General features: G+C 46.3%; 5 protein-coding genes, 1 non-coding gene and 1 pseudogene across 8 annotated transcripts; 5 read left to right on the top strand and 2 right to left on the bottom strand.

Annotated features, from left to right (window-relative positions):
* The first annotated feature begins 12,151 nt into the window (after positions 1-12,151).
* On the top strand, positions 12,152-17,865 carry SLC32A1 (solute carrier family 32 member 1). Its single transcript, XM_019720156.2, has 2 exons — positions 12,152-13,651; positions 15,961-17,865. The coding sequence occupies exons 1-2, from the start codon at positions 13,259-13,261 to the stop codon at positions 17,146-17,148; spliced, it is 1,581 nt and encodes a 526-aa protein (XP_019575715.1). The 5' UTR covers positions 12,152-13,258; the 3' UTR covers positions 17,149-17,865.
* A 7,182-nt stretch (positions 17,866-25,047) lies between these two features.
* On the top strand, positions 25,048-41,765 carry ACTR5 (actin related protein 5). 2 transcript variants are annotated; one of them, XM_074317329.1, is made up of 9 exons: positions 25,048-25,757; positions 26,932-27,161; positions 28,876-29,045; positions 29,995-30,212; positions 30,937-31,119; positions 37,804-37,920; positions 38,683-38,822; positions 39,844-39,976; positions 40,817-41,765. In XM_074317329.1, the coding sequence occupies exons 1-9, from the start codon at positions 25,341-25,343 to the stop codon at positions 41,072-41,074; spliced, it is 1,866 nt and encodes a 621-aa protein (XP_074173430.1). In that variant the 5' UTR covers positions 25,048-25,340; the 3' UTR covers positions 41,075-41,765. The 2 variants fall into 2 exon arrangements, with proteins under 2 accessions (XP_074173430.1, XP_019604700.2); XM_019749141.2 differs by having other exon boundaries at positions 25,049-25,739.
* Positions 41,766-61,343: 19,578 nt separating this feature from the next.
* Positions 61,344-153,539, top strand: PPP1R16B (protein phosphatase 1 regulatory subunit 16B). 2 transcript variants are annotated; one of them, XM_019749132.2, is made up of 11 exons: positions 61,344-61,479; positions 86,140-86,488; positions 132,020-132,090; positions 136,036-136,181; positions 141,312-141,415; positions 143,085-143,209; positions 144,443-144,568; positions 145,108-145,183; positions 145,912-146,041; positions 146,133-146,301; positions 149,042-153,539. In XM_019749132.2, the coding sequence occupies exons 2-11, from the start codon at positions 86,239-86,241 to the stop codon at positions 149,549-149,551; spliced, it is 1,707 nt and encodes a 568-aa protein (XP_019604691.1). In that variant the 5' UTR covers positions 61,344-61,479; positions 86,140-86,238; the 3' UTR covers positions 149,552-153,539. The 2 variants fall into 2 exon arrangements, with proteins under 2 accessions (XP_019604691.1, XP_074174445.1); XM_074318344.1 differs by lacking the exon at positions 61,344-61,479 and adding an exon at positions 62,745-62,863.
* Positions 153,540-156,114: 2,575 nt separating this feature from the next.
* Positions 156,115-176,218, top strand: FAM83D (family with sequence similarity 83 member D). Its single transcript, XM_019749123.2, has 4 exons — positions 156,115-156,650; positions 168,988-169,155; positions 172,460-172,584; positions 174,696-176,218. The coding sequence occupies exons 1-4, from the start codon at positions 156,174-156,176 to the stop codon at positions 175,645-175,647; spliced, it is 1,722 nt and encodes a 573-aa protein (XP_019604682.2). The 5' UTR covers positions 156,115-156,173; the 3' UTR covers positions 175,648-176,218.
* Positions 176,219-183,046: 6,828 nt separating this feature from the next.
* On the top strand, positions 183,047-253,063 carry DHX35 (DEAH-box helicase 35). The gene is made up of 22 exons (XM_019749108.2): positions 183,047-183,196; positions 188,274-188,407; positions 192,967-193,059; positions 200,625-200,702; positions 205,674-205,778; positions 207,529-207,590; positions 208,419-208,488; positions 211,134-211,193; positions 217,848-217,960; positions 218,884-218,980; positions 219,853-220,011; positions 222,218-222,428; positions 226,174-226,298; positions 230,030-230,084; positions 233,238-233,333; positions 235,172-235,266; positions 236,942-237,019; positions 238,653-238,782; positions 241,384-241,465; positions 243,513-243,584; positions 246,139-246,250; positions 251,824-253,063. Exons 1-22 carry the CDS (start codon positions 183,157-183,159, stop codon positions 251,866-251,868), a joined length of 2,112 nt encoding a protein of 703 aa, XP_019604667.1. The 5' UTR covers positions 183,047-183,156; the 3' UTR covers positions 251,869-253,063.
* On the bottom strand, positions 188,717-188,790 carry TRNAT-AGU (transfer RNA threonine (anticodon AGU)). The gene has a single exon. It is a non-coding gene; the product is annotated as a tRNA-Thr (tRNA).
* A 14,622-nt stretch (positions 253,064-267,685) lies between the features above and the next one.
* Positions 267,686-285,323, bottom strand: LOC109456243 (large ribosomal subunit protein eL28; annotated as a pseudogene).
* Positions 285,324-286,330: the final 1,007 nt, after the last annotated feature.

The following is a 286,330-nucleotide window of genomic DNA, read 5'->3' as shown; positions in this document are numbered from 1 at the left end:
CAGATGTCTTGCTCAACGTTACATAGCCAGCAATGGAAACGCTAGGACAGAAACCCAGAATCCTAGAACTCTGAGTCCAGGATGCTTTTCCTTTCACTAAAGCCACTTCTCAAAGGCTAAAACTAAGTGACCCTGTGGGGATAGAGTCCCAGAGAGCAGTTTCTAGGCTCTTGGCCTCACGTGGAAATGTGCTGGCTCGGGTAGTAGATGGCCATCAGCTATAACTAGTTGGCTATCAGCTGTAACCAGTTAGCCATTGGCCACTGATACAACTGCCGTGGCTGAGCTAGCAAGGGTGGACTGCAGTTAGCAAGGGGTTGGTTGGTTGGTTGGTTGGTTGGTTGGTTGGTTGGTTGGTTGGCAGAGAAGCAGATGGTGGATTACACATCATGTGGCTCCTGCTTTCTGTGTCTCCGACCCAGCCGCCAGCGAGAATACAGTGGTATGACTCCCCTATCTATGGCTCCGTGGGTGTTCCTTTTTGGCCTCACCATGTCCTGCGTTCTGGTATGGGGAGCGGGACCAGAGACCCTGCATGACAGACCCTTACTGTCTTCGAGAGAGCCCCTAGGACAGAGGACTCTGGGCCACCACTGGCCAGGACAGCAAGGTGGACAGAAGGGGCCCTACTGCTGCCACAGTCCCTCCCTAACTGGCCTGGGTATGGATTCAGACGGGACAGTGGAGGCAGGATGAGCAGGACACTCCCCTCCCAGCCATTAGCCGGCCCAGGCCCAGGCGGAGCTGTCCAGTATCCTCCACATCCAGGCGACAGCAGGAGTCCAAATAGACAATTAATTACTGCCTGACGGCTGCTGGCTCCCCTTCCCCTCTGCTCAGCCAAGTGTGTAATGGAAATGGGACCAAAACAGACTCCTCTGCCCAGAGGGACTCTGGCCCGCTCAGCAGACGTTGAGGAAAGGAGGCTGAGATGAAGAGGTGAGTTTATTAAAACAATGAGCTTCTCCTGACACCCCATCTCTCACCTGTCCCTGACTCTTAGCTACAGGCATAATCTTCTTAGGGCCCTGCTCAGAAGTGGTCCTTCCCAGTCAGCTTGAGTATTGGAGTATGGTTGATATTGAACTTAGATGTCCTTAATGGCAGTGTATTGGGCCGTGTCCTACATGCTTCATAGGCATTGTCTCTTTAAATCCTGAAGTCCGTCCTTTCATGTCCTTTCTAATCCCTGTATTGCAGATGGGAAAGGTTGAGGCCCAGAGAGGTGACATGGGCTCTCAGGGGACAGTATGATATAGTGGTTGGAGCCCTAGAATCCAGCAGGCCCATTTCTATCACTTAGCACTAATTTGCCATGGGCAAGTTTCTTAACTTCTCTGTGCCTCAGTTTCCCTCAAAGTGGTATGATGTTCATACTTACCTCTTAAAGTTGCTAGGACAGTGTTTGATGTGAAGTATTCAGTAAGTGGTAGCTATGTGGCTTTAGAGGGTAGGCACTGTTATATCCTGTTCTTCAAAATAAGATAGTAAAGGACGCAGCCGGTTGGCTCAGTTGGTTAGAGCGCGAGCTCTGAACAACAGGGTTGCCGGTTGGATTCCCACATGGGTCAGTGAGCTGCGCCCTCCACAACTAGATTGAAGACAATGACTTAGAGCTGAGCTGCTGCTGGGCTGCCGGTGGGCAGTCTGATGGTTCAGTTGGTTAGAACGCAAGCTCTTATCAATAAGGTTGCCGGTTCAATTCCCACATGGAAATACTACTTGCAGCCTACACACATCGCACACATTACAAGTAGTGAAGGAACATTTCATTCACAAATTTCAGGCACATTCTGAATGTTCTCTTTCTGCCTCCTGTACCTCTCATCAGTCAACACCACCTCAGTTGGGCAGCATTTTCTGTTCTTTGTATTAAGAACATAATGGGAATTTTTGCTCATTCCTGGAGGAGCCATGTAAATTCTGAGGATGAATTTACTTTTGTAAAACTCAGACACACACATACATCCCTGCTGGAGAGTCTTAGAAATGCCCTAAGATAGTTGAAAAATCTTTGCCCTGGAAGAGGAGAAATTGACTCCCCCAGACATCCAGATGGGCAGACATGCAATGTTAGTGCCCTGAAGAGACGAGAAAAACCCAGTCTGGGTCAATGGCATTCGAAAAACAAGTCACACAACAAAACTCAGCCAGGGATTGGCCTCTCCTCCACTCTTGGCTTTCTGGGAATGCCTCGTCTCCCCCTCAGCCTCAGTGCCAGGGGGGAGGGGGCTGGGGTAATTCATTTTTGCAGCCCTGAACCCTGCACCGGGTCCCACACAATGCCAGGGATGGGTGAAGGCTGAATAAAGGAATGAATCAATGAACAAACAAATGAATGAATGGCACATGTATTTGGGGAGAGCTGTAGAGTATAGAGGAATGGAGAAATAACTAGAGAGTGCTGTCTATTCTCAGGTCCTATACAATGCGGAATAATCTCTATATTCTTTGTGAAAGAGCTTAAAAGATAAATTAAGTGTGGGGGGGGGAAGCCAATAGTGGACAACAGGGTAGAGAATGTGCTACCTTTTGTGTAAAAAATAAAAATAAGACAGTAAGAATGTATATTTATATTGGTTTATATATTTGTACTTGTTGTAGAGGCAAACGGAAGGCTACTTAAGAAACCAGTAAGGGTGCTTAGGGGAGAATCAGAAGGTGGGTGTGTGGAAAACAGGAGTTAGAGAGAGACTTTTCACTTTATACATTTTAGATACTACTTTAAAAAAAAATTCTGAACCATGTGAAATAAAAAGTAAATCAAGAAAAGGAAAACAAAAATACGTGTACATGGGAAATTTCTGCTCCGAGAAAACACTGAGTAAGAGTCACCCCCTTGCTTGATGCCAGTGGAGGGAAAGGAATGCTTAGTTCATACCTAGTTACAGCTCATTTTCTCAAGGACTTAGTTTAATTAATGGCTTCGTGTTCTCCTAGCCTATTGATCTTGGACCAGAAAGCATTAGGTGAATTCCCAGAAGCCCCCAGCTTTCCAAAATTGTTTCCCTACACTCTACTTCTCTCTTGTCAGTAGCCTCTGATGGCAAAGGGGTAGAGCTGGTACCGTGTTTCCCTGAGAATAAGACCTAGCCGGACCATCAGCTCTAATGTGTCTTTTGGAGCACAAATTGATATAAGACCCAGTCTTATTTTACTATAAGACCAGGTCTATAATATAATATAATATAATATAATATAATATAATATAATACCCAGTACAATACAATATAATATTATATAATACCGGGTCTTATATTAATTTTTGCTCCAAGAGATGTATTAGTGTTGAAGGTCTGGCTAGGTCTTATTTTCGGGGAAACACGGTAATGACTTCTGGGGCTAGGCATGGCAGGAAAGAACTCTGCTTGCCTGCAAGTGTGTGTTCTGCACAACAAAAATGAGAGTAAATGAGAGCTGGCTGGGAAGCAGTTCACTCCGTGTAGCAGGAACAGAGATCCAGTTGAACTGCTGGACAGGAGGTCACTGAGGCTGGATGGGGTGAGGACACACAGGCTGAGTTGGGGACGGGGGAGTTTGAACTTGCCCGTGAGGTCAGTTAGACGATTGAGAAGGCCAGACTTGGCTTTAGACGTCTACTAGGTACGTATCATGCCCACAGATGCAGCCATCAGTGGCTGAGAATGCCAGCGCATAGGCCTCGAGGGCCCCAACTGTCCTGGGGGACAGGATTTCTTTCTGAGCCTCACCTGCCTGTCACAGCCCCCCGCCCTTGGGGTCAGGCACTGAAGAGAAGGAGCAGAGGGACTGGGTTTCTAGCTGTCTTGCTCAGACCCTCTTCATCTTGAATGAGGAGCAAGCTGGGGCTTTTCAGCCAATCACCAAGGCCACCCTAATAAGCCATAATGACTCTGATTGCTCCTTTGTCCCATTGGACTGGCTCTCAGCTCCACTTCCATCTGAGGCTGTAGGGAGGGGAAATGGGGGCCATGCCAACTAATGTTCCTACTGGATACCTATTTTATAATAAACACATGTGGTAGGGGGCTGAGTCACCCCCCCCACTCTCAGAGACCAAAGTGCTAAGTATAGATGAGTGAAGGTGGGGTGGAAGTAAATAGAACCAGTTTCCACAGTGGGCAGGACTTTACAGTTTGTAAGGCATATATCTGACCATGGGGCAGGATCCTATCCCTACTTGACTGAGTAACTGAGGCTCAGAGAGAGGTTAGTGTAGAATCACAGACAGAACCAAGTGAGGGTTCATTCATTAATTCAGTCAACAAACATTTATTGAGCACCTACTATGTGTCAGGCACTGTGCTAGGAGTTAACATATAAATCCAAAGCTTTTCCAATTGGGGCAACAATAAACATAGCTAGCTTTTATTGAGCATTTACTAGGTGCCGGGTGCTTCGCTACCTACTTTTCATGTGGAGTCTCATGAATTCTCCACCAACACGGTGAAGCAGAGTGAAGCAGGTGATCAGATGGGGCAGGAAGTGTTTCTCTCTGTCTCCATCCTGAAGGTTAGCGTATGTGAAAGATAGTTCACAAATAAGGGGGTTGGGGGAGAACAGACTGAGGGACCAAGGGCTGAGGAGATGAGAGAGGGTCCAAAGGGGAGGGGTGACCTCAGGGTGGATGACCACAGGGGCAACTCCAGGAGGTCTGATCAAAGAACTCACATCCCATCCTGAGGAGGGTGGAGAAGCTTCTGGGCTGATTAGAACACACACACACACACACACACACACACACACACACACACACAAAGGATTGTGCTGTATTGAAAGTTCCTACTTGAACATAAAGGAAAAGCCTCTTCCATATTTTCCTTTAGACTCCACGTGCAGCCTTGTGTCCTGACCAGTTTAATTACGAATGTCTCCCCACTTCCTCCCACTGCCAGGACACAGTTTTAGGACAATCATTTTACCCCCATTTAACACATGAGAAAACTGAAGCTGAGAGACCCTGAGTGACTTGCCAGACTCACTCAACCAGGAGTGGCAGAGTTGACTCCAGAGTTGAAATCTGAACCAGCGTGCCCCTCCGGCTGTCTCTAGAGCCATTGGTCATGAGACCAGCCTTGGTACCCTTGGTGCCTGGCAGGCAGTGGGTGAAACAGCCTCGGCCCCCTACTGTAAAACAGCAAGCCCCTCCCCCTTCTTTTCATCCTCCCCACGGCCCAGCTCTGCTCAGAGCTATTAACCAGGTCATGCTGGCTTGTCCCAGTCCAATAGTTCCCTTAATTGCCTTTTTATAGCATGCCATACAACTGTTCATTACGCTGTCATATTTCTCCTCGAAGGCAGCAGTGGGGGAGCCGAACCGAGGATGGAGACCCATCCAGGTGGCAGGGGCTACGTGTGGGGCACCAATGTGTGAAGCTTATTTTCTACTTGGTCAGAATGAATTAAATGCATGCTTCTCACACTTGAGTAATACATGAACCACTTTTAAAGAGGAAAAATAAATCACAGCCCCCTCCCAACAACTGATGAATTCTTTTTATTACGATTTTACTAAAACATGTACAAACAAAAAGCTAGGTAGAAAGCCTTCTCCTTTTAGCTCTGTACAACTGGACAATGTATCAGTGTGATACAAAGAAAGCTACAAAATCAGAAACTTCAAAATAACACGATTAATTTAATGTGATGGATGATGTGCTGCTAAAATTAAATCGCCACTTGCACAGCAAGCTCGGTTCTGTATGCTTCAGCATTTAGCCCCCCTCTGTTCTTTTGTTATGAGGCCCATGACAATTAAAGCAGTATTTGCTCCTCCAGGAGATCTAGAATCTGCTGGTAGATTTTTTTAGATATAAAATAATAGAAAATTAACCAATTCTGAGTGAGCGCTCACACACCCCAGGTTAGGAAACAATCAATGTCCCAGGCACCTTTGTCAGCAGGGCAGGGCTAAGCCATCCTGTGGGAACAGCCTGTGTTCTTGAGGCTGGAAAGCCCAGGACACAGAGCCCAGCCCTCTGAAGCCAGACCTCACTCAGACTTTAGTGGCATCCACAAGACCTTCTGAGCACCTGCCATGTGCCTGCCCGTGTTTCACCACCTCCCTGTCCCAGAGGAGTTGCCCGGTAGTCAGCAGGAAGATGAGGGTCACCTGAGTGGACATATACACTGCCTGAGAGCAGACTTGGAGATCTGTTCGGCCAGTGAGAGCCAGGTCTGGATTGCAGCCCCTCCCGGGAGCTCAAGGCCCAAGCCCTTCCTGGCAGACTCACCTAGAGTACTGAGGTTATACGGACAGCTCTGATCCTGGGTTTGTATCCTGGGTCCACCATTACTTAGCTCTGAGACCACAGGCAAGTTACTTAAGCGTTCTGTATGCCAGTGTCCTCATCTGTGAAAGGACATGAAGCCAACTCTAGCTCACACGGATTCTGTAAGTCAATGAGGAGAGAAAACACGTAAAGCACTTAACCTAGAACCTGGTGTACAATAAGTGTTTGTTAAATGTTACCATTGGTATCTCACCTGACTCCATTTCACAGAGGAACTGGAAGAGAAAGAAACTTCTAGATTGGGCTTTCAGGCTGGAGGCCATGGAGCCATTGTGGGTGGGCTAAGAGGATTTGAAATTCTGTGCAACATTTTGTGTGTGCTTCTGGAAGAGAAGATCTTCAGCCTCATCAGATGTCCAAAGGGGTTGTGACCTAGAAGAATCTTTGGCCACTGAGCTAGTGCTGGTCAGGGGCTGGCAGAGGCACTCAGTGTCTTAGCTCCAGGGCGATAACAAAATATCATAACAAAATAGGTCGCTCACACAACAGGCATTTATTTTCTCACAGTTCTGGAGGCAGGAAGTCCGGCAGGGTCAGTATCTGGTGAGGACTGTCTTCTTGGGTTGCACATGGCCACCCTCTCACTATGTCCTCCCGTGGCAAAGAGAGTGAGCAAGCTCTGGAGTCATTTCTTATAAAGAGGACGCTAATCCTATTGAATCGGGGCCACACTCTTAGGACCTCATTGAACTGTAATTACTTCCTTAAACGCCCTTTCACCAAATATAGTCCCCTTGGGGGTGAAGGCTTAACATAATGAATTTAAAGGATGGGGGACACAATTTGGTCTACAGAACTCGGGGAGGCAGGCTATTCTAGATTTGTGTGAGGGAAGATTTTGACCAGTCATGGAGAACTCTTGATCCTTCTAAGCAAGGATCACCCCTAGCTCCCCTGGCCCTAATAATCCGACACCTCCTCATCATTGCCCCTCCCACCTCCCCCTTTCCCCCCGCTTGTGCCCATCCAACACCATTTTCCCATGTTCAGTCCTGCAGTCCTGGCCTGCAGCTTCCTAAGATGACCATGGACTAACCTAAGGATTGTAGGAATTTAAGGAGACAATCCCTAGTGCCTGGCACACAAAAAGCACTCAGTAAAGGTTAGCACTGCATCAATGTGTTGGAAGGTCCAGGAGGTCAGACCACAGCTGCTTTGCACTCCTGGAGTCCTGTGTCCTTGTCACGTGACTCACTGGAGTCAGTGCCTCAATGACGGCTGTCTCTCCCAGTTGATATAACCAGTGACCCACAGATTCCTAGGGATGCAGGCTGGTCTGGAGAGGAGTCCCTGAACCCCAAGACCACTCTGATTGAAAATCACATCTCACAAGTGTGTGGCTTTCAACTATGTATGAGGTGATGTGAGCATAAAGGGAAAATCCATTTGGAAGAGCTACAGAACTCAGAATTCAGAGCTGGATGTTGGCCATTGTGTATGTGTGTTTCCTCAACCAATTATACTAAAAGTTCATGGGCAGGGGGGAATGGTTTTGTGACATTGATTTAATTCAACCCACGAATGTTTATTGAGTGTCTACTGTGTGCTGGGGAACCAGTGGGGAATCAGGCCACTGTGCTCTCTGCTTCCTAGCATACTAGGAGGCTGTGTTCTCAGAAAAGAGCAGAAACCATTGATCTAACCCACCAAGTCTGGTCCTGGGCTCCTCCTGGAAGCAGTTCCAGGCAGCTTCTCCTGGTTTTAAAGGCTGCTGAGGGCCAGGCCTGGGTCCCCATGTCCTCTGCTCCATGGGCCCTTTTCAGAGCCATCTGCACAGAAGGTTTGACCCTTGAAGCCCAGAAGTCATGAAATCCAGCCTCCTTTGCCCTGAGGTGGGACCTCCCTGGACATGGGCTTCCCGGACAAGCAGAGGCTAGATGTCTCTGCTTGGATGCCTCCAGAGATGGGATGCTCCCTACTTCAGCAAAGAAAACTGCTAATATTTACAAAGTCATCAATGTATTTTACTATGTTTTACCCTGATCTAGCAGAGGCAGCACCTACACCCTTTATGGTCCTACCTGATTTGTCCCACAAAAGGCAGAAGAATCAAGGTCTTTGTTCTGGGCCTGGGCTGTCCCCTTGGAGCCCTCAGCCTTGCTGTCTCTCTCCTCCTTTGTGCCCATAGCATCGGAAATTGGGTTCTGGTTTGGGGCAAGGTGAGCATGACTTTCTCCAGCTGCAAGGAAACCTCACCATGGCCCCTGCTTGAGGTGTGGAGAGTGACTTATAGAGCCAGTGACTGTCCTCTCAGCAGGAAAAGACTCACAGACAGAACTTGCTCTGGAAAAGGAAGAGGAGGCGGTCTGTCTGTGATCACTCAGCCCCGAAATGATGCTCATGATGTTGGCTTTCCAGGCCATTAATTCAAGGGCTCCGTGCCCCACCCCCATGTTGCTGCCTGTTCTGGGAGATAAGCCCAGTTCTATTTAACCCTATTTATTCCCCCAAAGTGGATTCCATTTCCATTAGCCAGGCCTTTAACCCCTTGCATACTGAAGGCATCAAAAATAGAGAGATCGATCTCAGGGGAGAGGGGTATGCTTTTCACCTGGGCCCAGGCCCAGAACACAGTCTTTGCTTCATGGGGCTTGGCAGGGGTCCTGGGAGTCCCTCATTCTCTCCCATGGGGCAGCCCAGGCCTCCCCAGACCTCGTGTGGCCCTGGGAAGAGAGCCCCCACTCCCACTCCCAGGTTGGCCGTGGGGACAGCTCTTGCTCCCTCACCACACACTCGCCCAGTTTTGCCCCCGCACTCATTTGCTTCGTCACAGATCTGCGCTCTGACATTGGCCAAAAGAAAGGCTGTAGCACCTCTGTCTCTTTTGTGCCCCGCTGGCTGGTACCTCTGCCTGGCATGTCTTGCTCTGTCCTCCTGCTGTCGTCTTCCAGCATGTTCCTTTTTATGTCACCTCTGCTTTGTTCTCTCCTCTTTTCCCCTTCAGTGATCACATAGACGTATTCTTTCATTTGTGGACGCCTATTGGTCTCAGTATGAATGTACCTGTGTGTGTTCCTGTGTCAGTGCGTGTGTGACTCTCCATGTGTATGCCTGTGCCTGTACTGCTGTGTGTCTAAGCCTATTATCCTGTGATTCTGCCCATGGGGGTGGATCTATGGGTGTGTCTGTCCTGGTTTCTTTGTGTGGCAGGCAGTCTTGGTACAAATCTGCATGTGTCTGTCTGTGTGCTGGCCTAGGCTTGACCTGTGTGTGTTGCTCTGTCAATTTGTGTAAATCTTCCCTTGTGCTTGAATCTGTGTGTTGGCCCTCATTTCTTGGTGCATCTGTCAGTTGGCTTGTCATTCTCTGGATGTGAGTGTATGTGTGTACGTGCATGTTGTTTCAACTCAGGGGGCCAAGCTGCTGCAAATTCTTCTCATGAGGGTGCCCCTAGAGGAGCTGTTAGGAGAATTCGGAGGTTGATGGCTTCACCAGAGCAGAGCCCAGCTCATTACCAGCTAGGTAGGTCGTCCTGTTTGTCTCCTGGGGCTGCCTGCCAGGTCCCCTGCCCTCTGCCTTACTCCTGACTTCCATTCCTTTCCCTTCAGGTCAACGCAAGACTGAAGGGATGAGGACAGGGAAGTGGGGCAGAGACAGAATTGTGTACATTCCAACTTACTCTGACTCTCAGACCTAATCGCCGGCTTTTTCTTGTATACTGACTTTTCCCCAGACAACAAGAAATGGCCATTGGGTCTAATAGTAACAACAACAACAATAATAAAATAATTGCTACCACATATTGCTACCATTCAGCATGTGCTAGACATTTTATCTAAAAAATCTCATAGAATGCTCTCAATCTGAAGCCGTTATTATTTTCACATTTTAGTGATAAGAAGTGGAAGATGAGAAATGTTAAGTGGTCCAATGTCACACAGCTAGTACATGATGGAGCGATGACTTTCCAGGAAGGGGTGAGTTGCTTGGGAGTTTGCCACCCAGGAAAGGAGGGAAACAGAGGCATTCTTCCCCCAACAGTTGGCCTCTAATTACAGCCAGAAGGAGTGGAGCCTGATTTTGAATTTCATCTTTTTTGACAGTGAGGTGGCCAGACACCAAACACGGAGAGGGGCTGGAAGGACAAGATAAGGTCATGGAGAGGAAGGCACAGGAGGGGCATCAGGATTCCTGGGTCCTAGCCTGGCTCTACCCTGGATCTCTGTGACCTTGAGCAGGACACTTTACTGCCAGGCCTGGGTTTGTTTACCTGCACACTGAGGATGGAAGTGAGACTCTGTGGGAAGGTTTTAGGGATGGTTTAAGCATCGCAGAAAGGATGATGGACTAAATACTCTCTGAAGGCCCCCTGAGACCCAAGAATTGAGGTGGAGAACATAGACAGGGACCATACTTGCATCGTCTCAGTGACTCCCATGACAGCCAGAAGAGAGCCACAGGCATCGTAGGGCTGTGAGAAGGTTTGCTGAATGAATGAATAAATGAACGAATGATTTCTCACTACCGAAAGAACTTCACAGCCCACCTTGGGTCCTACAGCAGTGACCATCATAAGGGAAAGGAAAGAGAGGGTAAGCACTTTGGACCCTCATAAAATCCATGGATCGGCAATGACCAACTGATACATGTATGTCATTGACACTTATCAGAGAAGGCTGCAATGGTCATCTTCAGGTCTGGGTGTGTATAAGGGGACATTAGGGAACCCTAGCCTCTGCCCAGATCATCTGGTGGGGACCTAACGAATTTCACCAGGAACAGAAGGGGAGGGGGTGAGGATTTGGAGGTTGAGATCTTTGTCTATAAGAACCTGGTGGGGAAGTCTTTCTTCTCCGGCATCCTGGGATTGGGGTAGGAAGGATCTCTATATAGGGCAAATCTCTGGGATGGGTGGTCAGTTCTATTTCAAAGCCTCTTTGGAGGAGAGAATCTCTGCAGCCGGGAGGAAGGATCTCTGTCCATCTTTGTTCTGAGTCCTATCATGATTCTGAGGGTCTGCGTTTGGGGAAGGGCTGGATGGAGAGCTTTCCTTGTCATAGTGGCTGGGGGGGGCGGGTATCCTCAGGTTAGGGGTAGGGTTTCTGCCAGGAAGGCTCTTTGGGGGAATTTTAGGGGTATTTCTATACTGGGGTAGAATTAGGAACATCTCTGTCCAATGTGGCGAAGTTCCCTAACTGGAAAGGAGCTTCTGAGAGACTGGTGGTGGGGGAAGAGGGAAAGCCTGACTTAACTTGGCAGCTCCAACTCGCTGGTCAAAGCCCTCAGGCCGCCCTACTTGCGCGCTGACCTGAGCTAATCTAGAAATCCTGCAGTGGAGGAGGAGACTGGGGTTCTCAGAGAGTCAGGGCCTGGGCACGGGGGAGGCTGAGAGGCCCTTTTCCTTTCTTCAGATTCTCCCCACCCCACGCCAACCCTGGTCACAGCCTCTAGTCTTCCTACACCTGGGCTGGGACAGTCAGGTAGCAAGCGCTGCTATTTACTGCTTAGGAGAGGTCTGGGCGGGAGCCCAGCTGGGAAACACATGCCGGGACCCATCCGGAGCAGCGGACCGCACCGAGACTCAACTACTAAAGGACTCACACAGGCAAAAGCGCAGGCAACCCATTCGGAAACACATTAAGGTATACACACGAAATCCAGCATACAAGCTCTGCACACGCACAGGCTTAAATGTGCACAAAACTACACATGTATAGAATAAACACGTCTACCAAATCTCACCCTCAGAGTGCACTCAGATCCAGCCCGCAGCAATACCTGATACAATATCAGTCTTTGTCTCTTAATCTTGCACGCGCACACACGCGCCCCACTCAACAGAAACAGTCTAGGTTTTCACTGCCCCGGCGGCCGCCCTGCGAGCAGGGCCGAAACGCACTGCGCGCCTCTGCGCCCCGTGCTTCTTTCCTCCGCGCGGGACACCGGCTGCACCCCGTTTTCGCAGACCCATCACGAGGCTGTCGAGAGGTGCCCTCACCAAGTCCTGCCTCCTTCCAGACCCCTCAAACGAAAAGAAAGCGAAAAGCCAACCTTTCGCTTCTATTCTGCACACATTTGAAGAGCGGTTGGTGGAGAACGACCCGCAGAATCGTTTCCATCGCGGCGTCCAAGGACGGGCAGAAAAAGCCCCAGTGACCGAGGCCGGGGCTCTTTAGATTGGTCCATGCCGGACACTTCAGCCTTCAAGGTGGGCTTACGGCCAGGTTTAAGTGCCACTGATGGATGCCATGGAGAGAGATCGACGCCCAGACGGCCCGCGCTGCCCGAGACAGCTGCCTGCTGTCCTGCTGCCTTTCAGGTTGTCTAGACCGGTCCTTCGCCAGAGGATCTGGGGGCCGAAAGGCTCCCAGACTCTGAAGGGGGAAATCGAGGACGCGGGACCGCGGGAGTCAGCACGCTCCCCCCTCCCTTCCTGCGGCTGTGAGGTGGGAAGGGCCAGGATTGGAGCTTAGCACCTCCCCCAGAAATGCAGCACTCCAGCCCCCACCCGGCCCTCCGCACCCCTTCTTCGTACGCTCCCTCCCGCTGCCTTCCCTTGGGCAGCCTTCTGCCCCCTCTCAATTCTCCCGAGTCCCTCCGTGCCCCCTTTCTCTTCCCCTTGCCCCCTCTTCCCGCCCCCTGCCTGCGGGTGTTTCCCCCTCCCCACCCTGCCCCCCCCCACCGCCTGATTCCGAGAGGCGGGAGCGTATTGGGCTGCGCACGGGTGGGGGCGCCGCACCAGCTTCGCGTAGCGGCTCTGACGCCGCCGCTGCCGCCGCCGCCCTCCGCAGTCCAGCCCGCACCCCGCGGCAGCTCCGCAGTGCACTCACCACCACCGCTCCGCCAGCCCCGCTTCCCGCCCGCCGGGTCGACCCGAAGCGAGCCTCCAACGCCAGCTGAGAGGGTCATGAGCCAGAGCGCCCCGGGGCGCCGTGGGGAAAGCGAGCGAAGATAGCGGCTTCGTGCCCCCCTGGCCCTCGCCGCCTCGCCGCGCGTCCCCCGCGCTCCCAGCCCCTTCTGTCCTTCCCTTGGTCCCCGCCGCCGCCATGGCCACCCTGCTCCGCAGCAAGCTGTCCAATGTGGCCACGTCCGTGTCCAACAAATCCCAAGCCAAGGTGAGCGGCATGTTCGCCAGGATGGGTTTTCAGGCGGCCACGGATGAAGAGGCGGTGGGCTTCGCGCACTGCGACGACCTCGACTTTGAGCACCGTCAAGGACTGCAGATGGACATCCTGAAAACCGAGGGCGAGCCTTGCGGGGAAGAGGGCACAGAACCGCCCGTCGAGGGAGACATCCATTACCAGCGCGGCGATGGGGCACCCCTGCCGCCCTCGGGTTCCAAGGACCAGGCCGTGGGGGCTGGTGGCGAGTTCGGGGGTCACGACAAACCCAAGATCACGGCGTGGGAGGCGGGCTGGAACGTGACCAATGCTATCCAGGTGAGCGCGGGATTCCCAGCTCTGCCTCCTCCCCACCCCACCCACCCCCATCCCCCGCCCTCCAGCTCTGCGTACGCGGCTCTACCCGCTCCCACACCTGGGATCTCCCCTTCCCCCATCCCTCCCAGCTCTGCGTGGAGATCTACGCCCCCAGGCGGTGTCTCCCTCCATGATCCGCACCACCTCCGGAGGCCCCAGACGCAGGAAGGCTTTGCTTTGGTTCGGTCAGAAACACCTGCCTTGAGACCCTGCAAAAGGGAGGGAAACCGGAGGAGGGGAATGGGGAGAGGAGAGGGAGAAAGAAAATCAGGATTGTAGGCAATGGTATTGTCTGGGACTCCGGAATGGACTCACAGCTTCATTTTCGGGAGGAACTGCGAGGGGAAATTCGCTGAGCTGGGAGTCTCCTCCCCCCGACACACACGCATATACACGCGCGCACGTATATAGGCAGGCACGTATGCCCACAGCCCGCTTCCCCCACGAACAAACGTCGGTTACAGGTGTACTTGACATGCAACTATATATAGACCACAGGATTATCCTCAAATGCACCTTCCTCGTCCCTACACCTCCCGCGCATACCTGTACATACCAAACACACAAACACAGAGACCCATTTGAACGTAACACACACACATGCACAGACCCATGCAGAAAGGACCCAACCCGCTCTCTCAGGTACAGCCCTGTTGGGGAAATACAGGTGTACACAAGCATACGTACACACATGTGCCCACACAGACATATGGTCCATGGAACATCAGCCTATGTTCAGATTCACCCCTCTTGTCCGAAATCCCGGCTACACCGCAAAGAAGAGATTAGCTCCTCTGCAGGTGACCCTGGTGAAGCCACCTGCAGATGCTCTGAATGGCCCGCCACCCCTTCACCCTTATTCTCAACGCCCACCCCCCCACTCCCCACCAGGCGGCGCCGGACTCCTCCCGGATTGGGTTTGAAGTCTGCACAACGACCCAGGGAGCTGACCCGGGCGGGTAGGCCGCGGCTTGCGGAGCGGAGGAGGCCTCAGCCCAAGGCGCCCCTAGGCCCTGCGGCTTGGTGCCCGCGGCGTCCCCGGAGCTCACGGCCGTTGGGGCGCACAACGTAGGTTTCCCAGGAGCGAGAGGCCGCGGCGGGGTTGCTTAGGGACCCGGGCTCTGCGGGGCTTCGCAGGGCCCTGCGCACCAAGTGGCCTGACCCGAGGCGCCTCCCGCTCCAGAGCCGGGCAGACGGCCCTGCGGAATCAGGGACTCGCGGCCGCTGCTGCCTCGGTTTCAATCTGAGCCTTCGCCCGGAGCGTCTTTGAAGACCCCGTTTCGTAGGCGGGGAGGGAGGCCAGGGCAAGAGGCTGCAGGCCTGCAGGATTCGGAAACCCTGGATTTCGTTAGCTTTTCTTCCCCATATGGATTCTAAACCTCCTTCCATAGCTCTGCCCGCTGGATCCCGCTGGTTCTGGTTACAGAATCTCGCTTGATTTAGCTTTTCACGCATAACTGGAGCTTTCCCTGTAGGCCACTTGTGCTTGCCTCTACCCTACCACTTAATCCCCTTCTTAGGGCGCGGCCCCTCCGACCCTACTCCTGCCGTGCCCCAAGGCTCCCTACCTCCAACCCTGCCTCCGCTCTCCGCGCCTCTGGCCTCACCCCTTAGAGCCCTTCGCAAACATCCTCAGATTCCCTCAGTTCTTGCTTCCCGGTGGCTCGCCCAGCACCCAGCTCCTCTTCCTCTCTACCCTCTCTTCTCCCTGCCACTCCAGCCTTTAATGTTTCCTTTTCTGATTCGGCTTTTGGGCACCCGAGTTTCCCTCATTAGCGTTCCAGCACCACCGTTGCAGCCCTACCTGAAATCCCGTGCTCCCTCGTCCAAGTGCCTCAGGCCCAGCTTTCTCAGAGTCCTTTCTGGCCACACCCCTTCCAGCACCTTCTCACCTCCTTCAGCGTCCCCACTTCTGATTCTGTCCCGAGGAAACATCCCGGAGTATCTCCACATTCCCCTTCTCTTCTGTGGCTTGACCTCACACTCAGCCCCCTCCCGACACCCCCCCCAGCCATTAGCGTGTCTTTCCTTATGTGTCCTGTCCTTAAACACCTCCCTCTCCATCTCCGACTCAACACCTAGGCTCCCCATTAACCCTCCTTCCACCCCCTTTCCAGCCTACCCTTCACCTCTCCCCCCAGCCGCTTAGGCCCAGGGCTCACAATCCTTAGCGCCCCCTTCCGGCTACAGCCTTAAACCAGGCCCTCAGGCCCCCTCTTCCCAGGCGGCACCAGCTGAGCTCCGGGTCTTGTTGCCTCTTCGCTCCGCAGGGAATGTTCGTGCTGGGCCTGCCCTACGCCATCCTGCACGGCGGCTACCTGGGATTGTTCCTAATCATCTTCGCCGCCGTGGTGTGCTGCTACACCGGCAAGATCCTCATCGCGTGCTTGTACGAGGAGAACGAGGACGGCGAGGTGGTGCGCGTGCGGGACTCGTACGTGGCCATCGCCAACGCGTGCTGCGCTCCGCGCTTCCCCACGTTGGGCGGCCGCGTGGTGAACGTGGCGCAGATCATCGAGCTGGTGATGACTTGCATCCTGTACGTGGTGGTGAGCGGCAACCTCATGTACAACAGCTTCCCGGGGCTGCCCGTTTCGCAGAAGTCCTGGTCGATCATCGCCACGGCCGTGCTGCTGCCCTGCGCCTTCCTTAAGAATCTCAAGGCCGTGTCCAAATTCAGCCTGCTGTGCACGTTGGCTCACTTCGTCATCAACATCCTGGTCATCGCCTACTGCCTGTCGCGAGCGCGCGACTGGGCCTGGGAGAAGGTCAAGTTCTATATCGACGTCAAGAAGTTTCCTATCTCCATTGGCATCATCGTGTTCAGCTACACGTCGCAGATCTTCCTGCCTTCGCTGGAGGGCAACATGCATCAGCCCAGCGAGTTCCACTGCATGATGAACTGGACGCACATCGCCGCCTGCGTGCTCAAAGGCCTCTTCGCGCTCGTGGCCTACCTCACCTGGGCGGACGAGACCAAGGAGGTCATCACGGATAACTTGCCTGGCTCCATCCGCGCCGTGGTCAACATCTTCCTGGTGGCCAAGGCGCTGTTATCCTACCCGCTGCCCTTCTTCGCTGCTGTGGAGGTTCTGGAGAAGTCGCTCTTCCAGGAAGGTAGCCGCGCCTTCTTCCCCGCCTGCTACGGCGGCGACGGCCGCCTCAAGTCCTGGGGGCTGACGCTGCGCTGCGCGCTGGTGGTCTTCACGCTGCTCATGGCCATCTATGTGCCGCACTTTGCGCTGCTCATGGGCCTCACCGGCAGCCTCACGGGCGCCGGCCTCTGCTTCCTGCTGCCCAGCCTCTTCCACCTGCGCCTGCTCTGGCGCAAGCTGCTGTGGCACCAAGTCTTTTTCGACGTCGCCATCTTCGTCATCGGCGGTATCTGCAGCGTGTCCGGCTTCGTGCACTCACTCGAGGGCCTCATCGAGGCCTACCGAACCAACGCGGAGGACTAGGGCGGAGGGCAAGCTCCCGCGCTCTTCCCTCTACCCACCCTCCCACCCCCACCAGCCCCGTGTGCCCTGCCGCCGCGCTTGGGAAGCCAAGCTTTAAACATCTCTGGTTCCTAGTTTCTGATTCTTGGGGGTGGGGGGTGGGAGGGGATAGGGATCCACAATCCATCGCGTCTGCGTTTCTATTGTCCTTTCTTTTCCACAACACCCTAGTTTCGGGGGAGGCGGGGATGAATTTTTGGGCAGGGTTATCTGTCCTTCCAGGAGGGGCCCCGACTCTTTGGTCCCTGCCACCGAGGGACGTAGGAAGAGAGGGAGAGGGGGCCGCAGCTCGCAGGCGCAGGAACTTGACCTTGGGGGGACATTTCACAGCCATCCAGTGCTCGGAACCTGCAGCGTCCAGCCATTTCCAGCAAGAGCGCTTCCCATTCCGGAGACATTTCAACCCTGCAGCGGGAAAGGCTGGCCGGGAAATCCGTTTCGGATGGGAGATTTCCTTCGTTGAAGCGGGGAGGCCAAAAGCCGCGACGGGGCCGGCTTGCTTGCCGGTTTTCAGGAATCCAAACTCATCTTGTGCAATTTATCAGGTTGTGGAACTGTTCTACTGTGCGTGTGGTGTGCTCGTGGTGAATAAGATGAAATGTATATCAGAAAAAAAATCTATCTCTACTTTAGAGTGCGGTACATAATTATATCCGCAAATAAAGAAACAAAGGTGTGCGCGGTCTCGTGTCAGTTATGCGTTTTGAACCCGCCGGGATCCCTGCGCTCGCTGGCTGGGGGCGGGCGGTGGGGGGTGGGGAGGGAGGCTCTGGTCGGCCTGGTGAAGCAGGTGGGAGTGGAAGGAGCAGCTGTATGTAGTTAAAGGGTCCGGGGAAAGCTTCAGGGAGGAAAAAGGATGTTGGTCTACACCAAGGGGAGGCTCTGAAGGCGCTTGGGGACTCGGGAAGGAGTAGTTTTCCCTACTGGCCTGGGCCCCTCAGCCGCCAGGACTTTTGTTTGGAGTCTCTCCCAGGGAGTTGGATCCATCTGAGAACGTGGTGGATGCTCTCAACCTCCAATTCTAAAAAAAAAAAAAAAAGAAAGGAAAAGAAAGAAAAAAGTTTTTATTTATGTACAAAATCCCTACACATTTGTTCAATGACTATTTATAGACAGGCCATCAGAACTGGGCTGATGCTGGGTTCCAGGAGAAACAAATTCAGCCCTGCCTGGAGCTTACAGTCTAGTAGAGAGACAGGCAATAAACAAGGACACACAGAAATTCACAACATGACTGCCAATTGTAAAGAGAGCCTTAAAGGAGTCAGCAGCAGGTTGTGTCGTCCCAGGGGTACCTAGGGCTAGATGCGAACCTGGCACCTGGCCTCGCAGGCATCTCTCACCCTGGAGAACTCCCTGCCTGCTCCCAAGCCCAGGCTGAGGTTTCACAGTCGCATTGGAGAGACCTGGCTGTTTAGAATCAGCCCTGAGCCATTTGGGCCCCGGTATCCCCTTTTTTTGTACAGCCTGTTTGAGAATGTGCTGACTTGAATTCCCCAGAAGATCCAGTCCTTTCGTGTGTGCAGACCCGACTCCAGGGGCACCACTAGAGCTGCCTCCAGGAACGACAGTTCCGGAACGGTTGGAAAGCGTCTTTCCAGGTGGGATCCGGGAGCGCAAGAAAGCTGGGCAGTTCCCGGAGTCCTCGCTCACTGCTGGAGGTTCTTGGTCTTCACCACCTTGGCTGAGGCCCGTTTGGAACGATTTCTCCAGATGCACGAGAGAAAACCGAGAGAATGCCGAAGTACGGTATCCGTTTCTCCCTGCGGACTGCGATGGGCGTAGGTGTGTGTGCGCGTGTGAGAGAGCGCGCGCCTCTTTGGAGATACGCGTGTGGGTGGGGGAGGCTATCCTTGTGTCTTGTGAGAGCCTTAATGAATGTGTGTACGTGCGTGTGTGTGCAGAGTCTCCGTGTGACATGCCCGCAACTGAGGGGACATCGCAGTCGCCGAATGGGAGTGGGAGCGGAAAGGGGATAAGATCCGGTCGCCTCGGCGGTCCGCGGCTCTGACGGTTTAAACGGGCCACTTGAGATGTTTGCTGTCATTCCCCTAAGGCCCCTTTGTCACTATTGTCGTGCGTTCAGGATCCGGAGCTCGCCAGAGAAGCCTCAGTTTCCAGGCCCCTACGCTCTCTGAGGTCTCCAGGCTTGGGGCGCTGACCATTCCTCCGCCTGCCCCGCCTCCCACTCTTCCTCATCGGATCCTTGGACCCTGGGGTGCGCTCTGAGTCCGAGCACGGTGTGCAGCCTTCTGAAAAAGCCCGGGCTTCTGCAATGGAAGAGCGTCACGCTGCACCAGCTCGGTCCTTCCCGTCTTTAAAAGGACAAATGAGACACTGGCAGCTGCCACCTCCGCGGACTCGCCTGGCTCCGCTCCACGTCATCCCGGTTCCGGGCTTTGTGCTCAGCTTGCAGGAGCTCGAGTTCCCCGCGCGTGTCCTGAGGATGGCAAGGGCGGAAGAGCCAGCCTCCTAGCGCCCCAAGGGAAGCGCTACAGACTCGTCGGGACACCCATCCGCCAACTCGCTGCGGGGAGAAACAGGGAGCGGGAATAGATGGGACCCGTCCACACGCTTTCCCCCAACAACAAAATGCATGGATGGAATTTGAAAGGAAGAACTCCTACGCTCTCCTCTGGTCTGCGGTGAGCTTGCTGTCGGAGTCCCAGGACAGGCCAGGCAAGATTCATTCGGGGGTCGAACTGAGGAGGAGAGAGAAAAGCCACCTCAGGTCCCCAGGTTCCCATCAGTCCCCTGCAGTTCTTACCGCGAGTCCTGCCTTGACGCTCGGCGGACCCTTATAAGCTGTTCCCACTGGCGTCCTCAGCTGCCGTGTGTCGGTGCATCCCGCCCAGTGCCCTAGGACCCCGGCCCGGAATCACCCAGACACCTGTCCCCGGGGGGGATCCCAGGAGCGCCGCCAGCAGGTCCCGAGACGGCCCTGCCTCGCCCCCCAGCGGCGAGAGCGCAAGCTGCGGGACGTCACGGTTCACCTTTAGAATTGGGGTAAACTCTTTCATGCTCATCCCAGGTTCCTAAATGCTTCTTGCCTCCTGCTACCACCTCCGTCCAGTTGATAATTATTGCTTATTTCTAGTGCTTTATCTCAGGTCCTCCATATATTAAAAGAGGGCTTTTGATTGTTTTTCCCCCCTAAACATAGGAGGATATTATATATAAAACATGTTTTGTTAAATAACATATTCTACCCCCAGGGACTATGTTCCCCACTTACGGGTCTTGGAGGAAGGCAGGGAGCCAAGCAGCCTCCATGGTTACCAGTCAGGAAGTGGAGAGTGTCCAGGCCTTTCTAGAGGAGGAGAAGGGTGCTCTCAAGGGGAAGGGTCAGAGAGAGGCTTTAGTCAAGGGTGGGACAAGCTGGCCTGAGGGCTCAGTCTTCACTGAGTGAGGGCGAGCATGGTGGGGAACTCAGCCTGGACATCCAGGGGTTGGGGGAGGGTAGATAGAGGTGGTTTGACCCCAGGAACCAGCTTTGGGTGTCCTTCCCACTGCTCTTAATTTTTTTTTTCTTCAACATTATGAAAATTTTCAAACATACAGAAAAAAATGAAAGAATTCTATGCTGAACGCCTATACACTCACCACCTAGATTGAACAATTAACGTTTTATGACGCTATCCATCTATCCATTCAAGAATCCACCGTGTTTTAAAATGCATTTCGAAGTTGCAGACATCAGTATATTTCCCTCCCAAGTACTTAAGCGTGCGGGATCAGTAACAGTGACATTCAGATAGTGTACAGCCAGTAGCAGTGCTATGCTCAGCCGCAGTGGGTCTGAGGCCAGAGGAAATGTCAGCAATATCAATCCTGTCTTTATTGCCAATTTTATTATTTTGTTCACTGTGTTACTTTGAACACCATCATTCACTTCTGAATTTTGGTGTTTAAAAACTATCCAACAAAATGTTATCTTGCTTGTTGAATTTTTTTTAAACAGGACTTTATTGGGGAACAGTGTGTACTTTCAGGACTTTTCTCAAGTCAAGTTGTCCTTTCAATCTTAGTTGTGGAGGGTGCCGTTCAGCTTCAAGTTGTTATCTTTTCAGTCTTAGTTGTGGTGGGCACAGCTCAGCTCCAGGTCCAGTTGCCATTGCTAGTTGCAGGGGGCGCAGCCCACCATCCCTTGCGGGAGTCGAACCGGCAACCTTGTGGTTGAGAGGATGCGCTCCAACCAACTGAGCCATCCAGGAGCTCAGCGGCCGCTCAGCTCAAGGCCGCTCAGCTCAAGGCCGCTCAGCTCAGGCCGGCCCCACTTGTTGAATATTTTGCATCCCCATAAATCTTGCTCTCTAAGCAAATGCCTCTCTTGCCTTATGCCAATTCTGGCCCTGGGTGTGAGGTAAGGCGTGGGAGATTAGTTTTACTCCTACAGGTTTGGATTGAGATTCTGCATTTCTAACAAGTCCCCAGGTCATGCTGAAACTCCTGGGCTGCAAGCCACACTTGAGTTGCAACACCCTGCAGCACTGATGCTCAAATTTTGCTTTCTACTATAATCACCTGGGGTGATTATGAAGCTCCCCATGCCCAGGTTTCACCCCATACAGTGAAATCAGAAACTCTGGGGATAGGACCCAGGCATAAGCATTTTTAAAGCTCCCCACACAGCAGTCAGTGGTTTATAGCAAAGATCAAATTGTGCTGGGCAGGAATTTATGGATTCCGTGCCCTGTCAATGGAGTAAGTTCTCAGAAATCTCTGCGTCTCCTTTCCAGACAGACCTCCTTTGTCCATTGTTCTCAGTGACTCTTGTCTTTGCCCTCTGAGAAGTTCTTTCTTATTTATTATCCTCCTGAGTGTCTTGGAGAGTATTTCCTTGGGGTTGCACAGCTGCCATACTGGCTTCCTCCTGGTGCAGGTTTGGGATCCTAGAGTTTCGTTAGGGGTCAAATACATACAGAATTTTTGAGTCCAGGCTTGTGTTTTCTTGGCAATACAACTCCCTCAAAACTCAGTAGGTGTTATTGGTTGAACTGTATCTCTCTTAAAAAGATATGTTGAAATCCTAATCCTTGGTCCCTGTGACTATGACCTTATTTGGAAATAGGGTTGTTGCAGGTGCATGGATGTAATTAGTTAAGATGAGGTCATAGTGAAGCAGGAGGGACCCTTTACCCAATATGACCGGTGTTCTTACAAGAAGAGGAAAAGAGATACAAAGAGAGACACAAACAGGGATCATGCCACATGATAATAGAAGCAGAGAATGGAGTTTTGTCTACAAGGCAAGGCAACGATTGCCAGCAAAACCAGAAGCTAAGAAAAAGGCATGGAACAGATTCTCCCGTACAGCTTTCAGAGAGCATGGCCCTGCTGATGCTTTGATTTTGGACTTCTAGCATCGAGAACTGTGAGAGAATACAATTTTGTTTTCTTTAAAATCCATTTCAGTTTGTGCTACTTTGTTATGGAAGACCTAAGAAACTAATACTGTAGGCTTCTGATATATTTTCTTCTAATAATTTTCATGAGCAAATAATCTCAGCAGTAGCTTTTGTCTAGTGGTGTGTTGTGCAACAGAGTTGCCACTAGCCACATGTGGTTAAATTTAAATGGGGGGTCGGCCCGGTGGCTCAGGTGGTTAGAGCTCCATGCTCCTAACTCCGAAGGCTGCCGGTTCAAGTCCCACATGGGCCAGTGGGCTCTCAACCACAAAGTTTCCAGTTCAATTCCTTGAGTCCCACAAGGGATGGTGGGCTCTGCCCCCGGCAACTAAGATTGAACACGGCACCTTGAGCTGACCTGCTGCTGAGCTCCCTGATGGCTCAGTTGGTTGGAGCGCGTCCTCCCAACCACAAGGTTGCTGGTTCGACTCCCGCAAGGGATGGTGGGCTGTGCCCCCTGCAACTAGCAATGGCAACTGGACCTGGAGCTGAGCTGCACCCTCCACAACTAAGATTGAAAGGACAACAACTTGACTTGGAAAAAAGTCCTGGAAGTACACACTGTTCCCCAATAAAGTCCTGTTCCCCTTCCCCAAGAAAATCTTTTTTAAAAAATTTAAATGTAAATTAAAATGATATAAAATAAAAAATTCAATTCCTTAGTTGCACTACTCATCTTTCAAGTACTCAGGTGGCCACGTGTGGTTAGTGGCCACTGCATGAGATATCACAGATTGCAGAACATTAGCATCAAGGCAGAAAGTACCATTTGGACAGCATTGATTTAGTGTATCAGTCAGTTTTCTCCAGCAACAATGCTGCAAAGCAACCCTAAAATTTCAGTGGATTATAACAAACATTTTTCTTGTTCGTGAGTTCATGGGGCAGCTCAGCTTTAGGTTGCAGGTCAACGGGACTCGGGTCCAGGCTGCAGCTTGGGTTCAGGTCTGCTCTTAGACTCTGGACATGTTCTTCTCATGACAAACAGCAAGAGTGCAACAGGGCAGCCTAAACCACACAAGCACATTTGAAGCCTCTGCTTGATTACATTTGGTGAATAGTCTATTGGCTAAAAGCAACTCATGTGGCCAAAACCAATATCAATGTTTACAGTGGAGCGTCCTACAAAGTTACATGGCAGATGGCATGGATGTATAATCCTATTATAGGGGAATGAACTCTATCTCATCCACACAGAGGGCTTATTTTGTTTATGACAAAATTACATTTACATGGTTAAAAAATCAAAAGTGTATCAAAAAGTATGCAGTAAAATAGTCTCTCACACTTGACCCACCCACCTCGTCCCATCTCTTTACAGGTAAAATCTTTTATTAGTTTCTCGTCCATCTGCATGAAAATAAAGGCAAAAGCATATGTATTAGTTCCCTCCCCCCATTTCTTAAAGGGAATTCCTTATACACTGTACTGCCTTCACTCATTTCTTAAAGTATACAGTATTTATATAATGGTGATTTTTTCCATATTATTACTCGTATACATATAGTTTTAAACTTACATTCACTTATATTTATTTACTGGCCTCTGTGTTCTGCTTTTCTCTGCTCTCTTGGCTTAATAATGACATTACCTTCAGGTGTATGAAACAATAGGCTTGTATTGAAAGGCAATGCTTTTAATTTGATTTTGTCAGTAGGCTAGTTCCAAATCTGGCCTATAAGTGTTCATAGAGGTTCTTGAGAACGTTTTGGGGTCTCATCTCTTGCCAAGGATGTTTATTCAGAGCCACCTTTTATAATTAACTTGCTTTTATCTCTCAAAGTGTTCCAGAGCTGGGAGGATAGAGTCAAGGCCCTGCTCTAATTCTTGTTATCCCCCTAGCTAGCGGAAAGGGAGAAATGGGGCAGGGGATCGTGTGCGCAGTCTTTTTAGAGCCCAAAATGGTGGGGGCGGGTATCCACCTGACCTCCAGTTCCACCCCCATTGGCCAGAACTTAGCGTCATGATCACATCAAGCTAGATAACCACGAGGGGGAGTTATGTCACTAAAAGGAAGAAAGAATATACACGTTGAGGAACAATTAGCAGTCTCTTAGTATTTGAAGTCTCAGTGAGAGAGCACAGTCTGTGGGAGTTAATAAATAAAGGTATTTTAAAACTTTATATTGCATTATAAAATGCAACATACATGCGGAAAAGTGCATAAATCATTAAGTGGACACCTTGATGAATTTTCACAAAGTGAACACGCCTGCATAGCGAGCTCCCTGGTCAAGAAATTTAACACTGTACCCCAGAGTTTGAGTTTCCCTGACAGCGAGAGTAAGGGCGACGTAACTACTTGAAGGCGGAGCCAAGGGCGGTTGAAGGTGAGTTATCTGCCAGAATAGGGCGTGGCTAGACGAAAAGGCGGGGCCCCGCGGAGCTTAGCGCCCAGTCTTGGAGGCCAGGAAGGGGCGGGGTTTGATGGCGCTACGCATTGGGGAGGGGCTTACTGGCCCGGAGTCCGGGCTAGGACGAAGAGGCGTGGTCAGGTCGGATGCTGGGGGCGAGGTTAAGCAATTGCAGGACTTTACGGCTAGGATGGACAGGGTCTAGCGATCCTGAGGCGGTCTGGGTCACGAAGGGAGAGTCAGATGGAGAGGGACGCAGGGCTCAACGAGAGGAAAAGGCTTGGAGCCCTTACGGGCACGAGCCCCGCGGCGTTACGCGTGGGGGCGGGGTTTCGCGCCGTCTGGGCGGACGCTGAGTTTAGAGGCTGAGCGCGCGCGCGCGCGCTTCAAGATGGCGGCGGCCGGTACGGCAGGGCCGGCCGGGAATGTGTTCCCTTTCCGCGACTCCCGCGCCACGCCAGATCCAGTGCTGGAGGCCGGTCCGGTGGCACACGGGCCACTGCCGGTGCCACTGGTGCTGGACAATGGGTCGTTCCAGGCCCGCGCCGGCTGGGCTTGCCCCGGGCCGGACCCAGGCCCGGAGCCGCGCCTACAGTTCCGCGCCGTGTGCGCCCGCGGGCGTGGCGCGGCTCGGGGCGGGGCGGGTCCGCAGGTGGGCAACGCGCTGGGCAGCCTGGAGCCCCTTCGCTGGATGCTGCGCTCGCCGTTCGACCGTAATGTGCCGGTAAACCTGGAGCTGCAGGAGCTACTGTTTGACTACAGCTTTCAGCACCTGGGTGTCTCCTCACAGGTGAAGGTTTGGGGGCAGGTGGGTTGGGCTTAAGGTTGTGTCTCTGCTCCGCTCGGAGAAGTAATTGTCATCCCAGTAGCTCATGTTGTTATATAGTCATTCATTTGGTCATTCAAATACGATTTAAGCTCCTAACGAGTGTGTAAGCTCTTCGCTAGGCGCTTGGGGTACAGCAGTGAACAAAACAACGCCCGTTTTCTCTTGGAGCATCCATTAGGCATGTATATTCATTTGTTAATAAATCCATTTAGTAACGAATATGTATTGAGCCCTTACTTTGTGTCAGGCACTTTTCTAGGCGTTTGGAATACATTCATGAATGTATCATAAAACTTCTTGTGCTTATGGAGCTAGTATGGGAAAAGTGGTCTAGTATGAAAAGATAGAAAACAAAGAATAAAATTAAGTAGTAGACTCTGTGGCATGATAGAAGGAGAGGAAAGGGTTGTATGTTTGCAGTAAGATGGTGAGGGTGGGACTCAGGGAAAAGGTGATGTTCTAGCAAGGGCTTAAAGGAAGTGAATGAGGGAGCAAGCCCTGTGGATATTTGAGGAATAGTATCCCAGACAGAGGAAACAGCCAGTGAAAGGCTCTGAGGCAGAAGTGTGCCTTAATCCTAATTTCAGGGCCGCCAGAGTGGGGGTGGGGTGGGGTGGTGGGAGGAGAAAGTGGAAGAGGAAATCAGAGATATAATGAGGGGCTCATACTCTGAGTGAAAAGGGGAGCCATGGCAGAGTGTTGAGAGGAGGTACATGACTTTTGTTTCAAAAGGATTAATAGCTGCTATAAGGCGTGGGTCATAGGGTAGAAACAGGGAGACCAGTTAGAAGGCTGTTGCAATAACCCAGATGAGAGATGTAAGTGACAGATGAGGGAGGTAGTGGGGGAGGAGGGTGTGGTAAGAAGCCATTGGATTCTGAAGATATTTTGAAGATAGAGCCATCATGATTTGCTGACAGTTTGGATGGGGCTAGACTAAATGACCTTAAATTGACCCTATTTTCTTGTTTTCCATAACAACTTCAAGTAGAGATGAGTGTTTTACAGTTGCTTCTGATCAAGTTTTTGATTGGAGGCCAAAAGCAAATTCAGACCTTGCAATAGGATTTTGATGGTGTTTGTTTGTTTTTTTAATGCTTTAAAAAGCGTATTCTTGTATCCCTCATCTCTTTGCTCTTTTCTTTTAAAGTAGGGCTGTGTTGATCATCCCATAGTTTTGACAGAAGCCGTGTGCAACCCACTGTATTCACGACAAATGATGTCTGAGCTCCTTTTTGAATGCTACGGGATTCCGAAGGTTGCCTATGGTATAGACAGCCTGTTCAGCTTCTACCACAATAAGGCAAAGAACTTGATTTCCAGTGGGCTCATCATTTCATCTGGATACCAGTGTACACATATTTTACCCGTCTTAGAAGGGAGGTGAGTTGCACTTCTGGCATTTGAGTGTTGTTTTGAGAAGTATTCAGGAAACATTTATTGGGTGCCTATTTTAAAGGTGGAGTTGAAAGAGCAAATAGTGGACCATGAACTGGCCTCTGGGCTTACTTAGCTCTGACCTAACTTACTTTGGGACTATGGATAAATCACTTCACCTTCCATCCCTTGTGACCTGGAGGGAGTTGGGGTGGTTGGTCTCTAAGGTCCAAATCCATAATTTTAGAATTTTAGAATTCTGATATATGGTGAAATAGTTAATAATACTTGCAGGTAGTAGGTGCTCAATAAAAGTGTTTTGAATAAATTATCTGAATAAATTTAGATGGTCTTTGTGTTATGGAGTCACTTTCTTATTAAGAGATTATTTTTTAATTTAAAGCTCTTTAATCACCATTGTTTAGCTTTTCGGGTATAGTGCCTGGCACATAATAGGTACTTATTAAAAATTTCTGAGCTGAATAAAAGGTGAGGGTGTTTTCTGTCATGTTTAAAATCTGTTCTCACTTTAGAGTTGGTCTTTTGTCTGATAAGAAAGTAGGCCAGCATTGTGCTATCCTGAGAAGATTTCTCATTGTGTAAAGAGGGTGTGTAAGTGGGAAAAAGAGCCCTGTCTTTGGAGTTGAATGCCTGGTTTGCAGCCTTGCTTAGGATGAGATACCTAACCTCTGTTTCCTTACATGTAAAATTGGGAAAAAGTGATTGCTCAGCGTTACCCTGAGGATGAAATGAGATAATGTAGGTGATGACACTTTGTAAACTGTAAAGCAGTGTGAATATTTAAGTCAAAATAAATGCCGTTGAATTTATTGAGACCCATATTAGGAATTTCTCCAGAAGTTTTTACAAAAATTTAAGTAGAGAAACAATTCTTAGACATTACCAAACATTCCTGATGTACAGGTATAAATCAGAATATGCAGAAATTGCAAATAATGTTAGTGTTTTTATATGGAGAGAAAATTACGTTACCAGAAGGCTAAGAAATGATCAGATTGGAGCATATCCTGTTCTGTGCTGGCATCTGCTGGCGAAGTGTGACATAGCAGCGACATTTCAATACACAGCCACATCCGAGTGCTCTGCTACTCTTTCTTAGGTTAAGCACATACTCTGGTTCTCTTTCCCTTCAATTCACGTGAAAGAGACTGGTATGCGTAGGAGATTACAGTAAACTAGGACGTCTGGTTACTTAATGTGTTTGCGTCAGTAGAAGTGGAGTGTCTAGGGAAGGAGTTCTCAAAGTCTGGCCTACACTAGAGTTACCTGGGAAGCTTTAACAAGTGTGTATTCCCGGGACCACCCCAGAGCACATGAGTCCTGGGAATTGGCACATTTAACATTTTCCCCAGCTAGTTCTAGGATACTTGGTCCCAGGATAGTTTGAGAAATACATGGTGAATCACATAAGGGTCAGGCTTCAGATTGCATGTTTTTCCCACTGAACCTTGTTTCCTGCTGAGACTCTTGCCAGAAGTTAGATGGCCACCTGTCTGGGTGTAGATTAGGAATTCCTTCATTGGGTAAGTGGTCGGGCCGAGGGAACTTTCAAGTCCCTTTTAACTGTAAGGTTTTGTGTTCTCCCAGCTGGTCTCTTTCTTGTGTCTACATTAAATTATCCTTTCTCCCTCAAGATGCCTCATATTCCTCTTTCATGTAGCCAAAAATTTCAGTGCTGTTTTCCATTTCTTGATTGTAGGTTAGACGCTAAAAATTGTAAACGCATCAATCTGGGAGGAAGCCAGGCAGCTGGCTACCTCCAGCGTCTCCTGCAGCTGAAGTACCCTGGGCACCTGGCAGCTATCACTCTCAGCCGCATGGAGGAGATCCTGCATGAGCACAGCTATATCGCTGAGGACTACGCGGAAGGTAATGAGGAGGTGTTTGCTCGCAGCGTTTGGATGTTGTCTACCTTTGCGGTGTTCATTCAGGTGTACCCCGGGTGCTGCTTTTCACTTTTTTACTCATTGCTTTTTAGCATCCGCTTCCCATTTTGGTATTTACTTTCTTAAAAAACTATTCAGTTAACTGATAACTTACAGAGGTAGGTTCTTTTTCAAAATTGGGCAACATCCAAATGCTCGAGGAAGAGCATTATTTGAATTGATTTAATTATTCATATGTTTGGATTTAGTTCCACTATTATTTGTTTTTTGTTGTTCCTTCCTTCTCATTGTTGTTCCGTTTTCCTCTCCTGCCTTTTGGGTTATTAGAATATTTTTAAAAAATTTTTTGGTATTCTATTTTATCGTGTGTGTGTGTGTGTGTGTGTGTGTGTGTGTTTTCTGCATCTCTCTGTGTAGTTTCTTCAGTGATTGCTCTGGAGATTACAGTAAACAAACTACAGTCTACTTAGAATCACTATTTTACCACTGCAAGTATAATGGAAATGTTAGCGTGCTAGAGCCCCTTTCTTGTTCCTCTTTATGCTGCGCTTGTCTTATGTCATCATCTACATACGTTGGAAGCTCATCAGACGGTGTTATGGTTTTTACTTTCAATTGTCAGACATATTTTAAACTCGAGGAGGTTAGCCTGTTACATTTAACTAGGTTTTCATCATTTCTATTGCTCTTCTTTTATTCCTGGTGTTCCAGTTTTCCTTCTGGTATCATTTCTGTCTGAAGAACTTTATTTAGCAATTATTTTAGAACAGGTCTGTTGGTTTTATAGCCACATTTTATTGATTGGGTGGTTCAGAGATTGGGTGGCGTGTGCTTTCTCCTTCTTCCCCAGACCTGGAACCCTGTTACTGACTTTCTAATTTCTGTGCTAGTAGTGTTGCCATTTCATAACTTTCAAAATTATTTCTTTGAAGAATTGCAGAAATGGCGGTGCCCTGATTATTATGAAAACAACGTCCACAAGATGCAGCTCCCATTTTCCAACAAGCTCCTCGGTAGCACTCTGACCGCTGAGGAGAAGCAGGAAAGGCGGCAGCAGCAGCTGCGACGGCTGCAGGAGCTCAACGCCCGTCGGCGGGAGGAAAAGCTGCAGCTGGATCAGGAGCGGCTGGACAGACTGCTGTATGTACAGGTAACAGCAGGTCCCGGAGGCGCCCCTGGCCTGGCTCAACAAGGTGGTCCCAGAAAATGCCCTCCTGTATGTTCTTCCTCAATCGTTAAATGCGTCGCCTGCCCTTCAGTCGCCCTGGGGGGCAGGAAGGAGTCTAGGGAGTCATCAGTATAGAGGACAGTATAGCAGCAGGTATTTCTGAAAGAGCTGTGAACTCGGGTTTTATTGATTTATTTTGGCCTTATAATCGTCTGTCTTTTATTGTTTAACTTCTTAATTTAAGTGTGGCATACATGCTGCATAGCACAGTGCACAGATCGTAAGTGTACAGCTAGGTGCATTTTCACAACATGAAACACACCATGTATCTGCAATCCCGATCAAGAAATAGAGCGTTACCAGCATCCCAGGAGCCTCCCTCACATCTCCTCTAGTCAGTAACCTTCCCGCCTCCAGCCACCCAGAAGATAACACCGTTTCTGATGTCTGTCCCCAGAGGTTAGCTGTGCCTAATCAGGTGCTGCTGAAATTCTGATATGATGGCAGCCTGGAGCTAGCTGGGGAGGAGGACTGCTGTGCGGATCTTTGGTGGGAGGTGTGACTTTTGTGGAGGGCCAGGTTGGGGAGCTCTGGGAGCCCTCTCCTGCTGTAGTTCTCTGTTTGGTTTCTAAGCTATTCCTCTTTCCTTCCTGTTTGTGATTGCACAGATGTCTTTGAGGATGAATTGTGACTGCTCTGGTTTCAGGAGCTTCTAGAGGACGGCCAGATGGACCAGTTTCACAAAGCCCTGATAGAACTGAACATGGACTCCCCAGAAGAGCTGCAGTCCTACATCCACAAGCTCAGTTCGGCAGTGGAGCAAGCTAAGCAGAAAATCCTTCAATCAGAAGTCACCCTCGAGGTGGATGTGGTAGACAGCAAGCCGGAGGTACTGAGGGCCTTGGGAGGAGGGTCTGTGGGCTCATTGAGGGGGCACAGTCCTTCCTGAGTGTCTTGAGAAGGCAGTAACCAGACTTGGGGGAAAGAGCAGCATGGTGAGTGAGGTCCACGTGTACACGAACGGGGTAGTCATAGCACTGACATGTACCAACTGAAGTTCTGACCCGGGGACTTGTACTCTGTAGACCTCTGGACCGCCTGGGAGGGGAAATGTGTGTAGAGAGTAGGAAGAGAGTCACACACCCATCCTGTGGTGCTGTCTTGAACCTGAGCCTGCTCCTCCGATGTTCTTTGGAGGTTAGTCATACACTCCCGTTAACTTTGTTCTGATGCTTTATTAAATACAGAGGGTACCAAAAAAATGTTTACACATTTTGAGAAAGGGAAAAAAAAAATTCTTTAAATCTAAAACCTGTACTTTTAGGAAGAAACAGTTCTGTAGAAAAATCCAATTTGATGCTGGGCGTAGTGTGGTGCTTACTGGTGACTTCAGAGCTCTTGGGCTCAGCGTGAAGCTGCCTTTTGCAGTGACCGTCTCAGCTGTGGGCTCACTCTCAGTTCCTTCCCTCAGCTCTCATTCTCCGCCTCTCTCTGATGGGCTGTAGACTACGCGAGGATAGCCCCTGGCCATGAGCACGCAGGTTGGATCGAGCAGGTCCTGAGTCAGGCTTCCTAGATGCAGCTGACTGGCTCCCTGAGCTCTTGGATAGAAGGGACCTTGGCTACCTTCTTACTCACACAACATCCCGGATCAGCTTCTGTGGCTTTCCTAGTTTGCTTCTTCCAGTCATGAGGTCTGTGTTTAAGATTTGAGCCCTTGTGTACTGGGATTCAGAACCATGTTGTCTTTATTGTTCGTCCATATTTAGTTTTCATCGTGCTTAACATGTCAAGAGGACATTAGCATCCTTAACCAGAGATGTGCACTAAGCCACAGGCAGGTGAGGGGTTGCAGATTTTAAAAGAACAAACAAACAAACAGTGAAGATGTGATTCCTGGGCAGTTGGGGAACTAGTTTATCCTTTTCTTTGTTCATTTTTCTGCGTTTGTTACATAATTACTCCTTCATTCATTTCAGCAGATACTTAAGTCCCTACTTGGTTCTGTGCTCAGGGGGTACATATTCAAATTTCTCTGGGCTTAGGGAGATTTTGAAATGTCAGTCCTCATAGATTTCTCTGTGTACAACAAATTTGATGAATTGATCTGTCTCCAGAGCTTGAATGGTCAGAAAGCGTTTATTAAGGATTACTGTTAGTGACTAGAGTCAGTTACAGTAACCTCCCTGGGATAAAGTTGACCATGACACTGACTTGCCAGTTCTACTTTTCAGAAAATATTTGTAGGATTCTCTAAAGAGTGGAGAGAATAGATTTATGTGGACTAAAGTTCATATTGAAATGCCGTCCAAGCAGTAATGGCTGAATTGGATTAAGACAGCTAAATTATTTAACTTACTGTTTTATAAAATCCGTTTTTTCCTACAGACTAATCCATCCAGCCCTTGTTGTTCGGCAAATATTCCAAGGAGGCAGAGGAGGCTTTGTTAACCTCCCTGTGGAATATTTAAACTAGAAGGTGCTCACTGGCACAGTTATACAGCATCACCATTTGTCGGAAAACACAATGGGCCAAATATAGAAAGTTCCCTTGCCTGGCTAGCCAAGAACAGAGCCATTCCAGGGAACCATGCTGCATCTTTTCTGATGTGCTTTGGCAAACCGTCCTTCTCTTCAGTTCCAAAAGAACAGTTCCGTGTGTGTTTCTAAATGCCACACAATACATGTGGAGACCCTGGCAAATCCTAGACGGAGAGAAGCCAGCCGTGGTAGCGCAGTCTGTCTTCTGGATGCCTGTTGTCTGCATTGAAATTATTATGAATTGTTTCTCTCTGTGAATCGTGAATTAGGATAAGTAAAATATATTTTTACCATATTTAGTGAAGCTAAGAAGTTATTTTTAGGGTGATGTGCTTTTGAATATAGGTAGATGAAGTTTGGTTGTAGCTGAAGAAGCCTTTTGAAAACCCAACATTTTATAATCTTCTCTATTCCAGGGAAATGTGAGTGTGTATCCATCCCAGGGGCCCACCACTCAGTCCTAGGTGTGGTATGCCAGGGAGTAGGGGTGCAGATGTGAGTGAGATGCAGTTCCTGCCCTCCTGGGTCCCTCAGAAAGACAGCTGTAGAACCATACTTAGCTGACTTGTCGGCTATAGCGGTAGATGTGTGTGGGAATCCAGGTGGTGTTTTAAGAAAGGCTTGTGATATATGAGCTGGGCCCAGAAAGATTATTTGATTTCAATAAGTAGCAAATGAGGAGGGAAGGACATTTTAGATGGAAAGAACCACAAGTGCAGGGAGCATGGCACGATTGGTGTGTAGAGTGTGGGAGATAAAGTGGGGAAGGTAAGAAGGAGCCAGGCTATAACGGTCTTTTTCAGGCAGCCTGGATATTATCTCTCAGACAGAGTCTTCAAAGTATGTTAAGCAAGGAAATCTTGAGATTTTATTTTAGGGAAATAACTGGTGGCAGTTAGGATGATGGGTTTAAGGAGAAGCGACGCTGGAAGGGGGAAGAGAGGATAAAAATGTGTTGTAGTTGGCCAGAAGAGAGCCAGAGGAGACCTGAAATTTGTCATTAGCTTTGGGGACGGAGGGTAGGGGAGGAGACACTTCAAATGTAGAATCCAGAGATCTTGGTGCCATTTAGGGAAGGAGGTGACAGGAATGGCAATAACTGATGATAACAGAACTTGTGACATGAGCCAGACCCTCTGCTGAGCACTTTCACAAGTGTCATCTTGATTAATTGTCATAGTTCACTAAGTACTATCATCACTACCGTTGTATAGATAAGGAAAGTGAGACTTAGGGGAGTGACAAAATGTGCCCAAGTTTGCACAGCTAGAGGCAGCGCAGCGGAGATTCCCACACAGCCGTTCGATTCCAGATTGATTGCAGTCACACGGAGGCTGTGTTGAGAGGCAGCGCGTGGAGGGTAGAGCCCTGGCTGTGCTTAGGAAGGTGATGAGCTGGGTTTTGGGTACCTTATTTTTAAAGGCTTTGTGGGACATCAGGTGGAACTTTCCAGGACCCAGCTATGGAAGGACCTAGAATCACAGGGGCAGTGAGAAAATCAGAATGCCTGAGAAGGCCACTACATAGAGGGCAGGTCGCAGAAGAAAAGCCCAGGGAAAGAGGTTGAGAAAGAGCAGTCAGAGCAGAGAGAGACCAGAAAGGTTGCCGGGAGTATTTTAAGAACATGGGATAGGAAATGGTACACTCATCCTTTGAGACAAGTCAAAAAATAAAGAGATGGAATGGAGAATAAATAGGTAAGTTGGCTTTTTGAAGCACGTAAGATGATCTGCCAAGAACCACAGGTAGAGATTAGAAGGGGCTGAGGAGAGCAGTGTAGGGGAAGATGTAATGCAACCCTGTAGGGAGTGCAGAAGGAAGCCGGAGAGGAACAGAAGGGTTGCCTGGGAGCTGTCAGTCTGGAGCTGTCTCCACTCCTGCCCCGCCAGAAGCATAGTCACTTATCTATTGCTGTGTGAAAAACTACTTTAAACTTTGTATCACAGAACAACCATTCTGTTGTGCTTGTGAATTTGATGGGTCAGGAATTCAGACGAGTGTAGCAGGGATCCCTCCTCCGTGATTCCTGGGGCTTCAACTGAGCAGACTTGGGCAATTGGGAACTGGAATCTCTGGAGGGTTCTTCACTTCCTTGGCATCTGGGCTGGGAAGACTCAAAGGCCGGGGTCGTCTACCTGAGCACCCACACGTGGCCTCTCCATGTGCCTTGGGCTTCTCAGCATGGCGACGGGCTTGTAGGAGGGAGCTCCCCGTGGGAGTAGCCAGAGAGCAAATGTTTCAAGAGATCCAGGTGAAGGAAGCCGCCTGGTCTTTTATGACCTCGCACTGGTAGTCACGTGGCATTGTTTGCACCCCACTCTATTGGTTGGAGTCATCAAGTCCCTGCTAAGAGCCAAGGAGAGGAAACATAGACCCCATCTTTATGGGGAGTGTCAGGACCAGCTTGAGGAGGAGCGTGTGGGAGGGAAGACATCATTGTGAACATCTTTGAAAAATACTGTCTACCCCGCAGCGGACGTGGAAAGAGTGCTGGGTGGCGTCCTTCAGTGTGGTTGGGGTCAGCAGAAGCAGGTCTGTCGGGGTGGAGGGGTGGTGGCAGTGTGATTGGACTTCAGGCAGGATAGAGAAAGGTGTGACTCCACGAGAAAGGTCCTTCCCTGGGCGGTCAGGGAGGTCAGAGGAGTGGAGGTTTGGTGAAGACGAGTAGGGCAGAGGAGTGAGGAGTGAGAGGTGGATAGGAGAGAACTCCGTGCAGCCCTGTGCTTGCCCTCACCCATTATTTGGGTGGAGGGGAGGTCACAAGTTTTGTCTGTGGTTATTTACATGCACAGGTGACATTTGTGTGCCTCTAACCCAGTCATACAACTGAAATATTTATGGGGCAAAATGAGTGCGTACCTAAAAGGGAAAAGAGAAGGAATGTTCGGTTCTCACCCCAACGCTGCCCTTGGGTCATGTCCGACTTACCGCGGAGGAAGCAGGCTCAAAGGCTCAGGCTGTGCCACTGTGACTCTAAATAAAGTTTTGGTTGCCATTCAGAGCTAGATCAGCGTGACCCCAAAGCCTCACCTCTTCCTGTGACACCACTGTGGGTCGTCATCCTGGATGACAAGCCACCAGGTGAAAGGGAACTTTTGTGATCCATTTCGGATCCTCTCCTGGGACCACTGAGTTTAGTGCCAGGCCAGAACCGGCGCAGGCACTCGTGGGCAGGGCTGCTTTCTTGTGAGGGGAGGTGAGAGTTTTGCAGATCCCAGAATGTAGACAGTGGCGAGGGGAATGTGTACATGGGCTCGGCTGCCCCTACTGGGGCCGAGAAGCCTGTCGTCCCGCAGCTGGTCCTGCTGCTGTCAAGTCTTTGTCGTGCTTCTCTTTTTGCTTACCCTGAGCTCAGGCTAGCTAGTTCTTTTCCATACTCCTAAATTCCCAGCTGTCCTCTCACACTGAGACTCGTGGTTTCTAGAATTGCAGCTTAAGACAGAGCAAAGACTCTGGAGCTAAGAAGTTTTGTTTTTAGCCAAGTTTCCACCACTAACTAGTGTCCTGTGATCCTGGGCAGGTTATTGTTCCTCCTGCACCTATATTGTCACTTGTAAAGTGCAGTGATGTTTGCAGTGAGGGTTGTGCAAGTAGCAGGTGTCCCTGCTCCTGAACTGGATTCAGAATTGGCAGAGATGCTCTCATCTCCTTCACCAAGAGCCACGTCCTTACATTCTTGCCTCCCAGCCTGCTTTCTTTCCTCCTTAAACTACCTATTTCTAAACCAGCCCCTCTCATCCTGATCTCTAGTCTCAGATGAAGGATTTAAAACACATTGTTACCCGTCTGTAAGTCACATTATGCCACATGACTTTTTTTTTTGTGGGGAGGGGAGAGAGAGTTGGAGGAGTGTTGAAAGGCATTATCTTATTTAAGAGTGAGTTTGAATACTAGTTCACATCTGCAGTATATATGGATAGGTTCCTGAGAAGTATATTTAAGTGTTCTGAATTGTGTCAGTAATTTACAAATTTCATAGATTTTGAGTGTAAGGAGGGACTGAGAATGTAGGGATCTCCTGTCAGGTACCATAGGCTGATGGTATTGAGTCTGCTTGAACGGTCCCAAGACACCCTCTCACAGGATAGTGATTCCTACAACAGCTGTCATTAGAGCATTCCTCCGTGGAATGTAATAGAATATTTCTTCCTATACTTTTCCCCTTTGAGTTCAGAAGGTAAAACTCATCTGCCTTTCACTTGGCAGAACCACAGGTGGCTGAAGATGTCATTCAGAACATCCCCACTCCAATCCAACTTCTTTTGTCCAGGTCAAAATTAAAATGTGTCCTAACCCCTCGACTGGGAATGGTACCAGCACATCTAGGTCCCACCCAGGTTCATTGTCATTGAAAAGGAAAGCCTGTTCTGTAGGACTCCACACATAGGAAGCATTCTGCCGCCTTGGGAGCTTGTAGTCACAACCCCCGGCCCATGGACCTGCGGTTAAGGGACTAATAGTGAAGCCCGTTAGTGTTGGCACATATATATATATATATATATATATATATATATATATATATATATATTACTATATATATATATATATACATATATATACACATATATATATTACTATATATATATACACATACACATATTAATTATTAAGAGGTCTATTTCATCTTGCTGGTAGTCTAAGCCACTTAGTAGGATATGGGCTGTCACACCCTGTCCCCCGAGCTCTGTGTGTGGCACTGTGATCTACCACAGGCAGCAGGGCTCCCACTGGGCCCCTGGTGTGAGAGGGCCCAGTCAGAAGGCTTTAGACAGAAGGTAGGGGTTGAGGTTTGTGAGGTTTGGAAAGGCAGGGGACAAGAGCAAAGCTCATTCCTGGCTTTTCAGTCTTTTAATTCTTGTGTTCATGTGTGTGCTCTTTTTTCTTTTTTTTAACAGTTTAGAAAATTTTTCATGGTTTTTATGGGAACTTTTAGGCCATTGGGTGGAATCCCAGTTCTTTTTCGTGACAGTGAACTAACAGAACTAAGACTTGCTAAAGTTACAGGATCTGTTCTGTTTTCTTTTATTCTTAGACTCCTGAGCTGGAGCCACTAGAACCGTCTCTGGAAGATGTGGAAAGCATCAATGACTTTGAACCCTTGTTTTCAGAGGAAGCGCCTGAAGTGGAGAAGCCAGCCCCCACCATCCAGGTTGGACCATGCCTACATCATGCTCATGCTTTCAGCTGTGACATGAATGACCAGTCTAGTCTAGTCTAGTCTAGTCTAGTCTAGTCTGCTTCTTGAGGGACATTAAGAAAAATTCCCAGTTGTATTTTCTGGAAAGGGGGTCACCGGTACTTAAATCATCCGCCTGAAGTCAGGCCCATCAGGTCCTCCCCGGGTCCCCTCCCCCAGGGATTGATTGTGGTTCCAGCACCAAGATCTCTGAATCTGTGAGTAATAGTCTGTCTAGTGGGAACATTTGACAAGTAGCTAGGAACTTTACACTGAACACTAGCTCTCATGGTTTCATTCAAATTGAAGCCAGTGTCACTATGCTTAATCCTCATTTGGGTCTACGTTTCTGTCATGACAGTGGCAATGAGAGAGACTGGCCTGAGTCTGAGACACACCTGGCAGAAAGCTTTCTCAGCTGTGCAGGGACCAGGGGTGCTGAGCAAGGTACTGGGCAGGAGACCTGGGCTTCCAGTTCTGCTGCTGCTCTTCATGAAGTCTCTTTCCCTGCAATTTGGGGACCATTTCATGATGCAAATTTGTAGATATTTCTACAGAAGTGGAAAAAGAGTAGACAATTGAATGATCAAATCAAGAGAGTTGGAGGGAGGTGACTCTGGCATGAACAAAGGACAGAAGCTATATTGGAATAAGCAGTGCGGTTTGAGGAAACTGGCAACTGGGATGTCTGTCATTCTGGCCTAAAAATGTCTTCTAAACCTTGGGTTTGTAAAGCCCGTGTTTAACTTGGCAGCATATCATCAGCTGTTTGTTGGGACAGAAAGAATTCGAGCTCCAGAAATTATCTTCCAGCCGTCTCTCATAGGCGAGGAGCAGGCTGGGATAGCAGAGACCCTTCAGTACGTTCTGGACAGGTGAGGCTGCAACTTCTTTTCCTGAGCCGTTTCCTTGGACTGTGCATTAAATAGTAGATTTGCTGGTCAGGCAGTGGAAATGTGTCTCCCTCTCTCCTTCTCATTGACTTGTTGTGCGCAGATAATATTCTTTATCTCACCAGGCCTGGCTCAGAGTTGGGGCCATGTACTTTTCTGGACATGTAAGTGCACAGTTGATTTGCGGAGCTTTAAGAATTTCTCAAGTTTGAGCAGCACAGTGGTGTTTGTGCATTGGCTTTCATAGAAACCTTCGCGTTATTGAAGGCTAATGATTCCAAACACCTTAAAAATGTGCAGAACTTGGAAGTTTCTCTCCCTCCTTGTAGGCATTTCATTTATTTAGGAGTTTGCATTTCTACAGGTGCATGCCTCCCCGCACCCATTACACAGGCAATTTCTGCAGTGTGAGTTTTCATAAGTAGGCAACATGATTTTTAGTACTTTGGCTGTTGTTGGTTAAAAGAAGATGGACGCTTACACCCAGCAAGGGAGAAAAGCTGTTGCAGTTCCTGTGAGGGGCTCTCAGCTTTGTCCGACAACGGGTAGGAAAGGGGTCAAACATGCATATGATAAAAACTGTTATTAAGGGAAAAAAAAGCACAGGTAGAGAGATGGACCCTCAAAATGGAGTCAGGACTTCTTGGGGTGATGGAAATACTCTGTATCATGATTGAGGTGATGATGGTTACTGGGGTTTTTTAAATGTGTCAGACTTTATCAAAATATATCTAAGTCGATCGTCAATAGTCAGTTTTAAAAAAATGTGTGAGAAAGGCACAAAACTTCTTATGCTAAGGAAATAAATTGACCATTCAAATTAAGGTTTTGATTGGATACTTGGCATTTTGTAAAGACACAAATGAAAAATAGGAGGTTTTTTAAAACAAATTTTGTGCAGATGTTCTCTCTTTTGCACGGAGAGCTTACATTTCCGCATCTACATTCTCTTCCGGTGCTCAAGTTGGAGGGACTAGACTAGAAAGAGTCGTTTCTCTCCTAGGTACCCAAAGGACGTTCAGGAGATGCTGGTTCAGAACGTTTTCCTCACTGGCGGGAATATGATGTATCCTGGGATGAAAGTTAGAATTGAGAAGGAGCTGTTGGAGATGAGACCCTTTCAGTCGTCTTTTCAGGTACTGATGGAACTGGCTGCTTTGAAAATAGCATTAAGTACTTGTTTTCTGATTGCAAAAGTAATACAGTGTAAATGAGAAAAATGATAATGTCATCCTTCCACTTCTGTAGATATTCACTGTTAACATTTGTGGCTTTTCCTTCTGGTCTTTATGTTTAGATATTAAAGCAGGATGGGAGTCATGTTTTATATATTTCTTTTTTAATTGAAAAAGGAAGACATGCCTATAATAAAATTCAGACAATACAAAAGACTAATGGAGAATAAGTCATTCTCTTCACTTCGCTCCGATAATAAGCAGTGGGAGCTGAGCTCTGGCAGCATCATGGAGGACACCTCAGGCCACCCTCTCTACTCTCATTTCTCCTGAGGCTCATTTGCCACTGTGGCCAGAGCCGCCTCATGTCAGCCTCTTCTTGCGTCTCCTCACAGAGGGGATCAGGGCCAGGGACGCCTTTCCTCCAGGTTGAGTGTCAGCTCTGCTTCCCTGTCCATCTGATAGTTTGTGGTTGATCACTGGAGCTGGAGGAGGGGCAGCTGGTCCCTCTGTGACCCAGAGTGGCAGGTCTTGTGTTCGTAAAGGAGCTGCCAACCACATACTCTGTTAGGTCGAGTCTGCTGTGCTTGGCATTCTTATGTGCTTTCTTGGAGAGTTGGGGGCATTTCAGCTCAGCTTTGCCTGGAGGATGCAGAGATAGTCTTGTGCTGTCTTGGAAATATTTGGGGCCCTCCTGTGTGTCTGATATATTTTGGGGGATGAAAGGTAAGGGGCCGTAGCTGGGGTCTCCGGGAGTCCTGATGGGAGATGGCCGTCTGGTGAATGTTCCCTTTCGTTCAGGTGCAGCTTGCCTCTAACCCCGTGCTGGACGCCTGGTACGGTGCTCGGGACTGGGCCTTGGACCACCTAGACGACGATGCCGTCTGGGTCACCCGGAAGGATTATGAAGAGAAGGGGGGAGAATACCTGAAGGAGCACTGCGCTTCCAACGTCTACGTCCCCATCCGCCTGCCAAAGCAGGCTGCACGCTCCTCCGACGCCCAGGCACCTGGCAAAGGCTCAGCGGCTGGTGGAGGCGGTGCTGGCGAGCAGGCGTAGCAAAGGGCCCCTCCGCGACCGTGTCGCCAGGGTGACAGGACAGTGACTGTGCTGGACCGCTAGCTCCGACCCAAGCGACAGTGGGCTGCGAGCTGGAGTTCTCCTGGGGCCCAGTGAAGGGGCACCAGGAGTTACTCTTCAGAGCTGTGTCCGTCTGCAGGCGGCTTCTGCAGTGAAGAACTTTCGGGGACCTGCCCGCGTCTCTGTTGGACCGGGGATGAGCTGTGGCCTCAGCTTCCTGCATCAGTAAATGAAGACAGAGTGGAGGGCAGAGATGTACAAAATACACAGGGCTTCTTTCTTACTGCATTTTGAAGCCTTTTTTGTTGTTTTTTAAAAAATTTGTATTGTCAGTGTAGATATTCTAAATTTATTCAGAAATTGTGTGAATGCCCAGCAGATGGAAGTCTTTCACATACGTATGAAAAGGAAATGTTTATGTAATAAGAACAATCGCCCACAAAACCTCAGGAGCTGGAAGTACTTCCCTCCTCCTGTCACTTCCTCTTACAAATGAGGTAAAAGGACCCAAAGAGGGGAACTAAGTTGTACAAAGTCACTCTGTTTGGGGCCTGCTCAGTGCCCACTTCTGAATGGGCAGAAATAGGACTTGGGCCCCACTTTTATTCATGCTTCCTTTGCTGGGAACTTTTCCACCATATGAGGCCTTCCTATAAATCCTTTTTTTAAATTTTTGTCCCTGTGCGTTTGTTGGCTGCTTAAGTTTTTCAACCCTTTCTAAAGAAAGAAATAGACTGGAGCAGGTTCCCTTTTTGCCATAACCTCACATCCCCTGCGCCTTTGTGGCTTCGTCTTAAATGGACAAGTGACCCCTCTCTTTTACAGAGATCGCTTAGAATTTTAACTCTCCAGCACACCAAATTGAGCCCTGAAGGCCCCTGAGATGCTAGGGTCCCATCACGGCATCCGTACGTTTAAATCCCATGGAACCTCTAGCTCTGATGCCTCTGTCGAGGCCACCTCAGAATCTGTCTGCTCAGATAGCTTACCAAGGGTGACGGGTCACCTGGATCTCCAGCTCTCAAGGCCTTAGCAACTGAAAACCAGCAGAGGGTGGTGGTAGTGGTGAATGGAGAAGAATCAAGCCGACCCAAGAGCTCCCAAAGCGTTGTCAGCCAGCCGTTACCGTCCACGGTTGGGCCCAAGGACTGATGAGATGGTGATCAGCATGAACTACTAAGAAAGGGTAGCTGCGAAGTAGGCAGGGCCAACCTCCACCTGAGAACTTTTCACGTCACGTTTCCAGGAAGAGGAACCATGTTAACTGCTCTTAGGGAGGCTTTTTCCCATAGTCAGCAGTTTAAACAGCCTGAACGGCAGTGGTGAGAGCAAGGCTGCCATGGAGCACGAGCTGTCCTGGGGAAGCACACATCGTGGCCAAACAACACAGTGTTAAGTGCACTTAGTCAGGGTTCCCTGGAGACTGGAACTGCGGAGGAGGTTTGGGCAGTGGTGAGGCTCAGGCCGAGGGGCAGAGCCTTGGGCCGTCCCTCCGGTCTCATCTCTGACCCCTCTCATTAAGCATGACCTCTCATGTCACCTTTGCCTATGCAGTTCTCTTCAGGGAATCGACCCTTCCTTTCCAACGCACTAGTCAGAAGTTTGCTGTCCTGGGGTTCTCTCTGCCCCAGGATGGTCTCTTCTAAACTGTAGAGGCTTCCACAAGAGCAGGAAGTGCGTTTCATGCAGTGTGGAGTATCCACCGTGCAGTGCTAGAGGGCTCCCAGGAGTGTTCATGAATGACTAAATCCGTGAACAAAGAAATTTGAGAGTAGTGTCATTAGGAGTCTACACAGAACTTCCCCTCAGCCAGGAAGCCCCACTTACGGAGACATCTTAATGTCCCCACTCTGTCCCTGCCATGACCCTGGAGAGAAGGTGGATATGAGTGTAGCTGAATGTTCTGGGGGCAGCGGCGAAGGAATGGACTCACATAGCCCAGCTTAGGGCTCTTGTCTGTGGTGGTCTGGCAGGAGAGGAGATGGCCCAGGGTTGGGAGAGGCTTGTGGGTCTTCGGACCACTCAGGTCTGGGTCTGCGTCAGGGCAACTCTGAAGGTTGGGCGGCCACCGAGGGTGATCAGGGCCCCTGTCTTTGGCTAAGATGTAGGGGGGTTCCCCCCACTGCCACTTACGCTGCCTCTGCCTTCTGCGGGCACCTCTGGAAATAAACAGTTTTGCCAAAAGAACAAAGAAGGTAAAAAGGGATGAAGAAGTTAAAGAGTGAAATAAGGGTTAAAATATGGGCAAAGAAGGCTAAACCAAGAAATGGAGAAACCAAATTCATACCAATACAGTATGCAGATTATTTTATGCCTGTGGTAGGGATTAAGTGAATACGACTAAGTCTGTTGTGATTAACTTTGTGATTAAATCATTGCAAGAAAATTAGAGAATGCTAGAACAGGATTAAAAGGCGTAGGCAGACTGGCCGTTTACTAAATACACTTTCCTCTGGGACACAGAGCTGCGCTGCATTTCCCAGCCTCCTTTGCAGTTACACACGTGGCCAGTTGAGTTCTGGCCAGTGGAAGGTGAGTAGAAGAGATGTGTGCCACTTCCAGGGCTGGCTACCTGTAAACCTCCCATAAGAACAACTCTCCTCTGTCCCTGACCCCTGGCTGAGTGGCAAGCAATCTAAGGAGCATGGGGCCACAAAAGGGGAGCCAAGTCCTTAAATGACTGCTTGGAGCAGAGGCCCTGCGGATTGTTCACTGAGAGAAATAAACTCTTACTGTGTTAAGTAAGGTACTGAGAGCTTTGGCCTTTAGGGTGGGCCCTAAACCTTATGACTGGTGTCCTAAAAGATGTGACACAGGGAAGAAGGTGTGTGAAGACAGGCAGAGATTGGAGCGATATAGCCACAAGCCAAGAAATGCCAGGAGCCACCAGCAGTTGGAAGAGGCCAGGAAGGATTCTCCCCAGAGGCTTCGTAGGGAATATGGCCCTGGTGACACCTCGATTTGGTATTCGGAACTGCGAGAGAGTACATTTCTGTTGTTTCAGGCACCACGTTGATGCCTGAAACGTGGTGCCTGAAATTTGTTACAACTGCCCTAGGAAACACAGATGGCCACGTTAATCTGGAATGAATCTGAATATGGGTGAGAAGTGGTTAAGCCATAGAGAAGCAAATAAGTTGCCCATAAGATGGAGGAGTCTTAGCAGTCTCAGCACCTGGACAACCACAGAGGTTTGCCCCCAGGTAAGCTGGCACTGGCCGTGAAGGAGTAGAGAGGAAGGGATTTGGAATGTGCACAGGACCAGAGCTGACGGTCTTGGAGAACCACCCGTTCTGAGGTGAGGGAGGCACCTCCGAAGCCAGAGGAGGGGCTGGCAATAGACTTACTAAAGCGGCAGGATCCAAGGACGCCTGCCCACGAACACGCCAAATTTACAGCACCTGCCTCACTAGCACCAGGAGGGGGAGCCCTGGGGAAACGTGGGAGACCACCTAACCCTCTCCCTGCCCCACTCTTGATCCATATCCTGCTAATAGTTGTGTAGGTAAATCTAACATGCTCAAACATGCACATTAATAAAATAAAACCAGCATCTTGATCAAAAGTGGAAAATTTAAATTCGAACTTCAGTAGATAAAACATACTAAAGCTATCATAGGCAGAAGGAAATTGTAATGCAACATTCCAACATGAATTAAAAATAGACAAGCAAATGCAGTGTGATGCACCACAAAGCAAGTGAAATATTTAGAGGTGACCAAACAGCAGGTAGAAGTGAAATGGGAATGGACAGGACTTACGAAAGAAATTGAATGAAACAGAAAAATTATCTCTGAAACCTAAACTCAAGATGCACAACAGGGAAGATATTCAACTGAAAAGAGAAAAAAGTGATAAGGAAAAGAGACCAAGGAAGTTAATCAAATTGAATATAGTTGAAAATTTAACTATAATTGAATTTCATATTGAAGAGGAATTGAAGCAAGACAATGGAACAGAATGAAAACTTGTCAAGGTAATTCAATAAAACTTTCCTCCCCCTGAAAAGAAAACACCTTGAATATGAACATTGTGAAGACACACTGTGTGCAGGCTTGGGAAACTGACTCAGAAGTGTCAACTCTAAGAAGGATCCTACTAAAATTATGTCAGCTCTAAGAAAGAACTTAGTAAACAAAAGGACTTCTGAGTCTCCAGGCGAAAAGACAAAATGGCTTACACAATAAAAAAAATTAGATGTCATCAGACTTTCTAACAGCAAATTACAATACTAGAAAGATAAATTGAATAATTAGAAAATAAAAATGGTAAGTGTTGGAGGAGGTCATAGAGAGGATGGGACCACCGGTTGACCTTCAAGCTAGACCTCTGTCCATTCCCACAGCTGGAGTTTCAAGGACGCAGCCTTGCAATAGGTAGTATCTTGTCAGCTTAGCTGTGGTACTGACTTCATCTTGCTTTCTCAGTCCTCAGTGGGCATGCCCCAACCTGGACAAGTTTCTGGAACCTTGTAGCTTTAGTTGTGGGGGTGCGGATCATTCCCCAATTTGGGACATTTGAGCAGTAATTTGGACTGGGTTTCATTATAAGTATTACATCTGAAAGGACTGGCACTACCCATGCCCTGATCACTCTTCTCAATAAAGGGCATTCCAAGAGTGTGAACTAAGTCCTTTTGTTGATAGTCTGTCAGCCCTTGTCATAGGCATTCCTTTAGCCACTGTGAGACAGAACACGCAAATGCTTAAGTATACAGATAAGAATCTGAATAAACTTGAGCAGAATATTTACAAAGTCCTCCCGCCCCCCTCCGCCCCCCCGCCAAGGGGGAGGATGATTTGCCTTCTTTTTCTTGGCAACTTTTCTGACATTCTGGGTCTGACAATAGGAAAGCTCTTAGGAGATTATTGAAATACACTGGGAAATTGGAGGACCTACCAATGACACCCAGTGATCCTAGCATCCCCTCTGTGCGAGCCAAACCTCGGTTTCTGTGGACAGGGTGAGTGAAGTGGTCATTTGGTGCCACCTAGCGGCTCGACATGGATGCAGATCTCCCAAAGGTTCTTTTCTGAATTGGGGGCTGGTTTTGGAGGACCAAATTTTAAAAGCTTCCAGAGGAGCATGGTTGGATGAAGCAAGTAGGAGCAGAGGTGTATGTTGGGAACGTGAAGGACCTTGGCTTTGGCTCCTTGTCAACTCTGGAAGCAGCCTCTTAAAGCCTCATTGCCCTTTTCTTTTCCGTATTCCGACTTTGAGCCTCTCAGGCTTGTTCTTCTTGCTCCCAGCTATTTAACGGGAGTCTAGGGCTTGATCTTGAAAATGGAGCGCCTCCTGGTCGACAATTCCTAGTGAAGAGAATCTCAGAAAAGATGTTGCCTTTCCCCCGCAAGTTTGGAAAAGCAAACACTGCTGAGAGCAGCAGAAAGCTGGTTCAAAGAGCTTGTTCTGATAAAATGCGGCTCTCATCCTGCTCTGATTTCGGCTGCATATGTTACATGTAACGAAGGACTCTTAAGTCACCTGGGTTTCAGAGAAATGTAATCGTGCTTGAAAAAAAAATCTTTAAAAAATTGATATCTTTAAAATTGTTTAAATCCCTTAAAAAATTTTAGTAGCCTTCCTTAATTACATGTTGCCCTAGTAATAACGTTTCATTTGACATCATTTTTAAAAATGAAGGTACAGTGGTTTGTGAGTTGTCTGTATCGGCCAGAAAAGCTTTGTATTTCCTCCTCCTTTCTCCTATGATTAAGATTTTAAAGGAACAATACATGCTTTGTATATGTGGGTTTGGACTCATGTATATGTTATGCACAATTATAAAACAAACAAATTTTAATGACCATAAGAGCAAAATCCTTACAAATTAAAAGCAAAGTAAAACAAATGAACCTAGTTATTTATCAAGTTGATGGCTTACTTACACAGAGAGGTCTTATTTTAAGTCTTTAATTAGATGACTTTAATTGGGTGGCTTTATTGTGACTTTTTATAGTAGTGAGGGAAAAAAATGGTAGTTGAATGTACATCTTTAATGGGTATAGTCTAAGAACAAAAAAGAACTGCAAATAAATCTTACTGTTTTCAGTAATTATGTTAGTAATAGCATTGGTATGGTTACTCTGAAGATATAAATATGTAAATATGTTAATGTTTGGAACCAAGATTTTCAGCATGAGATACAAGATATAAAAATATAAAATCAAAATATCTTGATCTTGTTATGCTAAATTTGAAACTCAAATATCAGTATGATGTGTTTTCTCTCTAGAAGTATTAATTTCTTAGCTGAAGTACAATCTAGAAATAATGAACAGCCCCGTGTCAAGGAACACCCCTAGTGTGAATTCTCAAATACCATTTCTCATTAAAAGCAACCAGGGCTCTTGGACAAATGGCTAATTCCAGTTCTGGGGCAGGAAATATACAAGATGAGCCTGGAATATCATTGCATCAGAAAGCAAAAGTGTATCAAAGACTCTTGAAGACTCCTGGGATCGTATCAAAAGAACTCAGGAGCCAACTTGAAATGACTCCCACTGGCCAAGGAATGGGGCAATTTGAGCATCAGAAAGAATAAAAAATGAAGGGTAAAAACACATCAAATGTTAAAATCCATAAATTCATCATTGATTACCTGTGGAGGAACCAGCTCACAGTTTTGAAAACTGATAAAGTGTAAGAAGCTGACACTGATCCTGCCTTTCCTGTACCAGTGGTACCCAGGGTAACCAAATAGATGATAACGGATTTTTTTCTTTGTAGAGGATTTTCAGCTAATACATGAAGAAGGGATCGTACTCATAGAAGACAACAGTTTTCTAACTTCTGATAATGGCAACAGCCAATAAGCATCAACGGGCACTAAAAACCATTTGGTGAAAAGCTGATGGGAATCTTTACAATGGATGGATATCATGTGCCTTCTGATGTGATAACATATGGAACATCCTCCATGAAGTGGTTTTACAACAAATTTTAACCTGAATCTGATGAAGCCTCCAGATTTAACTGCAAGTTCACTGGAAATATTGGGGACAGAGAAACATTGTATAAGTTAGGGTCCCAACAAGAAGCAGATGGTGAACTCAGATTAGGAAAATTTGAAGAGGGTGTATATACAGAGGTGAAGGCAGAGTCTGAAGGGTAGTGCAGGACCCTGGGACCAGCAGCAGAGAAGCCTTTGCCAACAGGAGGGAGAGATAGATGATCAGAACCTGGAAGGGGAGGGAGTTCTGTCTTGAGAGAAAGTCACCGTCAGTCAAGAGGCACAGTCAATGGGGGAGAGGGGCTATCACTTTGTGAGGGGTGAAATGTCTATTGTATTGTTTTGTACACCTGAAACTAATTTTAAAAAGAAAGAAAGAAGGGAGGGAGGCGGGAGGGAGGACAACCCTGGTCAACCTTGCAGGAAGGGAGCCAGGGAAATAAACACTCTGACCTCATTCTCCTCCCCCTCTCCCTCCCATTCCTACCAGCGCTCCCTATTGGCTAAGCCCAACTGAAGCCTCCGGCAAGACAGCCTGTCTGATACAGTCTCCACAGGTCAGCCTCCTGGGGGCAAAGACCAGGGTGGAGAAAGATGGAAGGGGACCTGAATGGGGCAAATGAGTAACGTCTGTCACGGACATGACAAACACCACCATGGGGATGCAATCCACAAAATCCAGAAAGCAGAAAACTCTTCAGGACAAAACAACCTTCCTTTTTTTATTGCCAAGAGGGGAAAAAAGAGGCAGGGTGGGGGAACCTATAAATTAAACAACCTTTTTTTCCTCCCTGAAAAATGAATTGCAAAGGGGATAAAAAGGGGGACCTATACATTAAAAGACATGTGAAACAAAACACAAAGTGTAGACCTTGTTTGGATCCTGATTCTAGTACATCAACTGTTAAAAAAAATCAGGGAAATTTGAATATGATCTAGATAGTGAATTATATGAAAGAGTTATTGATAGGTTTTTATTTTTAGATATGATTGTGTTTGGAGTGGGAGAGAGAGGGAGAGAGGGAGGGAGGGAAGGAGGGGTGAGGGAGAGAGAGAGAATGCTTATAGAGATACATACTGAAGTGTCTGGGATTCACTCCAAAATCATCAAGTTGAGTGGAGGGGAATGGGAGGGGGGTATAGATGAAACAAGAGTGGCCATATGTTTATCATGAATCTAAGGGATAGGTACATAGGGGTGCATTATCCTCTCTCTACTTTTGTATGTATTTGAAGTTTTCCATTAAAAAATTAAAAATTAATAGTATTCATCTAGCCTTGTTTTATCATTGCATGTGGAGATGCTTCTTTTTCATCTTTTAAAAATTGTGCGTGTATATCTGTCACAAACGTGAGAACACCATGAGGGTGTAATCAGCAGATGCATGACATATATGTATACTTTTCACATAAACAGTGCATACTGTACACAGTGGAACAATATATCTTGGAGATCATACCACATCAATACAAAGACAGCTTCCACATTCTTTTTTGGTTTCTTTATTTGCATATTATGTTGATTGGACAATGCATCACGACATTCTGTAAAACCACCCTCCAACGCTTTGCTCTTTTATACTAAGAAATATGGTAAGAATTGCAAACGTTTTCCTGTAATAGTGTTTGTCATTTGACTTTATTGAGGTGTTTTTCCATGCAGAACTTTTTATGGATTCAAATCAAGCAATCTTTTAAAATTGCTTTTGGGTTTTATGTCATACTTTTAAAAGCCTCACTCACTCTAAGATAATGAAAACAAAAACAAAAACCCTATGTTTCCCCCATAAATTTAATTGTCTTGAACCTTTTTATATTAAAAAATAACTTATGTGATGGCCTAAAATATAAAGGTAAAATGAGCACCTCTGTAATCATAGTGGTCAGAAAACAGAGCAGTGCCACCCCAGTAAGGTCTGATCAAAATCTGCTCCTTTTCCCTTGTAGGAAACCACTATACGGACTTCTGCAGTATGGCTTTCCATGCTCTTTATGGTTTTATCACCTAATTATGTATCCCTAAGCACTGTCTTAATATTCATGTTGCATGTAGCCATGTTTCATTCATTCTCATTGCTACGTATGGTAGTATTTTATGGTATGCATGTACCATGATTCATTTATATAGTTGGAATTCCTCTTGGCCTGGGTTTTTGGTAGGTCTCCGTTGAATTTCTTTTCAGATGACTAGCCAATTGTGCTAACAATATTTATTGAGTAATCCATCTTTTCTCCACTGATTTAAATGCCACTTTTATTATTTATTAAATGACCTTATATATTTTGGTCTGCTTCCAGACTCACTCATCTGCTCCATTCATCACTCTGTCTATTCCTGAATTCATAATGAACTATTATAATAGTTCATTATAATACATTTTAAGATGTGGCAGTGTTTGTCTCTTCAGCTTTCTCTTTTTTTCCCCTAGGATTTGATTTTCCTGCATGATCCTGAGAATCATTTTTTCAAGTTCCAAAAATAATTCTGTTGAAAGATTTATTTGCATCCCACAAAATTATAGATTAAAAGATGCAAGATGGTATCTTTATTAAATTTTCTAGCCCAAAATGGGAATATGCCTCTTTTCTTTACTTAGGTCCTCATGTCACATAATAGACTTTGAAAGTTTTATTTATATATTTCCTGCACATATTTTGGTGAAGTGACTCATTGATTTAAACATTTGAATAGTATTCCATCATGTTTCCTGCCATGATTTATTTAATCATTCCACCTTTGAGTGGCATTTGAATAAATCTGTTTCCAAATTTATTCTATAACAAATAGTGACTGCATCACATGGATCCCAGCTTATACCTACTACAAACATACACAGACCAACCATAAGACTGAGTCTAGAACAAAAGAGCTAGAGAGAAAAGAAAACATGAAAAATACTATTAATATAATAGAACAAAAAACTGGACTTCAATGAGGTAACATAATGGCCAGTCTAATAGAGAAAAATCAAGAAATTAAAGAATAGTGTGCTATGATTAAAAGATAAAAAAGAACATGGTGATAAAATTATAAAATACATAAAAATAAAGTTAAAATCTAGAATGTCTTTGATATTAAGTAGAGGATCATAGCAAAAAGTATTATTATTGTAGCTTTCTAGATAGACAGATCTGGGCTGGAATTCATAAACTGTGAATTTGGGCAAAGAAAGGCAATCCCTGAGGTTGAGAGGTCAGTGAAGAAGGCAAACCTGAAATAAAAACACAGGGTAGTAAAAACAAGACAAAAACGTGCACACTGGCTTATGACCATAGGAAATCTTGGCCCTGTTCCCAAATCAGAGCACCCCCAGCCCCTTCTTTCCATCACTGCCCCCATCCAGGGCAGCCTGTGGCTATGCTCCCCTCTGTGTAGCTGACCCATGGCCCAGGGGCCTTACTGGCATCTATGTTCCTGATTCGCATCCTTACCAGGCTCTTCCAAGGTGACCAGGAGCCTATCAGAGCAGCTGGATGAGGGATTTCATGGCACTTGCATTTCCCCAAGATGTCTGTAGCAATATCTCCCACCCCACATGCTCGTCTGACAAGGTGATTATTGTGGTCTGATTTGTGTGTCCCCCCCCAAATTCGTATATTGGAGCCCTAACCTCATTACCTCAGAATGGGAGTGTATTGGAGATAAGGTCTTTAAAGAGGTGATTACATTAAACTGAGGCCGTTAGGGTGGAGCCCTAATGCAATATGACTAGTGTCCTTACTAGAAGAGAAAGAGACAACAGGGATGAGCATACAGAGGAAAGTTTCTGTGAAGACACAGGGAAAAGACTGCCATCTAAAGCCAAGGAAAGATGCCTTGGGAGAAACCAAATCTGCAGACACCTTGATTTTGGACTTTTAGCCTCCAGAATTATGGGAAATAAATTTCTATTTTTTAAGCCACTTGGTATTTTATTATGGAAACAAATTGAGCAAACTAGCAAACCCGCAAACTAATACAGTGATCTTGACGTTCCTCCTATCCAGTCGTGGTCTATGCCCTCTCTCCTGGAATCTGGATGGAGACATTCATGCTTGAACCCATCTGCCATGCTGCGAGGAAGCCCAAGCTAGCCCACACAGAGGGACCACGTGGAGAGACCCTATGTAGATGTTCCTGCTGATCGCCTCGCTAGGGTCCCAGCTGAAAGCAGCATCAATCATCAGACACGTGAGTGAAGAATCCCCCAGATGATTCCAGGTCCCAGCCCTTGAGTCTTTCTAGCTGATGCTCCAGACATGCGGAACAGCTATTCCTGCCACGCTCTTTCCAAATTTGGGACCCACAGAATTCACAAGCATAACAGAATGATTGTTTACCGCGCTGAGTTTTTGGATAATTTCTTACACAGCAATAGTAATTCCCAAAGGCTCTTTCAAAGCAGCTGTCATGGCTCTCTCACTTAAAAGCATTGGACGCCTCTCTCTCTAGTGCACTTCTCAACGGTGCTGGAGAATTGTTGCTGCCACCTGGTGGCCAATAGAAACAATGCAAGATCCACTTCTCTTTTTAAGAGAGTCTCCTTCACATTGATTCATTCCAGAAACATTCACAATCTCTGATGGTGTTGGGTCAAGTGTACTGTTAAAAAAGCATTTTCTAACGTTACCATTTGTGTATGCTTTCATCTTTGGTCATGAGCTATCACAAGCCCATAATCCCTGTGCTGTCTTCCAAAATGCAAAATTCTCAGAAAACTGAAAGATTTTTCATCAGTTTACAAAAGCTGACTCATAGCAAAACCTAATCTGAACAGAAGATGATTTATGTATTTATTGTATATATATGTTTATTATAATATATTTATTTCACAGTGGAAATATTAATGTTTGATTATGGGGTGGCTGCTCTAGACCCCCTCGGGTTGTTATATAATAGAGAGCAGTTATTCTCAAAGTGTCATGAATCTGAGGAATAGGTGTATAGGGGTGCATTATCAGACCAACAGCATCAGCATCACCTGGGAACTTGTTAGAAATGGAAATTCTCAGGCCCCATCCCAGACCTATTAAATCAAAAAACTCTGAGGTGGGGTCCAGCTAGCTGTGCCTTAGTGAGCCCTCCTAGGGACTCTGATTCATGCCTAAGTATGAGAATTACTGATATACAGTGTACCAGTAGGTACCACATTATGTTTATAAAATCCTAAAGTCTTGCATTCCAAAGCACATTTGGTCCCCCCTGGTTTCTGAGAAGGGATTTCTTGCGGACTTGTATTTTAAAATTTCAAGTAACATTAAAGGAAGCCATGAGATTTTTATGTTTACCAAAGGGGGCAGAGGGTCCTTGTGGGAATGGAGAAAGGGTGTGATTAAGAATAATAAATTTCACGATGTGAAAAGACCCCCTAATTCATTGGTATCCACTCTCCTATTGGTAGGCGTTTAGAATGCTGGCAGTCTTTTGCTATCACAGAAAAAGCGACGAAGAATATCTTTAGACGCATCTTTTCCAACACAGGTGGGAGGTTTTCTGCAGGCCAGGTGTTCCTCACAGTAGAGTTGCTGAGTCACAGGACATGCATTTCCATCTTTCCTAATTAATGCCAAAGTTCTCTCCAAAACGGTTGTACCAGTGTTTGGGCCCCCCACCCAGAGAGGTTTCTTCCTGGCCGGTCCCAGTATTGACAGACCTTTTTCTTTTTTTTACCTTTCTGATAGCTGTTAACTTCTATCTCTGGATTTTTCATTTGCATTTTCCTAAAAATTCTGAAGTTGAGCTTCTCTTCAGCCTATCTGTTTTTTGGGGATAAACATTTTGCCCTTTTACTCAGGCTTTGCCTGTGTATCTTCCAAGCCTAGATGTCTCGAATTCCGTAAGACCTTTCCTCCCTTGACCGAGCAGTGACACATGAAAAGTGCTTTGGCTTTCTTGCTACTCCTTGGACTGTGGGTGTTACAGACTCCATTTTGTTTGTTGTAGGTAATATCTGTGCCCCCCTAGAGTCAAGGAGTGACAATAGCTAATGGTGAAGGGCTGAGGGTAACAGCTGCGGCACCTACAAAACAAACATCAAAGGGGAAGAAAAGCTAACCTTCAGTTTATGATTTCCAAAATATTATCTTGCTGCATTTTCAAGTGCTGTTTATTGAAGCCCTAGGGTATGCCAGGACCAGTAATATGCTCTCCTAAACCCTTCGCACGGTAAAGCAGGGTCACTTCATTCATTTGCCAAATCCTTCCTGTGCTCTTCCTGTGTGCCAAGATGTGTTAGGCGCTGGAAATTCAGATGTAAACAAAACAGATCTTGCCCCTGATTAGTAGCACTCACTATCTGTATGAGTTTGTCAGGGGCCCCATAACCAAAGACCACAAACTGGGTGTCTAAAACAACAGAAACTTATTTTCTCACAATTCTGGAGGTTAGAAGGCTGAGGCCAAAGCGTCAACAGGGTTGGTTTTTTCTAAGGCCTCTTTATTTGGCTTGCAAATAGCCGTCTTCACATGGTCTTTTCTCCGTCTTGAATTTCTTCTTCTTATAAGGACACCAGTCATATGGGATGCCCACCTATCCTACATGAACTCATTTTACCTTAATCACCTCTTCAAAGCCCCTGTCTCCAAATACCGTCACAGTCAGAGGCACCAGGGTGAGGACTGCAAGTATGAACTGGGTGGGGTCGGGGGAGGACACATTTCAGCCCATAACACTATCTAATGGGAGAAGCAGACATGAATACAATAGTCACCACTACGTGTGTGAAATTACAGCTGTGGTCCCTGGGGCCATGAGAGCCAATGGGGGGTGGGGAGTCTTGACTGAGGGGCTTGTAGGAAGCCTTCCTTGAGGAAGTGACATTTGGGCTGAAACCTGAAAGAAGGATGGGGGTTAAGCAGAGGAAGAGGGAACAGCAGACAGGGCAGAGGGAACAGCATGTGTGAAGAGATGGTGGTACCTGGAGGGCGCCTGAAGAACTGAAAGGCAGCCCACAGCACAGGTTGCTGTCGGGAACCTCTACGGATGGTGAAGCCTTGAACCAGATACAAACCACCTGGGTATTCCTTAAAAAATACAGATCAGAATCTTGAAGGAGAGGGGCTCAGGAATCGGCATTCTCCCTTCCCAAATAGTATTTTTATTTTGAAAAATATCAAACTTCTGGAGAAATTGAAAGAAACATACAGGGAACCACTTGAATACCCTTCACCTACATGCACCAATTGTTAGCATTTGGGCACATTAACATTTTGTCCCCTCCTGCCTTCATCCTCTCTTCGGCACGTAACCCCTAATAAAAAGGACCTTTTCCTCCATACCACATTACCATCATCATATTTCAATAATGTTTTCAAATATACAAACAATATTTAAATTCTCAGAGGCCTACAAAATTTCTTTATTTTTTTTTTTTTCAATCCAGGATTCAATCGAGGTCCACACATTTTGTTGTTGTTTTTATGTCCCTTTAATCTTTTCTAATCAAGAATAAGTCCCCACCTTTAAAAAAATATTAACTTTTAAAAAGCGAGTCCAGGCTTATGGAATGCCCCACATTTTAGATTTGTCTAAATTTTCCTCATGATTAAAATCAGGTTAAGTATTTTTGGCGAGAATATGACACAGAAGATGTCACGTCCATAAGATTTCATCACATCAGAGGCCCACAGTGTCAGGTTGTCTCACTCTTGGTGATGTGGGTTTGATGACTCGGTTAAGGTGGAAACTGCTGGGTCTCTCTATTGTAAAGGTACATTTCTATCTTTTTAATTAGTAACAATCTGTGGCTTGATATTTTGAACCCTGTGACTATTCTGTTACCCAACAGCTTTTCACTCAGTGGCTGTAGCATCTGTTGAAGCCCCTCGCTTCCTCAGTTGATTATTATATTGTGGATTGCAAAATGGAACCTGCTTTTTTAAATAAGTGCCCCAGGTGACTCTTCTCAGGGAATTTGGAAAACCCTATTTAAGTCAAGGTAAGGGATATAGGAGAATGAAGTGTTGCTATCAAGGCAGATGGAAGCATTAGCTAAGACATTTTGCTCATTAGAATCAGTTAAATGCATGTTCTTAGGCCCCATACCACACTAAAGAATGAGAAAGGAGAGACCTAAGAAGCAGCATTTTTGACACTTCCTTCCTCCATTTCCCCAGGTGACTCTGTGTTCCCAAAGTTTGAGAAACACAGACTTAGCCGGCGATCCTTAGCTTGGCTACACATTGCATTTTCAACTCACCTGGAGAGTTTTGTTTTGATCTGTTTGTGTGTGTGTGTGTGTGTGTGTGTGTGTGTGTGTGTGTGTGTGGTGTGTGTTTAAAAGTACAAGCCCCACTTCCAGAATCTGATTCATGTGGTCTGAGGAAGAGTCTGAGCACCAACACTTTTTTTTATTTTTTTATTGGGGAACAGTATGTCTTTCTAGGGCCCGTCAGCTCCAAGTCGTTGTCCTTCAATCTAGTTGTGGAGGACGCAGCTCAGCTCCAAGTCCAGTGGCTGTTTTCAATCTTTAGTTGCAGGGGGCGCAGCCCACCATCCCCTGTGGGAATTGAACCAGCAACCTTGTTGTTAAGAGCTCACACTCCAACCAACTGAGCTAACCGGCCGCCCCTCTGGCAGCTCAGCAGCAGCTTGTTGTCTGCAATCTAGTTGTGGAGGGTGCAACTCTGTGGCCCATTTGGGAATCGAACCGGCAACCCCGTTGCCAAGAGCTTGCGCTCCAACCAGCTGAGCCATCCAGCCGCCCTGGGCACCACTACTTTTTAAAGTTCTCTTTGTGGTTCCTGTGTACTGCCAAGACTGAGAGCCATTGGGCTAGGAGGGTTCTCTCTGAACTGAATGTAAAAATGAAAACCCATCTTCCCCTACTCCTGGTTATCCTTAACCTCATAGCGTCACAGGACTGAGCTCACCTGCTAGTCAGAAACATCTGGTGCTCCCTCCACACCACTGTGGGGCCCCCATGGTGTGCAAACAGCTCCACCAATGCTCTTTGGGGAGCTTACAAAAGAGGCCAAAGAAAGGTCACTTCCCTCAAAAGCATGGGGACGTGGGAAAAAATGCACACATAAACACACGTAAGTATTGTACAATCGGAGTTTCACAGACCAGGAAACGGACACTCTGAAAGGGGAAGTGACTGCCCAGCCAATTCATGGTAGAGCCAGGACTCTTATCCAGAATGCTTTTTTCCACTCAGCTCATTTTCCCTTGGGCCCTAGCAGCACCTTCTGCACTTCCTGCCCATCTGTTGGTTGGGCCCGGCCTGGAGCCAACATTTCACCAGAAGCAGCAGCCACCTATCAAGGCTTAAGGCTTACCCTGGGCCAGGTTTTGACTAAGTATTGTTGAATGAATGAATGCAGCCAGCCCAGCACCTGCCAACCGTCTGGCATTGAAACCAGTGGATTAAATAATCTCAAAAATGAATCCCTTTGAGCTGTATTAGCTCATTTTTTCACAATTTAGAAGTCTCTGGGACTTCCTTATTCTGGAGTCCTTGCCTTGCATCACAGCACCCATATAATTCACCCAAATTCTACCGTCTATGTAATTTACATGTAACTGTGAGCTGACTTGAATTGCAGTTGACTAGTTGATATAAAATTATGTAGATATTTGATTCTATATTTGTAAACATTAATGTTTCAGGTATTAAATGTTGGAGCTAATCCATTTATTTTCAGGTCCTCAAATATTTTCCATAGTTTGTTAGAATGTTCATTAGTCTTGGACTCTCCCCTAATGTCTAATAGATCATAAGTGACCTCAAAATAAAGCGATTTGCATTTCATTGATGGCCTGGGGACAAGAGAGAGAGGTTTGGAGAACATGGTCAGGGTTGCTTTCAAGGACCAAGACCAGAGAATAGTTTAACTTTTTTTTTCGGGGGGGGTGGTAAAAACCTTTTTGAGATACAATTCACATACCATACAATTCACTCATTTAAAGTATAAAATTCAATGCTTTTTTTGTATATTCATAGTTGTGCAACCATTACCACAATCACTTTTTAAAAACTTTTGTTTATTTTAAGTGTATTTTTCCAGGACCCATCAGCTCCAAGTCAGCCAGTTGTTTCAATCTAGTTATGGAGGGCGCAGCTCACAGTGGCCCATGTGGGGATCGAACAGGCAACCTTGTTGTTAAGAGCACTGTGCTCTAACCAATTGAGCTAACTGGCCCCCCCACAATCAATTTTAAAACATTTTCATCACCCCAAAAAGAAACTTGTGCTCTTTTTCAGTCACTCTCCATTTGCCCTCCAAAACCCCCTTCCTTTAAAGAACCACTAATTTACTTTTTATCTTTATAGATTTGCCTATTCTGGACATTTCATACCAATGGAATCATACAATATATGGTCCTGTGTCTGGTTCTGTCACTTAGCATAATGTTTTCAAGTTATGGAATGTACCACATTTTATTTATCCATTCATCATTTGATTGACATTTGCGTTGTTTTCACTCTTTGGCTATTATGAATTATGCTACCATGAACATTTGTGTACAAGTTTGTGTGGATGCATGTTTTTATTTCTCTTGGGTCTGTCTATACTCAGGAGTGGAATTTCTGGATCACCTGGTAACTCAACATTTAACATTTTGAGGAACTGCCAGAATGTTTTTGAAAGCAGGTACAGCATTTTACATTCTAACCAGCAATGTATGAGTTTTCTAATTTCTCCACATCTTTGCCAACACTTGTTATTATCTGTCTTTTTTATTATAGCCATCTTAGTGAGTTTGAAAGTGTATCTTATTGTGGCTTTGATTTGCTTTTCCTTGATGGCTAGTGATGTTGAGTATCTTCTCATGTATTTATTGGCCATTTGTATATCTTCTTTGGAGAAATGTCTAATTCAGATTCTTAGTCCATTTTTTAAATTGAGTTATTTGCTTTTTTTATTGCATTGTGAGAGTTTCTTATATATTCTAGCTATAAGTCCCTTATCAGACATACGATTTGCAAATATTTCCTCCCATTCTGTGGGTTATTGTATTTGTTTTCTAAGGCTGCCATAACAAAATACCACAAACGGAGTGGCTTAAATAACAGAAATTTATTTCTCACACTTCTGGAGATCAAGGTGTCTGCAGGTTTGGTTTCTCCAGAGGCCTCTCTCCTTTAACTTGTAGATGGCATCTTCTCCGTGAGTCTTCACAAAGGCTTTCCTCTGTATGTTCATCCCTGGTATCTGTTTCTCATAAAGACACTTGTCATATTGCATTAGTGCTCCACCCTAAGGGCCTCAGTTTAATTAACTCAATCACATTTTTAAAGACCTTATCTCCAAATACAGTTATATTTTGAAGTACTGGGGGTTGCGACTTTGTGTGACATTAGGGGCACACAATTCAGCCCTAAGTTATCTTTTCACTTTTTTGATGGTGTCCTTTGAAGCACACTTTTTTTTTTTTTTTTAAATAAAGTCCAATTTACCTCGTTTTTCCTTCGTTGCTTGTGCTTTAGGTGCCATATCTAAGAAACCTTTACTTAATTCAAGGTCGTGACTTACACTTATGTTTTTCTCTGTGAATTTTATAGTTTTAGTTCTTTCATTTCAGTCTGATCCATTTTGAATTCATTTTTGTGATTGATGTGAGGTAGGGGTCCATCTTTATTCTTTTGCATGTGGAAATCCAGTTCCCCTAGCACTATTTGTGGAAAAGACTATTCTTTCCCTATCAAATTGTCTTATTGAAAATCAGTTGGTTATAAATGTAAGAGCTTATATCTAGACTTTCAGTTTTATTCCACTGATCTGTATGTCTGTCCTTATACGCGTACCACACTGTCTTGCTATCTTTGTAGTAAGTTTTGAAACCAGGAAGTGTGCGTCCGTCACTTTATTCTGAGTATATTTGAACTTCTGCTATCAAACACTGTAAGCGACATGAATGAACAACCCAACATGGGGATTTGGGCCTACACTGAAGGCTTCATGTCAGGAACACAGAATCCCGCCCTGGAGAGATGGATTCCGGCCCTCTCAGCCCACAGCTCTTCATGATATCAGTGGAAACATTCTGCAGAGAACAATGATCCCCTTGGGTTTTTTAAGCATCACTTTAAGTCTTTCCCACCTGCTCTGCTCTCTAATTGCTTTGACTGAAACAGTGTCATTCACAACTGGATTATTAATGAACTGAGAGGAAGCCAGGGGGAGAATGGTGGGGAGAGGGGGCTTTCAGAGGATTTGAGGGGCCGGGAATAAGCCCAACCCAGAGTTTTTCACTTCCCCAAGAAAGGTTACTGAGTTTTCTTAGCAAACAGAAAATCACTAAACTGTCAGCCTCAGAAGAACATTGCTAGTGAGTAACGACCCAGAGGAGTTCTTCAAACAATACTGCTAGGAATTGAATTAACTGTGTACCACCCCTTAACTCCCCAAACTTAAACCTTGTCTGCACCCCACTGGCTGGCCCTACGGCTCTAAGCTGGAGGTTGAGAAAGCTCAGGAAACAAGGCCCTTTGTGGAGAAGAGAACTCCATTGTTTAAAGCCAGTGTTCAGCGAGTGTGGATTCCAGAGAATGTTTTGGGATGGGTTTTTCCCCTTTGTTAACTTTCTCTCCCCTTCCTGAGGGGGTGGGGGTGGGGAGTAGGATCTTCTCAACAACAATCTTAAAATAGTTAAATATCTTGTTCTATAAAGAAAAGATGGTGCTCAGAGTGCAGGGGCCTTCAGTCCAGTAAAGAGGCTGGAATTTGGTGATAGAAGTCACTGGATGTCTTGCTTTGTTTTTCATTTTTAGCATTAAATCTCAGGGAGGCAGCCCCTTTCTAGATCTTGCACATCTCAAACAGTGGCAGACGTCAGCTTAGGTACGACCACTTCCTTCCTCCTCCTCCTCCGCTTCACCTCCTTTCTTTCCAGAAAAAGGAAATGATGCAAGTCCACGCCGCAGGCCACGGTGCCCAGGCTCCCAGGTCTAGTTCCAGCTCCCCCCGCCCCCCAGCTGGGGGATCTGCTCCCACAGACCTGTCCCCAGGGCAAGGCCTGGGCCGTCTCCTTGATGTCCTAGGAAGCCTTCAGAGTCAAGCTGAGCAGGCCCTCAAGGTAAGAGACTTGAATTCGTGGCACTGTACTAATTCTGTGTGGCCTTGGGTAGGTATCGCTCCTCTCTGGACTTCACGATGCCCTTCCGTCAAATGGGAGCAAAAGTACAGATCCGGGCTTCCCCCTTTCCGTGGTGGTGGTGGAGCGGGGATGGGGAGAAGACTATTCCCAAGCTTGGCCGCATCCCAACTTTCTTCAATTCCGAGCTGCTCAAAGGAGGGCTCCCACCCTAGAGTGCCTGGACCCTTCAGGCGGAGCGCGCCCACCCACTTCCCGCGAGCTCAGGCCCCGCCTTGGGGGAGGAGCCGAGGGGCGGTGCCGAGCTTCGCGGGGAGCAGAGCTGGTTTCTGTCCCTCACCCGCAGCGGAGGCTCCGGGACTGACGGACAGAGCCGGGGCCGGGAGCCTCCGGGGCAGGGCTCGGGAGAGCGGGTGAGTTCTCTAGCGGCGCCGCCTCCCTGCTGCGCTCTGCGGCTTGACCCGGTAGGGGATGAGGATGGCGGCGGGGAAGTGGTCCCGGCCTCTGACAGTCTGGCTGGGGGTGTGTGCGGCGTTTTGGCCAAGGGCCAGTGGCTTAAGATAATTGGGCGGGGGGGGGGCAGTAGAAAGGCGGGTAGCGGGAGCTCAGGACCAGGGAGGCTGGCTGGGGTGGGGGCGTTCTCCCGGGTCTCGCGCGCCAACGATGAGGCCGGGGTGCGGGGCGCATTGGCAGGTTGTTGGCTGGGGTCGCCGTGGCCGGATCATGGGGCGGCTCGGGGGATTTCGGCTGGACTCTCGGGGTCACCGTCTGCCGGGGGGTCGTAATGCCGGGAATTGGGAACCACAACCAGCATCAAACATCCCCGTTGTCCAGCCTCCGGGCCCGGCTTGGGGGCGCCGCCCCCTCGCGTGGCCGCGCTTGGTCCCCTCAGGCAGCGGCGGGGCGCAGAGAGCGCTCCTGCCGGAGCGGGAAAGGTCCCCAGGGCAGGCGACCCCGCGTGTCCACCCGCCCCGCAGCGGGATCCAGCTGACAGAGCCCTCCAGCCCCTGTGAGACCCCGCTCATGGTTGTTCCGGGGGAGAGGTGCGCCGGGCCTCTCCAAAGGGCCGCGTGCGCCGGCTGCTGGGTACCCAGCTCCCGGAGCGCTCTTCTCCTCCCGAGTCCCGCGCTTCGACTCCGGCGGGAGGAGCGCCCCCGACCGCCTAGGATGGGCAGAAACTGTGCAGCTTGCCCCAGAGAGGTCGCACAGGGGGGTCTCCCCAAGGTCACCAGGACCGCCCAGGCTGAGCTGCCAGACCGCCCCGAGAGGAGAGCAGGGAGGAGGAGGCGCTCGCTGCTGCCTCCTTCCCTGATGCAGACTCCCGCCTTCCCGCCTCCTCCTCCGCCGGTCCGGGCCCAGCTTCACTGGAGACGCTGGTGATGCAGCTCCCAGCCGCGGGCGGATAACTGAGCCTCCGCGAGCTTTGAGTCTGGCCCTCCCGGGCACCTCCGGCGCCGACAGAGAGAGACTCGGCTGCTTAAGCGCTTCTCAGAACCGAAAGCCGAGCTGCTTGCGCGCCCATGTGATTGGATTCCACATAATGGGCCCCTGTTCTCGCTGTCAGAAGCGCCCACCAGCTCCCGGCGGTCCCGGGCACCAGGTGCCGCCTCTGAATCGCCCTCTGTGGAGGACCCGGGCCCTGAGGTACCAGGCGCCCTTGCCCGCAGGGATCTCTCGGGAAGGGGCCTGTGGTTAGCTGCCTCAGCCCGCGGGGATACTTCCTTGTGCCCTGCCATTTCCTGCGGCTCGTACAGCACCGGGAAAACCCCTCCATCTGGGAGGCCTCCTCCTAGGCAGGTAATAAAGCTTCTTAGCTCACTCAACCAGTGACATGGCACTTGGCCTCTCGGAGCCTCAGTTGCCTCTATAAAATGGGGCTAAGAATCAGGCTGTGGGGGAGGGCTGGGAGAGGACCCATGGGAAGTGCTTGGTGCAGTGGAGCATGGCAGGATGAGTGCTTCTAGGTAAATGCTGGCGCCTTCCATACTGGTTTTGAGTGGGGCGTGTCTCTTAGGCAGGGGCAAAAGTGGAGCGCCCTGGTAGGTGGTTCTGCAGGGGTCGGGGGATTTTCTATATCTCCTTCCCTCAGCTCTGTCAGAAGGAGCCAGCTTGCAGGCAGCTGGTGGGCGCTGGTGAATCCTTTCAGCTGGCAGCCTGCTCACAGGGCCTTCCCACACAAATCCCCAGCCCTTTCTCTCCCACCTGCTACCGGGATGTTGGGGACAAGATGTCAACCAGACCACTCTGGATGTCCAACTTTGCACCTTTCTCTCATTGGGAGTCTACCTAACAGTGTCCCCCATCCTGGAACCTTCCTGACCCCTTGACTGGTCCCAGCTCTCCCCAGCTCTGGAATGCCTTCCTACAGGAAGGCCACTTGATCCTTCCTACCCCTCTTTCAGTTTCCCCCGTGTGACTGCTCTGTGGCTTGTGCACTGGCTCTCGTTGCATCGTGGTGCTTTCTGACTCTTCCCTGGTATGGAATGACATGGTGGGTAAGGCCAACGTACGCTTAGATTCTCTCTGGTAATTGATGCTGTAGCGGAGGTTAAATTCTAGTCTAATGAAGTCTGTTTGGCAGCCTGAGCCACAGGGCTAAGAGGTTGCTGACACAGGAAGGCGGGTTTCCCCCCAAGCCCAGAAACTTCCTGCAAAGCCCATTAGGACTCTTTGGAAACTAGGGGCCCCAGGTTCCTTTCAAAACCTGCTCCATCTCCAGAGTGAGCTTTCTCTGACCACCAGAGGCTGCAGCCAGTCTGCTTTTACAGGTCACAGAAGGTACATAACTAGATCCGTGTGCTGTGCTTGGACCCTCAGGAACCCCACCCAACCTTGCGCCTCCCCCAACCTAGCCGTCCTGCACCCTCCACCTGCACCCAGAACTTGGAGCATTTGATATATAGTGAGTCCCAGCTGGCATTTTTCTGGTGGAAACGAGGACAACCTTCTTTATCTTGAACACATCTTAGAGACTGGGCTTCAACTAGGGTTTGAACAAGCCAGCTTCCTACTGAAAGCTACAAAGTATGAAGAGCAAGGGCTCAGGCAGGTCTAGTTCAAGTTATAGCTCTGTGTAAAAGCCCTGCGACCCTGGGTAAATTATTCACTCTATTTTTTAAATTTTAATTTTATTGGGGAATATTGGGGGACAGTGTGTTTCTCCAGGGCCCATCAGCTCCAAGTCGTTGTCCTTCAATCTACTGGTGGAGGGCACAGCTCAGCTCCAAGTCCAGTTGTCATTTTTAATCTTTAGTTGCAGGGAGCGCAGCCCACCATCCCATGTGGGAATTGAACCAGCAACCTTGTTGTTGAGAGCCGGTGCTCTAACCAGCAGAGCCACCCGGCTGCCCCAAATTTTTGCTCTTTGAGACCTGGTTTTCTGTAAAACGAAAGTAATAGTAATGCCAGCTTCATGGGGTTGTGAGGATTCTGTGAGACCATACTGCACAGAAAGTGTTTAGTGCAGTACCTTGTGTGGGCAGGAATGCAGGAAGTGATTCTTCACCTCCACCACCATTTCCTCCTTTGCACTGGGCTCTCAAAGCTCCCATCACCTCCTGTCTGGGGGAGTCAGACCTCTTCTTCCTCTTACTATCAGGACAGGGAAGGCCTCTCAGCGTGGGGGGTGGGGGGCAACTGCCTCCTGGGAATTTGAGTCCAGCAAGGGCCTGTCCTCAGGACGTCTGAGACTGAACCTTTCTCATCTCTGCTTCCGTGTTTCAGGATTCATTCACTCATTTGAGAGATATTTACTCCATCCTAGATCTTGTGCTCCACTTTACTCCATTCCAGACCAAGGGATTTCTAGATGAGTAAGGCAGCTCTCTGGGTTCTCATTCTATGGGGGACAGGCCAGCCTGGAAACAGATAGTGAGGCCACTGTCCTCAACAGATAGGGAGCGATAACAGTTTTGCTGGTAGGAAGAGTGAACAGTAGAGCGATGGATGAACAGATGCGCTCAGGTCCACCAACAGGTTTCATTCCTGACTCTGCCACCCTGTGGCTGGGTGGTGATGGATAGGTACCTTACCTCTCAAGCAGACAAGCTGCCTACCTAGGGTGGTGATGTGAAGAGAAAAGAGAGACCATGTGGGTAAGAAACTCAGCTCAGGGCCTTGTAGCTATTAATCTATGCTTGCAAATGTTACTTGCTGTTATTATTAGTCTGTGATGACCAATAGCAGGTGGGCAAAGTTTGCTGTGGGAACACATTTGAGCCCTTCAGAGACAATTTTCCAGGTGGTGGGTAATATGGGGTAGGCAGCCTGCACAGAGAGAACAGCTTGTGCAAAGGCACAGAGGCTTAAAAGTGCTTGGTGTCTTTGAGAGCAGTGGGCAGGAGTTGCAGCTGGAGCACCGTCCCCACAGGGTGTGACAGAGGCAGGGGCAGCAGGCAAAGCTATGGAGGTAGGCAGAGGCCATCCTGACCAGGGGTCCTGAATGATTAAACACTCGCTGACCCGAAGCAGGCACCCTGCAGCCTGCGGAGGGTTGTCTGATTGTAGCACCCTAGAAAGTCTAGTATTAACTTCTGAAGGAAGGGCTGGGCTGTGCTCATTTGCCGATACATTAACTGTCCCTTCCTCTTTTTCTACCCAGGAAGCACAGAGTTCCCCTCCTTTTCCCTGAGATGCTTCCTGAGATGAGATACTTCCACACCTGTTTCTTTTCTCCTGGGACTCAGCTTCTCATTTGAAGGAAGGGGATGGGGGTAGAGGAAGTGTCCCGATCTGGCTCCTTTATTGATCATAAAAGTGTGCCAAGTGCTTTTCTGGGTGGTGGTCACTGTCCAAGGTCTTTGCTTCCATGGCCATTCTCACCATAGTGGTTGCGTTTATCCCCGTTGCACAGCGGGGGAAACCGAGGCACAAAGGATGAGGTGATTTGCTAAAGGGCATGTAGCTTATATGCAGTAGGAACTCATGTCTGGGGATCGCCAAAGTTTCTATATGCTATCCTATACCAGCTCACTTGTGCTCCTTTTAAATACTTAAAGCTGACTGCAGAATGTCTGGCTTTTTCACTGTATCCCCTTGGAAGCTGGGCAGTAAGCACCGTGGAGATGGGTCACAGCGGGTTGTGCTCTGGGGACCTGGGGACTGCCGCATTCTGTCCCTGCCCTGACCTTTGGGAAGGCCCTGTGTGCAGGCACTTGGTGAGGGGGAGGTGTTTTGGATGCCTCAGAGTTCAGGCGGCATTCCTCAGCCCGTGAGTGTCCCACAAATGTGCCTTAACGCAGGCAGTTTGCAGCTTGATTGATGGACGTAGCAGGTGGTGGTTGAACTCCTCGGTGACCCCAGGAAGCAATGAGTCTTTTAGGAGGGCTGGTCAGAGCATCAGGTACCCACACACCCTACCTGTTTAGAGAAGGCTCAGATTTCCTTGGGAGGCAGAGTTTAGGGCCAGGATGCAAATCCTGGCCGTGCCTTCTACCGGCTCTTCGGCCTCGGACAATTTCTTCATTTCCTTGAGTTTCGACTTCTTCATGTGGAAATACAGATCATATATGTCATTGAGAGGGGGCATAAGTATTTGTAATTACACATAAAATGCCTGGCTTCCAAGTCTTAGATAATGTTGGTGGAATAGCCACATTTTCCTCCATGGTACTTAACCATAATTGTGATTATATGGTTATTTGTGGTCATTACTCCTTTAGTCTCTCACCCACTAGGTCAGTGTTTCTCAAATGGGGGCAGTTTGGCTCCCCAGGGAGCATTTGACAATGTCTGCAGACATTTCTGGTTGTCACAACTGGGGGGGGGGGGCTATGGCATCTAGTGGGTAGAAACCAGGAAGGGAGCTAAATATCTCACCGTGCACAGGACGGCTCCCACAATGAAGAATTATCCCGTCCCAAATGTCAATAGTGCCAAGGCAGCGAAAGCTTAGACCGGACTATGAACTTCATAAAGTCAGTATCTGCGTCTAATTCGTTCAGCTCTGTGTCCCCAGTTGCCCCGCATGATGCCGGGCGCACAGGAGATAATATGCATTAAAGAGATGAACGAGGGCTTGGAAGGCCTTCTGTCCCCTGGAGTCCCAGAGGTTTGGCTTGTGGGACATTTTGAATGGGCAGAAGAAATTTAGATGAATCTGAACGATGACCAGCCAATTAGTAATTCAGGCCCAAATAAATTCAGACCAAGCTATTTTCTTTCCCAAGCAGGTGTTTGGGGGCTTGAATGATCTGAATTGCGATCACCACTGAATTTTGCTCATGGAGATACAGGACCCACCTTTATCTGGACAAGCAGGCTGGGGCAGGGGGATATAGGTGCTGAAAAGGAACGCCCTGTCAGCTGGACCCTTGGGATTTGCCAGGCTGGAGCGCAGCTGCTGTCAGCTTCCTGTTTTTTCCCTTGCTGGTGGAATGAAGGAAACCCACTGAATGGCTGTTTTCCACTGACATTTACAGCACTGTGATAGGCCTTGGATTAATGAGATCAAGCTCCAGTGTGAAATCTGACCAATAACTTGAAGCTTGGCCAACAGGAAGACAGGGCTTGTTTTTTTTGGGCCATTCGATGTCTTTGGATGGCTTTGGCCAGGGAAGCAGGGGTCGTGACTCTGTACAAAAGAAGGGAATGTTTTACGCCCCGGGAGTGTAGAGGCTGGGGTTGTGGTCTCTTTTTCAATGTGTTCAGAAGGTTTATTTTAGTGTGGACTCTGAAATAAATAACTCATTAAAACAAAGGTTCCCCATGAGCCCCAGGCTGGCTATTGAAAGGATCATGCTGTTTTTCCAGGGCTCTCTGGGAGTTTGAAGGGAAAGGTTGGCCCCAAAGGGCGTTTGGACAGGTTAGAGGTACACATTAGTTAGAACTTATTCGAAGGGGGGAAAGGATCTCAGGCACGTGTCTCAAACTTGCTCACCAATTGTCTTGGGTTCCTATAAAGTGCAGAATCTGATTCAGTAGCTCTGGGGCCTGAGCATCTACATTTCTAATAAGCTCCCGCTGGGAGTCATTCTATTGGTCTGCTACTTTGAGTAGCAGGGGTCTGGGGAATCCCAAGTCTACAGGTGAGGGGTCCCCACTGCAACCCACTCCAGCACAAAAGCAAATTCAGCCTGTTGTGCCTGTTTGCATAGCCATCTGCTCTGCTGGCTGGTTTGCAGAATCACATATTTCCTGCGCCCCTTCTCTCTGTGCCCAGGCCTGGGAACAGATGCAAAAGGATGGCTGCTTGCTCTCAAGAAACAACTGAAACAGCCAGAACGAGATGTGAGGGGCTTCTAGAGCTTCCAGAAATGTGTGTCCTGGAGCACACTCTTCTTGGGTCACCTGGTCACCTGGGACTTGTTATGTACATATAGACTTAGCCCTGGGCCCTCGCCCAGCCCACCTGGATCAGGACCAGCCAAAATGGGGCCCTGGGAATCTGTATTTTAGAACAGTGTGCCAACTGGTTCTGATTCACAGCCAGGCTGGTGGAGGGAGGCAGAACTGGCAGCCCGTGGAAATTAATTGCTCAGCAGGGCCCGTGTTAGGTGGTAGTTGTGTATTGCCCGATGGTATCCAGCTGAGAGAGGGGCGGAAACCTTGCCCAATCCACTTGGCAAGCTTGAACTGTATCTGCCTGGAAGAAAGCGTGCATAGCTTTATTAATGTTAACTAATCATTAACATTTGGTACTTATTGTGAGCCAAGCCCTATCTGTCTAACTCTTTCAGCCCTCCTAGCGACTCTGAGAGGGGTGGCCTTGTTACTGATTTTACTGCTGAGGAAAATGAGGCACAGGAAATTTCAATGACTTGCCCCGGGTCTGCCAGCAAGTGGCAGAGCAAGGATTTGCACCCAGGACCTCTGGCTTCAAAGTCCTGGCAGTTCCTCATTACACTCTCTGGCTTTCCTTTGCATGAAAATGCTGTTGCGCTCCATAGGGCTGTCCCTACGCTGAGGGAGAGCCTTTTTCTAGCTCTTCCCCACATGGAGGGAAGGCTAGCAGTGACCTTGGCTGGCTCTGGAGTCAGACTTGGGTTTGATTCCCACTTCTCCCACATACTGCAACCTTGAGCAAGTGACTTGCTTACCTTCTCTGAGCCTGAATTCCCCACCTTGTAAAACAGGAAACATAGCATGCGATGCTACGATTGATCATTTCGCCTCTGCTTGGCCTGTAGGATGTACCTGATACCGCTCAACTGTTATTATTGCACGCGTATCAGCAAAGTCAGCCCCTGGGAGTCATAGACGGCTTCTGAGCAAAGGGGACAGGTGAGCAGAGCCCTCTGCCATTGATGTCCCTGGGGGCTGGGTTAGTTGTTTTGCTCACACAGGTCCCTTGTGTCTATTACTTACCTAGGCATCCCTAGCCTTTGCTCCTTGGCACTGATTAGAGGCCCCAGTGCCTGTGCCAGCCTGGTGAGTTCTCAGAATTTTTGGCTCCCAGAATGGTTCAGAGTCTCAGTCACAACTGGCTTTATTTCCTGTCATCCCAGAGCAAGTACAAGGCACAGATTCTCGCACTTACTCTCTTCAGGGCTCTTAGCCCTTCTCGGTGACTATCGCTGTCGCTAGGTCCTTTCTGGGAACCCTGTAGTCATCACCGGCTCTCCCATGGACTGGGCAGAGAGCCGACACTGCCTTTTAGACATTGCCGATGGCCTGCTAAAGAAATAGGGACGATTTTCTCCAAATTGTCATTGTTTTTTTTCTTTTACATGCAAATTCCAGCTTTTGTTCTCTTATTGGTATATTTCATGCTTTTTTAATTATAAAAGAATACACATTCATTCTTAAAATTTAAACAGTCCCGAAATGTGGAAAATAGAAAGTGACATTTCCCCAGCCATCCTCCCCAGCCACTCAATTCTTTTCCCTGAAGTTTTATGTATCTTTCCATGAATGTCTTATACATATACACACCCATATTCATTTACATGTGTATCCTTTTTTCTTTTTAACACTTCTATACATCACTGTTCTGAAATTTCCTTTTTTCAGCTGATGTATCTCAGCACATGTCAACACAAAGCCATATACCTTAGTCTTTAGGCTCCGTGACATTCCAGTAATAAAAATTTACCATCATTTATTTCTAGTGCCTTGCTGGCAGTTCAGATTGTTTCCAGCTTTTTCCTACTGCAAATGTATGATGCTGAGACGTCCTTGCTTGCACAGTGTATATCTTTGTACACTGGTGTGATTTTATCTATAGGGAAAATTTCCTGCAGTTTGAGCTATGACAGACATTGTCAAATTGTCCTCCCAAGAGACCAAATAATTTCTATTCCCTCAACAGTATGTGTGAATGCCTATTTCCCCATCCTCTTCTCCAACACTGAGTTTTAAGTAACTTTAATCTTTGCCAGTCTGATAGCATAAAACAGAGTTTTTCTGAGTCAGGTTCCACAGTAGTTCAAATTTTGACCCTTTAGACTGTGCCTACATAAAGATTGTTAAATATTCAAGAACTCCATTTTACCTGGATTTATGCTTGGAATCAGAGACATAAAATTCAATTAAGCCAGCTTCTGCCCTCAGGGTGATCCCTGTCTCCTGGAGGAAGGAGATACATGGACAAATAAAATCAAAGAAGAACAGTGGAGTTCGCGTGTACTAGGGGAATGCATGAACTAAGCTGACTTTTGTTTGATAAGCTCTATTTTCATGAATGTCACAAATGAATTCATAAAATACAGTATACACTACGATGCGGGAGAGGACTTGAAATCCTCCAAAGAAAATGACATGACTAGAAGCAGAAAAATCCTGCAGCTTTCCCCTAGCGGGGGCAGCAAAAAAGTCATTTTGAAATACTCTTTTTGGTCGTTTCCATGTTTACTAATGGGGTTTGTTTGAGGGAGGCTGTGCAGAAACTCAGCCGAGTTTGCGGCTGGCATTGCTAACCGGAGCAGAGGCTGGCCTTAAAAATCCACCACCTTGGAGCTCATATAGGTTGGATATGGGTGGCATGAATAGGCGGTTACTGCAGAGGTTACAAGGAAGTGTGCTCTGAACAGTTCCCATGGTAGAGTGGATGCACCGAATGGGTGTTCAGTGAATGAGCGAGCATCAAAGATGTCTCTATCTTGTAAGGGGCCTCATATTCAAAAGGAAAAAATCCATTTAGAAAGGGGTATGGTCAGCTGATCTATACACCTCTGGGGAGCCACGCCTTAGCTGTACATTTTTTGGGGGTCACCTGTCCTGTATATCTTCATTCACTTGGGATATCTTAATAACACAAGGCAAGGAGCAGATAAGAATATCTGAAACAATGCTGTAGAATGAACCTAACCATTGTTTAACAGCAAATCACCTACGCAGGGATGTATAGAACCAATTGCAAAGCATGCAGGGTTGAAGAGACTGTGAAGTGAAGGGCAATCGTAACTCTTCTTTTCATGGAAGACACAAAAGGGACCAAGAGAGATGTGTCCTTCAGTGTGACCTCTTTCCCCATCAGCCAGGTCTATTTGGTTTGGCTTCGTGCTGCAGCGCTGGTTCCAGGGCAAGGAACCCCTCCCTATGACAGAACTAATGGAACAATCTCAGTGAATTTCAGTCTCTTGGTCTCCCACCTTCCTGTCCACCCATTTCTGAATACCCACCACATGCTGGGCGACTCTATGGCAGGGTGTATAGATGAATAGCATATATGCCTTGCCTTTCGAGAGCATCTAGTCCAAAGGAAGAGGCAGATCGGAAACTAACCATTACTATAGAGCGTTGAGTGCCACAACAGAGGTGTGGTCGCATACCTTGGAACTAGAGAGGAGAAAGAAACCCATTTGGTACAGGGAAGATAAAGAACAATTCAAAGGGAATAAAAAGCATTGAGACACTGTGTAAATAAGAGAAGGCAAGTCGAGTGCTGAACACAATGCCTGGAAAGCACTTAAGGGATCGTAGATATGATTACTACAGCACTTACGCTAGCTCTCAAAGAACGAGGAAGAGTTTGCCGAGGGGAGAGAAAGAAGGGTTTGCCACTCCATGGAACAGCATGAATACAGGCGAGAACATGAGTGTAACGTATTGAAAACTGCATGGGCTTTGTAGCAGAGCAATCGAAATCTGGGTCCAAATCTGAGTCCTGTTATTTACTAGTTGTGACGTTGGGCATGTCATGATAAGCCTCCATTTCCGAATCTACCTATGGGGCTCATGATACCTGTGTTAAAAGGCTCCTTGTGGGGATTAAAGTTAATTTATGTGTAGTACCTGGCACATAGCAGATTCTCAGCAAATGGTGGCTACCATTGCGGGGGTGTGACTCCACCACACCTGTTCAGTGTAGTTGGAAAATCGAGTGTTTAGTGGGTTAGGGGGCATTAGGATGGCCAGAGATAAAGTTAAAATGTCAAGGTCACATGCAGGCTGGCGTGGACTGTCAGGCTGAGGAATTTAGCTTTGACTCTGTAGGCAATGGAGAGGGATTTAATGCTCCCCTACAAGGGAAATACGGACTTGATTTTAAAATAAAACTCTGCCAGTGGTATGGACGGTAAGACATGGAGGCAAAAAAACCACTTTGGGAAATGCTGTATTCCACGTTCCTATCTTGGCAACCCACAGCTCACGTTAGCCTAGCTGTGCTTAAAGCTCTGTTAAGTCCTGCAATCAAGTACTGCCTGGAGAGGCAAATTAGGAGAGTGGTGAAGAGCATGGGCTTCAGTGTCAAGGCCAATGTGGATTTGAATCTGAGCCCTGTTGCTTACTGCTGTGTGACTTTGGCAATTACCCCCATTGAGTTTTAGTTTATCCTTCTGCAAAACGACGATTAATAGTACCTTTCTCATAGGCTTGTGGTGAGGATTAAATGAGATAGTGTAGCTAAAGCACGTAGCTCTAGGAATGTAGTAAGTGCTCAATAAAAATTTATAATTAGAATTTTAAAAATTACATGTTTGACGATGGACCCCCCCCCCCCTTTTTCCATGTATCACCTATTAACCTCCTCTAGAGCTATCAATGTTCTAAAAAAAGAAATCTGCTTCAGACTTTCTGGAGGAGCAGCAGCACTTCCTGCTCCAAGAAACAGTTAAGGAGGGTTGCCAAGTTTTAACACAGTGGTTCTTGGATGCACCTTAGAGCCACCAGGGGTGCTTTTAAAATTCTTAATGCCTGGTTGCATCTTAGAGCAATTAAACTAGATCTCTCAAGGTGGGACCCAGGTGTCAGTATTTTAAAATTTTTTAATGATTTATTAAGGTAAAACAAATATAGAAAAGTACACAAACCCTAAGTGAATGAATTTTTCACAAACTGAACATGGCCGTGTAACTCCTATCCCGCTCTAAAAACTGAGTGTTACCAGTACTCCAAAAGCCCCTCCGATGGCACTTTCCAGTCACCCCTCCCACCCCAAAACCACTATCCTGATTGATAACATAGATCCATTTTGCTGGTTATTGAATTTTACATAAATGGAATCATATGGTACACATTTTGTGTGTGTGTTTGGATTGTTTGGTTAACCTGTGAGAGTCCAATTGTATATCGCTCATTCTCATGGTTGTACACTGTTCCCTTGTGTGAACACACCATAACTCTTTTCCAGACTACCGTTGGTGGGCATTTTGGATAGTTTATACCTTGGGACTATTACAAATAGTGCTATTAACATTCTCGTAAATGCCTTTTGGTGAATGTATATAGACATTTTTGTTGGGTTTATTCATAGGAATTAAATTGCTGGGTTATCGGGTGGGCACACTCGTATGTTCAGCTTTAAAAGATATTGCTGAGCAGTTTTAAAAGTGCTTGTATCAATTTATATTCTCGGTGTATCAGAATTCTTACCAGCAGTTGCTATTTTCTGTCTTAAAAAATTCTTTTTGGCCATTCTGCTGGATATATAGTCTTCTTGCTCTGTGATCTTAATATATGAGGCGTGACAATTAAGTTCCCGAACTTGTTGTAATGATGTTGCTAACCTTTTTTGATATCAGAGGGATTATTCATTATGAATTTGTACCAACTGGACAAACACTTAACCAACTTTACTATTTGGAAGTGCTGAAAAGACTGCGTGAAAAAGTTAGACGACCTGAACTTTTTGCCAACAATTCATGGCTCTTGCATCACAACAAAGCACCATCTCACAGGGCACTGTCTGTGAGGGAGCTTTTAGCCAGTAAACAAATAACTGTATTGGAACATCCTCCCTACTCACCTGATCTGGCCCCCAATGACTTCTTTCTTTAACAGAAGATAAAGGAAATATTGAAAGGAAGACATTTTGATGACATTCAGGACATCAAGGGTAATATGACGACAGCTCTGATGGCCATTCCAGAAAAAGAGTTGCAAAATTGCTTTGAAGAGTGGCATAGGTGCTGGCATCAGTGCATAGCTTCCCAAGGGGAGTGCTTTGAAGGTGACCATAGTGATATTCAGCAATGTGGTATGTAGTGCTTTTTCTAGGATGAGTTTGCGAACTTAGTTGTCCGACCTTGTATGTTCCCAGCATCTCCAGGTGATTCCAACATATAGACAAGTTTGAAAACCTCTTTTCTAAAAGGTTTTGAAAAAGCAAAACACCTGTCGATGAAACTTGATGAAGAAGTGTTACAATGACAAGAGCCTCCCCATTGACTCTCTTTGATATTGGTACCCAGAGATTTTTATAGAACTGATCTGTCTAATCAGCAGTGGAGGATACTTTTGCTGTGGAAGGAGAGTGTGGACGTGTATCCCACTAGAGAGCCTGTCCCTCACCCTCATTCCTCTGTGCTTTATGTGGGGCAAATGGCTCCATCAGGAGTGATCTGGGAGCTGGAAAGAGGCCAGGGCAGGGCTTCAATCTCTTCTTCCTGTTTAAGATCTGAAAGAGAAGGGAGGACCTGAGAAGTGTCGCATATATACTATATATAAGTGCACTATAACTAGTCTATATAGATGTTGTCAGATGAGAAGATCTGGTCTTTGCTACCAGAGGGTAAGATTTTGTGTAGTAGTTTCACTCCCCCAAGCTTGCCCGATACCTTGCACTTGAAAGGTGCTAAAAAATGTTGTCGTTGAAGTCAATATTAGAACTGTGTAACTGTCCCTTGTGAGAAGCACAACTCTCATGGATGCAGAGGAAGGAGTTGGTGGGGATTTAGCTGATCTGATTTATAAATCTGGTTCTCTTTGTAGTTTCTACGCTGTGGCTCACATTTCCTATTTGTTCATTTATTACAAACATATTTTCTTTTACACTCTTGAGCAAAATTCTAACAGCTTTCAAATTCTTATCTGTTAAAATCATCTGGGTCCTCTTGGGTAGATCTCTATTGATTGTCTTTCCTCTTGAGTTCGGGCTATGTTTTCCTTTTTTTTTTTCCCTAGTGATGTTGTATTACATCCTGAACATTATGAATGAGACTTGAAGGGACTCTTGATTGTATTATGTTCCTCAAAACAGTATTGATTTTCTTTTTTAGGTAGTTTACTTGACCAAACTTAAACTCTAAACTCAGTTACCCAGGAGTGGGCAATAGCTGAAATCTTGCTTCAGTTCTGTTAGCCTTAGTTGGGCTGCTTGGAACCTGCCTTTTTAACATGCATCATTCAGGGAGATTTGCGCAGAATTCATACTCAGAATTTGGGGCTACTGTTCTGTGACCCTTTTTTGGGATGTCTCTCCTTAATTTCCCACTGTTGTTACCTGAACGCTGTCCTCTAATTCCTCAAACAGTAAGTGTAAAGGTTTCTATCCAAATTGTAGCCCCACCATCTACACTGACTTGGGCTTGTCCTTGGGTCAAAAGCTATAAAAACACAGGAGCCACCTATTGTCATTTCTTTCTTTCAAGTGTTGACTCTCCTTGAGTTTTTGTATGCTTGTGGTTAAACACATTAGTGCCTTTCAATAGGTTATCTCTCTGTGTCTGTGTGTGTATGGTTTATAATGGTTATTTGTGAGAGGGTAGGTCTGCTAAGAGCTCTTCTGCCATTACTAGAAGCAGAACCTTTCTGATTGATAGTTTTGTTCATTAAAGGCCCCTCAGAGCCCCCCTAGTCTACTGCCTAGAACATAGTCGATGGCAATAAATATTGTCTAAGTGAATGCAGCTTTAAATTTAAAAGTGGAAGTGAATTAGGGGAGAAATTTTCTGGAAGAAAACCCTGAAACTCATTGAAAGCATCAGGTATACAATAGAGAGGGCGTTCAGTAATGTCCTGGAGAAAACGATGAGTGAGTGGGTTGAAATAACATCAGGGCCCCAGATAGCTGAGTGTAGACCAAAGTGGCTAATAAAGTGAACCTGAGATTTCCACGTGAGGAGGTAAATTCAATTATGATAGTAACAGCACTTTCATGGGATTGAATCTCTGGCTTGGGGAAGAATTTACCATGTTTAGCGGAAAGAAAGCTGGTCAAAAGGAAAGGAGAGGTGTGCTTGGCGTTGTGCACACCCAGGAGGAGCCAAGAGGAGGGAATCAAAGAGAAGGAACTTTGGCTGGAAATCAAAGCGAGGAGGAACCGAAGTCATGTAAAGGCCGTCTACTACAGCTTGCTCCTCTCTGTGTGGGGCCCTGGAAGGTCACAGAGCCACTACTCAGAGGCTTCAAAGACTGCACGTTGGATGGAAACTTCGTTTACCAAAATGCAGCGCATCTGGAAACTTCCCGATTTATTCTACCAACAATTTCTTCATTCTGAGAGTAGAAGAGAGAGGAACGTGGTGGCTGCTGTGAATCTGGTTTGGGAGTTGCCGGGTGAAGGGGAAAATAAGAACGTGCTCCCCAGGAAAGGGAACACTGGGAATAGCGGGCTGAGCCCACAGGGGTTTGGAAGGCAGATTTTATGAAATTTAGGATGAAACACAGATATTGGCTGCCTAAGCCTCCGAAGGTAATGACAGCTCCAATTATGCCTTTAATTATTGTCCTTACTCTGCACGTATTTCATTTATTCTCCTTCAAGGACTCCTCTTCACGCTCTCAGTCATGTTTCCGTCGGCCGTCTTCCCTGTCTGGCATTTTTCATTTAGTTCCAAGCAGGGGAGAGATTCAAAATACTTAACCAGTATGGCACCAATCAGAAGACAGGCGAGCCACCACCACTGCAACATCAGCCCCGCTTACAAGTTCCGTAGCCTCTCTGAGTCTCAGCTTTCTCCTCTTTGAAATAGGGACGATACCTACATTGCAGAGTTGGTGCAAGGATTCCTAGACATGTCACATGCAAAGAGCTTGACCTGTGGAAGACGTGCTGTACTCAGCAGCTGCCATTATTACCCTGCCTCCTCTACCTCTGGGCTCATCTCATTTACGTATTTTATAGGTTCTGTGATGATTGTCTTTAGTTGCATTAAGCATGTGTTTACTCTATACTGACTTTGGCAAGTACTGGTACTATTACAAACTGATCTGATTTCTTACTCGAAATGTCCTCTTACGTCCCTGATCACTCATCCTGTAGATTTTCTGAAATCTTCTTGCATTTCATGAGGAAGATCTTTTAAAGCACTTCTGTGTTTTTCAGCATTTTTCCTAGTTCCTTCTTCTCCTCTTTATGTACGTAGATTGGAATTAAGCAGACCCGGGTTTGAATGGTATCCATTCTCTGCATTGCTCTAGTTGTTCCCGTCCTCATTCTTTCTTCCTCTAGTGTGGGGCTTTCTCCTTGGAGTCCAACTCTGTGCTTTTTATTGTCCTTGCTTCCTTGGAATTATTCTCTAAGCCTCAGAGAACAAACAGGATGAAATGCCTTTTTAAATTCCCAACCCAGCTACTTCCTATGTGGCTAAGAACAGCCCTGGCTAAAGGGGAAGAGAGAGCTTGTTAGGGAATGTCTTTGGGGTTTCTGAAGTGAAGGCAGGGGTCTTATTAGGAAGCAGACCATGGTCCCCTTCCTCCTCTATGTTGGTCGTCATGGTGTGGACCATCTTTTTATTTATTTATTTATTTATTTATTTATTTATTTATTTATTTTTAAAATTAGTTTCAGGTGTCAGTGTGGGCCCTCTTGTGGGCTCAGTATGCATGCGGCTACTTCCCACTCCTTAATCTGTGGCAGGCATTACTAATCCACTGGCACACTCATTTCTCCTGTTGTCACACATGGCTCATCACCCCTGCTCTCACAGTGCTCCAAGAAGCCACCTAAGCGTTGGCACGACAGAGGGAAATTGGGCCAAGGAAGTCATGCTGAGAGAGGGAGATGGAGGAGGCAGAGGCCACTGCAGCCTCAGCCAGGGTGAAATGCTGTCCCCTGCTTAATAAACGTGTAACCTAGGAGGGTGTTCTGTGGCCAGAGGTGGCCTCCTTTGGAAAACGATCCTTCCTGCTGCAAGGGGAGTTTTTATCTCCCTGCAAAGGCAGGGATGGAGCACACTCCCCCAAGCCTGGAGAAACACTGTGTGTAATTTGAGTCCCATTTCCCTGTACTTAGCTATTACATAAGCTTTTTTAGAAGACAGGCTGTTTGGTTCAGCACCGTGACTGTCCCTGACTAATGTATTCGTAGACATCGTGTTAGTGTTGTGTGCGCCCTAGCCTTGGCACCTTTGTTCCGTCCCCTGCAGCCTCCCCCACACTGGCATTCTTACCTACAAGTGTGTGGGCCTCTCTGTGGGTTCGGGTTCACAGGGAGCAACTCCGAGTGGAAGACTGGTGTGTGTTCATGGGTTTCCCTTCGCCTGCTCGAGCTGTGGCTTCCTTGGAAGTTTTCGTGGAGCTGAGCCTGAGAAAGCTAAACAAATCCCACGTATCATCCATCAGCATCTATTTGGAATGGTCCTAAAGGCTGCCTAGCCTGGTGGTTACCAAGTGCTGGGCTGCTAATCTACATGATAGAGTGCTTACTCCTAATACTGATGATTGTCTGCCAGGCCAGGGTTGGGGTTCACTGGGCCAGTCTCACCTACAACCAACCCCTCATGTGCCTTCTCTCTCAGCAGCCTCATGAGTGACATGGACCATGGAGTTCCTGGTGCCATCGCTAGGCTTTGTTGAATTGTCAACATTAGATAGTGTTTCCTCGTGGCGGCTCATCCTTGTCTTCTTTGGGCCTGTGCCTGATCCCAGCACTGCCCTCTAGCGACCGGAACGAAGCTAATGCTTTCCCTGGTGGCTTTTGGTAAGGCCTGGTCCTATGTTCCCAAGATGGCCCTGCCAGTTCAGACAGAGCTCAACTGGGCTATTATCCCAGTGTTGGACATGATTATTTTCCTGACAGAGCTCAAGATGCATTAGTTCCTTCATCACTCTTTGTTCTTGTTGAACTTGTAGTTTTTGAGTTCTGCTGCCCTTCCCTTGAGCTCTCCCCTTGCCCCCCAAATCTTGTCAAATTGGGTCATAGTAGATGGCCTTCAGGGGACATGACAAGTCAGGGCCACGCCTAGGGGCACTCACAGGTCTGAATGAAGGTGGAGTTAAGGAGCAGAATCTTGAGGACCCACGTTCCACAACAGATTTAAAACCAGGATGTCTGTCTAGGATGATTGTGTCCAAAGTCTAGAAGATCCATCCCAGCAGGAAGAGGACAGTCAGTCCACAAAATCCCATGAGAATGGGTTTGGGAGCGGGGGTGGGGGGACAAGGCTAATTTCTAATCAGTTATTGGGAGCACCAAGGACCCCAAAAGTCTCTTGGCTTATGAGTAAAGCATCTTTATATTTGGGGGGGGGGACGTGACGCTGTTATTCAAAGAAGCGTGTTGTGGGAGGGTTGGGTGTGCATCCTTTAGAGAGAAAGTGGGTCCCCAGTGAGATCCCAGGAGGAAGGGAAGCCAGTGCAGTGTTTTGTTTTCCTTTTCCCCTTGTGCTCAATGCTCCAGGAAGCACGAGGAGAAAGCACTCACGGCCTTCCTCCAGGCTGCTGCCAGTATTGTGTGGAGAAGAATAGCTGGAGAACATGAAAAAAAAAAATCTTAACATTTTCTTTTAACAGTGTGAACTTTGAGACACTGTCTGACTCATGTTTTAAAGTCTCTTCAATTTGAATTCACCTTCCTTCATGTTGTTTTTCTCAAGGCTCTGGGCTCGAGGCCAAAGATGTGTCACTCACCAGCTCCCCTGGGATTGACAAGTCCCAATGCCTGGGCCCTGTCCTCCCATCTCAGGAGACAGGGACCTGGTTTCGGCCTTCCTACCCTTCCTCAAGGCTGACCCTCACCTTAGGCCTGTAGGGCCCTCAGTGGCCATGGTAGGGGAAGTGTACGTATCTGGTAGTAAGCCCCAGAAAGAGGTCAGTCAGCAGTTCCTTTTGGGGGCCCCATTCCTGCATCCCTAAAAACAGCATTGCTATCTGTTACAGAGCTTTGGGCCAAAAGTCAATCCAACTGGTTTAAATGATAAAGGGGATTTTGTTGGCTTGGATAGCTGAAGTCCAGAGGACCCTAAGTTAAAGGCCCCTGTGTCCCTCCTCTGACTTCTAAGTACTGACATCATCCAAAGGCTGGCTTCCTGCATTGCTGGTGGCAAGATGGCTTCCAGCGGCAAATGCTTCCAGTTCCCAGGTCAACATAAGTCACATGTCTATCCCCAACCGATCACTGAGGCTGGACTTAGGCCATTGCTAACTTGTTCTGGCAAACCAGGTCCCAGCACAGAGTAATGACGGGGGAACTACAAGGGCCACCATCAAACTGTCTTTCAATGGACCCAGGCCTTTCTTCCTTTTCTTGTTTCCCTGGAGGCATAGTCATAACCCAAGCAACACTCTTGTAGTAGTCTTCTCCTTTTGGGGGGAAGAGGGGTTCTTCCTGCCCATCACCCCCTCCACCGGTCCCCAAGCCCCAGCACCTTCCCTGCCCTTTTCCTTCGAGGCTCAGCCTCCTGGAGCTCAGCCTCTGCTTCCCCAGATGTACACTGACTTGGTTTCTCCCCTCAGAGGCAGCAAGGGTTAATGGATGCAGCAAGAGGAATCGAGTTCAGACTGTGTCACACAGCCACAAAGGCTGAATCCAGGCTCACCCCAACAGCCTGACCCTGCCTCGCTGAAGGTCAAGTGCCTTGGCCTCAGACTTCCTGCTGCCCACAATTAGGCTATTCTGGTTCCTCCACGCAGAAATCACACAGTCATTTGTTGGGAAAATTAGGTACCCACTCTATTTTGCCTTGCTTCTGATTTCTCCTCTCAGGTCACTTACACTTCCTGGGTAACCTACCCTGGCTTCCTCAGACCCGTCCCATACCCGCCTTGTCAGCTCAGCCACTCCACCGCCTTGTGGCCCCACGTGCCCAGTTCTCTGCAGGATCGTCCCTTGGTTTGTTCCCATGGCACAGTGGGCTCCACGTCTCCATGCATCTGGTTTTCCTCCGAGTGAGGTCTTCTTTGGGAATCCCCTTTAAGTGTTGATGATGCCATTGCTCTCTCACCTCCTGGCAGTTTGGGCTGTGTCCTCATCACCATCCAGGGCTATCTCTGGATGTACAAGGCAGGTGTGCACAGGTTTCAGGAGGGGGCCAGTCCATAGCTCATCAGAGCCAGGACTTGTGTGGACTGTCCCAGCACCCAGGTCAGCACCTTGTCTCGAGGGGGCCTCCCAGCTTCTGTGTTAGCAGCAGGGTGGCAATTCTTTAATTAGACCAAGCAGGGTTTTCTTGGCTGGGGGTGGGAGGAGGTGTGTGGGTCTATTGGGGGAAACTAGGTCACCTGAAAACCAGTAGTCAGGAGGGAGCTGTCCTGGAGCCCCAGCTCCGGGGAACCCAGAAGGGAGAGGCAGGAGGGGCTGGCAGGGAGAGCAAAGTCAGAGAAAATGTGCTCTGGCCCCTTTTATTGGCCCTTGGGAGGCATTGTCCTCTTTTCTCCAGGGGGCTGGGCAACTGCCCTTAATTCCTGAGCAAACTGCCCAAGCCAGGGAAGGCATTGCAGTGAGTGCCTTCTGTCTCTTCCTGGGGCTCGCCCCTGTGGGACCCAGGGAGGGACCACTGCACTGGGTTCAAGGTTCTGCTCAGTCTCTGTATCCTTGGAGCATGTCACCCACTCCCTGGTGCTTCTGTTTTGTCACCCATCCAATGGGCCGGGACTGTGCCTATCTTGGACCCTGCTGTATCCCCAGCCTTTAGCACCGTCCTGGCATGTGACAGATGCCCAGTCACGACTTGGCAGATGAAATCATGAGCTCATATGAGTGCTTCTCTTATAATATTGTCACCATTGAGGATCAATGGCCAGGTGGGTTTCCCAAATGTCAATCACTTAAAATTTTTGCCAACACTAAATGCCATCATCATTTAATTTTTCTTTGCTACCACCTTGCTAGCTTTCCACTGAAGTAGATTTATTCAAAAAGGAAGTTTTATATCACTACCATCAATAAACAGTAACCGTGAAAACAAATCCACAGAAAACACAACAATGTTATTGTTACTACCTTCTATTCTGGAGACAATCGCTTGCTCAAGGCCATGTGTCTGAGACCTGATTTTTCTTTGTTTACAGGGAGGATTGGTATAGTTATAATGATGTTAAAAGTCTATTTGTACCAAACTGAGAGAATCTGATAGATTACAAAAGAAGTGAAAAGGGTATACTCGCTGTCTCTGAGTCCGTGCTGTGTTAAGCCTTGTCCTGTACTTTTGAAAATTCCTTCGGAGTGGATTCTCTTTCCACGCTTTGGGAAACACTTGGCTGAGATGATGGCTGGGGAAGTTCTTGGAAAGGGATTAAGTGCTCTAACAGTGTAAGTGATTGTTATGAGTATTCTTATTTTCAATCTTAGCATGTTTTTGGTGCCTCCCACGGAGCAGGGGATCGGTAAATACTTAATAATGAGGAAATGAGTAACTGTCTGGGTACAGAATCTTAGGACTGAAAGAGATCTTACAGAATGCGTAGGTCGATCTGACATAGTAGAAATTCTATTGTCCAGTGAGCGGTGGAGAATTTGCCACCTCCTGAGACAGCCACTAGACCACAAGCACCTGGTTGAATTGCTTGTTGGATAGCTTTGTACTGCCCCCCTGTACCTCGGTCCTGTTCTGCCCTGGGGAGACTGCAGCTGGGAGCTCTGGATATTTGCAAACTGCTCTCTCCTTCTGTCTAAGATGGGACTTTCAAACTTATGACCATAGATACTAGCAAGTGATGTCAATTAGTGAAGGAGGTCAGGTGGGAGAAATGGGGGGGGTTAATGGGGACCATGGTCAATTAAAGGGTATGTGCCCCGTATTAAGGGGACAGTCCCATTCTACACCTGATGATTGCTGCCATGTGAGCCCAGCATGGCCAGGGACTGAGATATTCTGAGAAAAGCTGAAAACCTGATTTTGGATATACAGTCTCCACGTTTTAAATGTTAGCAGTGAATTACCGTATTGTAAAACATGGTGTGGACCACAGGTGGCTTCAGGTTAGGTCTGGCCCACAGCCACAAGTTACTCACCACTGTCCCCAAGACTTCTGTTCCCTCTGAGTTGGGCATCCCTGTCCTCTTCAAGCCATGTTTGTGTGTGTTGATTTCCAGAATTCCCTCCCGATGGTCAGCCCCTCTCCATGCCTTTGAACATTGCCAAGCTCCCTCTCAGCCCACGTCTGTCCCTCTTACCTGGTGCACTCCTGCCCATCCTTTGGGATTAGCAGTTGTCCCCTGGGGACAACTGATAACTCCCGGCAGATTGTTACCTCTGTTTTCTAGCTGTGTGATGTTGGGTTAAGTTACTTCATCTCTCTGTGCCTCAGTTTCCTTATCTGTGAAATGGAGATGATGATAGTACCTGTCTCATTAGCTTGTCAGGAGTATTGAATGCATTTGTACATAGGTTGACAGACAGACAGACAGACAGACAGACAGAGATTTCCTAGAAGGCAGAGCTGGTCCCTGATCCATCTCTGAATCAGGGCTTCTTACAGAGCAGGTGTTCATTAAATATTTGACCACGTGAGGAAGGGAGGGAAGGTAAACATGTAGTCCACTAGCTGCCAGTGAGGTTTGACCATCATGACAATACAGTATGATTGAATTCAACTCTCCTGAGCTCCTTTTAAAAAGGCAACCAAAGTACCTATCTAAATGACTAAAATAGAAACCGGTAATAACACCAAATGCCGACAGAGACTGGATCATTCATACATTGCTGTTGGGAATGAAAAATGGTACAGCCACTCTGGAAAACAGTTTGACGGTTTCTTATAAAACCAAACATGTATGTACTGTACAAGCCAGCAGTTATACTCCTGGGCATTCAGTCAGAGAGATGAAAACTTCGTGTTCACACAAAAACCTGTATGTGAATGTAACAGCCCCAAACTGGAAACAACCTGGTGAATGGTTGAACAAACTGGGGCACATCCATAAAATGGAATACTACTCAGCAACAAAAAGAGAATGAACAATTGATACAGGCAACAACTTGGATGAATCTTAAGGGGATCATGCTGAATGAAAAAAGCCAATCCCAAAAGGTCACGTACTGTCTGGTTCTATTTATATAACACTTTCGAAGTGACAAAATTCTAGAGATAAGGAACAGATGAGTGATTGCCGAGGATAAGGGCAGGAGTGTGTTGGGAGAGGGGCTGTTGGGATCTTTGTGTGTTGGAACTGTAGTGGTGGATACATAAACTTACCCAGGTAATGAAATTGCATAAAACTAAACACGCACACACAAACACACACGAGTAGCTGTCAAACTGGGGAAATAGGAATGAGACTGAGAGATTGCATCAATGGCATGCTCCTGGTTGTAATATTATACTGTGGTTTTGCAAGATGTTGTCATTGGGATAAACTGGGTAAATGGTACACGGCATCTGTTTATGTGACTTGTTACAATGGCACGCGAATCTACAGTGACCTCAAAATAAAAAATTTGATGAATGAATTAAAAATCACGGTAAGGTATTCCGAAGAAAAGAATACAAAAGTCAACCAAAGCCAGCTGTTTCCTGCTGTCGTCTGGCCCCAGGTCCACTTGGATCCCGGGACCTTTGCCCTGGAAGCATCACCACGCCAGCCCCTTCCTCATTCCACCTGTCCACCCTCCAGTCTCAGAGCTGGGAGATACCGGAAGAACATTCTGACCCAATCTGAGCACCTTAGGGTTCAGATAAGGCTGAACCCTGGTCTTTAGCCACTTGTAGACAAGCAACCCAGAGGTGGCAACGAAGCAAGAAACCCAGGAGAGATAACAATCACTTCCTGAACCCCGGGGCTATCCCAACCCCCTTGTGATGGAGGCATTTCCACACAATACAGATGTAGACCCCTGCCGGTTTTTCTGTCACCCAACAACCCCCGATTCTCCACCAGCCTTGCCTGTGGGTTCCCAGGTACATTGCATTTACATGTCTCTGCTCTTCTCTCTCCAAACTTGTTTCTCTCTGCTATTAGGTGTATGACATTCTGGGTTCAGCTCTTTTTATTCCATGAACATCTTATAAATTCTGGAAGGTGAATACAACATTTTATAGGTGAGAAAACAGGCTTAGAGAGGTTCAAGTTGTTCCAAGACCTCCTCCCTCTCTGTCTGAGAGCCCATGGGGGTCTGTGCTGACATGAAGACAGGCACCCGTGGGCTGGAGACTCTGAAATTTTGTTGACTTCATGTGGTCCAGGAACCAATGAGAGTGAGAAGTATGAGTTTTTAAAAATAAATTTAAGATCAGCCAAAGAGGAAGACTTCAACTAAGATTTTCTAGGTCCCAGTAGTTCATCAATTATCAAGCTTTTGGGTTTTAGGACTTCTTTATTTTAAAATTAAGAATTCCAAAGCTTTCCAGAGCTTTTGTTTCTGTGGATTACATCGGTCAATATTTAGCTATTAGAAATTAGTACTGAGAAATTAAAGATATAGTATTAATTCTCTTAAAATTAACAATCAATTCCTTATATGTTATAATAAGATAACACTGATAACAAAACAACAGTGAACCGCTTATACGTTATAACAGTGTAATAACCTTGCACATTATAACAATATAACCACGATAAAGTAAGGGTAATTATGTGATGTGTGATGTGATGGAGATATTAGCTAACACTACAGGGGGAATCTCCGACAGTATCCACTCAACAACTTAAACGTACACTATGTTACAGGGTAATTATATCTCAATAAAAAAAGAGAAAATAGAAAACAATAAAATAGAAAAATGGCTGTTTTGAACATGGGGCGGGGTGACATAATCAGATGAGAGTTTTGAGCCTGACCACCATCTCTTCCTGTGTCTCTCTCCCACCACAGGCCCCACCATGAGGCCCCAGCCCCGCCGGAGCCCCCGCGCTCCCCGGGCCCCGGGCACAGGGTGCTAGCCCCCCAGCCGGGCTGTGGGGAGCCGTGGCCATGGCCAACCACGTGGACCTGCTGACGGAGCTGCAGCTGCTGGAGAAGGTGCCCACGCTGGAGCGGCTGCGGGCCGCCCAGAAGCGCCGGGCGCAGCAGCTGAAGAAGTGGGCCCAGTACGAACAAGACCTACAGCACCGCAAGCGCAAGCATGAGCGGAAGCGCAGCGCTGGCGGCCGGCGGAAGAAGGTGACTTTCGATGCCAGCGTGGCCCTGCTGGAGGCCTCCCTGAGGAACGACACCGAGGAAGGTAGGCCCTTCTGATGGTTGTCGGCTAGAGGCGCCTCGGCCTCCGGTGTCTCCAGAGCAGGGTTTGGCCCTCAGGGTCTGCGCAGTAGAGGTGCGGCCTGGGGGTGGGTCTGGCCCCGCTCCCAAGGGGGGGCAGCCGCACAGGTCTTGCGAACGCTCCAAATTTATCTTAGACTCTTTTGTGTATAACGAGATGAAATGGAATAAAAAGAGAATACTGTGTGATATAATAAAATAAAACGTAACTACTTACACAGTGGTTACATAATATAAAGTGGTATAGAATATAAACATTGCTATAAATATATAAATTATAATATGTTTGTATGTGTGTAAAATAATCATATTTATATGTAGGGTGTGCATAAAGTCTGAAAACATAGACAAATATGCACAATGTTTTCTAAGACATTATCACTTTATTAAATGAATGAATCAATAAATATACACACATATACACACTCATATACTCTGTTTCCAGATTTTATATATACCCTCTACTTATTATATTTTATTTAAGTATCTTATTATTATGTGTTTCATGATCCAGCTATCACGATACCTAAGAGGCAGGTATAAAACACCCATTTTACAGATGGGGAAACTGAGACCCAGAGAGGTTCAGAACCTTGACCAACGTAGCAGTGATGGGATCAGAACCCCCAGGATTCAAGCTCTTGGTACTGGCCTCGGGGACTTGTAGGTTTGCTTCCTGTTATAAAGATGGATGGAGGGTCCACGATTTGGTCAAAGCCTTCTTCTCTGAGCATGATTTCAGGGGTTATGCCTGCTCATTGTGCAGCGGAGGGGTGTGTGTGTGTGTGTGTCCTGTGTTCACCCGCAGCAGCCTCTGGTCCCCCACTGTATGTGAGTCCTTTCTCTGTCCCTTGAAGGGCCTAGCTGTGTTTCCTGGGTCCCTCTGGGCTCCTGCCTTTGCATATCCTCCAGACACTTGGTGCTGACGTGGTCAATGAAAGAACTGAGACATGGTGGCACTCACCGCACTGGAGGATGCTGGGCTTTATTCCCGTTGCTCCTCAGGTTCTAGAACCCTCTGAGAAGCACCATTCCATTTCTGCCCTGGTTATAGAGTACTCTGGGAAATGAGCAGAGAGGCATTGCGGGGACCACTCAGCTAGCCAGCTCAGTGCCTGAGGTGAGCCGTCCCCTAGAGAGAGATGAAATCTCAGGCTCAGGGGACATGGCCCTGCTAGGCTCCTTCCCACGTGTCATTTGCTGGATGACGTGGCAGGCCCATCCCACTCCGTGGGCAGCACATAATGATGTCTCATTTTTGTCGTGGGTGATAGAGTTCATCAGTGCCTCTTGCATCACTCATCTTTTACTCCCTTGTCTCCTGGCAAAGTCCCATCTCCCTCTCCCAGAAGGGGCTTTGCAGAGGCTCTGTGAGCTGGCTGTGCTGCTTCCGAAGGCCCATGCCTACTCCCAGTCCCCTGCTTAGGCCTCATGCCTGGTGTACTCCCACGTGTGCTGGTTAGAAAGAGCACCAGGAGCCCATCAGCCCGGTGTGGGACTTTCAGCAGTTGGTGTCACCTCTTTGGGTACAGTTTCTTAATCTGCAAAATGTGGGTTTGACCTTTGCCCTCAAATGGGTGTGGCAAGAATTAGACAAGATCCTGCATGTGTGACAGCTCTTTGAAAAGTGACCCTGAGCCCTGCACCAGCATGGTGATCATTTTAACACACTTTTTCATATATATGTGTATGTATATATATGTGTGTTTTTTTTACAAGACTTCAATGTTTTTAAGAACCCAATATACACAACAGATTCTTCTCATAAAACTCAAACACAGAAGTATACAGTGTTCTGTAATTAGTACTGCTGTTTGTTTGATGTGTTTCCTTCTAGGCATTTTTCTCATTTACATATGTATTTGTGGGCTTGGAAAAATAGAGATGACATCCTGGATGCATTATTCTGTAATTTTCTTTTTTTTATCACCCGACGCTGCATCTTGGAGGTGTTTTCCTGCCAGTACATCTGCAGTGGATTAATAGAGCTGCGCCATTCTTTTTAACTGCTGCATAATATTCCGTAGTATGGATGCTCCAGAATGTTTGAATGGGTTCCTTATTGATGGGCGTATAAGATTTTCAGTAGTTTTGCTTTTGCCAAAGTGAACGTTTTGTGCACACATGTAGGTGTTTATCTAGGACAGATGTGGAAAAATGAAGGAGCTGGATCCAAGAGTACGTGTATGAAATTTCAGTGAGAAAAGTGCTAGACCGAGCGTGCTGGTCTCTGGCCTTGGGGGACAGTTGAGTGAGGGTGGGGGCCCTGAGCACTGTGCACTGTGGCAGGCTGTGGGGGTGGGGTGAGAGGTGCCCTGGGGATCCGTAGGTGGCTGGGTTTTGGGGGAGGGTTATGAAGCTGCCATCAGTCCACAGGCGATCTCTCCCGGCTGTGTTCAGCTTCCTGGCAGCATGACAGGGCCCGCTGCTCCCAGCTGGCTGGGATGGCTTCTGTGTGCTGGTGGAGCTGGTATAGAGGAGGCTGATGGGGCGTTAGCTCACAGCGGGAAGGGAATGTGGGGTGGCAGCTCCCCCGCTCGCCTGAGCTCACAGCTGAGTCAACCTCCTCCACCTGCCAGGGCAATGTGAGTCGTTCCAGAGAAAGGCGGCGCTGGGGAGCTCACTGAATGTCCTTCTCTGTCTGTGCCTCGTCTTCAGGCTAATGCCCGGGTACCAGGGACCCTCCTTGGCCTCAGAGCCCCTACCCGAGCCCCACCCTCATGTTCCCACTGCCCGTTTTTTAAAAAACAGCTTTATTGACGTTTAATTTACACCTCATAAAATTTGCCCATTTTAAGTGTACCATTCAATGATTTTCAGTAAATTTACAGAGTGCTACATCCATCACCACAACTCAGTTTTAGAATGTTTTGTGATCTGCAAAAGAAACTTTGTGACCATTTGTGGTCGCTCCTGGTTCCCGTCCCCACTCCCAGCTCTAGGCAACCACGAATCTATTTTCTGCTTCTGTATGGTTGTTTTTCTGGACATTGCATTACATGGACTCATACAATATGACCTCTTTCATGCTGGCTTCTTTCATGTAGAATAATGTTTTCAAGCTACATGAGGTGGTGATATATGTCAGGACTCCATTCCTTTCTATTGCCCTATAGTATCCCAGTGTATGGATAGACCACATTTTGCTCATCCATTCACCAGTTGGTAAACATTTAGATTATTTCCCTTTGGGTTATGAGGAATAATGCGGCTACGAACATGTCTGTGCAAGTCTTTGTGTGGACATATGTTTTCATGTCTCTTGGGTAGTTACCTAGGAATGGCATTGGTGGGTCATACGGTACATTTATGTTTAACCTTTTAGAAAACTGTTCAACTGTTTTCCAAAATGGCTGCGCCCTTTTGCCTTCTCAAACCCCATTTTACAGACGAGGACAATGAAGCTCCGAGAGGCTATGTCACTTGCCAAGATCTCACAGGTTTTAAGTGTCAGACTCAGGCCTTGAAGGTAGCGCAGTTGTCTCTGAAGCCCATGCTTTTAACTGCTAGGTGATCCTGCCACCTCCTGCATTCAGTTTTTCCTAGAAAACAGGAAAACCACTTACTCGTGGTTCTGATCTGTGTTCCTTTGGGCCTTAAGGACCCTGGTGTTTCTGCTGGCCTCTTGGCCCTTCGTGTTGGGAGTCCCTAGATCAGCTTTTCATCACTCGCTAAAACTTCTTTCCAAGACCAAATGGGTCCAGGCTCCCTTGAAATGACTGAACATTTGTTAACGTGTCATGGCTTCTGTTCTCTCAGAATATGTAGGGTTTTCTTTATGGAAACTCTATTCACATTCAAAAGTTTGAGCGATTCTTCTATAGCCTAAATTTAGCTCTTCAACTGTTATTTTCATGGTAAAGGTTTTCAAACTTTTTTTTTTTAAGCTGTGGAAACTTTCCTTTAAATGAAATATTATGCAGAAAACCCAATATGTAAAACAGATGAAAGAGCTATTCTGGCTGAGGTAAGCTGGGGGGGTGCTAGAACCTCATCCACCCCCACTTCTTTCCCACCCCCGCACCTGCAAACCTTCCTGCCCCCTCTTTCTCCTGGTGCGTCAGCGGACACCTGGGTTCTGCAAAGCACCCTGAAACTATTGACTCACTTAAAGGAAACACAGCTCTGACTTTCACTTTTGATGATTTTCTGGAAAGGGAAGTTTCTTTTCTCCTAATTATAAAAATAATGCATCCTTATAGAAAATCTTAAAAGTACAGAAAAAAAGAAACATGAAGAATACAATAAAACCACTCATACCCCCACCGACCAGCAACAACTGTTGATAATATTTTGGTGTTGTTACATCAGTCAGGGTCCTGATAGGAAGCAAATGGTCTTCTCACCTGGGGTAATTTGAGGAAAGTTTAATAAAGAGGAAATCTACAAAGAGTTGAGGGAAATAGTCCTCAAATGTTTTGGACTCAGGGCCCCTTTATGTTCTTAAAAACTGAGAACTCCTAAGAACTTCCATTTAACTGGATTCTATCTATTGATATTCACCCCAATAGAAATATAAACTGAGGGATTAAAATAAATACGTATTATTCATGAAAACATGACATTAAATCCGTTACCTGTTGTACTAGGTTGCTATTGCTACATAACCGATGAGCTCAAAGTTTAGCAGCTTAAAACAATAAATATTTACTGCCTCACACAATTTCTGTGGGTCAGGAATCCAGGAGCAGCTTAGCTGGGTGGTTGTAGCTCAGGATGTCTCGTAAGGCTGTGGTCACCTCAAGGTTTAACTGGGACTGGAGGACCTACTTCCGAGATGGCTTGCTCACGTGACTTTTGGCAGGAGGCCTGTTTCCTGCCATATGAGCCTCCCCACAGGGCTGCTTGAGTGTCTTCTCAACGTGGCAGCTGGCTTCCGTCCGAATGAGTGACCCCCACTCATGAACAAGGAGGAAACCACAGTACTTTTTATGACCTAGCCTTGTAAGTCATATACCATCACTTCTGCCATATATATATATTTTTTTACTCGAAATGATTTACTAAGTCCAGCCCACTCTCAAGGGAAAGGGAATTGGGCTCCACTTCTTGAACAGAAGAGAATTTGTGAACATGTTCTAAAACCACCACACATGTTAACCTAAATAGTTTTATGAAAAATAATATTTTTCAAAACAAACAAACAAACAAACAAACAAACAAACAAAATAGTGAGCAGAGTCAAGTAGTCCTGTTTTATACTTTTGCAAGTCTAAGGTCTGGCTTAAAAGAAGATTCTGCGTGCAATATGTTGTGATATGTTATTTTGGTTGTAGTAAATTAAGAAAATCTTATCTCACACAGATAAGTTGGAAAAGAGAGGAAACATTTAAATTGCCTTTTCAGATAAGTGTGGATATTTTTTGATACCACAATCAGACACAACAGGTGGTAGTTTGTTCAATATGGAATCTGACACCATATCAATTTTCAGCTTCTTTTCTTACTCTGTTACATTAAAATTCATTGGTCTTGCATTTGAATGGCTCTTTTACCCAATCAAACTTTTCAAAAACATAATGTATCGGTCTGTTAGAAAGTACTGGTTCACCTTTTTTGGATATAACACCAAAAGTAGAAGCAACAAAAGCAAAGGTCAACAAGTAGGATTACATCAAACTAAAAAGCAAAGGAAACAATCAACAAAATGAAGAGGCTACCTGTAGAATGGGAGAAAATATTTGCAAACTCTGTATCAGTAGGGGTTCACTCTCGGTGTTGTATTAATACATTCTGTAGGTTTGGACAAATGTCTAATGACTGATATCCATCATTGTGGTATCATACAGAGTATCTGTGTGTTTTCACTGCTCTAAAATCCTCTGTGCTCTGCCTATTCATGCCTCCCGCTCCCCAAATCTTGGCAACCATGGATCTTTTTACTGACTCCATAGTTTTTGCCTTTTCCAGAAAATCGTATAGTTGGAATCATACACTATGTAGCCTTTTCAAATTGACCCCTTTCACTTAGTAATATGCATTTAAGGTTCTTCCATGTCTTTTCATGGCTTTATAGCTCATTTCTTTTTAGTGCTAAATAATATCCCATTGTCTGAATGTGTCATTGTTTATTTATCTGTTCCCCTGCTGAAGGACACCTTGGTTACTTCTAAAGCAAATTCATAATTATTCATAATGCTGAATAAAGCTGCTATAAATAGCCATGCTCTGGTTTGTGTAGACATAAGTTTTCCACTCTTTTGGGTAAATAACAAGGAGCACGATTGCTGGATCGTGTGGTTAAAGTATGTTTAGTTAGGTAAGAAACCACCAGACTGTCTTCCAAAGTGGCTGGACTGTTTTGCATTCCCATCAGCGATGAATGAGGGTTCCTGTTGCTCCACGTCCTCACCAGCATTTGGTGTTGTCAGTGGTCTGGATTTGGGCCATTCTCACGGATATGTAGTAGTATCTCATTGTTGCTTTAATTTGCATTTCCCTGAAGACATATGATATGGAGCATTTATTCCTATGCTTATTTGCTATCTATATATATCTTCTTTGGTTTCCTTTTTTTTTATTGTGCATGTGAAGCATGGAATACGGTGATTACTAGTACAGTTGGGTGCCACCAGACTGGCTGTGTTAAAGTGATGGTGGTTTTACCCACCATTACTTTTGCACCATCCGTACAAATGTCAACTCAGTAAAAAAGGCAAATACCATCTTCGGGTTAGTATGAAAATAGTGTTGACCTCCTGAACACCCTGAGTCTTGGGGACCACTTTGAGAAACATTGGTTTACATGAACCAACAAGGAATGATGTAGTGCCCAGGGGGCTAGCAAAAGTGAGGAGCCGTTATCACCCCCAAACCTGAAGGGGCCAAGGGAAGAGGAACCTACTGGATCCTAAGGAGGGTACTATATGGAGAGGGCTGCCTAACAGGAGCAGTGACTTTCTCCGGCCACCTTCTACTCTTCTTACCATGCTTCCCATGACCAAACCAAACCATGAAGCAGAGTGCAAAGAAGTCTCTGATGTAGTCCACCTGGTTAAGCTTCCCCAGGCATGAATGAGGGCAGATTTAGAGGCACAGATGGGGCATACCCAATCCAGTTGTCTTCAACAATTTGCATCTACACACAGACACAGAGGGAGTATGGGTATATTTAAAAATAGCTTTTGCCCGAACATTCATTTATCAATTCAACAAAATTAGACACCTACTCTGTGCTTTGAAGAACCTAAACAAAGTAATGGTGTAAGGAAGGACTGGGGTGGGAGGCCATGTGTAAGCTGTGGTGTCAGGGAGGGCGTCTGTTAGGAGGTGAGTTAGGCTGAGCTCTGAATATGGAGAAAGAAGCAGTCACACGGGAATCTGGAGGAAATGTACAAAGGGCCTGGAATGAGAATGAGCTTGGTGTGTTTGAGGATAAAAGAAGGTAGGAGGTAGAGAAGCAGTCTGGGGAATATTGTTCCTTGAAGACTGTGGTAGGAAGTGTACATTTACTTTGGTTGACATGGAAAGTCACTGGTGGGTTTTGAGAAGGGAATCATATAATGAGATATAGACCATGTGAAGTTTTTCCTGGAGAGTAGACTATATGAGTACATTTTCATGAGTGGGAGCAGGGAAGCCTTGTCAGAAACTATCACAGTAGCCTAGGTGAGAACCTGCAGAGGTGGCTGTGAGATGGAGAAGTAAGAAGGTAGAGCCAACAGGGCTGCGTGTCAGGCAATGAAAAGAGGGACTCAGTGATGACTGACTACTTCTGGCTTAAGCATCTAGGCCCACGATGGTACTATATTTTGAGGCTGGGAAGATTGGGGTAGGGGGTAGGTGGAGATTAGGAGAAAATGAAGGGTTCTGTAGGACTGTCCAAGTTGACAGTCCCTTTTAACATCCAAGTGGAGATCGTTAGCAGGCAGATGAATAGGTGAGTCTGGAGCTCAGAGGAGATATCAGGGATGGGTATAAAAATTGGCAAGTCATCAGCTTACAAATGCAGTCTTTTCAAAGCCAAAGGACTGGATGAGGTCCTTTAGGAAGCAAGGTATATAGAGCAAAGGAGGGACCCCAAGAGAAAACCCTGGGACACCTCAATAGCTGCATGTTGGGCCAAGAAGAAGAGAACAAAGGAGAGACCATGATGCCAAGGTGATAGAGAGAACGCTAGGATGGTGTGGCATCTCAGAAGCCCAGAGAGGGCGGCCTTTTTAGAAGGAAGGATTGCCAGCTGAGTCAAATATTCCTCAGCGGTTGACTATTTTATCTTGTGCTTATATAATAGTCTTTGGAAAAGAGATTTTTCATGGCGACCTCATGGACCCCCTGTCTGAATGAACCATAATTTATGTAACCACTCCCCCATTATTGGATTTTGAGACTGTTTCCAATTTTTTCTACTATAAATTACGCCATGGTGATTATCATTGTATAAAAGTAGTTTGGCCAACACTTTGATTATTCACTTGGCATAGATTCCTAGGGGTTCAGTAGATTTGAGGATATCAGCATCTGCAAAGCTTCAATATAAACTGCTCATTTGGTCCCCAGAAAGGCTGTGTCAGTTTTCATTCCCACCAGCAAAGAGTACCAGGCTTGCCTCATCACTACCTTCCTCATCAACACTGGATGATGACACTGAAAACGTATCTTTGCTTATATATTTGATATGTGGGAAATAGTTGTGTTGTCTTAATTTGCATATAATTGAGAAGTTTAAGTTTGAATATCTATTCATGAACTGCCTAGTTATTTCTTTCTTTCTCTGCGTGGTCTATGGTCTATTTTTTTGGTTCATTTTTGCACTAGTGGGTTTTTTTCTTATTAATTTCAATGATTGAGTTATTGTATATGTTTATGTGTGAGAGAGGAGAGAGGGGGAGAAGGAGAGAAAGGGAAAGAATGGAAATAGGGAGAGGTCAACTCTTTGTCATGTAAGGTGCAAATATTTTCTGCAGTGTGTGTGTGTGTGTGTGTGTGTGTGTGTCTGTGTGCGCGTGTGTTTGCTTTCACATTTTGTTTTTGTTTTTTTATGCCCTGGGGTTCTTCATTTTTATGTAGTCAAACCTAATGATATTTGCTTTTTCCCCATTATTTTGTTCTTTGCTCTTATCCCTCTAAAACAGCGGTCAGAAAACTATGGCTGGAAAGCCAAAGCTTCCCACCATCTGTTTTTGTAAATAAAGTTTTATTGGAACACAGCCATACTCATTCTTTTACATATTGTCCATGGTAGCTTTCATACTACAACAGCAGATTGGGTAGTTGCAACAGAGACCATCAAGCTGGCAGAAATGAAAATATTTACTCTCTGGCCCTTTATAGGGAGCTTGCTGATTCTTGCTCTAAAGTGTTTCATCATCTAGTGATGTATATATTCTTCTAGATTTTTGTGGCCTTGTTTAAATAATTAAATGTGTAATCCTTCTGGATCTCATTTCAGTATAAAGTAGCAAATGAAATTTATCTCTATTTTCCTTCCAAAGATTTATCAAGTGTCCCAGCATCCCTTGCTTCCCCTTGAGTTTGCAATGCCACCCTCATACTCTAGAGCCTCATTTGTGAAGCAGGGTAACTGTCCTACCTGTTTATTCTGTTCCAATCATCTGGTTTTGTCCCAGTGACACACTGTTTTGATCCTTATAGCTTTATATTGTGGCTTAGTACCTGATAGAACAAGTCCTTCCTCATATTGCTCTTCTTTTGCCAAATGTTCTTTGTTATTTTCAGCTTTTCACATAATATTTAAGACTTTTTGGTCAAGTTTTCCCACTGAAGTTCAAAAATAGATTCCTCCAATGTTGATTAATATCATAAATGGGTATAGAGTTTCAGTTTTGCAAGATGAAAAGAGTTCTGAAGATGGATGGTGGTGATGGTTGTACAACATTATGAATATATTTAATACCACTGAACACTTAAAAATTATTGAGATGGTATGTTTTGTGTTATGTGTATTTAACCATGATGAAAATGAAAACTAATTAAAAACGACAAAAAAAAATTTAGCTAGTGACCGGATGGAGGGGAGAATGGGAAGTTATTGTCCAATGGGTCCAGAGTTTCAGTTTAGGAAATGAAAAAGTTCTGGAGATGGGTGGTGGTGATGGTTGCACAACAATGTGAATGTACTTAGTGCCCCTGAATTATACACTAAAAGTAATTGAAATGGTAAATTTTATGTTACAAAAATTTTACCACAATTAAAAAATTAATTTGGGAAATGGATATCTTTGTCATAGTGAGTTTTCTAAGTAGGCAAATGTTACATGGCTCTATTGGATGAGTATGCTATGTCCTTTAGGAAAGCCATAGGTTTTTTGTTTTTGGTTTTGTTTTACTATATAAGTCTTGTTTATGTCTTGAAAGGAGGGCTTTACAATTTTGTGTATTAATTTTGTAGCAAGTAATTTTGCTGAAGTTGCCTTAGTCTCAGTTTTTCACGCCATTCTTTTGGAGTTTTCTGTGTAGAAAATAACATTATTTGTAGATGATAAGGTTGTCTGTTCATTCCAGTGTTTCATTGAGTCTATAGTGCCCATAGCCTATCTTCCCATCTCTTCTCTCCAGGCTAACTACTCCTGTTCCTATTGCTAACATTTATGAGATGTGACTTTGAGATTTGTGGACATGCTTTACTTAGTCCATCTTTTTCCCAAAGCCTGATCTGACCTTAGGGTGAATGGAACTGTTGCTGTCCTCATTCTGGTTGAGTTTGCCTGTTAGCATGTCCCAAGTTTCTGTTGGCTTTTGGGGCAGCTACTGTTGACTTATATTGAGCTTGTAAGAAACTAAAACCCCCAGTTCAGTCTCCCATTAGTGAAGTTCCATCTTCTCCATCCTGTCCTTGTGCAATTGATTTTTTTAAAAAGTATTTGTTGGAATATATTCTTCATACAGACAAGGGAAAAACTGGTTGTATTTTCCTATGTTGAGAATAGCCCTGTAACCAGCACCCCCCTTAGATCAAGAAACAGAGCCTCACCAGCAGCTCCCAGAAGCCTTCCTGGACACAGGTGATTTTCGATATTGAATTCGAGGCTCTAAATCTATCTGTTGAGTTTTGAGCTCATTAACCACCTGCTCAAATAATTTTGGATTCTTGATTGATACATTAAGACTTCTGCATGACCAGTGACAGAAATCCAACTCTAACTTAAGCATATGTGGATACAGGGGCTATTAGAAAATGTTTCTGAGTAGGTGACTGTCAGCAACATGAAGTATATACTCGTATTCCATCCTTTTAGGAACCCCCATAGGAATAATATCTCTTTCCAACCATGTCCCAGGTTCAACAAGTCCCAGGATTGAATCTCATTGGCTATATACCTGCCTCTGAGCCAATCACAGTAGCTAGAGTAGGGATACAATGTTATGATTGGTCTGATCTGAGTCGTATGCCCACCCCTGGAGTTAGCTTCTCCTAAAACACATGGATTGACACTTGGAGATGAGTTGTACCTACCCCAAGGAAAATTGGGATGGTATTACCAGAAGAAGGGAAAATGAATGCCAGCCAGACCATAAATAAGTATGTCTACCTCATATGAAATATTCACCAGCAGTTTCTACTATACGGGCCCACCTCACAAATATGGTGGATTTGGTTCCAGAACACCATAATGAAGTGAATCACATGAATTTTTTGGTTTCCCACTGCATGTAAAAGTTATGTTTATGCTTACGCTATACTGTAGTCTTGTAAGTGCATAGTCGCAATAGCACTGTGTTTAAAAAACAGTACATACCTTAATTAAAAAATGCTTTTTTTGGTAAAAAAAAATCCCTAACCAACATCTGAGCCTTCGGCAAGTCATAATCTTTTTGTGGTGGAGGGTCTTGCCTCAGTGTTGATGGCTGCTGACTGATCACAGTTCACCATAACAAATATAATAATAATGAAAAAGTTTGAAATACTGCAAGAATTACCAAAATGGGGCCAGAGACACAAAGTGAGCAATCACTGTTGGAAAATGGTGCTGATAGGCTTGCTTGATGCAGGGTTGCCACAAACGTTCAATTTGTAAAAAAAAAAAAAAAAAAAAGCATATCTGTGAAGTGCAATAATGCGAGTTATGCCTGTATGTCATTCATAAACACAAGGAACATTTGCCTTCTAGACCAGAGTTGTCTGATCGAACTTTTTCCAGTGTTGGAAATGCACTGTCCAATATGGCAGCTGCTAGTCACATGTGACTATTAAGCACTCAAAATATGACTACAGTGACTGAGGAACTGAAATGTTGATTCTTTTTAATTTAAAATAATTGAAGTAGTCAACTGTGGTTAGGCTACAGGCTAACTGTTAGGCTACTGTATTAGACAGCATCGTCCTGGACCATTTTGAAATCCCTGATAAAAGTGTTGAACAGGTGATGGCCAAAGACAGAGCCTGGGGCACGACACCTGAGACCTCCTCCATATCAATGTCTGTTAAAGAACAAAATTCAACTGAGTAAATTGGAAGATCTAATTGGCTTTACTAAATGATTCATGAATTGGGCAGCGTCCCATCTAGCAACTAGAAGCGCCCGTTCTGATGATTTGTCCAAAAATGGAAGGTTTTTATAGGCAGAAAGAGAAAGTGAATTATTTCAGGCAAGGATACCTTCCCTTAGGGGAAGGCAAGGGGTTTTACCAGGCAGATGACCTCACTAGCGTTGGTCAGGAAATTCTGGACTGATTGGTTTAAAATTCTACTCTTGGGAGAGGCTAAAATAACTACAGTTAGTTATTAAGTTTCGGTTTGGTGAAATGGCCTAGCAAAAGTGACTCCACTTTGGTCTGTTGTTTCTTTTTTTTTAAACATGTATCAGAGTCGATCATTACCCATTAGGGATGTTGTTCAACTGAAATGAACTTAACTATACTGTTTTTTGTGGTTGGTATGTGGGAACAATAGCAAGAATCTCTACTATAAAAAAAAAAAGTGCCTTCCTTTCCTACAAAAAACTTGGAAGAAAATTTCTCTCTGAGGATTAAATTCTAGCAAAACCTGTAATAGATCAGACGTTCATTGCACACCGTCTGGGCATCTTCAGACCAGCACTGGTGGTTCATTAGTGAGGAGACTGGGCCAGGCCATGTGGGAGCTCAGGGATGAGCAAAGTCACCTTGAAGAGAGCACAGTATTAACATGCTTAACCGTGGATAATGTTATTATAGAGAGAACCTTGGCAAGAACAGATGCCTAGGAAAAGGAGGCTGGGAGATCATTTATGAGCAACACTATCTAAATTCTGTCCAGGGGTGAGGAAAACATGACCACTAACTTGAAGATTACCATTCTGTTGCTAAGGACAATGTGACTATGGAAACCCATCTTGATATAATGCCATTAAACATGGTGATCATGTACTTTCTTGCGACACTCTGATGAGAATGACATTCATGAATGACATTTCCAGCCAGGTCTGCCTACACATACAGAATGAGTCGACCATGCTTAAGTGAATTTCTGGCATGTGAGACAATTCTCTTTCTTCTGTAAAATCGCCCTGTGATTTTATTCAGCAGCCTCGTATGCTTAGATCGTATGAGACTAATCTTGAAAGAAGAAACCACTTGTGGTAGACTGCTAAACCATGGTCAGTCTCCCAGATGATGACATCCTGGGGGATTCAGCCAGTTGGAACTCTCCTGGAACCTGTTCAAACCCCGAACACCATGACACTCAACCAGAATTTCCTCCTGGGTATTCATAAGGAGATACATGAGAGGCTTGTCAAATGCTCACTGGAGTCCAGACATTCCCCATCTTTGACATTTCCCAGTCTAGTAATCCTGTTGAGGAGATAGATGAGATATTTCTATCGCGATTTAGTCTTGCTTGGCTTCTAGGGACCATGGTTTTCTTTCTAATAGAGTCAGAATATGGTCAGTATTTCTGTCAAAGAAACTCAGAAGCTCTTTAAATGTATGCATCCTAAGTCCTTTTCTTAATAATCAAAGCCAAAGTTAAAGTCATTAAACAACGAGGTGAAGGAAGGCTGAGGTTTGACAAATGGAAGAATGTTCTAGAATCTGCTCAGATTATTGCATTGTCCAGTACATCCATCCCATGTTTGTGCCAGCAAAACAGAACGGGTCTCACTGCCCCATTCTCTGTCTACCGTATCTGATGGGGGAAGTGTGTCCAGAGCAGAAATAAAGACTAAGAAAGGAGAAATGTGAAACCTGCTAAGTTGGGCAGAGGGAAATTACCTTTGTCATTTACACAAGAAAAACTCAATGAAGCCCAGTCCTTCAAGAGACACCCTAGGACACAGGCATTTGAGCGTAAGGACCCCAAATTCGCTGGGCACCACAAAAGTAGTAATAGCCATTCTCCAGATGAGTCATCATCAAAAACTGTGTTATATTGGTTTCCTATTATTGCATAGCAAGCTACCTCGAAACAGTTAGTAGCTTAATACAACAACATATTATTTCTCAGTGATTCTTTGGATTGACTGGGCAGTTCTGCTGATCTTGCCTAGGCTCCCTCATGAGGCTGCATTTAGCTGCCAACTCAGTCAGTATCTGGGTTCAGCTGAGATGGCTGGGATTCCCTTTCCATGTGGTCTTTCATCCTGGGCTTCATCCAGCATGGTGGTCTCAGGGTTCCAAGAGGGCAAACCCCAGTGCACAAGCCCTTGCCTGCCTCATGTTTGTTGATATCTCATTGGCTAAAGTAAGTCACATGGCCAATGTGGGCGGAGTCTATACACACGTGGACACTGAAAGACATGATTCATTGGTGGCCATCATTGTCACAGGCTACCCCACACTCTAGACTTTGCTGTGATCTAGACCAGAATTCTAGCAAACCAGTGTGATAACCTTGGGTATGTTGTGTTGATCAAATGCTGTGATTGGCTGTTGATATTCTGGAATGTCTGGGATGTACCAGGTGGACCAAACACTGTTACCAGAGTCTTCCTTCTGGGAACCCTGAACTCGGGTTGAGCAAACCAACCATGTATGTGGTTGGCATTGACTCTAAAACTGTGACAGTCAGAATTCAGCACTAGGGAGTGATGCTTAGGCTTGTTTAATTTTATTGCTTATTAGCTGCATAGCCCTGACAGTGATTTATGTGATTTCATAATATTATGTTGAACCCTCAGTAATTGGGGTTAAAGTCTGGATCAATGTGGAAACAAACAGGAACAGAAAAAATAATCATCTGCCAGATGGAACAAATTATTAGTTCATAAATGCAATCAATGTGCTCAGTATAGAAAACCTTTCCAAACATAGATGGTATAGGGGAAACTGAATCAAAAGGGGCCCTCGGTGGAAAGTGTGGGAAGCTTTGCAGAAAGGTCCCAGGCCTTGGGACTTAAGAACATGGCGTCAGACAAAACTAAGTTGTCATCTTCGTTCGGTGACCTTTGTGAGTTCCTTCATCTCTTTGTGCTCCGATGCCTCATCTGTAAAGTGGAGAGAGTAAAGACTGGCTGTGAAAAATCAGAGATAAAGGCTGGACAGTGCCCATGGTCAGTGTAGCCTATGACTGTCATCTGCCACTAGCCTCAGTTTCAAGGGGGCAGAGGCAAGATGAACATCTCTTCTTTTTTCTTTTCTAATCCTTCTGCTGACTCTCACCGCCGTAACTACCCTCATTTTCATTATCTTCATTTACTCCGTGTCCTCCTCCTATCAGCCATTCACCTTTGAATAGTCCGATTGTCATCCTTTACACGTTAGTATGAAAAAGTCAAAACCTTTTTACAGCAATTTTTATTACAAGCCAGTGGGAAGTTTGGCCACCCCACATCATGTAATAGTTAGAGCCTGCTTTCAGAGTCCCTGAAATGAAAGGACCTGCTACTGAAGAACTTCTGTCAGACTACATACTGAGACCGGAGAACTCAAGGTGCCCGGGATTTCCTGGTTTGTTGTATCATCTCTTACGGCAGCCACCAATATTCGTTTTGCTTGGCTTGAGCCACTTGAATGTTTAAAACCCATCCGTAATTACAAAAGCTCTTTAGAGGGACCCTAATTAGCTTCTATAAATTGCTTTCTGTAACCTTTCAGAGTTAATATGATCTGTACCCTTGTTATTAAAAAAAGAAAAAAAAAACTAGATTATATCAGTAAACTTTGTCCAAGTTACTTGGCACCTAACATTTTGTCAAAGAAACATGGTGGCCAATGTTCCTCTGAATGGGTTAGGCTTCTACCCAGTCATTCCTTCCGGCTCATGACTTTCTTCTTCATTTGCTGCCCACGGAGGCTGAAAATAACTTGTTTTCTGGCAAGCTTGGGGTAAAATTCCTTACAATTGAAACAGATCCATAATGAAGCACTCCTAGCTTTTAGGAGAGAGCATTCTGAACTGCAGGGATGGTTAGGACCCTGCAGGACCCTGATGAAGGAGAGGAGTCTCCTGTCTCAGCATCATACCTGGAACTAGGAGAGCTGCTTACAGGGCCATGCCACCCAGGGCCATGCCACCCAGGGCCCTCCCATGTGGCCGAGACTCCTGGCTCTGCCTGGCACTGTTGCATGTCTTGTGCCATGTAGGTTCTGCCTTCCCACTCCCTGTAGCTCAGACCAAAGGCCTCAAAGACAATAATCAAGAAACATTGCATCTCTGAACATCAGCTGCTTGGTCCTGGAAGACTCACTTTATATATTATATTTGTCCCGACTAAAGCCAAGATTCCATTGGTCCTTCCAAACTGGTGTTAAATTAGAAAATAACACTTCTAGGTAATATGAGGGTGAGCGAGAAGCTGGGGAGTGGCAGGATAGCTGGGTGATGAGAGATCATCTGAGTGGGTGACAGCGAGTTGGATAATAAAGGAGCAGCTAAGGTAATGGAGGAATAACTAGAGAGGGAATAGCTGGAGAGAGAGAAGGAGTAGCTGGGCAGTGGAAAAATAACTGGATAATGAAGGTCAAGCACAAAATGGGAGTTACTACAGTGGGACAAAAGAAGAATCCGAGACCTGCAGTGGGAACCATTCTGTCCTGCTCCAATTGTCTCCACTTTGTTACTTTCTTAGGTCTTGCTGCTGAGAAACAAACTTGGTCTAAGTCTCTATCAGTTAGCTGGAATCTGGGCTGTTTTAAACCAGTGGGGTGAAACTCTCCGGGATTAAGGCTGAGGTTGTAGCAGTGGTGGGTGGGTGCAATGTGGTTGGTTAGTGTCTTCTTAGGGAGGGACTCTCTCTTCTCTCAGCCCCTCCAAGGATGGGTGAGGTTGCTTGCCAGGGGTCCTAGCAGAACCCACATCTGAGGGGCCCCCCTGCCCTATCATCACTTTCATCCTTCTCTCTACCAGTTTTCATTGACACTTAAGTGTCAGGCACATGCTAAAAGCCTGTCCATGCATTATCTCATTGCATCCTCTCGACAACTCTATGAAATAAGTACTATTGATAGCCCCATTTTACAGATGGATAAACTAAGGTTTAGAACAGTCTCGTAACTTGCCGTGGTCCGAGCCTAGACTGCCTGACTTCAGAACCTATCCTTCAAGCCTTCTGCCGTAGTCATGGATTACGCCCATGGGGGTCATTTTTTTCCTTCTCAAAATCCCAGCCCTCCCCGTTCACCATTTAACAGCACTTAGGAGAAGTGAGGGCTCAGGTAGCATATCCTACTTGAGGAAGGAACCCAAGCAACAAGCCAAGTGCCCACAGCCCCCACCTGTGGGTGGGTGCAGCCACCTGGCAGCCGTGTTCCAAACCCATTCCCAATGAGGTCTGTCAGATAAAGTCACAATTTAGAACCAGGCGTCCCAGGGCGCACCCACCACCGGCAATCAGACCTCATTTGCACTGAGACATTTATAGTCCGTGGTGAATTTCCATCATCTGTATAGGATGAGACTCAGAAAGAGAAAGCTCTGGGTTTGAGAAGTTTTCCGTTCTCTCTTCTGTACTTCCCAGCATGCCTTGGGACAGATGCCTTGTCAAGGGTCTTGCCCATCTGACTTTTTCAAAAGCATTTTCTGACACTAGGTGCTTGGAAAACATTATATAGCCATAATTTCAGGTTTGGGGAATTTGGTTTTATTTTTAAAAAAATATTTAAATTTGGGTCCTGAAGAGCCTGACTGTTCTCCTTGTTTCATGAAAGCAAGGCAATCACATTGTCATATGTGACGTGGTGATTTGTTTCATAAGCTGCTGGCCCGAAAGAGAAGCCATTCACTCCCGCAGGATTGGGGTTGGTAAAATTGTTTTTCACTGTGAGAAACTTAAGGTTAAGTGCTAATTAATGGAGGAGGTTGGCTTTTGTACAGATAGATCGGTAGGTAGGTTTGGGGACATGTCAAATACACCATCTTTGTCTCTGCAGTTGAAAATATATTCAGAAAGCCCACACAACTCAAGATTTTTTACAGCTCCGTTTTTGGCACGCATATTCTGGTCTTGGTGTGCTCTGGCTAATAAACAGCTTCTGACTTGTGGCACTCAGTAATTGATCATGACATTGACCCAGGTGGCATTCAGGGCATAGCTGATGGGGGTCAAAATCCTGCAAGTCATGTGAGCCCATCAGTCTTTTCTTAGCCAGGCCACTTGGGGATTGTCTTAGTTATCTTGGGCCACCATAGAAAAATATCATAGATTGAGTGGCTTAAACAACCAAAAATTATTTACTCACAGTTCAGGAGGCTGAAAGTCCGAGATCAGTGTGCTAAGCATGGTCAGTTTCTGATGAGAACTCTGTCTGTGTCCTTACATGGCAGGGAAGGAGGGAAGGAGGGAGGGAGAGAGAGAAGGAGAGGGGGAGAGAGAGACACAGACAGAGAACAAATTCTGTGGTTTCTCTTCTTATAAAGGCACTAATCCCATCATAAGGGCCCCATCGTTGTGGCTCATCTAAACCTAATTATCTTCTAAAGACTTCATCTTGAAATACCATCACGTTGAGGGTTAGGGCTTCGACATAGGAGTTTGAGGGAGATACAGTTCAGTCCATAGCAGGTGCTTTCTGTTGTCAGGCCAGAGGACTGGCTTCTTTGATGCTTCTGGGATTCTCTGCCATGCTGGAGAAGCTGGTAGGCATTTTCCCAAGGGAACACAAAGGCTGACTAAGGCTAGAGGGTTATTCCAGAGGGCTGGACATGTTGAAGGAAAGTCCATTGATGATTGGAAGAGCCCCAGATTCTGTCAGACTCAGGATGTATCATTTTGTGTGTGTGTGTGGTGGTGGTGGGAGTGGGGGGAGGGCGAGAATTTTGATCTTTGACAACTTTCTGGTGGAAAATACCAAATCTGACTTATTGGAGAAATGGATGTGCCTGATGGCTGTCATCTTCAGTCCATGAGATTTGAGGAGGGGGATATGACTCAGGTCTGCAAAACCATGGAGTTACCCAGAGAGATGTCCAGAAACTTGAAAGGATGTAGAGGGGAACTGCATTAGCAGGGAGCTGTTCTGATTCTCTATTGCCATGTGAAAAAACCACTCCAAAACTTGGTAGCTTAAAACAACCACCATTTTGTTGTCAGGTGTCAGGAATTCCACGGGTCAGGAATTCAGATAGAGTACTGCAGGCTGAATTTGCCTCTGCTCCATAATGTCTGGGGTCTCAGCTAGGATGCTTTACACAGTAGGGTCTGGGACAGCTGGGATTGGGCTGGGCATCTTTCTCTATGTAGCCCAAGGGGCTCTCGATGTCGCCTCTCCAGCATGGCGGCCTCAGCATAGCTAGACTTCTTACATGGCCCCTCAGGGCTCCAGAGCAAATGTTCCAGGATCCAGGAAGTGGAAACTGCCAATATCTTAAGACTTGGGAAGTTACAAAGCCACCCAGATTTAAGGGGAGTGGATGAAGACCCCACTTCCTGGTGGCACGTGTTTGATGGTCACAGTTTGTGGCCATCTTTTTTTTTTTTTTTTAATTTATTGGGGTGACAATTGTTAGTAAAATTACGGCCATCTTTAATCTACAACAAGAGGCTAACTGCTATGACATTTTGAAGCTTATCTCTTACTCACATAACAGTCCAACATGGGTTGCCTAGGGTTGGAGTTGGGCATGGGGAATGACTGCTAATGGGTATGGGGTTTCTTTTGGGGGGCGCTGAAATGTTCTACAATGGATTGTGGTGATGGCCGCCCAACTCTGGAAGGCCATCCCAGGTGACTCTCCTCCACGCAACAAACCTGTACCCAAGTTCTTTCCGTCTTGTGGCTCTGCCCTCTAGATCTCTGCCATCCAATAGAAATACAAGGCAAACCACATGTGGAACTTTCAATGTCCTAGTAGCCACATTTAAAAAAGTAAAAATAAATAAGTGCAATTAATTTTAATATTTTTAACAAGTATATCCAAAATATTATTTCAATATGCAATCAATATGAAAACGTGTTAATGAGATATCTTACTTTTTTTTTTATAAGTCTGTGCAATCTGGTGTATACTTACTTACCAAATGTCAATGCAGATTAACCACATTTCACGTGTCTCTGGCCACATGTGGTTGTAGCCACCGTATTGGGCAGGTCAGCTGTAAACACTCAGGCCCCTCCATTCAGGCTGGGGATGAAGAGTGCCTGGGGCTTGCAAGGGAAGGTTCTACAGGCCAGACCTACACGTGGCACAGATCACGTCTGTCCACGTTCCACTGATCAGGACTCAGACTATAGTCACATCTTTATAAGGGACACTAGGACAGGTGTTCTGGCCATGTACCCAGGAGGACCAGGAAACAGGGCTTGCCGAACACACAGCAGATTCTGTCCCAGCAGCCAACAATTTTTGGAGTATCTATGATGTGCTACTTGGCCTGGTTGGCAGGTTTTGCCTAGGTTTAGAGTAAGTGGGACAAAGCTCTGCTTTATCGGTGTCCCTGGATTCATAGGCCATAGTCTTTAAGTCGCATCCAGGGTCTTCACGGCAGCTTGCCTCCCAAGGCTTCTTAGAAAGGCACTAATCCTGGGGACCCCTGGTTCCCATCTTGGTAATGCCATTTGTCCCATTGGGAATGCCCATGTCCTCTTTGGGGCCTGTGATCACCAGATTTTCCCCATTCTCTCGGCTCTCCCTCAGTCTCTTACGCTCCCCTTTGTTGTCCCCCCCGCCCCCCATATGGGCAGCATGTGGGGAGAGACATGCCATTTAGAAACAGTCAGTCCTGGATTCCAGCCCCAGTTCTACCACTCACCTGCTGTGTGACTGGGCAAATCACTCAACCTCTTTGAGTGCCAGCCTTCTCCTCTCTACAGGACATAGTCAGAGCGACTGCAGGATGTTGGCCTCTGCTTGTCCCAGTTCTGCCCGGCTGGGCAGACCTTCGAAGAGGGCCGGCTCCTACTCACCGAGTGGGTGGACTTGATCTTGCTGCCCCATCCTGGGCAGTGAGATGCCTGGGGTGGGCTGAGACTCCTATGTCCCTCTCATGTGATGGCTCATCTGAAGGTCTAGTCTCTGCCTCAGTTTCACCATCCAGTTCTTAAGGAGTTTGTAAAGAAGAACCTCAGCCTGGTTCTGAGGGGGACCCTGACCTTCCGTAAGCTTCTGCCTGGGGGTGTCCCCCCATCCCCAACACCCCTCATGCCCCCAATCCAGCCTGCATCCATTCCCTGTTATCTCCCTGAGAACCAGGAAAGTGGTCTCTGGCCTGCTGCAGTTCCTCCTATGCTTCAGGATTCCTACTGGCCTGATCACCAGCTAAATGGACCCCGGGGGCCTGATGCCAGCCGTGATCAAGCGAGCCCTTGGGGGAAAGGCCTCAGCCAGCCCACGCTGTGCAGGGCCCCCGCTTCCTTGCCTCCCACACCTGGCCTCCTGCCATCTCCTAGGGACAGGCCATGCTGGGCTGGCTGCTCGAGGCACCCCCAGAAGTGGTGAGGATGGACAGTGAATGTCAGGTGACTGGTGCCTTTGAGCCAAAGTCCCTATTCCTTATGTTCAGTGTAGACAAGAGTAATATTGACTCTGGAATGTTTAACTGGGCCAGGAGCTGTGGAGATAGAAACTGTAAGGCAGAGGATGCTGCACCCATTTTACAGGAAAGGAAACCGAGGCACAGAGAGATTCAGAGATTTGCTCACGTCTCACAACACCTAAGTGGTAGTTGGATTGTGATTCTCAGTCAAATGAATGTTGAAGTCTGTGTTCCTAACTAGTGTGCAACCCTACTACCTTAAAAGCGAAAAGAAAGATATGAAAGCAAATATATGGAGACTATAGCTGGTACCTACAGGTGAAATGCGGAGCCCCTGTGACTCAGACATAAAATCACTGTCTGACTCTTTGTCCAGAAAACTCCTATTGTAATGGATGAGGGTGGTCACCCTGAAAAGCCCTGAAGGAAAAGGCCTGGGTCAGGGTAGGAATAAGTGAGTGTTTGAGGCCTGATGATGTGTTTGATGGAGAAGGGTGCTCAGGAGGGTGTGAATGGCCAAGAGGGCGGCTTTGCCTCGCCCACAGAGGGGGAGTCAGAGCACAGGGGTCTGGGAGCTCTTGGGGCCTCCTTTCCTACTTTCCTGCCCCCTCCAGATTCCATCTGAGGTGGCCTCTGGAGCCTGTCTGAGTCTCTGCTCTGCTTCTTGTCTCGCCCAGCCCCCTGCCTGTCCCCAATTCAGCCTCCCAAGTGTTCTGATGTTCAAAAGAGGGTGTGTAGGTGGTGGGTATGACTGTCTGGTCACTGGGAGGGAGTCGCCTTCCGTGTCAACAGCTCACTCTCATGTCCCCTGGGGGCTTGGAGATGGACGTGGCTCTGGGTCATGACGCAGAGAGCATTTCTGGCTCTGCTAGCTGAGGACTAAGCCTCCCAGCCATGGCGACTCCTGAAAGGCACACCCGGAGGGGTCTCCCTGGATGTGAGTTGCCTCTCTTTCCTTACAAACCACAGCACTGAACACAAGCAATGTGGAAATGGAGAAGTTCCCACGGACAACTTCCTGGTGCTAAGATAACCCTGGCCCGGCCTCAGAGACCTGACACACCTCTTACATCCCCTCCCAGCTGTGAAGCGGGAACTTGGCTGGTTTCATTCTGCCTGGGCCCAGAGGCCTCGTTGATAGGGTGAAATCCCTGCACGAGCAGGGCCCCACTGCCCTGGGCAGGGTTGAGAGACAGGGGTTCTCCTCTGCACTGCCCCCACCCCTGGCCCATATCTCCCTTTCCCTTTGACTTAGCACAGATGATGGAAAGACTCAGGCCCTATCCAGGTTCATAGTCTGACTCCTCTACACATTAGCTGTGACCCTGGGCAAGTTGCTTTTTCTGTCGGCACCTCGGTTTTTCCATCTAGACAGTGGCTGTGACAACAATGGCCACCTCAATGAACTTTTCGTTTAATGAGAATTCAATGAGGTTGTGTAGGTAAGCGTACGTAGAACAGTAATTGGCATACAGTAAGTGCTCAAGAAAGGTTAATTCCCATCGTTCCTGCTGGGCGGTACCAGATGAGAGGAGGATGTTTTATTTAACAAAAACTTCCATAAAGAACCAGAAATTCCACTCCTAGGCATTTACCCAAGAGAAATGAAAACATATGTCCACACAAATTCTTGTGCATGAATGTGCATAGCTGCATTATTTATAATAGCCCCCAAGTGGAAACAACCCAAATGTTCCTCATCTGATGAATGGATAAACAGAATGTGGCATATGCATACAATAGAATATTCTGCCGGGGTTTCGACAGGGTAAGATTTGTCTCACGCTCCAAATCAGAAACTGAGTGAAAAGGAGTGAAGTTCCGATCCATGCTACAACGTGGATGAACCTTGAAAATATGCCAAGTGGAAGAAGCCAGACACAGCAAGTCACATAATGTATGATCCCATTTGTGTGAAATGTCCATAAGGGGCAAATCTACAGAGACAGGAAGTAAATTACTGTTTGCCTAGGGTTTGGGGAGTGGCTACTGATAGGTATGGGGGTTCTTTTCGGGGTGATAAAGATGTTCTAAGATTGATTGAGGTAATGATTGTACAACTGTAGATACAGTAAAAAAAGTGCATCGAATTGTATACTTTAAATAGGTGGGTTGTATGATATATGAATTATACCTCAATATAGCTATTTAAAAATGAAAAGTTGGGTAGAATAAAAGAAACTCACTGGCACTTGCTATGTGCCAGGCACTTAAAGTGCTTCATAAATATTCGCCCATTGAAACCTCATAACGGCCCCATGAGAGGTACTGTTATGACCCCATTTCTGTAGTTGTGGAAACAGAGGCTCAGAGAGGGAAAGTAACATGCCCAAATTCACACAGCTACTTAGTGGAAGACCTGGGAACTGAACTGAACTCTGGTATTCTCACTTGTGCCCTAATCTTCACACTAAGCTGCCCCCTTTGTATAGCAATCAGAGGTCAGACTATGTGCATGAGAGAGGGAAGTCACAGGACCTCATCGGCCCAGAAATACCTCCAGGGTTCCCCCCACCTCTCACAAGGGACCTTCCGGGACTGGGTGGCCTATGGCCTGGGAGCAGTGCCAGGTGCTCTCGGGGAGCTCTCGCTCTTGTATTTGCTGTTGTGCTTCCTTAGTGGGAAGGCATGCAGATTGCACTGATGGTTTTGTGGGGAGACAGAGGCAAGGATTATAACACAGCAGCACCTGATCAGAACAGCTCGTTATACATCTCAAGTTTCCCTTCCCCACTCTCCCAGCCTTCTCCGTCAGTTCTCCTTTTCACCCTCACCCCTGTGATCTACACCCTCTGAAAATCCCCCAGTTGTCCACAGAGAGTCAGCCTATAGTCTCAGCTTGCAAAACCCCCTCAGCAAAATGGAGGTTTGCCCCACGGGTCTCAGGTTACATTTCAGCTTCAGCTGGGCTCCTTTGACTTACAAGCCCTCCTAGGGCCAGACTCCTCCTGTCTCCTTTGGACATGCCAGTGAGCTTCACCCTCATTGCACCCCCACCAGTCAGGTCCCTGAGCCTCGGGGTGTCCACAGGACACAGACAACCGGCTCCTGAAGTAAGGCTGGTAAGTGCTGACCCCAAGGAGCTCACCATGCCCACTCAATTTGGAGTCACATCAGAATCCAAGGCTCAGTGAGTGAAGCCTCTATACACTTAGGGTACATGGTGAGATTTCCCCATGAGTCAAGAGGTGGGTTAGCAAAGGATGGAGAGCAAGGACTCAGAGTCAGCTGGACCTGGGGGCCAATCCTGACTCTGCTGTGGCCTTGGGCAAGTCCCTTTATCTCTCTGAGCCTCAGTTTCCCCATCCGTAAGATGGAGACACGGACAAGATGCTGCGAGGTTTAAATACGGAAATGTGCGTAAGGTGCATGGGCATACTTCCGGGTAGAGAGCAAGCCCCTGATGCACAGAACCTTTTATTACTGTGAGGATGTCCCTAGGCCATATCTGGGCCATGGCTGATGGCTTCTGTTGAAGGCACTGTCTGAACTCTGCCCCTCAGCCTGAGCCTTCTAGCTGGTAATCTTTAGCTCCCAAGATGCCACTTTTGTCTTCTGTTTGGACTTTGTTTGGGGTTGGTTCCTTCTGTTCTCATGGATGAACTCAGCAGGTTCTGCTGGGCCCTGCCCATGAGTGGGGCCCCAGAGGCTTTGCCCCTGAAGCAGCCATGCTTCATAGCCATGTCTTCCTCACCAAATCCCCCACCCCACCAGCAGGAGTGACTTCAAGCTCACCCTGGACCTCTGAGCCCAGCATTGTGGGGGAGCCGGGGGACCAACCTCTCCAGAGAGGAGCATAATGCCCTTTCATAATGGAGTGGCCTGGGCAGTTGGTCAGTGACCAGAACCTGTCGCGGGGGGGGGGTGGGGGGGGGGGGCTAGATGTACCAGCAGAGAGCCTGGCTCTGAGACGCAGATAAGAAGTGGGTGTTTCCGGGTGACTCTGGCCCAGTTTGGGAGCTCCTGGCCCCTCTTGGAGTTGGAACTGCACAGATCGGTTTGTAGACCGGCACATTCCACTTAATTAGCGCGGCCTCCTTCTGGCTGGGAAAACACCATTAAATGGGCTGGGCTGGCCTCAAATCCTACCAGTGGCCTCAGCCCCAGTCCCACAGGGCTGTCTGTCCCTCCGGCTCTGTCCCCTTAGCCCGGCTGGGATTCAGAATGGCCTGAGTTTCTGATCTGGAGCGTGAGACAAACCCTACCCTATCTAAACCCCGGGAAACACCTGGCCTGAACATGGCAAGTGTGAGTTGGCCCTGGGGCCTGGGGTGTGTGGGGTCAGGAAGTAGGTGTACCCCAGGATACTCTCCCTCCCTGGGGTCCTCAGCCTGTGCCCTGCCCTGTCCCAGCTGAGAGCTGGGACACAGACCACTGACTTTTAGGGCACCTACCCCACGCCCCCTGTGTAATGCTATATCCTTTGTATGTATCGCCCCTGTACTGAACCTCTGCAACGTGGGCTTGACTTCATAGATGAGGAGACTGAGGCTCAGAGAGGTGGTCACTTCCCCAAAGTTCACACAGCTAGAATACAGTGCCTGTATTCTTAACTGCAGGTTCTCTGGCTCTGGTGCAGTCTTGCTCTGCCCCTGCAGAGCCTGGTTGTTTCAAGGCAGTACTCATCACCTGTGTTTCAAAAGCTTGTGGGGTTTGATTCCTGGTTTTGGAGGGAGAGTGATCACACAGGCTATGGGGCCCTGGGGAACGGAGTGACTCCCAAATCCTAGGGGTGCTGGCCTCTGTTGGCTAAGTGTGTGTGCAGCGAGAAGAGGGACACACACGGGCTCTACCACTTCCTTACTAGGCGAACTTCAGCAGTGAACATGATTTCCCTGAGCTGCCTCTGCTGTCTGTAAACTGGGGGAAACAGCAGCGCGTATCTCAGGACTGTTGTGAGGATAAAATAAGATGCCACGTGAAGTGCTTTGCACTTGTGAGTGTCCCACCAATGCTGGCTGTTGTCTCACCAGTACACCTATTGTGGTTAGTTTCTCAGGGCTGCTTGCTTTCCCCTCACTCTGTGGACGTCTGGGGTAGGAGGTAAAGCATGTCTTTTTCCCAGAGAGGCCACAGCCGGGCATGTAGGAGGTGGAGAGTGATTCTCTCTGATCTGGAGCACAGCCCTCCCTGGGTATGTCAGGAATTGGGGCACAAGTTGTGAATCTTAAGTGTCCCACAGTCTGGAAACTACTGGGTTTTCTAAAAAAATTAAAGTGAAATTCACATGACATAAAATTAACCATTTTGACCCATTCAGTGGCATTGAGTACATTCGCAATGTTGTGTAACCATCACCTCTGTCTAGTTCCAGAACATTTTCATCCCCCAAAAAGGAATCCCTGCACCCATTACCAATCACTCCCTAGTTCCTCCTCCCCACAGACTCTGGTAAACACCAGTCTGCTCTCTGTCTGTATGGATTTGCCTATTCTGGACATTTTATGCAAATGGCATCATACAGTGTGTGACCTTTTGTGTATGGCTTCATTTGCTTAAGATAATGGTGTCAGAGTTCATATCTGTTGTAACATGTATCAAGACTTCATTCTATTTTATGTTTGGATAATAGTCAATTGAATGGATACACCACATTTTGTGTATCTGTTCATCAGTTGATAGAGAAACTGCTGGTTTTTAAAAGGGACTTGAGGAGAGAACAAGGCTGGGCCGAGAGGGACACACACACACACACACACACACACACACACTCACACACACGCACACACACAGGCTGCAGCCCACCCTAAGGCCCACCCCCCACAGTGATGGTCAGAGGGCACTGTCCCCAGGGCTCCTCTGGCCTTGTCAGTACATTAATGCTCAAACTTCAACCAGGTGCTGATTGGGGCGACAGGGGGAGTGGTTCCAGGGGCGGGGTGGGGGGAGATGGTTAAAGATCCGCCAGACACCGAGGGTCAGCTTCCTGTGTGGTCCAGCCCAGGACTCACCAAAGTGCATGGGTCAGACCCAGGGCTCTGGAGCGAGACATCCAGGCTCCTATCCCGGCTCCGCTCTTTACTGCCTGACCTGGGGCAAATCACTCAACCTCTTCTGTGCCTCAGTTTCTCTTTTGGTTAAATAAATATAATAACACCTACTTAAAAGGGTTGTACTGAGGACTAAATGACATCTTTCGCACAGAGGCAGGTTCTAAAACATGTGAGCTATTAGCTAGCATTATTCTTGGATTCTATCAGTTGGCATTTCAGCCTAACACTGCAGTCTTGCGGTCATGCTGAGCCCCTGCTGGGCCGGGACCCTGCAGTGCATCCTCATGGCAAGGTCCCGTCCATTTGAGTGGTCATCTTGTTACCGTGCATCTGTGTGACCCCCACCAAGGCAAGGGCTGGTCCGGTTTGGCTCAACCCAGTATATACGCCTGGCTCAGTCTGTATAAACGGCCACACCCCCACACCATTTCTGCCTTTAATCTCAGGAGTCTAAGGCCCTGCCCCAGTGAGTGAAGCTCATGCCTTCTTATTTTGAGATTATTTTATATTTATGTGAAGATTAAAAAAATAATAGAGAGACCCCTTCTACCTTTAGACCAGTTTACCCAATGGCAACATCTTACAAAACTATAATACATCACAATCAGGAACTTGACATTGATACAATTCACCAACCTTTGTCAGATGTTGCCAGTTTTCATGCACGTATGTGTGTGTGTATTCCACAAGCATTTTTTAAATCACAGATATAGATTTGTGTGACCACCAACACAATCAAGATACAGAATTTAAAAATATTAATGACATGCTGAAATGATGATATTTTGGATGTAGTGGGTTAAATATATGATTAAAATTTTACCTGTTTCATTTTTAATGTTGCTACCAGAAAATTTAAAGTTACGTATGTGACCCATAGATACTTCTATTGGACAGTGCTGGTCTATAACAGTACCATCATTCCAGAAAGTTCCCTCATGTCACGTCCGTTCTCAGTCAGTCCTCCACCGTCTCCCAGGCAAGGACTATTCTGGTAGTATTTTTTTGTTTTTAAGCCACTACACGTTAGTTTGGTTTTTTGGCGGGATGAAATTCACATAACATAAAATTAACTTTTTTAAAGTATACAAGACAGTGGCATTTAGTACATTCACAATGTTTGTTGTGCAGCCACCATATCTATCTAGGTCCAAAACATTTTTATCACCCCCAAAGGAAGCCCTTTACCCATTACCAGCCGCTCCTCATTCTCCCCTCCCTCCAGCCCCTGGCACCCACCAGTCTGCTTTCTGTCCGTAGGGCTGTACCTATTTTGAGCATTTTGTATACATGGAATCATAGAACATGTAATCTTTTGAGGCTGGCTTCTTGCAGTTAGTATAATGTTTTCAAGTTTCATCCATGGTGTAGCATGTATCAGCGCTTCATTCCTTTTTATGACCAAACACATGTACACACTTGGGTTGTTTCCACCTTTTTGGCTATTTTTTAGCTGTTGTGGATAGTGTTGTTATAAACACGAGTGTACGTATATTTGTTTGAGCTTCTGTTTCCAATTATTTGTGGTATATGCCTAGGAGTGGAATTGCTGGATTATTTGGTCATTCTATGTTTAACTTTTTGAGGCACTACCAGACTGTGTTCCACAGGAGCTGTAGCATTTCATAATGAACGAGGGTTCCAGTTTCTCCACATCCTCGCCAACACTTGTCATTATCTGCTTTTTGATTATAGTCGCCCAAGTAGGTGTGAAATGTCCAGTGAGTTCTGCTTCTTCTAGAATGTCAGGCAAGTGGAATCACAGCACGGCTTCTTATGTGTGGCTTCTTTCATTCAACCTATAAATGAGGATATTTGAGGTATGTGGTTTGAGTGCCTAAAAAGTCATGTCATGGCCCACGGAGTATATTAAAGGGAAAGATAAGATTCTTTAAGGCAAAGGTGGCAGCTTGCTCCCCCATCCCCATGCTGAAATCCCCTGCTATGAAGGAAGAGGCAGGGTACTTGGATAGGGGACATATTTAGGGAGGTCTCCCCTAGCAGGTGACCTTAGGAGACCTGACCCGAGAGAAGGAGCCAGTCATGTAGAAAGATAGAGAAGGCTGGGCTAGAAGAGAGTGTTGTAGGCAGAAATAATAGCATAAGCTAGGGCCCTGAGGCAGGGAAAGCCTCTAGTGTGTCAGTGCTAAGTTGGGAAGGATGCAAAACCAGTGGAAGGGATGAGACATGTTCCTGTTGGCTGATGGACCGTGGGGAGGGGCCGCAACCTCATGTTAGCTAACAGTGGGCCCTGAGTTGGGAAGGCTCACGAACCATGCCAGCCTTTTTGCTGCCTTCCCAGCTCCAAGGGGCAGCTCGTCTGAGATATTATGAGTTATCCCAGTGTCTTTCAGCCTCTCAAACTGGAGGGCTTGGGGTGCGGAGGGATGCAGTCAGGGGCGGCTGAGTCTGAGATTCTGGGACACAGTCTGTTATACTCACAGTGACTGTCGCCTAGGCCCCGAAGCAGGCTTGGAAGCCTGAGTCTCGCTGACCCACGTGCAGCGCATGGCTCAGCCTGGTGCCCTCTCCTCCCTGGAGAGCTTTAGCTCCAAGGTCAGGTCCACGCCCTAGCCAGCCCCCTGGAGCTTCGAGAACAAAGTGTCCTGCACAGGGAGTCCTGGCCGGGACCTGTGTGCACCTGAGCCCTGTATGCAAGAGGAAAACTGACCCCAGCCCTGAGTTACATAAGGACATCTTTGAAATTTGGTTCCTTTTGCAATGAAATGGGAAAACTATACCTACACAGCCGGTATGGGGATTAAATGGGAGGGAAACTCCCTCAAGGTCACTCTGGGTCAGTCTGCATACTGAGTGTGGGTTTATTCATTCGGCAAATGGTGTTGGACCTACGTTGTGCCAAGCCTCATGTGGGGGTGATATTGCAAGAACTGATATGCAATAAATGTTTGTGGGACAGAGAGAGGAGAGGGGAAGAGATCCAGGAGGGAAGAAGGAAGGAAGGAAGAGGGAAAGGAAGGAAAGGAAAGAAAAGAAGGAAGGAAGGAAGGAAGGAAGGAAGGAAGGAAGGAAGGAAGGAAGGAGACAGACGGACAGAAATGACCTCACAAAGCCACAGCTGTGCCTATAGTCATGTGACTAAATATTTACAGCCTAAGCTCAGCGCTGGTCAATAGAAAAATAATGTGAGCCACATACTTAATTTAACATTTTCTAGTAGCCATATTCAAGTAGAAAAGAAACAGGGAAAATTAATTTATATATTTCCTTTAACCCAATGTATCCTTGCAACATGTAATCAGTACGACAAATTATTGTGACATTTTCCATATCTTTTTTTTTTTTTTGGTGCTAAATCTTCCAAGTCCAGGGTGCATTATATATTCACTGCACATCTCAAGCTGGATTATGCACATTTTGAGTGCTACACAGCCCCATATGGCTCGAGGCACCTTCAAGGCCACTGTGAAGGGTGACAGGCGCTCTGGTTGAGGTGCACGCTGCCTGCTGAGGGCACTTATTCAGGGTCAAGGGAGGCTTAACTGCGGTGGTGCATTCGGTCTTGTATTCATTCGTTCCTTTAATGTTCAACTCATGTTTAGTGAATGTCTCATGCAATGCCGTGAGGGCTGGGCTGGGATTTGGCTGCTGAGAAGCAGAGAAGAATATTCCAGACTGAGGGGAGGGCAGATTACAAGCCCGAGGAGGGCAGAGCAGGTGTCTGTCTGGTGCACTGCTGCGTGCCCACACCTGGCCCAGAGTTGGTGTCCCGTGAATAATTTGTGGAGGACGGGAAAAGAGGGAGAGAAGTTGGGTGTTTCAGGAGACACAGGAAGGCATGGTGAGAGGAGACCGGAGGTATCAGAATCCCTCGGAGGGCTCTTGTTAAACCCTAGATTGCTGGCCTCTCCCCCCAGAGTTCCTGATTCAGTAGGTCCACGGTAGTCGCAGGACGTGCATTTCTGACGAGTCCCCAGGTGCTGCCACTGCTGCTGCTGCTGGGACCACAGTGTAAGAACCACTGGGCTGGCTCATGGAGTGTGAAGGCAGTGGGAACCATGGGAGGCTTCTGAGCAGGAGAGCAGCGCATTCAGATCTGTGATTTAGATAACTGTAGGTGGCTGCTGGGGACAGGGGGTGGCAGTCTCCTCCCCGCCTCTCTCTAGCCAGAGCAGGGATGCCGTTAGCTCAGGAGGGTACCTTACAACCCAGTCCCATCCCTGGCTGTGGGGAAGCCCTGGCTGTGCCCCTGGAACGAGAAAGAGAGCCAGGTGATAAGTGGCATGTTTTCAGCACTGTGGGTAGAAATAGAAACCCTTAGTCAGCTGTAGGCTTCAGTGAAGAATTTCCCTGGTCAACGGAAATTTGACTGACTGTGGGAGGGTGGAGGCTTTTTGTAATCTTCCTCTCAGACAACCTTATGCTGTAAATCCTATTTTACAGACGAGGAAAACTGAGGCTCAGCTAGAGGAGATAATGTACCTGAGAGCAGATCACTGGGAAATGGTGGAGCTGAATTCTTAGCCGCCACACCTGTGTTTTCATGCCAGGTGCAGTGCTTAGGTAGATTGCCTGTCCCCCAATGGGACGTTTTGGTGGCCTTCCTCCAGGGTGGGAGCGATTGTAAATCAGAGTAGCCCTTTCATTCCCCTGGCTCCGAGCCTGGTGCTGGACGTGCTGGTGGAACAGGAAACAGGAAGGCTCTGGGCTGTGGATCCTCTGCTCTAACACCTGGGGTTTGAACAGGCTTAGCTCTGAGACATGCATTGAAATCGTCGTGGGGAAGCAAGCATGGAATTCAAGTGTGGGGCTACTGCAGCCTCTTCACAGAGTGGTTTGGGGCAAGTTAATGAAACTTGCTGTGTCTCAGTATCCCCCGTTTGTAGAGTACGAGCCATCAGAGGGGCTGCCTTGCTCCTGCCCGGGGCTGGTGCGGATTAAATGCCACAGTTCCTGCACAGGCACAGGCACACAGCAAGGGCTCCCTGTGAGCTCTTGCTCTCACCAGCTGGGTGGAGGCTGATGTATCTGCTCTCTGTTCCCTCCCTGGCTGAGTCCTGGGACAGGAGGGCTGAAGGCAGCCCATTCTCGTCTATCACTGGGAGCAACTGGTCCCCAGGTCCCAGGGCTGAGGGCATTCTCAGCAAAGGACTCCCAAGTCCCACACTGAACGCTGTCCCCCGCAGCTGCCCTGGTCTCCCCCAGCCAGGCCTTGCTAAGAACAGTGGGTTCCAGAAGCTCTGCAAAGCCTGCGACTTGCTCCCCTCCTGGCCCAGCCAGCTCCTCTCTGATAAGAGAGTGGATTTTTCCATTTCGTGCAGTCGAAATGCTCCCATTTCCTCTCTGCCCACTAGCAGCCCTGGTTTCTGCTCCTGAGCAGGCAGAAAGCGGGTGTCTGACATCACAGGAGAAGGTGCAGCAGAGGGGAGAGTGTGAAGGATGGGGGGAAGGGGGGTGCCGGAGCAAGTGGCCTGGTGGCAGGCTGCATACCATATTAGGAGATAGACAGCTCTGTTTTGATGTGACAAGGGACCTGAGTGTGTATCAGAAATGACAAAACCAGATACCAGCAAATAAAACCCCCAAGCCGACAAACAGGAAACAGGGTCCAGATAAAAATACCATCCTGTTTGCAGCTGCAGCCTCCACCTTACAGGTTGCAGAAGGTCACGCTCTTGACAGGAAATGTGGCTGCTTTTGGAGGGGAGAGGTGACTGAGTTGGGGGGGGGGGGGGCGGGTGCCGTCAGACGGTGGGGAGAAAGGTGAGCGACAGCAAGCTCTGGGGGGCAGGGTTTTGTGTCTCCTTCATTCCTTGGCAAGTAAAGAAACTGGGCCGGATCTGCCTGCCCCCTTCCTGGCCGTGACCTCATGGTCTACCTTGGACATTCGTGTATTTCTTCCTGTCCTACCTGAGACCATTAGACTTTTATTGTGAGAGTGAAATGGCTGTGGTTTTCAACATACTTCATTATCCACAAAGTGCTGCATCAGGAATCAGCAAACTGTTTCTGTAAAGGGCCAGATAAGAACCACTGAGCTGTGTGGGCCATAGAGCCTCTGTTACGACAGAGAAAGCAGCCAATCCAGGAACAAATGAGCGTGTGTTCCAATTAAACTGCATTTATGGACGCTGATATGTTGACTTTCATATCATTTTCAGGTGTCTTAAAATATTATTCTTTGATTCCCCCATCCCCAATCACTAAAAAAATATAGCAACCATTCTTGGGAGCAGTTCAAAATTGCAAGATTTGGCCATTGGACTATAGTTTGCCAACTCCTGGACCACACAAACAAAGGAGTTGTTATTGTTGTTATTTAACTTCCTAGTCAATACACGAATCCCAGCTTCAGCCCTTCCTTCAGGGGAATTAGCCAGCTGGAGACCTCATTTCTGCCCTAGAAACTCGTAGCAGAAATATGGTTCTTACCCCTTGGCTATCATTCTGTGGAGGGTTTGGGATTTTTTTTTTTAGTGATATTGCAAAAGTCTGATGATAAAGATAGTATTATACATGCATATTTTTTAAATGTTTGGAAAATTCTGGCAACCTTAAAATAAAAATCACTGATAACTACAGTTCCTATCTTCACTTTTTTCCAATGAGAAGTGTGTGCATGTGTGTAATGCATTTTTCCTTTCCAGTTGAGATGGCAATTGGATGTATAGTTTTGATCTTGTTTTTCCATTTGACGTTATATAGCAAGCATTTTTTCCCATGTCATTAAAAAATCCCTCAAAGATTCCATCTGCAGGATGTTCCAAAATTTACCTAATCGGGGCCCAGTTGTTTAGAATTTGGGCTGCTTCCAGCATTTCTCGATTATAAACAATGTATATAAACCACACGCTGTGAACACCCTCGCCTATAAATCTTCGCCCCCCCCTCTGATCTTTTACTTAGAGAGTGTATATGCTAAAGATTCCTTGGAAAATGGTGGTTTTGACTTACGTACTGACCAGTTTTGGTTTTCCTGACTTTTGCGTAACTGATTATGCAATTCATAAGGTTTCTTATCTGATAATGACTTCGTTCTCCCCAACCCACCGCTAGCCCCAAGTAACCACAGGTCTGCTTTCTGTTGATGTTTCCGTTCTGAAGCATCTTTTTGACCCAAAGTTGATTACCTACCTCCTCTTTTTGCCCGGATTCCATTCTACAGCATAGTAGTGTTACCACCCCTGCTTGCTCTGTGTTTGCATGTTGACTGTTTTCCATTTCAGCATTGCTTTATTTTTAGTCTCTCTCTTATTTTGTTGGGATGTATCGCTTGTAAGCAGCACACAGTTGATTTTTTTTTTCTTTTCAACAACCAGATCTGTACTGCTTTATATCGGAGGAGAAATGATTTTATTTATTATTAGTAATAGAGGTTTGGTTTTTTTGGTCATCTTGTTTATGTTCTGCTGCATTTATGTTTCTGTCATTTTTTTTTTTTTCCATTTTGTGATTTTAATGAATACTACATTTATTTGCTTTTATCTTTTCTATTGAAATGGAGGATGTAAATCCCGGTTTCAATTTCGTGGGTGGTTACCTTTAAAATCCTCAAAAATCTCATTTAACTTCCCCAGCTGGAGAAGCAGAACCCAGAGTGGGCTTTGCCCCTGTCTGGTGTCGCACGGTGCTGAGGGAGAAAAGCGAGACACAGCGTCGTTAGGAGTAAACTGAGAGCCAGGCAGACAGGCTTTGGTGGTGGGGGTTAGAGTGGTTATGAAACAGCAGAGTGGGACCAGGGAAACCAGACAGAAGGTTCAGAGTGGGCAGGTGGGAGCTGGAGGAATTAACTCCCCCGTAGGCAACTTGTTTTCTCTGCCTAAATATTGATAGGGATGGATTTTATTCTTGGTTATGTTGGAATGAGGATCTCTTGTTACGAGTTGTGCCTGAAATCAACCAGACTAGCATTGAGTCTCAACACTGATTAGCTAAGTGAGCTTGAGTAAATCATACATGTTCTCTGCTGAATGTGTTGATAATAGCAGCTAAGACATAGGATTATTGTGGGGATTAACTGGGATGAGACATGTAACGTCGTGGCATAGTGCCTCATGCTTGGAAAATTCTCAATCACTGTTGTACATTATGATGTATCAGATATTAGGAGGTGAGGAATTTTAGTGTTTGTGTGTGCTGCTCCTACCTGGAGGGCTGGGAATATTTTTATCTGTTGCTTGCCGGGAGATATGAAATAATTGGGCTATTTAAAAAAATGGAGGAGAGATCAGTGGAAAGAGAAGTGAGGTGAGAGAGTTGGGGTTGGGGAGCAACAGGAATTGAAGAAGAGGAGTGCAGGCATTTGGGGCGAGAGGGAATTGGGGTAAGAGAGATACCTTGGAGAGTTCCTGGGCAGCCAAGCTCTGCAGGACTGAAGGGAGATCAGGTTCCTGGGTCCGCTGGAAGTTGCAGGGGGGAAGTACTGGGAGAATTCTGGAAGCAAAAGTGTTGAACAACAGGAGCCTGGCACAGCTGAGATCCAGTGTGTTCATGAAAAGAATGGGGACGTTCTAGGGTCATGTTTCTGGATCAGCAGTACCCTTGCCGTAATCCCTGAGGGAAAGCACTGTGGAAAGGTGGGAGTGGGGAGAGGCAAGATATCTATGGGGCGGATTGGGGAGCAGGACAGAAGGAGAGGGGAGGAGCGGGAAGTGAAAGGGAAACGTCCACAGGCACAGTCTTCACAGCTTTGGTGGAGAAACCTTACAGACCCACATTGTCTCCACATTAGATGCATTAAAGACAGTTCTCCCTCCCTTGAAGGAAATCTAGTACATGAAGGTCCGCTTTCACATTAGGAAGTGATTCCTCCTCTACCCCCACGTTTCAGAAAGACTGCATTTTTCAAGAAGATTAACTGCAGCTTACTTTGTACATAAGCTTTCCCGATTTCTTTAGTTTGCTTCTTTGTCTGTTTGTTTATTTAGGCTTTTTTTTTTTTTTTTTTTTTTTTAGAGCAGCTGTAGGTTTACAGCAAAATTGAGGGAAGGTACAGAGATTGCCTGTATACCCCTGGCTCCACATTTGTACAACCTCCCCCATTATCAACAACCCCCACTAGAGTGGGACATTTGTTAACCATGGATGAATCTACAGCGACACCTCATAACCACCCGAAGTCCATAGTTTGCACTAAGGTGCACACTTGGTGTTGTACATTCTATGGACTTGGACAAATGTATAAGGACACAGAGTCATCATTATGGTATCAATCGTACAGAGTATTTTCAGTGCCCTAAAAGTCCTCGGTGCTCAGCCTATTTATTGCTCCCTTCACCCCAACTCCTGGCAACCACTGATCCTTTTACTGTCTCCATAGTTTTGTCTTTTCCAGAATATCACGTAGTTGGAATCATACATGATGTAGCCTTTTCACATTGGCTTCTGTCACTTAGTAATTACGTGCATTTAAGTTTCTTCCATGTCTTTTCGTGGCTCGATAGCTCATTTCTCTCTTTTTAGCACTGAATCATGGTGCATTGTCTGGGCACGCCACGGTTTGTCTATCTACCTACTGAAGGAAATCTTGGTTACTCACAAGTGTTGGTGATTTTTAATAAAGCTGCTGTAAACATCCGTGTGTGAGTTTTTGTGTGGACATAGTTTTCAACTCGTTTGGATAAATACCAAGGAGGGCAGTTGCTGGATCGTACGATAAGAGTATGTTTAGTTTTGTAGGAAACCACTGATAGTGGCTGGACCACTTTGCATTCCTACCAGCAATGGATGAGAGTTGAGTATGTCTATGTATGAATGTAACATATGTTTATTTCTGGACTCTCCATTCTGTTCCATTGATCTATTTGTTTATTCTTTCACCATAGTACACTGTCTTGATTACTGTAGCTTTGTAGTAAGCCTTGAAGTCGGGTAGCGTCAGTCCTCCAATTTTGTTCTTCTCCTTCAATGTTGTGTTGGCTATTCTGGGTCTTTTGCCTCTCCATAGAAACCTTAGAATAACTTTGCCCGTATTCATAAAGTGACTTGCTGAGATTTTGATTGAGATTGCATGGAATCTATAGCTCAAGTTGGGAAGAACCGATATCTTGATACTAGTAAGTCTTCCTATCCATGAACATGGAATATGCCTCCATTTATTTAATTTTCTTTGATGTCGTCCATCAGTTTCGTAGTGTTTCTCATACAGATTTTGTACATATTTTGTTAGATTTCCCTGGTATCTCTAGTTTTGTTTTCTTAGAAGAAAAGTAAAATTTTCTTCATTCATTCTTTCCACAAATGTTTGTTGAGCTCTACCTATAGGTGCTGGATACCCCAACTAAGAAGATGGACAAGATTTGCCCGCATAGAGCTAAAGGGTCTGCATTCACTTTTCCTGTACACACCTAATACTGGAGATAAGTTACACATGTGCGGAGGCATCTGGGTGAACTGCTGTGGGTTTCTGCCAACACCTCCTGTTCAGCACAGCTCCACGTCCTGGGCATGGAGGTTCTGGAAAGGAGATTATAGCTCAATGCCTGCTGTACCCTGAGCCATCTTATCCTTGTGGTCCTGAGGGTATCAGAGAGGCTAAGAAAAAAGATTTTAAAAACTGGCCTCTTTGTATAAACCAAGGGATAAAGATTCTCTCTGAGATGGAAACGTCTGTGTCCCAGTCTGGGAGCATTGTTGTCCAGAGGGCAGAGCACAGAACGACCCAAGGGAGGATGCACCAGCCTGTTCTGAGGCTTGGATGGAGGCCAGGCAGGCTCGGCATTTGCTCCTGCTGTCATCAGATACTGACCAGGAGCCTGAGCTATGTCACAGTAGCTTACAAGTTCATGGTTCCTTCCAGAACTTACAGGCTGGTAAAGACACAGCCAAATCCACACACATCTACATTAGAGTGTTGAGTGTTCCTGGGGAGGGAACAGGAAGTGCATAAGGGTGCCTGGCCCTGCCTGGGTGTGTTGGGGGAGGGTTCATAGAGGAAATGACATTGAAGCTGAGAACTGGAGGCTAAGAAAGAATTAACCAGGTAAAGTGAAGGCAGAGAAGGGCAGGCAGAGGGAATAGCACCCAAGAAGACTTGGGGATACAAGGGAGAGGGTGGCACATGTGTGGTCCTGAAAGGGTCATGGTGGTGATGAGGGCTGATGCCAGGGGAGGCGGACGGAGGCCAGACCATGTAGGGCCCAGAAGAGGCCAAGGGCCAGTGGCCTTTCTTCCTCCCTCCCCTTCCATTAAGTAATGATTGAGCACCTACTGTGTACCGAGCACTGTCCTAGGCACTATGGGTACAGTAATGAATGGGACAGATGCTGTCCTGACCTCACAGAGCCCCCAGGCTGGCAGAGGAACGTGTTCCAGCAGGGTGCTCAAGGCTCACCTCGGAGCACCTTCCTCTTCTTTTTAAATTGAGATACAATTCACATATCATAAAATTCATCGCCCTTTTAAAGTGTGTAATTTGTGATCTTTAATGTAGTCACAAGATTTTACAACCACTCCACTATGTAATTCCGGAACGTTGTCAGCACCCCAAAAGGAAACCCTGTACCCACTAACAGTCTCTCCCGTTCCCCTCCTCTTACTCCCCTGCAACCACGAATCTACTTTCTATCTTTATGGGTTTGTCTATTCTGGATATTTCATGTAAATGGAATCATAGACTATCTGGCCTTTCATGTGTGGCTTCTTTCATTTAGCATAATGTTTTCAAGGTTCGTTTATGTTGTAGCAGGTACTTCACTCCTTTTTATGGCTGAATGATATTCCACTGTAGGACTATAACACATCTGATTCATCCGTTGGGAGACGTTTGGGTTGTTTTCACTTTGGGCTATTATAAATAATGCTGCTGTGAACATTTGTGTACAAGTTTTTGGGTGGACATACGTGTTCATTCTTCTTGGGTAGATACCTAGGAGTGGGTCATATGGTAACTCTCTTTACTTTTTGAGGTACCACTGAAAGGTTTGCCAAAGCAGCTGCACCATTTTACATTCCCACCAGTAGTGCATGAGGGTTCCAGGGTCCCCACATCTCTGCCCACACTTGTCAGTGTCTGACCTCTTTTTCTCAAATGGGCCCTGGAGAGAGGCGCCGTGGGGAAGGGCAAGGCTTGGCTCCCTGGCCTGGGGATGTGACTTTGAGGGAAGCCCAGGTCCTCCTTGACCATTTTCCACCATGGGGAAGTCATTGCCCAGGATTCTGGGGTGAAACTGCCTGGCAGTGGGACAGGCTGTACCAGCCCCTGCAGAAGCCACCATTAGACTTGACTTAGTCCCCGCCCCCAGCCCCAGGCTGCTCGGCTTCCCAGGAAGCAGCTATTTCTGGCTATTTCTGCTCCAGGGAGGAGCAGTGGTGGGTGGAAAATTTGAAATTGCTCAGTGGGGTGATTTTGGAAGTGCAGTGCCCTGAGGACTCAGGATAACCTTGACTCAAGAGTAAAGGGGCTGCTTTCTGAGAGTACTGTCCCTTCCGGCATTGTCCAAGCAGCAGGTGGGCCCCCTACAATCCTGACAGCATCCTGAGGTGGGGGAGAGAGCTGGCTGAGGTGCTGGACCCCATGAAACTCTGGGCTGGGACCTGAGGAAGGGGAGGAAATGGGATCTGTGTGGTTAGGAATTTCCATGGAGGAGGTACAGGTCCGTGGGTGGGGTGCGGTAACTGGAGGCAGGTCACCCGAGTTCTTGGGATCAGATAGGATGTGGTCTGCCAAGAGTGGAGATGTAGCAGGAAGACAGCAGAGGACGCCCTGGAGTTCAGGCTCTGGAGTCAGCCCCAGAGCTGCCACCCATTGGCCACAGGACTCAGGCTAAGTGTTGACCTCAGCGTCCCCATCTGCAAACTACATGAACAAGGTTGCTGTAGCGATCGTTAGCAATTGTTGGCTTTCTTATCCTGTGATGTTCTAGAACACTGAACTAGTGGCAATGCTCTTGCCCTTTCTTTTAGCTTTTGGCCATCTCTGTAGCTCTCTTCACACTAACATCTGCATCCCATCCTGCGCTTTTCTTAGCTGCCCATGTTCCCTTTCCTGGGCCCTTGTTTGGTACAATTTTAGCCAAGTGGTCAAGTGGTCCGTCTTCAGAGGCAGCCAGGTCTGAGGTAGAATCCCAGCTCTGCCATTCTCAGCCACTTGGCTGTGGGCAAAGTCATTCACGTGTTCAAGCCTGAGCCTCAGTTTTCTCATCTGTAAATTGGGGCAATAATAACAGCCAGTTGATTAATCATAGCAGGTCGTTAACCCTCATAACTGGATGAGAAGGACTAATTGATTTAATGGATGTAAAGTGCTTAACACCATGCCTGGCACTCAGTTAGTGCTGTGCTGTAGAAAGAACACCAAGGGCACAGGGCAGGGGGAGTGAGGACTGGGCTCCTGGGTGGGAGGACGGCGAGAGTGCCCTGGCCTGAGGGTGGGGCTGAAGGACTCCTGCGGGCAGCTGCCAGGTCGGGCTGCATGGACAGTGGAGGCTCGGGGAGGGTTATTGCTGCTTTGTTTCTTCGTACAAAATTCACACTGGTTGCGCTTCAGTCCTCGAGTCACACTCCTTATGGTGCCCTGTGTCCATGGGACTATGCACATGTCCCCAGGAGGAGAACATGTCCCCACTGTCCCATGGCCCCAAGAACAAGCAGCCCTGTGGGCCCAGGACCTGTCTTCCCTTCCTCTAGTCCTTCCTTTGTTCATTCACACAGGTGCTGTCGCTACAATACATTGAGTCCCTGCTATGAGCCAGGCTTCCTAGTGGGCACTGGGGACACCAGCCAATGAGATGGACATGTCCCTGTCCTCATGGAGCCCCAGAAACTAAATAAATAACGATATAATTCTTATGTACTAACTAATCACCTTCTAATTATAATTGGGATAGGCACTGCTGCAAAGCAAAAATGCAGGAACGCAGGGTACTGTGGGAGAGACTAAGTCGGGCAACCAGATTGAGATTGGGGTGATCAGGGAAGGCCTCTTAGAGGAGGTGACATTTTGCTTGGAACTGAAGGATGAAGAGGAGAGTGCTGGCTTAAGAGTGGGAATAAAGTGTGTGTGTAAAGGCCTTGAGTAGCTGAGTTTTTGTTTTGTTTTAGTTTTGGAAATGAAAGAAGCCATATAACTGAATCAGTGAGTGACTGGGGAGGGTGGTGGGAAGATGGGATGAGTGGGGGTGGGGAGGGGCAAAGACTTGCTGCATCTTGGAGGCAGTGGGAAGATGAGGTCACATTGCTGGGCACTGTGTGGGAAAGGAAGTGAAATGGAAAGGGAGGAGGGCTTGGTGAATGGGTACCCCACAAACATGACTGTGCAAATCACAAGGCCAGGTGGCAGCAGCTCAGCCCCAGGGCACCCCTGGCAGACGTAGATACTCCAAGGTCCACGTCTGGTGGGCAGACACCTCTGTTTTGCTGTCCCTGTTCCCCCAAAGCAGGAGCAGGAACCACACCTGTGGTTGCATGTTACTGACCAGCTCGAGGTCGAGCAGCTCTACTCTGTGGGGCAGAGCGGGTCAGGTGGCAAAGAAAACACAAGCTTGTCAGCAGTGATTTCTCCCCGCCAAGGCAGCCGCCACCAGCTTCCTGCCGAGAGGGGCCGGTTCAGCCTCACTTGCCACAGCTGGAGATGGAGGGGAGCAGATGGCCCTGCTTGGCCCAGATTCCAGCCAGATTGTCAGGGAGGTGTGGGCAGAGCGAGGGTGTTGGCGTCAGGAGCGGGAATACACAAGAGGAGGGCAGGAGGCACCTCTTTGCTATTGCCATGGGGTCTTGCCTGTATGAGGGGCGGTGGAGATACTGACGGTGGCTTCACTGTGGTCCTTGAATGAGCAGATGCTCAGAGCCCCCTGGAGAGAGACGGCCTCTGTCTTGTATGACCAGGTTGAGAGCTCTTGAGAAATGCAAGATGTTGATGGTTAGATCCTCAGCACCCAGCATAGGGCGGGGCCAGGCAGGAGCTCAGTGGTTGTTTTTTATTTTTATTTCTAAAAGAAATGATAGTAGTAGCTCTCAGGGGTTGTTTTAATTCATCCTCATAGCAACCCCACAAAGGAGGTGCTGTTGTGACCCCATTTTACAGATGAGGACACTGAGGCACAGAGAAGAAGAATAACTTGCTTGAAGCCACAGCTGAACAAATGCACGAGAACAGCTGAGTCACTCTGACAAACTGATGGTCGAGTCTGGGAGTTGAGGCTTTGGGGGCAGGGAGCAGAGCTGAGTGTGGGCAACAAGGAAAGTGGTGGATGCTCCTAGCTGGAAGGGGGAGCATGCCCCCTCTTCGTGTTCCATAAGCTTCAGTGGAGCCCTTAGACCCTGCCAAGCTAGCTTCCTGTATTGTGTAAGGTGCTCAGAGAGCAAGAGATAAGCCTGGGGAGGTTGGGAAACAGGACTACTGAGCAGGTACGGCTGAGCAGGCTGTGCACTGCACAACTCCCGAGCAAGCCATTCACACAGATGATGATTATATGATTCCCCTGGAGTTGTGCAAGGTGGTAGCCCTGAGGGTGGGACCACACCATGCAGGATCTGGAAGACAAGGGTTAGCAAACCTTTTCTGTAAAGGGCCCGATAGTAAACATTTTAGACTGTGTGGGCCACACTGTCTCTACTGTAACTACTCAACTCTGCTGTTGTGGAGTGACAGCGGTCATAAGTGATACGGAAATGAATGAGTGCAGATGTGTTCCAATAAAACTTTATTTACAGAAATAGGCTGCCTGCCAGATTTGGCCTATGGGCCGTCGTTTGCTGACCCCAGTGAAGGCCACGGAAGGATTTTGAACTTTATTCAAAGAGCAATGTGGAGCCCGGAGAGTGTTCTAAGCAGGGAGTGAGAGGAGGCAAATTTACATTTAATACCGTCCTGAAAAATTTGACTGTGTCCCGCCTCTCTCCCCCCCCCGAGGGCTACATGTTTGCAAGAAGAGGCTTGGCCTGGGACCGGAGGGCCTCTGATGCTTTCAGAGGTCACTGCTGTCCATTCTCGGTCACCTCTTCCTCACGCCAGCTCTCAGCACAGGTCTGGTCCCTCAGATGGGCTCCCGCAGTGCCGGTGCCCCTTTCTGACCTCAGGGGCAGAGGAGAGCAGGCCTGTGCTCATCAGCCTGGGCTTTGAAATCAGAGGGTCTCATTTCCTTCTCTTGACCATGTATGACTGTGAGCTGCACTTTCCTGAGCCTGTCTCCTCTTCTCCATAAGGGGATAATTACAGACATAAAGCCGTGGAAGAAAGTGGTCCTGCATTGACCTGGGTGCATAAAAAGGACTCAGTAAGAAGACACTGTTGCTAGAAGCATCTTTTGTCTCACTGAACCCCAGAGGCAGGAGAGCCTGGTCGTGCACTGGCTGGTGGGGTCTTTGCTCCAGTGAGCTGTGTCCAGAACCAGGCTCCCAGCTGGAGCCCAAGTAGAACTGCTGAGGGGACCTTGGCTCATGAATAATACAGGCTCCTTAGAGATGGGGGTGACTTGTCCCACCTCTTGGACTGAAAATAACTGCCCGCCCTTAGGGTAATTACATGTTTTGGGCTCCCACACTGCATGGAGAACACCCCTATAATTATTGAGCATAAAATGCTGCATTTGGCAGCTGAAGCTTAATTTCTGCTTCAAAGAGTATCTCCTGGATAGGAAGCCTGGTCCACCACCCACCCCCATGGGATTTGAACCCTTGCCTCATGTGAGCAGAACCTTCCAGAATCCCATCCTGGACAGGGACATAAAGGCCACTTCTACTCTCCCAAGGCCATCTGTCAGGCCTAGGACACCCCCACTGGCCTGTGGACAGGCTGGGTCTTGTTGCTCAGTGGCTTTGCCATATATCTCCTCTCATGGCCCTCAGGCTGGGACCAGCTACCTGGTCATCCACCGCTCTGCAGGAGGGACCCATGAGCAGTGCTGCTTATCACAGACACGAGCCATTTGGGGTCAGCACCAGAGGGCGATGGAGAGGCTGTGTCCTTGGTCTGAGCTAAGGAGCTGCTGATTAGGTCACAGTCCTGGAAGGGTTGTTGAGGAGTTACTGTGTGCCAGGCCCTAGGCAAAGAGCAGTAAGTGCCAGGACACTGCCCTGCCTTCTTGGGGCCTAGTGTCCCATTGCAGACAGACCCAAAGCCCATGTTTACCCAAATAGTTATATAATTGTAATTGTGATAAGGCTATAAATGAGAGGCATAGGGGTAATGGGTACATAGCAGGGGTGTGGTACCCTTATCTGGGGAGTTTGCATTGAGACCTAAACGATGAGGAGTGAGGCAGGGGTGTGTGTGTGTGTGTGTGTGTGTGTTAGAGATGGATGAAGGTAGATGGATGGATGGATGGATGATTAAATCGTCCAGGCAATGGGAACTGGCTATGCAAAAAGCTCAGGCCAGAGGAAGTATGGTGACTCTAGCTGACACAAGACTGTTATGGAAGATGTTTGGACTTTACGAAATGAGACTGCAGAGGTAGGTAGGTAGGAGCACTGTGTACAGCCGAGCAAGTTGTGTGCCACACTGCTCCAGGGGTGCCAGTCTTATAGGCCACAGTGTGAACGGTGCCCCCTGGAATTGTGCCAGATGGAGGCCTGCAGGTAGGGATAAACCCATGGTAAGTGTTTTGGACATTGTTCCTGGAGTAGTGGGGAGCCGTGGAAGGGTTTTAGCCTTGGTGATGGGGCTAATTTCCGTTCATAATGCCCCAAAAAGTATAAACAAACAAGACTATTTGTGTCAGGGCCTGGGGAGAGTGGGTCTTACCTGGGCCCCCTGAATACCTGCGCACCTGGTGTGGGACGGGATGCTCACTCCTCTCCCCTCTGTTGCAGTACGCTACTTCCTGAAGAATAAGGTCAGCCCTGACTTGTGCAATGAAGACGGACTCACAGCCCTGCACCAGGTAAGGCTGGGCTCCCCGCCTGGGTACGTGCCCCATCTCCCTGCTTTTTCCCGCCCGGAACCCTCAGGGAGGAGGGAGGGAAGGGAAGCTGCAGCTGCCCCATCTGAAAGGATCTGTCTGCTTCGGGGATGTGTGTGTCTGTTACAAACACATCACAGAGCCATTGTGCACACACGTGTGACACACACACAGTCTCCGTGGACAGGGAGCCTTTGTCTACTGCATCCTCACGGCCCAGCAAAGGGTTTGACAAACAAAGCGAGTTTGTTTGGGGCTTGACAGTTTCAGAAGCACATTCGTTCACACCCACCAAGGCATCCATCTACCTTGGTGACAAAGGTGATTGACAGAGGAGTTATGTGACCTGCTTAAGGTTAGAGTCATGAACTATAGCCGTGAACAACATACCTCCTTTCTAAGGAAGTGCAATGGGTTCAGCCCCCTTGGCCGGGAAGGGCTGCTGGCTGTCATCTCTTACCTGGACGCTGCATCAGTCTCCTAACTGCTCCCCAGCATGGAGTTGGCCCTGCCATGATTCATTCTCCATGCAGTGGCCACAGGGATGCTCAAGCCAAAAGTCTACTGGTGGTACTTGGTGTGTTCTGGTGTCTTCCCACAAGGCTCCACGAGGCCTGGCCCCTAATGAGCCTTCATGCTTCCTGGCAATCTGAGCTGCAGCCACATGGCTTTTTGGTTCCTTGCACACACTGCGCTGCTCTACACCACACTTCCCATGTGCACTGGTTATCCCCAGTGGACAACAAGAGCCTGAGAGCTGCGCTGTGATGTACCTGTCCTTTTCTCCTGGGCACCCCCTTTGTTTGTCATTTTAGCCATTAGTGTGATCATTTGAGGTTGGTCCCCGCTATCCAGACTCTGAGCTGCGCAAGGGCAGAGCCCATGTCTCTTGTTCTTTGGTCTATCCCAGCATCTTTCTCCATGCTGGCATACAGTGGTGCTCAATATGTGCATACTGACTTAATGAATGAATGCACTGAAGACTCCCTGTGCCCTGACCCAAGTTTCTGAGCGGGTGGACGTAAATGCAGCCTGGCAGACAGGAGGCCAGGCTGCTGGAACCCTGGGCTGGTGAGAGACTCTCCATCACCCTATGAGGGCAGGAAGGGATGGATGGAGATCACTGCCCTACCGCTAAGCCCCCAGGACAAGTCCCCACCCTGCGGCATCAGCCAGGTGGCTTCCTGTGTGTCCATTCTGCCTCTCCTCCTGTCCCATAAGGCTTCAGCTGTCCACAGATTCTAGCTATGTGTCTTGGGCAAGTTACTTAAGCTCTCTGTGCCTCACTTTCCTCATCTGTAAAAGAGGAAAACAAGTACCCATCTCACTGAGTTGTTACGAGGATTAAATGAGTTCACATAAAAACCCTACACGCATCACTTAATGCTGGATAACTATTAGATAGCATTATTATTAAAATGTGTCACATGTTCATTTCTCTACAAAGCCACTTGTTTCACTTATATGAAGTGTGGATCGATTCTCACAACAACCCTTGGAAATAGTATTATCCCCATTTTACAGCTTAGGAAACTGAGGCTCAGGGCTAGCACTGTGTAATAGAAGTGCCTATGATGATGGAATGTTCTGTACATCTGCACTGTCCAGTATGGTAACCACCAGCCACAGCAGTTACAGAGCCCTCCAAGTGTTCTGAGGATTAAATGAGGCAAAGCACCGCCAAGGGTTAGCGAGGTGCGAGGGGCGTGGCCTTGGGAACTGCTCAAAAAGCCCTCACTATTGTTAGTGACCGTGTGGCGTGTTATTACTACCTCCGTTGCGGGGCTGTCTTTATTGTTGTCATTGTAATCACGAATGCTCCAACACAACAAGGGAGCATGTTGAGAAGAGCTTCCCGTGCCTGCGAAGGAGTGTGCATTTGCTTCTCCTGACAACAGGGAGCCTTCAGAGGTTTGTAAACTGAGAGCAACATGTGTGGATTAATGAGGGTGTGCGGAAGAGGAGCGGCAGGGAGGCGGGAGAGGTGACGAAGCCTCAACCAAGGCAGTGGGAATGGAGCAGCGATTTAGGAGATGGGATTCACATCCGGTGATACATTGGACGTGGGAAGTGAGGAGGCGGAGGAGTCATCCAACTGCCAGGTGCCGGTTTCCACCTGGGGGAATACAGGAGGGGAGGCCTGCCCACTCCACCACGTGCCCCCCCACTCCCGCCCTCGCATTGCACCCCTGCACCCAGACCCCATCCAGCCCTTGCTCAGACCCTGTCTCCTAGGTGCAGGCTGCTCCAGCCCCTGAGCCTCTCTCTCACCAGATGGCAATTCTAAGTGCACAATCCTCTTCCCCCTCAACCTGAGGCCCTCCCCCACCATCCTCATGTTTTCTGCAGCCCCTGTGGGTGGGGGTTTCTGGCCCTCCGGTCCCCTGACTCCAGGGGGCTGCTTCTTCTCCTATAGACCGGGGCCTTCCTGACCCATGTCCAAGTGACCGCCTGAGGCTCCTCGCTTTTCTCCGCCGCCTCACTCCGGCGCCTTTGGCGCCCTCTGCCGGCAGCGCCGCGCCACTGCATGTTCTCACCCCGACCTGAGGCAGCGCCCCGCCCCACCTCACGTCATCACCTGGGCCCTGCCTGTCCGGAGAGATGCCGTCAGACCCAGCCAACCCCAGACTGGCTGGCGCAAAAAGAGAACCTGGGTCTCTGGCACCATACGTGTAAATGACTTCTCCTTTCCCGCACGTCCTCTGGCTCTGAGCCCTGGCTCCGCGGGGGATGGTGGTGCTGCCCCATTCCCATCCCCATCCCCACACCCACAGGAGGCCCCCCCTCCTTCTGCTGCCATTTAGTCACTTGTCCCCATGCCTACGGTCCACTTCTGCAGGCTAGGCTGCCACCATCTCTTAACTGGGTGATTTCAACATAGATCCTCACCATCCCTCTTCTCCCCAAAGAAGCGTGCACACGCAATCTGTTCTCCACCTGCAACAAGAGGAGGGTTTTTTTTTAAGCACCGCTGATGGTGCTGCGCTCTGTGCTCTGAGTATAACTCTGCCACGTCTCCCATTGCACTGAGGGCCGAACCCTTCCCTGGACAGGCTGTGCTGAGCACAGTCCCCTGCTGACTTCTCCATCCTGCAATCTGTAAAGTGGCTTCCTCCTCTGTCCTCCCCTCCCCTCCCCTAGCCTGAGGCCTGTCTGTCCCCTGGGAATCTTTCACTCTCTGTCCCTGGGGTTAGGGGCTCCAGTGGCTGTCAGAGTCATGTGTCTCTTTGAGGGACTACAGGCTCCTGACTCTTCCCTCTCCCTGGGGCTGACCCACGTGGGGACAGGCAGAAGCACAAACATGGCTGTCTTCTTGCAAAGACTGTCTGGGGACCCCCAGAGCCCTCACTCAGAGTTGGGTTCTTTAGGGGGAGGTTTGGTTACTTGGCACTTACCCAAGAACTGAGCTCCTGAATCAGAAATTCCTAAGTTAAGGGTTTCAAACTATGATCGATCTAGGGCCACACCTTGGAGGCCACTGCTGGGAAGGGGAACCCTCCTAATCGCCCCAGCTTTCCCCCTTCCCCTGCTTCAACCCCTGCAGCCCTGCTTGAATCTATTGGTTATCTAAGTTAGAGTTCTGCATACAATTTTGTTTCTGGAATTAAAAAGAAATGGTTTTAAAACCTCATTCAAAAATTTGTCTCATTCCACCAACTTTCAAAGCATTTTATAGCTGATTTTATAAAAAATATTATCTTTATATTTTTGTCCTGTATATTATAAACATACTCACCAGGAAGCAAGCTCAGAAAGGTTAAGAGACTTGCCCAAGATCACACAGCATATACATACTGGATCTGGGTTCAAATTCAGTCAGTTTGGCTCCACTGTCTTCCTTGCGGCCTGTCCGAGTGAACTTGGTGCGTCCCCACCAGAGCTTGGGTCCTTGCCTGGAGCTCACCCTGCCTGTGTCGCCCCCCGCAGTGTTGCATCGACAACTTCGAGGAAATCGTCAAGCTGCTCCTTTCCCACGGTGCGAACGTGAATGCCAAGGACAACGAGTTGTGGACGCCCCTGCATGCCGCGGCCACCTGCGGCCACATCAACCTGGTGAAAATCCTCGTTCAGTAGTACGTGCCCCTCTCTCCCCCAACAACAGCCTCCCCTCGGCCTTCGCTTTTCTCTAAGTTCTTTTTTGTGTGTCTTTCATCTCTTTCCTCTCCCTCTACTTTTCTCTCTGCCCCTTTCTCTGTGCCTCAGTGCCTGTGATTTTCTCTTTCTCCCTACATCCTCTGGTCATCTCTGCCTTTCTCTCTGTTTCTACCTCTCTCCTCTCCTTTCCCTAAACGCCCTTCTTCTCCACCTCGGTGTGTCTTTCTCTCTTTTTCTTTCCTTCTCTCTCTCTCTCCTTCACTCTGGTCTCACTCCGTCTTTTGCACTTTGTGTCTCCTTCATTATCTCTCTCTCCATTCTCTTTCTTTCCCCCAGATTTTATTGTGGTAAAAGGTACATGACATAAAATTTACCATTGTAACCATTTTTAAGTGTGCAGTGAAGTGGTAGTACATTCACATTCTTGTTTAAGTACATTTACACCAACCATCTCTAGAAGTCTTTCATCTTCTCCAGCTGGAACTCTGTTTCCATTAAACAATAACTTTCCATTCTGCCTCCCCCACTACCCCCCAGCTCCTGGAAACCACCATTCTACTTTCTCTATGGTTTTGACTACTCCAGTTACTTACATAAGCGGAATCGTATACCATGTTTCCCCGAAAATAAGACCTAGCCGGACAATCAACTCTAATGCGTCTTTTGGAGCAAAAATTAATATAAGACCCGTGTTTTGCTCCAAAAGACGCACTAGAGCTGATTGTTCGGCTAGGTCTTATTTTCGAGGAAACATGGTAGTATTTGTCTTTTTGTGACTGGTTTTATTTCACTTAGCATAATATCCTCAAGGTTCATCCATGTTGTAGCAAATGTCAGAATTTCCTTTTTAAGGCTGAATAATATTTTTATTGCCTAAATACCTACACCACATTTGCTTATCCATTTTTCTGTCGATGGGCACTTAGGTTGCTTCTAGGTTTTCGCTATTGTGAATAATGCTTCTATAAACATGTCTCAAGATCCTGCTTTCAATTCTTTTGAGTATACACCCAGAAGTGCATTTGCTGGATCATATGGTCGTTCTATTTTTAGTTTTTTGAGGGACTGCCATATTATTTCTCACAGCAGCTGCACCATTTTACATTCCCACCAAAAGTAAACAAGGGTTTCTGTTTCTCCACATCCTTGCCAACACTTACGCGTATTTTCTGGGGTTTTTTTTGTTGTTGTTGTTTGTAGTAACCATCGTAATGGGTGTGAGGAGGTATCTTATTGTAGTTTTGATTTGCATTTCCCTAATGATTAGTGATGTTGAGCATCTTTTCATGTGTTTATTGGCCATTTGTATATCTTCTTTGGAGAAATTTCTATTCAAGTCTTTAGCCCATTTTTGAATTGGGTTGTTTGATTTTTTGTTGTTGTTACTGAGTTTTAGTTCTTTATATATTCTGGATATTAATCCCATACCACATATATAATTTGCAAATATTTTCTCCCCTTCTATGGGTTGTCTTTTTACTATGCTGTTAGTATCTTGATTTTTAAAATTTTTAAATTTTCATGGAGTCGTTTGTCTATTTTTTCTTTTGTTGCCTGTGCCTTTAATGTATCAAGAAATCATTGCAAAATCCAATGTTGTGAAGCTTTTGCCTTATGTTTCTAAGCGTTTTATAGTTTTAGGTCTTATATTAAGATCGTGATCCATTTTGAGTTAATTTTTAAATATGGTGTTAGGTAAGAGTTCAACTTCACTTTTTTGCAGATTATCCTGTTTTCTCAGCACCATTTATTGACAAGACTTAACTTTCCCCATTGAGTGGTCTTGTCGAAACTCCTTATACCATATATGTGAGAGGTTCTCTAATCTTTCTGGGCTCTGTATTCTATTCCATTGGTCTATGTGTCTTTATTTCAGTGACATACTGTTTTGATTATTGTAGCTTTGTAGTAAGTTTTGAAATCAGGAAGTGTGAATTCTCTATATTTGTTCTTTTTCAAGATTGTTTTGGCTATTTGGAATCCTTGAGATTCCATATGAATTTTAGGATGGATTTTTCTATTTCTGCAAAAAAAAAATTCATTGGGATTTTGATAGGAATTGCATTGAATCTGTAGATAGTTTTGAATAGTATCGACATCTTAAGAATATTAAGACTATCAGTCCATGCACATGAGATGTATTTCCACGTCTTCTTTAATTTCTTTCAGCAATGCTTTGTAGTGGTCATTGTACAAGTCTTTTGCCAAAGTACTTTACTCTGTCTGGTGCTGTTGTAAATGAACTTATTGTTCGTAATTTTCTTTTCATATTATTCATTGTTAGTGTATAGAAATGCAATTTAGTTGTGTGTGTTGACCTTGTATCCTGCTAATTTGCTGAATTCATTTTAGTTCTAACATTTTTATGTGGACTCTTTAGGGTTTTCTGCATATAAAATCATATTATCTGTGAATAGAGATAATTTTACTTCTTCTCTTCCCATTTGGATGCCTTTTATTTCTTTTCATTGCCGAACTTCCCTAGCTAGAGCTTCCAGTATTGTGTTGAATAGAAGTGGCAAAAGCAAACATCTTTGCCTTGTTTCTGAACTTAGGGGGAAAGCTTTCAGTATTTCACCATTAAGTTTGATGTTCACCGTGGTTTTTCTCTAATATGGCTTTTATTATGTTGAGTTAGTTTCCTCCTATTCCTAGTTTGTTGTGTGCTTTTAATCATGAAAGCTTGTTTAATTTTTGTCAAATGCTTATTCTGTATCAGTTGAGATGCTCATATGGTTTTTCCCCCTTCGTTCTGTTATTGTACATCAATTACTATACATCAGCCAATTTTTATATGTTGAACTAGCCTTACAGTACACAAATAAATCCCCATTTGGTCATGGTGTATAATCCTTTTAATATGTTGCTGAATTGGGCTTATTAGTATTTTGTTGAGAATTTTTCCATGTGTTTATAGGGATTTTGGTCTGTGATTTTCTTTTCTTGTGGTGTCTTCATCTGGCTTTGGTATCAGGATATAGTTCTCTTTTGTTAAATATCTTTTTCTCTGTTGGTCTCCAAGAGTCTGTGAGTCTGTGTTTATCTCTTCTGCTCTCTTTATGTGTTATTCCCATTTTTGTTTTTCTTGCTATCAAAAAAAAGGCAAGCGTACTTTCTGGGTCCTGCCCCCCAAATTCTGTTCATATGTTTTTCTTTGGAGCAGAACTTGCTTTTGGGGGCTCTGTGCAACAGTATCTTTCCCAGGAATAAGGCCATGTCTCTCTATACTGCTCTGATGGTCTTTTCCTGCCCTGAAATTCTTTCTAACTTGCTCAAGTTCTACAAACACATAAAAAAAGAGCAACATGCAATTTTAAGTGTATTCCATTAAATTCATCGAATAATTTATGGGCACTTGAGCTGGGCCAGGCCCTGTACACTTAGTGTAGCGGGCCAGCCGCCACGAGTCGAACGGTTCCTGACAAGGGGAGTGGGAATGAAAAAAAAGACACTCACACATATGATGATGGCGATCGCGGACTTCAGTGATCCTGAAGACGCTGAGTTTATTCTGTCCCCAGAATTTATACCTTCTGTGGACGTGCAGTTTAACAAGTACAAAAATGCATTACCTAGTTAACAGTGAATCTTTAACTTTAACACAGGAGACACAAAATTTACTGAAACTCCCATATGTAATTATCTTATCAATTGCCCTGATAGGCATCAGCCTTCTGTTCTGGGAACTGGCCACTCCCACCACATTCCTGAGCAGCATGCAAGCACTCTCCAGATGCAGGCAGAGACAATTGCTTCAGGGGGAGGAAATAGGTTAAGTATAAACCGAGCCATTCTGTTAAGGCTTTAAAGTTAACTGCAACCATGGCTCCCCACACTTAGGGATGCAAAAGTTCTGAAGAACCAGGTAGGAAATCAAGTGATTTCAGTACCAGAGTGAGACCAGTGGGTTGGGGTCTGAGAAGATCCAGGAGACTATCTGAGTGTAGGGAGTCAGGAAGAATGGCCAAGAGCAGGTGACCTTTTCTGGAGGTCTTGAAGGACAGCGGGATCCATTGGGTGGCTGCTGGGGGGATGGAGATGACAATCCTGCTGCCTTGGCGCAAAGCAGTGGATTAGCTTGCCCAAGGGTACACAGGAGCTCAGAGAGGTCACACTGGAGGGCTGTTAGCCTAAACGACTGGCTAGTGGCCCATGCCTGCGCCTCTGATGAGAATCTGGATGTGGCTAAGTCTTCCTGGAGCATCGAATGCCCACTGCCCAATCAGTAACGGTGCGAGTGGAAAAGGAGGGTGCCAGCCTGGTACAGTGAGTCCCCAATGCTGATCTGTACCAGACACCTGTGGGGCATCGGTTTAGAATATATAACCTGAGCCCCACCCGCAGAGTCTCTGTTTCAGGAGGTCTGGAGTGAAGCCCAGGATGCTGCATTTTATTTTAGGAGTTCCAGGTAATTCTGTTGCAGGGCATCCCAGGACCATGTGTAGGAACCATTGGCCCAAAAGGCAGATTCTGCCAGGGAGCCCCAGGCTCTGTCCTGTCCCTGTGCTGGTCAGCCTTTTGGGCAGGGACTTGGAACAGGAGGTGGGGGGTAGCCAAGAATGTTTCTATAGGTGGGCAACGATGAAAATAGAACATGGAGAAGTAAAAAGAACTGGCCCAGGAGAGACCCGGGTTTGAGTCTTGACCCTCCCGCATCCTAGCTGTGTGACCTTGGACAAGTGACTGAACCTGTCTGAGTCTTTGTTTCCCCTTGAGTGAGGTGCGGCCAACAGTGCTGACCTGATACATAAATAAGATGATGTATATAAAGGGCTTAGATCAGGCCTGACTCTAAGCAGATGCCTGGTAAGTGATGCTGCTGCCGTTAATGTTATTTTCATTATTGTCACCAGGGAGGACTTTGACATCTGTCTCCAAGCCTGCCTGCTGGCTCAACAGAGCAGAAAGCTAGGGGAGGTCCTAGGATTTTGGCCTCTTCACATTCAGGGCCCCCAGGATCCTAAAGTCGCTATTCTTTCTGGGGTGCACTTTAGTGGTGGGGGGGCTGAGGGCACAGTGGGGTTGTGGGTGAGAGGCCAGAGAGCAGAAGCAGCCAGACCAACCCTAGCCACACCTCCCTGGCCCTCACTCTGGTCCTTTCTCTGCAGTGGCGCCGACTTGCTGGCCGTCAACTCTGATGGGAACATGCCTTATGACCTCTGCGAGGATGAACCCACCCTGGATGTCATCGAGACGTGCATGGCCTACCAGGGTAAGAGCAGGGCACACGCCATAAAATGGGCTCAGGGCCGTGTGGCAGGGAGCAGCTCTTAAATGAACGCAGGTGAACAAGTTAGCGAGCTCCATACCTGCCTGCCTCATGCTCAGCGCTCAGTAAAGGGGACGATGGCTCCCCATTATTATTGTTATTGTGTGATTAACAAGATGAGACATAAAAGGACCCAGGAAAACGTGCTGTACAGAAGGAAGGTATTGTTCTCCTCTGTGTCACCCACACACGCGGGCGGCCTCAGCTGGCCTTGTCTCCTCTTTGTCAGCTGTGACAATTCAGTAAACATTCACAATAAAGATATATTCCCATTTGGGAAAATAATAAAAAGTCAGGAACGTTCGCGGGTGCCTGCCAGGCACCACACTGGCTGCCAGGGGCCGGGATAAACAAGATGTGGGCTGTTCTCAGAGCACAAATGAGCTTCAGAGAGGAAAAAAAATGTAGCGATCTGAGAGACCAGCCTGCCCCATCTCTGCATACACACTTCGGAAGCGCCTCCTCAGCAGGAAATCTCAAATCCAGACCCTCGACTGCAGCCCCTGATCCTGCCTGGGGTCCTGCTCTTGTGTTTCTTCCCAGATCCCAGCAATAACTGCCAATTTGCTCTCTCCATTCCCTGACACCCCAGCTTTCACTGCTCATCTTCTGCAGAGGGTCGTAACCGTTTTATGGACCCCTCCTCAGAACAATGTTTTTCAATGCAGTTACTCAAGTCATAGGACTATAAAGGAAACCAATTATATTAAAATAAAACTACCATAGTAGTTTAAAATGTGTTATCTGCAAACTTTATTAATTCATGGAACAATAAGATAATATGATATGAAAGCACCTCCAGTTTCTGTTGGTGACGGAGTCACGGGCACTCCTAATTCTACTGTGGGTTTCGCGTATGTTCTAATGGAAGGAAGTGCTCTATTTCATTTAAAGGTTCGTGAAAATAAACATGTGATTTCTTTCTCCTTTCAATTTTACAGACCCACCCTGAATTCTATCCAGGAATGTTTAATCTAATGGACCTTTTCATAGAGCGTGCCACTCTCTCCTTAAATACCATCAGTAGCTGCCAATGACACTTAAACTTTTTTAGCCAGAGATTCAGGCTTTAAAATGTCTTTCTGGGTCTCTCCACCTCAATTTATTCAACTCTCCATTTAAAAGTTATGTACTCATTGATTCAGTCATTCCCATGACCAAAATTTGTTGGGCCTCATGCCAGGTGCTACAAACACAACTGTGCAAGAGATGACGGGCACACACAGAAACCCTGGGCAGCGAGGGTGGTCAGAGGAGGGCCGTGGGGAGGGGATCCAGGCCAGACCTAGAAGATGAGATGGAGCCAACTATTTGAGCAGCTGGAGGTGGGTAGTGGGTGGTGGGGATTTCCAGATAGAAGCACAGCCTATGGAACAATAACTGATACCATTACAGTGCCTACTGGGTGCCAGGCAGGGAGGGCCCTTGCTCTGTGGGCCAGCGCATGGTGTTTGTGTTCACTGGGCCAGGAAGACAACAACCTATGAGCGTGTCCATCTACCCTCTTTACTGGCAGAGCCTGGGGAGCGGGAGCCTTGCTTCCCCCATGTGCCCTCCACCCCCCTCGTGGTCTCAGCCTGGGGGTGCTGACTTCATCCCCCCTTTACCGCAGGCATCACTCAAGAGAGAATCAACGAGATGCGGGCGGCTCCTGAGCAGCAGATGATTTCAGACATCCACTGTATGATTGCAGCAGGCCAGGACCTTGACTGGATTGATGCCCAGGGTGCCACGCTGGTGAGGACATGGGCCAGAACCAAGACCAGCTCGGGCTGAAGTGGGCCAGCCCCGGGTGGAGACCACACCTCTACAGCTAGGGCTTCTGTTTCCTCCCAGCCAGTCTTCTGCTGGCTTCCTAGGGCTCTCATCTCTAGCTTTCACCTTGGCCGGACAGTTGGTTTCTCTTTGCTTTGTCTCCTTTTGCTCCTTCACCCATTCCCATGGTGCACTTGTCATCACGTAGGGCTCTCTAAGAATGTCAATCATTTACTGAGTGTTCATCATGTGCTAAGTATTTTATGTATTTTTCTGGGCAATGGAGCAAGCAGGATAACTAAGGGCTGCAAGGTGGCGTCCTCCACCCGGAGGCTTTGAATGGTGCCAGGTCAAACAGCTGGAGCCTCAACGTGGGGCTTTCCCTTATTGGATGTATTGATTACTATTGCTACATAACAAACTTCCCCAAAACTTAACATCTTAAAACAACAAGAAACATTTATTATCTCACATAATTTCTATGGGTCTGGGAATTGGGAACAGTTTTGCAGGGTGGTTCTGGCTTGGGGGTCTTTCTTGAGGTTGCCGTCAAGATGTCAACCAGGGCTGTGGTCATCTGAAGGCTGGACTGGGGCTGGAAGATCCACTTCCAAGGTACCTGGCAAGTTAGTGCTCGCTTTTGGCAGGAGGCCTCAGTTTCTTACCTCCTTAGGACCTCTCTTAAGGGCTACTTGAATGTCCTCACAACACGGTGGCTGCCTCCTCTAGAGTGATTAATCCCAGAGAGCATAAGGTAGCAGCAGCAATGCCTTTTATGACCTAGCCTCAGAAATTTCACAATATCCTATTTGTTAGAAGTGACTCACTCAATATGGCCCACATTCAAGGGAAGAGGAATTAAGCGCCATCTTTAAAGAGAAAGAGTTTGTAGACATATTTTAAAACCACCATATTGGATCTGAGACCCCTTCTACAGGGCTCAGAACAGACTAAGGACCCAGTAAATGCTGTTGTCTTAACCACGGGGGCTCTAAGACCAACCACAGGGAAGAAAAGCTCACCACTCCTCCTTACCTCCTAGGTCCATATTGCACACTTAATAATCCTCTGCAATATGGCTGGTATTTCTGCCTCATTCTACGCCATTCTACTGGCCCCGAGAATGGTCTGGGACTGGGGTCAGGGAGACGACTATCCCACCTCCAAGTGTGGGACGAGCCGCTAGGGAATTCTCCCTTCTTTCCTCTCCTTCAGCTGCACGTAGCTGGAGCCAACGGATACCTGCGGGCCGCGGAGCTCCTCCTGGACCATGGAGTGCGTGTGGATGTGAAGGACTGGGATGGCTGGGAGCCACTGCACGCGGCTGCCTTCTGGGGACAGGTAGTTCTCACCCACAGTGCTGTCAAGGAGGCCAGCACCGGGTCACCTTGATGTCCTTTGGGCTGGGAGTTGGTTCAAAAGAATACAAGACCCGCTTAAGGTATTGAGGACAGCTAGTACGTGGGATATGAAAAGGCCTAGAGAGTTTGCAAAAACATTTGGCAAGTGTTCCAACAGGGTGATCATCAAATTTGCCAAATTAGAAAATTCCCCATGTTTCTGCTGTGAGTAGTTTCTCCATTTGTTTCCCAGATAGAAAACTCTGGTTGCAGCTTTTGCAGTCCCTCCATGGACACCTGGCAGACCTAGAGTTATAGCCGACTCCTTTTTCTTCTGTCCCTTGGCCCAGGCATGCTGGAGAGGTGCCAAGTCCACTGCAGCCCAGGTTTTCTGGTTCCAGGGTACAGAGCCTCCCCTGAGAATCAACTTTGCCCCACCATTCTTTGGGTCACATCCTAAGAGGCCATGGGCACTCTCTCCACCTTCTAGGTTTTCTGAGCCTTAGGAAGGGGGAACATGGGCTTCTTCCTGTGTTTCAGATGCAGATGGCAGAGCTACTGGTGTCCCATGGGGCCAGTCTCAGTGCTAGGACATCCATGGATGAGATGCCAATAGGTAAGTCCAGCACAACACCTGGTACACACATAGGCACTCACCAATCTCTGGATGGGTAGAGAGATAAATGGATGAGTATGTGGTTGGACAGATGCTGGGTTGGTGTTTAGATGGATCGATGGATGAGCGAATAAATTAATGGATGATAGATTAATAAATGGATAGCTGGGTGGATGCACAGATAGATAAACCTATGCATAAGTGGATGAACATATGGATGGATGGGTGGCCTATGGGTGGATGGATGAATAAGAGAGTGGGTAGGTAGAGGATGAATCTATAGATGGATGACTGGGTCAGGGAATAGATGGGTGAGTGAAAGGATGAGGTGGGTTTGAATGGGTAAGGCGATAGGATTACAACGTCTTTGCACACTCTCTTGTTTATGCTACATGGGGTACATGCTTGTTTCTGTTGATACTTTTCATGTCAGTGGAGAGTTGATGGCCCCTCTTGGAAACTATCAAAGGTGTATGACTCCTTCTGTCATAGCTGGGAACCTTAGGAGTGCATGGAACCTGGATTTCCTGTTTTTATTCTCCTCGAAGGATTGGGTTGTAGCCCAGGAAATAAGACTGGATTTGTTTGCTCCCCTCCCGGAATGCCCCAAAGGGTGCTGGGAGTTTCCAGTGGGTTGGGATGGCAGCTCCTCTGATCTGGAGGGCTCTCGGGGGCCACCGGCCTCTGTACTGCACCCCTTCCCACAACAGACTCCTCTGCCATTTCAGACCTGTGCGAGGAGGAAGAATTCAAGGTCCTGCTGCTGGAGCTAAAACACAAGCACGATGTGATCATGAAGTCACAGCTGAGGCACAAGTCGTCCTTGAGCCGGAGGACGTCCAGCACGGGCAGCCGTGGGTACGTCAGGGACTGGGCCACCAGGGGTCCTTTGCATACTCCTGCCCATGGTGCCTGGATGCAGCCTCCAGCACCCCCTCTCTCCTTTCAGGAAGGTGGTGCGTCGAGCCAGCCTGTCAGATAGGACCAACCTGTACAGGAAGGAGTATGAGGGAGAGGCCATCCTGTGGCAGCAGCGGAGTGCGGCCGAGGATCAGCGGACCTCGACCTACAATGGGGACATCAGGGAGACCAGGACAGACCAGGAGAACAAGGACCCAGTGAGTGCCTCAGGCCCCCGTGTCAGCCACTGCCGTGGGAGGGAGACAGGGCCCCTGCCTGCTCCTCTCTCCTCATCTGAGAGCCTTCAGGAGGTTAGCTGGGCAGGGCCCTTAAACCCTCTGGATCGCATCTGATGGTGGCAGCTACCGTGGTTAACGAGGCGAGCCTAGGGTCTATCTGAGCCAGAGCTGGGAGCGTTGGCTCATAGCAGAGTCTCATACTCGACAGGGAGTGCGTGACAGCCATATGCCTGCTTGTTTTCCAGCGGATCTCATTCTGGGCTTTCCAGGAGAGGTTCCGTAGGGCAGCCATGCCAGGAATGGAGGACAGTAAGATTCCTGGGGGGGAAGTGTAACAAAATGTTGAGAACTGTGTTTACCAGAACACATCTGATTGGGAGAAATTTTTTGGACAACTGAGTAGGGTGCTGGTCGCACCTCCCAGAAGCCTGCCCCAGGAGTAGCTAATGGTCCCGGGCGTGAAACTGCTTCCCGAGGAGGAAGCCGTACTGGTTTCCTGACACTGCTGTAATACATTACTACTGCCAAGTGGAGGCTGAAAACAACAGAAATTAATTTTCTCGCAGTCCTGGAGGCCAGAAGTCTAAAAAGCAAGGTGTCAACAGGATTGGTTCCTCCCGGGGAATCTGCTCCATGCCTCTCTCCCAACTGGTGGCTCAGGCGTTCCTTGGTTCTTGCTAGGATGCCTCCAATCTCTGCCTGTTTTCACATGGCCTCCCCCTCCTATGTATGTCTGTGTCTCTGTTTTCTCTGGTGAGAAATACACCAGTCATTGGATGAGTGCCTACTCTGATCCAGTCTGACCTCATTTTAATTTACCGAATGACATTTGCACATCCCTACCTGCACATACGGTCCCATTCAGAGAAGTGGGGGAGAAATAAATGTTGTGGAGACCCCGTTTGACTCAGTACCGAGGCCCTCAGGTCCATGCATGGCTGCTGCCTGCTGAGTGGGGCAAGCAAGTTTGGGGCCTGAGCAGCATTGCTGGGGACGAGAAGGGAGAGGCTGACTGTACCTGCAGTGGTCAGCCTTGTTGGTTCTTCCGTCACTCAATGAGCAGCTGAAAACATTTCGAGAGTATTGCTTTGGCAGTATGCAAAATGATTAGCTACCCAGTGTGCTCACACATAACCATGGGACTGTTCCCTTGTGTGAACAGGGAGGTCACGTGTGGGCTTCTCTCAACAGCAGGAGTGAGGTGCCTATGGAAGGGAATCCTGACTCTTTGTTCTGTCTCGTCCTCCAGGTTGGGGGTTGGGGGAACAGAGTTGTAGATTGAAATCAAGTCACATTTCAGATGCCTCCCAGCTATGCTTTATTTATCTTTCTTTGTGATTTATCTATTTCTTGGAGAGCTTTCCAAAAAAGGGGGATTCTTGGAATCCCAAGTCAGCACATGGAGATTGCCTTCATTATTTTTACCAGCTGTGGAATATTCCAGTACAAGGACTTGCCATAATTTCCCACCTGCTGAATGATGACTTCCAGGCTGTGATCTCCTGGGGGAATATATCTGTGAAACAAAGTCCTAGACATGGGCTTGCTGGTGCAAAGTATGCGTTCTCCTTTAAAAAATAAACGAACAAAAAATTTTGATGGTGTGATATTGTCCTTCAAAGAGATTGTGGCAGTTTACATGCCTAACTATTTTTCAACCCTTGCCAACACTGAGTAAGAGCAAACTTTAAAAATGTTTTTCAGTGTGATAGGTAAAAAATGTGTTGTTTTAATTTTTATGTCATTAATTATTAGCGAGGTTGAGTATTTTTTCCTACGTTTACAGGCTATGTTTTGCTATGAGCTGTATATTGGTGTCCTTTGTTAATTTTTTTCTGTTGGGTAGTCCATTTTTAAAAATAGACTTTTAAGAGCTCTTTATTTATTTGATAAATCGGTCCCTTTTCTATCATATATGATGTAGATAGTTTTCTAGTTTTGCCATGAGTCTTTTGACTTCGTTTACGGTGATTTTTGCTAGGCTTTACATTTTTGTTTTTGTCAAATGTATCCATGTTTTCATTTATAGTTTCTAGGCAGCAGCTACTTTTAAAGCTCTTGTTATCCAGGAATTTCTGGGTATAATGGGCCTCTGGGTAAGAATCTGCCATTTGGAGTGGAGATATGCTATCTATCTATCATCATCTATCATCTATCTATCTATCTATCTATCTATCTATCTATCTATCTATCTATCTATCTATCTATCATCTATCTACCTATCATCTATCTATCTATCTATCTATCTATCTATCTATCTATCTATCTATCAACTCTGTCTTCCTTCGTGTCACCTTCACTGTCAGGAAGACCCTGACATGGTGTCTCCCCAGCCCCCAGCTTATATCGTTCTTACCGCACACAATTCCTACAGAAACAGAACTTCTCTTTCCTAAGCATTCTAGCCAAAGTCCCAGGGTTGAGTTTCATCAAACCAATTTCAGTCAAGAACCCATAGCCGAAGCAATTCCTGTAGTGAATATGTTGACTGTCCAGGCCTGGGCTCATGGCCTAGCCCCTGGAGCAAAGAAGGGGGTTGGTCAGCTCTACCAAAACACATGCATTGGTGAGTTCCCGAAACCAAAATGGAGGTCCTATTACCCAGGTAGGGACAGTGGATGGAGGACAGGTCCAGGCAATAATTCCCTCAGCAGAGGTGCAAGTGGGGAGTGGGTTCAGATGCTCCAGCCAGCTGGTAATGTTCTCCTTTCACCCTCAGAACCCCCGGCTGGAGAAGCCCGTGCTGCTCTCTGAGTTTCCCACCAAGATCCCACGGAGTGAAATGGACGGGCCTATTGAGAACGGCCTCCGGGCCCCGGTCAGCGCCTACCAGTATGCACTGTCCAATGGGGATGTCTGGAAAGTGCATGAGATGCCTGACTACAACATGGTCTACGGCAGCTCTGGCATGGCCGATGCCACCCCACCCTGGAGTGGCTACAAGGAACAGAGCCCCCAGACGCTTCTGGAGCTGAAGCGGCAGCGGGCTGCAGCCAAGCTGCTCAGCCACCCCTTCCTGAGCACCCACCTGGGCGGCGCCATGGCCAGGACGGGCGAGAGCAGCAGTGAAGGCAAGGCCCCCCTGATTGGAGGCAGAACTTCACCATACAGCAGCAGTGGGACCTCAGTGTATTACACGGTCACCAGCGGAGATCCCCCACTCTTGAAGTTCAAGGCCCCCATGGAGGAGATGGAGGAGAAAGTCCATGGCTGCTGCCGCATCTCGTAGTCTCCATGTGATGGAGGAGAGAGAGGCTTTGGGGACAGGTCCTTGGAATCCAGGCCAGCCCAGCATCCCTGGCTGGGGAGGCTTCAGAGGGCAGCTGGGGGGGAGGTGGGATCCGCTTTCCAGAGGAACGCCGACCCCACCTCTCAGCCAGCTGCCCATAGCGTCACCACTTCCCTCAGTTCTGCTTCCTGCTGCATCGTCTGTCATCAGAAACAAGGCCTGTAGTGGCTTCTCGACTCACCCTGCTGTCAGATTTTGGGAGGGAGGACTGGGATTCCAGTTCTGTTGGTGGTAAAGGCTTCTCTGGACCAGGACTCGCAAGTCCCATACCAGCGGGCACACCCACACACGGGCGCACACACACACACACACACACACACACACACACACAGGCATGCACACACCCACACTCAATCAACATTTGTAGGGATGACAGCTGGGCTCATGGGAAGCAGGTAGGACTGAGAATTTGTGGGCTACTCCTAAAAGGATTGCAGTTAAAACTCAGTTTTTATCACCACTGCCAATGTGGCTTTAGCAGGGGAGGAGGCCTGCTAAGCTGACACCCAGAGTCCCGCCCAGAGTCCTACTAGGGCCTGGGCCACCATCCACATGTGGCAGGAACAGGAAGTCCTCTCTGTTCAGAGGGAGCCATGAACCCACATGGGTCAATGAAATGGACATAGGCTGCTCCTCACGGCCGTGTCCATCAGGAACCAGCTGTGTGACCACCAGGGTCAAGGCGGAAAAACCAGGCTATTCCATTCCTGGAAGAATTCAAATCCCATTTTGCTCTTGGATGGAAGCATCAAAACATGGACGGGGGTAGGGAACAAAGTTAGTGTTTCCAAAAGTGCATTTGATACAAGAATTCTTTTAGGCTGTAAAACTCTAGGCGAGAGGTAACTAAATTTGGCTGCTTTCGTGGATAGTATTGTGGTCACTAGGTTTTACTGACTGGTATTAGGAAATGAGCTAAGTGAACAGCTTGGGTTTGTAGGGCTTTTCTAAGAAGAGGGGCAAGTTCATGTTGGTCATTTCTGCAAACATCTCTGGGAACCATGGCAGAGCCCAGTATCCTGGCTCATCTTTGTGAATGTTCAGTTTCAGTCTAGGGTATCTCAGTCAGCCCTCCTCAGACGGAGTCATCAGAGTGAGCGGCGAGGGGCTGCTGCCGCCCTCTCCTCCCCGAGTGAATGCTCAGGACCCGAGGCCCAGCTTTGCCTTTTCTGGAGTGTTCAGTGAGATAAGTTTGCCAGTTGGCCCTTGTGAGTTCCTGCCTGGCTCAGGGGTTCCCAGCCTGCTCCTGCCAGAGTGGTAATGCCCCAGGGCTGCAACTCCAAGGTGCCCCTGGCCACCATCCTGCACTGCATTCAAGAGAGCGGTGCTGGGGCTGGAGGGGGGTCTCGCCCCAGCCCTACAATTTCATAGCCCCAATCTCTCTGATGCTGGGGAGGTTGGACCACATGGGCAGGCTGTCCACCACCTCACCACTGCATTCTTTCATGAGCCCCTGTGAAATCATTGCCTATGAGTTGGGCACTGTCCATAGGCTCAGCTAAAACCTATTGGTGTAACTAATGAGCAGGTTCGTTTCCTGCTCTGTGCGCCTTTAATTTGTCCTAAAACTACCTCCTTAGAGCTCTGAAGGAGCCCCCTAGATCCAGAGTCTGATTTAGGAAACCAATCTGGGTTCCCTTTCACCCTCTTCTTTCTGAGCCTATGAAAAATTCTCCCTAAGCGGCACTTGGGCCAAGGGGCTGGGGCTGGAGAAGCCCCCCTTGTACCACAACCCTGGTGATGGGTCTGCTGTTTGTCACCCCCATTGCCCCCCTAACCCAGAGAGAGAGAGCTGGGTCCCTGAAGGCCTGGCTGATGCTTTACCAAGACTAGGGCAGCTGGCCTGGAGAACATGGGGCACGGGGGAAGTTACTGTGCCCCTAGTGGCTCCTGGATGCAGGAAGGGTCTTAGCACCAGGCCCCCCATACCCCAGCTCCACGCCAGATCCAGTCTAGGGTGGAGGGGCCGGTCAGGAGTCTGCAGACAGTTGTGTATGATGCCTCCCACGTCCCTCAGGTCTGGGGCGAGCTCGCCATCATCTCAGCCTGTGGCTGGAGCAGGGCAGGGATGATCTAAAACACACATACCTTTGGCTTTAAAATAGTGTTTAGATCAGACTAACACTGAAGTTCCTCTTGAGCTGACTTGAGCTGCAAACTGGGGAGTGCACACTCCTCAGGAAAGAGCTGTGCAGGGTTTTGGATCTGTTAGCTCAGGAGCCAGAGACAGGAAGCATTTATTGTCCACTCTGAGCCCTTCTGGCCATTCCCCCTTTCCCCCTTGCTTCCTGCCTCTTGGGTCATTCCTCTGCCACCCAGAAGGCTGGGAAGCCCAGCTCCCCGATAGGAGCCAATTACACTCTTGGGCACTAGCTCACATTGTCAGTAAGGGATAAACTATTCCCTATTAGGGCTTCAAGTACCTGGGGTACTTTTCCTGTAGGTCTCTTAGGTGTTGAAGGAAGAGCTGGGGCTAAGGTCATCCATTTATCCATTCATGTAGTTTATTAAGTAGCTGTGACATACCAGGCACTATATTAGGGTCTGGGGAAAAAGGAGGAACAAGATAGAGTAAGGAGACTGTTCGTTACAATGTTCATCCCTTGAGAACCATAGGTGTCAGCAGCAGCCATTCAATTCACCTGAGACAGAGTGACTGCATCCCGATCCAGCATCCCTTTGCTTTTCAGCTCCTAGACTCCCTAGAGTATGAATCCCTTAAGCCAGGAAAGAGCTGTCATGGCCACTCCTGGATGACATTTGCCACTAAACACAGATGCTGGATCTTGGGTTCCAGGCAGACACCATCCCAAGTCCCTCTGGAACTCTCAGGGATAGCTGCCCTCAGTCCAGCCTCTTTGGGGCACTGTGTAACCGCAGTTTGAGGTCAGTGTCTAGAAGAATACAGAGTCTGGAATTTACTGCCCTATACATCTCAGGTTCTTAAACTCATTGTCTCTTGCTCATTTCTTATGTATCTTCCTGCCCCACCAAAGGCTAATAGGAGGGGAAGGAGCTTTCCTTTAACATCAAAGCCTTTCCTCGTGATGCTGCCTCTCTTCCTGGCAGGCAGGTGTGGATGAAGGAGCTAGGAGAAAGCTGGCAATTGATGAAACTGCACTGTTTGATCCGTGTAAACGGGCTTAGAAAGTTAACACGGGTGTGGCCCCATCCTACCCCACCACAGTTTGCTGGCTTTGTAATAACACGAGACCATTTGGGTTATCGGTCAGGTACCTTTGGGTCTTGGGCTCTCTCTCCCACCTGCCTTCCCAGAGCAGGGCACTGGGTACTTTCCAGAAGACGCTTCTTACCAGATGCTCAGCAGGACTATATTTAACTCTTGCTATCGTAGCCTGGGGACAGCCTCCCCTTCCCCAGGGCACATAAGAGCAAAGGGTCCTGTGGTCCGTGGATAACCCCACAGAAGTGACCCTCTTTGCCGCAAGCTATAGCCCTGTCCTCAACAGGAGTCTCTCGCTGGCCAGCTGGCCAGAGGGCCTGCTTCCCATGGGCATGTAAGTGCCGCAGTGCGGGGCCTGGCTCTGCACACCCAGGACAAGTCTGCAGACCCCCAGCCCTCCGCAATAATTCACCAAACCAGAAGCCACTGATGTACAGAGAATACTTAAGAAAAATGTATTTTATGTGAAAAAACATTAAAACTCTGTATACTGTATCAGCAGCTTTGTGTAAAAATGGCAATCAAGAGAGTCTAATATATTTAAAACTTTTTTTTAAAAAAAATCTTCGCGGATCTTTGATATTGTATTGAAGTAACTTCCAGGTAGCGCCTCACCAGGTAGACTGTGGCCCAACCACATCCCAAAGGGGCACACCCCTGAAGTTGCTTCCAGCTGCCAAGGCCTGTGACGGAATTCGCTGTTAAGAGTTTTTAATTAAGATTATTAAATTCCTTTTAATAACACGGGCTAGTGTGGCTGTGGTCATTGCTGTGAGCTCCCTTGAACTGTGCTGACTTGAATTCACAAAGAGGTGATGATACCTGGGGTAGAAGATGGGGGATCCCTGCCCCCCCACCACAGAAGGCTCTCCTATGAAGCCCCTGAAACAGAAGGATCTCTGAAGTCTCAGACATGGAGCAGCTAGCAGATGTCTTTCTAGACTGGGAGATGGTGAAATTTGGTGAATTCAAGAAAAGGTGGATGGTTGGGAATGAACTTTCACTCTGTCAATATTTCCTTTGGGAGTCCCATATGTACATATATATGATACTATAGGACTCCATGTTAATGTGTATATATGTATATGTATGTGCATATGTGTATGTGTATATATGTATGTATATATATATATATATATATATGCCGGGGGTGCCAAAAAATGTATACAAGTGGACACTTTGGTCAATGTTGCTCAAGCAGTAGTTCGCCATAATCAGAAGTGCCTGGCCGCTGATGGTAACCACTTTGAGCACCTCTTATAATTGCAGAAGTCAAACGTGACTTGTATTCATCTTTTGTTATCGGTATATATTGAGTGTTACAATTTTAATACAGTTTTCCTTTCTTAAAATGTATATACTTTTTTTGGCACCCTCTGTGTGTGTGTGTGTGTGTGTGTGTGTGTGTGTGTTCATACTTTTATACTTTCAAAGGTTTGTCTAATGACATATTTACATGTAACAGGCTGCCCCTCTTCTGTTCTGTTCTCAGAGTGCACTGACCTGTCCTATCCTCTTCTCCCCCACCAGCCCCAGTCCTTCTCCTATGTAGTTTATAGTGAGGAGGTAAAATACTATATACTACTTCACATTATTGCAACACAGTAGGTGGGACCCTGGTTGTTCCCACTTTTCCCCTCAGGCAACAGAGGCAAACTATGTGGTTGTACAGCCCCAGGCCATGGTCCTTGTCTGTCATTTGCAGATGTTTGTTGGTATCTTGGAAGAGGATGGAAAGAGTGCTTTTTTGGACCCTTCTGGACAGTGGATGCCAGAGCAGGGACACATGGAAAGCCTCACACTTGGGCTTGTAAAACTTTACAAACAGGCTGGGGATTGGAAGAGGATGGGAAGAACAGAGGTATTTTTGCAGCAGCAACCATTCACTTATTTTTAAAGTTCATTGGCTTCTAAATCATAATGGTAACCTCTCACATTTAAGAAGCACTTTACAGTTGTACATAATGCTTTCTCATTTACACAAAATGAGGCCTGAAAATTGACTCTAGGGTTTAGCACTGTGGAGCTGATGATGACCTTAACAAGAGGTTTTGGTAGAGCAGAGGAGGCATATGCTTGATTGGACAGGGTTCAAGAGCGAATGGGAGGAAAACTGGACAGAGCATGTTTAGAAAACTCATTTGTGGTTTTATGTTATCAAAGTGAGCAGAAAAACGGGGACGCAACTCTAAAGGAATATAGGGTCAAGAGAGGGTTGTTTTAACATGAAAACTATTTCAGCATGTTCAAATGCTGATAGGAATGAACCAGTAAAGTAGGGAAATGGATGATCCAGGAGAGAGGAGAGAATTACTGGAGAGATAGAGGTTAGTACTAGAAGGGCTGGTAGCTGGAGCCTAGATGGAAGCGACAGTTAATGGATAGTAACAGAAGGCCCAGTATGGAGGCAGAGATGGGGATGCATGTAGGTACACGTGGAAGTTCTCTCTGACTGCTTTTATTTTCTTAGTGAAATAGGACGGAAATCCTTAAGAGAGAGGAAAGGGTGAATGAGGGAAATACAGGCTAGCAGGAAACGTTAAGGGCCCATCTAACATCATAAACTTAAGGCACACCAGTCAGCCTGGTTGTGCTTTCTTTTCTCCAGCACTGCACGAGTATGGCTGCCTGCGTGCAGGTGGAAAGTAGGTGCAGAGTGGGTTTTAACAGGACTTGAGTTTTGTCAGGCAAAAAACGATGAAGGGAAGACAAAGCTACCTGAGGGTGTAATCAGAGGAGCGGCTATTGTGATGGACCGGTATTTTTGGATGAATGAATGAATGATTAAATGCAGGGGATAAAGGCAACATGGCTCATCACACCCAAGTTCTGAGAGCCCAGGAGCAGCAGTGTGTTCCGGAGCAGGCGCCAGCCTCCCCTCCTGGTGCCTAGGTCTGACCGCCCCGGGCCTTGTAGGGCCGCGACGTAGGGCAGACCGGCAGGGGGCGCTCTAGGATGGCGGGGGCTGGACTCTCAGGCTTCAGATCGGACTCTGCTGCCGGCGTCACTGCCCGGGGCCGCGCGGCCACTCAGGCCCATCCCCTCTCTTGCAGACCGTAAGGAGCTCGGCGCTCCGTCGATTCAGGTACCACGTCGCCAAATTTAAATTCCGTGAAGCCACCCCTAGCCAGAGCTGGAGGTTGACTGCAGTCCGCAGCCAATGCGGAGGCGTAGGCCGCAGGGCAGCCAATGCACGACAAGGGGCGGGCCGTAGGGGCGTGCGCTGCGTCCGGCCTCCGCCGTTATGGGGAGGCAGCCAATGGGAGAGCCAGGGCGGGGCGAGGCGGCCAATGGCGCGGGCCAGTTTGATTCAAAGGTGCCTATAAAGCGGCCTGCTGGTCTGCACTTGCCCGAGCCTCGTTGGGTCCGACTACGGTCATGGCTCTGCTCTCCGAGGGCTTGGACGATCTTCCCACCGCCTGCCTGTCGCCGTGCGGGCCGCCCAACCTCGCCGAGCTGTATAGCGAGGCGCAGCGCCTGGCGCTCGAGGAGCTGGTGGCGGGCGGCCCCGATGCCTTCGCGGCCTTCCTACGCCGAGAGCGCCTGGGTAGTTTCCTCAACCCCGACGAGGTGCGCTCCATTCTGCTCACGGCTGAGCGTCCCAGCGAGGAGGGCGCGGCGGCGGGAACTGAGGACTCCTTCGCCTCGTCGCACGACTGCTCGTCCGGCACCTACTTCCCCGAACAGTCGGACCTGGAGCCGCCGATGCTGGAGCTCGGCTGGCCGGCCTTCTACCAGGGCGCCTACCGCGGCGCCACGCGCGTCGAGGCTCATTTCCAGCCCCGCGGCGCGGGCGCCAGCGGCCCCTATGGCTGCAAGGACGCGCTGCGCCAGCAACTCCGCTCCGCGCGAGAGGTGAGCGGCCCGGCCCCGGCCCCGTCCCCTCGGGGCGCCTCGGTCCCCGGTCGGACAGAAGACCCTCTTCAAACACGGGATACTGAGGCCTCATGGGAGCGCGAGCCTATGGCTCCGGGGTCCCCGACTCGCCCCATCCTGCATGTTACCGCTCGGATCTCTGATCCCCCAACCACTCCTTATGGTAGGGGAGAGTGGGAGAAGTCTCGGTCGCCAAGAATGCCAATTTTGCCCGAATTCCATCTCCTAACATAAACATCCCCGGGGAGAGGGGACCAGAAATACTTCTAGTTCTAAATTTCAGTTAAACCAAAGCAGAGTGCCAACTTTCCTGGCTGTCAGCCAGCACCAGATCCCAATTTCAGGGACTTAGGAGCTGCATTGCCTAAGAAGCTCATTATCTAGGGGAAAGTTCCTGAAAGATGGTCCCCAGAGACAACTCTGGGGCATTAGGAATCTATTATTGCTAGTCACCTCCACGTGTCTTAGGTTGTAGAAAGCAAATGCGTACCAGAGTGGCAAAGTGAGAGCTCTGTCCCCTTCCCTTCTGCCAGTCTGGTCGGAAAGATGCTCCTGTGAATGGGTGGGGCAAGGGGGTGGCTTCCCCTTTGGCTGGGGGATGCTCCAATTAGCAGCGGCCTGCTAAAATGCCCATACCCCTGCATTTAGGTGGTCTCTATTCACAGTGGGTGTTGGTAGTTGCCTGACTCTTAGTGTGACATGGTATTGGGGTGCATTGGGAAGTCTTGTCTCCCTGCCAGCCAGGATGCAACTGCAGAAGGGTGCTGGGGACCTGGGGATCAGCGAGGAAGAATGCAGCACATGGGTGGGGCAGATAAAAAGAAACTACGGAGGTAGGCACCTTAGTCCGGAGCCATGGTCAGCTGCCACCTTGCTTGCTGACTGGCAGTGCCTGTGCCAGGGACATGGCAGGTAAAGCCTCAGGCCATGGTCAGACTTGCTAGGAATGGTACCTGAGTGTGCCTGCGTTATGATATCTGTGCATCAAGTCCAGCTGAAGTAGCCAAGTCCAAGAACAAGCCCCACATCTCCCCAGGGTTCCTGATGCTGGCTGTTCTTGGCCTGATGGTGGGGTTGTAGCAAGTAGGGGATACAATAGGCTAGTGCCTTGCCTTTGGAGGAGTAGGTGAGTGCTCCACCTAGGCCAGTTATCAGTCCTGCAGTGCTTTGGGTGTGCTGAGGGTCCTTTTGATGCAGCACATGTATATGGGTTCAGTAGGAAGATTAAAAAGACGGAAATAGGCAAGGTAGTGAAGGGGCACTGGAGCTCACGCCAGAGGGAAAGCTGTTTGTACATAAACTCATGTGTTGGCCTTAGAAGGGGCTCTAGGCTGGTGCTAAGGCTGTCCTTTGTCCTGGGGGCATTGTGTAATCCTGACACTGCTGGGTAGAACCTCCTGCTCCGTTCCCTGCCTTGGTCCAGCCACACCCTCATAGCTTTGAGATTTCTGTATTTGGATCCTGGGTGATTTTTACTGATAAACGTGGTACATACCTTTAAATCTGATGAGTGTTTTCAGTGTCTCTGCTATGTAGCTAATTAGTTGCTTATTCAGTGCCTAGTATGTATCTGGCACTGTGCGAGGCGCTGGGGCCACAGGTGAAGGACATGATCCTTACCTGCTCTTGAGAGTTGACTGTCTGCTGCTGGGAAGCAGTGAGGAGGTTGCTACAGGTAGTGGGGGAGGGGCTGAAGAAAGAAAGCCTGGAGTGTGGTGGTGACCTTGGAGCTGGGTCCAGGAGGATGGGTGGGGCTTGCCAGGCCAGAGGATAGGGGCAGGCCCAGAAGTGTGAAAGGACCTGGCTTGTTTGGGGGGCAGCCGAGTTCCTCACAGATAGAACAGAGAATACATGAGGGTTAGTGGTGGGAGAGGAGGCTGAAGGGGAAACGGGCCAGATTGTCCAGAGCTTTGCACATTTGCGTGGTACCTCAGTTTTTGAACATAATCCGTTCCGGAAGACGGTTCGAGTTCTGAAACGTTCGAAAACCGAGGCATGATTTCCCCATAGAAAGTAATGTAAAGTGAATTAATCCGTTCCAGACCTTTTAAAGTCAACCCCTAAAACTGCAAATTTAGCATGAATTTTACTATCTAATGATACCATAGATCCATAAAATTTGTGGCATTCGTAAACCGAAATGTTTGTCAATGGAGACGTTCAAAAACCGAGGTACCACTGTACTTGAAGGAGCAGTGGAGAGCCATTGAAGGTTTAGAGGGAGGGGAGGAGCAGTAATTCTGGTGGGACCATGAAGGAGGGTGGGTTACATAGGGGTGAGACTGGTGTCCAGGGTGGGTATAAGGAGGGGTCCACAGAGAAGAGAGTGCTAAGGCAGTATTGGGGCAGGGGGGTGGGGGCAGGGAAAGAATTTTAGGTAGAATTGACAGGACTTGGTCATTACATGGTCTGGAAGGTCAGTGAGGGAGAGGGCAGGGGAGCAGGCAAAGCCAAGGAGAAGAAGGTATAAAAAGAGTTGAAGAGGTTTGAGATTTTTTAGCTTGGGTGGGCAGCGATGTTACTAAATTAGAACATAGAAGGAAAATAAGGCTGAAGGTCGGGATGGGGAGATGAGTTGGATTTGAGACTTGCTACATGTGAGGTCTCAGGGACCACCTCTTTTATTTAAAAGAACATAATCTGATTATTATCTCCATTTTGCAGGTGATGGAATTGAGGCATAGAGAAGTTTAGTTGCCCCGAGGTCACACAGCTAGGGAATGACGGAGCCAGGACTCAAACTGAGGCACAGCGTCTGTTAGCCACCATTTTCTGCCTTGTGCCACGTGGAGCTAAGGAGCCATTTTTGTCCTCAGGTGGACAGAGGCTTATGGAGGAGACAGGTAATAGCTAATCTGGTGGCTGGTCCAGTGCTGCTGCTCTGAGTAGAGGTGTGTGTTATGTACACAGGAGGGGCTGGGTCACTCTGGCCATCTCCTTTAAATCTAGCACCTGTGCAGCGAGGGCTGTGAAAATGCAGGTCTCAGGCTGTTTTAGGGTGAGATGAGAAGCCATCTGGTATCAGTTGCAATGGCAAAAGCACTGATGGTGTGATTGAGCACTTGCAGTGGGTCAGTTTCTGTGCTAAGTCCCTTCCCTGGATTCTCTCACTTAACCCTCCTAACCCTAGGAGGAGGCCACAGTTAAGAGACCAGGCACAGGGGTGGCCGTGTAGCTCAGTTGGTTAGAGCGCAGTGCTAATCACACCAAGGGTTGCCAGTTCTGTCCCTGCGTGGGCCACTGTGAGCTGCGCCCTCCTTAAAAAAAAAAAAAAAATTCCAGGCACAGAGAGTTTAAGTAACTTGTCCCAGACCGTGCAGTTAGGGTGGAACAGAGTCCGCCTGGCTCCTGAGCCTGCGCTCTTAGTCACTGCTCCACGTGGCTTCCTTGCCGGGAAGAAGGATCGGTGCTTTGGTAGTTTTCAACAGGCTGAAGAGTTTTCACGGTGTCTTAAAATTTGGACTTTTAGTTTCCACATGACATATCCTATGAACAGAAAAATGACAGTATTGAATCTACTCTTTTCAAGAAGACTGGAGTGGTCAGGGTACAGGCACAGGAAAGCAGGGTTGCTCGGTAAATGGAGGTGTCTAATCCTGACTTTGTAGCCTGAAGGGACGGTTCTGGGAGAGCAGCACCCAGGGCTCAGGCTGCTGTTTGAGCCATTTGGGCCTGCAAGGCGACTGGCACAGGTGGTGCTCAGGAAATACTGTGGAAACTCACCCTATGCGCCTTGGATCCGTCAGCTACGTGTCTTGGGGAGGGTAGGATGTGGAGAGGTAGAAGGTAATTCTGCCTGATTTTCATGCAGCAAGTACTGTCCCAGAGTAGGTGTGATGGTGGCTGTGAACCCGCCAGTTCCTCCGCTGGCTCAGTTCTGTGCATCTTGCAAAGTGGGCATTCTGCCACACTGAGGGAGGTACGATATTTTGAAAAAACAATTTATGTACAGCATGGCTTCTGCGTGCAAGCTGACTGCTGACCTCGTGCTCAGCTGCACTGCCCCAAAGCTGCAGGAAATACTGCTTTGGACTTTTTGAGAGCCAAAGTATTTGCTTTCTAACAAATTTTTAGGGTAAATTTGAACTATACTCGTACAGGATTTTCCCCCTTACACACCCACTCTAGAATCTGTCCTGTACTACTGTATTTGTTGATGAATCACTCGGTTCTTTGTCTCTGTTGCCATGTGAATCAGTGTTTGCCTGGGCTCTGGCCCCTACAAATCAGGTCGAAGTAGAGACCTTGCTGGCAGTGCCACGTGCCCTCATTTGGCCATGTGCTTCTGCTCCAGCTGTGGGGCCGCTCCTGGTTTCTGCATGGGAGCTCATGGGCAAAGCTCATCTTACCAGGAGGGTCCACACTCCTCAGAGCCATCGTTCTCACCAGCTGCCTATACCCTATGTGCTTTTGTTCCAAGGAGGTCCTTTTGCTGTGACCTCACCCTTGGGCATCCTTTCGACAACCTGAGCGTTAGTAGAAGCCATCTTTGTGTTGAGCGAGAGTCCTGCCGGGCAGAATGGCAGCTGAGGAATCTGTCGGAGGCCGCTGGTGTGCATGTGGGTGTATCTGACCTAAGGCCTTCCTGATGCTTCTCACCTCTCTTCTGAGTCCTGATAGAACCTGGGCAGTGTGATCAGCTCCTGTGCCAGATGCTTGTATCAACCCAGGGCGAGGTTCTCAACCTCGCCACTGTTGCCATTTTGGGCCAGAGGATTCTTCGTCCTGAGGGTCTGTCCTGTGAATTGTAGGGTGCTGACCAGCATCCCTGACCACCCACTAGAGGCCAGCAGCACCTCATCCCTCAAAATAGTCATGATGTTCCGAAATGTCTCCTGAGTGGGGAATGGGGAGCCATTGCTTAATGGTTACAGAGTTTCTGTTTGGGGTGGTGACAAAGTCGTGGATACGTGTAGTGGTGATGGGGACACAACATTGTGAATGTAATTAATACCACCGACTTGTCCACTTAGAAGTCATTAAGATGGCAAGTTTATGTTATCAACATTTTAAGCAAAATGTTAGAAAAATGTCACCGGACATTGCCAAATGTCCTCTTGGGGGCAAAATTGCCCGATTGAGAGTCACTGGCCTAGAAGGGCTCACTGATGAATCATTTTAAGGTGTGACTGATCAGACTAAGTCTGGCTGCTTTATATCGCCTCCTTTTGATTTGATGTGTCAGGTTAAGGGTTTCGGAATATTTAGCCATTTCATTTCGTCTTTTTAATTGTGGTAAAATATGCATAACAAAATTGACCACTTTGAAGTGCACGTTAAGTCCATCAGCATTGCTGTGCAACCACCACCCACGTCCATAGCTCTGTCATCTTCCCAAATGGAAACTCCGTACCTAATGAACAGTAACTCCCTATTCCATCCTCCTTCCAGCCTTTGGCAACCACCGGGCTATTTTCTGTCTGCCATTTCGTTTCTTTTCTTTTTTTCAACCAGCATCCATGAGACAGTAGAGACGCTGTGGGACTATTTTCTGATCCCTTTATGGAGATAGGATAAGTTATGTGGGGAAAAAGAAGTAATGGGTATCTACTGGCTTTTAAAAAATCCTGATGCAAATGACAGAACCTCTGGACAGGGATTTGGTGGCAAAATATGAATACACATAGGCAATAGGTTTTTTCTTGAAGCACTAATTATAGCAAAAGACTGGAAGAGCCCAAACAGCCTTCAGCAGAGCATTGGCGAGTAAGTGACCCTTCTACACAATGGAGTGCCCTGTGGCTCTAAAAAGGAATCAGGACTAACCAGCTCTGTTTTCTGTTATGAAGTGTCTAGAGCTGCACTGACCAGTGCGGTCGCCATTAGCCACATGCGGTCCTTTAGATTAATATGAATTAAAATGAAATACAATAGAAAATTCCGTTCCGCTGTAACAGTAGCCGTATTACAAGTATTTAATGGCCACTGTGGCTAGTGGCTGTCATATTGGACAGCACAGATGCAGAGCATTTCTGTCATCTCAGAGGCTCTGTTGGACAGCATCATCTAGAACAATGTGTGTCATATGCTACCTTTTATGTACAGTGAGGCTATAAACACATATCCATACATATGTATAAACATAATACGCAATTGCTTATATTTAACAAGTATGTTTATACGTACGTACACGTACCTATTTATATTTTAAAAAATGGAAGAATAAACCAAAAACGAATTGAAATTATTATCTTTATGGGGAGGAAGGAAGGGAAAGAAGCAAAAGGAAGGTACGAGGATGGAATCTAGGTCTCTCTGAATAAAACTTGCTTTGTAGATTAGATTTTGGAACCAGGCAAATGTTTTACATAATTATAAAATAAAAATAACTCCATGATAGAATGGTAAGTCTTTCCCCTAGAAAAACACCTCTTGATGTGTTTCCCTCCCTTTCTAAAAGCTCCGCCCACTTGTGTCCTTCATGCTGGAGCAGCACAGAGGAAATGCAGCCGTACGTGGTCAGTCCCTCTACAGGCCAGTGAAACACTGGCTCCTTCGTCCCCTGCCTTCCTGGGGAGGCACCCTGCGTGCCACCCTCTGCAGATGGAGGCTCCACCAGCACTTTAACCTGATACTTACATTGTTGGTTTTATAATAGCAGCCTATGAAATCTACAGAGAACATGCACAAATTTAGGTTTTGCTGTGGAAATTTCCTTTTTTTTTTTTTTTTCACACCCTGCCGGTGTTATCAAGATAGTTATTTAAAGATTTTTAAAGAAATTCCAAGGAGAGGATTTCTGATCTATTCAAAGACATAATAAACTGGGAGAAGATATATCTTTTGCTTTTTTGGCAAGAAGTTCTCCAGAAACGGCAAGAGCCCGGGGGGATTGAAGGAAATCGAGTTTGGGTGTCATGTGGTCAGTGTAAGGAATTCAGTGGACAGGCCGTGTTGACCACTGGATGGGCTGACACATCTTTGAATGTGATCAGACCTTTGGTAGAATTCCAGGCATGTTGCACACGTGTCCTTGCTTTATGACTATGGATGGGAAGGGAGGGAAACTGAGGTGCAGCCGGAAGGGGTGATTGACACGGTCATCCGGCTTCATGCAGAGGAAGAACTGGAATGACTGACTGAGGGGCCCCTTGCGGCTGCTCATGTGCCTGGCCCGCCCACTGAGGGTGCGTGAATCAGACTTCAGAGCTGGAAGGGGCTGTTTGAGGACACTGAACACAGGTGAAAGGGCTTGTCCAGGGAAGGTGGCAGAACTGGGACGAAGACTATGACGAGCTGCCACCTGAGGGCTTTCTGTATGCCAGGAACTGTCACGTGTGTATGTGGATTCTCTCGTTGACTGAATCCCCAAACACTACAAGATAGGTGCTTTGTTTGCATATTAGAGAAGCTAACACAGCTTCAGTAACTCGCTAGAAGGTACGCGGTGCTTGGAATGGAAGATCCAGGACCCGTGTCCAAGTTTAATTCTCCCGCCTGTTCACATAACGTCTTTGCTTCCCAAGGTGTCCTGATCGTGAGTGAGGCCGCAGTACCCCCTGCCCAGGAAAGGTGCCCAGTGTCCTGGGAGTGCCACGTTTCCTTAAGGTTCGCTCTGAATCATCGCGTGTTATAAGTAGTCTTCTCTGGAGTGGGCTTGAGTCCATGGACTTGATGAAATACTCGACTGGTCCTTTCTCAATTTAGTCCAAGCTCTCCGTCTTTTGAAGACCAAACATTATTAGACTTGTTTGGAATAATTTAGTTGAAGACTTTCCAACCATAGCTTGGGAGTCCCACAGACCTGAGTGGAAATTCCAGCTCCTGCACTTGCTTAAGTGTGTCACGTGGAGCTAGTTACCTAACTCTCCCAGCTTTAGTCTTCTCACCTGTACATTGGGGATAACAGTGAATGGGGTTTTGAAATCTCCAGACATGTAGAAAAGAGTCCAGTTCTACATGAACAGTCGTGTACACAAGGTTTGTGCCCTCCCCAATTGTGGTTGAATACTCTGCAACCACATGGGCCACTGAGTATAAATCTGTAAGGGATAGTTGGCAAGGGGGGTGAGGCTTGCGGTTGTGCGATGATGACGTGGGACTTGGCACAGGTTTGGCTGCTCCAGATGGGGCTGGAGACGTGCAGGAAGAGAGCAGGGTAACAGGCGTCATGAGGGATTTGCACTGAGGTGCAGATGGGTGTTGACCCTGGACTGGTCTCTCTAAAGTCACCACTTACAGAGCTTTCTAGCTCTAGGAAAGTGGGTGGGCTCTGCAGCTTGGGCTGGGACAGGGCAGGGCCCAGAGTGCGCGGGTGGGCACTTGATGGCCATGGGACGCCCCCCTCCCTGATGCCTCTCCTGTGTCCGTGCCTGCGTTCGTCCTCAGCGAGGGAGCAGTGACTGGTTTCTATGCCATCCTGCCAGTGCTCGTGTAGTTCTAGGTCCTGCAGCGTGAGCACCCCACACCTAGGACACGTGTCTGGCCTTGGAAAGCAGGCACTCGGCCGGCTAGTGAATACGGCCGGCTCATTTCTCAGCTCGCTGAAGAGACCGTCCCCTCAGAGATCTGAGAAGCCGCAGGTCTGGTTCAGCGCTGCAGGGCTTGGCTGCCTGAGGCCTGGTGGGGCTAAGGAGGGAGAGTTTAGAGGAGCAGAGAGAGGGTCTTGAAGGAAGGCAGGGCTTCCTGCTGATGCTTCCACGGGTCGAGCTGTTCCAACTACGGACGGCTTAAGAGTCCTGCTCTCGTAAGAGAGGAGGGGGTGTTGGGTCTAGGGGAAGAAACACCTCCATCCACCCTCCAAAAACCCTGTGGGTGTTAGGGACCAGCGTTCAAATCCAGTTATTTTCAGTACCCATTGGAAAGGCTGAGGCTTGAAAACCAATGAAACCAATAGCAACTTAGATGCTTACTCACTACCTGACAAAGCTGGTGTTTGTACAGTTGTTTAATGAGTGGCGAATCTAGATTCGGTTGGGCATGTGATTTACGTTATGGGCTCTGTTCCCAGGTCCCTGCCTCCAGCGGTTCTCCGGACCTCTGACCAGGCCAGGTGGACTGGCTTCCTTGGTCTTTGCTCCAGTGGCACCCTGGGTGCCATCCATCAGCCCCATCACACTGTGACCCCTGGGTCTTCTCCTGTCTCCTCATTAGGCTGGGTGGCTTGCAGACAGGGATTGACTGTAGGTCCTCAGTGCCCAACACCACGCGTCGCTTGTGGTGGGCTCACTGAATATTTGAAACACTAGTGGCGAATGAGAGCGGCAAGCAGGTACCTGTGTGGCCCGCTGGCTTTGTCTTGTGAGCGCAGCGCTCCTTCTTACACCTGTGCATGCAGACCCTTCTGAAGGTTTTGCTGCCGCCTCAAGCTTCTCTCAAGCTTGAAGCCTCTCCCTCCAGCTTGTTTCTCTCTGTTTTCTGTTTGTGTGAACCTGACTCTCCTCTTCTCACCCTTCTTCCCTCCTTCTGCCCTCCGGCAGCCCATGCAGTCCATTGCTTGGCTCTCCCCTGGCCCCTTTCCCTCATTGCTTCCATCATCGAAAGCTCTAGCATTGATTTTTTTTCTTTCAGTCTTTAATCTTCCTAAACATTTGCTGAACCTACAAAGTGTCTAAGTACCTGCCGTGTTGCGGGCACTTGGGTACGTGGCCCTGTATCTAGGAGGTGGGGGTCAGACCACCAGCCTGCCCCTGCCTCTCCTCCAGCGTCAGCTGCTTCTGTCCCACCAGGGTCATCACTTGGCTCTCATGATACTCTTACGCCTCCTTCCCCCACTGCCTGTGTGATACTGATTCCTTGAGTGGCATCCAAGGCCTCCTGTGCTCTTGCTCATTCATCTCGGTCTCAGTCATGTCCTGCTGCTCCCTGCAGTGCATACTGCTCGTTCCAGCCAAACTGGCACATCCCCCATCACTTCCTACCTCTCCCTCTGTCATCACATGGCTTCCTGCCAGAATGCTTCCCCTTCACCTCTCCCCTGTCCAAATCTTGTCCTTATTTGTCATTCAGCTCAAATGCCATCTCCTCCAGGAATCCTCCTCTGCTCTTCTTTGGTAAACAGTGAGTGCCTGAAGTGTGTCCACCATTTTACCCCCCCCCCCCCAATAGTGTCCCCTTATTTAATTGCCTCCTACAGTAGGTATCGTTTTGTTTCCCTGCATCCTATATCCTCTTTGCAGGTAAGTCGGGTTTAGGGTAAATTCTTTGCAGCCACCTTTCTGCCTAGGACAGGCTTCAGCCCACAGTAGACTCTGGAGAGGTGCTAGCTGCATAACTGAACACCAGTTTCAGGCCTGAGCCCTTTCCATGCTCTGTCACATTTAATTCTCACAACAGCCCTTTGACGTAGATGCTATTATTAGCCATATCTTCCAGAGCAGAAAACTGAGGCTCAGAGACATTAAGCAGTTTGTCCTGGGTCACACAGCTAGAAAGCCGCAGAGCTGGGATCTGTGTGCCCAGGCTTTTCTGCCTTCTAGCCACTGTGTTATATGACCTGAATCAATTGGCTAGATAGAACTCACACTAGTACATATAAAAACCCATTGGAGGATAAAAACAGAATTCTGAGGATGCTACCGATTCGCAAAGAACACTTTATTTTTTAAATCACGGATGGATTTTGCTGTCCCCTTTACCAAGAATAGCTCACAGCTGGGGCTTCATCAAGATTAGGGAGCGGAGGAAAGGGGAGAGGCAGCCAGAGATAAATTGGTTTTCCCAGACTCCCTCAGCAATGACTTCCCAGGAGCTGGCATTTCCAGGTCCCTTCTCCTGGTAGACAAGACTCTGTGGTGTCGCAGAAAGACAGCAGAACTGCCTCTTTGTCTGCATTTCTTCTTTAACCCCCATACATAAGGGGTAGTGACTGTCAGGTACTCCCTGAGTCCTCTGGAACCACAGAGATTGAATCAGTCCTGTTCAGATGCCTCTGCTCCCGTAGATGGGAGACCTGTAAATAAATTAATGTTCAAAAGAAGTTCACGTGATTCTAAGAGACTCATTTATTTCTGTTGAGGTTAGGAGGAGGGAGAAACCCTTGCAGCTCCAAGCTGTAAAAGGGCTCCAAACCTTGGCTTCAGGGAGCAGTTTCCGTAGTGAACACCCCCAGCTCTGACTTGGTTTGCCGAGACTTGTTTCTAAGGCTGGATATTTGACACCCGCACGGCCCTGCCAGGAGTTAGCTGAGGGCCAGGGTTTAAACCTGCAAAGGGTGTGATTCGACGCTTTGCAGCTGGAGCAGCCTCCTTAGCGAGGAAAGCTGGGGGCTGGCAGATGTCTCCCTGTACTGAGCTGTCTGGATGGCTCAAATTCTGGGCTGGTAAAGTGAATCAACGAACAGGTACTTAAGGGATCTGTCGTGCCTTATACTTTATGTAACATAGTCATTTAGTTCTCACTACAAACCTATTTCGCAGTTAAGGAAACACATTTGAAACAGCCATAATCTTCCCAAAGAGCTGAGGCAGCTCTTCGCTGTAGTCTAATGCCAAGTGTGGTAAACATAGTAGGAGGCAGGAATAGAGCCGTGTTTTGGGGGAGAAGAAAGGACTGAGCAAGTTTCAGGTCAGAATCCTTAGGACATATGTCCATGCTCTTGTTGACTTGCACTTGGCACCAAAGAATTATAAAGACCACCTCGCATAGACGGAGGCTGGTGCTATGGAAGCCATTTAGTTGGATCTTGACTAGCAGGAGATGATTGTGAAGCTGTGGTACCCGCATTAGCAAGGTCGACATGGGAGAATCTGCCTGCCTGGTTGATTGCTTTCCAGCCCTGAGTTGGTGGTGGACAAGCCCTGTCGATTGTAACAAAAACTTAGATTCTAAACCAAAATCAGACAGTAATCAAAGTCATTATTTGATTGGAGAATGTCACTCCCAGAAGGGGCCTCAGAGGGAATCTAAGGTTTTATGTTTCACCAACATGGAAAACTGAAGCCAGCAGGGAAGCAACATGCCCCGGATGGCAGTGTGTTAGCCACAGCCGAGACAGCTTGCTGGTCTGAGCCGAACCTGTAAGACGGGTTTTAGTAAAGGAAGAGAAGATGAATGGAACAGGTTCACAGGAGGACAAGCAGTGGATTAATCTGTTTCTGAGAAATTTGCCAGTGTTGAGGATTGTGGCTGGGAGGCAGTTGGGAGGGTTAGCCGGGCCAAGTCCAGATTTGTAGGATATAGTGGGCTGGTGTCTTCAGATACGGAGAAGAGTCCCCGATGAGGGGGAAACCGATACTGTAGAGGAAGGAAGGCTATCATAGAATGGGGCTCCTTTGCCAGTTCGGAGATGGGGCCCAGAGTCCGGGCGAGGCGCTGTCAGGTGGTGGTATCGGAAGCTGACGGCTTGCTCTTCCTCTGCCTCACCCTCGCCCCGCAGGTGATTGCGGTGGTGATGGATGTTTTCACAGACATTGACATCTTCAGAGACCTGCAGGAAATATGCCGGAAAAAGAGAGTTGCTGTGTACATCCTTCTGGACCAGGCTCTGCTCTCTCAGTTCTTGGATATGTGTGTGGATCTGAAAGTTCATCCTGAACAGGAAAAGGTTTGTATTGCACCTCTTCTGGTTTCACACGATCAGAAATGGGACCTATCTACATGGTAGCTGGTAGTGGGAGCCCTATTACGAGAGAGGGAACTGAGGCCGTGAGCAAAGTGATTTGCCTGAAATCTCACAGAAGAGAACCGAGAGTCAGGATTCAAACCTCAGCCTCCCCTGTAGTCTCGCTGCCACCTGTTGACAGCCAGAGGCTGCCCTGAACGCTGCTGCTTTTGACTGTAAGCTGGTAGACTCCAATTTTAATGGTAACGACCACCATTTATGGAGTTCCTGTTCTTTTCTTGGCATTGACCTAGGGTCGTGGCAAATGTTACGCAACGTAATCCTCACAGCAGCCCTCTCGGGTAAGTGGCGTTTCACGTGGGTTTTAGATCATGAAGAGGTGACAGAGAGCCCAGTGTCTACAACTAGACAATAGTGGGATTGGCGTTTGACTCCCCGTCTGCCATCACTGTCACATGCTGCTTCTCATTTCTCATTATTATAAAATTAGATTCTTTTTATGTCCTTTGCTCTGAGCATGAAAGCAATTTGAACTTACGTATTTAAGTGTAAGGTTATACAACTTAGCTAGCCCGGTCTCTTTAGTGGAGAGTGGCAAGAAAAGCAGTCATATGTATTACACCATTCTGTTTTTGTTTTTTTTAATTAAGCAACTTAACCTGTGAGCTTCAGAATTTTATTCATCCACTTGTGAGCACCTGCTATGAGGCATGCACTGTTCTAGGGACTGGCACTAAAGCAGTCAGCCCCATGAATGAAGAATTGGGGCTTTGGTCCTGTAGGTTAGTGCACATACTCACCACCTTGCTATTAAGCAGTGTGGTTTGCTTGCAAAATTTTGGCTATTTAACTTCTCCCACAGAGTTCTTGTTTGTTGTTTTCCCTAATGAGGAAACAGGATTGGGTTTAATTTGATAGTTTCTAACTTGTCACTAGTGCTACGAAGCAAATCATGATGGGAGTAGGATTGGAGCTTGGCGACCCGATGAAACGAGCCAGTCATGTGGCCTAACAGTCAAGTGAAACGTGAGATCAGGTGGGCCCGAGGAAAATGCAAGTCAAGTATGGAAAAGCACATTGTCTTCTAGCCCAATGTTCAGTCTGTGCCTACGCACATAGAGCGAGCTGAAGAAATTGAAGGTGTTAGTGTTTAATTTCAAGGCACTCTTTCTGTAATTAAGGCGGTGTGTTAGCAGCAGGAAAATCCCAGAATAGTTCTGACCACCACTTTCATCAAGTGATTGGCTCTGATTCATCTACTGGGCGGCAATCTAGGAGCACTGTTTGCCGACTCAGTTGCCCACCGCTGGTTGCTGCCTGCATGGGTGTCCAGGTCCTCTGGAGGAGGGCTTGAAAGAGGTCCATACTTCTGGCCTCACCGATTTTTGTCATGTCCTTCCTAGGGAAGCACCAGTCCTGGTTGCGTCTCTCACCAGGATTTGTCTGTGCTGGGGAATAGGTGCCCTCACGAGTGGGGGCTGACTTCCTCCCCCAGGCCTTGGCTCTGTGTTGGTGTCTTGTCGCTAGGAACTTAGTCACACATTCGTGTGCAGGCCTCCAGAGTGCTTTGGCCACAGTCACAGAGGCCTGCACAACATTCAGGTAAGTGCCAAAGGGAAAGATGCACAAAATCACGCCGAAATCCGCCCACAGTGATATTTTTTATGCTTGTTATATGTTAGCGCTTTGAAGCTCTGCTTAGGAGTCATCCCCTCCTATAGGAAGCCCTCCCCTGCCAACATGTGTACGTGTGTGTAACCAGCACCGCCATCAAGACACAGAACTATTCCATCACCACTAACATCTCCCCAGGTTACATCTTTATAGTCACATCCACTCCCCTCTCCGTGCCCTCCCCCACCATCTTTAACCTTGACAACCGCTAATTTGTTCCCCATCTCTATGATTCTGTCATATAGAGAAGTTATATAAATGGAACCATGTAGTATGTGACCTTTTGAGACTGGCTTTTCTCCCCTTGACATAATGCCCTCGAGATCTGTTCAAGTTGTGTGTATCAATGTTTTGTTCCCTTTTATTGCTGAGTAGTATCATATGGTGATTGTACAATAGTTTAACCATTCACCCATTGAAGGACATTAAGATAGTTTCCAGTCTTTCCTATTATGAATAAAGATGCTGTGAGTATTTGTTACAGATTTTTGTGTGGATATAGATTTTCATTTCTCTGGATGATGTTTGTCTTGCTGTAGTTTTTAATCATTCATTACTTTTCTCTCTCCTATTTCAGTCCTCGAAGGGCAAGAGCGTGCCTTATAGCAAGAAGCATGCTTTATAGCTCTGTTGTCTCAAGGCTTGGCTCATAGTGGGGGCTTTGTGGAATGAATGAGAGAGTCAAACAAGAATCTTAAACATTTAATTCGAATGTGTAAGATTTCTAAAGATATTTAGCTACCGATCTGCTCCAAGAATGCAGTTCGTCTTAGTATTTTGCATACCATTGTATATACATTAACATGTGTCATTTTACAAAGACAATTATGCATACACATGCAGTATATAGTTCCAGTGTGCTACCAGTGTACCTCTTTGGTAAATACATACTTGTAGGAGATGTGACATTGCTGATTAAGCCACATGTAACCACGTGTAATGTGTTTTCTGCCTCAAGGCCTGTGTCAGAGAAGGCTTGTTCTATGTTCTTGTTCTCTCTACTCACTATGGTGTGGGGATAAGTGAAGATGGGCTGAGCAGGAGAAATACCAGCTTAGCTTCTTTAAGCCTTTGTTAAGATGCTCTTTATCACTAGCGTGTTTCCTTTGATGATTTAATCCCCCACATTTTGTTTCAAAATCATTTCTTGGATTCCACTGTGTAGTATTCCCAAAAAGTGGGGCTCCTGTTAGAGTACATGAACTAAAGGGATCAAGAAGAAATATAAGATGTACTAGACCAAACCAGGAGATCACTGCATAAATTATATAAATGTCTAACCACTATGCTGTGTATCTGAAACTAATATAAAATAATACTGAATGTCAACTGTAACTGAAAAAAATGAATACATTTTTAAAAATAGAAAAATGTACATATTAAAATATCTAAATGGGGGAAAAAAAATAAATGTAAGAAAAGGGCATGTGAGAAGATGGACTACATGCGAAGCAGCGTTTCCTGAGGCCCGAGAATCATCTGGCTGGTGTGCTGGGAGCCCCTCACCAGCCAGTGAGTTTGTCTGTTTGGGAACTAAACTGAGCCCTCCAATCTTGAATCATTTGCTCACTGGATTATTCATTTATTTTTCTGCCTGATCTCTCACCAACAGCTGATGACAGTTCGGACTATTACAGGAAACATCTACTATGCGAGGTCGGGAACTAAAATTGTTGGGAAGGTTCATGAAAAGTTCACACTGATTGATGGTATTCGTGTGGCCACAGGCTCCTACAGGTAAGCTTTTCACCCGTCCGTGCCTATTAATCTATCCTTTTTAGAAGGAGCATGCTACATGAAGGCAAAAGCTTTGTTTTCTCCGCAACGCAAGGCTTTATGGGCAAGCATTCTGATATGCGAACATCTCTCTAGGAGGTAGTTGGGGTGGAGGTCGCCTCCCCTGCCCCGTGGTCCACAAAACTTAGGTGCAGGGCTTGACACTTGCCTGGAGACCTCATGGTGAGCGAGTCCTACATTCAAGCCTCAGCCAGGCCTGCAGTAGATGAATTGGGGTTAAGAGTGAGTCCCGTCCCTTGGGGACTTTGACACCCCCTCACCCCCCTTTCCCGCTCACTGGAAGATAAGGGCAGCCGTAGGCATGGGCATCAGTGTGGAGGGCAGAGCTGAAGGCTTCAGCTTACACGTAAATCCTTCACCTTGCTTGCTTCAAGCCTGTAATCTAGTGCTTTAGCCTAGAAAGTACTGATCCAAGCTCTGGCCCCACCTTTGAAGTCTCCCTTTGGCAATAATGTCTTAGGCAGAGTTCAGGGAAGTTGAATGGAGGGTGGAGATAATGAGTGGTTAACACTAATCTTTAGAAATTAAAACGTACCATTTTTTTCTCCTGCGGCTTCAATGGTAGTGTGTTTTGCCACCTCTGCCTTAGGTGGTCTGAAGGGGTGTGTCTAGAGTTGAAAAACAAAAACTCACTTCTGAAGAAACGCACATTCCTGAGTGATAACTGTGTCAGCCCTGAGTAAAGGTGGACATGCAAAGATTTGTGGGTGCTGAGGCGCTAAGATCAAGAACCTCTTGAGGCCTTTCTTCTCAAACAGTACCGTCACTGCCCGGAACAAAATCCAAACTCTTCCTTGAGACTTCCTTTCATAAGAAGTTTTTAACTAACAGGAGGAAACTAGATTTTCACCCAAAGTAGGATTTGTCTATATTAGCCAAACTTAGCTCCAAATGGTTTTTGGCTATTCTAAAATATAAAAATATAAGAACGGCCTTCTATAAATAAAATACGCTGTCATTGAGGATGAGGTTAGCTTCCATGTGTTGAGGACACTTATAATCCTGGTGTTGGACAGGTGTCTTGTTTACATGATCTCATTGAGGGTTTTCAAAAGAATCTTCGTTCTTTTCTATCAAAGGGGCGATTGCAAATGCAGAAAGTGAACTCAAACTACTTTGTGCAAAGTGGAATTTATTGACTCGCGCGACTTGCCAAGTGTAGGAAGGTTTTTAGCTCTTCTTGACCTCGAGGCGATACATTTACCAGAACGCTGTCTCCTGGTCCTGCTTTTCTCTAGTTCGTCTTTATTCTCAGTCACACTCTCCATTTGAAGGCAAAGATGCAGGCTTTCTTATATGACCTTGAATAAGTATCTCCCAAAGAGAGAGACTTGTCTTCTTTCAGCACTGGTATCAGTTCTTGAAAAATTACTTGGCCCTAGCTGTGTCCTGTGCCCACTCTGTACCCAAGGGGTAGGGTAGTCTGGCCAGCCTGGTCACATGCCCACCCCTCTTGTGATTGGATAGGGCGCATAAATGAAAGCTTTTAGGGCTAGAGTGCGTGTGGCTTCTGTCACTAGAGGAAGGAGAAAGGATGCTGGACAGGCAGAGGTGCATGACCGCTAATCAGCTTTAAATATGCTTCCAGCAACAGTGTCGTCATGGCAATAACAATACTGTCCGTTTTGTGAAAATGGCAGCACTGGAGGAGGGAGCAGGAGCATTGCACTAGCAAGTCTTAAGGACTGAGCCCAGTCTAGGGTCTACCACCAGCTTCCCGGTGAGAAACCACTACCTGGTTTCCTCACTTAGCAAATGAGGACACTGGCCTAAATATGTTAGAAGCCCTTTCTAGTTTTCAAATACTCTGAGGCTGGGGACGGGTAGGTTTTAGCGTGTTGGTTAAACAGTTGGCCTTTCTACCTTAACATATATATATATGTTATATACCTGTGTTTAGGCTGGTTGAATGCGCACTATATGGTAGGTATGCTGTCATCAAAGTTGTGACTCTTATGTAGCAGGCTATCTGGGCTTTTTTACTCAGATTGACAATAAGTGAACTAAACTTTCTTATTCTTACCAGCTTCTGTTTGTTTTTAATCCTTAAGTTTTACATGGACAGATGGCAAATTAAATAGCAGTAACTTGGTCATTCTGTCCGGCCAAGTGGTTGAACACTTCGATCTGGAGTTCCGAATCCTATATGCACAATCAAAGCCCATCAGCTCCAAACTCCTGTCCGGCTTCCCGGTCAGCGGCAAGTTTGACCATCTAGTTGACCGGAAGCCACTGTCCAAGGAGCTCACGTTGGGCAATCTGCTGCGGCTGCGGCTCGCCAGGCTTTCAAGCACCCCCAAAAAGGCTGAGCTGGAGTGTGGGGCGCCCGCTAAGGGCAGGGCAGAATCCTCCACCTTCAATGAAGAAGACTACTTCCACAGCTGTAGGGACAAACCAGAGGATGGAAAGATGACCGATGTCGCCACTCAGACAGAGCCAGGAGAGGAGATGCGAGCAGTGAGCATGAGTGACTCGGGAACACAAACCAGGACCGCCACAGCCAGCGCTGGGACCCAAACCGCAGTCGCCACCAGGGCAGCAAGTTCCCAAACCGTGCTTCAGTCCATGTCGGCCACCACCCAGACTGACCGGGACGAAAATGTTCTCTTCTCCCAGGGAACCCAGTCTAAAGCAGGCTCGCCAGTGTCAAGGATGTCTGTGTCGAGATCTTCCAGTTTGAAGTCTTCCTCCTCTCTGTCTTCTCAAGGCTCCGTGGCAAGCTCCATCGGCTCCCTGACTTCCATCAGAGTCACTGACTTCGTCCTCCCGGGACACCCCAAGTACTGGGGCACTCCCCACTTTGACTCACTCAGAAACTTGAATAAAGAGCGGCAGTGTCACGTGTCTGGTATCAGGTCCCGGCTCAACCATATGCTGGCCATGCTTTCAAGGAGAACATTTCTTACTGAAAACTATCTCGGATTTAATTCTGGAAATGCCACCAGAGCCCCTGTTAGTATGCTGACTATCAGAGATATCACACTTTACCCCTCCTATCAGTGACGGCTCAGGGTCCAGAGCCGCCGGGGTTCATCCAGCCTCGTAGGAGACGTCACCAGATCGGCCTGCTTTACAGAAGGGCTCCTGTCCCTATTGTTTCCTTTCACCTGACTTTTAGTCACCCTGATTTTCTTCGAATTCTGTAAACTGCATATTATTTTACGTGCTTTTATTTTATTTGTGTCATGTACAAACCAGGTACTGGTTTTATGGTTTAAACACTATGGGTACAGTTTCTTTGCACAAGTTTAATATTGATATCTCTTAAAGAGAATGCTTAGGGGTTCTCAGGTTAATTCAGGTAAGAGATAAAATATGTTTTGCATTTTTCTAGATTTGTGTGTGCTTCTGTGTTAGAGGTTTAAATCACTAGTTTTTATGATCGAATAAACTGTCTTAATTGTCTGTCTCTTTAGGGTATCCGTGTTCTTAGCATAAACAACTTTTATTTGTGTGCTCTTCTGTGTTAGAGGTTTAAATCACTAGTTTTTATGATCGAATAAACTGTTTCTTAATTGTCCGTCTCTTCTTTAGGGTATCCGTGTTCTTAGCATAAACAACTTTTATTTGGTGATTGCTCGAGTCCCTTTTTGTTTTGTTTTCTGGCGTTTTTCTTTAACTCTAGGAGTGTGTTACAAGTAATGCACCTAATAGCTATTTATGCAATTTTTTAAAGTAGTGTTGGGTGGAGAAGAAGGAGATGATCCAAATTGTAAAAGAAAAATATTCCCTTAAAAGTTAGAAGACAAAGGAAGTGTCAGCGTAATCCCTTCATCGGCAGTATGAATATTGGTGTTACTCTCTCTATGGTTTGAATGAGGAAACTTGCACCTCTAGCTTGCCTTTTTTCAAAGAATAAGCTTGAGCTATTTAGACAAGGACCTTGGTTCCCTGCTTCTCTGCCAGAGAAGAAGGCCTTCGTGTGCATTCCTGGATTTATCCCTGATATTAACTCTGGTTGACCCCATGGGCCTAATTTCATCAGATGGGTGTATTGACAATGATTTAGCAATCTAATATCCTGGAGCAGGGGCAAAGAGGACACTGACAATTATCCCACATTCCTGGTCCATTGGCAGGCACTGCAACTGGCGTCTACACCCTGCTCATCAGGGTTGGTATGGCTGTGGAATCCTGTTTTTGTCTAGTCTCATCTGCATGGACAGACAAAAGGAAGACAGTTCAATGATGGCTTCCTCCCTCTGATCTGGCTGGAGCAAAAGAGGTCTGTAATAGGGGAGGGTGTTGTCTGTCACGTAGACACATGAGCATCCCTGCGGGTTTTAACGCATGCATCAGGACTCCCTTGCGGTCAGCAGGTTATTTGCGGGGTTAGTATTATAATCTGGGCTGTGAGGCCGCCCCGACAACTGGTTCACATCCGGTTGTGAACAACTCTGGCCTACGCCTTGAAGAAATACGTGATTTAAAACCATTTACAGATCTGGATAATTTCCTCTGGGTTATCTTTGACCCTCACAACCGGTAGTGGTTTGAACGCTGTGATTCCCAATTTTCAGGTGAAGAAACTGAAGCTCAGGTGAAGTAGCATATTCGAGGTCACACGGCTGGTAAATGGTGATACAAGCATTTACACACAGGTTTTCAGATTCTAAGTCCAATCCCCTGCTATACGACTGTTTCTTTACAGGGAGTATGGAGGCATGTACCTTGAGAAATGGCAGTAAATGCAATGGGGAATTGAAATCATAAATTTTAACCTCATGAACCAATACAGGTACATGTGGAATTTCAACTCACTGTTCTATGGAACTATTCATAGGCATTCATAAAAACGATTCTGTGTTTGGTTTGGGAAACGATGGATCAAGTACATTTAAATAGGATTCTTTACCGCAGGACTACTCAGACTTGAATGAGGTCATGATCACATTGGTTTTCTCAGAGGAGGGCAGGTAGATGGCCTGTCACAAGCTTACCTGACCACAGAGTCCTCTGTTCCTGGAGCAGGACTCAGTATTCTCTGCGAGTGTTGTTCGTGATGAGAAACGAGAACAAGAGGTGTGTGGAATTCTAAGAAAATGACCCAGTCTTTCAGAATAAGCAAAGCTTTTCTGCCACTCCCCTGGAGAGTATCACTATAGGGCAGAGTTTCTCAAGGTGACATCTGAGAACCACCTGCGCAGAGTCAGCTGGGTCCTTGTTTAAAATGTTGATTGGCCCCACTCCCGGGGGAGGGCGAGGGTGGGTGTGGCCGACTATTTGGTTCAAAAATATTTGTTGCCACTCCCTAGAAGAGAATTATATTTCCTTATCTGTCTAATGTCAGACTTGGCCATTACAGAAGAGGCAGGAAATATTTCAGTATATATCTAAAAGATAAAAGCTCACTTTTCAACATAACCACACTACCCTGGTCGCACCTAAACAACGTTGATAAAAATGTCTCAAGATGATCAAATAAATAATATTTAAGTTCAGTTGGTTCATTTTTTGTTTTTTCCTCCCTGATGATTTGTTTGAATTAGAGATCCATGCAATTTCAAGGTCAACCGAATCAGATGGCAGGGTCAACATTGTTTTGAAAAACTTAAGGAGTCAATTGAAGAAATGGCCTCCCCATATCTGTAGGCAGTTGGGCTGAGAGTATCTATGTTTTACATGGGACTCCAAGTGACTAACAGGAAAACCTAAGGTACAAGATCATGTAAATGAAAAGTTACATGAAAGAAACCCAAGGGTGGGAGGCTACAACATGGAACTGGGAATGAGGCTACAAGCGCATGTCACAGGGACTAATACTGTTACTTTGGGTCAGGCCGCACATTAAAGCTTCTCAGTAGCCAAGGCAGAAAGAGAAACCTGCTCAGACCCACCATTCAGAATGTCTCTTAAGATTAAAGTAAATCCAAGTCTAGGAAGAACAATCCTCGGTACTAAGATCAGGTAAGAATTTCTCACAAGGATCCTCTTATAAAAATGATACTGTTAAGCCTTCTGATAACACAATGACAGATATGCTGGGTGTGCCCAAACGCTGAACTCCTTAAGGACAGTTGTCCAAACCTATGTCCTGTGTGAGCCTGGAATGTGTACCTGACATTGAATGTGTTACGCTAGGTTCCCTGGTGCCACCTAGAAATATGCCCCAGTTTGCCTGGCAGAGTTCCAGTTTATGCCCATGAACACCCTCTTTCGTTCTCAGAAGTATCCCAGTTGAAGCATGCAGTCATTCTGTCTAGAAAGCCCCTGGTCAACCTCAGGAGGCTCCCCCGCCCCGGCCCCCCAACTTGTCCAGTTTCACAGCCGTGTGTGTTCTTCAGGCCAACGTGACAGACGCCCCTGGTAGCTGAGTCTCCTTCCTAGTGGATCTCTCCACACCTCTACCCAAATCCTTGGAGCTAAGTAAACACTTTTGCTTATGCTAATACATGTGTGAACTCGATCCTTTGTGTGCGAGCCAACAAACCATCCAGGTTTACATATGTTACAAGTTGCAGAGGGCTTCTGCACCTTTGACTCAGTGGACAATCCCAGAACAGGACAGTTCAATAAAAGCAATTCTGCAAAGGATAAACTTTTCAGGCTGGGAGAGAGCTCTCTGATCTGGCTTGGTGGAGGAGACCCTAAGGGCAGCTAGGATTTTTCTTAGGAAGCCAAGATTTTTAGTCCGTGACTACAGGGGTAGTGTAATTGACATCTGTTATTTTTGCTTCGTTTATTCAGTTGCCGTCTGATAGTCATCCTCAGATTTCCCTCTGAGGAATCATGCTGTTCCCAACTTGGTCCGTGTGGTTTTGGTGTAGGTGACCTCACCTGGTTTGGGGTGGAGTGTGTGTACATCATATTGGTCGCCCCTTGAACGGATACATAGCCAGATACTTTTACCACCAGTTTGGGGAAAGAGGCTTGATGCTGAGAGGATGTTTGGTTGAATTGACATGGCCATTTAGGTACCACGTGACACCCAGGTCAGTAGCAGGCAGAACAATATGATCAGAAATGAGCCCTGATTATGTTATGTGTCCTGATGTAGCCGTGTCTCATCAGAACTACACTTGGACGTTATGAGCCACTTTTGCTTCAGTGAGAATGAGTTTTCTATCACTTGTTATGTAAAAGCCTTAACTGGTACAGAGATGAAAACTCCGAAATCCTATGCTTCCTAAATATGGCTAAGATAGTGGAACTGGAAATATTTCAGGGCAGAAAGTAACCCTTAAACACTATAGGCACAGAAAAACTTCTACTGTTTCCCTGGAAATAAGACGGGGTCTTATATTCATTTTTGCTCCAAAAGATGCATTAGAGCTTATGTTCATGGGATGTCATCCTGAAAAATCATGCTAGGGCTTATTTTCCAGTTAGGTCTTATTTTTGGGGAAACACGGTATAGTGCACCCATGAAACGATTTTGAGGAGTATCATTTTGGAAAACCTGTTATTCAGAAGTTGCAAAATGTACCTCTATGTGACAAAATGATCAAACAAAATGAATTGGCATTGAACTAAATAAATTCTGGATGCCATCCCAAGAAATAATGGTTTTCATTTTGGAGTTGTTATTTTAGACCATTCTTTCTGAAAATAGTTAATTAGGAAGGATAAGATAGTCTACTTAGACCATTCCTGGGTTGTGACAGTAAAACCACACCGTCAACCTTTAGGCTGTTGCCTAGGCCTTTTCTCCAGTAGACGTCTGTGTAAGAAGCAAAACAACCCACTAGGTTACCGTTGGGCTTTGAGAACTTTCTGGGACAGATAAACTAATTCTCATCTAGGAGAGCTAAGCTTGAATGGTTTTAAATGGTCTGTGTGGTGGAAAAAACAGTGGCCTGGGAATTGGAATGCTTGAGTTCTAGTTTTTAGTTCTGATGCAAAATTAGTTCATTGATTCTGACCAATCCTTTTAAACTCCGTGGGCCTCAGTTGTTTTTTTTTCTTCTATAAAACAGAGTATTTAGACTAGATGTTGATTAACGTCTACTCCGACTTTAATCTACTGTCCCTTTGTAAATAGGAAGCGTTCTTAATATAAGTCATGAATCATTCATAAAACAGAAATAAAAAGTGGCACTTATTTAATTTTCCCTTGTATTCATGTATAAACCCTGTTTTCTATATTTGGGCCTTTACTGAAAATAAGACAAAAATAAACCAAGGATCAATGTTATGAAGAACTGAAGTATAAAGCATGGTGTTCACATATACGAGGTCCGACAAGTTCTCAAACTCATCCTAGAAAACGTGCTCCATACCTCATTGCTGAATATCACTATGGTCACCTTTGAAGTACTTCCCCTTGGGAAGCTATGCACTGATGGCAGTGCCTAGTCTGCCCTTCAAAGCAATTTTGGAACTCTTTTTCTGGAATGGCCATCAGAGCTGTCATTGTATTACCCTTGATGTTCTGAGTGTCATCAAGATATCTTCCTTTCAATATTTCCTTTATGTTTGGGTAAAGAAAGAAGTCATTGGGGGCCAGATCAGGTGAGTAGGGAGGGTGTTCCAATACACTTATTTGTTGACTGGCTCAAAACTCCCTCCCTCACAGACAGTGCCATGTGAGCTGGTGCATTGTCGTGATGCAACAGCCATGAATTGTTGGTGAAAAGTTCAGGTCGTCCAACATTTTTACGCAGCCTTTTCAGCATTTCCAAATAGTAAACTTGGTTAACTGTCCAGTTGGTACAAAGTCATAATGAATAATCCCTCAGATATCAAAGCAACATCGTTGCAATGTGTTCGGGAACTTAATTGTCCAACCTCGTCCATTTCTCAGTAGGCAGCACTGTTAATGGGCTAAGAATCTGAGTGTGACATGTTCCTTGTCCTCAAGGAGCTTCCAGCGTAATAGTAGAGGCAGATTAACTATAGTTAGCTAAGTAAGTGTTGTCACAACCGTGAGCACACAGGTTCTGAGCCTCGAGAGGGGGAATGCTTAAACCAGACTGTAAGTTAAGAGAATTCTTAGAGTTGACCCTTATGAAGATATTTTAAAGGATGGATGGAAAATTCTAGGCAGAGGGATTATCATGTATTGAACATTATTTTCATTATTATGGAAATAAACCAAAGAAGATATTTGGAAAATGAATGCATACATGTGAATTCAGATGTTTTCCCCCCCTGGTGGGTTTGCTCTATTTGCGTTGAGAGTTAATATTGATTGAATGCCTGCTATGTCTTACACTGTTAGGTGCTTTACATGTTATCTCATTTAATACAGCCTTTAAAAATATTAGATGACAGCTAGGAAAATGACCTTTCCACGACTACTGTGTTTCCCCCGAAAATAAGACCTAGCCAGACAATCAGCTCTAATGCGTCTTTTAGAGCAAAAATTAATATAGGACCTGGTATTATCTTACTATAAGACCGGGTCTTAATATAATATAATATTAATACCAGGTCTCATATTGATTTTTGCTCCAAAAGACGATTAGAGCTGATTGTCCGGGCTAGGTCTTATTTTAGGGGAAACATGATATGTCATTTCTTTCAAAGAACGCAGAATTTTCTTCACAGCTCTAAAAATGCAGATTCTGAAGCCTCTCACTTCCTTCCAATTAGTTGCCTACCCATAAAATAGTTCCTCTATTTTAGCTTATTAATCCTCATTAGCTTTCTTTTGGATTAGTGGAAACTTTTTCAAGCTGGTTGACCAGAAGAATCATTGCAGGGGCTTCTTAAAATGCAGGTTCCCTGGCCATGGCCCTGGAGATTCTGACTCAAGATTGGATGGGGGCCTAGTATCTGTATTTTAAATAAGCATTTGAATCATATGAGCAAATTGGAGGAAACACTGGATTTCTTAGCCTAACTGATCTACCCATTTCTAAGTCTCTATTGCAACCCATCACCCCCAATCTCCCCCCCCACCCCCGTTTTTCAGGGTCCTGAAGACTTCCATACCCTTTCCCATTGTTTTGTTTACTGATAATAAATACTGTTTATCGAGCATTTATAACTGTTGCCTCCTTAGACAGAAGTTTCATGAAGGGGCTGAAATGCAGTATCTGGGCACCCAGTAAGTATTTACTGCATCAGCAAACTCACAGGATACTATTATTGTCCTTCCATTTGAAAATATGCAGAGTGAGAGAGAAATAGTAAAGCTGAGATAGCTTGTAACATAATCAGTATTTAGCAGTTAATTGGAATACATTGCATTCCATGCCCATCGCGTGCCAGCAGTCCTTTCCCAAAGCTCGCCCTTCCAGAGGTGTGCGGCCGCCATCCAGGCCACGCCACGCTCATAGGAAGGCCACTAAGAAGGCCACTAAGAACCGCGATCCGCCAGGCCAAAGAGAGCGGAGTAACGCGCCCTTTTCGCCGGTGTGGGTCACGTGGGCCTGGAGGCGGGGCCGGAACGCTCTCGGAAGACGACCGTGGGTCACGTGGAGTAGAGGGGGCGGTGGCCACGGGGGGCGTGGCCATAAAACCGCGTGAAGCGCCGGCTTAGGCTCCTCGTGAGCCACACCCCCTACCCCTCCAGGGCCTTGCTTGCGACGGAGGGGTGGAGCTTTCCTCGTGACCTTTCACCCCAGCATGGCTGCGCCCTTGGGACCAGTGAAGTTCTGGCGACCAGGTAAGGCCCTTGGCGGAACGCTGGGCAGATGCAGCGGCCTGCCTTTGGTCATGGCCCAGCGGCCGGTGTCCTGAGTCCTCCGTACCTGCACGCAGGCCTGACCTCGGCGCGCTAGCTACCGTCGCCAAGGTGCTGCTGGTCGGCTCTGCGGCTCAGGCGCCCACTGTGGTCCCGAGAGGTTCGGGGATCCGCTCCCAACCTAGGTGGAGATTCTCTGTGTGACCTTGTTTGAGTCTCTCAGCCTACCCGGTCCCGGGCCGCGTTTTTTCTCACTCCTGCTGCCTGTGTTGCCCAACCCGCGAGATGGGGAAACGCTAAAGCGCCCACGCGTGTCCTGTTACTGCCCTGGGGCTACAGTGGAACCCGACTGGCAGTGTTGCTCAGGGTTCAGGAGCTCAAGCTAAGGAATCAGACTGCCTGGGTTCGAAGTTTCCGCTCTGTCACATAGTAACAGTGCTTTTCGGGCAGAGTAATAACATTCTGGAGGCTTGAATAACGAGCATGACGCATTGTCTGACGTAGAGGAAGTGCTCATAGAAAGGGAAAGTTTTCTTTTGTTTTAGGGTCGTTCTTTCTACTACGAGTGCCTGCCAGAAAATGAACGCCTTCACATTGGCTGTCACGCGCTTTCAGTCTTGCAGGCTAACAGGATTCTCAGTCTCAAAATGCCTTGCCTGTTTTGTTTTAATTTTCTCAATCACGATTCTATTGAATGTGTACACGTTGAGACCCAGCTAGATGCATTACTTCTCTCCTCCCATCAATTCCTTGTGAAAAACAAAAGTTTTTTTCTCCCCACCACTTGCTTGTCCCCTCACTCCCCCTTTACACTTCTGCAGGTCTGGATGTGCCAAGTATATTGGAGCAAAAATGAAGTGAGACAGAGAAGGCAATACAAGGAAAGCTTTAAAATTTTTTTTAGAGTGCGTCTCTGAAATTCTGACCATGCATATACGTGACGTGGGCGATAAACCCAAACAAGGGATGTGTTATTTTTTTTTAAATCCATAGTTTGTCATTTAACAATATTTTTATGATTCAGCATTTCAAGTTATCAGCCAATTATCCATCCTGACTTTTATTTGCAGCCAAAACTAAGATCCCATTAGATAATGAGATACCCACTATTGTATTTAGTCAGGTGTTTAATAACAGGTCAAAGTGTTAAGTATAATAAAGGCCTGAATGAATTATTTCGGTTAAAGAACATGGGATTACTCTAAGAGTTTTATTCCATTATTTAGTTCATTCATTGAGGATATACTTGTTGAACACCTAACCATGTTGTTGGGAGACAGATGTAGATGACTAGGGCTGTGCTTTGCTCTCTGTCTCTCTCAATTATTCTATGACGTTGGATACCCTTTAGAAGAGATTATAAAATGAGGCAGAAAAAGGTGGTGGTAAGGAAGATGGGCTCTAGAGTCAGACAGTAGAGCCCATCCTTGACTACCACTTACTAACTTGGTGACTTGGCAGAGTCACTTAAGTGCTCAAAGTCTCAATTATCGCATCTGTAAATTGGGCATAACGCCTACCCAAAGGATTGTTTTGAGGATTAAATGAGAATACATGTAAAGCTGTTAGCACTAGACACATATTAACTATTATAATTATATGGAAGTATAGAGGAGAGGGACAGATGGAATGTATTAGAAATACTCCATAAAGTATTTTGAAATACTCCATAAAGACAGTGATATTTTTGAGATGGACACTGAAGCACAGATAAGGTTTTGTTCCATTGAGAGGTAGGTGAATGGAGCTCTAGGCAAAGGATACAGCATGAACAAAAGCAAAGTGGGATGCACACCTCAAGAATGTCCAAAAACACCCAAAATAATTGAGTTGCGTGATGGTGTTAAGTGGTAAGGTATATTTTCGGATGTTGTAGGGGCCAAAGCATTTGGACTTCACTGTTTTTAAGCAGGGGATGATGACATGATCAGGTTTATTTTAGAAAGATAACTCTGGCAGTGCTGTGCAGAATGGTTGGGGGAGGAAATTAGAGTCAGGGACACTTGTAGGAGAAGGTCCTACTAACATTGAGGAGGGATATTGGAAGCCTGAATTTTGGCCTTGGAGCGGAGAGGAGGGACCTTATTGGAGAGACATTTTAGAGGCAGATATAGGAGAAGGTGAAGTTCTGACTCAGATTTCTGGATTGGGTGGCTGTCTAGGTAAGTGGTTCTCAAATTTTGCTGTGTAGTTGAATCACTTGGGAAGCTTTTGAAAATCCTGCTGCTGTCACACCTCATGACAATAAATCAGGAATCTGAAGGGCTAGGCACTGGGCATCAGTCTTTTTTAAAGATTCCCCAGCTAATTCCAGCATCAAAGTTTGGGAACCACTGGTCTAATAGGTAAACTATCTGTCATTAACTGAGGTGAGAATGGGTTTTAGTCCACACTTAGTGGGCTCTTACTTTGTGCTGGTCACTTACTTCGATCATTTTAATTAAACTATCACAATATCGCTGTGATGGCGGTGTCACTCATTTTACAGATAAGGAAACTGAAGTTCAAGGTGTGAAGATGGGTTGTGGGAAATACATGGTGACGATCAGGGAAATGGTTGAGGCTGGATATAAGGCTAGGTGTTGGAATCACCAACGTAGCCTGTAGGCTGGGAGTCACAAGCTCAGGGGCCTTGCAGGCAAGCTAACTAAATGGATCTGCCGGGTGGTAGTAATAGAGTGGGATGAGGACTGTAGTTAACTGGACTGCGCGTACACGGATTGATACCGTGTTTCCCCGAAAAGAAGACCTAGCCGACCATCAGCTGTAACGTGTCTTTTGGAGCAAAAATGAATATAAGACCCGGTCTTATTTTACTATAATATGAGACCGGGTCTTAAATAATATAATATAATATAATATAATATAATATAATATAATATAATATAACACAACATAATACACCGGGTCTTATATTAATTTTTGCTCCAAAAGACTCATTAGAGCTGATTGTCTGGCTGGGTCTTATTTTGGGGGAAACAGGGTAGCAGAGGGCAGGGAGAGACCAAAGGAAAAGGCAGGCACTTCAGATTGGTGGGTGGCAGGTTAATAAGCAAGGGACTTTACATAGGAGGCCTGTCTTGGGCAGCCACAAGACATAGATTGCTGCACCCACCCTCCAAATCTTAAAACTTTATACAGAGGTCTTAACATACAAGGGGGGCCTTACCTGGGTTTAGTCATGCACACAGTCCAAATAATCTCATCATTACACGGCCATGTCCTTGGGCTGCTTCTAGACTGGGGAAGGCGAGTGGAATTCACATTCCGGAACACAGGGAGGTGGGTGAGGAGCCTCTGATTGCCTGGGTCCAGCTTGTGGATCAGACTGGCAGCCTTATCTTCTCGATGACCTTCCCCAACAAGCAGGGTCCCACTTACCTGATTTCTGGAAGACAGCTACGTTCGTAAAAATAAGTGGAGGAGGGATCAGAGATCTACGGCAGTGATTCTAAATGTAGCACTAAGGGGGTTTGTGGACCTCCAGCATTTTGTGTTGTGATAAATTACCTTCTGGTGTATTTTTCAGGAGTGGGTGTTCATAGCCTTCCTTAGATTATTGAGGGGATCTGGGACCCGCCCTCTCCCCCACCCTCCCACCCCAAAATGTAAATGTCAGTCACTGGGCTAAATATTCTTGTCACAGAGTCCCTGTACTTTCTTATAGCATTACAGATTCTGAGTTCAGAAGACCTGTGAGGTGATAATTTTGCGTAATTCCCTGTAGCACCCCCAACAGAAGGCTGTGCCGCATATGTTTGAACTTCTAGGAGGGTTATTATTGATTCACAAAGTACCATACCCTCACGCTCAACAGCTCTAACTTTTAGGAATGTCTTCCTTATATTGAGTTGAATTCTGAACCCTGTGCTATTTACTTATTACTCTTCTGTCCTAGAGCGACACAAACTAAGCAGCGTGGAAAATTACGAAACCTGATTATAAACATTGAACCCGTGCTCCTCCTAAAGCATTTTCCTTTCCAGGCTAAAAATCCACGGTACCTTGCATAGTTTTTCGTGATGGGACAAAGCTTCCCTGTTCTTCACCATTCTGAGCCCCAGGTTGTCATTGTTCTTACCAGGAAGCTGTTGTGTATCTGTGGTTTCGTCTGCTCAGCACAGTGGTTTCTTGGAACAGCACTGCCTATCCAATTGTTCCAATTCGGTGGTCCAAGTGGGGGCTGCCGTTTATTACATCCCACTCCACTGGCCATGGTTGATTGGATCTGGCTGGGCTTTGGACCTAAGCTGGGAGGGAAAGAGCCTCCCCCGCCCCCCAAAAAGACAGTACACACCTGGGACTCCCTGTCGCCCTGACTGGGTCTTTAATTTTCCCCATAGCACTTACTGCCGCTTCATGCACCAAGTTACCTTCTGTGGGGAGGAAGACTAGAAGAAGCAAGCAAGCTGCACGAGGGTAGGGCCTGCGTCTGCAGTGTTCATGCTGTAGCTCTTGCACTTCCATCCCTGGTGCGTGCGTGAATGAATGACTGGTGGGGGACTTGTGAGCCTGAGCTCTGGCATTGTCGGCAGCCTTGATTCCAGCTCCTGTAGAGAAGCCAGCCTAGGGGACCGAAAGCAACTATGTCGAGAGGCATAGAGATGAGAGAAGGAGAAAGCCAGGCAGCGTTTGAGTCCCTGGTTCCAGTTGTCTCGGAACCTTCCTGCCATGAGTAATAGGAGTCATCCTTTGCCCCAGCTAATTCCCACTGGGTTTCTGTCACTTTGATGAAGTGTTCAGCGATAATAACGACATGGAGGCCAGAACTAAAAACATTGTCCTCTGTAAAGTACAGTTGTGTGTGGCCAATTTGGAGCCCAGTGGGACTGGCATCTCCTTTGTTCCTGACACTGGAGTGATGCTTTTAGAGACGATTTTTGTATTCTCATAGATACTTTTCTAGATGCTTTCCTGAAGTTAAAACTTAGTATCTCTTAGTAGTTGGAGATCAGATGCGTTGCTTCTGTTCTGTATCTTCATCTTTGAATTTGTAACTAATGTGCATTTTTTCTGTTCATTGTGTAAGAGAATCTGAAAAAGTTTTTTTCTGTTACAGGTACAGAGGGACCAGGCGTCAGCATCTCTGAAGAGAGACAAAGTCTAGCTGAAAACTCTGCAACAACCGTTGTTTACAATCCTTATGCTGCCCTTTCTATAGAGCAGCAGAGACAGAAGCTGCCAGTGTTCAAGGTACATTGAAAAAGCATGTTCAGTCTCTCGGCCTGAAGCAGTCTGCCATAGCTTTATACTTGGCACTGAAGCGAATAGCGTCCTCTTACTCTTAGTGGTTCTTTAGAACACAAAGAGCTCAGAGATGACCTTATCTGAAGGGATTAACTTTTCAAAATATACGTGTTAGTTAACAGAAATCTTCAAAGCCCTTCAGATTTTTTTTTTAATAGTAGTCTGTTGTATTGGACCATCAGGAAACACTAGAAACATGCTCCTTCTGTGAGATCATGATTTTTTTTTTATTTTTAAGGAGGGCACAGCTCACACTGGCCCATGTGGGGATCGAACCCGCAACCTTGGTGTTACTAGCACCACCCTCTAACCAACTGAGCTAACCGGCCCCCCAGAGTCCTTAAGATTTTTTTCAGTTAGATCTTATTATTGAAAACTGAAAGAAGTAGAATAACATTCTTCCCCCTCCCCCCCTTTGCTTTCAATTATGGACAAGTTCAGACATAAAGAAAAGTAGAGAAAAGAGCACAGTGAATTTCTATGCATCCAGCTTCAACAAATTACCAACATACGGCTAAGTTTCGCTTTCTTTTTAAAGGCATATTTCTCTGAACAAGATTAACTGGGAATAGGAGGTGGTTTCTGTTTGGGAGGTTAACTCCCAGCGAGATAGTGACGTGATTTTGGTGTGCTTGTTATGTACCATGTGCATATCCAGACACTTAATTCCATTACCCTCATGAAATGGATGCATCTCTTGGCATCTCACAAGAGACCGAAGTGTAAACTAGAATTCAGAATATGCTTGTTTACAGTGAGCCGTAGTTTTCTAGTACAGATGGACCCAGTCCTTGGACACACGTTCTCCCTGTTGCCAAGTCCACATGGGAAGCCAAATTGTAATGAGGAAGTGGGCCCAGAGCCAGAGGTGATTTACAGGTAGCTGAAGAATATTTATTTCATACACGTATAACCTCTGATGAAGGGTGATGCCTCTGGAATGACCCGAGTAGGTGGAGCCACTAGCATGTTACTCTCTTCTAAGTTCTTGTATTTAAGGAGCCCCTTTGTCTGGGTTGTGCTAATAATCCCTGTTCTATGAACATATTCTTTCTCCAAGTGGATATAAAATGGAATCCTTCCTAATTTAGCCATCCCACCTTGATTAGAGTTTTATGTGGCCCCAAACATTTTAGTCACTCGTGTTCCGCCAGCCTCTGGGTTTCTTTCCAGGTGATTAACCTCATCCATTATGTGTGAATGCAAACCAGTTTGACCCTCAGGAGATAAGATTATAGGTTCACTGTTGTGGGACATAATTGGAGTTGTGATGAAGTGTTTGGAGTTCAGGGTTCAAACCTAAGCTTTGTCATTTGTGTGCTGTGTGACCTGGCTTCACCATCTAAGCTTCTGTTTTCCTATTTATAATATGGGGCTAATAGTACCTCCCTCGTTGGATTGTTGAGGACCAGATGAGGTAATCCACGTAGAGCATTTTAGTAAGATCCCAACATGTAGTAAACGTTCAAACACAAGGATAATTATTGTTTACCATGTGTTTAATTTTGGTCTTTTCCTGACTGATCCTTATCTTCCAGCTGTACTTATAAAATATAATAAGTGAAACAACAAATAGAAAAAGTAAGCAGGAAGTTAACATACACTGATGAAATTAAGATGGTAAGAAGAAGGGTATAAGTTACTGATAAAAAGCAAAGCGAAGGTTAAGCATATTTAAGATCTCATAAGATGTTAAAGATAAATCTAGAAGACGAAAAGAATAAGAAGTTGGCCGGCCCAGTGGCTCAGGCGGTTAGAGCTCCGTGCTCCTAACTCCGAAGGCTGCCGGTTCGATGCCCACATGGGCCAGTGGGCTCTCAACCACAAGGTTGCCAGTTCAATTCCTCGAGTCCCGCAAGGGATGGTGGGCTCTGCCCCCTACAACTGAGATTGAACACGGCACCTTGAGCTGAGCTGCCTCCCGGATGGCTCAGTTGTTGGTTGGAGCATGTCCTCTCAACCACAAGGTTGCCAGTTCGACTCCTGTAAGGGATGGTGGGCTGTGCCCCCTGCAACTAGCAACAGCAACTGGACCTGGAGCTGAGCTGCGCCCTCCACAACTGAAAGAACAACAACTTGAAGCTGAACAGAACCCTCCACAACTAAGATTGAAAGGACAACAACTTGACTTGGAGAAAAAGTCCTGAAAGTGCACACTGTTCTCCAATAAAGTCCTGTTCCCCTTCCCCAATAAAATATTAAAAAAAAAAAAAAAAAAAAGAATAAGAAGTTACCCATTCACCACCCCTTCTCCTGTTAAAACTAAAAGTTAAAGTAGCTTTAAAAACAAGTTGAAACTAAAGCATCAGTAAACCTAAAGCTCACCCCTTTTCCCAGTGCCATTACAAGTTGGCTTTCCCCTTGACTGCCTTTGTAGGCTGGGCACTGGGCCCTGGGCACTGCTATGCAAGGTTGTCCTTTTACTGCCTCAAACTCAGCCTCTTTGAAACTCAATCTTGTTCTCCTCACCAGTTCTCCTTGATTTCCCTGCCTCTGCTTGTCAGTGGTACTGTCATTTTCCCAGTCTCCAAACTGGAAATCGTTTTGTCATCTCTCTCTCCAGTATCATACACTGGACTTTCCCCACTTGCAATGCTTCGTATTTAACACAAGAAGTATGAATTATTGCCTTCAGTTTCTTCATACTCAGATCAACCTCGTATGCTGCTGCCCAGTTTCCTCAAAACCCTTACAGCAGATGCTGCTTCTCAGCTAAAGTCCAGATTCTCGCTCTGCATTCAAGGCCTTTCACAACGCAGCCCTAATTACACCTCTCGTCACTCATTTCCAGGCCCCACCTGGAGTTTTTCGTGGGCTTTTTATAGCACCTCTTTAATAGAATTTATATAGTTTGCTTATTTCCAACTTTGTTCTTTGCTTATGTTATTTCCCTTTCTTGGAATTCCTTGTCTAGCTATTTGTACTCAACTTGTCTGTCAAGTTTTCCTTGAATCTACCCACTCGTCTGTCCGTCCGTCCATCCATCCATCCATCCGTACATCCATCCATCCATCCATCCATCCCACCCATCCAGTGGATGGATCTACCATTTACAAAATACCTGCAAAGAACTCAAACTTTTTCCCTTTCCTTACCCAAGAAGAAGAAAGCACAAAGTGTAAGCAACTGACAAAAAAGCATCTAGACTATTTATTCATTAGGCCCTCTGCAGCCAAATCTCCTTTGGGTGCTTGTAGAAATGCAAATTCCTGGGCCCCACCCTAGCCCTACTGAATCAGAAACCCTTAGGGTAGGACTGGGAATCTTCATTTTTAAACAAATATAAGAGATTTTCACACTAAGATTTGAGAAGTACAGATTTAGACCCCAAACAATGCCAAATTCAAAAACCCAACACAGCCAGTGCCTCATTTAGCCCGTTAGGCAGCGGCCTGGCTCTAGTCTGCACCAAACACATTGCTGGTTTGGAATCAGATGAGCTGAGCAGTGATCGGAGTGGGAGGATTAGGCAGTTTTTTTACTTCATTCCAAACCAGGTATTTATGGACTGCCTTTATGACTTTCTAGAGGTGTGTCTCTAATCAGATGTGGGTACACAAGTGCATTTTGAAGCTAAGTAGATAGGATGTGGGAATTATCTGTGACTTTTCTGTATCCAACCCAGTGTTTGCTGCTCACACTGAATGGGTAAAGGAACGCTCAATATTCCTTTAAAAAAGCTGCAATATTCGATGTAACATATGAGTGCTTTATTGTGAACTTGGATTTAGAGGTAGAGGGGAAAGCATATTTTTTTTGTAAAATATTTTTTTGGAAAATATTTTACGAGTTAATCAATGAAACAAATTGAAGTAGGTAATACATGCATGTTGTACAAAATTCAAAGTTCTTCACCCGGCTGCTCCCCAGCCACCCTGTTCCCCTCCCTGGAGACAATATAAGGTTGTTCTCAGTTTCTTGTTTTGTTTTTCCCAAAGACGGCTTATACATAGACAAGCCTATTGTATTTACCCTTTCTTTAAAAACACAATTACTAGTGCATTATTCACACTGTTTTGCACCCTGCTTTCGTCCCTTAACAGATCTTCGTGACCATTTCACAGCAGTACAAATAGACATTTGTTCTTTTTAACAACTGCATGTTATTCCATTATTGGAATGCTCGTAACTGATTTAACCAATCCTGTCTTGATGAACATTTAGGCTGTTTGAATTTTTGGCCATTTTTAACGGTACTTCAATGAGTATGCTTGTTACATATCTTTGTTCACATGTATGTCTGTAATATAACATCTTATAAGTGAAAATCTTGAATCAAAGGGCATGTGCATTATATATTTTGATAAGCTATTATACTCAACTGCAATTGTATCAGCTTATACTGATACCAACAGTACCTGGGGCTTGGAATTACATTTTTATAGTTCTTTTTAAAATTTACTTTCCTTTGGTAAACAGCTCATTTCATAATGTTTAGATATGTTTGTTTAGGTCTTTTGAGAAAATGTGTGGCTATTTACAATATATGGTTATATTTTTTTCAGCTAAGGAATCATATATTATACTTGATAGAAAACTATCAGACAGTGGTGATTGTTGGAGAAACGGGATGCGGGAAAAGCACGCAGATTCCACAAGTGAGTATATGTTTAAATGTCTTTGTACTTATATTTGATTGGAAGGGTTTTGTAACTTGAGAACTCTCTTTACTGTCATTTGCATTTTTAAGATCTCTCAGGAGAAATGTTCAACCCAACTAGGTATTTTTTATTAAACTTTTGGGGCTTATAATTTCTTTGATGAGTACTGAAGTACAGTCATCTTCAATTTATTATAATTCCAAAATAATAATTGAATAGCCATATTCTGAAAGGAGCAATGAGGACTCATTCAAAGAGGTGTAATGCATAGTTTCTGTCCTCAATCATAGTTGAAGAGGCGGGATAAGATGAATACCTTTTATAGTTGTAAATAAAAATGGACTATTACAGAATTATGCAGTGCTATAAAAGAAACCTCTCTTACAAGCCAAATGGTATCTGATGTGAATAAAAGTTGAAAGCAGGATCAGGGAAGGCCTTGTAAAAGAAATATTTGAAGTAGACCTTGAACAGTCAAGGGGAGCTGGCTGGGAAGATTTTCTAATCCAGTGAATATTGTGGTTAGAGATATCGGGGTAGAGAAGTGTTTGGGGGTCAATGTTAGTGGACACATGGGGTGAAGGGTGGAAAGATAGGCTGATGTCAAAGTGTGTCTTAGGAGCCTTGCCTGGGAGGGTGAAGAATGAGACTTAAGTAGTCAGGGATGAGAGTCCTCGCAGGTTTTTCTTTCCTTTCTAACATAGATTTTTATTGAAGTATAAAATGCGTGCCAGAAAGTATTAATATCATAATGGTGCAGCTTGATAAACTTTAATAAGTGAATACACCTGTGTTACCAGCACCCAGAAGACCTCTTGTGTCCCCTTGTGGTCTCCTGCCCTCTCTCTCTTCCCGACCCCACAAACATATACACAGGGTAACTCTTATTCTGTCTTCCAACACCATAGATTAGCTGCCTAGTTTTGAACTTTTATAAAGAAATAATAACATAGCTTCTTTTGCCCAACCCAATAATGAGTTTAGGATGGGGCCCAGACATAGGTATTTCTTAAAAGTTCCCCCGGTGATCTAGGGGAAGGTAGAAGGGAATGACCTCATAGAGAAAGGACAGCAGAAGAAATGGTGACCTGGAGGGAAAACATATGTGGAGATGGTATGAAGATCCTGGCAAATTACTTGCTTCTTACAGAGGGACATAGGAGAAGGGCCGTGTTAAATTACTGAGAGATTATTAGTTGACAGTAATAATAAAAACAATAATAATATTAATGGTAATATTAAGAAAACAAATAATAATTATAGTAAGTACTGCATAACGTGGTCACTTTAAACACATTAATCTGTTTAGTCCTCAATGACCCTGTGAAGCAGTTACTATTATTATCTTCATTTGAGAGATGAGGACACCATAGAGAGGAATGGGCGGGGGGGAAATAGAACCGAGGTAGAAGACAGGCCATGCGAGGTTAGACGATTGTAGTTTGTTTTGGAATTAGTCCGTGCGGTTATTTAGTCAGCTTAATATGACTATGTTGTGGTAACAAAGCACCTGAAAATCCCAGGGGCTTAACAGTTTTCTTTTCCTCCTACTATGTGGTCATCGGGTTGATGACCCCAGATGTGGGCTGCTTCCCGTGATCACTGGGACCTGGGATGAGGATGCAGGTCTGACCCGGGACTTGAGCATCTCGTGGGACATGGCAGAATCACGAGATGGCTCTTAAAACTTCTCACTCAAGTGGCAGGTCTGCTCACATTTCACTGGCCAAAGCAAGTCACGTGGCCAGGCCTACCAGCACTAGAGAGGCAGCGCATGTAATCTTCTCACAAGGATGGGTAGCCGATATTTGGATCCATAATACAGTACAGCACAGCGATGTGGTCATTTCCCCCGGCGAGGCTTGGCTGCCAGGGAACAGAGGGCCTGCTGCGGGGCTGCGTCCAGGGAAAGAATGGCCTGGAGGAGAGAGAGAGGAGTAGGGACTGAGAAGCCAGGCTGCGCAACTGCCAGCCTACAGCAAAGAAAGGCAGTCGTTTTTGTTTTTGGACTTTTAAAAATACTTAAAGTTATTTTTGAATATTTAATAGGTTCACATGGTTTAAAATTTAAAAGACACAAAAGGACATAAAAAGAGAAAGATTTCTCTTCTGCCTTATCTTGTGATACTTCTTTTATGCACATGTAACTGATGTTACCAGTTTCTTGGATAGAGGATTTTTAAAAATTGCATTTATAGAGAAATATGTGTGTGTGTTTATATGTGTGTATTTTTAATATAGTAATGTATATATTTCTCCCTCTTTTAAATACAAATGGTAGCATCTGTACAGCTTTAATGTACCTTGTCCTTTTTTGCTTAATGTATAGTTCTCTTTTTTCAGTTGCACAGAGATTCTAGTAGTTGCATAGATTCTACATAATTTATTTTGCCAGTTCCCAGTTGATAGACATTTAGGTTGTGGATTTCCAGTTTTGTGTTATCACAATGATGCAATGAGTCAGTTTGCAGGTGGATCATTTTGTACACATGTGGATATACTCACAGAATAGATGCAGCAGTTATGGAGTTGCTGGGCCAAAGGGCTTATGCATGTGAATTTAATCATTTTTAAGGAACAGTATTTTCTTATAAGTACTGTGTGTTTTGAATAGGAAACAGTCACATGGTATCAACTTTGAAAAGCACAAAGGAATAAATAGTAAAAAGCGAATCTCCTACGCCTTGCTGCTGAAAATGACTAAGATCATTATGAAAAATCATGTTATTGGTCCAGGTATCTGCTACCCCTCCTGTAGAAGGATTATTCCTCTTTTTCTTCACCCCTCAGTTCCTCTTCTCTGAGACAGTCACAATTTTCAACTTCTTGTGAAACTAAATTGGAGTTATGGGCCAGGAAAATTGGAAAGGCTGAGCTCATGGCAAGGATATGGAGCAGGTATTTCCTCAACAGCTGTTTTGCTACGTTTATATGATATCTTTCCGTGGACAAATACAGCATGCTGAAGCACCAAACGCCAGTTCTGAAATTTCACAAATTGTATGTGGAACCTGGATGATATTTTTTCCTACAGCTCTGTCCAAACAATAGACTATGAAAATAAGCTCTTGACTGCTGAGGCCCACTCAGCCAGGAGGGCTCGGCCTGAGGGGGAAGGGTGAGGAGATAAAGAAAAGACACAGAGACAGGAGAGCTGGGATCGGGAGGTCCACAGTCTGTGAATGGCGGATGGCGGAGCAGTGGCACAGTCTTTATTTCATACATGGTTTATATACAGTCTTAGAACAATTGTCTATACAAGCAAGTATTAGCAGAACAAGCAAGTATCAGGAGAACATTCTGTTCTGTGTATTGGCAAGTTTGTGTGTCTGTGGTTGCATTAGTGTTATCTTGTACTTTCTGGGAAGATGCTGAGGCAAGGCTTCCCATGGATGACCTTGCAGGCTGCAAGGTCCTAGTCAGCTTACAGCCCGCTCCCTGCACTTGACTACGATTTTTATGAGCCGTTTTTTGTGGAGTTATTCTTAATCCCACTCTTTAACTAGAAGACCAGATTGGATGACCCTTAAAAAGAGTAGGGAGAACTGTAATGGAATTCAGCGATCTCCGTCTATGACATCCCACTGCCTCGTGATGTCACCACTACACCTGCTTCTGCGGTATCTTTAGATTTCCATGTGTCAGCAATCGCAAGCGTGCAGCGGAAGGCTCAGTCATGGGGGGACTGAGAAGACTGGCTTCGTGGATCGATGCTTTATTACTATGGAAATTATTTTTCTTTTGCTTAACACTACTACTAAGAGATGGCCTGCGAGTTTGCGTGTGTTACTTTGGATGGTACAATGGTGTCCTGCTTACGTGGCAAGGCTTTCATATGCTGAGCTTGAATCCCAGCTCTTAGTGTTTATCTGTGTCTTTGGACAAGTTATGTGACCTCCTTTTTCCCTCCTTTCTAAATTGATGATGCTGTTACCTTCCTTGTAGAATTTGTTGTTACGATTAAATAAGGTAATGCCTGAAAGGCGCTCAGCACAGTTCCTGGCGCTTAGTAATGTCCTCGATGAATCTTAGCTGTTATTCTTGTTTGGTTTTTGCATTTGTGTTGATTGGGGTGGTTGGTAGTGTTTTGTGTACATATTTAATACAAGAGAGAGAAACTTTACAGTTTTTAATCACAAAAACAGCTACATAGTAAAACACTTTGTGCTTTATAGTCATTTTCTAATATTATTTGGGCTAATTTTAGACTAACAGGAAAGCTGCAAAACTAAGAGAGTTCCCTGGTACCCTCACACCACCTAGTACAGTCATGGAAGGCAGGCTGTTGCCGTTTGTACCGTATTACATAGTAGCCAGACTACAGATCTTGCTTAAATCTCATCAGTGCTCCCACTAATATTCTTCAGCACTGGGATCCAGGACCCTACATTGCATCTCGTTGTCATTTCTCTGCAGTCCTCTCCCGTCTATATATGACAGTTTCTCAGTCTTTCTCCATCTTTCAATGGCCTTGACATTTTTGAAAAGTACTGGGCTTTATTGTATACAGTGTCCCTCAGTTTGGGTTTTTGTGATGTTTTCTCATCATTAGAATGAGCGTATGCATTTTGGGAAAGAATACCACAGAAATGATGTTTCCTTGTGCCTCCTGTCACAGGATGTTTTGCGATGTCCGGGCCTTATCACTGGTGAGATTAATCTTCATCACTTGGTTAGGGTGCCAGGGTTTGCCTAGAAATTTACTGTCTTTCCCTTCGTAGTTGATAAATATCTTGGGGGAGATATTATCAGACTGCAAATGCTCTGCTTCTCTTCAAACTTTTGCCTAATTGTGGCATCCCTCAATGGATCGTCTCTGCAGCAATTACTCAAGTGTTTGCCTAGGGATGATTTTCTCTTTTCCTTTTTCCTTCTACCTTTAGTAAATGGAATCTTCTGTAATGAAGAACTGTCTTTTCTCTCTCGTTTATTTATTCAATTATTTATGTATATCAGTATGGATTCAGGGATATTTGTTTTATGTGTGTGTGTGTGTGTGTGTGTGTGTACATATACATATATATGTATATAACATACTGATGTCAGACAATTAAGTTCACAAATTCAGCCTAGAAAAGGTGCTACGTACCTCATTGCTGAATATCACTACCGTCACCTTTGAAGTACTCCCCTTGGGAAGCTACTGTGTTTCCCCGAAAATAAGACCTAGCCGGACCATCAACTCTAATGCGTGTTTTGGAGCAAAAATTAATACAAGACCCGGTATTATATTATATTATATTATATTATATTATATTATATTATATTATATTATATTAATTATATTATATTATAAGACCAGGTCTTATATTAATATAAGACCGGGTTTTACATTAATTTTTGCTCCAAAAGACGCATTAGACCTGATGGTTCGGCTAGGTCTTATTTTCACGGAAACACGGTATGTACCGATGCCAGCGCCTAGTCCACCCTTCGAAGCAATTTTGGAACTCTTTTTCTGGAACGGCCATCAGAGCTGTTGTCGTATTACTCTTGATGTCCTGAATGTCATCAAAATGACTTCCTTTCAATATTTCCTTTATCTTTGGGTAAAGAAAGAAGTCATTGGGGGCCAGGTAAGGAGAGTAGAGAGGGTGTTCCAATATAGTTATTTGTTTAGTGGCTAAAAACTCCCTCACAGACAGTGCTGTGTGAGCTGGTGCATTGTCATAATGCAAGAGCCATGAATTGTTGGTGAAAAGTTCAGGTCGTCTAAATTTTTCATGCAACGTTTTCAGCACTTCCAAATAGTAAACTTGGTTAACTGTTTGTCCAGTTGGTACAAATTCATAATCCCTCTGATATCAAAAAAAGGTTAGCAACAGCGTTGCAACAAGTTCGCGAACTTAATTGTCAGACTATATATATGTGTATATATATATGTATATATATACGCACACACCATGAATTTATGCTCATACTATTGATTCCAATTCAATACCATTGGGCTCATTTTTGCATTTCCTCCTCTGTACCTTTTCTCCAACAGTCAGAAACTCAGATCCTATTATCTACAATAAATTTACTTATTTGTTAAATTCTAGTATACACATAAAATAGTTTTAGAATTGCTAACCCATACCTTTGGGTATTAACTAATATTTACTAACTACATTACCGCATTCACTAACATTTACTAACTCGATTACAACATTTACTAACACTGATTCACTAGATCCCAGCATTTATGTCCAGTTCTTTTTGTCTTTAGCTTTACAGCATCCAGTCAAGGTATGGTTTTCCAGTTATTTAGGTTTGTTCTCGTCTTTTCTGCCCTCTTCAGTGTGAGCATGCTCTTCATTTGTAATACAGACAGGGTCATTTGTTAGTGTTGGTATTTCCTTTTTTTTTATTTTATTTTTTTTATTTTTGAATGTATTTATTTTTTGAAATTATAAAATTTAAAACTAAAGTTACATAGAGCATTCTAATTTTAAAAATCTCTTTTGAACTAGTAATTATAATCTCAGTAACTTTTTATGTTATGCATACATTTTTTTTTATTTTATTATTTTTTATTAAAATTTTTTTTAAATTTATTGGGGTGATATTGTTTAGAAAAATTATATAGCTTTCAAGTGTATATTTCTATAGTACATCATCTATAAATCCCATTGTGTGTTCACCACCCGGTATTTCCTTTTGATTTCCATCCACATCCTGGTTGGTTTTGTTCATTTTCTGGGTATTTGAAAAGTATGTGAAACATGACTGTGGTTCTAAGAGTTAGAGCTACACAGAAAGATTTACTCAAAGCGTTGTCCCTCTTCGTCCCTGCTGCCCTGTTTCCATTTCTCCCTTCTTCCCACCCCTTTTCTACTGATTCTCCATAGACGACTATTCTATTTAGTTTCTGACCTATCCTTCCCTTTAGTTCTTTTAAACAAATGAGCAAATAACACATGTACCAACATTTAAAAAATTTTTTCCTATTGTAGAAATAATGTATATTCATTGTAAAACAGTTTAGACATTATGAAAATCCATAACTCTGATAAACACTGTTATCCATTTTGGATTTTTACAAATACATATAATCAAATGAATACATAAGTCAGATAAATGCTTACAATCAAATTTTTATGTGTACGAATATCAACTAATGGAATATATACATGTATATAAAATCTAATTATTTCTATTTAATTTGGCTTAAATATTTTTTATGGTTGATATTTATATTGAGATGTCTCTATATATACTTTAAAATTCTTTGTTCTATAGATTTAGCACTGTTTGGAGTGATCCCTGGATAGTTTTTTATTCCTTGAGGTGGCTGTAGTACATGGAAATTTTATCAGATGGAGGAGTCAGAATGTTAAATTTATGCCTTGGTTCCTTGGATTATCACCTCTGATGTGAATTTAAACAAATCGCCTAACATTTAGAAGCCTTAGAGTCTTCATTTGCAAAATAATTTCCAAAATGTCTGCTAGGACAAGAAAAGAACCATCTGTTGTTTCTTTTCTCAGTGATTTTAAGACAATATGGGGTCACCTTGGGGGAGATTATTTCTGGAGAAATGATATTGGATGTATACTTAGACGTAATTTTATTTGTAGTACCTTGCAGAAGCTGGATGGACAGCCGAAGGAAGAGTTGTGGGAGTGACCCAGCCTCGAAGAGTGGCTGCTGTTACCGTGAGTTTCTGTTTTTTTGTTTTGTTTGTTTTTTGTTTTTTTATGTATTGCAAAGGCTCTGTCTGTGTCTTGTATTTCAGTGACTTAATTTTTTTTTTTTCCTAAAAGTTCCAAATGAATATGATGTTGCTCCTTAAGAGTTTAATTCTTCAGTTTAAAAAGAACTATGATCTAGTTATTTTTATAAAATTGATATCCATATATTATGAATTTTTAAGTAGTAATAAAATACAGAGGAAGTCAAAACAAAACAAAAGATGAAAAACCCAGACCTCACCATCCTTCAAAAACATTGCGAACATTTGTGAACATTATTTCAAATTTCTCTTGTGTGTTCACATAAAGATGAATGGTTGGTTGGATGGATAGAAACAGTTTTATAAAAATGGGATTATAGATACATATTTGCTTTTTGTTGAATTGAATAAAAGAAAAAACAAGTGAAATAGAATAGGAGTAGTTACTGAACTTCAGATAAATACTTATTTACCACAAGATAATTTATTAAAGCTTGAAAACTAAGAATAAAGACCACAAAAAACTTTAGGATGTTACTTATTTTTGAATTTATGTTATAGCTAGTTTCCTATTATAAGACTAAACTAGCACATTTATTCTTTCCACGTTTTTCCTCCCTCCATTTGTTGTAGATGCAGTTCTATAATTTTTATTTCAAGATTTATAAATTTATGTTCTTTTCTGTAATCATAACTCCCATAGGTATTTAACTTTAATTCTAGTTTAATAGTTTTAATGTTTGTCATTAATTATTTCCATAGTTTGCCAATCTTGAATTGCTCATTACTCTTTATTATTTTTTCTGCTTGAGTACTTGTAAGGTTATTTTTGCACCAGGGTATATCTTGATGCTGGTTGTTCGGTCTCATTTTTTCTTAAATATGAAAGAACTCTTAATATTCAGGTTCAAATCTCTCTATATCAGATAGGTTTTCTTCTGTTATATCGTGGCATACTTTTCTGTTCCATTTATTTTACTCACTTTTTCTAAGAACACTAATTAAATGTATATTAGATTTCCTTTGTCTGTTTTTAGTATTTATTATCATCTCTAAAATCATCTATTCTTTTCCAGTTTGTTTTGTGAGATTTCTTCAAGCCTGTCCACAATGTTCATGATCATTTTTAGTCAAATTTATTCTGTTTTAGTTCCCTTATATCTCTACCTCGGTCTCATAATCACTTGTTTGAATGTTTTTCTTTTTCTTTAATAGATAGAGAAGTGAGTATTTAGAATGGGAGGAGATATTATAATACATTATAAATTTTAAAAGCCGATAATACTACCGACATTTTTTAAAAATCCAGAAAAATAACATTGTGCTTTTATTAATTAACTGCTGACACCTTTCTGTAAATCTTTTTTCCTGCAATTTTTGGCTGCCTTTCCATTGATCACCTCTTCACATGACAGTGATTTTCTGCTATTTTTCTAGAGAGAGAGTAGAATAGTATTTCAGTGTTACTCCTGCCTGGTTGATTCAGATTTGCTTTTTCTTATGGACACTGTGGAAAAGTTCCTTTAATTTTGTAACTGGCCATTTATAGCATTATATTCACTTTAGGGATTGTTCTCAAATTTTTGGAAAGCACCTCTAGCGTCTTTCATGTCCAGACTGGGAGATTTGGAGGACATCCGCAGGCTGGCTTCTCATCTCTGTACGTTTGAGACCTTGTTTCTCCTCGACTCTTGTTTGACTTTGCGTCTCTTCCTTTAGCTGTTTTCAGCCGAATCTCGTGATTTCTTGGCAATTGGATTTCTTTGAATTCTCCTGTTTCTTTGGATAATACTTTTAAAGTTTCTTTTTAAGCTGTCTTTTTTGCTCATGTTCCCAGTTTTCTTTCTTTCGTAGTCGGCTTTAATGTAGCGGGCTTATGTTAGTCCTTCTCATGGCTGCAGAATTGTGAGGTTGTACCGATCTGGTCCGGAGAATGCACAGCCTCTCACCAAATCGCTTCTCTTCCTTTGTGGGGGGATGAGGGTGAGGATCTGGCAGTACACTGCTTGGTGATTTGAGAGGTACTGTTATGGCTCACTATAAAATTCTCCGGGCTCCCTGATTTGGGATTTGCTGCTTGCTCCTGACTGTCTGCTCTTCTCCCTCAACTTCCCCTTCCTTGAGATTCTTTGCTTTCAAAGTGGGTCCCCCATTGAGACATTTCCTGTGTCTCCTGGGCCTGAGCACTGCTGCTGCCTGTCTTCCTAATACAAGGATTGCCAGCCATGCCTCCGAGGGGGGTAGCTCTTACTGGAGGGGAAGCCAGCAGTGCTCTGAGTGTGAGGAAGAGGGACCGCTGTTCCAGATTCAGGCCTCAGCCTATTTGGCAGCTGTCCTTCCTGGTTTTTGGTTTGGGCTCCCATGTGTCTCCTCCTTTCATTGAAGATGGAGGTTTTAGTTGATAATATGTTTTATTTCAAATCAGTTCTGAGAGAGGGAAGTGGGGGCAAAAATGCCTTCACTTTTCTATCTTTACACAGACAAGAAATTTATTCTATTTCCCAGAGTTATTTTTGCTCTGGACTGAGTTTTAATTATTGTGTCTTCCTTTTTCCCAAAGTTCATTTTCTAATCGTCTTCAAGTTAGACATCACTGATAAACATTTTCCAAGTCTTAGATGTGTGTGTAAGAATGGAGATAACAGTTTGGAAAGTATGTAACCTTTTGCATTACAAGAGGGGCTCAACTAGAGCAATTTTTCCTATTTGTGGTTTGGAATCCCAGCTCTCAGTCAGCTTGCATTTTACTTCCAGATTTGTAGACATAATTTCCATGAAGCCACATGCTTAACTCTGGAAAGAACAAAACGTGTATAAATTAACTGTAGTATTAATAGAGCTGTCGGGTTTGAAATGCTACATCTCAAAAAGTACTTTGTGTACAGACTGAAATCTGAAAAGTCTCAGAGCCTAAGAATAGATTGCATAAGTAGTTACTAATGAATGTGGTCATTGGGTTCATGTGGTCTTGGTTTGGCTTCGAGGCCAGGCCCTGCCTTGAGCTGTGATTCTGAACAGGCTCTGAGCCTGTTTTATTGCAGTTTCTCTCTGAAAAGGAGGGTATCTTGCCGCCCGTCATGGGCTGTGTGCAGTTATGAGATAACAATTTATAAAAGCATGGAACACAGTACCTGCAGGTAATAGGTGCTCAGCGATTGGTTTTTCTTTTTCTTTTTAGTTTCCTTTCCCTTTATTTATTTGCTCCTGTCAAAAAGATAATATTTATCCAGTCCAATTGATGAAGTTATTAGAACTGAATCAATGGAGGTAAAAAGAAATCTATTAAAAAGCCAATAGAATATGACCTTTCAAATATCAAGTGCTATGATCATAAATAAAACTTCTAAAAAAGAGTTTGGAAATAAAACACATACTTTTAGTAGCAAATATATAATAGTGAAATAATAGAACTAAATATGTTTGGTTTTTACCGTATAGACCGATAAAATGATTATATTTGTATGGAGAGGCTTGGTTCATTTATGCTCATTCTTGTAAGCCTATTTTCCCCACCAACTAGTATTTCTATGCACACTTTCCCTGTTTGTACCATTTTCTGAGATGTATAGTATAACGATCGTCGGTGTTGAAATTGAAATAACCATAACAAAACTGTCTCGGTGCGATACTGCTTGTTGGGAAATATAACCTGCAGAGTTAGGACAGTGTAGGATGAATTTCAGGTTTCATAAGATGTTTTGAAAGATGGCGTGGTGTAGCCCAGCTGCAGGGCGATTGATGCTGTTTGGGCCGCTCAGATCTGTAACTTCAGGTCCTTAGGCAGAGGCACTTCTGCTCCTCATCTGCTCTTCAGTTTCTTAAACACTGATGGTCAGATAACTCCGGGGGGTGGGGTGGGGTGAGGTGGGGGTTGGCTTGAAGAGCTGTGTGCAGGGAGCCTCTGGGTTCCTGAGCCAGGGCTGCTGTGGCCCAGTGGCTGTAGCAGTGAACTGCTTCAGGACTCCTCTGTGCCAGCCCACATTCCAAACCCAGGACTCCCACTGCACGGGGAAGTTGCCTCATGCTGGGGTGGGTGTGCCAGGTCCCCAGGAAACCTCTACACTACTGCTTCCTTTGGTTCTTTTTAGTTAGGTGGTTTATGTAATGACTCTTACACCCTTTATTTTCTTTTAAAGTAAATGAATATGCATTATTGCGCTTCCATTTTTATAGTTATATTATTATTTTGTTTTCTACTTTTGCTTCGTTGTGTAAACTTGGATCCTTTGTTAATCTCATCTGCTCATCTCCCATTTTTACTTTTTAATCTGCATTCTTGTCTTTATTTCCTCTTTTAGTAGTTTTGGTAGCTGGGAGACTGTTGTAAATTGTTTTAGATTATCTTGCTCTGGAAACATTATTCTTTTCTCCAAAGAGAAAATGCACTTGGTCCAGTATTGAATATGATCATTCCTGTTCTCCTGCCTTCATGGTCCAGTGGAAGGTCCTTATTTCAAGGCCTGAAGACGTGACACTTTGTCTTCCGTTGGTGTGCCAAAGAAGGCTTTAGGGACAGAGTGAATCTTGGCATCTCTTCTGCTTCCCTCTTTGCTTTGGCCACCAGGAAATGTAGCGCTGAATTTGTAGCTCAACTTAAATAACTTTGGCATATCTATGTCTTAAAAATTTTCTCATTGGCCTTGGTCTTTTGAATTCTATCTGTCATTTCTTTGATCCTGATCTGTAACATCTTTGTGTGATTCTGTTTTTATTGAGTATGTTCTTATAAGTTGCCTCAAGTTGATGGATGGAATGAGGTGAGATTTATAAAGTTAATAAATCGCAAAGGTTGTCACACTTGTTCGCTAACAACCTGCCCCTTTTCTTTTCATTTTCCACTGTGTTCACATACTATTTAAAAAAAAAAAAACCATGACCTTTAGATTTTCCATAGTGTGTGCTCTGTGCAGTAATTTCTATGTCTCTATTTTCAGCATGATCTTTCTTTCCAAAGGTTGCAGGGAGAGTAGCTGATGAAAGGGGTGCGGTGCTGGGCCATGAGGTGGGCTATTGCATCCGCTTTGACGACTGTACAGACCCGCTGGCTACAAGAATTAAGGTGACGTGCTCAAGCTGCTTTTCCTGTTGCAAATAAGGAAGAAGATTATTTGGGGGGAATTAAAAACCTGCAGCATCACTGCTGACGGGACACTGCTACCGTGGCAGAAAGTGCAGGGAATCACCCCGGCCCCCAGAGAGTTCAGTCTTCTGGGAGGTGCAGAGGCTTGACTCTTAGCCCTGAAAGGACCTTGAAAGTTAGGTCAAGCTCTTGGTTCTATAACTGAAGAGGGTGAGGAACTGGGCGGTTGAATGTCTTGCCTGAACATTATATGTGCCCATCGGTGATAGAACTGGAGCTCAAAGCTGTCTTGCCTTTTGTGTGTTTTATTATTTTACCACTGAGCCACATAGCTGTCTAAATATAGAAACTTGCCTGTAAAAGGGCTGAAAACAGGGACAAGGTAGTATAAATTGGTAAAGTGTAGAATTTAGAAATGTTATTTTTACAAGTTAGAACTGTCTTATTTTTACATGATGATAGATTTTACATGCGTGTTCTTTGAACTAGTTACTAACATTAAAATAATCAGCAATCAGTGTACAGTCAACTCAACAGACTGTCTCCTGGTACCACTGTGCTGGAAGCAGTCTAATCAAATAGTGCTCTAAAGCAACGGAAATGCTCTGTGAAATGAAAATTGGTTATTAGACTCTCAGTTGCCTCAATTTGCATAGAGGAAAATTGAAAATAGTGATTTGTAAAAATGGGGACCTTATTTTCCAGATATCTGAATTTTGACATTCATTTTACTAGGTAAAGAGCATATTTTTCTGTATCATCACATATATTGAGACTAGCTAATTTTTAGATGAATTTCAGTGGATTATATAACCAAATGATTATTTTTAAATCTTTCATGAAAAGCTTTTGTATTCCATTTGGTCACAACTTTAAGGTGCTCACTTCTCCACCGGTGGTCTGTCATTGGTGGCAGTTTCTCCCCTTCCTTCCAGTGTGTCTCTGTTGCAGCTTATACCAGGTCCAAGAAAAATGTGATGAGAATGCAGTCTGCTCTTATAAACAATAAGTAAAAACGCTAAGATACAGCATGTGAGGGAGATGTTTAGCCTTGTTAAAGTACTGAATTGTTTCGGGGTGAGCGTGACAACATCTGGTTGTTGCTACATGTTTCTAAAGCATCTTATAAACCTTCATTCATCTTAAATGATAACAGCTGACATTCTTGAACGCTGTGTGCTGGGTCCTGTACGAAACACTTTCCATGTACTAGCTCACTTACTTCTCACAATAACCCTCTGAGGTAGAGGCTTTTATTATTTCCATTTCACCAGTGAGGAATCAGGTTCAACCAGTGAGGGTTAGTAAGTTGCCCAAGGTTCACACAGCTGGTAAGACAGAGAGCCAGGGCCTGAACTCCCAGCAGTCCGACACCACAGCCGCTGTCAGCTTCCCTAAAATAATATCGGGGAAGTGGAGGTTAATCACCTCAAGAGCTTCAAGTCCATAGTTTTAGGGACTTAGCTGTCATTCACATAGTAAATGCAGGTGACATTCTGCTAAAACAATTGCTGACCCCAGCTGAGGGTCCTGGGTTTGAAGTCTTGTTTCGGAGCAGTTCCATTGTTTCATAACTAAAATGTTGGGGGCATTTCCTCATAGTCCTTTGTGGGAATTGTATTGTACACATGCTGGTGAAGAGGTTGTCTAGTTGAACTTGAACTTAAAAAAAAATCATGTACAGTGTAAAATGAATTATTTCTAAAACTTTTTTGTTTTTGTTTTTTAGTTTCTGACAGATGGAATGTTGGTCAGGGAGATGATGGTTGATCCTCTGTTAACAAAATATAGGTAAATGTGTTTTTCCTATAACTTTCCTAAAGTTTCAAAAGTACACAAGTAGATTGCGAAGGAGCTGTGTTAATAACCGGGGTTCACATCTGTGTTTAGCCACCCCAACGCTTTCCTCCCTACCTTGGCTCTGTCAACCCTGGATGTGTTTCTCCATTTACAGACAATCAAAACAGGGCAAATGAAAATCCCGGCTGTTATTTGAACAGTCTGTTGCCTTATCCTATTTATCTTGCCTCTGTTATACCCCAGGTTGGATGGTGACCGCAGAGTCGCATCACAGAAGGGGGCAGCATTTTGTTGAATGTAATGTGCAGAGTCCAAATAATATTTACACTTTCTCCTTCCTGGTGTGTCTTCGTCCATTACTCGCAGTGTTAAAATTGTCCCACCCAGGCTCCGTGGTCTCTGGAAAAGGATGTCACGTTTGACTCCCTGGTACCCATGCACCCCAGTGTGATCGTGTGCCTCTTTGTGGTGTTTTCTGCAGCTTCCCAATCTTTAAGTGGTTGGCTGTTGTTCTACTTATGTGCTCTATGCTTTTCTTACATTGTAATACTCAGGTATTAGATCTTAGGGAATCCAATGTGGGTGGTAAAAATCTTCAAGATAGCAATAAACGTACCATTTTCTTCACCAAGATATGTTGATCTCACCATTTTTATTAGTTGAAGTGTTACCTCCTTGTCTAAGAGGAGTTTCTTGACTTCATTTTGATACAAAGTGAATGCGTGGGGGCTGAACACCCCGAAATCCCTTTGGTGATGCGGGTGGGGTTATGCGGGTGGTTGTTTGGATGTTCACGGAGCTCCTCCATCTGGTTCTCAGTGCCATCATGCTGGACGAAGCCCACGAGAGGACCCTGTACACAGACATTGCCATTGGCTTGCTGAAAAAGGTATGACTCTGCTGCCAGACTTTGGTTTTTGTTTTGTGTGGTTGCCTGATTACGAAAATAATTGTAGCGATTTGGAAAATCCAACCAAATATGAAGAAAAAATAATTTAAACCGTCCCTAATCCTACCCGGAGAAAATCACTAGCAAAATGTTGATGTGTTTCCTTCTCTTCATTTTTCTATGTTTCTGTTTGCATGTGTCAGATGCGTCTCTGTTGGCATAGGGATTGGATTCTGTGTGCTCATTTGTATATTGCACATTTCTCTTAATATTACATCAAGATCATTTTTCTGTGTCCTTAAATATTCTTTGAAGACATTATTTTTAATGGCTATGTAATCACGTATCTCTACCGTAAAGTATTTGACCCTGCCCTTATTGTTAGGCATTTGTATGGCTTCCAGATTTGAAGTATTTTAAATAATGTCTCAGTGAGCACCATGGTAAGTAAATCTGTTGCATTTCTGTTTCTTTTCTTTCTCTCTCTCTCTCTCTCTCTTTTTTTTTGTTTAACTTTTTATTACAGAAGATTTCAAACATACCCCAGAGTTGAGAGAAGGTTTAATGACCCATGTGCCCATCATCTGGCTTCAACAATTACAACTCGTGGCCGGTCTTGTTTCACCCTACCTCCATCCTCTCCTCCCTTCCTGTATTTTCTGATTGTTTTCTTTGGATCAATTCCCAATCCCAGGAGTCTAGAGAAAGGTGATAGAGCAGAGAGATTAAGAACATGGATTCCGGGTCAGACTGCCTGGGTTCAAATGCTGGCTGCTGAGTTTACTCATCTCTAAAATGGGGATAATAGAAGTATCTGTATCTATGCTGGTATACGCTCCTATATAATAGCCACTAACCACCTTAGATTTAAATTAATTAAAATATAATAAAACAAAAAACTCAGTTCCTCAGTCCTACTGGCTGTATTTCAAAGGCTGTGTATCTATGTGTGCCTAATGGCTACTGCATCGGACAGAACCTCTCTATACTGAAGACAGTTTTCTTCACAGAGCTGCTCTATATCATAATTTGTTGTGAGGCTTAAGTAAGACAGTGTAAAATTCTTAGGATGGCGCCTGGCACGCGGTCACAAATAGACTATGAGGTACCTTTGTGCAAATTAGAAAAAGATGCCCCCACTGGGAAAATGTCCAGAGCTAGGTGAGGGGAGGGTGGGCTGGATTTCACATGCCCCAGCCTCCTCTGCCTGGCATCTTTGTGCAGTGCGCACACTGCACAACTATACTCAGAGACCCTGGAATAGTACAGAAATTAGTATTTGTTAGCTGCTATTGTTATTTGGAGTATTATTTTCTTCCTTGGCCTTTTTGATATTTATGAGGGCTTCTATTACCTTCTTAGGAACAATATAATTAGAGGGCTTATTTCACTGAATCTTTGCCAACACTGAAAAATAGATCCTTGCCAATATAATAGATGAAAGAATAATCTCATTGCTATTACATATTTTTGCTGTAATTTGTTTGATCATTTCTCCTATGCCTGTTGATTATCTGTTTCTTTGAATGACTGTTAATATCTTTTACCCACATTTCTTGGTGTTATTGTTTATTGTTTGTTTGCTTTTAAAGTCCTTTTTTATACTTTAACTGTATAGATGTGTACGTAGATTCTGACTATCCAGAGACCCAGGTGTCAGGAAAAAAACTTTATTATTATTATTATTATTATTAGTTTCAGGATAATGATTAGACATTTATACCCCTCATAAAGTGATAACCCCAACAGGTCTGTTACCCATCTGACACCGTACATAGCTATTATAATACCATTGACTGTATTCCCTATGCTGTATTTTATATCCTGTGACTATATATGTGTGTGTGTGTGTGTGTGTGTGTGTGTGTGTGTGTGTGTATATACAATTTTATATATATAATTTTATATTAGTTTCAGGTATACAGCGCAGTGGTTAGGCATTTATATAATTTATGCAGTGATCCCCCCAATAAGTCTAGTGCGCATCTGACACCATACATAGTTTTTACATTATTGGCTATTCCCCACACTATTTCACATCCCCTGTGACCATGTACTTGTACTTCCTAATCCGTCACCTTTCTCACCTATTCCCCAAGCCCCCTCCCATCTAGCAACCATCAGTTTGTTCTCTGTATCTATGAGTCTATTTCTGTTTTGTTTGTTCATTTATTCTGTTCTTTAGATTCCACATATAAGTGAGATCATATGGTATTTGTCTTTCTCTGTCTGACTTATTTCACTCAGCATAATATCCTCCAGGTCCATCCATGTTGTTGTAAATGGTAAGATTTCATTCCTTTTTTTAATGGCAGAGTAATACGTCATGAAAAAATGGTTTTACTTTTGAATTCGGTAAATTCAAATTCACGTCTTAAAGCTCCTTTATACTTTCTATAACATTTGTTTTTTAGCTTTTTATTTTGGAAATTTTATACGTTTATACAATTAGAAAGAATAGCATGATGAACCCCCTTTTAACCTATGATTTTAACAGTTATCAACTTGTGGTCAGTCTTGTTTCATCTGTAAGCTCTCCCTCATCCAAAGAATACACTGAATTATTATGAAATAAATTTCATATATCAGATTTCATCCATAAATATTGCACTGCTATGATTGTTTCCTGATGCCTTCTTTTTTAGATTCAGAAAAAGCGGGGGGATCTTCGATTGATTGTGGCTTCAGCCACTCTGGATGCAGAGGTAAGAACATTTTCCCCTCACCCCCTGCCCACTGTAAGCACTGGAATAATTGGGCATATCCATGGGAAGTTATTTGTAGCAGGAGCTTATCTTTGGCAGAATGGCCCACCTTCCTTATGGAGACATCTGATGACCTAGATTCCATAGGATCAGAGGATACTCCTTTTCAGCCTGTGGGTGGAAATTAACCTGTAATTAATTGAGTTCATAGTTACATACCTACTTGTCTTGTTTCTGTATATACTGTGTTTCTCTTCTCACAACTTTTTGTTACTTTTTTAAGTATGAGGCTATATTTCTGGCATTTATTTAGATTATAGTGTTTATATTTAGTTTTTTTACATTGAAGTTTTCCCTGTATGTGTAATAATTTCCATGTTATAATTTTTATGGCTAAATTTATATTATTTTTCTCTCTTAACTCATAATTTAGTTCAAATAGCAGTTCAACACAACAAATAATTTTGACTACTTGATCTAGAGAGGGTACCAAAAAAATGTATACACATTTTAAGAGCCGTTATCTATGTAGCAGTAGTTCGCCATAATCAGAAGTGTCTGGATGCTGATGGTAACCTCTTTGAGCACCTTGTGTAATTGCAGAAGTCAAACGTGACTATTTGTTGAGTATTACAATTTTAATACAGTGTTTTCCTTTCTTTAAAGGAAGGATACATTTTTTTTGGAACCCTCTATATTATATGTATATACGTACATATATATGTATGTGTGTATATATATATATACACACACACATATGTATATGTGTGTGTGTGTATATATGTATATATATACGTGTGTGTGTGTGTGTGTTTATAGTTCAGTATGTTGTTCAAGGTGCTGAGGTAGCCAAGGAACGAGTTCTTAACTCTAGCTGGCTGGCGTCCAGAAGCTCTCACAGAAGACAGACATCCCAGTTGGATTTGAAAGATGCACAGAAGTTTGCCCGGCTGGGCAGGGATGGGACATGCAGAGAACACAGAGGTGCGCAACCCTGTGTGTAAGGAGCTGGGAATCACTGTAAGGTGGAAGCCTGCCTTACCTATAGGGCCCTACAGGGGGCCATCTGCCCCTGGCTTCCTCTTTCTGCAGTGCTCCCTACACTCCAGCCTCACTGGGCCCCTTGCTGTTCCTCAGGAAAACCTAAGCATGCTTCTGCTCTCGGGGGGCCCTCTTTCTAGACTGTACTTCCCTTAGACGTTCTCATGCTCTACCCTCATTTCGTTCCGATCTTGATCAAATACTCTCTTTCCTGAGGCCTTGACCACTCTGTCTAAAATAGTGCCCCTGCTGCTGTCCATCCTCTTACTCTGCTGATTTTGTTCTGTTTAGTACTTTTCGCTACCTCACATTATGTGCATATCCAAGTGTTTGCTTATTGTGTGTCACCCATCACTAAAAATAAGCTCCATGAAGAGTGGGATTTTGTCTTCCTCATTATTTTATCCCTTTCACCAAAAATAGTGTCTGGCACAGAGTAGGTGCTTTGGGTTGAATGAATTTTGATTGAATAGGAAAAAATGGGAGATTAAAATGGAAAGTTCGGTAGGGGTCAGATGATGGAAGAAGGCCTTGTAGGCCAACCAAAGGAGGAGAAACTCTCTGGCACCTGGTTGGGTGCCCTGGGAGGGTGTGTGGTTATGGCAATGACTTGGTCATATTTGGCGTCTGGAAAGATCACTTTGGGTGCTGTGCAGACGAGACAAGAGAGATGTGGAAATACCAATCAGGAGGCCAGTTTTATAGCCCAGCTGCGACATGAAGGGGGCCTGGCTCCTGGCCCCTGGGCTCCCTGTGGCTTCAGGATCCAGAACAACTTGGAAGGAGAAAAAACTCAGCATGGCTAAGAGAGCTCTGTATCTTCATGTGTGCCCAGACTGCTTTCTTAGACCTTCTCATAGGCTGTAGGAGTCTGTGGTCTTAGGTCGACCCATGATAACTTTTGTGTCAAAGATCCTTGGTTGCCTGCTTTAATTAATTCTCATGCCCTTCACCCATGATACATGCTGGAATGCTATTTTTTTTTTTTAACATTCATGGATTTATTAAGCATCTGACATATGCCAACTGTGTCATAGGTAAGCTCCTAATAAGAGTTTAATCCATAAAATAGTGAACTAAAGTAAATTATATACAAAAAGACAAATACGCTACTTCACCATCTTGACCGGAAGTGGAATGCTATGTTGAGGACCATACCTAGCTTCTCTCCTTCTTACCTGCTCCAAGGCTGAGTCACACAGAGCATGTCCATTGTACCTCCTAGCTTTGTTACCCCCTTCTCTTTATTTAAAAAAATCATTCCCAGCAGTTTTTATTATGTTTGAAAACTATAATGTCCAAGTCTTAGAATTATTGTTAAATAATATTTATTGCTTATAATTGCCTTTCATTGTCTTTTGGTGTGGCACAGAGATTTTAAAAAACGGCTTCTTTCAGATCTGCCTACTGTAGTTGATATAGATGGGTTTTTTGGAAGTAATTTTTTTAAGTGGGAAAGTAGAATGTAGGAAATTCGTCATGCCACGCATACACTATGAGGCAAGCAAGGCATGCCAGGACCTCAGCAGTGGTCAGCCGTGCCTTTGGGGGGCTAGCGCCATTCCTTCCTTCATCCTTCCGCACCCAGGGTCTCCTCTGTGAGGGGGAAGGTGTGGTCTGTGTGTGTGTGAGGGGAGGACCTGGTACATGAGTTCCCGTGTGAGAGTAAGAGAGTGAGGAAGAGGAATGGAGTGGGCTGAGGGCAAGGGAGGAAGAGCAGGAGTGGGTGTGGGAGCGGGATTGGGGAAGGGCGTTGCTTAGGTAGCAGCTGACTGAGAGGTCCACAGGTGCCAGAACTCATTCCTGGTCCCCCAGCTGCTGGATCTGTGGGTGACAGACTAATTCCAAGCCCCACTACTTAGAAGGGTAGATAATACCACCTGCTCTGATTTTGCTCAGGGCCCCAGGTGACCCAGGAAGCAGGTAAAGACACCTGTGACTGTGGCTGAGACGCAGAGGCAAGTGGAGTATGAAGGGCTGGTCACATAGTTGCCTGGATTGATTTAGCTGGTTTGTTAATGGAAGCCTAATTAAGCAAGAACATGACTGGGTATAATTATGAAGTATTTATTGACCATTGTATCCACATGGCAGAAAATGGGATTACTGACAACTCCCACTGTTTTTTGTCACAGGTCCAGTTACTTGGGGAGAGGCTAATTTCTCTTTCCAGATTCTTGGAGAAGGACCTTGGGGTCAGCTGGGGTCAGGTACCCACTTGGGACCAATCTGCATGGGCCAAGGCCTGTTGGCCCAGGGTGGGCATGTTGTGTAGACGTGGTTGCTGGAAGCCCACTCCTGTAGGTCAGGTGGGAGCAGCTACCATGGAAGGAAGCTGTGGTGAGCTGGGCAGACAGCTCAGCAGATGTGCACACAATTTACATTCCATTTCATGGGCTATGCTCGTCTTTTATGTCATTTTATGTTTCTTACTGTGTGTCTGTGCCAGTGTGATCCCACCTCTTCCAAACCTGACTCAGACTCTCCCTTTCCAGTGCGTTGAACCCATTTCACTCTTCCTGTTCCCTCATTCTGCGTCAGAATGCATGCACTGTTGATAGGATATCTTCTTTTTAGCCTGTAATTTTCTGTGTATTTTGTATTTCCAAATCAAGATAAAAGAGAAACATCTTAAGGATTAAGATCTTGTGCCTTCTCAATTAATTAATGCTGAATTTTATTTCTTGGAAGAGTAACTCCCCATCTTTACTCTTCCGCACACATATTCCTGAGCAGCTAAGGGGTAGCCATCCACTCCAACCGCCTTGTTAAGGCATCAGCTTCCTCCCTGTTCTGCGTGCCTTTTTGGTCCAGAAAGCTTGTCTGTCAAGCCCTTCCTAAAATCTCCCTCCTTTATCCGCAGCTTCTAGAGCCCTGCCATGTCCCCTCTCTCCTGCCTCCTTGACGACTTCCCCTCAGGCTCTTTTGCTGGCTGCTCTTCCTCCTCCAGGCTGCCCACCTCCATGGCCCCAGGTTCACTAGACGCTTGGTGCTTGAGGCCATCTTGACTGGTCTGCTGCCTAGTCACAGACCACTGAAACTCATGGACCTGTGACGCCTACAAACCTGCGACTCTCGGCTTCTCCATGGCAGTCCCTTTCTTGTTGTCAGTCGTTCAGACTCAGGACTTCCATTGCTTGGGGAAGTTTTTAATGCCTGATTGCGTAAGAAGCTGTTCCATCGTCCCCAGTGTGCATGGGCGTGTGCTCACACTCCCTGATTGCCAGGTCCCATCAGTCATAACCTCTGGAATGCTTTGCTTTCACACCGCCCCTGCCCAAGTTCACGCTTTTCATTGTCTCTCCTCGGAGCTGTTATAATACGTTCCTTAATCAGTCTGCTTGCCTCCAAAATGGCCGCCCGAGTCAGGCATCCAGAGCATGGGTCTGATAATATCATGCCCATCCTCAGTGCCTTCGTCTCGCCCATCTAATAATAGTGCTGGTGCAGGATGGCATTGGGGTCCCTTTAGAGTGATAACACAGTCACTTACTGCTCACTCCTGCTAGGTCAGACCTGTGCCAGCTGCTGTCACACTATTTGAACCGCACAATTTGAATGGCTTTGCAGAGTAGATAGCAATTTGTTCATTTTGTAGACCAGAAGGCTAATTCAGACATGAGGCTGGCCTGCCCTAGACCTTGGACTCTCTCCTCTGTCAGGGCCCCTTTCCATCTTGGTCTACACTCTGTTCTCATCCTGGGAAAGGGTGTCTCTTTTCCTTTGCAGTCACCCGTTAAGGCTTAGCCAAGGGAGCCTGCTACCGCCATGCTGCCTTCCCTAATAGCCAGTCATTAGTGACCTTTCATGCTCTCTGATTATAACTTGTACCTCTTTTCTGGTCTTTGAGTCATTCTGTGTCGATTTATGCTATGATTGGTTCTTTGCACACCTGTGCCCCCCAGATTATTCACTCTTTTTGGACTTAGAAGGGTGTTTCTTCTCACTTGTTCGTGCATCACTTCTAGTGTGTCTGTGATCTGCACATCACAGGACACAGGAAGGCCGAAGTCCCTCAAAGGGAATTTACCCGAAAGGAAAGCGGAGAATGGTGCCCTGTGGTTCTTCATAGCACAGTGTCGTTCTTTTGTGGGCATGAGGCACTTTTATGTCTGTGCTCACTCTTCTCAAATACAGCTTTGAGGTTAACGATAGTATCCCAGTACGTTGTCGTTAAATCCAGGGACCCTTTTAGAGGTACTCCTCACGGCCCACTCATTTTGTATTTGGTGCAGTTCCTCAGTGTACCGGGTGGGCGCCCTGATTCCAGGAGCAGGCATGGGCATGTTTAGTCCAGATACCTGGGGGATACAAAGAAGTCAGGACTTGTGATCACATAGTTAGGCCTCTTAGGAGAATAGAAACTAATGCCCAGCCAGGCCTCTGGGGAACTGGAATATCGCTGGGAAACAGGAAGGTCACTCAGAGTCAAATAATGACACACACCAACTAATGGGATATCTGTGCCCCCTCAGCCTCTGGCACAGCAGCTTCCCATCTAGCCCTCACTTTCCCACCAGTTTGGACACTCAGCTCTTCTCGGGCTCAGCTTCTCTGGGTGTCTTGGGTCACATTCCAAGTGGGGCTCTTGAATGGCATCTCCCTGCCCCATTGTTGGCCAGAGCTCTCATGCCAGGCCCAGTCTGCCAGTCTGGTGGCCAAGTGCCATTGAAGAAGACGTGGCCACATATTTGGGAGGAACTGCCAAGAGCCAGATCTCTGAACAGGGTTCTGTGGGAGTGTCAGCGAAGTATCTAATGGAGACCTGCCTCATCCAGAGCTTTGTGCTAACTCCTGTAGGGTGTATGAACATGGAGAAGACACTGTCCTTGCCGTGCATGATGTGACCCAAAATCTACTGGGAAGGTTGTAGTAAATATACCAGGGCTGCCAAAAAAATGTAGACACATTTTAAGAAAGGAAAACTATACTAAAATTGTAATACTCAATATATACCGGTAACAAAAGATGAATACAAGTCACGTTTGACTTCTGCAATTACAAGAGGTGCTCAAAGTGGTTACCAAAAGCGTCCAGACACTTCTGATTACGGTGAACTACTGCTTGAGCAACATTGTCCAAAGTGTCCACTTGTGTACATGTTTTTGGCACCCCCGGTATACCTTTACCTATGGTACCAGGACGATACCTGTTCAAAGAAGTACAGGTTTCCTGTATAAATTGATAACCTTGTGTGATCAGCTCTGTGCTTTCCAGATTAGAACTACACATCAACCTGCTTTAGCCTGTATTTAACTTGAATCTTTTGACCTAACTTTTGGTTCAATAAAACATATAGGATAGGGTAAGATAAGTAATACCACAGCTACATGTTAACGCAGATGCATCAGTGAACACAGTTTTGAAATCTAGCTTTTATTATTTTTATCAAACTGTAGTAAAGAGTCTGTCATTGAAATGTGATTCCTCAATATTGCAATAACAAAAATGTGATTTTAAATAACTATTTTGCAACCTACAATCTGTATTATACATATCCAATATCTACTACCCACTCCCTGCTCTTCCAGTTTTATATTTTCTTTCTGTCCATGAGTTACTATGAATCTTTTTTTTTTTGAGAGGAATGAATAATTAATTCTTTTTTTAAAGAAATTTCGGGATTTCTTCAATCAAAATGAAACCAGTGACCCAACCATGGATACATGTGTGATCCTCACAGTGGAAGGGCGAACATTCCCAGTGGATATCTTTTATCTACAAAGGTTGGATGACACTTGCATTTTTAATGATGGTGATTAGAAAGCTAGGCCTGTATTGTGGAATGAGAAGCAACTGCATCTGTCCCAAGGGTGATGGGCCAGGCTGGTGAGGAGGGCATATTTTGTATTTCCTGTTCTTGATAGGATGTTCTGGAACCCTGCTCAGGATCACTGCTGAATTTAGTCTAAACTCTTGTGCCCATGTGCGGTTTCTATGAATCTGGTCAGTAGTTCTGGGAAAGAGCCAAGTGGTAGCGAGGTTGCTGGGAAGATGGCTTGATAGTTTTCAGAACCGGGGTTTGTGCGATTGCCGTTAGTGGGGGCAGTATTGTTGAATCATTTGGTTCTCAGCTCTCCACATCGTAGCAAGAAAGCCTGGTTGACATTTTTGGAAGGAGTCCCCTTGGACAGGATGAGGTCATCCTAATTCCTGCACCTAGTCACTAGACAAAGGCCAGGAGCCGGGTACAGTGGCTGATAAATCCAGAGAGTGTGCCTGACTGCTGAGTTGTTCTAGTTGGACAGTACACTCACCAGCTCCATCTGTCCACCTCCGACATGCTGCCAGTGGTCAGGAAGGACAATGGAAAGAGCGTGGGATTCAGCACTGGAAAGAGCCCCCTATTTTCACTGGCCAGGCATCTTTGCTTGCTAAAGATAGCACATCTGTTCGCATGGGCTTACTGTTCTTATTTCTGTGCAAATAAAGCAGCAAGTCAGAGTTGGCATGTAACTATGAATTATTTTTAAGTGCTGCATGTAAAAAAAGAAAAAGTGAATATTTATTTTATTTAGTCATATACTGATGACGTGTTGGGCAGGCCCAAACTAACTTTCATGAGTTGTTGCTGCCATATTATCAGGGTAATTGATCTATAATGAATGTGCATATTCTAGTGATGACTTGGTCTCATACATCTTTGCAGTCCTGTCCCAGATTATATCAAATCAACTGTGGAAACCGTGATGAAAATTCACCAGACAGAGGGAGACGGAGACATATTAGCATTTCTTACTGGCCAGGTAATTCCATTGGACCTTTTCTCTATGATGAACAGGCACGTAAAGGCAGCACCAAAATTAATGCAGAGGACTATTACTTTGCTTAGTCATTTGTTTCGTGTTTTTTGTATTTTGTGGTCACTTAATTGCATGAAAAATTGTTTGGTTTGATGTCATTCATCTCCTGACCACATTGTCAAAGGACCATTAGCTGCTGCCTGTTCTCTCGGCAGAGGGTTACATGTATTTTAAACTTATTAGCAGGTTCCAAAGTATGTTACACACTTCAGTCAATGGGCTATTAAGTTTACCGCAATTCAGCATTGCGTTGGGTACATTTCGTGCATGCATGTTGCTGCTGCATGCGTCTTTCCCAGTGACACCTTTGCAGCTCATCCTGGGATAGTAAGTGGGCACATCAAGGGAAAGACAGCTGAACAAGCCCAAGTGCTCACTCGAGGTTGTCACACTGTTCAGAAGTACCCTCTAGCTATCACCTTTTCCACTGTTGAACAATCTTGACCATTCAGTAATCTTTCCTTGGAAAAGCTCACTGTGATTTTATATGCCACAACTTGTTCATATGTATTCCACGCTTTGCTTGCCATGTTCTCTAAAAGCTGAGTAAAATAGTCATTGTTTTTGTGGATCATGAACTCTTGTACTCACTGCTGATAGTATAGATTTCAGTAATTAATCTGACAGCTGCACGTTTTCACCAGATAGCACCACTTTGATTAAATACTACCCCAAAGTGAAATGTGATTGCGCTGAAAGTCATGAATCTGATCACAGTTCAAATCCTGATCCCAACTTTCATTTTCTTTCATATGATGAAATGACACACTTCAAATTCATCTCGGTTTCTTTGATTCCTGGTTCGATGTTTTTAGGAAGAGGTGGAAACTGTCGTGTCTATGCTGATCGAGCAGGCTCGAGCCCTAGGTCGGACTGGGATGAAGCGGCACCTCCGGATTCTCCCCATGTACGCAGGGCTGCCTTCCTTTGAGCAAATGAAAGTGTTTGAAAGGGTGTCACGCAGTGTCCGGAAGGTGAGAGTAACCCAGCGAGCAGGGTGTTTGCAGCCATCTGTATTTATGTTGGTGCTCTTCGTTAGGCACTGGAAGCTTTTTTTGTTTTGTTTTGTTTTTTAATTAAAGTGAAACTTCCTAAATAGGAGGTTTCTTTAAGAATGTTAGATCCGGGGCGGCCAGATGGCTCAGTTGGTTAGAGCGCGAGCTCTTAACAACAAGGTTGCCGGTTCGATTCCCACAGGGATGGTGGGCTGCCCCTCCTGCAACTAAAGATTGAAAACGGCAACTGGACTTGGAGCTGAGCTGTGCCCTCCACAACTAGACTGAAGGACAACGACTTGGAGCTGATGGGCTCTGGAGAAACACATTGTTCCCCAATATTCCCCAATAAAATTTGTGGGGAAAAAAAAAAAGAATGTTAGATCCATGTTTCTGTGCACACAGTAAATAATGTGTTGCAGAGATTTCTAAACTTGCCCCACAGAAGGGTCCCTCTGATGGTGATGATCAGAGCAGGTGCATCTTTGCCTCTTTCCTGCCTGCCTAGTATTTCCCCATGATCCAACAACACCTTGGCTTGGAGGGCTATCCTGGTGGATTGGGATCAGTCAGGAACAATAGACCGATTACTGCAAATCGTTCCTAAACCATTGGCTTGAAGCATCGGCTTGTCTGTAGAGTTATGCTTAAGTCAATTAATTCAAGGTGCGACTGGAAAATATTTAGCCTTGAAATTGGGGTGGGGAAGGGTGTGGTGGGAAGCATTGGAAGGAGCTAGCAGGCAGCCAGTCTGCTTAACGCTCATCCACCCCCTGGGCCTGACTCTGCTGTCCCTTCCATTAGACGAGGAAGTCAGAGACTGGCCTGACGGTGGCTTAGAGTAGCTACTGATCAGCAGGTGGCAGAGAATGCGGTAGATGAGGGACGGTCTGAGGATCCACTCCCAATTCAGACCCCTTCCTTGTAAGACAAGGCGCAGCTTCCTGACCATGGGGATGGAGCACCTCGCGTTTGCTCAGTCAAGTGTGAACTACGGCCACCCAGCCAGGAGGCCAGGGTCCCGTGCCTGAGTTACTCTGCACTGGGATGGGATCCTCAAACGCAAGACCCGCTTCTCAGTTGTAAAACAGCAATAATGACTTTCAGATAGATGATTTTATGGCGTAAAATCTTAACTGTCTGGTATGTAAAAATGGTAAGAAGATTTTTATAAAACGATAGATGTACATGTGCCTTAAAAAGAGTTTTAAGTGCTCTCTGTATATATATTCCCTGCCACTTGAAATCCTCCAGGGGCAGCGCCCAGTGCACTTGGAATGAAATGCACACATCTCACGAGGGCCCAGAGACTATGCGTGGTCTGGTACCTGCTTCCCTCCAATCTCATCTTGTACTTATTCTGCACTCTGGCTGCACTGGCTGCTTCTCCTCTCTTCCAACCGTTTTCTTCTGTCTGGGTCTCTGTAGGGTTGGCTGCTTCTTGTAACTCAGGTCTCAGCTCAAAATGATCTTTTAGAAAGGCTTTCCCTGGCCATCCGATCCAAAGTAGCACACCCTATTATTATAATACATAATAAACACCTTAAATACTACATAGCATTGCATTATTACTTTGTTTTGCTTTCTTAGCATTTGTCACTCTCTGGAGTTATCTATTTGTTTATGTTCACTGCTTCTCCACCCAGACACCCAAGAATGCAGACCTTGGGAGACCCGGGCTTTTATCTGTCTTGTTCATCATATATCCCCAGCACCTTGGACAGGGCTTGGCGAAGCACAGACCCTCAGAAAACAGCCAGAATATGAGTGGATAAAGGAATATCCATGTACCAGGCAGTGATTTATGTTAGTTGTGTAAAAGGCAAAAACTGACATTTGTTGAATATTTACTATCGGCCAAGTAGCCGGCTCTAATCACTTTGTGTGTATTTCACATTAAATCTCCACCACAACCCTGGAAAGGGGGGTAAATATTATTACGTAGGTGAGGAACCATGCTCAGGAGGTTCACTGACTTGCCCAAAGTCACGTGCTTAGGGAGAATTCAAACCCAGGACCCCCTGACCCTAAAACTCACGCTCTTTCCAGCGTACCACACTGCCTCATATAGCTTCACCAATGTCAGGAAAATATCTTTAAATCTTTTAGGAGTTTGAATAGTTCATTAAATGTGAAAATAACCAAGTAACGTTTATTTTAACTCTTCTTTCTGTGGGGAACTTAGGTGATTGTGGCCACCAATGTGGCAGAAACCTCCATTACAGTCAGCGGGATTGTATATGTGATCGACTGTGGCTTCGTGAAACTCCGAGCTTACAATCCCAGGACAGCCATTGAGTGCTTGGTGGTGGTCCCAGTGTCCCAGGCATCAGCCAACCAGCGGGCAGGACGTGGTGGCCGCAGCCGCTCGGGAAAGTGTTACCGCCTTTATACAGGTTAGTGGGGCTTTCCTTAAGGGTGTTTGACTTTCTCAGTCTGCCGGGCATTGGAGAGTATTACAAATATTTACCCTTAGTGAGCAGGACTTTACATAAAGTCCAGACCTCCCTCACAAGGCCCTCTGTCACCTGGTCCCCACCACCTTCTTACTCTAAATAACATTTCTTGGCTACTGCTCGCCAGTGGCCCACAATTGCCCATGAATTACGAATTATGTGCCATCCTTGCTCTCTCCTCATGACTGGGCTTCGCCTGTCTGCAGCCACGTGACCCTGGAGCTTGGGACGTGTGTCTCACATCCTGTCCTTTTTACCTCTCCTTTAGCTCAATGTGCTATGTTCTTGTTCTGAGATCCCTGAATGCTCTGTCCATCTTTACCTCTGGTTCAGAACACCTTCGCAGAGCTGAAATGGCAAGATCTATCCTGAGACTCACTGATAGAAAGCGAATAGCTGGTCAGCTCCTGCTCTGCGCCGTGTGACATGCTAGGCTCCAAAGGAGCGAAATAAATACTGTAAAGGAGCCTTCTGTCCAGCTGGAAGACACCTCACCGACAGACGGTGATGGCCCAGACCTGTTCTTTCTCTCCACACTTCTCTTTTGTGGGGGATGGTACCAAGATTTCTCTCAATTGTCCAGACTTAATTTTCACATCATTTTAACTTTCCTTCCCTGTCCAGTATCCATGTGTAGTCACTTATCAGATCCGGGGTTTTTATCATTTCTGTTTTCTTTCCTTGCTTGTTACCATCGCCCTTGTTCAGTTCTTGACATTATTCTTTCTTTCAGTAAATGTTTACAGAGCACCTGCTATATGCTAGGCCTGGTGCTAGGGTTTGGAGATGTCGGGCTAGGTGAGACACGGTTTGTGGCCACATGTGGTCACTGACAGCCTGGTGGCAGAGGCAGACCCACAAAGAGATCGGCATATTATGGTGCGATAGGGTCACCATAACGGAATGAACCATGGGAGCAGAGAGCGGGGAGTTGTCCTGTTGGGGAAGGTTTCACGATCGAGTATTTGGGCCTGATCTTACTGGCAGCCCTGTAGTTATCCAGGTGAAGGGACAGCATTGGAGGTGAGATGTCAGCACATCAGGCAGAGGGACTGAAATGTACAAGGACTTGGAGTTGGGAAGGAGTGTTCCTGGGAGGGAGGGAAAAGGCAGAACCAGGGCCCGAGGGGTCAGGGTCTTCCACTACTGAAGGTGCTAAGAAAGAATGAATGGAGTGGAAAGAGGGCGAACCAGGGCTAAAAGGCATCCTGAAACTCAGAGGAGGAGAAAGCTTCAAGATATTTAAAAAAAAAATTATTGAAGTGAAATTCACATAACATAAAATTAACCATTTTAAATTGAACAGTTTGGTAGCGTTTAGTGTATTTACAATGCTGTGTAACCACCACCTCTGTCTATTTTCAGAACATTTCCAACCCTCCAAAGGAAAACCTTTTATCCATTAAGTAGTTTCTCCCCATTCCTCCCTGCCCCCAGCCTCTGGAGACTACGAATCTTTGTTTTGTCTCTATGGATTTATGTGTTTGGGATATTTCGTACATATGGGATCATACAATATACGACCCTTTGTGTCTTGCCTGCTTCATTTAGCATAATGAATGCTAACTGTCTTCCAGGCTCACCTACATTGTATCAGTGCCTCACTCTTTTTTATGGCTGAATAATATTCCATCGTATGGATAGACCACATTTTGTCTGTCCATTCACCAGTAGATGGTTGTTTGCACCTTTTGGCTATTGTGAATAGTTGCTCCTAAGACACGTGTGTATATGTGCTTGTTTGAATACCTGTTTTTAATTCTTTTAGGTATACCCCTGGGAGTGGAATTGTGGGGTCAGATGATAATTCTATTTGAACTTTTTTGAGGATCTTAAATTATTTTTAATGAGGAAACGGCCAGCATCATCTCATGCTCCAAAGAAGTCAAGCAGTAGAATGCAGACTGACGATAGGTGTATTTGGTTAAAAGATCATTAGCTCCTTAGTTTGAGCGGTGTTAGTAGAGGTGGGTTGGGGAAGGCGCATCTGACACTAATGGGGTGCATTAGATCTAACCTCTGAGCTTTCTTGGCTAGCCTATTTCTGAATGAACTTGCTGAGAGTGCAGCTCTGAGCAGGTTGCCGCCTGTTCAAACCCTTAAGAGTTTCTCAGAACCTTCCATGACTCTTTCTCAGCTTATCTTCTCCCGTTATTCACCTGTCCCTGCTGTATGCTGCAACCCAGCTGAACTACACTTCCCGGATATACCTTCTGCTCTCCCACATCCACCTCTCGTTCCTTTGATATTTTTCCTTGAGCTGTTTCCTCGGCCCCCCACACACATTCTCCTTATTCTTCAATTCCTCTCTCAAATGGCAACTTCTTCATGAAGACACCTCAGATGCCTTCTTCCAACAGCTGTGCTTCCTCCTTCCCTGAGCCTCCCTTTCCCTTTGGGAGAACCACTTATTGGGACTGGGTCTCAGAGATCACTGTTTCTGGGCTTGGTCCGAGGCCGCTTCATATCCCCGAAGCTTCTCAAGCCCTGGGCCCAAGGCTCCTGGAGCGCCTGGCCCAGCACCTCATACGCTCAGTAGAGTTTAATTGAGTGTCATTGAACTCAGGAAGCACCTACTTCCTGTCAGCGTGTTCTCAACAGTGTTGTCCTCTACCTGATAACTTGGCTTCTTCCTTGGTCAGCAGGGTGCTTGGAAAATGCAGGTATCCCGCTGGGAACTTCCTGACATGGCCTATTAATCCAGAACCTTCCAGTTTGATCCATGCATTGGGCAGTTTGTATCAATTAGCCCACAGAATATTGGTTGTCTATTTTCTCAGACGTTTTTGAAGTTCTTCAGGGATGGCGCTATTTCTTCGCGACACCTTTTGTTTCTGTTCGCTTTTTCTCTGGTTAACTAAAGCGTTACAATGTAAATGGCACTTGGGCCACCCTTGTGTTAAGGAGAGTGTGTAAAGGTGTTGACTGATGTGGCAGGATTTTGTGGGTGGAGCATTCTCTATATAATCCACAAGATTTCTGAATATGTCAAACAGGATTGAATTTCTTCCTCCCTCTTTTTGTCTAGCTTTTATAAAAAGGCCTCTCAAAGTCTCTGTCCCTCCCATCTTGGCACCTCTGTACCTGGTGGTGCTTTTGCTTGTTGGAAGCCGCTCTTTGTTCCTGATGGGGCCTGTAAGCATTCACTAATCTGATGGGGGCAACATCGGATTCTGGGTGTGATGTGTGTGTCTGGCACATTGATTTTAAAAGTTAGACTTGGACAATTTTTGCTCTTTATAAGATTTGGTCCTTTGTTATATTCTGGTTACTATTTGGTGGTTTATTTTGAAATTGGTCTTTGCTTATATGCACGGTCCTTGCCTTTTTGACTTACTCCATCCTGAGCGGAGATAATGGCAACTGGGCACCAAGTGATTCAGCAAATACTTGTTGCATTGATTTAATATTTTGCTGACAAAAAGCACGTTAAAAAAAAGCATCCTGAAGTAAAAGGACAGACTTTTATAAAGATATATTGTTTATAAAGACATAAATTGCTAAAGTATTTTTTAAATGGAACGGTCTTTGCTAAATATGAAACAACTTTATATCATGATGTCACATGCACCTGATCTTGGAATCCTAGAGCCTCTGGTTAGAGAAGGAAATGTGTCTTTTTGGCATAATGATTGCACTGGATCGTGACATATGATCCCACACGGTTCTGATTTCCTGTCCTCAGAGGAAACCTTTGACAAGCTGCCTGAGTCCACTGTTCCTGAGATGCAGCGGAGCAATTTGGCACCTGTCATCCTACAGCTGAAAGCGCTAGGAATTGACAACGTCCTCAGGTTCCACTTCATGTCGGTAAGTCCTGCCTTCTGCCTGGGGCCGTAGGGAGGCCGGAGGGCTCACAGGGGAATGTCCTTGTTCAAGATCACGTCGCCTTTCTTTTTCCACTTTGCTTGTATGTTGTGTGTCTTCTTTGCACCAGGCCCTGTGCAGGGTATGGGGGAATACAGCCAGACCAGGCAGACACAATTCCTGTTCTTGTCTGCTGGGGAAGAGAGACAAGTAATCGGTAATTACAGTGCATGTGCCAATGCCGGGAGAGACAAAGGAAGGGCCCCAACCCCCGTTAGTCATGTGTGCGGTGAGACCTGAAACCCAAGTGGGATTTTACCAGGTCAGTGGAGGTGGAGAGATCCAGGACAGTGCATATGTGTAGGCCTGCATGAAAGAGTGTCACAACTGGGGGAACCAAGAGAGCACTGGAGGAGGTGCAGGAAAGGTCTTTGTGGCTGATTGCGTTTCTGATTATTTCCTAAGGCAGCTCTCCAGGTGTGAAATTACTGGGTCAGAGGGCCATAGGCGTTTTGTAGGTCCTTGACACGAGGCCAGATTGCTCTACACGTGTAAACTCCAGCAGTGCATGAATGGCTCATTGTGCCCCCTACCACGCCATATTGTTTTCTGTTAGAGTTTTGTGAATTTGATTGATGGCGGGGAGGGAGAAAGGAAGGAAGAATATTATCTGTACCTTATTATTTTGATTTCTCATAAGGTAATTTAAAAAAAACAACTGTTGTCTACTTTATACTTCTCCATTAAGCCATTTATCTGTTAGAGTTAGTGTTTATTAGTGACTTTCAAGAGTCTTTTAACTATCAAAGACATTAACCTTTGTCTATAGTATTTCTTGCAAATAGTTTTTCTAGTTATTTGTATTTTGCCTTTTTATTTGTTTTTTTGTTTGCAATGTGCAGATGTTCTAAACATTTCCATAATAGTAAAATCTTTTTATCTTTGCCTCTGTGACTTCTTCTGTTATTCTTGTGCTTTATGAAATACTTCTGCATAACTAGATCAGTTAGTTAATAAATATTCATATTTCCTTGAATTTTTGTGATTTGAAGACGTGCATTTTAACTCTTTGTTCTGTCCAAACTGCATTGGTAAGTAGTGTGGCAGGTCTGGATCCTTGGGTCCCTAATGTCACATATCTCATGATAAATTAGGCAAATTAAGGAATAGAAAAATATCAATCTCCCTCCCAAAGAAAACAATTGTGTTTGCCATAAGTCTGGAGAAACTATATCCTTTGTTTACTGGTGTATAGTACAAGAAGTTATAAAGAATAGACAAACAGTAGATGCAAATTCAAAGCTTATGAAAAGCCTAACATCTAAGATTAAAGGAAAACATAATGGCAAAAATGATGAATCAGCATCTCACAAACTACAAAGAGTTTTCAAACATCGTTTAGAATAAATCAAATATCCACCAAAGGAAAAGCTAAAGGAAACAGTAAACTAATGTCAGAACATGTTCAATTTCTCTAGAAGAGAGAGAAGTACAAATTGAAATTGCTGTCAAGTACCACTTTACGCTAATTAAATGATCAAACATAAGCAGAAATGTTAACATCCAAAGCTGACCTAACTTGGGGAAGTGGTTTCATACTCTGTTGCAGTCCCCACGGAGGACTTCCTCACATTATTTTATGAGTCGTAGAAATGCCTGGTGTTTCTTCTCAGGGAAATTTCTCCTGAAAAAATAATGGAGGAGGGGGGGGGGGGCAAGGAGGGGAGAAGAGGGGGAGGGGAGGAACATACATGTATGATGTTTATAGCATCATTTTATATTAAATTAAAAATATAAATAATGAAAGGCATAAACTTTGGACAAGTGAAAAATGAGGGAAATACATAAAAATTCACCTTCATGTAGACCCTTCTGGTTAGTTTCCCCTGAAATGGTGTTTTTTTACAATGGAAATCACAAGGTACATATATAATTTTGTGTATTTAGCAGTGTTAATTACAGTAGCAAAGAACTGAAGACAATTCAATTGCCCAGTAGTAAGAAAATTACTTATTTTACAGAGTCTGACCTTGTTAGGATATTCGGCCGCTATCCCAAGGAATCGCTGCGAGGTTTCTGTGGGTCCAGGGAACAATGAACACAGACAGCCATGCAGAGGAAAAGACAAGCTAAAATATACATACGTGTACGCAGTCCTTCCAACTTAAAACCGTGTTTGCATATGATCCCAAATCAGATGTGGCTACAGAGAAATGCTAATAAAATGTAGTAAACGTATGTTTAGGTAAAAATACCTTGGATATGATTTGGGTGTAGGAGGGGTTTATTTCATTTTGTTTTGTTTTTTGATTGATGATAAATTCAGAGAGCGAATTCCTAGGGGACTTAGTGATTGACTCCAAATAGGGCCAAGGATTGAAAGGAGTCAAAGAGGGTCTTGTTAGTTTTGTTCAGTGCTTTGCGATTCCTGTTGTGTCTCCAGTAATCTCAGTGTAAGAGATCCCCAGAGGGACTGAGCGCCTCCCGTTAGGTGCTGTGTATTTTGCCTCTTTGTAAAGTAGGATGTCAGTGGCCCTGAAGAAAGGCTGGTGAATCAATTACATGATTTGGTCAACAATGGCTTGTTGACTACACTTTGTGTAGTGAACCAGGACTAGCTCCTACCCTCCAAGTGTGTACGTGCTGTCATCACAACTTGTAAAAGTACAGCTTTGTCCTTGGCCATCAGCGGGTGGGGTAGATTGGAAACAATGAGACCTGAGTTCAGTTGCTGGTTTTGCCACCAACTAACTATATGACCTTGTTCAAATGTCTTTTACCTATTGTTATTTACTTTCCTCACCTGTAAAACTGAACTAAAACAGTGTGCTAACTCAAAATGCATTTGTTATATGAATGCATTTAGAGGGAAAAAGCTGCGTAGTTTGAAAAAGTACTATAGTTTTATTACCTGGCTTATTAGAAATGAAATAATTTAGCAGAAAATAGTTATGATGCTTGGCACGTATTTGATGCTCAGTAAAGATTTGTAGAAGGAAAAAAGGACATAAGGATCTAGAGAATTAGACTGAAGGTCACAATATCAGTTTTGCTTAACCTCAGCTTACCTAGCATTTTCTGTGATTTTTCGGGAATTCAGATTCACCCGTGCGGCAGTGCCTCCCTAGAGGCAAGGCCTGGAGCAGGTCTCTGAATGATGCAAAACAAAGCTCACTCACCAACCAGTACTGCAGGACCACAGGGCTTCTAGCGCGGTAGAAGGTGGAATATGCAGTACAAATTAGAGCTGTCTGCTGAGAGTTTGGGAAAAACAGGGAGGTAGTTCAAAGTCGGGACCCATCGCTTCTGATGGAGGGAAGTATGAGGGAGAGCTTCAAAGGGAAGTGTTTAATCAAACTGAGATTAAAGACCAAGCAGTACTAAGGGTGCTGAGACGGAGAGGAAGGATATTTCTTTCTTTCTTTCTTTTTTTTTTTAATTAAAGTTTATTGGGGTGACAATTGTTAGTAAAGTTACATAGATTTCAGGTATACAATTCTGTATTACATCATCTATAAATCACATTGTGTATTCACCACCCAGAATCTGTTCTCCTTCCATCCATCACCAGGAAGGATATTTCAAGGGGCACTAACATCGTGAATAGAAGCGTGGAGGTTGGGAAGTATGGGGCACATACGATTCAGAAGAGTGGATTTAAGCAAGAAATAGTCACACTTTTATGTCTGTTATGCAAACAAATTAATCTAGGAGTATTTTAATGTTTTTCACAGCCCCCTCCAGCACAGTCGATGGTTCAAGCGTTGGAGTTACTTTATGCTCTGGGAGGTACGCCTGTCTCTTATTATGATGTGTTCTCTGATCTGTTATAATATGTAATATTTGTTAGGTTGTATTCACTTTGGGGCTCGTAGTATCTTCAGGAATGGGATTGGTTCTCCCCATATACTGGGGGTGCCAAAAAATGTACACATTTTAAGAGACGTTATCTACATATTACTTTTCGAAGTTGAATTGAATTACGGTAGCAATGTGTAGTATGACATTCGCTCAAAGGATGGCGTTAATCATATGAACGCTAGCGTCATTCATTGTATTACAATTTTAATACAGTTTTTTCCTGTCTTAAAGTGTTTATACATTTTTTTGGCACCCTCTGTATAATCCTCTTAATGACACTTAAGCTTTATGGAAATAAGAAGGTGGAGCCATAACTAGTTGAAGAGCATATGAAGTCCAGTCGTGACAATGGATTTATAAAGCATGTCAGTACATCAGAAGCTGTGGATAGCCATCACCAGAGCCATCCTCCTAAAGACATCCAGAAGGTCCCCTACCAGTATTTCGATGTCATCCATCCAGGCCTTCTCCGTCCTTCCACCCCAGCCTGAAACCCGTGGCTCAGGGTTCTCTCCCTCACTCTCCTTCATTCCATTCCTGGAGTTCCCTGTGGAGAATTGGGTAGAACACCAGCCTGTGGTATTGTCTGGGAAGGAAACACCAAGTTATGGGGGAACATGTGTTCTCTCTGTGGTATTTACCTTAAGACAGAAAATTGTCGCCTCAATTCACCTCTCCAGGAAGTACGGATCTTTTCTGTGCATGTTGCCCCAAGTGAATATAATGCCCATTTTGTTATTAAATTTTAGTGGAGGTTTTGTCTTTTGAGAGTCTTTTTTTCTTGCTTTTAACATCTTTATTGAGGTGTAACTCACCCATTTAGAATGTACAATTCGGTAGTTTTTAGTATATTCCCAAGGTTGCGGAACCATCACCACAAGTTTAGAATATTTACATTTTCATTACCCCTGAAAGAAAGCTGTATCCATTAACACTCACGCCTCATTCCATCTCCCCTCCCCCTCCCAGCCCCAGGCAACCACTGTCTACCTTCTATCTCTATAGATTTGTCTCTTCTGGACATTTCGTATTATGGAATCGTGTAATATGTGGTATTTCATGATTGGCTTCTTTCATTCAGCATGATGTTTTCAAGATTCATCTATGTTGTAGCATGTATTAATACTTCATTTCTTTTTATTGCCGAGTAATATTGTATGGACATACCACATACTATTCTTATTCCATTCTTTGGATGGTGGGCATTTGGGTTGTTTCCTCATTTTGGCTAATATACATAATGCTGCTATAAACATTCGTGCACAAGTTTTTGGTGGACATTTGCACCAGCAGTGTGTGAGGGCTCCAATTTCTCTATGTAATAAGAAGTTACCAATGCTTGTTATTATCTGTCTTTTATATTTTAGCCATCCTAGTGGATATGAAACGATATCCCGTGGTTTTGATTTATGTTTTCCTAATGACTAATGGTGTTGAGCACCTTTTCATATTCTTACTGGCTGTTTGTATATCTTTGGAGAAATATCTATTTAAATCTTTTGCCCATTTTTACCTTTGGGGTATTGTCTTCCTATTAAGTTGGAGTTCTCGATGTATTGTGGGTACAACTTTCTTTTCAGATCTGTGATTTGTAAATATTTCTTCCATTCTGTGGGTTGGCTTTTCACTTTTTTGATGGTATTGTTTGCAGTACAAAAGTTTTAAGTTTTGAATAGTTCAGTTGACCTATTTTTTTGTCACTTGTGGTGTCATATCTAAGAAACCATTAGGTAACCCGCAGGCATGAAGATTTTTCTCCTGTGTTTTCTTTGAAGAGTTTTTATAGTTTTAGCTCTTACATTTAGTAGGTCTATCATCCATTTTGAGTTAATTTTTTGTATGAGGTGAGATAAGAGTCCATCTTCCTTCATTATATTTATGATACTTCCCTGTGAAGGAATAGCCAGTTACTGATTTAAAAGATCTTCAGCGATTTAAAAGCCTTTAGGAGGGTCTGCATTAAGTCAGCCCAGAGTGAGTGTATGTTGGAATAGGTTTCTATCCCCTGTTCTCAAGCATGTAATAGGAACTGGAAAGCAAGATTTCCTGGGATAATCCATAATAAGAATGGGAAAACACGACTGCATAGACGTTTCTCATTTGGATTGATTTTCCTTCAATTAGAATGACATTTAAAATATTGTCTATTTCTTCACTGCCCTAAATTAGCTGGAAAAGGTAGAGGGAAACACCCAACTTAACTTAGTTTCAAGCTGAATTATCACCTTTAAAGAGATCGTTATATGGGAACAGAAGAGAAATGACCTTTTCTGTCTTGCTCTGAGCTCTGCAGCTTTTGTTTTAATAGTACATCTTGAGAACAGTCTAAACAGTAGTAAAACAATAGTCTATGTGGAAATTCAATTCGTGGATATTGGCCAGTGGTAGAGAGGTGAGGAGGGATGTGGGGAATAGAAGGAGCCTGCCTAGTTCCGTAAACTACCCAGGAGGCAGTTGGATAAACAGCTCTGGTGTTGGCACCAAAGAAAGATCTGGGAAGTGTTTAGATTCGTGGTCGTGACCTTGTAATTGCTGACCCAGTAAGAGATGAACAGAGGACATGGGGCGCCATCCTGGAATGTCAACGGTATGTGAGAGACTGGATGAAACCCCAGAGGTGACAAAGTGGGAGCAGCATGAGAGGTGGCAGAGAACCAGGAGAGTGGGGGTCGCTGGAAGCTGCTGGAGACCCTCAGCAAAATGCCTTTTTATTTCGCACTATCTAGTCATTGGGCCCTTGGAAGGAGCAGCCTGTGGGGCGTAGTGGGACCAGAGCGGGGTTGCTGTGAGTGAGGAGAGTGTGGGAGCAAGAGGAGGCTGCAGGTCCGTTTCCTTATAATGAAGTTCTTGAATGGAAGCCATTGGACGTACCCGTTTATAAAACTGAGTATTCAGGAGCTCAGTGGAGATCTTTTCTCCTTTGAACATAACGGCGCTCTGGTGTCAGATTGAGTTCCGTAGTGCATGACTCATCTTTCGGATCCCTTTTCTTTAGCATGTAACATCTTTTATTCTCTCGACACAATGTACATCTTCCAACACAATGGTACATGCCTTCTGATTGTTGTTGTTCTATGGCAGGTCTGGACAAAGACTGTCGCCTCACTGAACCGCTTGGCATGAGAATTGCAGAGTTTCCTTTGAATCCCATGTTTGCAAAAATGCTGCTTGAATCAGGTGGGTGGAGACTGGCAGTTCTCACTGATTTTATTTTGACTGTTAGAGGAGTTATTTCCCTGAATTCTGTGCACCCTGGGGAAGAGGGTACAAGAGATTAGAGTAGTGAAGGAGCTGTTTCCTAAAGCTGTGTTGGGGGCATGTTGCTAACTTGTGATTCAGTGTCAGTCATTAATTCATAAACACTTTTGCTTGTTTCTTAGGGGCCTAGCACTAACACCTTCAGATTTTTGTTTTAAAACAGGGAAGTTTTTCATTATTGTGGTAAAAAAATACATAACAAAATTTACCAGGTTAACTACTTTTAAATCTCCAGTTCCCTGGGGCATCAAGTTCATTGACATTGTTGTTGAACCATCACCACCATCCATCTCCAAAGCTTCATCTTTCCAAACAGAAACTCTGTGCCCATTAAACACTAATTCCCCAGTCTCTCCTCCATCCAGACCCCGCAACCACCATGCTGCTTTCTGTCTTGATGAATGGGACTATTCTAGCAACGTCATAGAAGTGAAATCATACAATATTTGTTCTTTTGTGACTGACTGAGTTCACGTGGTGTAATGTCTTCCAGGTTCAACCACGTTGTAGTATTTGTCAAAATGTCCCTCCTTTTTAAGGCTGAATAGTAAATATTCCGTTGTATGTTAGACCACATTTTGATTATCCAGCATCTGTTGATGGATTTAGGGAGATTCCACCTTTGATCTATTGTGAATGATGCTGCTTGACCGTGGGTGCACAAATACCTGTTCAAGTCCCTGATTTCACTTCTCTTGGGTATATACTTAGAGTGGAATTGCTGGATTATCCAATAAGTCTATGTTTAATCTTTTGAGGAATCACCGTACTGTTATCCGCAGTGGCTGCACCATTTTGTTTTCCCGCCACCAAAGCGCAAGGGTCCCCAACTTCTCTGACCTCCTCAGATTCTTGTGAGGATACGAGTTAAGGAATCAAATTATATATGACCTGGAGCTCTTCTCATACTTAGAAACAAAATCATTCAGAGACTATAGTTTGTCATCTCCCCCCCAGACCCCCGCCCCAGGAAAAGTAAAGAATGATTTTTTTGGCTTTTATCTAACTTTGACGTTAACGAGCAATCTACAGAGTTGCATGTCAGACTAAGCATGGTGAAAGTTAGGTATAACTGTGTTTTGGAACAACCAAGTGACCTTAGGCTCTCATTGAGCAGTTTGGGGTGGGGGAGTAGATCACTGCTGAGGCAGGGAGCTGTGGGAAGGGGACTGGAGGTGCAGTTTGCTCTCACCATCTAATACGCTGGGGGACTGATGGCTGCAGACCCTGGTCCCAGGTGCTCACAGCAGCAGCGGCCCACAGAGCTGCCCTGGTCTGGCTGTACCTCAGGTCTGCCCGGTGAGAGGAGCCCTACTGAGAGGGAAGCCACCTCTGGGAAGGGTCCAGGAGCAGAGGAACAGCAAAAGGGACACAGCCCACAGTCCCTGCCCCCTTTCCCTCTCCGGCCTTCTGCCAGGATCCTTCCTAGGCATCCACATAAGGGAGTAAGAAGCAGCTGGGAAGCTCACCCGCTGTAGTGATGGGGCCAGTCTGGCCCGCACCGGGGCTTACAGGAAGGGTCCCTCGGTTACAGCTGCAGGTGGACCAGTGGTGCCTTCCAGGCTGCCATTCACCTGGGCCGTGTGTAGGACATTCCATTTAGCAGGGAGAAGTGTTTACATATTATAAACTTAAAAAAAAATCAAGCTATATGTAAATATATGCTCTCAGTAGTACAAGGAAAATATCAGACAATGTCTTTCACTTCTCACTGACACATTGTATGACTGAAATCAAACATGCTTTTTGTTTTACAGGAAATTTTGGCTGTTCTCAGGAAATTCTAAGCATTGCAGCCATGATGCAAATCCAGAATATCTTTGTGGTCCCCTCAAACCAGAAGTCTCAGGCCGTGAGTGCAACCTTCTCTTCCAGCTGTTCAGACCAGCCTCTTTCACGATGGGCCTTCCTTGTTAAAACTGTCAGGAACTGCTGACAACGGAACCGTGCAAATGACACCAGCTTACATTTGAGTGTTGGCGCTGTGTCTGATAGTGTGCCAGACATTTTGTGTTCATTTCATTTTATCTTCATGAATCGGGGAGGTAGACACTATTACCACCATTTTTAGAGCTGGAGGCACAGAAAGATGAGGTACTTCATTCAGCCGTGGGGGAGCTGCCGTTCACAGTCCAGAGCCCCAAATCTTAATCATTGTCCTGTTGACTTTCCTGTAAGGGAAGCTGTCTGTCCATTGGGCTGCTCTGGGAGCAGCTGGGTGGGCATCTTACTGACAGGAGTCAGCGCCGGGCACAGCAGGCTGAGTCTGGTAGTGTCAGAATCAAGCCAAGGTGATGACAAAGCCCTGCCCGAGGCCCAGGCATCAGTGACGAAGGAAAGAGTGAATGTTGGGAGGACCGAAGGATAAGTTAGGGCACCGAAGAGCACCCCGGAGGGGCGGTATTCTGATGGAGGCAGGTCAAAGATGAGTTCAAAGTCTGTTTCTGTTGGCAGAGTCAGGGAGTGCCCTCCACACGAAGGGGCTGAGTTTGGATGTAGAATGGGGCGGAGCGAGATTTTCTTACGGACTGTTGTCACCTTCCCTGACAGTTGTATAACTGCAGATTACCAAGTTTCCTGCCTCTGTGCCCAGGTGGTTTCGTCCGTTTTCTCCGTTTGTCTGTTTGGTTTTCTATTAGCCTTTTACACAGTCCTGCCATCTGGCGGCAAGCTTGTGTTTAAGGTGAGGAAGCTGACGTTCTGGGCGCTCCGTCTAAAGTCGTAACGCACCCCCATCCCCTTCCTGGCTCCATCCTCGGCCTTGCTTTTCTCCTCTAGCACTTCTTACACTTAATAGACTACATATTGTGCTTATTTACCTTGTTGGGCGTGTTTCTCCCACCACTGTTTTAGTCACTGTTACATCCCAAATGCATAGGACAAGTGCCTGGCCTACAGCAGGTGATCGGTAAATGTCTGTTATTCAGTGAGGGGAAGGGAAGAAGCAAGATTGATTATGTGGGTTTTGATACGAGGAGGAAATTCTGAAGTCAATAAGTTTACTTGTATGCTTGTGTTTCTATTATACGTGCTGCTTCTTGAATCCATGGCCGCGGGTGGCACTGCCCAGGGTGTCACAGAAGGAAACATTTAGGGCTGGGATCTGAGCGGTAGCCTAGCAACCTGGAGTGTCTGCCATGCACCGGCCAGCTGGCCCCTGCCCTCCTGGAGCTTGTATTCTGTTGGGGGCTGGGAGGAGTTCTGAACGAGATACTGTTGACTGGGTAGAGGAGGAGAGAGGCAGGAACAGCAACTGTTATCTGATAACTGGGCCAGGTACTTTATAGTGAATTTCCTGAAGCCCACAGCAGCCTTGATAGTCAAGCTTCATATCCCGAGAAGGAATATCAAGGAAGTCGAGGCCAAGAAAGGTTTAAGTAACCAGTCTGCAGTGTTTCAGGACACCTGAACAGTGCAAACGAGGTCTTTCTGGCTCTATAAGCCATGAGCTATTCGTTGTCTACTGTTACCACCTAGTACCAGAGGCTCCCCGGGGTCAGCTTCAAACCCTGCTTTGTTCTGTCCAGATTCGAGTGCACCGAAAATTTGCCGTGGAGGAGGGTGATCACCTCACTATGCTCAATGTTTACGAAGCATTTGTTAAGGTAAGCACAGCTGTCCCTGCAGAGGTCCCCTCCGCACACCCAGAAGCTCAGTTTATGAAGGCAAGGCCAAGAGACCTTTTTATTTTCCCAGTAGATTATTGCCAGTACGTTTAATCTGTGGGTTGGGCCCCTGCCTGCGTTTGTGGTGCCGTTTTGCCTGGAAGAACATAGGGATCATTTCTTGCTTTTCTCTGCCGAGAGATATGACCCACCCGTCGCAGGCTAGCACCTCTGCCTCCCTCCGCCCCCCTCTCCTCACTCTGTCGTGCACCCGCCAAGCGTTGCTGGACAACACTGTCCAACATTCGAATAGGAAGTTCTGTTATATTTTTTGCAAATGAACGAGACTGAGAGGAACTTGTAGTCTAGCTGACTGACTGTCTTTATGAGTCTGAGACTGTACATATCGACCACCCCGCCAGCTGCCAGGCAAGCTGTGAGAAGACATTTAGGTAAGGATCCACATATAGTCACGTACCCTACCCATATTTAGCCATAGGTAATGTTAATTTTTACTCTTCTTAATATTCTATAAAACTCAGAGCAAATAATACAGCTTAAAGTTATCACTAAAAATTGTTAAAAAGAGAGATCTAAAGAGTTCAATGAAGACAATGAAAATGGAAACTCATATAAAGGAAAGGATATAAGGGGAAATGAGATATTTCAGATTTTCAGTGTCTTGTATTCATTTCTTTTTACTTTTTTAATTAGTTTCAGGTGTACAAAACAATGTACTAGTTAGACATTTACACCCCTCACAAAGTGATATACCCCTCAATCTACTGTCCCTCTGATATCGTATATAGCTTTGTATTCATTTCTTAAATACAGCCTTAGAATAGGAAAAATATTGAATTTTTGTTTTACCAGAGATTTGAAGGGTTATTTTTCAGTTAATGAAACATTTTCAGAAAAACTTGATCTCTTATTGAGATTATTAATTATGGATTAATTTGTTTGTAGAAGCATATTGTATCACCCCCAACCTGCTACCAGTAGAATGCGGGTACAGGGCCATGTTGCATTGCCTTCTGGGAAAGTCCTCTGTGATTTATATTTTCTTATATAAAACACTTTCCTCTCTGGCTTAGAATATAATTTCAGAGGTACATTCTCACAGCAATAATTACTTTAAGGCGTAATGATCATACTTAAAAATGTAGAACAAAATTAAGCACTGTCGATAGAAAAAAAATCATGCATTGGGAATAAATAATAGTAATTTGCAAATTATTTCTAAATTGGCAAGTGTCATATTGTTTGCCTATATAGTCAAATAAAGAGCGCCAAGGAAGGAAAGTTGATTTACAAAGAACCGCAGGGAAGTGGTTCTGTCTGGAGGTTCCACTCACGTAGGTATTTGAGGTTGAAAACAAGTCTGCTTGTCATTAAGTTCTCATTTGCCCTTTAAGCAGAGACTAAGAGCAAAGAGCAGTCAGACGGTGAGCATGCCAGCATCTCTGTCAAGAGAGATGGGGCACAAAAGGGCCAGTTATGAGCTGAATTGAAGATCTTGTTCCATTGAGCAAGCAAATGGAGGAAGAGAAAATAATGGTCTTCACATTATTGCCATAGTCGAGAACATTTCTTTTTTCTCTCTCACTCTCCCTCTGTCTGGGTTGTTCTGTAGCACAATAAGAACTCTCAGTGGTGTCAGGAACATTTCCTGAATTACAAGGGTCTTGTCAGAGCTGCGACCGTTAGAGAACAATTGAAAAAGCTTCTTGTCAAGTTTCAAGTGCCGAAGAAATCTAGTGAAGGTAAGAATGAACTGCCCCAACCGGAGATGTCCCTTTCTTTGCTCTGTTTAGTTGCATTCTCAGAGTTCTCACGCTGGGCTATGTGAGGCAGCAGTGTGCTCTGTATCTGTGTCGACAAAAAGCTGCACGGGAAAGGGATATAGTTTCTTCTAGGAGGTCCATTCTTATTTCTGAGAGCTGTTCTTACTAAAAAATTTTCATAAGCCCTGACAACACTTAAGAATTGTTAACATTCAGATCATTGCACATTATATATAGTTCATTTTCCCATGTGGGCTTTGCAAGAAAAATTACTTTTAAGTGGACAGTAGTTATGTCTATTACATATAAATTACATTTTACTATCAAATACAGGTATTAGTAAAGCAAGTGCTATGTGTTTAGCCCAGGCATCAGTGTGAGACAGATGTGCTGTGTAAGGCGGGGTCTCTGGCCTCTCACAGTGACAGGGACCACCATCAATTGAGGACACACTAGGTTCTACCATGACGGGTTCCACAAATCTCCCACCTAATCTCCCATTCTATGAGGTGTAGGTGATACTACCCTTATTTTACAGGTGGGTTGTCAAGTTTTCGGGAGAAGTTAAGTTCAGGACAACACAGCTGGTTAGCAGCAGCCAGGCCTGTGTGGCTCAGAACCTACACTTGGGAGGAAGAGATGCCTTCATCTGCTCATTCATTCAGCAGTTGTCTTGAATACTGTGTGCCAGGCACTCTGCCCCACTCTCAGCACCACTAGTACTTGCTAACATTTTCTAAGTGCCCATAACAGAGTAGACAGACACCTCAGTGACTGGGGCAGAACAATTGGCAGGTGTAGTAGGAATGCAGGGAAGAAGGAGTCCAGCGGGGGCTGGCCTGGGAGGTCTCACAGCAGGCCTTGAGTGGAGGCGAGCCGGCTGAATCAGAAAACAGTGGCAGAGGGCACGCTAGGGAGGGAGGCTGTGGAGACAGGTACTTACTTGGAGGGAGCAGCATGGTGGATGCTCAGAGAACACTGATGAATGAAGAGCCTCACAAGAGAGCAAAGAGCTGACACCTGGGTGATTGGCTAAAGTTGGTGTCATTGAGGAACAGGACGCTTACAAGGGCAGCTCTTTGGGGAGAAACTGACGGAGTTCCTGTCACCTAGCAGGTAGATAATCTCACTTACCTGCATCTGTGTTTCTTAACCTGTTTCTGATTATCAGCCTCTCGCCCAGGAGAAAAGTTATATTAAATTTAAATTCTTCCTAATGAGAAAAGTTAAATACTAAGAATAAGATTTTTTGTAAGGTAAGGTTGAACTTTGGAGGGCCACAACCACTGTAATATCTTAAGATTTCACTCCACTCCCCAACGACCAATTTTCACCCCTTTTGTTCACATGGAAATATCTCACAGGCAGTTAGAAAGAAGGGACTGAATCTCGGGTCAGATTGTAGTTAGAGAGGTGGATTTGAGATTTATCAATCCCGTGCTAAGGAACAATAGAGAAAATCATAGAAACTCAGTCAATTACATGCAAATTTAGAATGCCTAGACATTAAAGAAAAAGAAAGCAAATAGTGAACAATGTTTTCAGCAGACATGAGACAAAAAATAAAAAACTTTTTTACAGAATGAGTTCATTTAATGTATTAAGAAAAGAAACACTAGTTTCCAAGTTGAAAAATGGGCAAAGGAATGGTACAGAAATTCACAAAAGAAGCAATACTGGAGTAATCAAATAAATGTGCAATAAAAGAAGGGGTACCTTTTTGCCAAAACACTGCTAAGAATGCAGTGAAACTGACATTCTCATAACATTGTTGATGGCTTTGGAAACACCACTTTTTGGGAACTTATTTACTAACAAATTATTTCACTGAATCTAAAATACCATCATGTGTAAGACATGCCATTATTTTATATACCACTAGAAAGAAAAAAATGCTGTCAATTATAATTATAAAACAACTGTCCTGATTTTAGTGAGTCAAAGTGTAAAAAAGAAAGTCTTAGAATTGGTGAAATTTGGTATGTCACAAGCCGTACGACTGACGCTATCTTTTTGCAGAATAATTCGGAAGGTATCTTGTGGAAATCATCTAATAAACAGGCAGTCGTTATCCTTGGATGATGTTTACTATAGCAGTACTGATACCACTGAAAATGGGATATTTGAAAATGTTGAAGAATTACACAGCAGCTTATAACCCCAGAAATAATGCTGTAGTGTCATGTCCCAGTTTCTGTCTTAGGGAAGGAGCCGCATTCCCGCAAGGCGCTCTCCTCTAAAGGAGTTCCTGAGGTCACTGGCCAGCCAGCGGAGTGCTCTGTTAGGTTCTGGTGCCCAGTCCTGGTCTCGGCATCTGTGGCCTGGGGAGGTTGGGGGTCCCCAGGTAAAGGAACAGCCCAGCAAGTTTCTCTCAGCAGCCACTGTGGGAGGGTGGGGACCTCCACAGATGGTGCCATGGCAGGCACCCAGCACTGGGAGGCATGGGGCTGGGGCCGATTCAGGAGACGGTTACGAGGTGGCGCGAGGTAGCCTGGGGGGTGCCTCACAGCACAGGCCTGGCACGCGGCGCCTACGGCAGGTGAGGGCCTCGTCCATCACTCTGTTTGCTACTTTGTGTAGGAGATCCCGATCCCGTTCTGAGGTGCATCGTCGCGGGATTCTTTGCCAATGCAGCGAGGTTTCATTCTACTGGAGCCTATAGGTAACATGATACTTTGTGAAGTCATTGATTAAAGGAGAACTCTTAAAAATGATCTGACCCCCGTAGAATGCTGAGATGCAGGGAAAGGAGAGAAATGGAAGGATTTTCCCCTTATTTATATCGTGCCTCCATCCAAAGCTGAGTCCATACATGAGGTCAGCTCTATAGCTCTGAACAAAGTATCTTAACTTCATGGAAATGCTCCTCCAATATTCAGCCCGTCCACATGTCGTAGGAGGATGGCAGTTACGAGTGTGGAGGCTGGTAATACTTCCATTCTAGCGATAGAATAATATAGGACTAGAAGGAACCATTAAAGATGAGCTTTCCTAGAGAAGGTAATTTTGCGGTTGGGTAGTTCAGAATGTTTTCAGAGATCTGCAGGCCTGAAGCCACCGCCTACCCTGATACATTACAGCCACATTTGGTGTCTTTGGATGTTGACATGTGTTTCTTCATGTGCTGGCTCTGCCTCCCGTTACAAACTACCGCCTGTGTCTCCCAGTTCCATTTTCTAGGCGTAGAAAATCATGGATGATTGATGCCCTCCTAATAGCCTTTAGTATTTTAAAGTACAGTAAAAACTAATGCATAGCTTAAGCCTTGTTTTCCCCAAACTAAATCATTCCAGTTCTTTGAATTGTTACTTTTAGTCTGTCTTTTCTCACAGCTCATTTTAGTCTCATAACTTCACTATATAAAGTACAGTGGTCATGTGATCTGTTCTTTAATGAGGGAGCAATCAGACGGCTTTCTCCCCAGCCTTTCTTTTGATTTCCTTCATTTATTATTTTGCCCTTAGCTTTTTCCCCTCAGGAAGCAGTATAGTCCTTTTACCTTGAGGTCAACCATGATGTCCCCTGTCCCGGACACTGGGCTTTGTTAACAAGTCCAGAGTTGCACTGAGCTTTTTTTTCTTTTTTTCTTTTTTTTTTTTTTGGACAGTCGGGTCCTCTCCATCAAGTATCCTAGTAGCTGACGGTTTGAACCGAAATCTAGCACTTTACATTTATCTCTAGTATGTTGTATTTGTTACTCCAGGCCAAGTATTCTAGCCTGTCAATATCACGATTCTGTTCCCATCCATTGAATGAGCTCCCCCTCCCAACACTGCGCGGGGGGGTTGGGGGGTGGGGGAGGGTTGTCCATGTTTGAGGCAACTCTGGAGAGGCCTGTGATCTCCAGTGGACACCGTTATTTTGTTGTCACTTTGATTGCTCCACTCTCCACAAGTGTTCATTAGCAGTTTCTCCTAGCATTTAAAAAAATTCTTTCACCAGTGTCCTCAACAGAAATGTGGGCTACGTAACAGGCTTCATGGTCAGTGAGTCCCTTTGAGACAAAGTTCAGTGTTAATCAGGCCGGACCACCTGGAGGGACAGCCTGGACCCCGGGGGCACTGGCTTTATTGCAGAGCAGGAGATGAGCTCGGTTGTGGAGCTTGCAGCGTGGCCCTGACTGACGCACGGATCCCTGGCAGAAACGCTATAATTATGGTTTGGGCAGCGACATCCTAATGTATGAATGTTCTCTTGTGACCCTAGTTGTGTGCTCAGGAAATATTTTTTGAATTAAATTGAGTCAAAGCTGAATTGGAATTTGAAATATTTCCTCAGAGAAATGGATAGTCCAATATAGAGCTTTCTTTTTTTCCCTATTCTATCCCCCGTAGTCTTTATGTGTAATATTTACCTTTGTTTAATAGAAAAGTATAGAAATAAGCACTTGCGTTATTTCTGTTCCCAAGGAAATTCTTTTGAAAGAGAACCTACAGAAGATAAACATAAACACTGGCAGAGCAAATTCTTTCTCTGAATGTCCATGTGTTGCTTTGCTTTTCTTCCCTTATTTGCATGATTTACACTTGACTTCTGGGTGGTAGTGGGGGAGGGGTCCGTAATGGGCACAAGAGAAAATGGAGAGAATAGTTTTTGTTTGAGTGAAGTACAGTCGGCCTGCATTTTTTATCATATTACATGCGTCTGCAGGAAAGTCTTGCTGTAAGTATGTAAAATGTGCTTCAGATAAAATTGTCCTGTTTCACAAGGACCATCCGTGATGACCATGAACTACACATCCACCCTGCGTCCGTCCTCTATGCCGAGAAGCCGCCTCGCTGGTAAGCGCCCTCCGGGCTCTGAGCTTTGTAACTGTGTTGAAGGAAAGGCCTCGTTCTTGTTCGTCTCTGGGTCACTATTGCCTGCCCCAACACCTGGAGTACAGGCTCCCAGTACTGTCTGTTGACTTCATTATAGGGAGTCGTTGATAGGATTTCCGTTCTTTCAAAGTCTTCCTTAAGCAAATGGTGATATTTCTCCACTCACTCAGCCATTCAGCATTTTGCCCGTGAACTAGATACTAAACCCTGCACTGGGCACAGCTCTATGGAGATGAATTCGGATCCCCGCCCATAGTTTCGATGGAGAACAGGCACCAACAGATTCCAGTACTTGGAAGAAGGACTTTGGTAAAGGGGTGGTGGATAAAGGGATGAGGTTGGTACCTAATATGCCAAGGTGAGTCAGGTCTGGCTTCCTGGAGGAGGTGACATTTGCTGTGGATGTAGAAGCAGGAGTTTTCAGGCAGAAAAAGACGTGAAAGGAATACAGACTGAGAAAGCAGCAGGGGCAAAGCTGTGCGAAGGTGAAAGACCCGCTTGTCTTTGGGAAATGGGGAATCGTTGGGGTGGCTGGCCCCAGGCTACCCAAAGGGGGGTGCGTGAAAAGGTGCCGGTCTATGGCACTGCCTGTGAAGGAAGAGGTAAGTATAGAAGTTGAGAGTAGCAGTTACACCTTTTTAGAGCATTTTTGATAGGTTAATGTCTGCCCAACTTGACAATAAAATATTGGGGCTTGTATGTTGTGCATCTGTTTTTTAATTTCATTTTTCTGGTAATTCATTTGTATTGTATTTTACAAAAATGTTGATCTACAGAAGATTGCTAGTTTTAAAAACAACTTGCTCTTAACCCCAGATAGATGGAGAAGACCTTGGAAAGAGGGTGGGGCATATGTGGAGGGGTAGGGGAGACAATGAGATAAAATCAGAGGGCAAACAGGGCCGTTGTAAGATACTTGGTATTCTAGACAAGTGGGTTTCGAAGTGTGGTCCCCAGACTAGCGTCAGCGTCACCTGGGGACTTGTTAGAAATGTAGATCCTTGGGCCACCCTGCCCTACCGATCAGAAACTGGTCTGTCTGGTTTTATAACAAGCTCTCCAGGTGATTCTGATGGGTGAGGGGTAGAACGTGAGCTCTGTCTCCCTACCCGAGGAATTAGACTTTATCCTCTAACCAGTGTAGATCTAGAAGCTTCTTAGCTGGAGAGAGACTTGGTCAGTTCTGGGTCTAGAAACGTCACCTGATGGCCATTAGTGTGCAGAGCAAGTTGAAGAGGGAAGCAATGCATTGGTTCTAGATCCTTTTTTAAGGGTTTGCTGACTTGTGGATGATTAAATGTGGGAGTTGCTTAAAAGAAAAACACTTGCTTTTTCCTGCTTCATTCCCAAGGAGCCCTGAAAGTCAAAGAAAGGATGGAGGAAATAGAGCCAGTCCTGAAGCAGAGTCATACCGTAAAGGTGGTGAAAAAAGCCCACGTCCCCCCATTGCCTCTCTGCAGAGCCCCCCCCCTTTTACTGGGTCTGACCTTCATCAGCTGACTTATTTTCTGGCTTTTGAGGGGTAGACAGCGGTCGTGTGGCTGTGTTTATAGTTGTGAGGGAAGCCCTGAAACAGCACTTCAGTTATCTCAGAAACCAATATCTACATCTAATGTCACTCCATATCTAATGTCTGGGGATGTGCTGTCTGTTACCTCAGCCTCAGGCAAGCCTTTTTTTACCGCCCCCCCCCCCCATAAATAGAGGTGTAATTTATATGTAGTGAAAGAGTATTGACAACTACCGGGGGTGCCAAAAAAGATGTATACACATTTTAAGGGATGTTATCTATGCTCAAGCAGTAGTTCTCCGTAATCAGAAGTGTCTGGACCCTGATGGTAACCACTTGGAGCACCTCTTGTAATCGCAGAAGTCAAACATAACTTGTATTCATCTTTTGTTATTGGTATACATTGAGTATTACAATTAATATAATTCTTTCCTTTTTTTTAAATTTATTTTTTAAATTTATTGGGGTGACAATTGTTAGTAAAATTACATAGATTTCAGGTGTATAATTCTTTCCTTTCTTAAACTGTGTATACATTTTTTTGGCATCCCCAGTATATACACCCATGTAACCCCACACTCCAAATAAGATATAAAATATTTTCATCACTCTAGAAACTTCCCTTGTAGCTCTTTACAGTGAATTCCCAGCTCCTTTCAGAATCCAATAAGCCTTTGCTTCTATTTCTGTATTTTCTAATAAAGTCATTAGGCTCTGTTCAGAGTTCTGTAAATGTAGACTAAGGATCCAGACAGGTCTTGTGCTGAGAACTGAAACATTCTGGAGATCACGTAGGACTTAGCGTCTCACCTGAAAAGTGGACACCCTCTTATCCACTCAGGTCATGACACTTAAGTGTACATTTGTTTAATATATAGTGCCTGGCTCACAGAATAGATACTTAACTAAAGGTGAAGGAAAAGAACTCATCGTCGGTAATTGCTGTGGTTCTTGACTTTCATCATAAGATACAAGAAACTAGCTCCTGTTTCTTTGTTATTTCAGGGTGATCTACAATGAAGTTATGCAGACCTCCAAGTACTATATGAGAGATGTGACTGCTATTGAGTCTGCTTGGCTGTTGGAGCTGGCTCCACACTTCTATCAACAAGGAACGGTAGGAATGAACAGAGCCTGTCCCCCCAAACCGCCTGTTATCCTGCCTCTTCATGTTTTTCAATACGCCTTCATTCTCCAATTCAGTGCTGAAATGTATGCCCCCCCCAATAGTGCATAGGGCGAAATGGCCATTACCGTATCCCCAGACCATTCTGGGTAAAAGCACTATACCATTTGCTTATAGTGAAGTATATGTAAACATAAATCCCTCCAACTCGTAAGATGGGAAAGAGAATGTATCTTCAGCTCTTTCTTTCTCCCTCTGCTCTTCTAAACCATTTCCAAAGTAATTATGTCACACTTTGGACCACGTTCACAGGAGGGGCACAGATATTCTCTGATGAGGGTCCTCGAAAGACTGTAAACAGGTGTGCGGGCTGGAACTCAAGGGGGTTTACACGCAGCGGTGTGATGCTGAGCCCAGCATTACTGTGTATGCTCGTCTTCCACGGCAGGCCCACCTGCAGGGCGGTCAGGGTAGTCAGCCTTGGAGAACAGATTCATTGTGTTATGTTCTGCATTTACACACAAAAAATGGTTCGTCCATTGCAGAAAAGGGCCATACATTCTTCTAGCAAGATTTTAACTGAGGGGAGGTAATAATATTTGGAAGGCTGGCATGGAAACAGGTGAATCAGAGTTCACAAGCTTCCTGGCTAAATAGAGCCCAAAGACTTGTTCTCTTTGGTCTGCGTTGTGTTTTTAATTCATGTGTTTAGTCTAGTTACATTTAATGAATTATTGATACGGTTAGATTTAAGTCTACCATCTTGCTATCGTTTCTTATTTGTCCAATTTAATGTTTGTTCCTTTTTTCCCCTTTTTTATTGCCTGCTTTTATATTAATCGCATATTTTTTAGTACTCCATATTATCTCTTCGAATGGCTGTTTGTACTTCTTGGTTTATTGTTTGTGGCTGCTCCGGGGATTATATATGCCCCCTTAACTCATCACAACTGACGTTGAGTTGGTATTATGCTACTTAGCTTACGATGTAAGACACGTACAACAGTATATTTCATTTCCCCATCCCATTTTTTGTGCTGTTGTCATATATTTTATTTCTACATATGTTATGTATATATTTATGTTAATAGGTTATTTCTACATATGGCTTATTTCTATGTATGTTGTCATATGCGTTGCTTTTTTCTACATTTTATTTCTACATATATTTCCATAATATATTGTTATCGTTTTAAACAATTGTTTTTTAAAGAAATTAAGAAACAAGAAAAAAAGTATTTTATGTTACCCACATATCTATCTTTTCTGTCATCTTCATCCCTCTGTGTAGATCCCAGTTTCTATCTGGTATCTTTTCCATGAAGAACTTCCTCTAATACATCTTTTAGAGCATGTCTACTGATGAAATATCCTCTCAGCATTCATTTTTCTGAAAATCTTTATTTCATCTTCATTTTTGAAATATGTTTTTTCTGTATATAAAATTCTAGGTTTGAAAGATTTTTTTTTTTTTTTTTTGGTCTTTCATTTTAGCACTTTAAAGAGTACATTCCTTTGCTGCCTGGTTTGAATTGTGTCTGAGGGACCATCAGTCATTTTTATTGTCACTCCTCTGTATGTAATGTGTCTTTTTTTTCTCTTGTGGCTGCTTTTAAGATTTTTTTCCTTTATCTTTGATTTTTCAGCAGGTTGACCTATTATGTGCCTTTCTTTGTGTTTTCCTGTTTGAGGTTCATTGAGCTTATTGAATCTGGAGCCTTTTTTTTTTAATCATTTGGGGAATTTGGGGTCATTATTCCTTAAAATACTTTTTTTTTTCTTCTCCAATATCTCTTTTCCTTTGGGAACTCAGTTACTTACATGTTTGAGCATTTGATTTTGTCCAACCTGTCACTGAGGCTTTAATCTTTTATTTATTTAGTTGTTTTTTGTGCTACAGTTTGGATAGTTTCTCTTACCTGTCTTCAGGTTCATGGGTCAATTCTTTTGCAGGGTCCAATTTGCTATCAAGCCCATCCAGAGAATATTTTATTTCTGTATTTTCTGTTTTTGCACTTTCATTGTCTTCATTAATTTGTAATTTTTTTGTTTAGGTTCTGCTTGTGTTTTGCTCATTATGGTCATCTTTTTCTTTAAATCTTTGAACATATTTATGTTAGCTGTTTTAAAGGGTTTGTCTACTAGTTGAACATCTTGAGCATTTTCTGGTCTATTTCATGTTTTGATTGTTTTCCCTCCTTGTTATGGGTCTCATTTTCCTGCTTTTCTTGTCTAGCAAATTGTGTTTATGCTGTATATATGCTATGTTGTGGAGAGTCTGGATTTTATTATCTTTTTCTTTAAAGAATGTTGAGCTATTTTCTAGTAGACAGTTAATAATGGCAGATTAATTACACCAAACCTTGATTTTAGGCTTTAATAGGGCAGGTATAGAGTGGCCCTACTTCTAAGACATCATGACCTTTTTGATGCCTCAACTGAATGCCTAGGATGTTCAGTGAGGTCTTTGCACTCTGGCAGGTCAGAACTCCAGTGTCTCAAGCACTGGCTAGATCTCCAGAATCTCCGTTATTAGCTCACAACTCCCCAGTCGCTTTTCTGTGCCAGCCTTACCGCATCTTAGCCTGCACATGTGCTGCTTAATAGTACGGGAAGCCCTGTGTAGATTTCTGGGACTCCTCCCTTCTTATGACCTGTCCTACGAATGCCAGCTATCTCAGGCTCCCTGAACGCCCATCTGTTACCTCTGCCCAGCAATACTCTTGTTTTCTATTTAGGATTTACTTCCTTGTGCCAAGGTTTGGAGAGCCAGGCGGAGACCTGGGGTGAATATAGAGCTGACCTTGAGTGTTTCCTTTTGCTCAAGGGTCATAGCCCCAGGCTGTCTGTTGCCCAATGCCTGAAAACAGTTGTTTCAGATATTTGTCTAGTTTTACCATCATTTACCACAGAAGGGTAAGTCCAAAACCTATCACTTCTTCAGGGTTATAACCAGACCGCAGTGTTTTCAAACCAAAATACGGATTGATTGGTGCATTTAAACATTTGGAGATTTCATATTAAATATGGATTTCAGGTTTATCTTGAAAGAAGTGTTAAATCTGCTGACACTGGGCCTGAGTTTCTGCTTGGCAGCAGTCAGTAAGGCCTGAGGAAGGACTGCTTGCTCTGAGTGACATTCTCCATGTGCCATAGTTCTACTTCACTTTCTTCTTTCACTGGCTCAACTCCTGGGGGCATCTGGGTTGTGACCCTGCAAATGGGAGGATCGTCTCATCCTTCTCCCTCCAGCAAGGTCAAGGGCAATTGTCCTTTTTAAATCTTCTTATAATATAGAAATGTTACCCAATCAAGCACAAAACACTTCAAACCTGTGTAATTCTTCACATATCCTCAGACAGACATTTCAGTTAGAAATGAGATCGGCTGCAAGGATTGATAAAATGCAGAGTGTGTTGTCTCTGCTGTGTTGGGCCAATAAGGATAAACCTGAAGTGAAGGAAAATCTTTTCCTTCAAAACCGCTCAGGTGGAAAGCCGCCGGCTTCCGAAGTCCAAGAGAAGTGATTAGAAACGCGAACTTGAAGTTGAGAAGAATGGTGCCATTGTAAACGGGCCTGTCAGAGTAATAAGACGCGAGCAGTTAGAGAGGGAGACACCTGAAGAGCTCTTGGATTCATTTAGAGTCTGGGAGAACAGAATTAACTTGGACGCTAAGTCATTTTTCTCCCTTTTCAGCTCAAAATTGCAGTTTCTTTAGGTCAAACCCACAAAGTTAAAGAGCAAATAGCCCCAGAAGCTTGAAGAAAATGACAATCCCAAATTCCTGCATTTGTCTCTTTTCTCCAAATGCCTGTTTTTCAGCTCATCAGCTGAATGAGCTGGATATGTGATCAGAGTATTTTCAGAGGCTGTTAGAAATCACCTGGTACAACAACTTCATTGTACAGGCAAGGGCCCTGAAATTCTCCAGGAACCTTGGCCCTGTCTTAATTAAACAGTCCAGAGTTACTACCATTAACTTGTCCAAAATGAATTGATTTCTCCAAGAGCCCTGCAGCTCTCTAGCGGCTGCCCATGTATGGTAGCTGTTTCTTTGTTGAACACAGTGTAGCTCCTGGTGACCATCCAGAGCCCACAGATCATCCTTGGCTCTATTCCTGGCACCTTTGTTGACTTTCCATTACCATTGTTTATCCGAGTGTCACTCACCCTGTAAACAGGCCTGAAATGGTCCAGAGTCAGCTTTGTTTATATTCAACATTCTTCCTGAAACAAGCACCAAAAATGGTCCCACAGGCATGATGACGTCACCTCCCATTCCCAAGCTAAGGCTGTGGGTGTCTAACATTAGTTTTTAGGGGTCCTATCAGGTGACGTGCAGGGAGGAGAGAATTTAGAGAGAAACACAGCGAGACCCACAGCTGGGGAGGAGAAGAACAGGGTAACCTGCTCAAGAGGTTTGTCTTTCAGTCCTTAATTTTTTTCCGTGATTCTCAGAGATATCTTTGGAATCTGGAGAAAAACCCTCTTAAGCAAGGCCTTTGCAAGAACCTCTCCTAGTCTTTGGTCAGGCATAAGCGCTTAGAAAGTGGCCTCTTGCAGCTCACTTAGACTTGTGTGTATCCACTCACTCATTTCTGATGTCGCACGTGGTGGGGTATTGTGTTTTCTTCTGCAGCCTGCAGTCTCCTGTCAGCCCTGGGGATTGCCGTCTCAAGGCCACGTGGCGCGCTAAGAAACCGGGTGTGGGCACTGAGCATGCTGGGGGTGCGCAGGCCCACTGTGCCCGCCGTCAGGGCGGGGTTTCCTCATGGGGACACCCCACCATGTGGTAGAGCAGCATGCCTTAGTTGTCCCTCCGTTGTTTGTGTGTGATTTGTAAGGAGCTCTCAAGGGTCCCTCAGTTGGTGAACTGAAGAAGTCCCGTGTGGAGAGCTCATGTTCACACACTGCCATAAATGTATATTCTAGGGTTCCTAGTGCTTTGGGCTTTACATTGGAATGTAAAGAATGTTTGTCTCCTTACTCCTAGTATTGAAGCCCGCAGTTACATAATATCATGCCTCCTATGTTATGCATATTAGTAGGAAGTGACATTTCTGAAAGAAAAATGTGTCTTTAGGAGGTACCCTTTGCCTGCACTTGACTTGCACAGGATTCCGGGAGGGCGGGGCCTTGCACACGGGGCACCTGCCTGTGACGCTTGGTAAAATGATGAATCTCCTTGTTCCTAATGGGAGGATACCTTTCCTTGCTCATTCATGGAAACTTGAGGTGATGTCCAGCCTGGGCCCAGTCCCTGAGCACGGGTGTTTGGCTGCAGTGCTGTCCTGTGGTCTGGGGCACAGGGAGAGCCCTATGTGGCCAGGTTGAGCCATGGCAGGCTGGGCCTCGGGCTGCTGTGGCTTGCTGAAGGCGCGTTTCCTCGGTTGGTCACTTCGGCTTCTTTTCCTGCAGAGAACTAGCTGAGGGGCACCGCCTTTACTGAGAAGGTGCGGACCAGATGGAAGCTTGGATTTGGTCATTTAGATGGGAATTGTGGTGAAGTCTGGTTTCTTTGTCTAACCAACCCCAGTTACGATGTTTTCTCTTCTTTTGCAGCACCTGTCCCTAAAAGCCAAAAGGGCCAAAGTCCAAGACCAGTGAGCAGAGCTGGGCTGCAGCTGCACGGCTGCTTGATGCCCTCTCCTCCATGCTGCTGCCCCCCAGCCCTGGTGGAGAGGTGAACTGGCATCGGCTCGTGTGGAGCCTCCAGCCGCTCTGACATGGGCTGCAGCCCGTTCCTAGCTCCTCCTTCCTGCTGCCCTCAGCATTTGCATTCCTTGCTGGGGTCCCGGAGGCGTCTGTGCATGGGCAGGCGTCCAGCTGCGCTGCACCCCGGCAGAGCGGGAGTTGGCACAGCCTGGCTCTTTGCTCACTCAGCACCCTCGCTGACCCAGCATGCCACCTCCAGGAGGCACACAGTCCTGGCCCAGCTTCCTGGGGAACAAAGAGGAAAGTTAGCCCCTGCAGGCTGAAGCGCCACGTGGCGTGGACAGAGGATTTGCTGGGCTGGCTTTGCTTTCCCTGACAGGGCCACGGCTGTGTTGACCAGTGAGGTCCGCTGCCAGGTGTGAGTAAATCTGTGTCCACGAAGGGATGAGACCCTGGAAATGCTGCAGATTTCTGCGAAAATCACCGATGGGCCTGTCTCGACGGGCGAGACTCCCAAACCAAGCCGCTTCTGTTTTCCCTCTGCCCATGTCCCTGTTTATCTGAGGTCAGAAGACATGCAAGGACTGGTGACCGACAGAGAGGACGTATGTGCACTATTCTTTGTTAGCAAAGGATTTCTCTGTTTCACAGTGGGCTTAGCTTTCTCTGCGGACAACCCCTGTCCTGATGCCACCAGCTGAGCACTAGTGAGTTCATCAGCTCACCCCCATCGGGGACCCTCTGTAGCGGGAAGTCACAACAGTTTAGAAGCTCTAAGCTTCTGTAGCTCAGGAACATTACTTGTCTATTTGTTTTTGTTTGTGCGTTGGGTCCCTGCGAGGACACGGGGGGCGGCTCTTCCAGCAGGCACTGGAGTCACTGCTGCCCCAGGCTTCTTCACTGTGATGTGTGCATTTCAACACGTGACCCATCCGGGTTTTGTTTTTCCCCCTTCCTGTTTCAGTGACATTTATTTTAAGAACACGTCGCTTGAAAATTTATTTTTGTACTGATCTTAGTTTGGATGTGCCACTTTTGGCACCAAACGTGTGTCATTTTTATTTCCATTTTTTAAACATGTAAATAATAGTGTTAACTTGTTAATAATGGCAAACCTTTATACCTAAAGTAAATGTGTTCCGTCCCATCCTGGTTCTCGTGGTCTGTGTTTTAAGATGATCCACTTAATTCTTCTGAGTGAAGGGCTGACATTAGCTAAGACGCCTGATGCTGTGACGTAAGGCAGCTTCGGGGGCCCATGGACAAGGGAAGCCTCATAAGCCAGATGGCGTGACCAAGGCCTTACCAGAGCAAACCATGGGATGCTGTGTAAACCAGCCTCTGACTGGGACTGTTCTGTGGAGGAGTCGAAGTACTTGTATCAAGTCTGAAGTGAGGACGGGCTGATCCTAATAAGCTTCTGTTGGGTCCTCAGGCGCTTTCTTTGTGAATGTGCAGATGGTTCCTGTTCTGCCCCCTGCGTGTTCCCTCCCCGCTGAGCGTTTCACTTTCTGAAGGAAAGGGTGTCAGATCCACACCCTGTGGGTGAGAGCGGGAGACCAGATAAGAGGCTGGGGGGAGCAGGGCGTGATGGTGCCTCTACCTGGGGGGCCTGCTAACGAGCACAGGGTCCTGTCACCACCTCTCAGAGCCGCCCTCCCCAGGGCCGGCCCCTGAGCTTCCTTCCGTGTTATGTTGCAGCCCGTGGTGGGGGGAGCGGGATCTTCACTGTCAGGGGCCGGCCGCCACAAAATCGTGGCCTTCCCGTGTACCTGAAGAACCACACCGCCCTGTTGGGGTGCTGTCCCAGCCTGGCTGAGCGACAGGATCACGGCCGGCAGGGCCTGATCGCCTAGCACCTCACAGGGCTTAGTCCCCTCAGGCTCCGCATGGTTTTCCAAATATTGTGAATGAGATCACAACTTCGCAGCATGTTCCTTCTGAAGCCAGGTGTCCCGTGAGAGGTAGAGGGAAGTTTGTGCTGGAGAACATGGATGGAGGGGGAGGGCAAGGGGTGCTTGTGGGCCATGCCCTGCCGGTCCTTCCCCCTGCTGGTCTCCCTGAGGGTTGCACGGTGCCATCACACGGAGTCCCCTGGTCCAGCCCGTGGTCCTTTGGCCACTCAGTCAGCAGTTGGTGGTGGACCCGCATGCACGGTATGCATGGCACTGGGATGGGGGTGGAGCCGTTTGACAGGGAGCTGCTGGATGAGTGGACCAGCACGAGGTCGGGTGACGAGAAGGACAGAGTGTGGAGATTGCAGAGGCCAAGGCAGTGGGGAGAGGCCAGAGAGCATCCAAAAGGGGATGCTGTCCCCATGATGGGACCCTTTCCTTGGGAACGTGCAGGTGGCGCTCACGTTCTGCCGCCCTGCGTGTCCCCTCCCAGCTGAGCGTGTTTCACTTTGGCTGTGAACTTGGAGAGCTGCACCGTCACCCGCCTCCACGCTTCTGTCTGCTGTTGTCCTGGCGTAAGCACAGCCTGTGACCAGCAATGCTTTCACGTGGTGGCCTAAGTGCTGCTTCCGGTTCACTTCCGGTTCCCTGGCGTGCTGTCCCGGTCCTCAACTCTGCTTTGCAGGACCCAGTGCTGATGGCTTCTGTCAGTCATTTCACAGGGCCGAGTGGTGGGGGCAGAAAGCTGAGGCACCACATCCAGATGACCACGAGACCCCATCCTGGGACGACTGGACCAGACCTCTGGGAGTGGGACCTGGGAGTCTGCAGGGTGAAAAGCACCAGACCAGATGATTCTAATATGGTGTCTTGGACACCACAGGTAAAGAAGACAGGACTTGAAGATGTGAGGACCTCAAGACCGGGGAGGAAGGTGAGCCACCAGCTGGCTGGGAAGTCAGGAGGAGGAGCATCAGGGTTGAGTGACAGTTGATAAATTTGTTTTTGCACAGGTCATACATATCCTAACATGTGCCTAAATCCCACCCCAAGCCCACTGCTGCTCCCCCACAGCACTGATCAGAGGGGTTGGAATTCAATTCCAGGGAGGTCCCGGCAGTGGGTACCAATGTCCGCCCACAATGAGAAACACGGAATAATGAGCATTTCATAAAGCTCAAAGTTATTCTATATAAAACACCCTCCTCTCGTCTTTTTTGGCTACGAAAATGTTCTTTCTTTTAGAAAATGATGGTAGTTTTAAAAAATGTTTTCCTTGGAAAAATAAAATACCGACAATTGTACATGAGTCTCCCAATTGAAAACAAAAACACCCAGTTGAAGAAATCCTTGGCTGGGAACCACTGGGTTGTGGGCTAACCAGACTGTGTGAGCCGGCTGGCAGCATCAGCACCAAGCATCCTAACTGGGCAATGGGTCTGCCTGGCCAAGCAACTGAATTTCGAGTGAACTTTCGGAGCAGCTGGGGGACTACCTGTCTTTATATAATTGGAAGGGTTCAAATTAGCAGGACTCAGCCCCCATGTCCCTTCCTTCACCTTTGGATAAGATCAGATATTTCCCACCCTCTAATGACTCATCTGGATTTTTCCTCAGCTTTCTAACTCATGCTGAAACAAGGTGATGGAACTCTGGATTTCCTGTCAGTTTAATCTGTTTCTGTCATGGACATTGGAAATAGCCAGGCAATTCGTTTCCCACGCAGCTGGCCACTTGGAGTGAGTAGCTAGTCTGCATGGCAGACCTCCTGGAGAGGGCTTGTTCCCTGGGTCCTTGCAGTCTGCTCCCCCTGGCGAGATCACATTCTGCCATCTCTGATGAAACATGGAGATGTTCTCTTGTGCACTCTTAGTGGTATTGAACTTGCTCAAACAGGCTGTCTCCTTGCCTGCCAAAGAGATTCCCAGTGCAGCATTTTCCCCTGGACCTTTGGCCTCTGTGGCCTCAGCCCCTATTTGTGGGTCCTACGGAATGCAGAGAGGCTGGCAGCTTCATGAGGGAGTGGGTATGGTGGTCAGGGGCTCAGGGTGATGCCCAGAGGCTCCATAGCTAAGCAAAGGTCCAGCACTGGCCTGCCCACTGACCACGGCCTGGGCAGTGGCTCTGAATGCAAAGGTGCTGACAGGGCTCTTCACTGGCCCCGGGCTGATGGGGTGAATCCTGACAGGCTCCAAAGGTAGTCCAGGCTCCTTCCTGCCTCTGGCCTGCTGCACCCGGGCCCCGGGGCCCTGAGGGCAGGACGGGCCCATAAGGACCTACCAGTCTGCCCTCGCTTGGTTTATTTAGCCTTTTTCTCTCCATTCCCACTAGCTTTGTTTTCTGTTTCAAGTACTGTGGAGCTTGCTTAGTGTCTGCTGTTACTGTGTTTACTCTTGGTCTTCTTTGCTTTTTTTGTTTCCACTTGTGAGAATATTTTATGCCTTTCATTTTCACCTCTCTGACATTGGCATTATTTCCATTTTTAACTATGAAGTTACTTCCCTTTTATACTGTTCTAAAAAAGTATTTTTACCTTAACATTTCTTTTAATTTCTTGGTCTGTTTTACACTCCACTTATTTGTTTCTACTTTTATTTTGTATTTTTAGGTACAAAAAAAAAAGGTCTCATTTAGTTGTTTTTTATATATAAATATTTTGTTTCGTTATTTTCCTTTTCTCATTTCCTTAGTTGTAAACTCTCCTTGACAATTTGCCTCCTGTTTCATTTTCCATTACTCCCCTTCTTTCATATCTTAATATGCTTAATTTGTTTTTGTGGTTGGCAAAAGGCCTAACTGTAGGTGTGGGAGCTGAGAGAAGATGTTTGCAATGGTTGAAACCAACAAAGGACTAACTGTCAAGAATATACAAGGAGCTCCTGCAAATCAACAATAAGAGGACAACCCCAACAGAAAAAGACGGGCAAAGGGAAGGGACAATTTATAGAAGCAGACCCCAAAGACTACCAAGCCTGTGAAGAGATGTTCAAACTCCATCATCAGAGAAACACGAACTAAAGCAACAATTAGATGTCACTTTGCACCCCATCAGATTAGCAAAAATTGCAAAGGTGGGGGATGCCAGGTGTTGGAGGGGAGGTGGGGACCTTGGTGCACCGTTGGTGTAGCCATCTTTGGAGAAACCCCTGGCACAACTCATCAAATGAAGTATGTGCATTTCCCGCTATCCAGAAATTCCATGTCTGGGTAAATGTTCCCAACAAAATTCTCACCCTGGTCCTTAAGGAGATGTGTATAAAGATGTTCACCCAGTGTGGTTGTGGAGTAACGTCCATCACTGGGAGAAAATGTGTAGGGAAACTTCTGTGGAGGATACCAGGGAGCACTACAGAGCAGTTTCAAACCACAGACAACATACAACCCGGACCTTAAAAAGAGCTGAGTGCAAAAAGGAAGGAACAGTGAGATGCGGTAGTATCATTTACTATCGTTTACAGTATGTGCACACGAGAAACACATCTGCAAAACACATACAGACCAAACGATGCACATTAGAAGGGTTACCTGGAGGAGGTAAAGGGAGAATGGGAGTGAGGATTGGAGGTAAAAGAAAATGTAAGACGAAATGAAACAAAATGGGATGGAAGAAGGAGCCTCGAGTATGTTCCTGTGCAAGAGGCCTGGATTTGAGGACACTAACCTGTTCTTCTTCACGGCTTTAGACAGGTTTACGTGGGACCCCAGGTCGGCAGGCGGGAGGCGTGCACGGCTGGCCACACTGACGTGTGATCTCAGTTACCTGCTGCTGGCCTCCCAGCTCCTCTCCCTGCAGGTACCACTTCCACCCTGGGTGTGATCCTCTGATGAACACCAGGAAATGTCTTAACGCTTGCTGCCCCATCGCAGTGCGTTTCTGCTCAGATATGTGTTTTTGTGTGATGCCCTTTCCACTAACACTTCTACAAACGCCGTGGTGAAGTTCCTTTTCACCGGCCATCTGCAAGCCAGCCACAGCAGCCCGCCGTGTGTGAAAGGCATGTAGCCCTGTGATCCCTTTCAGCAGAGGCCCATGAATGAATTCACTGGGAAAGCCCTCCCCACGTAGACAGACAGACTGCTGGAGTGGACGGTAGCTCATAGGGTTCATCTGGGCACAGCTCGTCCATGTTTCCAAGACGGGAACTCACAGGACAGATCACATCCTTGTGAGTCCTTCCTGCTGACCAGCGTCCTTTAGATGGAATTTATGCTCTCAACCCACAGGGTCTGTTGTCCCTTTACTTCAGCTCATGGCACTGTTTCGTCCGGAAACTTCTTGCCCTCAGCCCTGGCCTGGATCGTTCTGAGGCTAAAAAGAACAGGATGTGCGAATTCTTTGAAAATGCCTCCATCTTTTATCATCCGAGGAGCCTGTAACCTTCAGCTGTGTTTGCTGCCCCACTACGGCTCCTGACTGTCCTTCTCATGGGCTGGCTGGTCACGGAGAAGCTGTTTAATCAGCACCGGTGTCTGGTTTTCCAAGAACCGCCTCATCGTGGGGAGAAATCTGGGCCAGGTGAGTAAAGCAACACGCACATTGGAAGAGGCCACTGGGGCACTTACTACATTTAATCTTATTCTAAACTTTTCATTGCTCGGAGCAAGGGTATTAGGAACCACCTGGCTTGGGCTGAGGACTCAGAAGGAGGGCAGATTCTGGAACAGTTCCCCGATCCAGTGGTGAGTAGGGTCATGGACACCAGCTTCTAGGGAAACAGGCAAGTTTCCTGTCCCCAGATGTATACACCAAGGTCAGTTCTGGGCTGTGACCATGCCTGGCCCAGGTCTGAGTGGGCCCGGATGGAGTAAAGTTTTTACATTTGATTTTGCCTATAGATTCATCCGTTGTTCCAGCCAGAATTAGGATAAAAGATCCCCTGCCTTCCCAGAGCCTTTCCTGACGGCTCTGGTGGTTTGTGCCCAGATGGGATTCGGACACCCATTGGGTGCCAAGAATAACTCTTGCAGGCCACATGGACACAGCAGTGACAACATGCCTGGGTGTCTCCTGAGTGGTGGGTGCAAGACCACTGAAATCTGAGTCAGATGACCTAGATTTAAAAACAAAAACCTTTATTGAGGTATAATTTACATATAATAAATGCAACCATTTTAACTGGATAGTTCAATGAGTTTGGGCAAATATCTGCACCACGAATGCTCACCAAAATCAAGCAGAAAACATTTCCATCCAAAAGCTTCCCTCCTCATCATCTTTAGTCACCCCCCCCCCCCTGCCCCCCGGCATCACTATTCTCCTTTTTATCACTACAAAGTAGTTGTGCCTTTTCTAAAATTTCACATAAATGTCTGGAGAAGACCTGGGTTTAAGCCCCAGTCCCACCATTAGATAACTGTGTAACCCTTAGCAAGATACAACTTCTGTCTTCACCTCAGTTTCCTTATCTGTAAACTGAGGCTAATAATAACTTACGACATTCATTCATTCCAGTTTGTGCTGGGGCTGGAGTTAACGCCACTGCACCACTCCCCAAAGGTGTGGGGCCAGCAGTTGCTCAGGAACCAGGGACCTCTGCTCTTCTCAGCCCGACTGTGTCATAGGAGGCCCCCTACTGCCCCTCTCTCCACACCTATCCTAGCCTCCCTGGTGCTATGATCGACACGTCCCTACAACCCCTTCAAGGAGGACTCCTTTTATTTAAATAAGAGACACGAAGACACCCCCAGGAAAGAACGGGATGCAGTGGTGAGGGGCCCCCACATGGACAGAGGTAACCAGGGCCGAGCAGAGAGGAGGGATATGTCTGGGAGATGTCCACAGAGGCATGCACTGGCCTCCCCGAGGACACTGGGGCTTCCTGGGGGAGCGAGTGTGAGCAGAAGGCATGCAGGGCTGCTGGACTCTCCAGGTGAGTGAGTGGTGGCATCAGAACCAGACCCACGCTTAGACACACACTCAGACCCAGCCAGGAACAAACCTGACGGACACGCGCAGGCGCTGCACAGTCAGACACAGACTCACTGACATCTGACACACCCAGAAGCACTTTCAGATCAGAGAACTGCACATACCGTCACACTCACCCCAACATTCTAAATATGTATTGATCGTCTTCTGTGTATCAGGCACTGGGAGATATGGCAGTGAACACAACCGAGTCTCTGCTCCCCTGACTCTCACATGCAGAAAGAGGATCCCACATTCAGGCCGCACCCCATCCTTAGCCAGGGGTATCAAGGGACCTGGATGTGGCCCTGAATTCCACTCTAAGAGTCAAGCCTGCCAGTCTGCTCAGGGTCTGACTGCAGAGTGGGTCTGTGCTGCCCTCTGCTGGCCATTTGGAGGCAGTGACTCCCCAGAAGGGGGGCGGGCTTCCACAGGACAGTGGGCTGAGGGCAAGAGGTACCAGGTGCTTTCCGTCCCTTGCTTCTGGCAACCTGGCAGAGCAAACATGGAGGGGCACGAGCAGTTTGAAAAACTCTTCCCCTAAGTTCTGGTCTCCCTGTTATTTCCTGCATGCCCCACTCCCCTTTCCCGTACGTACCTGGATTTGAAAAGTGAGAGTTGAACCAAATCGTTTTTTTGAGCTGTTTCCTGCAGCACCTCCTTGGCGTGGCATCCTCCTCATAACCCCCAGCTGCTGAAACTGGTTCAGGGGATCCCTTCTCAGCCATCTGCCATCCAGCAGGGATGGAGGAACCCACATCGTGTATTTGGAGGTGGAATCCCAGCTGATGCCTAAGGAGGCCAACCACCTGAGGCCAGCGTGCTGGAGAGGCCAGCCAATAGCACAGGGTCCTGCCAGTAATCCAGGGGACGCAGCCTTAGCCATCCCAGCCTGGAGCCAGGATGTACGTGTAGAGGCCATCTTGGAAGGGGCTACTCCAGCTCCAAGTCTTCCAGGCCTCAGCCTTTTGAATTACCCTCAGCTACGGCCCCAGAAATCCAGAGGGCAGAGACAAGCCATCTCCACTGTGCCTGGTCTAAATTCGTGACCCACAGACTCTGTGGGCATAATGAAATGGTAGTTTTTGGTGCCACCAAGTTTTGGGGTAGATTGTTCTGCAGCTCCGGGCACACCAGTCTGCCACGTCAGACCCAGGCCACGACAGGCTGACGGGTTCTGAAGCCTGGTCTGGAAGTGGAACCCACCGTGGTAATGCTGTCTCCTTGGGAGAACCCCCCTCTGGGTGACCAGTCTGGACATCTGGGGGCTTCTATCCCCTGTGATTCCTCTGGGGTTGGTGGTGCCGACCTAGCAAGCTCCATGTTCCCTTATTTGGGTCTGTCTGACCCATGTTTCTAATAGGAAAATAATGCTTTATGTAGCAAGCGTTGCACCTGAAAAGTTTTAAGTGGAGAAGTGGCACCATGCAATTTGGAATTGCAGACAGTGTCACGCCTGTGGGGTGTGAGGAGTGGTGGGGTGGGAACTGGACCAGAGTAAAGGCGGGGGCACTGAAGATGGAAAGGCTGCGACCTCTGCCCCCAATTCTTTTTTCCTGAAAAGAGGAACTGAGGTTCAGTCACGAGCCTTGCCCAAGGAGGATGCAGTTTGCGTTGGGTCCACACCCCTGGGCTTGCGGTGCCCTCAGGGGCGGGCCAGCCTGCGGAGCCGCGCTCCCCGCGCAGGGCAAGGACTGACCTTTCACCTCCTTTCCCCGCTGGGGCTGCTGGAGCCGTAGTCTCGCCGGCCTCTAGAGCAGGCCCAGGGCGGGATGCTCTGGCCGGTCTGGCGCGCGGCGGCCGGCAGGGGGCGCTGGCGCCCCGCGTTTGCGCCTCCAGAAAACTTTCTAGCTGCGTCCAGACCTGTGTCCTTTCTGGTGCACTCTCGCCGCCTGCCCACCAGGCATGCTCCCAGCGGATTACCTCGAAATGGAAAGAGCGCCCCAGCCCACGCACACACCGCCACTGCCCATGACTGAGTCCCCGGCTCTGCCCACTCTGCTCAGAGCTGGACTAGACCCAGCGGGTCCTTAAATCTTGACCACCTCCCAGAGGAAGGCACGAATCTCCCTAGTTTACAGGTCTAGTTCATGATAATAACGACAGAAATCGAATAATACCAGCCGACCTTTACGGAGTTCTAATTACTGACATGGCTCGCCAGGGTCCTTCAGAGTGGAGCCTGCGAAGCAGGGGAGGGGTGTAAGGCCAGCTCCCTGAAGGTGGCCACCGTCACAGCGTCCTGCTCCACAGTCAGGGTCCCTGTAGACCTGAGAATCTGACAAGAAGAGCAGGTGGGCCATAGTAAATCTGAGGGGCCAGTGGGATGTCCAGACCATCCCAGGTCACCCCATATCTGCATTTCTTCCATTGCAACCATCCCTTCCGTAGCCTTGAATGGCCAGAGTGCTTGGGCAGTGACCCAGGAACAGGGTTAGCACCTACCAGGGAGCATTGCTCAAGGTCATTAGGCTCAGAGCTACGCTTGATCCCACAGCTGTGCCCATTTGTGCCAGGGCCATGAGGTGGAGGCCATGGCCACAGCCGAGGGCACTTGGGGCCCGGCCCCATCCCAGTCCTGGCCCTGGTCTATTGGAGACCAGCCAGTGAGCAGCTTCAGCTTGGGAGGCAGCCCTGGCATGAGGGAGTGTGTTATGGTGGGGTTATGGGCTTGGCCTTGGGAGCCACAGGGCTGGGTTCAAGTACTGCTGTCGCCACCTCTCAGCTGGGGACCTTACACATGACACTTAAGACTTTGCCTTCATTTCCTCATTTTAAAAATGAAGATAATAATAGTATATATCCTTGTATTAATCATGCTTTTGTGTGTGTGTGTTTTATGATGCTTTGGCATCTTGGGGTCTTGCAAACCCAGGGAGGGACTGTCTCTCCCAGGACTAGCTAAACAACTTGCCTAGAGCACACCTTTCATTTGCAAGCTGACAACCTAAAGCCCCACCGTAATGGTCTCCTTTATTTAACTCACACTCCAAGCCAATATTCCCCCTGCCCTGCCCTGTCACAATGGGGCCAAGTACTAGACAATCAGGGACAGCCCCTATAGCCTCGAGCCCACGAAGATGATTCACACTAACCAGTCCTAAACTGCTTCCCTTGCCTTGTCCAGTTCTTCCTGTGAAACCACAACAAAGGCTCTAGCCCCCGCTTTCCCCTCATTCCTTTGCCTCCTGACAACACTGCTGCCTCTCCATAGGGCCCTGCATGGTGTGGTGTGCCTCCTTCCTCTTGGGAACTGTGAGTAATAAACTCTTCTTTCAAGGCAGTTGTCTCCGCATCTATCATCTTACCAAACCCGATTGCAACAAAGCCCCAGGTACATTTTAAAACAACATAAGATTGTTGCAGCGATCAAACGACTTAACTTTTCTAAAGTGCTTACAACAGTGCCTGACACATGGTGGATGCTAAGCAAGGAATACCTATTATTACATCTCCTCTGCGCAGTTTGCACCAATTGCCTCCCTCTGGGTGACTCTGAGCATGCAGGCTGTACAAGATGCAGTCAGCGCCAGGTGCCTTGTCAAAGGGCAGCCAGGTGCTCCCTTCCCTTGGCGGTGGGGCTGAACACCCCAAGCTGACAGTGAGTGCCAGGTGAGGAGGGCTGCCAGGCGCAGAGCAGGGAGGGCTCTAGGAGCCAGCAGAGGGGACGCTGTCTTTGTCATTTGGCTGCAGGAACTAACTCCCTAATCAAGGTTTCCATCAACTCCCCCTCCCCAGCCCACTCTCCTGAGAACCCCCAGCTCAAGTGGGGAAATTGCCCATTGATAACTACTACTACTACTACTACTAAATTTACTGAGTGATTCATGACCAGGCACTGTGCTAGCATCTCTTGTGTGTGTGCTAGCATCTTGTATTAATAATTCTCAAACTTTTAAAAAAGATATTTTATTAAAAATATAGCTAACATACAATATTACATTAGTTTAGGAATACGCCATAGTTATTCAGCATTTATACACCTAGAGAAGGGATCACCATGATATGTCCAGCAACCATCTGGCACTGTACCAGGCTATCACAATATTATTGATTGTATTCCCTATGCTGTACATTCCATCCCCATGGCTTATTTGTTTTATACCTGGAAAGTTGGACCACTTATTGCCCTTCTCCTTTCCCTCCTCTTTTTAATTTTTCAGTTACAGTTGACATTCAATATTATTTTATATTAATTTCATGTATACGGCATATGGTTATACATTTATATAATGTAAAAAGTTTTCTATCCCCCTGACTAGTCTAGTACTCACCTGGCACTATACATACCTATTACCATATTATTGACTATATTCCCTATGCTTTACATCCCCATGACTATGTTGTAACTACCAATTTGTATTTCTTAATCCTTTCACCATTTTCACTCTGACCCCCAAACCCTCCTCCCATCTATCACTCTGATAAATCTAGTACCCATGGGACACTATATGTAGTTCTTACAATATTGTTGACTATAATCCTTATGCTATACTCTACGTCGCCGTGACTACTTTGTAACAACCAATTTGTACTTAATCCCTTTCCTTTTTCACTCACCACCCCCAACACCCCTACCATCTGGCAACCATCAAAATGTTCTCTATATCTGTTTCTGTTTTGTTTATTTTGTTCTTTAGATTCCACATATAAGTGAAATCACATTGCATCTGTCTTTCTCTGTCTGACACTCCACTCAGCACAGTACCTTCCAGGTCCATCCATGCTGCCACAGATGGCGAGAACCCATTCGCTTTCCTGGCCAAGCAATATTCCATTGTATATATGTACCACCTCTTCTTTATCCATTCTTTCATCATTGGATACCCAGGCTGCCTCTACATCTCGGCCATTGTAAACTATGCTGCAACGAACATATGGATGCACACGTCCCCTTGAAGTAGCATTTTGGGTTTCTTCAGATAAATACCAGGAAGTGGGGTTACTGGGTCCTTCTTTGTCTCTTGTTATAACCTTTGTTTTAAAGTCTATTTTGTCTGGTATAATTATTGCTACCCCAGGGTTTTTTTTTTTTTTTTTTCATTTTCATGAAATAACCTTTTCCATCTCTTACTTTCAATCTGTGTGTGTCTTTTGGCCTAAAATGAATCTCTTGTAGGCAGCATACTTGTGTGTAAGGGTTTTGTTTTCTTACCCTTTCAGCCACCCTATGTTTTTTTTGCAGGATTCAATCCATTTATATTGAAAGCAATTATTGATAGATATGTAGTTATTGCCATATTATTATTATTATTATTATTATTATTATTTTTTTTCATCTTAAAGAAGTCCCCTAAAAAATCCTTGTAATACTGGGGTGGTGGTGATGAACTCCTTTTTTTTTTTTCTTGCCTGGGAAGCTATCTCTCTTTCAATTTCAAATGATAATCTTGCTGAGTAGAGCAATCTTGGTTGTAGTTCTTTTTTTTTTACTTTGAATATTTCATACAAGTCCCTTCTTGCCTACAAAGTTTCTGTTGAGAAATCAGCTGACAGTCTTATGGGAGCTCCCTGGTAGTAAAAAAACTGCTTTTTCTCTGCTGCTTTTAGGATTCTCTCTTTGCTTTTTTTTTTTGCCATATTAATCAATGTGTGTCTGTGTGGGGGCCTGTTTGGGTTCATTTTTTGGGGACTCTGCACTTTGTGGACTTGTATGTCTATTTCCAAGTTAGGAAAGTTTTTTTTCATTTTTTTTTCATAGATTCTCAATCCCTTGCTTTTTCTCTTCTCTCTCTCTTACCCCCCCCCCCTGAATGTGGTGGTACACTTGATGTTGTTGTCCCAGTCTCTTAACTATCCTCATGTTTCTTTCTTTCCTTCCTCTTCTTCCTCTCCCTCCTCTTCCTTTTTCTTTTTTTTTGTTTTCTGCTATTTTGCCTTCCAAATCACTGATTTAATCCTCTGCTTCATCTAATCTGCTGGTGATTCCTTCATTTCAGTTATTGTATTCTTCACTTCTGACTGGTTCCGCTTCATGGTTTCTATGTCATTTTTTATGCTTGCTCTCTCTTTGTGGGAGTTCTCACTAAGTTCCTTGAGCATCCTTATAACCATTGTTTTGAACTCTGTATCTAGTAGGTTGCTTCCCTCCATTTTATTTAGTTTTTTTTTTTTTTTTTTTCTGGAGTTGTCTCCTGTTCTTTCACTTGAGATATACTTCTTTGTTTCCTCATTTTGGCTGCTTCTCTGTTTATTTTGATGCATTAGGTAGATCAGCTATGTCTGTCAGTCTTGGCCAGGTGGCCTTATGTAGTAGGTTTCCTGTGGGACCCTGGCCAGTCTCCTTGGTCACCTGAGCTGGGTTTTCCAGGAGTATCCCTTGTGTGGGTTGTGTGTGCCCTCCTGTTATAGTTGAGCCTTGGTGGCTCTTGGCATGTCAGTGGGTGAGGTTGATCCTTAGGCTGATTGGCTGTGGGAATGGCCGTTTCCACAGCTTAGGTTGCTGTGTGGGTGGCTTACCCCACTGAATGGGGTTTGACCCAGTGGGCTCTGGTGCCTGTTGAGATTGCCCTTTGGGTGTGCCACTTGTGGGGTTAATTGGGTGGTGCTCTGCTCTGGTCTGAAGCCACCCTCTAAATATTTTGGTTCTGGGGCCTTTTGTGAGGGGCTCCCGTGCAGGCCCAGGTTACTCACTGCCTGTGACCAGCCGGTAACTACCTAGTAAGAGCTACAAAGTAACCTGCGGTTGTTTGCTGCCTGTGTTAACCCTGGAGGTGAGTGGGAGAGGCTACGATGTGAACTGAGGACAGCTGCCACCAGTACCAGGTCTGGGGTAGCTCTGCAAAAAGCCAGGACACTCTGAGGCCTGCTGCCACCTGCCGGCTCCTGTAAGGTTCAGCAGCTGATAAAGCCTCCTGTGCTTTGCAAGTTGTGTGAGGCAGGGTCTCAGTGAGTCAGCAGGGTGGAGCCGTGGAGCTCACCAGGCCAATCAGATTCAGATTTGGCCTGTGTGGGCGGGCTCAACACAGGAAAAATGGCGCCTACCTGCCAGCTGCATGGGAGTATCGCTCCACACAGGAAAAATGGGGACTGTCCCTTCAGTCCTAGCCCTGAAGTTACACAATTCAGTCTTTCTCCAACTCTCCCAGAGTCACCGTCCTTCTGCCAGAGCACAGGGTGAGTGCTTCAAGGGCCCTTTAAAAGGATGTCTGGGTTTCCTGCAGCCTTCTGTCCTACGTGGAAGGTCAGAACCCCCACTTTTTCGCAGACAGAAGTTGTGGGGGCTCCTTTTCCCAGCACCGGTACTCTGGGCTAGGGAGCCTGGTGTCAGGGGCTGGGGTCTCTTACTCCTTCGTGGGGAACCTCTGTGGCCAAGTGTGGGGACAGAGTCCCAGAGAGCAGTTTCCAGGCTCTTGCCTCGCGTGGAAAGGTGCTGGCTTGGGTAGCAGTTGACCATCAGTTGTTACCTGTTAGTCATTAACCACTGATATAACTGCCCGCCGTGGCTAAGCTAGCAAGTAGGGATTGCAGCTAGCAAGTGGGGTGGGTTGGCAGAGAAGTGGACGGCGGATTGTGGATCGTGTGGCTCCTGCTTCCCATGTCTCCAACCCAGCTGCCAGCGAGAATATAGTGGTATGACTCCCCTATCTATGGCTCCGTGGGCGTTCCTGTTTGGCCTCACCATGTCCTGTGTTCTTGTGTGGGGAGTGGGACTAGAGACCTTGGATGACACAGAGATAGCTATCCTAGTTTTCAACTGTCACATGTGGGTGTGGGACCAGCCTGTTTTGCATCTCTGCCCCTCCTACCAGTCTCGATGTGGCTTCTTTATATCCTTAGTTATAAAACTTCTGTTCAGCCAGACTTCAGGTGGTTCTCCACGTTGAGTGTTTTATAATATAGTTATAATTTTGATGTGCTCATGGGATGAGGCAAGCATAGCGTTTATCTACTCCGCCATTTGGGTCTCCTCTAACAGTTCTCAAACTTTTTTTTGGTGGGGGAACGTTGGCTGACACTTCATGCTTTATTGCTTTGGGAGGGAGGTGCTCAGGAGTGTCACGGGCTTCTGGCTGCGCAGGATGGCGCTGGCTCTGCGATGGCGGCCATGCCCAGGTCCGGGCGGTACTTGTTCTTGCGGATCATGTGCCGGATGCTGCTGAGGGTGGCCCAGGCGGTCTTGTTGCCGGTGGTCTGCACGTAGGAGGTGGCCGGCTTTCGCTGGCCGGATCTCCGCTTCATGATGACCACCACACCTTTGCCGATGGCAGCTGGCTCCACGCCCACTGTCTTGCGGTGAATCAGACCGTTGTAGCGGAAGGAGTTGGGGGCCCTCAGATTACTGGGCTCGGTGCTGGACGTCTGCTTGTTCCGTTTGATCAGGAAGCGGGAGCAGTTGCCCACGACCATCCGTTGCAGATGTGCGGACACGGCAACGGTTCCCCTCGTTGTGGCAGCCGGAGACGGATAGAGGCCAGTTCTCAAACTTTTTGATCTCAAGAACTCTTTATGCTCTTAAAAATTATTCAGGATCTCAAAGAGCTCTTGCTCGTGTGGGTCATATTTGTCACTGTTTACCATCTGAGGAGTTAAAATGGAGAAATTGCAATAATATTTGTTTATAATTTAAAATCGCAGTAATAAACACATTACATGCTAACATAAATATTTTATGAGCTATAACAATATTTCCCAACACAAAACATTTAGGAGGAAGGAAGCGTGTCATTGTTTTACATTTTTGCACATCTCCATAATGTCAGGCTTAATAGAAAACAGCTGGGTGTTCATATCTGCTTCTGCATTCAAGGTTTTGAGATAGCACATGTCATATAGTCTCTGGAACACTCCACTGAGAGTTAAAAGAAAAATCTTTAATTAGGAGTGAAAAAGACAAATAAATAACATCTTTGTGGTTTTATGAACATAGTTTTAACTACTATGGACACCCCAGAAGGGTCTCAGGGATCCCCAGAGGTCCCCAGAGCATACTTTGGAAACTGCTGCCTTATATATAGGATGGGTAGGTATTAATATGCCCCAGCTGTATAAATAAGGAAACTGAGGTACAGGGGGTTGAAGTGACTTGCCCAAGGTCACACAGCTGGGATTTAAAGCCAGGCTGCCTGGGGGGTGGAGCAGGTAGGTCACTGGGAAAAGGCCTTGACTTGGGTGTCAGTGGCCCTAGCACTCAGCCCTGAAAGACAGGGTAGGGATTGGACATAGACAAAGCCAGTTGGGCAGGATGGGCCAGCGGGGAGGGGAGCTAGGTCTGAAGTGAAGGGGGCTTGGGAGGGGTCCGGGGGATCAGTTAGTCACCAAGTGGTCCCGGTGACAGGGCTGGAGATGGCAGCTGGCGGGGGATGCAGCCTCCGCGGGAAAATCAATAGGTGATCAGTGGTCCAGGGGCACCGCTGTTCATCAGGTGCGTGGAGAGGCAGGGGCGGGGGCGGGGGCTGGGAGGAAATATCACTGACCCCCGGCAGGATTGATCAAACAGCCAGACACCCAAGGCCAAACTCACTAATAAAGTGAGACGTTCAGCTCAGCCAGGCGGCTGCTGGCTGAAGGTCTTATAAAAACCGCTTAGCTGGGGAGTTCTTGCTAAACTGTCTTTGTTTCTTGAGGCCAGTGGGAGGGACGACTGGCTGTGGGAGGCGAGCTTGGCTGCTGTTTGGCCGGTCTTTTGCCTTGACACAGGCCTGCCCACAGAACCCCGGAGCCCACATGGCATGTGTGTATGTGGGCATGTGTGCTCGCTACAGCACACACCATTTACACACAGCACGTGCATGCACATATCGGCACGTGCTATGGCACATATGTGTACAAATGTGCCTTGCATGTTTGTGCATGTATATGCACATGTGACAGCACACATAATGCCCACACGTGTGCACACACATTCATGGTATAGCACATGTGTATACAAATGTGCATGTGTGTGCTTAAGGATGCATGTGCAATGCTGGGCATCTACCATGGCCACGTGACACATGGGCACACATATGCATGTTACATCACATATGTGTGCACAAATGTGCCTGCCACATATGTGCATATCCGTGCACATGCTACAGCCCACACCATTTGCATTTGAGGGATGATCATGAGTGCTTGTGGGTTAAATATCATCACTTCCTCTGTCAATCGCCCCAAAGATGCAACATTTGTCATGACAGTCATGATTATTATGGGGGGTGTGGAGCCTGGGAAGTTGCATCTGAAAGGCTAGGATATACAATAGAGAGAAGATGGGGAAGAAAACGTGAAGGGCCCTGTGGGTAGAAGTTAAAGAATGTATTGGCCGGAAGTTGAGAAAGAGGATTTGGGGGGTGGGGAGAGGTGAGAAAATTAAAGGATAAAGGATGTGCAAATGGGATCCTAGAAAGCAGTGTGAGGGGTGATGATTTTGACATCCTTGACATTCCCTAGCAGAGGAAGAATAGAATGACTTCCAGTGACTTTCCGATTATTGGATGGTGTTTTGTTAAAGGTGCCACCATACTGAGACTGGGCTGGTGGGTACAGCAAATTCATTTGAGTTGAATGATAACATCATGTATATTAAGGGTTGCATTTTATGAAACGCCTTTGTGAACCAGAGATTGTACCAATAGCTTTCCTCGTGCCCTCTCCTACTAGCCCTAAGTCATGTGGTCAATAAGGGATGGACCTGGGATTTGCGCTCCGTCTGCCAGAGCCCACGGCTGCCTTTATCATAAAGACTCTGTACTGATTGCAGAGTCTTTGAGGGGTGCAGTGTGGGTGCCGGGGGACCGAGTGGGTGGACCAAGCCTGCATCTGGAAGGGGGCATTTCTCATCACTGAACCTTGCCCTAAGTTAGGAGAGCAGGGCTCTGGGGTGAGGGGCCGAGCATTTGGCTTGCCACCAGCAGGTACAGCCTGTGCACCCCCAGCCCGCTCATCCAGAGCCCCCATTTCAGACGGTGATGACCACATGGATGCACAGGAAGCGGTGGGGAGGATCTGCCATGCTCTGGGAGCCAACTTTCACCGCGTTGTAGGTCTTAAACCCTAAAGCCTCTGGGCTTTTATAAAAACATACAGCAGATTCACTGGGAATGACCAAGGACCTACACGACAGGGGAAATGTAAGACCACAGACCACTTGTATCAGAATTACTCGAGGAACATGAAAATGGAGATAGCTGGGTCCCCCCCAGACCTACTAAACCAGAATCTCTGAAGCTGGGACCAAGGGATCTGCATTTAAAAAAAATGTCTTGAGTAATTCCTCTGCACGTTCTGATTTGACTCTGCACTTGCTGTTCCCTCTGTCTGGCATGCTCTCCCTGCAGCTCTTTCTTGGCTCACACTTGCACACCTTTAGGTCTCTGTTCAAATATCACCTTCTCAGATGCCTTTCCTGCCCACCTTACCTAAAACAACACCGCTTTCATTCTCCACCTCTTTACTCTGCTTCAGTATTTATTTTCACTGCGTGGTTCACTAGCTGAAATTATATCTATGTAAAATACAATAGACAATGCAAAAGGCATGATGCATATTATATAATACGTATTGTATATCAAGGTGCTTATTTGCTCCATTTGCACTGCCCTACTGGAAGGGAAGCCCTCTGAGGGCAGGGCTTGCCCACTTAGTTCAATGCTGCACCCGCCGTGGCAGCACTAGGCCAGGAGAGGTTAAAGTGGGGGAGGGATAACACATGCAAAGTGCCCAGTGCTTAGTGGGTGCCCAACCCCTGATCCCTAGATATAATGACAGTGGCCTGGGCATAAGTGTGTAATATGAAAACAAACAGCCAGGGGCCCTGTGGTTCTGGTAGCAATTCTCCATCCCCCATCCTCACCCCCTGGGAATCAGTGAAACTGTTACAAGGGCACAGAGAAGAAATGTTTCCCCCATTCTCTTCATTGCTTTAGTCCGGCATCAAGCAGATCCTCTTCTGTGTCTCGCCCGTTTACTCCGCTTGCTTTCTTCCTTAAGAATATCAGCATTAATAGTCTCAGCAACTTGAGGCTGAGCAGTGTGGGGTGTTCACCACGTGCCAGGCACCAAAGCTGAGATTTGGTGAGTCAGCGGCTTCCCTGAATCTCTCCCTCCTACCGAGTGCAAGGAGTTCTCCCCAACTCCTCTGAAGGGCTCAATTCTACATCTCAAGTGGACGCCTCCTTAACTCTTTTTGTAGCTCTTGCTTTCAGTCAATTTTGAAAAGCAATCTGTCTGGTTGTTGGGCAGTCTGGTCCAAGGTCAGTCCACCCATTGGCCAGCCAATGACCAATCAAACTCTCCCTCTGGAGAACGAGGGGACACAGACATAGGGAGAGCAGGTGCTCTAAGCACTAAGCCTAGTGCTTTCTCTTCTCAACACTGCTCCTTGTAGCTTGATGAAATTTGATAGAGTGCTTCAAGACTTTAAACTTGACCAAGTGCCAAGTCTTCTTAGGACATCTTGGTGGAAAAGATGGAAAAACATCTACTGGTTTTTGGGGGCCATTAGGTAGGCTATACCAGTACCAATGGGAATAAAACGGACTTGGCGTTTTGCCATCTGAGGATTGGCAGGAAAACTGATGCTGTTTTCTTGGCAGACTAAAGAACTTAGAGGCGCCTAACAAATATGGCGCCTCCGCTTCCTGGATTCTGATGTGCTACCGTCGCCTGGAGGGCTGTCGCAACTCAGAACGTCACTCCAGGCAGCCGTCAGAGAAGAGCAGTGCTTTGGATCTGCCATCAGCTTGGGACATAGAACTTACGTGATGCAGAGACCCAGCCAGGATACCCACGGCAAGGCTTTTAGTTCTGGGAAAGACCTTTCTATTCCTTTCTCTTCTGATGTGGGTCCAGTTTCCAGAAAGGTAATTCTGCTCTTTGAGGATGGAGACAGGCCACCAACGAAGACATCCAGAAGATGCTTCCAAAGGGAGTGAAGACACTTGCGAAGAGGCTCCAACATGCGCTCAGCAATGGCAACCTTTTAAAACTAAGAGCTTGCCCCTTCCGTGTGATTATTTTGAAGAGGAAACACTCAGCTGTATATTTACATTCTGGTGTCTTGGTTTACAATGTAATCTGTTACTTCATAGAGGTACTTAATGTCAGAAGAAAAAAAAAAAAGAACTCAGGGGTGTATTAGATTGAGTGAAGGAGCTCCAAAAGATATGTCCTCTTGGGACTTGTGACTGTGACCTGCTATGGTCTGAATGTTTGTGTCCCCAGCCCCCAAATTCCTATGTTGAAATCCTAACCCCCAAAGCTGAGGGCATTAGTAGGTGGGGCCTTTGGGAGGTGATTAGGTTATGAGGGTACAGTCCTCGTGAATGGGATGAGTGCTCACATAAAAGAGATCCCACAGGGCTCCCTCGGCCCTTCCGCCATGTGAGGACACAGTGAAAAGGCAAAGGCTGTGACGCAGGAAGAGAACCCTCGCACGGCGATGCAGCAACCCGGGTCTAGCACCTCGGCCTCTAGAACTGTGAGAGAGAAATCTCTGTCATTTATAAGCTACCCAGTTGGTGGTGTTTTGTCCCAGCAGCTGGAATCAACTAATATTTCTGAACTTATTTGGAAAAAGGGTCTTGACAGATGTAATGAAGGTAAGGATCTCAAGCTGAGATCATTCTGGAATACCTGGGGGAGCCCTACATCCAGTGACTCTGTGTCCTTATAAGAAGAGGAGACACAGAAACATGAGAAGGGGATGTGAAGACAGAGGTAGAGATTAAAGTGACGCATCTACAAGCCAAGGAATGCTGACCACTGCTGGCAGCCACCAGAAGCTCAGAGAGAGAGTGTGGAACTAAGTCCCTCAGACCCTCCAGAGGGAACCAGCCCTGCCGACACCTTGATTTTGGAGGGCCTTCAGGACTGTGAGAGAATAATTTCTTGTGGTTTTAAACCATCGAGTTTGTGGTAATGAGTCATGCCAGCCCTAGGAAACTAATCCATAGGGGTAGAGTGCTGTTCTCGAAGGAACGAAAGTTGACATGTAAAAGGGGGTTCCATTCTCTCTGTATGTCCCTGGAGGGACGAGGAACTCCCAGACATCCAGCTTGCAGCTCCAAATGACAAGGACTTTCCACAGCACGGCATCCCTGACACGGCCACAGGGCAGCTGACGCTTCTGGTATGGAGTTGAACTTGACAACTTGTGATGTCTCCCCCAGCCCTGAGAACACATGCTGACATGGCCCAGCCAAATGGGAAGAGAGGCTGGTGTTTCCCCAGATGACCTCGTCCAGTGTTCCCAAACCGTACGATCCTCTGAAGGTGAGCAGCTGCACTTCCTCTGTGCCAAGCCAGGGCGTCAGTCTCTTCATGCGGCTTGGAAGTTGTGGCAGTCAATGCGGGCGTCCCCGGGCAGCCCCAGCCCGCCCTCCTGGGTGCGGCAAAGTAGGATACCCAGCACCCCTGGGTTGCAGCTCCCAGCCCCTCTTCCCTTGCCGCCTTCTGCTTCTTCAACAAGCTTTGGAGCCCTCCCTCCCCCTCTGATCTATCTTCTCAAGGATTCTATACAGAAAGGCAGAAAATAAGATGGAAATTAGCACATTATTTTAGGGATACAAGAAGCAGCAGTGTGTGGCGGACAGGGGTTTGGATTCTGGGCCTGGGTTTGGATCCTGGTTCTGCTACACACTGGCCTCTGGGCCTCACCTTTCTTATCTGAAAAGTAGTTTATAACAGTGTCTGCCTTATAGGGTTATTAAGAGTATGGACTGAGCAAATTGACATAAAGCGCTTAGAACAGTGTGTACGGCACATAGGACGTGCTATGTAAGAGTTAGATTTATTATTACCCTGCTGGCTGTATCTATATTTGTATGTGCCTGTAGAAAGTTCTAGAAAATGGGTAATGATGCTACCTCAGGGGAGGAAAGCTGGGCTTAAAAAACAGGGACTTTCACTTTTTTGCTTTATGTACTGTTGTACTACATAGATTTTTAAAAAAGAAGTATCTAGTACATGTAATCATATTTAAAACTAAAACTGGTTTTTAGAAATTTCAACTCTTCAGAAGCAAAAGATAAGCTTTTGAAAAAAATGGCAAGATTTGCACCATTTAATGTAGAATACAAGACATGACAGATTGTCATCAATCTCCCTTTCACTGCTTGTGTGCCTGGAAAGCAAAATTTATGAGTGTGCCTGGGGTTGGGGTTGGATTGCCCCTTCCCCAGCTCCTGGGGCCCCTAAACTTCTCCTGCTAGACATGGCCCTGGACTGCAGTTCCCCATACCCCCCCATTGTGGGTCTCCTGGGTCCCCCCCACACCGCAGCATCTGCCCCGGTTGCTAGGGAAACAGCCCTTTATTGAGTGAAGCCATTCCCCACCCAGTCCAGTGATTTGTCCTTGTCTAATTATTACCACTCTTTGCATTTCCCCTTTGGATGAGTAATGGGGGAGGGTCGGGGGGTGGGAGGGCACCGGAGCCGAGGAGCGGTGATTTGTGGGGTCGGCAGCTCATCTGTGAGAGGAGGACATTTATCTTTCTGGAAGCAGAAAACAGCTCCGTGGAGACAAATTCAACAGTTCATGTGGGGATCTGTTTGTGTGTTTGTGTGTTCACACATGGGTCGGGAGTCACCCACCTGGAATGGGCATGCGTGTGGACGGATGGCCTGAGAGTCTGTGCCCAGCTAGCCGACCTCTCAGAGCCATGATACCTGTGGGTGTGTATGGTTATGTGGGCTCCCTGAGCACGGCTCCTAAAGCTGTGTGTGTACACACGTGTGTGCGTCTGCATGTGTGTGCACCCTTTGTACTGTGCCTCCTCGAGCTTCAGGAGGGACACAGGGAAAGCTTCCTTTCTGGGCAAAATGGCCTCCGCCCCAATGCCAGGACCAGGATGCAGGAGAAATGAAGGCTTATGTCTGTCAAAAAGCATACACATGCAATGGATGTCCACAGCCGCTTTATCCACAATAACCCAAGCTGGAAAATATCCCCGTGTGTATCAGCAGTAGAATGAATCAACGGACGGTCATATATTCATTCCCTGGAATACTACGCAGCCCTGAAAATGAAGTCCTGCTACACGATGCGTCTCATGGGCATCACGTTGAGCCAAACATGCCAGAAACAAAAGACGCTACCTTGTGAGTCCATTTACATCCAAAATGGGCAGCGGGATCTATGGCCAGAAAGCAGGAAAGTGTTTACATTTGTGGGGTAGTGACTAGAAGAGGATCTGATGAGGGGTTTTGGGGCCCAGGTAATACTCTCTTTTTAAAATCTGGGTGCTGGTTTCATAGATGTGTTCACTTTGTAAATCTCCATACGTGCAACACTTGCTCCTTTCTGTATATATGCTATGCTAGAACAGAAAGTGTACTGAACAAAAATGCACACTGGAGAAAGTAAAACAGGGAGGCCTGGGGCTTGTGGGGAGAGAGGAGGAAGGTGACAGACGGAGCTGCGGCTTTAGCTGGGACTAGATCACGTTCGGACTGACAAGCCATATTAAAGATGCCGTGAGCAGTGCAGAGGTGCGGGGGGCAGGGGGGGGGTCCTACACAGGTGAATACCATTTTCAGATTTTCATTTCGGAAAGCTCGTCCTGCTGGAGCTGAGAAAGGATGCCAGGGGAAGAAGGGAAGTTGGGAGATGGACGAGGAGGTTCTCAGCGTGGTCCAGGGAGAGATGATGGAAGTTTAGGCTCACGGGAGGCAGTGGGGACAGAGAAATGAGGGTGGATGAGGGACATTTAGGGAGTTGACCAAGCTTGGGGGAATTAGATATAGGGGCTGGGTGGGGAGCTGGTGCAAGAGGAAGTAAGAGGGAGGTGAATGAGACAGCATGAGACTGGGCTCCTTTCTGCAAAGTTCACTGGGGATAACGAGCACCTTTGGCATTTGACTAATGAACGCAGTGGCTTTCATCCCCCATCTGGTGTTGGGAGGCTGAGTCCCAGGCACTGATGATACGTGCACAGTGGATTTCCAGAAGGACAGGCAGAAACTTAGAGGCAGAGAGGCGCTTTCAGGAAGAGTGGGAGACCGTGTCCCCTGCCCTCTCTCTTTCTCTAGGGAGGTGGATGTCGGGCGCCTGAGACTCTGGGAAGACAGCTCAGGTCCACCCTTTCCTCCGAGGCCCTACCCATTCAAGATCATTTCTCAGGAATGACAGAGTCCTCCTTTTCTTTGCCCCTCCTTTCATTTTTTTTTAATTTTATTTATTTTTTAAATTTATTGGGGTGACAATTGTTAGTAAAATTACATAGATTTCAGGTGTACAATTCTGTAATACATCATCTATAAATCCCATTGTGTGTTCACCACCCAGAGTCAGTTCTCCTTCCATCACCATATATTTGATCCCCCTTACCCTCATCTCCCACCCCTCACCCCCCTTACTACTCTTTGTTTCAGTCCTGTTCCTGTGTTTGCTCTCCAAGTTCTGAACTCCATTTGTCAGCCACTTTCTTGACTTGTATCATCGAAGCATCTAGAGACTCGTCTGCCTTCAGGAAGAGCCGGGTCCGGGCTGTCAACCAGGAATCTACTCTGCTTTATCTTTTCGGGCTCCTTTCCGTTCTGTGTTCTTGATTCTCAGCCAAAATGGCTACTATAGCCCTCGACTTCCACTTGCGCTGCTTAGCCACCCCAGAGCTAAGAAGATTTTTCATTTTCATGATAGTTTTAGCATCCACCCAGGATTGACTCACGTTGGTGTGAACAGGTCACCGGCCTGGCAGAATGTGGCGTTTTGCCTGGCCAGGCATGTGTTGGTGCTCACACAGAGGTTGGGTCAGCTGAGCTCAAACCACGTGGCCTGACAGTGAGTGCAGGCTGGTGCTCAGAGTAAAACGGGGGCTAGAACCCATGCAAGGAGAAACGGAAGTGGGGCAGGTAGGACCTGTGAATATTGACCACGGACCCCAACTCTTCCCTGCCTCCGTGACTTCCAGTATTGGAAACTCACCTGCTTAAGCCAGCCCCATGTTTGGCCCTGGCACCCTCCTTTGGCTTCCTGGAGTAGAAAAAATGTGCCCTAACGTCACCAAACCCTGTTCCCATCCTGCTCACTGAGGAGCGGTTGTGTTAGTCAGGGTTCTGCAGAGAAACAGAACCAATAGGATGCCTGTTTGCTCGTCTGGTTGATTTTTTGTTTGTTTATTTATTTTAAGGAATTAGTTCCCAGGACTGTGGAGGCTGACAAGCCCCAAGATCTGCAGGGTGAGTCTGTAAGTTGGAGACCCAGGAGAGCGATTGGTGTAGTTCCAGTCTGAATGTCAGCAGCCTCAAGACGCAGGAAGAGCCAGTATTTCAGTTTGAGTCGCAATGGTGGGAAAAAAGCTGATGCCCCAGTCCAAAGGCCACCAGGCAGGAAGAAGTCTCTTTTACTTGGAGGAGGGTCAGGCCTTCCCCACTCAGAATGGGGAGGGCAGTTGGCTTTACTTAATCTCCCAAGTCAAACGTTCATATCCTCCAGAAACATTCACAGACACACCCTGAATAAGGTTTGACCAAATATCTGGGCACTCTGTCACCCAGTCAAGGTGACACGTGTAATTAACCATCACAACTAGTGTGGTTGGAAAGTTTTCCCTATGCTGAGGAGATATTTATATTTATTCTTTGATAAATTATAGGGTTTTATCGTCTGCCTGTTGCATTAAGGGCCGGTGATTTTCTTTATCGCTTTATAGACATTAACCTTTATATGTAAAACAACAAAAAAAAAGGTTTGTCGGTTTGACTTTTGACCTTTACCTGTATGTGTTGAAATACAGGCATACAAGTGTTTTAGAAGGTAAATCTGTCTTTTTCTTTGGCAGTTTTGTCCAAGGTCATGGATAAAACCTTATGCATCCAGACATCAAATCATTTTCTTTCTATGTTTTCTTCTAGCCTTTTCTTGTTTTATTTTTACTTCCAACTGTTTCACCCATTAGTTGTTATTTTTTCGACTCTAGAATGAGATGAAGATCTAAATGGACGGTTTCCCAAATAGCCCAATGTACAGATAGCATTTACTGAGTAATCCATCCCTTCTCGACTGATACGTGGTCCTTCAGTTTTCATAGGCCAAGTTCTTAACTCAGGGTTATTTATTTCATTCCATCGATTTATCTGTCTAGTCTTATGCCAGTAACAGACTGCTTTTATTATTGTAGCTTTATAATGCATTTTAATAATTGGTAAGGCCAGGCTTTTTCAAATCGATTTAGCTATTCTCATCTTGTTGGGTTTTCTATTTTTTCACTTGCACTTTAGAATCTGTTTTTATCCCTTTTTGTCACTTGTCATCACAGGGATGTGACTTTGACATTCGCAGGAGGGCTGTTTTGTGGGGACATCGCGGACATGCCCCGCTTCCCTGAGGGGTCCCTAACTTGCCCCTTCTCTTTGGCTGTGGTGTGTGTCTCACAGAGACTCGGAGGGAAATGCAGGTGGTTGTGGCTAAGAAAGCTTGGGTAGACTGTGTGTTCCGTTCCCCCAACTACTTTAGTGTTTCTGCTAAATAAAAGTCCAGTTTTATTCTTATAGGAACTGAGCAGGGAGATGTTTTACACCCCAGTTCTCCCCCGCCATGATCTATGTCCCTTTTACAAACTTATCTCTGGGTTTTTGCTCAGTTTATAAGCTAGGGGCCATCTTTCTTCCCTAAAGCCTCCTTCCACCACAGTCTGGAGGAACCTTGAGATTTCCTGCTGATGATTTAAAGGGCTATAACACTCGCAGGCTAGATTTGTTTTAGTGTCCATAAAACTCAAAAATTTCATAAAACAATTGGTGAAAATAAAATTACCAAAAAATGATATAGTGCCAGCAGACTGTATAATAGTTACGGGAGAAATGGAGACTATGATTCACTGGGGGATAAAAATGACAATGTATTTATTGCAGTGCACTGACAAGAAACTAATTTGTCCCTTTTACTTTTGAGACAGGGCAAGAATCCCGATTTTTCTCCTCTTGCTCTGACTCTGACAAGGGAGCAGAAGGTGGTAGCAAATGGTTCTTGGCTTTGGGCGCTGTGTGTGTGTGTGTGTGCGCGTGTGCACGTGTGTGTGTGTGTGTGTGTATGTGTGTGTGTGTGTACCAACATGAAGAGTTTTGATAACAACAAAACTGTTTTGTCTTACCTGGACCTGTGTCTTCTTGAGCCTCGCCAAAGTTTCCTTAACCTAAAATATGTATGTAAGTCTGTGTATTTTATGTATGTGTGTGAGTGTGGGTGTGTGAGTGAATATATTGTGTGCGTAAATATGTAGGTATGTGTAGGTGTGTGGGTTAGTGTGTATGTGTTATATTGGGCCATTATCACCAATGATTGAAGAAGGTAGCTGGCAGAAAAATGAATATTATTTTACCAAGGAGACGTGTGTCCTAAAGCAAAAAGGAAAAAGAAAACATACCAGCAAAAATAAAAGTAAATGAAAACTTAAGCTGAGGGAAAGAGACAAAAATCAGATCGATGGTTGTTTGATGGTGAAGAAGTGGGTAGGAGATTTACTGCAAGGGGAGGGAACCTTCCAGAGTCATGGAAATGTGCTCTGCCTTGACAAGGGTGGGGGTTACACAGGCATATACATTAAAAAAAATTTTTGACCTATAAACCTAAAGTGCATAAATTTTTATTTTATGTAAATTATACCTCAATGAAGATGATTTTAAAAAATCCTTAGACCTGAAGACAAGAGAAAAGAGAAGGAAGCTGCTTTTAAGCTGATGGATAATGGTCAGACACACAGTCTGGCAGCCCAGAGGGCAGTCTAGTTCCTGAGTGAGTGAATGAATGAATGAAAGAGTGGCCAAACTTAATCCTTCCCAAAGACAGAGTCCACAGTTTAGGATGAAGTCAGCTGCAGAGAGAGAGTAGCCCCTGGGAAGGTCTTATACCCACTTTACAGATGGGGTAATTGAGGCTCACAAAGGTCACCTGGCTTGCCACTGGTCACACAGCTAATGAGAGGCATTAAAAGAAAGTGACCTGGGCTCAGCTAAGGGCCCAAATTCATCATCCCAATGAAGGGGGGTGAGGTTAGCTTAGGGTGACCCTGTGGGCTGATTGGAGCCTTCTCAGAACACAGGGCCTTACACACACTTGTGAGGAGGCGAGTCCACAGCAGACTCTCAGGGCGGGGCTCCTGCTTGCTCCCCCCAGTCGGCTCCCACGGGAAGCCGGCCCTCAGCACACTCCACCAGAATCCTGAGGAGATATAAACAAGGGACAGTGGACAGAAACGGGCAGGGTTGCGGGCATCAGAGGTATCCTGGAACCAGTACGCGGAGAACTTCTCCTGCCTGACTGCCTTTGAGCTGGAACATACGTTCTTGTTTTTTTTCCCCTGCCTTTGGACTTGAACTGAAATATTGGCTCTTCTAGGATCTTGGGCCTGCTGGCGTTCAGACTGGAACCACACCATCGGCTCTCCTGGGTCTCTATCCAACTAGCTGACTGCACATCTTCAGATTGGTCAGCCTCCATAATCACGTGAACTAAATCCTTATACGAAATCTTGTTTTTATATAATATCTACATCTCCGTAGCCTATTGGTCCTGTGCCTCTGGGGAACCTTGACTGATAAACCAGACATCAAAGAAATACCAGCGAAAGTCCCGATGACGTGCTAATGTTTCTCATGCCTCTCGATGTATTGAGGGTTCTCTTGAGTCCTCCCCATCGGCATCTAGACATTTTCAAGGCTCTCCCAATCTAAGGAAAGTCTCCCTCTTGGCCCACGGCCCTCTCAAGCCACTAGCCTCTCGTGTCCCTCTCGCACCTTCCAGTTTCTTTAGACGGCTCTCAAGATGTGCATCTCCCTTCTTTGCCATCAAGCACGTCAACCTGGCATCTCTGCCTCCTTCTGCCACTAGACCCCACGTCCTAGGCAGCATCTCTGTGTGTGGCTACGCGACTCCAGGGGGCGCCATGTGCATGCACTTGGACGTGAATGGTGCCCTGCTGTATACTGCAGCTGCCCTGCTAGAAATCCACTGAACCTGGCAGCCCCCTCCTTATTGACGTTTTCAGGCTCGTTTACCAGGAGGCAGGGGAGAGGTGAGGAGGTTCTATAGGGAAGAGAAGAGGTCCTGAGACAAAGACCCTTCAGGCCGTTTTTTAAACCAGCATTTCTTCCCACTGTTTGCAGGTAAATGGGTACAGGTCTCCTGGAAGGCTATGTTCTGTCTGTTTCCAGTAGGAAACACAGGCTCCAGAGAACACACTTTTATGTGTCTAACTTTGCATTGAAAAGATGTAGCAGATATTCAGTTTAAGCCTTTGAGAATGTGAACAAGGCTCCCTAGCTCTCCCCTCCACCCACCGGCCTTTGCCAAGGTGCACGGCACAGCGTTGGGCAGATGGGAAGGGTGCAGGCCCTGCCACTTGAACCCAGGTAGGCTGGACACTGGTTCTCTCCAGGCTGTTCCCTAGCCAGCAGAAGGAGCTTTCTAAGACATTACTAGCATCCCATCACTCCCCCATATTTGCATGTACGATGGAATTCTGACTCCTCCCAGGCTGTGCTCCTTGCCCGTCTCTCGCATCTTTCTGTCTAGCCTGCCCCCTGAATCACTGGTTCAGCCACACTGGCTTTGTCTGTGTTTCTGGAACATCTGACACCTGCCCATGGAGGGCCCTCGGCCTGAGCCATGCCTTCTGCCTCCTCTGCGCACCTCCCTGCGCTTCATACGGCTGGTTAGTTCTCAGGCCAGGTTCCAGCATATCCTCCCCTCAGCAGAGTGGCCACCTGGACACCGTCTAAGGGTCCGTGAGTGCCTTCTGATTCTTTATCCCAGTGTTTTGTGGGTTTCCTCTTCAGCACTCATCACAACTTGCGATTTTGAAAGAGTTGCTTTGGTTGTTTACTTGCATTTTGCCTGAATGTCCACCAGAAGGTACGGTCCGCGGGGACAGGAGTATCTGCCCTGTTCACCGTGGCACACCCAGCACCGAGCACAGCGCTTGGGCATAGAACACACTCAATATAAATGTGTTAACAAGCTGGGTGACTGAGAATAAATGAATGAGATAAAATGTTTGGAAAACGCTGTGGCTTATGAAAAGCCCACCTCCCCTTCCCTGGCTCCCACGACCAAGCAATCCTCGGACAGCACCGTTTCCAGGAGGGGGGCGGGGTGCAAGGACTACTGGCAGTGAACTTGAGCTGGCTGGGATGGTGAGCTGCTGAAGGTCTGTGCAGAGGGGGGCAGGTTGTACCCAGGTCTGTGCATTGACTTCCTTTTGGTTCTAGAGTGATGCCTTTTGTTAAAACGCAGATTCGGAAGCAGCCAGCGGTTAGCCCAGGGGCCACGCTTAAAGGAGCAGGATCTGGACCAGCGGGTCTCAAACTTGGCCGCACACGGAATCGCCCGGAGGCTTTGTACCTGGGGATCCTGATGAATTGGTCTGGGGCGTGGCTTGGGGCGTGGCTTGGGCATGGCTTGGACACGGGGGTTTCATAAAGCCAGGTGATGCTCACGTGCCGCCAACGTCTGTTCTGGATGCGGGTTCCTTTATAAATAATTGTGACAAAATTAAGCAATTCATTTATTAATTATTTTCGGAATTATTTTTGTGTTGTCAGAAATTCGTTTTGCAGACGCATACTGCATTTTTAGGGGGGAAAAAATCTTCCTCGACAAGCCTGCCTGCAACAGATCCTAAGTCATGGCAGGGCCTGAAAGTGGGGCGAATGCTCTGGTAGGACAAGGCAGGGATGGGGCTCTGCCTGTCCAAGGGAGGAGGGGGGGACGGAAACAGCTGTGAGTGTTTGGGTTCCAGAGATGGAGGAAGACCTCTTAACTCTTCAGAAAAAATGTATAAAGTAGTGAAATGCTTGAAAAGGATGGAATTTATTTTAAAAGATGCCAGTGAAGGCAGTGGTTTCCAGGCTTATTATCTACACATTGGGGATCTCTAAAACATTCCAGATAAACTCACAATCTTGGGGTGGGACACAGGCACCAGAACTTCCTGTGGCTCCCAACATGCAGACACGTTTGGTAACCACCTGTTCAGGTGATGAACCTCCAGTGCCCAGGTAGATTCATGCAGAGCACAAAGAGAGAGGCCAGAGGGGGTCAGCTCATGGGTGGAGGTGGTGGGGGGTGGGGGTGGGGTTCCCCAAACATAGGGAGGGTTCTAGACTCACAGAGTGTGTGAAATCAGGACTTCAAATCAAGGCCAGGAAGGCCCCCACGAACAACGAGGTGATGCCATTAAGGAGGCCCTTGTTTTGAGAGAACTGTTTATATAAGCCTCAGTTTCCTCCTCTGTAAAGTGGGAATGATATCAGAAGTGTTTTGAGGAACAAAGGAGAGGATGTGGGTGGGCATGCTCTGTAATATGCTGTATAAAGAGGAAGCGCCATATAGCTCTTTGAGCATGGTTTGCTATCTTACAGGGCATGGTGTTTGGTAGAAAAGCATCATGGAAAAGAAGAATTTGTGAATCTAGGCTGTCATTTAACCACCGGTATGACCGGCTAGCTCAAGCGCCACCTTGTGGTAGAAATGTGAGTTGCAGGAGTAGGAGTTGGAAACTTTTTTTTTCTTGATGGATGAATGGGCTCAAACAGCATCTACTCCCGCAGTTTCTCATCCTCTGCAGTATTAACATTTTGGGCCGAATAACTCTAGTAAGGAGGGGGTTATATTTTGCAAGGTAGGATGCTTAGCAGCGTCCATGGCTTCTCCCCAATAGGTAGTACCCTTCCCTGCAGGTGTGATAACCAAAATTGTCTTCAGACTTTGCTAAATGCTCCTACAGGGGCTGACTCGCCCTTGGTTGGAAACCACTGAGCTACAGCAAATAGTAAACAACAATAATATATCTGCCACCAGTGTTGGAGTGCTTAGTGTTTCCTGCACGTTGTCTACGTGTGGGCTAAGGCAACAGGCCTGTGGGAAGGGGACATTGGCCTCCGCACCTCCAACCATCATGCGTGATGCATGGGCCCGGCAGCTGGCAGGATAGGGATCCTGGAGGCGGTGGGCTGTGCACGTGGGCCTGAGGGTCTCCACTTGCCAACACGAGTCCCCGCGCCTGAAGGAACGCAACATTAAATAGCAAATAGAAACATCACGACAGGCCAAGTCAGAGAGCAGAACCGTGAAAGAAAGGGAAGAGTTTTATATTTTTGTGCTTTCAGGGGCACATGTTTCTTGCTATTTGAACAAGGGGTCCTATGTTTTCATTCTGCACTGGGCCCTGCAAGTTACGGAGCCGGCCGCAGGGGTAGAGGTGAGCCACAAGAACATGGGGACTTTTACCTGATGATAGAGGGTGATAGAGTTTGAGAGCAGCTTTGGGGGAAAAGGGGGGCAAGGAGGATGCTGACCCCAACCTATGACTCTGGACAAGCTCACCCCGAACATTTAAAGGACCTGGGGCAAGACTGCAAATGGAACTGCAGGCCCTTGGCCCGTCCCCGTCTCCTCTCACTCCAGCTCTGCCTCGCACAGTGAAGGGTGCTGTGTGCATGCATGTGGGTACCCCAGCCCTGTGTCTGACCTCCGTCTATACCCTACTGCTGCTCTTGGGTCAGCATCCCCCGGCCAGTGGCGTGGTCGGTCTTGGGAGCATAGATCTGGGAAGAGGCCCGTGCAGCAGACCCTAGGAGTGAGCTTGAGGATATTTGGGCAGAGAATTCTGGGGTGCAGGTACCTGGAACATGATCTGGGAGGAGGGTGTAGGCTCGCGGAGGTCATGGCCCTTTGGTCCCATGCACTCCTCATGTGGAAGGAGACTGGACAAGAGGCAGGCAGTCCCAGGTCCAGGAGTGGCACTGACCCCGAGGGAGATGGGGTGTGAAGGGAAGGGCAGTAACTGTTCCTATTTGCTTGGAATGGGTCTGGTAGGGAGGGGGGGCTAGAAGGCCGGGTCAAAGGAGAGAAAGCTGGAATAGGGAAGCCTGGGAATCCTGCCGGGTCCCGCTGCCCCCTGGTGAGGCATCATGGGAGCACCGAGGGCATCCCGGCCTCCCCAGCAGGTTGCACAGCAGCTCTTCACTCTTCCTTCCCAAGGGGACTTTTCTCTTTCCTCCTCCTGCAAAATCTCCTATTCTTTCTTAGCAGCTCATCTTCTAATGAGACCAGGGATACCTTTATCTGTATTAGAATGTGGGCAAGGCATTCCAAAGGGAGGGAATGGCATGAGCAAAGGCCCTGAAGCAGGAGGCTAGGTGGGCAGAGAGAGGAGGTGATGGAGAGAAGGGTGGAGGGGGCACGGGCCCCCAGGAGAAGGTCTTTCTATGTGGGAGAAAAGTGACACTTTCGCCATTTGGGTGATGGGGACTCAGGAGGTGTTTGAGTGGAGTGACCTAGTCAGACGGGTGATAGCTGAGTGTGGAGGCTCTGAGCAGAGTCCAGGGGATAAATACCCCAACCTCTCTCTCTTCCCTCCTTCAGGTCTCTAGTGCGTCTCGTTGTCCAAATACAGCCAGAAGCCAGGGGTCAAGTGGTCATATAGGTCACCTTCTTCAGTCACCTAGCAGGGGGAAGAGGCTGGTGAGACGACCTGGGGGGGCCAATGGATACATCTGGGCTGGGGAGACTGGTAAGAAACTCAGAGAAGTGTCAGGTTGGGAGAACGTGACAAGTTCAGGTGTGGCCAGGCACTCTGAAGAGAAGTCTGGGGAGAGCTGGATTCGGGAGGGGAAGGACCCTCAACAGTTCGATCAGGTCCCCCTGTCACCCCCAGCCTTGCACATCCAGGTTGGGACAGACGTGGAT

The sequence above is a fragment of the Rhinolophus sinicus genome, linkage group LG13 (assembly GCF_036562045.2).
Source record: "Rhinolophus sinicus isolate RSC01 linkage group LG13, ASM3656204v1, whole genome shotgun sequence".
Classification (NCBI taxonomy): domain Eukaryota; kingdom Metazoa; phylum Chordata; class Mammalia; order Chiroptera; family Rhinolophidae; genus Rhinolophus; species Rhinolophus sinicus.
Note: the sequence above shows the minus strand (reverse complement) of the source record. Positions and strands in the feature narration are given on the sequence as shown.

What these genes read in the sequence shown, in the direction of transcription:
- SLC32A1 (XM_019720156.2), top strand. Translation starts at nt 13,259, where the DNA reads ATGGCCACCCTGCTCCGCAGCAAGCTGTCCAATGTGGCCACGTCCGTG. An exon ending in ACGTGACCAATGCTATCCAG is followed by an intron (nt 13,652 to 15,960) that starts GTGAGCGCGGGA and finishes TTCGCTCCGCAG; the next exon opens with GGAATGTTCGTGCTGGGCCT.
- ACTR5 (XM_074317329.1), top strand. Translation starts at nt 25,341, where the DNA reads ATGGCGGCGGCCGGTACGGCAGGGCCGGCCGGGAATGTGTTCCCTTTC. An exon ending in TTACCCGTCTTAGAAGGGAG is followed by an intron (nt 27,162 to 28,875) that starts GTGAGTTGCACT and finishes TCTTGATTGTAG; the next exon opens with GTTAGACGCTAAAAATTGTA. An exon ending in ACAGACTGCTGTATGTACAG is followed by an intron (nt 30,213 to 30,936) that starts GTAACAGCAGGT and finishes CTCTGGTTTCAG; the next exon opens with GAGCTTCTAGAGGACGGCCA.
- PPP1R16B (XM_019749132.2), top strand. Translation starts at nt 86,239, where the DNA reads ATGGCCAACCACGTGGACCTGCTGACGGAGCTGCAGCTGCTGGAGAAG. An exon ending in GAGGAACGACACCGAGGAAG is followed by an intron (nt 86,489 to 132,019) that starts GTAGGCCCTTCT and finishes CCTCTGTTGCAG; the next exon opens with TACGCTACTTCCTGAAGAAT. An exon ending in ATGCCCAGGGTGCCACGCTG is followed by an intron (nt 143,210 to 144,442) that starts GTGAGGACATGG and finishes CCTCTCCTTCAG; the next exon opens with CTGCACGTAGCTGGAGCCAA.
- FAM83D (XM_019749123.2), top strand. Translation starts at nt 156,174, where the DNA reads ATGGCTCTGCTCTCCGAGGGCTTGGACGATCTTCCCACCGCCTGCCTG. An exon ending in AACTCCGCTCCGCGCGAGAG is followed by an intron (nt 156,651 to 168,987) that starts GTGAGCGGCCCG and finishes CTCGCCCCGCAG; the next exon opens with GTGATTGCGGTGGTGATGGA. An exon ending in TTCATCCTGAACAGGAAAAG is followed by an intron (nt 169,156 to 172,459) that starts GTTTGTATTGCA and finishes TCTCACCAACAG; the next exon opens with CTGATGACAGTTCGGACTAT.
- DHX35 (XM_019749108.2), top strand. Translation starts at nt 183,157, where the DNA reads ATGGCTGCGCCCTTGGGACCAGTGAAGTTCTGGCGACCAG. An exon ending in CGCTGGCTACAAGAATTAAG is followed by an intron (nt 205,779 to 207,528) that starts GTGACGTGCTCA and finishes TTTGTTTTTTAG; the next exon opens with TTTCTGACAGATGGAATGTT. An exon ending in CAGCCACTCTGGATGCAGAG is followed by an intron (nt 211,194 to 217,847) that starts GTAAGAACATTT and finishes CTTTTTTTAAAG; the next exon opens with AAATTTCGGGATTTCTTCAA.